The sequence below is a fragment of the Perca fluviatilis genome, chromosome 8 (genome assembly GCF_010015445.1).
Source record: "Perca fluviatilis chromosome 8, GENO_Pfluv_1.0, whole genome shotgun sequence".
NCBI lineage: Eukaryota > Metazoa > Chordata > Actinopteri > Perciformes > Percidae > Perca > Perca fluviatilis.
This window is the reverse complement of record NC_053119.1, coordinates 19,662,350-19,949,039: the sequence shown is the minus strand read 5'-3', so window position 1 is coordinate 19,949,039 and position 286,690 is coordinate 19,662,350. Positions and strand designations below refer to the sequence as shown.

At 39.9% G+C, this 286,690-nt stretch overlaps 17 protein-coding genes and 1 non-coding gene across 36 annotated transcripts in view; 6 read left to right on the top strand and 12 right to left on the bottom strand.

Annotated features, from left to right (window-relative positions):
- The window catches only part of tspan18b (tetraspanin 18b), a 68,905-nt gene extending 5,776 nt beyond the window's left edge, over positions 1-63,129 (top strand). For both annotated transcript variants that reach the window (XM_039809815.1, XM_039809814.1), the window contains exons 2-9: positions 50,197-50,280; positions 57,962-58,057; positions 59,161-59,355; positions 59,635-59,709; positions 59,837-59,935; positions 60,192-60,368; positions 61,173-61,256; positions 62,135-63,129. In XM_039809815.1, the coding sequence (XP_039665749.1) occupies positions 50,278-50,280; positions 57,962-58,057; positions 59,161-59,355; positions 59,635-59,709; positions 59,837-59,935; positions 60,192-60,368; positions 61,173-61,256; positions 62,135-62,182 (777 nt within the window). In that variant the 5' untranslated portion in view covers positions 50,197-50,277 and the 3' untranslated portion in view covers positions 62,183-63,129. The remainder of the gene's footprint in view (positions 1-50,196; positions 50,281-57,961; positions 58,058-59,160; positions 59,356-59,634; positions 59,710-59,836; positions 59,936-60,191; positions 60,369-61,172; positions 61,257-62,134) is intronic.
- An 18,201-nt stretch (positions 63,130-81,330) lies between these two features.
- Positions 81,331-98,422, bottom strand: alx4b (ALX homeobox 4b). The gene is made up of 4 exons (XM_039809505.1): positions 97,695-98,422; positions 88,204-88,517; positions 82,448-82,576; positions 81,331-81,736 (listed from the first exon to the last, which is right to left on the bottom strand). Exons 1-4 carry the CDS (start codon positions 98,029-98,031, stop codon positions 81,416-81,418), a joined length of 1,101 nt encoding a protein of 366 aa, XP_039665439.1. The 5' UTR covers positions 98,032-98,422; the 3' UTR covers positions 81,331-81,415.
- Positions 98,423-126,123: 27,701 nt separating this feature from the next.
- lmo2 (LIM domain only 2 (rhombotin-like 1)) lies at positions 126,124-130,615 on the bottom strand. The gene is made up of 3 exons (XM_039809504.1): positions 129,964-130,615; positions 128,659-128,874; positions 126,124-127,502 (listed from the first exon to the last, which is right to left on the bottom strand). Exons 1-3 carry the CDS (start codon positions 130,002-130,004, stop codon positions 127,277-127,279), a joined length of 483 nt encoding a protein of 160 aa, XP_039665438.1. The 5' UTR covers positions 130,005-130,615; the 3' UTR covers positions 126,124-127,276.
- Positions 130,616-136,166: 5,551 nt separating this feature from the next.
- Positions 136,167-149,908, top strand: caprin1b (cell cycle associated protein 1b). Of its 2 annotated transcripts, none has more exons than XM_039809702.1 (18): positions 136,167-136,318; positions 138,063-138,227; positions 138,371-138,433; positions 138,551-138,637; positions 138,869-139,107; positions 139,207-139,289; positions 143,177-143,401; positions 143,518-143,570; positions 143,660-143,743; positions 145,693-145,863; positions 145,938-146,046; positions 146,161-146,222; positions 146,349-146,441; positions 146,931-147,077; positions 147,466-147,619; positions 147,753-147,929; positions 149,155-149,261; positions 149,363-149,908. In XM_039809702.1, the coding sequence occupies exons 2-18, from the start codon at positions 138,063-138,065 to the stop codon at positions 149,447-149,449; spliced, it is 2,106 nt and encodes a 701-aa protein (XP_039665636.1). In that variant the 5' UTR covers positions 136,167-136,318; the 3' UTR covers positions 149,450-149,908. The 2 variants fall into 2 exon arrangements, with proteins under 2 accessions (XP_039665636.1, XP_039665633.1); XM_039809699.1 differs by having other exon boundaries at positions 136,168-136,318; positions 147,750-147,929.
- A 993-nt stretch (positions 149,909-150,901) lies between these two features.
- Positions 150,902-160,329, top strand: nat10 (N-acetyltransferase 10). Of its 3 annotated transcripts, none has more exons than XM_039809695.1 (29): positions 150,902-151,036; positions 151,261-151,387; positions 151,490-151,581; positions 151,762-151,933; positions 152,104-152,226; positions 152,310-152,371; positions 152,463-152,577; positions 153,235-153,342; positions 153,541-153,674; positions 153,775-153,868; positions 153,959-154,057; positions 154,154-154,290; positions 155,623-155,747; positions 156,055-156,205; positions 157,061-157,157; positions 157,274-157,390; positions 157,557-157,658; positions 157,755-157,829; positions 157,927-158,043; positions 158,197-158,330; positions 158,423-158,471; positions 158,558-158,654; positions 158,747-158,854; positions 158,937-159,109; positions 159,199-159,318; positions 159,423-159,521; positions 159,828-159,901; positions 159,991-160,071; positions 160,151-160,329. In XM_039809695.1, the coding sequence occupies exons 2-29, from the start codon at positions 151,274-151,276 to the stop codon at positions 160,293-160,295; spliced, it is 3,114 nt and encodes a 1,037-aa protein (XP_039665629.1). In that variant the 5' UTR covers positions 150,902-151,036; positions 151,261-151,273; the 3' UTR covers positions 160,296-160,329. The 3 variants fall into 3 exon arrangements, with proteins under 3 accessions (XP_039665629.1, XP_039665631.1, XP_039665630.1); XM_039809696.1 differs by having other exon boundaries at positions 150,904-151,036; positions 151,264-151,387; XM_039809697.1 differs by lacking the exon at positions 160,151-160,329 and having other exon boundaries at positions 159,828-159,912.
- A 223-nt stretch (positions 160,330-160,552) lies between these two features.
- Positions 160,553-164,415, bottom strand: adal (adenosine deaminase-like). The gene is made up of 10 exons (XM_039809698.1): positions 164,315-164,415; positions 164,055-164,185; positions 163,472-163,532; positions 163,284-163,371; positions 163,090-163,171; positions 162,535-162,661; positions 161,740-161,820; positions 161,514-161,652; positions 161,325-161,425; positions 160,553-160,901 (listed from the first exon to the last, which is right to left on the bottom strand). The coding sequence occupies exons 1-10, from the start codon at positions 164,357-164,359 to the stop codon at positions 160,710-160,712; spliced, it is 1,047 nt and encodes a 348-aa protein (XP_039665632.1). The 5' UTR covers positions 164,360-164,415; the 3' UTR covers positions 160,553-160,709.
- A 1,175-nt stretch (positions 164,416-165,590) lies between these two features.
- On the bottom strand, positions 165,591-180,508 carry LOC120564573 (tyrosine-protein kinase CSK-like). Of its 3 annotated transcripts, XM_039809693.1 has the most exons (14): positions 180,039-180,508; positions 178,587-178,647; positions 172,603-172,672; positions 172,364-172,477; positions 172,116-172,228; positions 170,071-170,290; positions 169,058-169,151; positions 168,871-168,936; positions 168,421-168,520; positions 168,232-168,322; positions 168,078-168,151; positions 167,319-167,514; positions 167,120-167,206; positions 165,591-166,627 (listed from the first exon to the last, which is right to left on the bottom strand). In XM_039809693.1, exons 3-14 carry the CDS (start codon positions 172,615-172,617, stop codon positions 166,442-166,444), a joined length of 1,356 nt encoding a protein of 451 aa, XP_039665627.1. In that variant the 5' UTR covers positions 172,618-172,672; positions 178,587-178,647; positions 180,039-180,508; the 3' UTR covers positions 165,591-166,441. The 3 variants fall into 3 exon arrangements, with proteins under 3 accessions (XP_039665627.1, XP_039665626.1, XP_039665628.1); XM_039809692.1 differs by lacking the exon at positions 178,587-178,647; XM_039809694.1 differs by lacking the exon at positions 178,587-178,647 and having other exon boundaries at positions 180,246-180,508.
- A 1,589-nt stretch (positions 180,509-182,097) lies between these two features.
- edc3 (enhancer of mRNA decapping 3 homolog (S. cerevisiae)) lies at positions 182,098-186,044 on the bottom strand. The gene is made up of 7 exons (XM_039809690.1): positions 185,898-186,044; positions 185,453-185,618; positions 185,113-185,333; positions 184,649-184,987; positions 184,403-184,556; positions 183,771-183,988; positions 182,098-183,660 (listed from the first exon to the last, which is right to left on the bottom strand). Exons 2-7 carry the CDS (start codon positions 185,614-185,616, stop codon positions 183,326-183,328), a joined length of 1,431 nt encoding a protein of 476 aa, XP_039665624.1. The 5' UTR covers positions 185,617-185,618; positions 185,898-186,044; the 3' UTR covers positions 182,098-183,325.
- A 1,085-nt stretch (positions 186,045-187,129) lies between these two features.
- On the top strand, positions 187,130-195,636 carry LOC120563329 (myosin heavy chain, muscle-like). 5 transcript variants are annotated; one of them, XM_039807430.1, is made up of 23 exons: positions 187,130-187,297; positions 187,404-187,462; positions 187,559-187,844; positions 188,212-188,309; positions 188,400-188,535; positions 188,636-188,761; positions 188,900-189,013; positions 189,123-189,227; positions 189,330-189,479; positions 189,569-189,798; positions 189,876-190,140; positions 190,219-190,286; positions 190,404-190,467; positions 190,554-190,656; positions 190,788-190,833; positions 190,947-191,016; positions 191,320-191,395; positions 191,485-191,564; positions 191,636-191,734; positions 192,769-192,891; positions 193,001-193,153; positions 194,818-194,878; positions 195,212-195,636. In XM_039807430.1, the coding sequence occupies exons 1-23, from the start codon at positions 187,211-187,213 to the stop codon at positions 195,409-195,411; spliced, it is 2,799 nt and encodes a 932-aa protein (XP_039663364.1). In that variant the 5' UTR covers positions 187,130-187,210; the 3' UTR covers positions 195,412-195,636. The 5 variants fall into 5 exon arrangements, with proteins under 5 accessions (XP_039663364.1, XP_039663363.1, XP_039663362.1 ...); XM_039807429.1 differs by having other exon boundaries at positions 188,215-188,309; positions 190,551-190,656; positions 195,212-195,627; XM_039807428.1 differs by having other exon boundaries at positions 190,551-190,656; positions 195,212-195,627.
- A 6-nt stretch (positions 195,637-195,642) lies between these two features.
- syt18b (synaptotagmin XVIIIb) lies at positions 195,643-200,432 on the bottom strand. The gene is made up of 5 exons (XM_039807434.1): positions 199,779-200,432; positions 198,455-199,473; positions 197,769-197,910; positions 196,552-196,712; positions 195,643-196,425 (listed from the first exon to the last, which is right to left on the bottom strand). The coding sequence occupies exons 1-5, from the start codon at positions 199,921-199,923 to the stop codon at positions 196,288-196,290; spliced, it is 1,605 nt and encodes a 534-aa protein (XP_039663368.1). The 5' UTR covers positions 199,924-200,432; the 3' UTR covers positions 195,643-196,287.
- A 1,214-nt stretch (positions 200,433-201,646) lies between these two features.
- Positions 201,647-218,350, bottom strand: LOC120563849 (AT-rich interactive domain-containing protein 3A-like). Its single transcript, XM_039808283.1, has 9 exons — positions 218,013-218,350; positions 216,662-217,282; positions 211,146-211,220; positions 210,969-211,041; positions 205,687-205,870; positions 204,928-205,178; positions 204,461-204,736; positions 204,277-204,366; positions 201,647-203,034 (listed from the first exon to the last, which is right to left on the bottom strand). Exons 1-9 carry the CDS (start codon positions 218,037-218,039, stop codon positions 202,895-202,897), a joined length of 1,737 nt encoding a protein of 578 aa, XP_039664217.1. The 5' UTR covers positions 218,040-218,350; the 3' UTR covers positions 201,647-202,894.
- A 2,005-nt stretch (positions 218,351-220,355) lies between these two features.
- On the bottom strand, positions 220,356-225,017 carry LOC120563847 (cytochrome c oxidase subunit 5A, mitochondrial-like). Of its 2 annotated transcripts, none has more exons than XM_039808282.1 (5): positions 224,825-225,017; positions 223,862-223,978; positions 221,465-221,586; positions 221,234-221,355; positions 220,356-221,143 (listed from the first exon to the last, which is right to left on the bottom strand). In XM_039808282.1, exons 1-4 carry the CDS (start codon positions 224,895-224,897, stop codon positions 221,242-221,244), a joined length of 426 nt encoding a protein of 141 aa, XP_039664216.1. In that variant the 5' UTR covers positions 224,898-225,017; the 3' UTR covers positions 220,356-221,143; positions 221,234-221,241. The 2 variants fall into 2 exon arrangements, with proteins under 2 accessions (XP_039664216.1, XP_039664215.1); XM_039808281.1 differs by having other exon boundaries at positions 221,238-221,355; positions 224,825-225,016.
- Positions 225,018-225,177: 160 nt separating this feature from the next.
- Positions 225,178-226,985, bottom strand: LOC120563846 (ribonuclease P protein subunit p25-like protein). The gene has a single exon (XM_039808280.1). It carries the CDS (start codon positions 226,965-226,967, stop codon positions 226,311-226,313), a length of 657 nt encoding a protein of 218 aa, XP_039664214.1. The 5' UTR covers positions 226,968-226,985; the 3' UTR covers positions 225,178-226,310.
- Positions 226,986-226,993: 8 nt separating this feature from the next.
- On the bottom strand, positions 226,994-238,064 carry LOC120563844 (protein mono-ADP-ribosyltransferase PARP6-like). 6 transcript variants are annotated; one of them, XM_039808276.1, is made up of 24 exons: positions 237,545-238,059; positions 237,222-237,306; positions 236,871-236,948; positions 236,278-236,375; positions 236,128-236,188; positions 235,938-236,028; positions 235,766-235,832; positions 235,457-235,606; positions 235,219-235,360; positions 235,004-235,135; positions 232,942-233,037; positions 232,732-232,824; positions 231,805-231,930; positions 231,634-231,699; positions 231,424-231,491; positions 231,258-231,306; positions 230,957-231,069; positions 230,791-230,863; positions 230,535-230,604; positions 230,330-230,409; positions 229,373-229,436; positions 229,188-229,272; positions 228,998-229,070; positions 226,994-227,277 (listed from the first exon to the last, which is right to left on the bottom strand). In XM_039808276.1, exons 2-24 carry the CDS (start codon positions 237,222-237,224, stop codon positions 227,221-227,223), a joined length of 1,935 nt encoding a protein of 644 aa, XP_039664210.1. In that variant the 5' UTR covers positions 237,225-237,306; positions 237,545-238,059; the 3' UTR covers positions 226,994-227,220. The 6 variants fall into 6 exon arrangements, with proteins under 6 accessions (XP_039664210.1, XP_039664211.1, XP_039664212.1 ...); XM_039808277.1 differs by lacking the exon at positions 226,994-227,277 and having other exon boundaries at positions 228,622-229,070; positions 237,545-238,058; XM_039808278.1 differs by lacking the exon at positions 226,994-227,277 and having other exon boundaries at positions 228,622-229,070; positions 236,278-236,372; positions 237,545-238,057.
- Positions 238,065-241,912: 3,848 nt separating this feature from the next.
- LOC120563845 (pyruvate kinase PKM-like) lies at positions 241,913-248,886 on the top strand. The gene is made up of 11 exons (XM_039808279.1): positions 241,913-241,987; positions 243,320-243,498; positions 243,624-243,715; positions 245,047-245,178; positions 245,314-245,500; positions 245,615-245,885; positions 245,978-246,128; positions 246,214-246,366; positions 247,238-247,404; positions 248,030-248,211; positions 248,401-248,886. Exons 1-11 carry the CDS (start codon positions 241,968-241,970, stop codon positions 248,505-248,507), a joined length of 1,641 nt encoding a protein of 546 aa, XP_039664213.1. The 5' UTR covers positions 241,913-241,967; the 3' UTR covers positions 248,508-248,886.
- A 1,230-nt stretch (positions 248,887-250,116) lies between these two features.
- On the bottom strand, positions 250,117-265,866 carry LOC120564395 (potassium/sodium hyperpolarization-activated cyclic nucleotide-gated channel 1-like). The gene is made up of 8 exons (XM_039809305.1): positions 264,462-265,866; positions 260,070-260,493; positions 258,834-258,995; positions 257,598-257,816; positions 256,231-256,377; positions 255,224-255,464; positions 254,005-254,169; positions 250,117-253,399 (listed from the first exon to the last, which is right to left on the bottom strand). Exons 1-8 carry the CDS (start codon positions 265,100-265,102, stop codon positions 251,844-251,846), a joined length of 3,555 nt encoding a protein of 1,184 aa, XP_039665239.1. The 5' UTR covers positions 265,103-265,866; the 3' UTR covers positions 250,117-251,843.
- Positions 265,867-266,122: 256 nt separating this feature from the next.
- On the top strand, positions 266,123-266,194 carry trnap-agg. Its single transcript has one exon. It is a non-coding gene; the product is annotated as a tRNA-Pro (tRNA).
- A 3,774-nt stretch (positions 266,195-269,968) lies between these two features.
- Positions 269,969-283,685, bottom strand: LOC120564364 (neuroplastin-like). Of its 3 annotated transcripts, none has more exons than XM_039809251.1 (9): positions 283,352-283,685; positions 278,348-278,695; positions 276,221-276,389; positions 275,842-275,936; positions 274,740-274,873; positions 273,810-274,083; positions 272,171-272,192; positions 271,070-271,146; positions 269,969-270,899 (listed from the first exon to the last, which is right to left on the bottom strand). In XM_039809251.1, exons 1-8 carry the CDS (start codon positions 283,440-283,442, stop codon positions 271,086-271,088), a joined length of 1,194 nt encoding a protein of 397 aa, XP_039665185.1. In that variant the 5' UTR covers positions 283,443-283,685; the 3' UTR covers positions 269,969-270,899; positions 271,070-271,085. The 3 variants fall into 3 exon arrangements, with proteins under 3 accessions (XP_039665185.1, XP_039665186.1, XP_039665187.1); XM_039809252.1 differs by having other exon boundaries at positions 272,171-272,177; positions 283,352-283,684; XM_039809253.1 differs by lacking the exon at positions 278,348-278,695 and having other exon boundaries at positions 283,352-283,681.
- Positions 283,686-286,690: the final 3,005 nt, after the last annotated feature.

Here is a 286,690-nt window from a genome sequence, read left to right as displayed (position 1 = left end):
TGCTCTCATCACAAATTGATTTGGTAATGTAGAGTGCACAAATTATTGTAGGGATGGACAGTAGGTTGGTAATGATGACCCAGATAATTAGCCTATTATCATTTTAAACAAATTAAATGCATGTTGGGTGTTGGAGCTGGATGTTAGCTCATTAACTCACTTTCTCTTGATTGGAAGTTGTGATATGAAGAGATGGTGCACTTATATCACATTTATGGACACAGGGAGGACTGTTAGTTAGTGTATAATGACGTAGTCTTGTTTTCTGTCTCCGCTTTTCCAGCGTGGCTGAATTATGGAGTACCTCCTAAGATATTTATTTTGAGTGTGATTTGGGTTTGCATCAGTCTGCTAATAGCACTTCTGTTCCAGTCTATGATAACCATACAAACCTCAAATACACACACACACACACACACACACACACACACACACACACACACACACACACACACACACACACACACACACACACACACACACACACACACACACACACACACAGATCAATCCAGCCTGGGTGCTTAACTGGAAATGGGGTTGTTTCATATTTACTATGTATGGATCTCATATCTGCTTGAATCTAGGTTAAATATTTTGCATTGAACACGTAAACATGGCACAGAAAAACCTCGGTAAGCAGAAATGTCTTTATTTTGACTTGGAAGTGAAGGTTATAAACTTCAGTAGATATAACTGGGCTAATGTGATTCACCTTCTTCCTGCTTGCAATCTGATTATGTGCATTTGTATTAAACTAAAATGATAATATGAGAGTAAGTACCCTTTAAAAGGCCCCAGCATTTTTTTCTTCTGCTGGCTGCTTTTTGCTGCCTTTGAAGCCCACACACCTTGTCCACAGCACTGCTCCCTGCAGCTCCTGTGGGATAACAGCAATGTTACAGTTCCTCCCACGGGGCGAGACTCGCCACAGGTCTATCAGAAAAATGGGCTCCCCGTCAGCCTTCACAGCATCAGAGGGACAGATCAGTATTTGATTAAAATAAAAAAGCCACAGCGGGGTCCAACTTGTACCTGGGGAAACTTGGGGGAAGGGCCGGCTAATGATGTCTCTCCTGCCAGGATCATACGCCTCTGAGATAGATGCTTGTGTTTCATTTCAGTTTGTTAAAGAACAGGAACTGCAAATCTTTAGAGCTTATAAACTAATAGCAGTGTAGGTGAGGGCCATCTGTCTGTTTGCATTTAGAGCCTCTCTTGTGGTTTGCTTTGCGTGAGTGATAATGTTATCTCAACTGTGGTTACGGCACATAAAGTCCTCTTGTGTTGGGATACAGGTATTGCTTTTTTGGCAGGATTTTCTAGCTAGTGTTTCTTCGGTGTCATTCTGTTTATAGCCTACAATCACACCATTAGACCACATGTGGTTGAAAAGTGAAGCACAAAAGGGGTGCTGAGCTGTTACTGACAATGTAGCCTTAAAGCCAATTGAGGTCGTTCAAGCGACCCCGGCATCCTCCGGCGATCCAGACTGGTTTGTGTGAAGATTGCAGTGGTGCTTCTTGGACACCTTCCCTGTATCTTACGGTGATGAATGTACTTGTCTTCGCAGCCTCTGCATGTCTGACTGAATAATAGCCTTTGCCTTTTAACAGCAGATCAACTGTACATGCTGTAGACAGTTATTTTTACTCCTCAAAGGGGAAAACAATTAGACAGCAAAGACTGAGCGCCTTACTGCCTCATGATTATTTGATGGCGCTTTATGAAATTTTTAGCCCACCACCACTTTAAAAGTGCGTTCCACGACACGGCATTCCCGGGTCGCTGCACTAAAACACGGCCTCTGTCCTTTGGGCAAACAGTCGGTCAATGCCAGCCGATGTGTTACGGCCACAAGCAAACCACGGTATTATTGTACAGTGTGCGCTGCATTTCATAAATGCAGTGGCTCTACTTTAACAAGGAATTCTTAAGAAGCTATGGTTTGTTAAGAAGAGAAGAGCAAAAATAGAAATGAGGATGTATTTTCTTAGCTGAAAAAATTCAGTGCTATTAGTTATTAGGGTAAACACATGCACACCATGAAGCATAATTCTTTTTTTCCCTAATCCTCCCTTCACTGTATCTTTTCTTTGAAGCTTAGGGAAAAAATAAAATCCACTGCATAGGGAAGCTAGCCAATGTTTAACTATTTGAAGTATATTAAAGGAGTTTGATATTTTCATGAAAATGTATTTCAGTGCGTACATTTCTGACAGCTAGCATCCAGGGGTCACCTTCACATGTGTTTGTCAGAGATAGCACAGGCACGGCAGGTCTCTCCGGTATGTGAAATTGAATTGGCTGCAGTGTTCATTGATTTAGGTGTAAAAAAGAGTACAGATGCTTATTTTCAGTGGAACATCAGGTGATTTTGGATAGCTTCCCACTGATTTGTCACCTGTCCCATGTCAGGACGACAGGACAGCAGCAAAGTCATCCAACCTCATCTTGACCACCTGGCTGTGACGCTCTAAACTGTGAAGCAAAAAAACAGACAGCTCAGGCATTTCTCCAAGAGTCTTCTCCCAGGAGAAACAGGCCCATCTCGTTTTTCCCCGATAACACTTGGCAGGAGTCCGATCCCATGTGAAATGCCTCAGCACCAATGATGAAGCCAAAGTGATTTTGTGGGTGTCTCTGAAAACCCCTGGATGTGTAAAGGTTCTTCTAGCTTTATCTGTCAAGCCATAAAGGAAAAAACGTCATCTTCTTAACTGGTGGCTCCAAACTGGTGCTTTAATTGGACGGATGACAAAACAGGATTTCACACAGATAAAACGGCTTTTAGACCACTTTCTTTAATGCTTAAATGAAATTGTGTCTCAGTCAATAACCGGACATGATCTCATTTGCTCTCCCCACATTAAATTATGCAAAAAGGAAACAATGAAGGAGGAGAAAGCCAATGTTGTGAGCAACTTCCAAAACCACTTTCGCTTATCTCTGCAGGCAGTTTGGAATTGGACAAGCTGCTTTTTTATGTAATAAGGAACAGATGTCCAAACTTTTCTTACTCAAAACATCTCTGAGTGAGCTTTCCATACATGTGCCACATCTAGAGCAACCCCCACCTCACAAAGCCACCACCTACCCTTGATAATCCAGTCTATTCTGAGGGCTTTCAAAACACCCTCTTCATATATTTATTCTGTTGTTTTTGGCCTGAACCAAAGGTCTGTTGTGTTTCCAAGAAGCTTGAGACTTTGCAGACAGTTGGAGACTTTGCAAACTTAAAAAATAAAACCCTTTAATATCTCATACTGTAACTCTGCAGCTCATTATACTGAAAATCGTCTATAATCTCCTCCTGCTTTGTTCATATCTTCACCATTTGGTGCCTGGTATCAGAGTCTCATGTGGGGAAAATTAATGAGTTGCTTTTCTTCTTTGTTCCTACGTTGTTAGTCTGGACTATATGACAGAAATCCTGAATAGATATTAGCTTTTTTTTTTTTTTTAACAATCTGCAATATTCATCTGTAGCAATTTGATGAACGCTGCTTTAGTTACCGCTACAGGTGATTAGCACTTCAGTCACACAGGCTTGGCTTCAGCTAACAAGACTTCTGTACGTGTCTTCTAGACAAGTCGAAGGAAGATACAACATTTTGTTACATGCAAATGTTTAAATAAGCAGAAGAGCAGTAATGTGTTTCACCATAAATATCCCAGCTGTGGTCACTCCTGTGGTCCTGTTACAGTAGTGGAGAGCACTAAATGGACTGTTTATTTATAACTGTTAGGCTGCGGTGGGCTGATGGAGATATGCTACCTCGCTAACGCTGCAGTGCACGCTTGGGCGCATTACTCACCATTTCATCACTATACCCACTTAATACTCAAGACAGCATCAGCGGCATCTGCTCAAGACAGTTGTCATGAGCTCCCCAGAGTTGAGAGAATTAAAAGTACGCTCAGCAGTGGTGCTTTTGCTATTCTGGACTTGTCATCTGCATGTGCTCCATGAGCAGGTTCATCATGAAGATGTTTTTTTATAGTTTTGTGTGTTTTCAGCCGTAAATCAAAACTAATTATTTTAGATAGGTTTGACCTCCCGGTATTGCCAGTGTTTCTCTGACCACATTCATCCCCACACAATTGTCTCAGATCCATCATGTTTTGTGGTGTAAACCTATTGACTTGTGTTTCTTCAGGGACTAAATCTTGGACCGTCTCCAAGCAGCTCAGTTTCCATCCTCTCCCCATCTTTCCTCTGTCTCCCATAAATCAATGTGATGTAATTGCATAAACTCCCTTTCCCACAGCTCGGGCCTGGAGGCAGAGTATTTTCAGAGAGAAAGTGTTTCAGTGTGGCCAGTTAACCTTAACCCACTGGCTCCCACAAGTGTGATGTCCCTGGCTTGTGAAAGTTTTATTTTGGCCTTTTAAATATCTGTGTTTGCAGAGTTTCTTTCATTGGTAATGTTTGATGTTTTGCATTGTTTTTCCAAGCAGCAGGGCGGTGGAAGTTAACTTTCTCACAGCTGGTACTGACTGTTTACATCTGGCTAATACACTCTAAGCTCAGCAGATTAAATCTCATTTCTCTGAGTGCTTTTTGTGTTGAGCCAAGCATGATTTCTCCTGACGTCTCCGCTTGTGGCTCCCTCAGCCTATCGAAGGAATGTTTCTTAAAGCACTCCTGAATTTTCACAAGATTGTACTATGGAAAATGTCCAACCCTCTTTTTCCACATTTCACTCTCTCCTGGCTTCCTCTTGGGACTTATAGGCAGGATATCTCCTCAAAGGATATCTTTCAACTCCTTGTCTCAAGAGTACTGAGCTTAGAGTGAACCCATGTGGAAAGGAGTGTACCTTAAGGTTTTTGGAGCAGTTAGAAGTCTTACTCACACAGTTGACAAAACCATTTTTTGCCCCTCACGCAGAAACACATTTTCAGGCTATTTTGCCATTAGTGAAAGCATATTTAGCATTTTGAGCATTGTGAGAGACAAAAAGCATGAGTCATTTTCACTGCCGCCTTCCTCTGTGATGTTGTGAGTTTGTCACAGCTTGTTACCTGCCATCACCACAACCGCCACATACAAGCTGACATAGATGAAGAATTCAGAGGGGTTTGGGGTTCTTTAGCACGTGTAGCTTTATTAGGAGGTCCCAGTGTGGAGCCCCTCTGGGCTGAGGAAATGATCCAGATGCAAAGCTTCTGGCTCTCATAACCCAGTGGGACACCTGCCCTGCTGCTCCTGTACAGCCTTCTGCAACATCCACTGCAAAGACTCCTCAGACTACCATCTCCAACTGTTATAAAGTGCTGTTTCATACAGATTTTCAATGCAGCTTGTATAATACTTGTGTGTTGGCTTTCAATCATGTAATGGAGCACAATTATCGTTAAGTTCAACTCCACTCAAACAGCCTGTTACTCCTAAATACACCTGAATGTAAACTCTTTACAAATCCAATTACTGCAGTTTGAATCGTTTCATCAAAGTGAATCGCCCTGAAACTGACATAATTTACAACACAAGACTTGTTTTCTTCCCAGGGGTTTGATAGATTTGAAAACCTGCTGGAGAACTCCAACAAATACAACATAACATATGTCAGCGACACAAAGCCGTTAAACTAAGGAGGAACCAGCCTACAATTGTCTAAATTACAATAAAATACTGTTGTCTATAGGACTTACAAGTAGGTGTATACAATAATGTATGCTTGTGTTTGTAGGTGGTACAGAAAACAAACCTAAGAGCCTAGTGTGTGTGTGTGTGTGTGTGTGTATAGTGTTGGATAACATGCATTTGTTTCCATTGGGGGATAATAAATTAGATGTACCTTCTTTATTACTTAATAAATTGAGGCACAAGAAATGATTTTAGCCTGCACATAATTGCCTGTATAAGATCAAAACTTTATTGATTTATACTGTCAACTCGTTAGATGCGAGACTGCAATCAGCAGGGACCTCCTAATATGATATAGTATTGATTCATAAGGTGCTGACTCCATATTTCCTGCAGTTTTTTAAGTGTTACAGTAAGGAGTAGGTCTGCTTGGTGGTGAGCCACCCAGATCTGAAAGCTTTTCATTTTGTATTCAATTTAGTTAATCGTTAATGGATTAAAAATAGCTACACTCAACACATATATGGTGCGTCTGCTCTTTTCCCCTGAAGATTAATGTTTTATTTCTTAAGAGTGTATTGATTTCTAGGATGTTAGTGAAGGTGTTCCGCTATAAAACACTGAGGGAAACTCCTAGGTAGTTTGTCTTCTATGTGTTTCTGAAATGTTTTGTCCAGATTAAGCAACAGGTTGGCAACAGGTTGCTTCATGTCTGTTCCTTCTGGGCTTATCTCGACATGTTTTTTTTAAAGAGACTTTGGCTGTCCTACTGCAACAATTAACATTGCCATGACAAAGTTGTGAAATCCAAAATACGACCAGAACTTGGTTATAAGCTTGGCAGCAATCCTGCTATCTTCCTCCATGTTTGTTTTTGTATAGTAATGTGACCCACATGTATGTACTCCTAAACAAAGGAAGTAAGTGTGTTGTTTTAGCCCAGGCTTTACGGTGCTGTTTCACCTTGTCTGAACATGGTTGAAAACAACAATTCCATGCCTCATGTATGCCAAATAAAAAAAATTGTTTTGGAATCAATCAATCACTTACGGTTAGTCACAACTATTATCTGAATTTCAGAAAGGTGTGTGTGTGTGTGTGTGTGTGTGTGTGTGTGTGTGTGTGTGTGTGTGTGTAAAAAGTACTTAGCTTTGCTGGGTGTGATCAATTAGGTATACAAGGAAAACTATCAGCAATAGAGAGGCGAAGTCCCTCCTCTTCCGGTGGACCTCATGGGCCCTTATTTAAGAAAATATATGTACTATAATGAGTGGCGAGAGACTTTTTTTTTTGATCCTGTTTAAATTAAGCCATGAATTACACATATGATGTTCATCAGTTTAAAAGATAATTTTGCAACTGAAGAAAGTTTGTTTGTCGTAGGTTTGTTTATAGTACTGCTTAGTTTTGTGTAAAACCACTCGGTGAACTACATATCTCATCTCCCACAATTTACGTCACCTTGCTTGATACTCGGCTTGCTCGCTAGCTAGCTAGCTTAGCTTTGTTCCACAACACATGTAATGTTATTTTACCTGATATGTCCATTGCTTGTGTGAACTTTACATCCCGGTACGAAACACAGACATCGGAGCTTCAGAGAGATGTCATCCATGTGACTTTGAAGTGTGTAGTATTTTCACAGTCCTATACTTCAATAGTTTTAAGATAAACTTTCTTGACTTGCAAAATTATGACAAACATCATATGTGTAATCCATGGCTTAATTCACACACGATCAAACAATTATTTGTCTTTCCCCATTCACTACTGCTCATATTTTTTTTCGAATTAATGTCCCATTATGGTCCACCAGAAGAGGAAGGACTTTGCCTCTCTATGAGAACCAGATCCACTGGGCCTCAAGATTTTTAGCCGAACTGATGTCGTAACTACCAGACAGCGATCAATGTGTCCCTCAGCCCATTTTTTTGGTTATATTGTATTTTTGGGGATTTATATTTTATACTAATCCTAGTTGTGTCATAGTTTATTTTTATTTATTTTTTTCATTGCCATGTGATGCATAGCCAGTTGTTAAGCGACCATGAAGCAAAATTCAGATTACCAAAAGCAAAACATTACTGCTTTGGCATAGCTTTTTTATAGAGAGGGAGTTTTGTGTTTATTGGTGTTTTAAGCCCCCAACGTCTCCTTCCAGGCAGCGCTGCCTGGACAGCACCAGGATTAGGCAATGGTTATGGTTAGGGTTTAGGGTTAGGTGCCTTGAAGTCAACGGTCGCAGCGCTGCCTGGAAGGAGATGTTGGGGGCTTAAAACACCATCGAGCAAGTTTTGCTTGTGGAGGAGTCCAAACTCAAATGCCTTCCACTGGTTTTAATGATCAAAATCAGTTGCATCTGGTCCCACTGAGCAAAGAATATGTTTCTACTTTGTGTGTATCTTCTGCATTGGGTGTTTACCGCATTTTTTGTCTGCACACTAAACAGCTTTAGGTGTGTTCAGCAGGCAGAAGGATAAAGCTGAGGGCATGTAAAGGACACATATTCACAATTACAGGTAAAGTTACAGGTATAGGACAGTTCCCTCTGATAAGGGCTGTGTGGTTGTGATCAAATTAGAAATGAGGCCGAAATGGTTACCAGATGTGTTCTTAACACGTGTAAGTGGCTGGTTTGACTTATAGGACGACAGTGGCCACATATTTCTACATTCAATGTCTTGTGGAAAATATAACACCATATGTTTAAGTACAAAATACTATGACAAGACAACGTAGATGCTTACAGGCTAGAGATGGAGAAGTCAGTCACCTAGTGAAGGAAAAATTACCTGGTCCTGAATGAAAAGAAACTACTGAAACTACTGATCATCGAATTCAGAACAAAACGGCCAATAAAGGCACCAATGGTATATCACTGTTACAAGTAAAAGTCCTGCATTGATTACTTACTTACTTACTTAAGTAAAAGTATGTAAGAAAATGTACTTAAAGTGGCTATATGTAACTTTCAGTTTGTGTTGATTCTAGCGACCGCTTTGGACAAAAGCGGTAGTGTTTTTACTACACCTGCTACGGTGCTGTATTGCCCACTATAGATTACCGAGTTAGGGTTACGGGGAGGTCTATACACTGTCACTGTGTCACGAACCAAAGCATTAAGAATTTGTTGAAGCAACCAACGTAATAATAACTTAGATTAGTATAGCGCATTTCATGAAACCCACGGATGCTTTACACAATTAATGTTACAGGGGGACAAGGGCAAAGAAAATAGTGAGCGTACACAAACACAGACTAAAAGGAATTAAACGTCTGTGCTAAATGGAAGGAGGACGTAATTTAATGTCGGCTACTGACGCGTACAACCACATTGTGCATTGTAAAGTTATTTTATGAATGAAATAGATAACATAACTGAGGGCCAATTCAGGGTCGGTTTTGATCATTTACAATCCCGTAATTGTCTCCATCTGTTGATAGCCCGACCGAGTGTGACTCGAGTTATTGCCTTTTGTCTTTTCACTTTACCTTTCTCTTTTAGCTTTTAGTTGTTCTTTGTTTAATTTCCTTCTTTTCTGTGATGGTCCTGCACCAGTATCAGCCATAGCTACAACAGATAACTTCTAAAATAACATTAAAATAAAATTAGACCTATATAAAGAAATCTCCTGCTTCTTTTACCTGGCTCCGCTGGCATACACTAACACTGGCTTTTCTGGTGTTACAAAGAAATCTGTGACCCATCAGAATGTGTTACTGTAGCGCTGTCTACCTGCCGCAAATCATTCTGTGACTTCGTGGAAAAAATCGAACCCGGGCAGATGCCTTACTAAAATTTATTCTTTTCACTGTTAGTCTTGTTTGCTATTACATGTCATTTAAGACCATTGTATGAAAAATTACAGAGCTTTAGAAACATTAAAAAGTTACATATAGTCACTTTAAAGCATTAAAAGTAAAAGTACTCAATGCAGATAGTTCTCTCAATCAACTAAGTGTTTAATTGTCTAATCCTTTCAGCTGTACTTGTAGGCCTATATATTGTTGGGCAGTTTGATTTATAATAAAACACTGTATTTTATAAACTACTACTATGTGTTTTTATGTGGAAAAATTTCAATTTGTAAAGTAACTAGTAGCTAAAGCTGTCAGATTAATGTAGTGGAGTAAAAAGTACAATATTTTCCTCTGAAATGTAATAGAATAGATAGAAGTAGAAGTAGAAAGTGACATGAAAAGACGACTCAAGTAAAGTACAAGTACCTCAAATTTGTACTTAAGTACAGCACTTGAGTACATGTACTTAGTTGCATTCCACCACTGAAAGGCACCTATCCTCAACGACAGCCAACCAATTACAATGACCGACTCCTTCAAGTTCCTGGGCACACACCAACAATAACCTGAAATAGAACCTCAATGCCAAAGATCAAATGCAAAAAGCCCAACAGAGATATGCTAGATAAACTTGAAAGTTTTGGTTTTGGAACTCTTGATCAGATAAAACAACCAATTTGAAGACATTACCTTGGACTTGAGGAAATTGTGACAAGCATTTTTTTCACAATTTCTAGATATTTTATAAATATTTATATATTAAATATTAACCGAAAATGAAGACAATCATTTGTACCAGCTCTAATCTAGCCCTGACTTTTTAAGGTCATTTAATTGTCCTGTCTTTCTTCTAATCTGACTTGACTACAATTGTGGTGTGTTGTCTTTTGTCATATGCAGACTTCCTCTTTTTGCCAGCAGCTTGGATCTTCATCTCAATTTTTTCTAAGTTTGAGGCTCTGTAAGCTGTGTGATTCTCAAGATTTACTTGGGCTTTAGAATTTAACTGGCATAGAAATGGTTATTATTCTGCTGTTCATCGTAGGGCCCTTGGGTTGGGGAGTCTGCAAACAAACTGGTGAGAGTTTAACAGCCCCAGCCCCCTCTGTGTATGTAGTAATGAACTCTTACCTTGGCTTGGAAGGCTGCACTGCTGGTATCCTTGCTGTGTTTTTGTAACCCTCACTAAAAAAGCCTTGCTCTTAATTGTATCCCACGGGGCTGTGAGCTCTCAGTATTCACAGCCCTTCCTGTCCCTCGTACTGATCCTCCCCCTCTTCCAACCTTAGCCCCATCATCACAAATGGACAGGTCTCTCTTTAATCGCTCGACATCAAAGCAGCGTTGTGCTGCCCCTCAGGCCCCTGGCTCCTCAGAGACCGGGGGGGCTAGCCTTTGGGGCCTGGGAAGTAGGGTGAAAATGTGGTGGTGTACACGGCGGCTTGTTAAGTTAGACAGGCATGGGTTAAAGAAAATAACAACAAGTAGTTGCCGTTGCTGTTCTTCATCATGGTGTCACTAGAGAGAAGTTGGTGTTTTGTAATTATAGAAGCAGGTTGAAGAAGTTTGAAAGGATCTGTGTAAGACACTTCTCACCGTTCTTTTATGAGGGCATCTTTGCAGAAGCGAAGATACGGGCTGGTGTCTGAGGAACCTGCTACAAAGAGAAGAGGCCTGGCTAATGTTTGTCGCTGACTTCCCAAAGAGGTGGACACAGTGTCAGCTTTCATCACGCATCAAAATAGCACCCAATGCGTTTCCAGCGGCTGCATTCTTATCAGGTTTTCATTTAGTACAAAACAATTACAAAACACAGAGAATGACTGCATAATGAGTTTAATCTGCATCTTTAGCTGGAATAATTGTATCCTGCAAATGAGTGAATACATTCTTGCCCGCTGTGTAACCCGAGAGCACCCACTGTAGTGAGGAGAACAAAGAAAACTGTGGGTTAGCTGTGGCTAGAGAGGAGCGAGTGAGTGATTAATTGAAAGATGCCCTCTGATCAGAGTGGGGATTGTTTCTCCATCGTGGTGGTTTATCTTTATCTCAAGTGGTTGACTCACACTGTTAGATCAATAAATCCAGATGGGGTGAGTAAAGCGATAATTCTGCCTCAGTATTGCCCTCATACTGTATGGCGATATATGGCTTCCGGCAATTAAAGTCTTTCTCATTCCTTTCATGTTATCACGACGATTATATGGACCAGGGAGAGCTGACATCCAGAGCTGTAGATTCTTTAGAGAGTATATTGATAAAGGTTTGATTCAAGGTGTAAAAGGCCCCATAGGTCATCATCTCCCCAATTTGCAGTTGCCTCTACAGCTTAGAGGTTTGCTTTTATCAACACTGGTGAGAAATTGAGGTCAAACCTAGCTGGGAGGTGTAGATGGAAGAATTGTCACTTCCTCTGTTTTTCCTGCCCACTTCCTTTTTTCCAGAGGAAGTGTCGCTGATCAAACTCCCTGCTGTTCTCTGGCCTCTGACATTTCAGTCAAGGTTGGCCAGTGGATTGGCAGGATGAAGAGACCTATGGAAGAGAAAACATAAAAGACGAGTCTCTAGCCAATAGTGCATATACAGTATAGTAAAGGTTGGGGTATGCTTGAAACAAACAAGTTTGGGCCACGTGTTGTTAGATTACGGTTTGAAGGCGAAAGCATGTGTTCATGGCTGTTGCGAACAGCCGCCCAAGAAAAAAGCCTGTGGTCAGAGGGGCAAGAAACAAAATATTGTACAAATGGAGATAACTGTGTCCTTGTGGTGTTGCACTCGTACATCTACAAAGTAGTTGTGTGAAGAGTAAAAATTAGGGCTTGAGAGAGAAGTTGAAATCTTTCCTACACTGAGTAGAGTCAGACTGAACCTGAGAAGACCTGAGGATAATTAGACCAAGAATTCCAAATGCAGACAACCCGAACACAGCTTCGCAGCAGCTTGAAGTCCTATTTTCACCACCTGCACCAACAACAAAACATTCTGCAAGTAAAGCAGTCATTTTCTAACCAAGAAATGTGAATCAAATTCCAAAAAGTAATTGTCATTTAATAGCATAAATCGTTTTCATAGTCTACTGATTTCCTAAGATCTTTCATGATTATGATGTACCATATGATCAGAGCTAATACTGAGCTTGGATCCATTCAGATCTACCTGGGTATGCAAAATATTAAGAAACTGACACGAGACCCGCAGAGACCCAACCCTAACTGATTAGACTGAGTATAATTTGGACCTGGTCAAACTTGGGTCTGCAGCCCCTAATGTCCAAAGTTGGACACTGTTTGACGATCGGAGGAGCAGTTTATTTGAAGCATACTGACTCCTTTATTCCTCCTTATTCCTTTAAGGCCACTACAGTTTCCTCTGCTATCTCTTTTGTGAATTGGACTGTGGGGGATAACTACAGTACATAATGTATGTGGAAGCAAATAATTTATAATGTGCTACTGTCTTACACACTGGATAGATGTTGGTGATGCAATAATATTGTCAGAGCCTGAAATATCAGCAGAGGCTAATCAATTAGTGGCTGCCTTGATGTGTAAATTGCCCAGAGTGCTCGTGAGCTTAAATGTCAATGACTAGTTGATGAGAGAGATATATTTAAAAGGAAAGCCATTGAGCAGATGTAGATGAAACCTTTTCTCTAGTGTTGAGTCGTTCCCCGCTTTGTTGGACCCTCAGCGGCCTGGCCTTTTTTAGTCTCCCTCGAGGGTTCGTCCTATTGTTGTGCTTTCTCAGCCGTCTGCGCTGATCTCTCTTCTCACCCCCATAACCGATTCAATGAGGCTCTGCGATCCTATTGGTGCTCCATTTTCCAGTGAAATGGTTTCCATGGAAACCAAAAAATAATGCAGGCCCTCACCACTGTTGCTCTCCAACAGCTAATAGCTCTCTAAATGGGTTCAGGAGAGACACCTTTGCAACAGGCTTCAGGGTAAAATTTGACCACTGTACTGCTCAGTACCAGATTACAGACATGAGGATGACACTTATTTACCTATCTGCTGATCTTGTAGTAGACTGAAACAAAATGGAAAAGGATTACAGTGTTGTATTGCCTGGGGATATGTTTGCTAAGCCACATGGTGAACATTTTGTAAATTGCTCTATCAAACAGGCTCCATCCTTTGGCTCCCCATGCATGTTTAGCCACTGTGGAGATGTTATTGATTCCCTGAGCTTGTGCTTCAGAATTCATGGCTCTGTGATAAGGGAGTGTATCATTCCAGTGCATCTCACCACTTCTCAGATTTGTCCATTTCCTCACCCAGGCTTTGATTGCCTTTTCTAGATGTAATCAGAGCCCCTGTATTGTGTATGTAGGAGAGTGTGTTGCTGCCACTGTCTGTTAGGTTCTGCATCCTGGTGAATCTGATATCTGCTGGAAATATGGTGTGTCGGCGGGATGATGTGGCTGGCTCTACCAGACAGAATACTCCTGGGATATTCTCCATCCCCAGCCCCTGTCAGACTGAGAATACACTGCCTGTATTTCAACATCTAATGTGGCAAGAGCTGCAGGCTGTTCATGCCTCCGTAGGCAGCTCTCGCCATATTTGATGCTGTAGTTGTCTGTGCCAGTGCTTTCAAACCGGCTCCAAAGTATTGTCATTCAGAACTGTGCTGCTAACTATTTTTGCACATTGAGGCTGGAATACCAGCAGTTTAATTGGCTCTATTTCAGGTGATATAGTAATTTTCTCAGCCTTGACCTGTGAATGTGAAATATCCATCAAAGTTAACAAAGGAAGAGTTACCATCTGGGCTTATTGTCTGCTGTCAAAGACACGTACACGCTTCAGCTACCAATGGCAGGCTGTTGCTTACTCCCCTTCTGTCTCTGCCTTCTTGTCTTCTCTCTTTATCTCTCCATTTTCATGCTTTATTCACATGCCATCTCTTTCTCTTTTTTTCTCTGCTTTTGTTGCTCTCCCTCCTCCGTTCCTTGTGACTCTGCCGAGGCGTTGAAGAGGAATGATTACTAAATGATTGCTGGCTAGATGATTGGAATGGCACAGTTGACATTTTCCCCCCATCAGTAATATACAGTGGAGGGAGGGGGTGCACCACTGACCTTCCCCTCAGCATTATGTATTGTGTGCAGCTATTGTAGTTGGCTGTTTTCTTCTCATCATGCTCCCCTGACTTCTGAGGGGAATAGTTGTTGTTACAGATCCAATGATGTTGACTCCAGTCCTTACTGGTTGGCAGCCCTGTACATACAGCATGTGTTTGTGGTATGGACAATGTCTGTGTTTCATATCATACCAGAGGTGGGTAGGGTAGCAAAAAGTGTACTCAAGTAAAAGTACTGTTACATCAGAATAATATGACTCAAGTAAAAGTAAAAAGTAGTCATCCAAATAATTACTTGAGTAAGAGTAAAAAGTACTTGGTGAAAAAACTACTCAAGTACCTAGGTAACTGTTGAGTAATGTCTGGTTTATTTTTAACACAAACATTCAATCAGACGGACAAAATACAAAATAATCATCTTTAGGCAAATTATAGCCTAGTTCATCAATCAATAAAATAAATTTAAATTAATTAATTACAAAATAGCTTAAATTAAAAATAATCCAGGTAAATTCAAATGCACTTAAAAATAGAAATCAATAAAATAATAATACATAAAAATAAATAACACAAATTTCCAAACCTTTATACTTTTTTTTGACCAGGCTCTACATGCAGAACTAGAAAAGGGTAAGCTAATGTAGCTGCTGTTTGGCACTTTACTAAGGTAAACATGCTTTCAATTATGGGGCCAGAGGCCTGTACTCGGAAGCAAGATTTAGTTTTCTGTATCACAAAGGTGGATCATTTGTTACCGGGTTCAATTTGCCGTGTCTAACTCATGCTGGACGCCCTAACCTGGTCGGGAGCAGGTTAAAGCTGGAGATCAGAGATCAACCCGGTGTAAAAGCACCGCCTACTGACCAATCAATACTTCGACTGATAACGGCGTTCACCGTTCTTAGAAGATCAGGTGGAGCTTCGGTTAGCGGGGGGGAGAGAGAGAGAGAGAGAGAGAGAGAGAGAGAGAGAGAGAGAGAGAGAGAGAGAGAGAGAGAGAGAGAGAGAGAGAGAGAGAGAGGGGGGAGAGAGAGAGAGAGAGAGAGAGAGAAAAAAAGAGAGAGAGAGAGAGAGAGAGAGAGAGAGAGAAAAAAAGAGAGAGAGAGAGAGAGAGAGAGAGAGAGAGAGAGAGAGAGAGAGAGAGAGAGAGAAAAAGAATGCGCTCATACAAAACATTTAGAGACAGACAACCCGTTAACATTCCCTGATGGGTATATTTATGAAATATATAGATTTTAATGGGAGAGGTTACATATCGGCTATTTGTCGCTTCTTGAGCCCGTATGTGCCAATGCGCTGTGGTTTGAATTATGTTTTTATATTTTTTATTTGCTCTGTCGCTTCCACTGTCAGGGTTGCAACTGAAATAATAGGCTAAAGCAATGGCCGTTTATGGAAAGCACAAGTGTAATTATGGTCAGATGTTGTGCCTGACTGATGGGGAAGTGATATTGATAAGCGTTGTGATGTAGGCTAGGCTAACCTATGCATCTACAAGCGTCGCCTATTTTTGCCAGCTGTCTTTTTAGGAAGCAGCGCCCTGTATGCTTTTGTCTGTAAAACCCGTGTCTGTGTTCTTCATATTTATGTAGAATTATAGTTTGCTCTTCTTATGTAAAATATGTGGCTATTGGTCATGTTGTGCAAACATCACCTCTTTTATGTGAACACGCCGCTAGATTGGGAAACCCTGGGTTGATTGAACTAGTTGTTTACCACCGTTATATATGTCAGTGGCCGTGACACAGCTTGCGAGGACCGCGGTTGTTAGGTTAGGTGAAGCCGGGTAACTGAAAGAAATCCAGGACATGTTGATCTGGCCTCTGGGGTGTTCCTCCTCATCTGTGTCTGCATAGCCGATGGTTGATTCTGACATTGTAAAGCTAACCCGTCCCGCCGATGAGATTGAGTATGGTCGCGTGGCGAGACTGCACAACTACGTTTGATTGGTGAAACACAGCCACGTGGTAGAGCTTTTAGCAGAAGTCTCTCTCTCTGTCAAAATAAAACATTAAAATGAGGGGGAACGGCGGGGGATAAAACAATGGCGTAGAATACCAAAGAGGTAAAAAGAAAATACTGAGCTTGTTGTAGCCTAATGTAGCGGAGTAAGAGTACAGTTTCTTCTTCACAAATCTACTCAAGTAAAAGTAAAAAGTATAGTGATTTAAAACTACTCCTGGAGTATAATTTTTTCAAAAACTTACTCAAGTAAATGTAACGGAGTAAATGTAACTCATTACTACCCACCTCTGATCATACCACGTAGATACAGGAAGTGTTTTTAAGGCGTACCAACTTAAAACGTTTGGGGGAAATATTATGTGGTGACTGACAAAGTGCATGACCAAATATCATTTCATGAAGTCTAAAGAAAGAATCTTACCTTTTAGCAGCAGCTATTGGCTACACTGCTTCTTACACCCTGCAAGACCAAAGTGAATTAGAAATAGTAACGCAGTGACCACATTTGTCCATCTACACTCCTTTTTTTAAAGGCTTATTATGTTTTAGAATAAGTAACCATCCATATGTTGCAGCTGGATGCCTGCACATTAAATATGGTTTTCAAGTTTACAGGACTAAATGTTCTACTTTTCAAGGTATTCTGAGAGTTTTGTAGTAAACTATGTGGGCTTGTTGCGCAGGACAAATCCCAGCTAGCGATTGCTGCATCCCTGAAGAATATGCCAAGGTAATTCAGGGTCTCTACACTAGACAAAATAAAAGGAAATAAATGTAGGCTATAATGTACAAAGTATGACAAAAATCTAAAATATATGTTTGCCTTTAAATTATTGTATCCATTGTGTATGATAATGTGTTTACTCAAAATATGTGTATGCAACACTTCAAAGCCTCCTTCTGAAAGCTTTCCGTCTTCTGTCAAGACTTTCAGTCACTTATCTTGTGTACTTATGAAATCCCCTCTCACCCATCTATACTTTGCTCTCTTAGCTTTATATATTCATGCATTTTTGGCAATTTTCATCCACAGCATTTCCTCTTAAGAAAATCTGTCAGAGCCTGAGGCAAAGTCTGTCGCTGTCCTGTCTAGGAAAGAAAATGAAATACCTATTCCCTTAATTTTATCAAACATATGTTTCTAACTTTCCCTGAGATGCCATCCACTTTGACACACATTCGAAGTAAAGATAAACCTTTATGATACACGCATAACTAATGTATGGACGATTTCCTTAGCTGCCAGGATGTGGAGTGTTTTATTGTTTTATTATTGTCCCTCTCCACTGCATATGAAGTTGTGTGTATTAATTATAGTTTGTAAATAAAGTTGTAATCTATCTCTTTAAATGAACAGCTGTCTGAATGCCTGGTGGGATGTTCCCAGGTGAGCTTTCTTTATGTCCCCCACACCGTCTAGAGATATTTATTCAAATGGAAGAAAACAAAAAATGATGGGATATCATCTATCATGATAAGCATTAATTTAAAGGAACAGTACACTGCCTGCTTGTTGTTACAGCATCCAGTGGCACTCTCAAATCCATAATTTGTACTGTTGATGTGAGTGTGATGTTGAAAATCATCATTCAACACATGAAAATTTGGATATTTGGTATTCCATTCAACTATCGACAGACCAGAACATCTTTATTGGACAATTCTGCAAAACCTTGGATTAGGTTCTTTTTTTTTTTTAATCCATAACACTATATCTGCAATATAGATTGATTGTTCCATATAGGGTCATCCCTCTTTTAAAATTTTAGTCTAGTGACATTTAAATCAATCTAGCTAATAGATTATACTGTGTAAACCTCTGCTGTATTTTTAATACACTAACCCTAATTAAATCATGTTTTGATTAGGGCTGTCAAAATTAATGCAATGATAACGAGTTCACGCAAATTCCTTTTAACGCCACAAAAGATTTTGACGCCGAGATTACGCGTACAAAGCATTCTGTGATTTGGGCCTAGGGACGCTCGTTTGTTGATCTGGCACCTTACATTAATAAGTAAATTTATCTAATTGACAGTTTCATACATCAGTGTTTCCTGTTCGTTTAAAATTACAGCAAATATCCATTCCAGTGTTTCCTCAATCCCCTCTCAGCAGTGCACTGCTGTGAGTCCTTGCACTCGGTTAAAATAGATCTGTGATGCGGTTTTGCCCTCATCGTTCACCATGAAGTTAGCGGGAGTGAATGTAGCCCCGGTGTGTTTTATGTGGACTGTCTGACTCTCTTTATATACAGTCTATGGTCGGACCCCGTTTGAAAAATACCCTTTGTTTCTGCATCTTTTTTGTTTCATAGTTTATAGTTTTGATCAATGTTCTATTCAAGCGTACATACAGATTGATATTTTTATCATGCAGAGGAGGTTATACACTGTTTCTGCCCTTAATAGTATCTGCAGGTATTCCCTTTAGGCTCCCTCCAGTGTATCAACATTTTTTATCAACTCCTCTCTTCTCTCATGACTATGTTGGCCGGACAGTCAAAGTGAGAGGGGGATTCTCTATTTTACAGAAAACATTTACATTCTGTGGTTACACACACAGGAGGTGAACTGACACCTCTCCAGCTACCAGTACACACACTGTACTTGGTACGGTACCAGGACTTGAACGGGGCAACCTCTGGATCCCAAGCCTAATCCTTACGGACTGAACTACTGCCATCCGCCAAATATCAACTTTAAACTAGAGTGAGGGGAACTTGGAATGGGATCATTTTATTTATTATTTTAAGGACAACATTTCTAGGGATACTTTACATGCTGTCTTTGCTGCATAGCATCTAGTTGTATATGTGTGCTTACATAATTGTATGTATATTTCCATCTCCATCTTGCTTACACTGCATATGTGGATCTGTATGCATGCATGTCTATGTCTCCTTGTGTCATTTAGTATTCTTGCTTGAGTGTGTCTGTGTGGCCCTCTTTCTTGCCTTTCTTTCCACCCCTCCGTTTCAGTATCTTTCTTATCTGATGTTGTTATCCGGTGAGCAGTCAAATCTCTAGCAGTGCAAATCTACCCCAAGGGAATTCTGACACCTTGTTATCATAGCACATGCAGAGCAGCAGCTAAAGCGTCCTCTCTACATGACATTCTCTTACCCAGGAAGAGACCGGAGAATCGAGTACAGAGACAGGGGATAGGAAGAGAAAGAGGGAAGCAGTGTTTAGTGTGTGAGAGAAAGGGGGAATCGTTTCATACTTCCATGTACGAGGTACACGTTTAGCCTTCACACAGTGGCCTGGAGGGATTTCGAAGCCTGGCTTTCTTCTTCCTCGTCTGTGTGCTTGCCTATTCATTGCCTCTGTTCTTTCTCTCTTCCAAACTGACCTACTCATTTCTCATCTTTCTTCTCTTCTTCTGCCTCTACTGTTTTTTTTATCCTTCTTCTGATTGTCTTTCTAATTTCTGGCATGTGGACATTTGACTTGATGGTGGATCTTTTTTCTACCTTGCCCTTTCTTTTTTATTTCTCATCAAAATATTGTCCAATTCCAACTTGGTACCCATGAAAATCTAGAACTAAAAAAACTCAATATGTAAATTAAAGCTAGAGTTTGCAAACACATTCATCTTTTTTTCCTGCTGTCTTTTTCCAAATTTGTCCCACTCTCTCCTTCTCTTTCCAATGCATGTGGTGAATTCTGTACGGTCCAATTCAGTAACCATCTGTCTTGTTTTGAGGGGGCCATTTTGGCTCTACACATTGATGATGATTGAACGATACCAGATCAGTTTCCAGGCAGTTACAAACCATATCAACCCAGAATGACTCTGGAAAGAAAACCAGTTCAGCCACTGTTGACTAATATCCTCTCTCATTTCTACCAACATGTCCATTTATTCAGTGCCATTTTATACCAACCCAGATACGACTGCCACCACACATATCTCTTCAACTCCTTCCCCTTTTTCAATCACTTTATTCTTAGTTGATTGAACTCAATTAATCTTGAGCACATATTCAAACACATTGTTTTGTTAACTGCACACAGATTTTTTAACAATTAAGGCCTCAATGAACAAGAATGCTTCTTCTTTATTACACAGTGGCTGAGTCACCACTATGCATGTCTTTTAACAGACAGTCATTATGGTGGTTATTTTGCACTCAGAATAAATGTAACCCTCCTTCATTACCCATCAACCAAACACACTACTTACAAGTATTTTAAAGCCAATTAAACACTCTTAATATGAGAGGAGTGCCGCTGGTGGACCCAACTTTGAAAACAAAGCCCTGATTAAAGGCATACAAGAGGGAAGGCTCTAGACAAATGCCAGGCAGAAAAAAGGGAAAGAGGGGGAAGACACAGAAAAACAAGAATAAAATAGAAGGATTACCGCGGCACCCCCATCAGCAAAATGTTTAATATAGTGATGGTTTTGGCCACTTAAGCCCCATTTAAGGCCTATTGTTTCCCTAAACCAATACTGTAATCCCCTACTGCAGTGGAGAGAGGTGAAAAAGGAATATAGGTGAATCAGAGAAGAGGGACATAGGCAGGAGTATAGCCACAGTTATAAAAAAAAGAAAAGAATTAACTACAAGAAGAAAAAAGGGGGATGGGGGGGTGAGGGAAGAAGAAAGAGAAAGGGCATCCCCAATTTGTGAAAAAGCAGAATGTTATAGAAACAGACTTAAGTACTGTTTCCATCCCCAGTCTGTCAGCTTTTTTTCCTCAAACTCTTTTCACAGTCAATATCATTCTGTCTTTGTTTCACCCTCCATTCATGTCTGTTTTCTTCATTTCAATCATCATTTCAAATAGTGGAAGCTAGCACCTCTCCCTGTCTCCCAAATACAAAAGCTGCTTAAACAATCTGCTCCCTTTCTTTCTACACTCTTGCACCTTCTTTGGTTTACTGCCTTTCTTTAAATGGGGTTAATCAGTAAAACTCAAAGTCAAATCCCAGCTAGAAGTAATTAAGTTGTCAAAATAGGGTTCTTTCAACTTTTCTCCATTTCTTATGGTGGAACACTCATTCTCTACCTCCTGCTGCTCCATTAGCATATTTTTTATTATCCATCATTAACTCAGTGTTGGCACATTGTTCACTCTGCATACATGTTTATGTGGGCTGAAATGTGTGTCCTCAGGCTTGCGTATGCCTCTGACCCATGTAGTTTCTGGAATATCTGCATTGAAAACACACAAACTCACACAAACGGATACAGCAGACGAGTAACACCGAAACAGACACTCAGGGTAAACAGAGGGAGGCCAAAGATCACAGAAAAGAAGAAGGAAATGAAGAGACAGAGGGACAAGACAAGGAGAAGTAGAGTTGGAAAGCACAGGAAAATTGAGCTGTATTAAACCATAATCCGGTTAGTGGCAGCTGGGTGTAATCTTACTCATTAATAACGTACTACTGGTCTAATCTACAAACCATCAAAAGAAAGAAAATTTTCCATGGAGGAGTTCAGTTGCTTTTAGCGAATTTATGAGGATTCTTGATGCCTCATTTTCACAGACGTCAAACGTCTGACGGGTTGACAGCTTGGCAGGCGGGGAAGAAAAAATGTACATTGGAATTACAAACACCCTTGAATCCTGATTCCTAGTAATTAGATGGGATAAACAAACTGTATCATGATAAATACCAACAAATACATCACTGAAAAGTGAAAAGGGTTTCCTTGTGAGGGAATCAGAGGGAATATACCCAACTTTCCTACGTTGTTTCAACATTTACATCCCTGTTTTTAGTGGTGAAAATAGATGACAACTATGAATGCAATTGTCAAAGGTAATTAAGGCTAAGTATGTATGACAGGGAAAGTAGAGGACAGCGTACTGTGACACAATTTTGTATTATTTTAAAACAATTTAACAATTGTAACATAATGTAGCATATTTCTTTGGGACATGTACTGAGTAACCACCCACCCACCCACCCACCCACACACACACACACACACACACACACACACACACACACATACCCACACCTTTCTCCCTCTCACACCTGTTCATGCTCATTATTTACTTTTGCCTTCCTTCTGTTCTCCATCTCCCTGACTCTCCAACATACATGCATTTGGTAATCCCATATAACACAACAACACAAAGTTCTCTATGAAGGTGATGCACTGATTTCAATTTCATTCCTCTGACACAAATTTAACTTGTCCATGTAATACAAGAGCAGGGACACACTATGCCACGGACACACAAAAACACTGTCACAGTAACATTCCCTTTCTCTCTTACACAGGCAGGTGCACAGACTCACAAATACAAATTGGGCTTGTCTGTAACAAAAGCGGTCCAGATGTGAGCAGCACAAGCCACTTGGTTGGCTGTAAGCATTAGGAAATCCAATATGGATGTGTTAAATGAACGCTAAGCAGAGACGGAGAGCAAAGCAAGCGCGGCCAAAGGGGGCAGGGGCAGGCGAGGGACACGGACAGGAAGGCAGGCAGCTTGTTGATTACTCTGGTGTTTAACATTAGGAAATGCCAGAATGGAAATGGTGCTCATATCACCCTGTCAATTGCCTTGTTAGCTACAGCCAGAGAAAGTGAGAACAGGCGACTGGGTAGAAAAATCAGTTTTGTGAAGTGGTTGGTTTAAATTTCCATTTGTCTCAGCAGGGTTTTGGTGGAAAGTGCTTACAATATGAAAAACCTATGGCATGGCCTTCAGTGCACACTCTCGCTCTAACACACACATGCACACATGCACACACACACACACACACACACACACACACACACACACACACACACACACACACACACACACACACAGAAATATTTACACACAAACCCACACACACATATACCTTGACTGGGAACACTACCTCCGTAGCTGTCTTGCCAATCTCTGGACTCAATTCCCTGCAGGGGAGGTGAATTGAGCATTGGAACATTCCACAATGAAATGAAAGAAAAGAGATAACTGCCGATTGCGAGCGAAGAGGAAAATATCCGCGGCCTTGATGAGGTCACCAAATACCTGCCAAAGCAAATCTTCCAGACTCAATGTTCCGGTGGTGGAAGGGCACTCCAGGTTGAATGGATGTGTAAAAATGGATTCAAGGTAACTCTTTGGTAACTCACAATGGCTGTGAAACAAGGGCTAAAAAATTGTGGAGTGAGTTGAGTAGTTCTGTGACGAAATGACAGTTTAAAATACAATTTAGTTTGTGGGTGTGAGCACACCAAATGGAAAAAAATACACCCAGCTGTCAACCAATGCAGTCTAATACAACAGTCCTGCAATAAATCATAAAGATTATAATGTTTAGTTTTTGTTGAAACATCAATGAGGGTAGGCCTAATAACAGAAACACCTCTCTGTAGGATGCAATACAGTTCAACAGCACCACAAACTGCAGCCTCCAAACTGACAGGCACCGTTTTAACAACATAATAACCTTCAAGTAGGAAGGATTTATTGCAGTTGTTTTAGTCTAAATACGTTTGAGCTAGATGAACCTAATTAACTGACAACTGAGTGTAAGAGAGAGAGAGCAGGTACAGTTTTATTTGGGATATACTGTATGTTATATGGTTTGCTAAAACACTTTTTTTTCTGTAATTCATTCAGAAATAACGAATGAGACTCATTAATAATTGGCATACAACACTTGCCCAAAACCACTGTAACTTTACCTAATAAGACACCTCTAACTGCTCCAGGTGCTGCTGAATATCTTTTAACTGTAGCGTTTGATTTAATGAGCTTCTGCACAATTTAAAATGTGTGAAGATTACTTTTGAACTTTTTCTGGATGAGAAGAGGTAAAAATCTACAAAACCCTGCTTTAATTTAATCATAACATAAAGTAGGCTATTTAACAAAACATTTCAGATCACTAACTGATTGCTATTACATTGCTGGATTATGACCTTTTATCTATGTCAAATGCCTCATCAAAGGCCTCCGGGGACAGATGTTCATAAACATTGCAATGACCGCGGTCTATAATAATGATAAGATGGAACACAATCTGCCCCATGGGCTGCAATCCTATGACAAACCTTAGTTCCTACTTACGGAATAGAGGTAAAGTCAGAGTCTGGAGCAGCAGTAATAAATGTCCCTGGTATTGGTAGCTATGACCGGGCAGGGACACTAATAGCCCCTTTAGTAATAATCATGCCATCAGGATGGGACCTCCAGATCTCAAGGGGGCGGTAATCATGTTGACTCCAAGGTAATAATTATTTCCATTACTGTTCTCCGCTAGCCACAAGTGTCCTTGCTCATTATGGCAAGTATTCTTTCTGCGATTGCTTTTCTCTGGTCTCATGTGTCACGTATCATATTATCTGGTCACTTCCCTGTCTTTTTTTTTTGTATTGCTCTTGATAAAACGGATTCAACATTCAGCTCGCTAATCCCATTAACATACAGAGACTGGCACATGTGTACACACACAATAACACACAAACACAAAACAAACAGGCAGACACATGGACAGACACACAACTTACTGCCAATGAGGTAAACACAGTTCAATAATTATGGATGTGGTATGCTGTGAATGTGACACCTGTGTCCCGCCCCCTGTGTCTCTTTGGATTGGACAGCTGTGCTAACAGTACTACTTTGCCAGAGTGTGTCGCCCGACGCCGCATCCACCCACCCCACCCCCACCCCCCACACACACACACACACACACAACGCATTGGACAGCATAGTCGAGAAAAGCATACACATGCAGAACACAGTAAATAGAGAGAAACAATATATAAAGACACTTAAATGAAATTGTAGCTGCCGTTTCTCCACACAAGTTATATATCAGAGCATCCACATCACTGGGAATGATTCAAGCCTTATAGCTACAGTAAATATGTGCAGTGAAACCACACAATCTGGATTGCAAGAGGACACTCCTATTTAAAATATAATAACTGAATAGTAGCCAAGCACACACACAAATGCAACAATACATGTACATTTAGTTCTTACAGCTACCATGGGTCATCACAGATCATTTGAACTTCTCAAGTGTAGCTGCTTTTGTCACGGTATTTGCACTTTTTGAAAAGACTTCGTTGGTGGTTCAGATAATTCCCCAAACCTTGCTATTGAACTCTTGATTTAATCTGCAGCTCCATCCCCTGTCAGTGAACTTGGAACAGATTGTTCATAAGAGCATGATTATTCTTGCATAATGGGGTGTATCCTTCCACTGAATGTTATATTTCCTAGTGTATCCTTCCACTGGGTGTTAATTTCATAGTGTATACTTCCACTGAATGTTATATTTCCTAGTGTATCCTTCCACTGGGTGTTAATTTCATAGTGTATACTTCCACTGAATGTTATATTTCATAGTGTATCCTTCCACTGAATGTTATATTTCGCTTTGTATCTCTACGCTTATTTTATGTCATTCATATGTTACTCATTTGCTTTCAAGGACACGACAGATGTGAAAATGAAAAGTCAAATCAGATCTAACGTATAGAATATATTCCCTTAACATTGAGCTGCTCAACATATGGTTTCCCATTGCTAGATACACACATACAAGAGCCTATTTAGACAAGAAAACAATTGCTTTTTAAATTGAATTTGTAAGTGTTGAATTTGTAAGTGCTATAATTTATTACAGCAGGTGCCATCCCTTTAACAATGTAGTTTCCCATCGCCCGGGCATGTTGCATCATGATAAAAATGTCACTGATATCAACGTGAGGGGTCATGGTTTGAATTTATGCATATCGGGGTCACATAAAGTAAGCATGCGGAATGGAGGAGATATGAAACAAAAGAAATCCGATGCACTTATTGAATCCCTACATCCTCCAATGGTGCTGTGTTCCTGACCTTTGATGGCTGATATACATTCTCTTTTTATTACAATGGAGAAAAGAAAGTAACTAATGTTATAATCTACATATTTGCATAGGTTATAATACTTATTATTTATCCATCACTCAGTACAAGTCACTTTGGTTATATCCCAGGGTCAAATAATAGCTTCAAATAATTTGTAACACTTTTTTCAACCTGCAAAAAAGACTAAGGAATTTTAATTAGCAGGGCAATGCAGATCAACTGTAAACTTTTTAAATACAAAAAGGGGGGAAAATACATGAAGTTATAAATATTTAACAGTGGTTGATAGGTCTGATATTCTGAAACATTTCCATCTGGTCCAGAAAAAAGATACAACAGGATTAATTTCCAACGTAAGTCTACCTGCTCAACAGTACATGTTATCATGTGTAATTACCTTCATCACTACAACATCTACGAATATACCAACCATTACAACATTTATGGATTTATTAAATAATTTTCATATCCCAAGTTAATGCTTAGTTAATCAACTTTGTTCATATGCTTTCACACACTACTGTTATGTTGCAATGGACAGCTGGCACACTAATCCACTAATTATTATAATTTTTCTATGAACTCTGAAATGAAATGAATGAAACATGAATCATTATCATCTCATTGCTAATGTGATATGCATGTCCATGGTGGTGAACTCCAAATGAACTTTGTGAGCATGGTAACATGCTGACAAGCATTGCAATGCTTACATGCTGATGTTAAGCAGGTATATGTTCACCATTTTGATTTAGTGTGTTAGCATGCTAACATTTGCTAATTAGCACAGAATGTCATTAGTATTGGATGTATTTGGTTATAAACCAAATTATTGATCTGATGATGGCACTATAGCGAAAGTCTGGGGATCACCAAAGTTAGGATTCATTCTCTGGGAAACATGGATGACTGTACCACGTTATACAAGCCTGACAAGCCAGACCCACATCAAGATGTTGGGTCTGGGAATGCACCATTGGCAGGGCTCAATCCGAGGGGCGGGATAAAAGGTTGTCTTTCAAATTCCCTCTGCACGCAATAGGATAGCACTACAACCAGGCAGAGCAACACTAGTTGATAGATTAAATGTATCCGGTCGGCAAAACTCCAAACACATCTTCCTTTTTCAAGAATGACTTCTGTGCCTTTCTTTGTTCTTTTCTTAAAGAAAAGTTTAACTCCAAGTCTTCCAGAGTCGCAGCCAAAGCCGATTCGAAAGACCGCTGTTCGCAAGCAGCAGCAGCCATCGTTTGTTTTCAAGTAGAAGGGAATTCACGCGGAACCGTCGTAACTCTGCAGTCATTATGTTAAGCTCGCCCACCGACTCTATACACAATTCAATTCAATTTTATTTATAGTATCAAATCATAACAAGAGTTATCTCGAGACACTTTACAGATAGAGTAGGTCTAGACCACACTCTATAATTTCCAAAGCCCCAACAATTACAGTAATTCCCTCAAGAGCAAGCAGTGGCTATTGCAACAGTGGCAAGGAAAAACTCCCTTTTAGGAAGAAACCTCGGCAGACCCAGACTCTTAGTAGGCGGTGTCTGATGGGGCCGGTTGGGGGTGTGATGAACACTGGCAATAATAGTCACATTAAAGATAATGGAACAGTGACTACAGTGGTAGTCGTTGTAGCTCATGTCATAGCCGGGCACAGCAGGGCGTTACGGGATGTAGCGTGGGACAGCAGAGCATGGGTGGATGCAGTGAACGCGGCAGGACGCAGCAGGACGCAGCCGGACATTGCAGGGAATCACAGAGCTATGCTCTGCAAAGAAGAAACATAAGGACTCCGGGGAGTGAACTCCCCAGAGCTATTGGCGATGTGATTGGCCCGGCTAGAGTTTGGCTTTTCCAGCTCGCAAGCCAACTGAGAGTTGCTAGAACCCCTGGCTGCAAATTACATTTGCTGCCGACAGGGTGCGTCGAGATTTCTAGGCTAACGTTACATGGCAATCCATCAAATAGTTGTTGAGATTTTTCAGTCTGGCTACAACAAATCAGCGACTATATCTGTTTTTAAAGAAGAAAAAATAATATGTCAAAGCAGTGTCTTAGCATTTAACAGCTGAAAGTTATATCTCAACAATTCAATTAAAGTGCACTCTGTAAAAATATACAGTATGTACTTACTTGAACCCATCTATAGCTCCCATAGAGCTCCCTATCCTCTTTACAGTGCTTCCAATGACAGAGAAAGTCAATCTTCGGAGTTAAAGGAAGTGAAGGAAAATGAAAGATGACCTGACTTAATACAACGGAAAAGTCTGAGGAAAAGAAAAACATTAAGAGCATAAGTACAATTCTCTATGTGAGGCTTTTGATAACAATAACTGTTTTTCACTATTTTGCATGAATTCTCCTTCAAAGTAAGGTCAGTGGATTTGAAGACTACTGAGGAAATCTAAACCCTAAAGAAATCCTTCTTTGAAAATAATAAACTTGAAGAAGGTGAGAAAAAAAGAAAAGCAGATATTAAGGGAAAAAAGCAGTGCAGGCTTGGAAGTAGTTATTAGTGATGAAAAACAATCATTTGATTTTTGAGAGGGACTGAAGAAAAGCAAGAACCCCCTTGAAGTACATAACTAGAGAATCCAGCACATGAATGAATATGCCTCTCTTTTAGACTGCAGACAGACAAACAGGAAATCACTCTTCAGACCATTTGACAACATACATCAACTGGTAGGGCACGCACATGTACCTGTGTGTGTCCTCATACTCACCTGGAGCCACCTTTAATTCCTCAAAAGCATAAATCCACAGCCAAAGTCAGGTAGCTTTCCCCAAAGTTTTAAAACAGCTTCCCGCTGAATGATTTAGGAGACAGAACTTCTCTTTAGGACTACAATTAAAACCCAAGTGTCATTTCCATCAAGCAGCCAGCCTGAGACTGACAGTCTCCCTACTCCATTTAGCATTATAAAGTGCATCACTTTAATGCAGACTTTTCCCGACACAATCCCTCTGTCTATATCTTCATCTTTTTCTCCTTCTCAGGCCTCCTGCAGCCTTCTGCGTCTGTCTCTAAACACTTAGCACTTTGTATAAGCTTTGCAAGTCAGCTCTGTAGTAAATGTGAGTAGATATTAATGATACTACTACAGACAAGCAAAAGAAGACACATATCAGATGATTTGGATTTAAAAACCCCATGTATTGTAGAAAAGTAAAAGCTAAAGGCAAGGCAAGGCAAGGCAAGCTTTATTTGTATAGCACATTTCAGCAACAGGGCAATTCAAAGTGCTTTACATAAAACATTAAAGAGCAGTTAGAAAACAATTTTAAACAATTTTTAAACATTAATAAACAAATTAAAACAAGAATAAAAATTGATAGTGCAGTATAAGGAAAAAGTTACAGTGCAGTATAAGAAATTAAAAGTTAATAAAATAGATTATTTAAAGAAAAGCAACATCAAAAAGATAGGTCTTTAGCTTAGATTTAAAAGAACTGAGAGTTGCAGCGGACCTGCAGGTTTCTGGGAGTTTGTTCCAGATATGTGGAGCATAAAACTGAACGCTGCTTCCTGTTTAGTTCTGACTCTGGGGACAAACAAGTAGACCTGTCCCAGACGACCTGAGAGGTCTGGGTGGGTCATGAGTGTAGTAAGCAGATCAGAAATGTATTTTGGCCCTAAACCGTTTAGTGATTTATAAACCAGTAAAAGTATTTTGGAAATCAATTCTTTGGAGGCACTGGAAGCCAGTGTAAAGACTTCAGTACTGGAGTGATGTGATCCACTTTCCTGGTTTTGAAGTGAGGACTCGAAGCACAGCGTTCTGAATCAGCTGCAGCTGTCTGATTGATTTTTACCATTTAAAGCAACATTTTGCTTTAACCCAACACTCTGGGTTCAACTTGCAGCAAGATATGTTCCATGGTGAGAATGTTAGGTGTATTAAGTATTGCCGCGGTATTGCTGCTAGAGACTTATTTCAGTAACTAGCCTGTTCGGAAAACTAGCCTCACTTCGGTACTAAGCTACTGTACCTGGCTAGCCTAGGTAGCTTGCTCTGTAATTTATTATTGGTAGGAACGTTCCATGCGGGGAGAATGCGGCTCTCATATTCAGTCATTAAATGCTTTTATCAATGCTGTGACAACTCAGATATTCATGCATTCGTTTTTGTTGTTGTTTTTTCCAGAAACTGTAACAATACTCACACCACTATGCTTTACCGTTGCAACGTTATTTCTAATCTGCAAGTAAAAGGCTTAAACCAATCTGTGCGCGCTCTTTACAGGCGAATGACGGAGGCATCGCTGTTGTGAAAGACCAGGCACAGGTGAACTGCAATACACAACCAATCAATTACTGTGTGTACTAATATGCCAATCTGTGCATCAATTACCCATTTTCATCTAGTTAAACTATTTACTATTAAATAGAAGCAATCTAGTAACAGTTACCCATCGCGTTACATTACAATTTTATTTTGTGTTTTGGGTTAAGGCTAGATATGTATTGCACTTTGTGGTATGGTTCTGTTGTAATGTGTCACAAATGACCTTCTAAGGAAGTCTAATATGAGCTAACGGTGGGAAATAACAACAGATTTCTATTTAGATTACAGAACTATTCTGTTCTAATGTGGTGTAACTAACAGTGGGAAATGTATCTTCTTTACATATTTTGGTAAACTTTTGTAATGTATTGCTACTTACCCAATAATAAGGGTTTAAATTTAAAATGAAGATGCAACGTCCTGGCAGCCCGATAGCCTATGTTATTGTGGTGGATAATGTAACGGATCGTGTCCGGATGTCTTAACTGGTCCATGGGACTCCCATTCAGGCTATGGAGTGTGATGGCGTGTGACCAGATGTGGAACTAGCGTGGTTTGACATTTATAACGGTAAAAGAGTGTTCTTCTAATGAGCAACAAATGACACTGTAAGAAAGTGAAACTATATTAAATAAATACCAAATTTCGGTTTAATAGGGCAATATAGTATTCGGTTTCTAATTACAGTATGTATTTAGGTGTATGAATTATCCCTGAGTGCTGTAGAATTATAAAAATTATCCACTTTCATATCGTAAAGAGGCCATTATTTAAGTTCAATTTGTATGTATGAAAAGAAAAAAAAAAGAAGGCTGGTACAGTGTGTCAGGAAGAAGAAAATAATCATCATGTCCCACCAAGTTGGTCCCACAAGCTTGGACAGACTGACAAATCAGCTCCTGTCCTGATTAATAGGCTGGGCTATGATACTGCTGCATCATGTAAGATTTTCCTTCTCCTTTTTCTCTTTTTGTTCCAACTCTTTATTTTTTTCTTCTCCCAAACCTAAATGACTTGGAGCTAACAATTTGTAGAAAAGCAGACAAACTGGAAACAGAGGCGTGTTTGTTCACTATGTTGTGGGTGAACGGTGCCTTGTCAAAGAAAAGAAACGGTAGTATTGATGCTTTGGGCAACTGCCAACACGGCTGACTAAACTCCGCCAAGCCTTTCTCTCCTCTGCTTGATTCACACACAAGTGTTGGGAAATAGTTTTTGTTGCAAGTGATGTCTGTGGGATAGTACAAGTGTCTGACATCGGGGTTTGTAAACCTACAGTGTAATTTATACAGGAATAAAGGTTGGTAGCAACAATGCTGAGTGTTAGCAATTAGGAGGGAGCATGTTTGAGTGTATTCAAATCTCCTCCAAGCTAAGCTGGCTTTTATTCCACCTACAGACACAAAACACCTGGTGTGAGACTTGCCACTGGTGATCAGTGCACTCATTTTAAAAGTGGCTCTGATAATGTGTTGCTCTTAATCACATTGCAGTGCCAGCTGACCACTAAAATGTACAGCAAAATAAATGAATAGGAAAGTAAAGGAAGTGTGAGATAAAGAAGTGTGTGTGTGTGTGTGTGTGTGTGTGTGTGTGTGTGTGTGTGTGTGTGTGTGTGTGTGTGTGTTGTGTGTGTGTGTGTGTGTGTGTGTGTTGTGTGTGTGTGTTGTGTGTGTTTTCAGAAATAGAAAAGTGTGAATTTCAGTGTATGGCAGCTCCTGCTGCGAGAGATACTGGGTAGCGGCTTGTGCTGCCTGGCCTGGCAGAGCACCCCTCCTCATTAAAAGCCTGAAATTAATCAGTCTGCAGTTCCACATGGTTGGGTGCCTCTGATTTCTGTCTCTGCTCCTTTCCTCAACTCACACTTTTCCTCTTTCTCTCTTTTTCTTAATATCGGGTTGATGTGCCTGCAAATGTTGCTGCATGCCTTTCGGTTGGGTCATTTGATCACTGGGCCTGATTTCACATCCTTGATTCACTCCAGCCTCACCACAACCTGCTTCCACCTCCTCTATCTGTCTCCCTCTGTATCATCTCATCGAAAAACGAGGCTGGGTCATCACTCTACACTCGCTTCCCCTGTATCAGCCCACTATGGCAGCAGCGGTCCGTAGAGTAGCCTGGAACTAAATGGAGTATCTATTGGCTCAATGAGAAAGGAATTGCTTTTTTAGTGCTAGAGGACCCTTCATTTAATGTGTGTGATGCAGAGGCCTCAGCTAGTAATGGGTTCGACATATCTTTGTTGTCAGGAGACATGAGAAATGAAATTTGCTTAGCTGGCAGAAATAATTTACTCTCAGAAAGGTATATTGTTCATCAGCTGTTTAAAAAGCCATGAAGGTGTGTGTGTTTTATATATTTCTGCACTGTGTTTTGTGGCTGAGTGTCCAAAGACTTGTTTGATGTAGGTCTGCTGAAAGCAATTTTAGCTAAAGGTCATGTCATATAAAAACTAGCTTTGGTGCCTTCTTAAATCTGAATTTCAGTTGTTTGTTAAGGGGTTATGGTAAAGCTATAAAACCTACACCATAACTGTATGTCGCCCCTAAAAAAGTACAACTACAAGTCTTATTTTTTTTTTTTTTTCATGGCTGATGTGAACAAGTTGATGTATTGATAAAAGCAAACTGTGCTACAACTGTTTAACTGTGTTAAATTAAAACAGTGAATTAATCAATCATGATTTACATGAAGTGACTTATCGTCCGCTCACTTCACTAAATTTGAATTGAAACCTTATTTGTGTTTGGTCAACTTGGGCTAATTATGTTTCTCTTACAAGTCTCTTATAACTTATCCACAGACACATTTTATGTAAATAACCTTTTAGCTTTTTCTGCATGAACATAAGAGAAAATGCTGTATGATCCGGCAATATTCACACATTAATGCACTTCCTTTGACCCTTGCATGTCTCCTGGTGGACCAGGGAAGTAGTGAATGACCTAAGCGGAGTTTACCGAGAGCAGGAGGCTGAGAGGCCCCTCTCTGCTGACGCTTCCTTTTATCGGGAGGAAGCAGGCCGGCTGTTTGTCCTCAACCAAGAATTCTTTGTGCTTATCTTGCGTTCACCCTATTTCCCTCAATAATGGCTGTGCTGAGCAGGTAATGAGGTAAAAGGTATGTATTTGACAAGCTGGTCTCGGCAGATAGCGGGCTCTCTAACGGGCTTACGGCCTGGTAGGCGCTTAGTTGAGGGACACACTCAGCCCCGTCTCGGACTGTTTGAATCACATCTATCTTGAAATCCCCAGCCATCCCTTTTCCTCTGCATAATGTTTTCAAAACTAATAGACCGTGTCACTCAGGTGTCCATTAAAGGCTGCTGTCAGGACCCGCTGGTCATTACCAGGCGAGAGCACACTCAGTAAATTTCTACTGTGCCTATGCCGGGGTTTCTTCATCACCTTGTGCTCTTTTCATCCCCCAGATGTAGTCAAAGCTCAGAGGAGCTTAGGCTGGCTGGGGCGTCTGTACTGATGGGTATGTGACACGGGCTAACTTGTGGGGAGATTACCTGCCTGGCTAGCTTACATCTTGATCCACTACGAATGATGCTGAATGTTTAAGCACATTGCTTCCTGAAAGAACATGGAACAAAGGTATGGCCCAGCACCACAAAGCGTTATGCTTTATGTGTATAAAATGGAGGTTTTTGTTTTTGTTTTGACAACCAGTTCTTTACTAAGTTCACACAATAGGACTGGGTTTAACTCACTCTGGGTTCAGTGTTGGCACACTGGGCGGGGAGCGGAAGCAGGGTGCTTAATCAAGTAGCACCAGGGAGGAGGCTCCTTTTATGGATGTGTGATTGTTTCCCCCACTCTCACTGCCTAACACTCAATGGACTTTTCACTATAGATGGACAAGAACTCTGTTTGCGACTTCTTATTTCTTGTATAATTGCTTGGTTCTTGTTAAGGATTTCGATAAAGACTCAATGTTCAGATGAATCATTTATCAATACAAAATGAAGGATTGGTACATTGTTTGTGAATCACTGCAGAAAAAGAAGAGTTATGGAGGGATCTCTTTAATACTTTTGGGTACAATGTTACTATGTAAAATTCTGTTTCAAACACACAATTGAAAGATGTAACCTTGGGCTTTGGTGACGGCAGTCACCAGTTTTCACTATTTCTTAGCCCTTTTGTAGACCAAACAAGTAATTGATTAATCGAGAAAATAATTAGCAGATCAGAGATAATGAATATTGTATTGCTGCACCCTCTTTGCAAACCTCTGTGACCTCACGGTTACCCACTAAACCCCTCTCTGTGTAAGATCTTCAACAGGGTTTACATATACATTTGCAGAAGTATACAGTATGACATCAGTCTTCACTGATGAGGGATGCACTACTTTGTCGGAATAAAAACATTGTTACTTCATTTTGGGCCACTGTTTCTGCTTCTCTTTGGCTATTTGTTGGGGATGGTACTGCTGAGCGAGCTCAGCATCAGATCTGTTTTTTTCAGCCGCCCTGTGACTCATTGGGCCTAATGGTTCTCTAGTCCCTGACTCAGGCATTTTTTTCTGATGAAATGGGACTCTCTCCCAGCTTCTGGTCTTTCTCTTTTCTGTTGCCCCCGCCCCGACTGTGTCCTAACTCTCGTCTACACCCTACTCCTCTCTCTCCTTCTCTATTACCAGGTTTTCCTCCTCGAGTGCTCCCTGCTCTCTTCCATCTACGTTTCTGGAATAAGAGAATATGGCTTTACAAAGAGTGCCCTCATTAGTCATCTGGGGCTTTTTTTATGTGTCCTATTTTTTGCATATTCAACTCTGTATTTTTATTTCCCTTTGCCTAGAGGGGATCAAAGCCCCTGTTTATTTTTAATCACTGATGATGGGCTACACAGTATGTAATATGGTAATTGTTACCACAAAAAACACAAACACACTTGCTCTCATCACAAATTGATTTGGTAATGTAGGGTGCACAAATTATTGTAGGGATGGACAGTAGGTTGAGGTAATGATGACCAGATAATTAGCCTATTATCATTTTAAACAAATTAAATGCATGTTGGGTGTTGGAGCTGGATGTTAGCTCATTAACTCACTTTCTCTTGATTGGAAGTTGTGATATGAAGAGATGGTGCACTTATATCACATTTATGGACACAGGGAGGACTGTTAGTTAGTGTGTATATGGCGTAGTCTTGTTTTCTGTCTCCGCTTTTCCAAGCGTTAGCTGAATTATGGAGTACCTCCTAAGATATTTATTTTGAGTGTGATTTGGGTTTGGCATCAGTCTGCTAATAGCACTTCTGTTCCAGTCTATGATAACCATACAAACCTCAAATACACACCCCCACCCCCCCACACACACACACACACACACACACACACACACACACACACACACACACACACACACACACACACACACACACACACACACAACACGATCAATCCAGCCTGGGTGCTTAACTGGAAATGGGGTTGTTTCATATTTACTATGTATGGATCTCATATCTGCTTGAATCTAGGTTAAATATTTTTGCATTGAACAGTAAACATGGCACAGAAAAACCTCGGTAAGCAGAAATGTCTTTATTTTGACTTGGAAGTGAAGGTTATAAACTTCAGTAGATATAACTGGGCTAATGTGATTCACCTTCTTCCTGCTTACCAATCTGAGTTATGTGCATTTGTATTAAACTAAAATGATAATATATAGTAAGTACCCTTTAAAAGGCCCCAACATTTTTTCTTCTGCTGGCTGCTTTTGCTGCGCAGCCCACACCTTGTCCACGCACTGCTCCCTGCAGCTCCTGTGGGATAACAGCAATATTACAGTTCCTCACAAGGGAGCTTCGCCACAGGTCTATCAGGAAAAAAATGGGCTCCCCGTCAGCCTTCACAGCATCAGAGGGACAGATCAGTATTTGATTAAAATAAAAAAGCCACAGCGGGGTCCAACTTGTACCTGGGGAAACTTGGGGGAAGGGCCGGGCTAATGATGTCTCTCTCTGCCAGGATCATCGCCTCTGGGATAGATGCTTGTGTTTTCATTTCAGTTTGTTAAAGAACAGGAACTGCAAATCTTTAGAGCTTATAAACTAATAGCAGTGTAGGTGAGGGGCCATCTGTCTGTTTGCATTTAGAGCCTCTCTTGTGGTTTTGCTTTGCGTGAGTGATAATGTTATCTCAACTGTAGTTTGCGGCACATAAAAGTCCCTCTTGTGTTGGGATACAGGTATTGCTTTTGGCAGGATTTTCTAGCTAGTGTTTCTTGGTTGTCATTCTGTTTATCAGCCTACAATCACACCATTAGACCACATGTGGTTTGAAAAGTGAAGGCCCCCAGGGTTGCTGAGCTGTTACTGACAATGTAGCCTTAAAGCCAATTGAAGTGTTCCAAGCGACCCGGCATCCTCCGGCGATCCAGACTGGTTTGTGTGAAGATTGCAGTGGTGCTTCTTGGACACCTTCCCTGTATCTTCGGTGATGAATGTACTTGTCTTCGCAGCCTCTGCATGTCTGACTGAATAATAGCCTTTGCCTTTTACAGCAGATCAACTGTACATGCTGTAGACAGTTATTTTTACTCCTCAAAAGGGAAAACAATTAGACAGCAAGACTGACCTTACTGCCTCATGATTATTTGATGGCGCTTTATGATTTTAGCCCACCACCACTTTAAAAGTGCGTTCCACGACCAGCGGCATTCCCGGTCGCTGCACTAAAACCGGCCTCTGTCCTTTCGGGCAAACATTCGGTCCAATGCCAGCCGATAATATTCCGACCACAAGCAAACAGCGGTATTATTGTACAGTGTGCCGCTGCATTTCATAAATGCAGTGGCTCTACTTTAACAAGGAATTCTTAAGAGCTATGGTTTGTTAAGAAGAAGCAAAAATAGAAATGAGGATGTATTTTCTTAGCTGAAAAATTCAGTGCTATTAGTTATTAGGGGTAAACACATGCACACCATGAAGCATAATTCTTTTTTTTCCTAATCCTCCCTTCACTGTATCTTTTCTTTGAAGCTTAGGAAAAAATAAAATCCACTGCATGGGAAGCTAGCCAATGTTTAACTATTTGAAGTATATTAAAGGAGTTTGATATTTTTCATGAAAATGTATTTCAGGTGCGTTACATTTCTGACAGCTACGCATCCAGGGTCACCTTCACATGTGTTTGTCAGAGATAGCACACAGCGCGGCAGGTCTCTCCGGTATGTGAATTGAATTGGCTGCAGTGTTCATTGATTTAGGTGTAAAAAGTACAGATGCTTATTTTCAGTGGAACATCAGGTGATTTTTGGATAGCTTCCCACTGATTTGTCACCTGTCCCATGTCAGGGACGACAGGACAGCAGCAAAGTCATCAACCTCATCTTGACCACCTGGCTGTGACAGCTCTAAACTGTGAAGCAAAAAAACAGACAGCTCAGGCATTTCTCAAAGAGTCTTCTCAGGAGAAACAGGCCACATCGTTTTCCCCGATAACACTTGGCAGGAGTCCGATCCCATGTGAAATGCCTCAGCACCAATGATGAAGCCAAAGTGATTTTGTGGGTGTCTCTGAAAACCCCTGGATGTGTAAAGGTTCTTCTAGCTTTATCTGTCAAGCCATAAAGGAAAAACGTCATCTTCTTATCTGGTGGCTCCAAACTGGTGCTTTAATTGGATGGATGACAAAACAGGATTTCCACACAGATAAAAGCGGCTTTTAGACCACTTTCTTTAATGCTTAAATGAAATTGTGTTTCAGTCAATAACCGGACATGATCTCATTTTGCTCTCCCCCATTAAATTATGCAAAAGGAAACAATGAAGGAGGAGAAAGCCAATGTTGTGAGCAACTTCAAAACCACTTTAAACTTATCTCTGCAGGCGGTTTGGAATTGGACAAGCTGCTTTTTATGTAATAAGGAACAGATGTCCAAACTTTTCTTACTCAAAACATCTCTGAGTGAGCTTTCCATACATGTGCCACATCTAGAGCAACCCCCACCTCACAAAGCCACCACCTACTTGATAATCCAGTCTATTCTGAGGGGCTTTCAAAACACCCTCTTCATATATTTATTCTGTTGTTTTTGGCCTGAACCAAAGGTCTGTTTTGTTTCCAAGAAGCTTGAGACTTTGCAGACAGTTGGAGACTTTGCCTTCAAAACATAAAACCCTTTAATATCTCATACTGTAACTCTGCAGCTCATTATACTGAAAATCGTCTATAATCTCCTTCTGCTTTGTTCATATCTTCACCATTTGGTGCCTGGTATCAGAGTCTCATGTGGGGGAAAATTAATGAGTTGCTTTTCTTCTTTGTTCCTACGTTGTTAGTCTGGACTATATGACAGAAATCCTGAATAGATATTAGCTTTTTTTTTTTTAACAATCTGTACAATATTCATCTGTAGCAATTTGATGAACCGCTGCTTTAGTTACCGCTTCAGGTGATTAGCACTTCAGTCACACAGGCTTGGCTTCAGCTAACAAGACTTTTATACGTGTCTTCTAGACAAGTCGAAGGAAGATACAACATTTTGTTACATGCAAATGTTTAAATAAGCAGAGAGCAGTAATGTGTTTCACCATAAATATCCCAGCTGTGGTCACTCCTGTGGTCCTGTTACACGTAGTGGAGAGCACTAAATGGACTGTTTATTTATAACTGTTAGGCTGCGGTGGGCTGATGGAGATATGCTACCTGCCTAACAGCTGCAGTGCAGCGGAGGGGCATTACTCACCATTTCATCACTTATACCCCCCTTTACTCAAGACAGCATCAGCGGCATCTGCTCAAGACAGTTGTTCATGCTCCCCCAGTTGAGAGAATTAAAGAGTTGCAGCTCAGCAGGTGGTGCTTTTGCTATTCTGGACTTGTCATCTGCATGTGCTCCATGAGCGGGTTCATCATGAAGATGTTTTTAATAGTTTTGTGTGTTTTCAGCCGTGAAATCAAAACTAATTATTTTAGATAGGTTTGACCTCCCGGTATTGCCAGTGTTTCTCTGACCACATTCATCCCCACACATTGTCTCAGATCCATCATGTTTTGTGGTGTAAACCTATTGACTTGTGTTTCTTCAGGGACTAAATCTTGGACCGTCTCAAAGCAGCTCAGTTTTCCATCCTCTCCCCATCTTTCCTCTGTCTCCCATAAATCAATGTGATGTAATTGCATAAACTCCCCTTTCCACAGCTCGGGCCTGGAGGCAGAGTATTTTCAGAGAGAAAGTGTTTCAGTGTGTCGATTAACCTTAACCCACTGGCTCCCACAAGTGTGATGTCCCTGGCTTGTGAAAGTTTTATTTTGGCCTTTTAAATATCTGTGTTTGCAGAGTTTCTTTCATTGTAGTATTGTGTTTGATGTTTTTGCATTGTTTTTCCAAGCAGCGGGGTGGTGGAGTTAACTTTCTCACAGCTGGTACTGACTGTTTACATCTGGCTATACTAATACTCTAAGCTCAGCAGATTAAATCTCATTTCTCTGAGTGCTTTTTGTGTTGAGCCAAGCATGATTTCTCCTGGCGTCTCCGCTTGGCGGCTCCCTCAGCCTATCAAAGAATGTTTCTTAAAGCACTCCTGAATTTTCACAAGATTGTACTATGGAAAATGTCCAACCCTCTTTTTTCACATTTCACTCTCTCCTGGCTTCCTCTTGGGACTTATAGGCGGGATATCTCCTCAAAGGATATCTTTCAACTCCTTGTCTCAAAGGTACTGAGCTTAGGTGAACCCATGTGGAAAGAGTGTACCTTAAGGTTTTGGAGCAGTTAAGAGTCTTACCTCACACAGTTGACAAAACCATTTTTTGCCCCTCACACGAGAAACACATTTTTCAGGCTATTTTGCCATTAGTGAAAGCATATTTAGCATTTTGAGCATTGTGAGAGACAAAAAGCATGAGTCATTTTCACTGCCGCCTTCCTCTGTGATGTTGTGAGTTTGTCACAGCTTGTTACCTGCCATCACCACAACCGCCACACTAACAAGCTGACATAGATGAAGAATTCAGAGGGGTTTGGGGTTCTTTGCATGCAGTGTAGCTTTATTAGGAGGTCCCAGTGTGGAGCCCCTCTGGGCTGAGGAAATGATCCAGATGCAAAGCTTCTGGCTCTCATAACAGTGGGACACCTGCCCTGCTGCTCCTGTACAGCCTTCTGCAACATCCACTGCAAAGACTCCTCAGACTACCATCTCCACTGTTATAAAGTGCTGTTTCATACAGATTTTCAATGCAGCTTGTATAATACTTGTGTGTTGGCTTTCAATCATGTAATGGAGCACAATTATCGTTAAGTTCAACTCCCACTCAAACAGCCTGTTACTCCTAAATACACCTGAATGTAAACTCTTTACAAATCCAATTACTGCAGTTTGAATCGTTTCATCAAAGTGAATCGCCCTGAAACTGACATAATTTACAACACAAAGACTTGTTTTCTTCTTCCCCCAGGGGTTTTGATAGATTTGAAAACCTGCTGGAGAACTCCAACAAATACAACATAACATATGTCAGCGACACAAAGCCGTTAAACTAAGGAGGAACCAGCCTACAATTGTCTAAATTACAATAAAATACTGTTGTCTATGGGACTTACAAGTAGGTGTATACAATAATGTATGCTTGTGTTTGTAGGTGGTACAGAAAACAAACCTAAGAGCCTAGTGTGTGTGTGTGTGTGTGTGTGTATAGTGTTGGATAACATGCATTTGTTTCCATTGGGGAGTAATAAATTAGATGTACCTTCTTTATTACTTAATAAATTGAGGCACAGAAATGATTTTAGCCTGCACATAATTGCCTGTATAAGATCAAACTTTATTGATTTATACTGTCAACTCGTTAGATCTTGAGACTGCAATCAGCAGGGACCTCCTAATATGATATAGTATTGATTCATAAGGTGCTGACTCCATATTTCCTGCAGTTTTTTAAGTGTTACAGTAAGGAGTAGGTCTGCTTGGTGGTGAGCCACCCAGATCTGAAAGCTTTTCATTTTGTATTCAATTTAGTTAATCGTTAATGGATTAAAATAGCTACACTCAACACATAATATATGGTGCGTCTGCTCTTTTCCCCTGAAGATTAATGTTTTATTTCTTAAGAGTGTATTGATTTCTAGGATGTTAGTGAAGGTGTTCCGTTATAAAACACTAGAGGAAACTCCTAGGTAGTTTGTCTTCTATGTGTTTCTGAAATCTTTTGTCCAAGATTAAGCAACAGGTTGGCAACAGGTTGCTTCATGTCTGTTCCTTCTGGGCTTATCTCGACATGTTTTTTTTAAAGAGACTTTGGCTGTCCTACTGACAATTAACATTGCCATGACAAAGTTGTGAAATCCAAATACGACCAGAACTTGGTTATAAGCTTGGCAGCAATCCTGCTATCTTCCTCCATGTTTGTTTTTGTATAGTAATGTGACCCACATGTATGTACTCCTAAACAAAGGAAATATATGTTTGTTTAGCCCAGGCTTTACGTTGCTGTTTCACCTTGTCTGAACATGGTTGAAAACAACAATTCCATGCCTCATTTATGCCAAATAAAAAAATTGTTTTGGAATCAATCAATCACTTCCGGTTAGTCACAACTATTATCTGAATTTCAGAAAGGTGTGTGTGTGTGTGTGTGTGTGTGTGTGTGTGTGTGTGTGTGTGTGTGTGTGAAAAGTACTTAGCTTTGCTGGGTGTGATCAATTGGGTATACAAGGAAAACTATCAGCAATAGAGAGGCGAAGTCCCTCCTCTTCCGGTGGACCTCATGGGCCCTTATTTAAGAAAAATATATGTACTATAATGAGTGGCGAGACTTTTTTTTTGATCCTGTTTAAAATTAAGCCATGAATTACACATATGATGTTCATCAGTTTAAAAGATAATTTTGCAACTGAAGAAAGTTTGTTTGTTGGTAGGTTTGTTTATAGTACTGCTTAGTTTTGTGTAAAACCACTCGGGTGAACTACATATCATCTCCCACAATTTCGTCCTGCTTGCGATACTCGACTTTGCTTCGCTAGCTAGCTAGCTTAGCTTTGTTCCACAACACATGTAATGTTATTTTACCTGATATGTCCATTGCTTGTGTGAACTTTACATCCAGTCTGAAACACAGACATCGGAGCTTCAGAGAGATGTCATCCATGTGAACTTTGAAGTGTGTGGGTATTTTCACAGTCCTATACTTCAATAGTTTTAAGATAAACTTTCTTGACTTGCAAAATTATGACAAACATCATATGTGTAATCCATGGCTTAATTCACACCGATCAAACAATTATTTGTCTTTCCCCATTCACTACTGCTCATATTTTTTTCGAATTAATGTCCCATTATGGTCCACCAGAAGAGGAAGGACTTTGCCTCTCTATGAGAACCAGATCCACTGGGCCTCAAGATTTTTAGCCGAACTGATGTCGTAACTACCAGACAGCGATCAATGTGTCCCTCAGCCCATTTTTTTGGTTATATTGTATTTTGGGGGATTTATATTTTATACTAATCCTAGTTGTGTCATAGTTTATTTTATTTATTTTTTCATTGCCATGTGATGCATAGCCAGTTGTTAAGCGACCATGAAGCAAAATTCAGATTACCAAAAGCAAAACATTACTGCTTTGGCATAGCTTTTTATAGAGAGGGAGTTTTGTGTTTTATTGGTGTTTTAAGCCCCCAACGTCTCCTTCCCAGCGGGCTGCCTGGACAGCACCAGGATTAGGCAATGGTTATGGTTAGGGTTTAGGGTTAGGTGCCTTGAAGTCAACGGTCGCGCCGCTGCCTGGAAGGAGATGTTGGGGGCTTAAAACACCATCGAGCAAGTTTTTGCTTGTGGAGGAGTCCAAACTCAAATGCCTTCCACTGGTTTTAACAATTAAAATCAGTTGCATCTGGTCCCACTGAGCAAAGAATATGTTTCTACTTTTGTGTATCTTCTGCATTGGGTGTTTTCCGCATTTTTTGTCTGCACACTAAACAGCTTTAGGTGTGTTCAGCAGGCAGAAGGATAAAGCTGAGGGCATGTAAAGGACACATATTCACAATTACAGGTAAAGTTACAGGTATAGGACAGTTCCCTCTGATAAGGGCTGTGTGGTTGTGATCAAATTAGAAAATGAGGCCGAAATGGTTACCAGATGTGTTCTTAACATGTACAGTGGCTGGTTTGACTTATAGGACGACAGTGGCCACATATTTCTACATTCAATGTCTTGTGGAAAATATAACACCATATGTTTAAGTACAAAATACTATGACAAGACAACGTAGATGCTTACAGGCTAGAGATGGAGAAGTCAGTCACCTAGTGAAGGAAAAATTACCTGGTCCTGAATGAAAAGAAACTACTGAAACTACTGATCATCCAATTCCAGAACAAAACGGCCAATAAAGGCACCAATGGTATATCACTGTTACAAGTAAAAGCCTGCATTGATTACTTACTTACTTGCCAAAAGTAAAAGTATGGAAAATGTACTTAAAGTGGCTATATGTAACTTTCAGTTTGTGTTGATTCTAGCGACCGCTTTGGACAAAAGCGGTAGTGTTTTTACTACACCTGCTACGGTTGCTGTATTGCCCACTATAGATTACCGAGTTAGGGTTACGGGGGGGGTCTATACACTGTCACTGTGTCACGAACCAAAGCATTAAGAATTTGTTGAAGCAACCAACGTAATAATAACTTAGATTAGTATAGCGCATTTCATGAAACCCACGGATGCTTTACACAATTAATGTTACAGGGGGACAAGGGCAAAGAAAATAGTGAGCGTACACAAACACAGACTAAAAGGAATTAAACGTCTGTGCTAAATGGAAGGAGGACGTAATTTAATGTCGGCTACTGACGTACAACCACATTGTGCATTGTAAAGTTATTTTATGAATGAAATAGATAACATAACTGAGGGCCAATTCAGGGTCGGTTTTGATCATTTACAATCCCGTAATTGTCTCCATCTGTTGATAGCCCGACCGAGTGTGACTCGAGTTATTGCCTTTTGTCTTTTCACTTTACCTTTCTCTTTTAGCTTTTAGTTGTTCTTTGTTTAATTTCCTTCTTTTCTGTGATGGTCCTGCACCAGTATCAGCCATAGCTACAACAGATAACTTCTAAAATAACATTAAAATAAAATTAGACCTATATAAAGAAATCTCCTGCTTCTTTTACCTGGCTCCGCTGGCATACACTAACACTGGCTTTTCTGGTGTTACAAAGAAATCTGTGACCCATCAGAATGTGTTACTGTAGCGTGTCTACCTGCGCAAAATCATTCTGTGACTTCGTGGAAAAAATCGAACCCGGCAGATGCCTTACTAAAATTTATTCTTTTCACTGTTAGTCTTGTTTGCTATTACATGTCATTTAAGACCATTGTATGAAAAATTACAGAGCTTTAGAAACATTAAAAAGTTACATATAGTCACTTTAAAGCATTAAAAGTAAAAGTACTCAATGCAGATAGTTCTCTCAATCAACTAAGTGTTTAATTGTCTAATCCTTTCAGCTGTACTTGTAGGCCTATATATTGTTGGGCAGTTTGATTTATAATAAAACACTGTATTTTATAAACTACTACTATGTGTTTTTATGTGGAAAAATTTCAATTTGTAAAGTAACTAGTAGCTAAAGCTGTCAGATTAATGTAGTGGAGTAAAAAGTACAATATTTTCCTCTGAAATGTAATAGAATAGATAGAAGTAGAAGTAGAAAGTGACATGAAAAGACGACTCAAGTAAAGTACAAGTACCTCAAATTTGTACTTAAGTACAGCACTTGAGTACATGTACTTAGTTGCATTCCACCACTGAAAGGCACCTATCCTCAACGACAGCCAACCAATTACAATGACCGACTCCTTCAAGTTCCTGGGCACACACCAACAATAACCTGAAATAGAACCTCAATGCCAAAGATCAAATGCAAAAAGCCCAACAGAGATATGCTAGATAAACTTGAAAGTTTTGGTTTTGGAACTCTTGATCAGATAAAACAACCAATTTGAAGACATTACCTTGGACTTGAGGATAGCAAGCATTTTTTTCACAATTTCTAGATATTTTATAAATATTTATATATTAAATATTAACCAGAAAATGAAGACAATCATTTGTACCAGCTCTAATCTAGCCCTGACTTTTTAAGGTCATTTAATTGTCCTGTCTTTCTTCTAATCTGACTTGACTACAATTGTGGTGTGTTGTCTTTTGTCATATGCAGACTTCCTCTTTTTGCCAGCAGCTTGGATCTTCATCTCAATTTTTTCTAAGTTTGAGGCTCTGTAAGCTGTGTGATTCTCAAGATTTACTTGGGCTTTAGAATTTAACTGGCATAGAAATGGTTATTATTCTGCTGTTCATCGTAGGGCCCTTGGGTTGGGGAGTCTGCAAACAAACTGGTGAGAGTTTAACAGCCCCAGCCCCCTCTGTGTATGTAGTAATGAACTCTTACCTTGGCTTGGAAGGCTGCACTGCTGGTATCCTTGCTGTGTTTTTGTAACCCTCACTAAAAAGCCTTGCTCTTAATTGTATCCCACCGGGCTGTGAGCTCTCAGTATTCACAGCCCTTCCTGTCCCGTCCTGATCCTCCCCTCTTCCAACCTTAGCCCCATCATCACAAATGGACAGGTCTCTCTTTAATCGCTCGACATCAAAGCAGCGTTGTGCTGCCCCTCAGGCCCCTGGCTCCTCAGAGACCGGGGGGGCTAGCCTTTGGGGCCTGGGAAGTAGGGTGAAAATGTGGTGGTGTACACGGCGGCTTGTTAAGTTAGACAGGCATGGGTTAAAGAAAATAACAACAAGTAGTTGCCGTTGCTGTTCTTCATCATGGTGTCACTAGAGAGAAGTTGGTGTTTTGTAATTATAGAAGCAGGTTGAAGAAGTTTGAAAGGATCTGTGTAAGACACTTCTCACCGTTCTTTTATGAGGGCATCTTTGCAGAAGCGAAAGATACGGGCTGGTGTCTGAGGAACCTGCTACAAAGAGAAGAGGCCTGGCTAATGTTTGTCGCTGACTTCCCAAAGAGGTGGACACAGTGTCAGCTTTCATCACGCATCAAAATAGCACCCAATGCGTTTCCAGCGGCTGCATTCTTATCAGGTTTTCATTTAGTACAAAACAATTACAAAACACAGAGAATGACTGCATAATGAGTTTAATCTGCATCTTTAGCTGGAATAATTGTATCCTGCAAATGAGTGAATACATTCTTGCCCGCTGTGTAACCCGAGAGCACCCACTGTAGTGAGGAGAACAAAGAAAACTGTGGGTTAGCTGTGGCTAGAGAGGAGCGAGTGAGTGATTAATTGAAAGATGCCCTCTGATCAGAGTGGGGATTGTTTCTCCATCGTGGTGGTTTATCTTTATCTCAAGTGGTTGACTCACACTGTTAGATCAATAAATCCAGATGGGGTGAGTAAAGCGATAATTCTGCCTCAGTATTGCCCTCATACTGTATGGCGATATATGGCTTCCGGCAATTAAAGTCTTTCTCATTCCTTTCATGTTATCACATGACGTATATGGACCAGGGAGAGCTGACATCCAGAGCTGTAGATTCTTTAGAGAGTATATTGATAAAGGTTTGATTCAAGGTGTAAAAGGCCCCATAGGTCATCATCTCCCAATTTGCAGTTGCCTCTACAGCTTAGAGGTTTGCTTTTATCAACACTGGTGAGAAATTGAGGTCAAACCTAGCTGGGAGGTGTAGATGGAAGAATTGTCACTTCCTCTGTTTTCCTGCCCACTTCCTTTTTTCCAGAGGAAGTGTCGCTGATCAAACTCCCTGCTGTTCTCTGGCCTCTGACATTTCAGTCAAGGTTGGCCAGTGGATTGGCAGGATGAAGAGACCTATGGAAGAGAAAACATAAAAGACGAGTCTCTAGCCAATAGTGCATATACAGTATAGTAAAGGTTGGGGTATGCTTGAAACAAACAAGTTTGGGCCACGTGTTGTTAGATTACGGTTTGAAGGCGAAAGCATGTGTTCATGGCTGTTGCGAACAGCCGCCCAAGAAAAAAGCCTGTGGTCAGAGGGGCAAGAAACAAAATATTGTACAAATGGAGATAACTGTGTCCTTGTGGTGTTGCACTCGTACATCTACAAAGTAGTTGTGTGAAGAGTAAAAATTAGGGCTTGAGAGAGAAGTTGAAATCTTTCCTACACTGAGTAGAGTCAGACTGAACCTGAGAAGACCTGAGGATAATTAGACCAAGAATTCCAAATGCAGACAACCCGAACACAGCTTCGCAGCAGCTTGAAGTCCTATTTTCACCACCTGCACCAACAACAAAACATTCTGCAAGTAAAGCAGTCATTTTCTAACCAAGAAATGTGAATCAAATTCCAAAAAGTAATTGTCATTTAATAGCATAAATCGTTTTCATAGTCTACTGATTTCCTAAGATCTTTCATGATTATGATGTACCATATGATCAGAGCTAATACTGAGCTTGGATCCATTCAGATCTACCTGGGTATGCAAAATATTAAGAAACTGACACGAGACCCAGAGAGACCCAACCCTAACTGATTAGACTGAGTATAATTTGGACCTGGTCAAACTTGGGTCTGCAGCCCCTAATGTCCAAAGTTGGACACTGTTTGACGATCGGAGGAGCAGTTTATTTGAAGCATACTGACTCCTTTATTCCTCCTTATTCCTTTAAGGCCACTACAGTTTCCTCTGCTATCTCTTTTGTGAATTGAACTGTGGGGGATAACTACAGTACATAATGTATGTGGAAGCAAATAATTTATAATGTGCTACTGTCTTACACACTGGATAGATGTTGGTGATGTAGTAATATTGTCAGAGCCTGGAATATAACAGCAGACGGCTAATCAATTTTGCTTTTTTTTTTTTAAATTATTTTTCTTTTGTCATTTAAAAGCTTAAATGTCAATGACTAGTTGATGAGAGAGATATATTTAAAAGGAAAGCCATTGAGCAGATGTAGATGAAACCTTTTCTTTCTAGTGTTGAGTCTTCCCCGCTTTTTTGGACCCTCAGCGGCCTGGCCTTTTTAGTCTCCCTCGAGGGTTCGTCCTATTGTTGTGCTTTCTCAGCCGTCTCGCTGATCTCTCTTCTCACCCCCATAACCGATTCAATGAGGCTCTACGTCCTATTGGTGCTCCATTTTCCAGTGAAATGGTTTCCATGGAAACCAAAAAATAATGCAGGCCCTCACCACTGTTGCTCTCCAACAGCTAATAGCTCTCTAAATGGGTTCAGGAGAGACACCTTTGCAACAGGCTTCAGGGTAAAATTTGACCACTGTACTGCTCAGTACCAGATTACAGACATGAGGATGACACTTATTTACCTATCTGCTGATCTTGTAGTAGACTGAAACAAAATGGAAAAGGATTACAGTGTTGTATTGCCTGGGGATATGTTTGCTAAGCCACATGGTGAACATTTTGTAAATTGCTCTATCAAACAGGCTCCATCCTTTGGCGCCCCCATGCATGTTTAGCCACTGTGGAGATGTTATTGATTCCCTGAGCTTGTGCTTTGGAATTCATGGCTCTGTGATAAAGGGGGTGTATCATTCCAGTGCATCTCACCACTTCTCAGATTTGTCCATTTCCTCACCCAGGCTTTGATTGCCTTTTCTAGATGTAATCAGAGCCCCTGTATTGTGTATGTAGGAGAGTGTGTTGCTGCCACTGTCTGTTAGGTTCTGCATCCTGGTGAATCTGATATCTGCTGGAAATATGGTGTGGGTGGGATGATGTGGCTGGCTCTACCAGACAGAATACTCCTGGGATATTCTCCATCCCCAGCCCCTGTCAGACTGAGAATACACTGCCTGTATTTCAACATCTAATGTGGCAAGAGCTGCAGGCTGTTCATGCCTCCGTAGGCAGCTCTCGCCATATTTGATGCTGTAGTTGTCTGTGCCAGTGCTTTCAAACCGGCTCCAAAGTATTGTCATTCAGAACTGTGCTGCTAACTATTTTTGCACATTGAGGCTGGAATACCAGCAGTTTAATTGGCTCGAATTGCTATATCGTTATTTTCAGCTGGGAGACACTTGTGGCAAAGCAGTTTAGGAACAGGCAAAAGGTTTAAAGCATTTATGCTCGTTAGACACGGTTGTTAGGAAATGTATCGTTCACTGACAGTTCAAGCCAGCAAGTAAGAAAGCAAGGTATTCTTTCAGTGACTAATGCAAGAGTTCAGATACCCATCAAGGTGACATCTGAAGCTGGATGAGGAGACTGGTGAGTTGGGTCTTCTAATAAAAGATAATTAAGTGAGAAGAAACACACATTCAAATACCTCAAGGCAGATATTAAACGTTAACCTGCCCATAGCACATGGCTGGACTGCTACTATTAAACTGCTACTACTTTTTATTCTTTTCTTGTTAGTTTTGCTTCCAGCTGAGAAGTGAAACATTCACACAAAAAAAACACTGATCCAGTCTTAAATTAGCTCGCTGCTGGAAGCGAGTGCTTCATACATAATAAATGCAAAATGTCATTTTAAGTGTCCTAGAATTTTTTTATTTTTTTTTTATTTTTATTCTGCTTAAAAAAATTGCACACACCAAGACAAATGTTACACTTTTCTGTCTTCTGGCCGGTGCCGGTTTATTAATTTCATTAGCTCAGTCTTGACCTGCTTCTTCCATTGTGCTTCTGTCCAACAGCCCATGAAAACAGGAGAGGAGAGAGAACCGAGAGAAGTCATCAGCATCACCTGAACAAAGAAGAGGCACAAGCAGATACACATGGTATGGTAATATTTTATCTATAAATGAAGCACACACGCTCTTAAAAAAAAAAAAAAAAATCCACAACTTTTATCTTCAGCGTGAAACACATTTCTGACCTTAGTTTTCCCTCAGCATCTGTAATGTGGGAGTGTTGCAATGAATGATTTCTACCAAATCCAGCAGTGATTCCACTCTAGCAGACACATGTTAAACCAGCAAGAGAAACAGCAGAAAGAGCTTGTTGACAGACTCTTTTCAGTAAGATGCTGACAGCACAGGCTCAAAGCCATTGTTGCCGTCAACAGGAGGCGCGGTGTTGGCGAGAGCTGGTGCGGAATCGGGTCGTGCGAAGAGGCAGACAAGTGCTTTTGTCCTTTACCCGCCACAGAAGGCCAGCACTGGTCTTTGTTAGCCTCTGATTTGCATTGGCATTTGTAATATTAGTATTCCAGGCACGGCTGAGCAGCAGACATGTATAGATTGAAAGGTTAAAGGGGAGTTTAGACCCAGACACATCAGCTGTAATCAGTCATAGCACATAACCAAAAAGCAGCCAAGCAGACAAATAGATGTGTGTTACATATGCAAGTGACATGTGAGATTATAACCAGATTCTTTTTCATTTTTTAAGAATTGACTTAAAGGATAATTCTGGTTTATTACAAATTAGGTCTTGTTTTCTTAGTTTTAGATTGTACTCCCCTAATGAGTTGCTAAGACCACAGCAACTTTGCTAAAAACAAAAAGCGCTCAGACGGAAAGAAACATGGAGACCATACCGGTTTAAAACAAAGGTTAACAAACTTGATTGGGGGCAAAATTTCTAAATTATTACTCAAACTGTAAGGTTTAAATATCCAATACAGTTTACAGACCAGCTCCCTGGTACAGCTACCATTGTACAGTTTTCCTGTACAAAGAGGGATTTTACCTTTGAGTGCACACTTTCAAGTTTACCTCCCAAATAAATTGGTTTAGATCATCTGACTATACTAAAAAAAATGAAGTGTTATCATAATCAGTTCTATACTGATTATGATAACACTTCATTTTTTTTGACACTGTTTAATTTTAGTATTAAAAAAATATTGTTTAGTATTTTATTGAGATCGAAAGTTAACTCTTGACCTTTTGGAAAACGTAGTACAAAACAACCTCACCACAAGGTCCATGTAATAACTTAATGTTCATTCTTTACCTTAGAGTTGACAAAACAACCTCATCAGAAGGAAATAGAAATTTTAGCATCCACATTTACAACTGGGCAAACTACATGTGCTGAGTGAGATTGTGTTAGTTAGACAATTAAAAGCTCCAGTATAGTAAATCCAGTAATACATCAAAATGATCCTTTTAAGGTCTGTGATAAAGGCTTTAAGCAAGCATGCATTGCTCCATAGTCACACAGTCTCAAAGTCACAGTTACATTAATAACCACATTCAGTACAAGGTGCCTCTGCTGAAGCAAATTACAAAGCAAGATAAAAGAATCATGAACTTTCTGCTACGCTGTTCATGCACAGGCATTAACACACATTTGGTTTATTTCTACGAAGTTCTTATTTGCAATGAGGCCTCCAATATACGTGGATATCTCTTTCATCTGAGGCACAAACATTCACACGCTTTATCCTCGAGGCTTTTGTTTTAATCTTTGCATTGCGTTTAAAACTCCAGCCTGTAACGCAAATTAGGCTACACTGGTACTTTTGCTGTTTTTCTTGAACTTCATCTGAGTGTATAAAAGTTCAGATGTGTGAGTATGTGCTACAAAGTCAGTAAGTGATGAAACCGCTTCTGGGCCTTCCACACTAGTGAACTAGCTGTATTTAAACTAACATATGGCCTTGCAATAGGGTGTGAGTGATCGCTCATTAGACAAATGACTGGCCAAGCTGTCCCTGTGTCGTAAAGTGCTCGGCTCTGTTCCCCTTTTGTTTTCTAACAGGAACTGGTGCTAAGTGGAGATGCCAAACACTGCTCTGCAGACAAAGGCCACTCTCTCCACATATCTGGGTTGCCGTGGAGACCAGCGTCCTTATTGGAGGGCTGGATAGATTCCAACATGTGCTAAAAACAACTACAAAGGATTTCACAAAATTGTGTATTTGAGCCATAAGAAAGTCACAACTCTGATTATTTGTTTCATATTAGCGTGCATATTTCTGTTCATTGTCAGGATTTGGTGACTTACAAGCACTTGTGTGTGTGAGTCTGTGTGTATTTTGTGCTTCTGTGCATGTTTACCCTCCTAAGTTTCCTTTTGTGTTTAGTCCCCTGAGGCTGAAAGTGTTGTCTTTCCTTAAATCTTCCATTGTTTACTTCTAGCAAGGCCATCTGTGATGTAAAGGCTTTATATGGAGATTTGGCAAAGACCACAACCTCAACGGTCTAGGTATAAAAAAAGGCCGGGGGAAAACATCACCAACATTTTCATTGTCTATTTCCTGAGGGTCAAAAACTGGTCAAACTAAGAATTGGGAAGATCATTGATTGGTTTTGCAAACTTTTTGTCAAACTGATATGTATTGCCCTCCTCATGACCCTGACATAATAAGAGGATCTTGACTATGATTGTGGGAACTTGCAGAAAAGAAGGCACAAGTACAAGTAGGATTGCAGGGAAACAATTCCCCCTTTTGTTGTCACTGTAATTATTGAGCATTTAGTTTTGAATTGAGTTATAACTCATTTTTGTGGAAAGCCCCAATGGCAATGTGTCATCCTGCAAAGCACCCCCTGGGAAAAGCCTGCGATGAGTCCTACCAGGCAGTTAGATGCAGAAGTGTTTATGTGTTCATTGTGTGCTGCTACCTCATGCCCTTACTGCCAGACAACCAGCGGACTAAGGGCTGGAACTTCAGGGGATCAATGCATCATTGACCATGTGCCTGGGCCTGGTATTGATCCAGCCCTGCGCAGCCAGTTTCTATCTTCACTCAGCCAGATAGAGGTGCCAACACAAATAAGTGAGAATCCCTGCTTTGAGAGAGCAAGGATCACACACACACTACTGTTTAATACAAGCCAAAATCTACTTATCTCAATCACGTCCTCTGCTCTAGTTAACCAAGAAGCTATCAATGCCCTTCCCCCGTCCAATCTTTCTTATCTAAGGAGCTTTGGGAATCGATTTCTCTGTAGGAGTATGAGCAACTGTTAGTACTGAACTAACAGCTGGATGTGTGCCCAGCTGGGATGTCAAGAATGCGGCCTGCAGTGCTGTTGACAACACATGGTCAGTGAGTTTCTGACTGTGCATGTGTTCATTTTGGGAGTCTTCTCTAGTTAATCAGCCTTTTGTTCAGGAGTGTATCAGCTGCCTGGTCAGAGGACTTCTGCCCTCAGGGGTTTCACACAATCTCATTTCCAAACTGAATGGGTCAGGAGAGCGCCACTCGCAGGCTCAGATAAGAACTGCTTTAGATTCACTGCACGTATTGCAACAATGAACTGAAATGATAAATGGCTTTGCAAGGCAGAGCAAATTCATCAGAGACTGCCTACTTTTTTTTTGTGGTGAACTAGCAATGCCCGTAATGTGCAGAAGCTGATAATGTTCACCATTCTTATATATGTACTGTGAAAACTCATTAGGCTAAGCTTGCCTGAGGCTAGAGCATTTGTATGTCTCCACCTGAGCATCTTACCAACATTAGGACCTTTGCTACAAGCCTAGCAGTTTCTTCAACTTCCTAACCCGGCTGAATATCTACGCTGTGCTCTCTGTGTGAGCTACACCCACACACTGTGTGCCTTTGAGCTACTTTCATACACTTTCTCTTTGTGGTTGTTCACCGTTGTCTGCAAGCTGCATGCCCTCTAAAGCAGCATACAGTGCTATAGCTGCTTAGCATTCAGTACACTTCAAAGCTCCTCAGTGTGACAGCACAGCCCAGGGCTCATTCTCTCCTAATTGGAGGTTCATTAAGGGACATGGTGCACCTCAGGGGAGCCCTGCTCACTGCCAGAGGAGTCTGTCTTTATTCGGATTTTGGGGTGTTTACTTGGTGCGGCTGATTTAGGAAGTCATGGAAAGATATGAAAATGGGTTTTTAATTGAGATAAAGGCTGATGTGGCATGTGTGTGGTCCCTTAGTGTCATTGTTAGAGGGTATTGGTGCACTCCGGAGAGAGCTTTAGAGTGGCATACAGTAGATGGAAAAACGCACCTGCTCCAGCTGCATCAGGGAGCCAGAGGACAAAATGTGCCGTCCCCAGGGTTCAACTGCAGGTGATCATTTAAAGGGTCAATGGCATTTAAAGGGGTCAAGCTTCCACCCTTATAGTCTCAACAGGGTTTCAGTATTAATGATTATTTGTTATGCAGACTCACGCTCAAGATGAAGTGAACTGGCTGGTTATGGGGGGTAGGCACAGTTTGGCGAGGAGCAGACACCGTGTCCTTGTCGTGCTGATCCATTTGTCCGGGGTGGTGGCCAGTGAAACAGGGGAATATGGACTCACTTCATTAATTGTGTCGAAAGTGTCAACTTCAAGGAGAACCACCCAAGGGTGTACTATTTATTTATGGAGTGCTCTAAATACAGTCTATGTCTTCCTTATCTTTTAACCACAGTAAGTTAACGTGACCATCATGGTTGATAGTGTAGATGCTGGTCAAACATATCTCTGGTTTTCCGATTTAAATGAAAACGGGCTTGTAGCAATGTGTCAGAATTCCCTCCCTTCATACTGAGAAGAATGTAGGTCAGATGGGTTTGTCCTCATTACAGAGCTCTGGCTTCTGTCGGTACTGTGAAGTTGATTTAGGATCACTTCTCATTAATCCACTATCAAACTCAACCATGCCTGGCTCCGCAGCCCAAGCTGTCTGTGGATTGGTATTTGCCAAAAGACTAAACAATGGGATCTTAGTGCCATGTGGCATTTCATGATGTCGGTAACAGGAGACGCTGCAGACGTAGACGGAATTGGCATTTACTGGATACCTCGGGGCAAAGACTGCCACTTAGATTGTCAGATTGAGGACATGCATACAGTATTTCAAGCTAACAAACACATTGTATGCAAATATAGAAGTGCAGTATTCCTTCCTTACCTCATGTATGTTTATAATGGGTGTTTTTTGCTATACAAACACAATGCCACACAACTCCTTATCTTGACACAATACTTGCTTAGCAAAGCAGCACACCTTAGGAGGATCTGCCTTTAATCTCGTAGTAATTTGTCGATGTTGTTGTAAGGCTGCAGCTCCTGGGGTGTGAACCATGTTTTGTCTACCTTGTCTACGTAATGTACTCTGCAGAATATTCAGAGAGACTTAGTGGTCTGATCACTACAGCTGGGCTGTGATCGATGAGGACCTGCGATCCCATGGGAGTCATGGGAATATACCAGTTTGTTTACTCTGCACTTTCTCCAGGGTCTCTGTGGCAGTTTGATTTATACTTTGCTGGTTTGCACCATAGGCTTGTTATTTGGAGCCTGACTAGGTCCATATAGTCCACTTCATTCTTAAGCATCCAATGCATTTTAATGCAGAAAAGAAAATTGGCTCCAGATCTGAAATGGGAGCGAAGAGCAAAAGGGTGAAGCTGGAAGAGAAATCAGACATTTTGTTTGGAGAATGAGATGTGAGCTGAGCCCTGAGAGTTTTTCCATCCGACCCTTTTCTCCCATTCCTCCCCCTCCTTGTCCCACCTCTTCATCCCCTGCTCCAATAAATACAGTTTGCACTCATCATAGGGGCCCAGGACTAACAGTGGAGGGATGAGAATTTTCTAATGCTTTCTTTCTGTGAGACTGTAATGTATGCAAATCTCAATTAAGACCTCCTGTGCCCTCATTAGGCCTTTCAGTGGGGCTTAGTAAAGGGGTGGGGGGTGTTTAATTAAAACCCATCTCGGGCAATAAGGCTATTGGTTGCTCTCAGAGTACCACTAGGGGGGTGATCAATACCTAAGCATATCATTATGATTTAGAGGAGGTGTTAAACCATAGCTCTAAATCAATTTCCCTAAGTCTGGGGAAGGAAGGAGAGGGAAAAAAAAGCCCTCAGGCTGGTGAGTGGAGGAAATGTTCTCATTCTATGTTAGTTCACTCCCACAGCAGACAAAAACTGCCTTCACATATTTAGTATTGTTCAATTTTATTGTCACTGCAATTTACATAAGCCAACAATGAGACAAAAAATCTTACCCGGTAGCTCATTGCACATTGAAATTAGAAGCTGGAGGAAAAACAAACCAGTGCAATCACACCACAATAAAAGAAAATCAGACAAAAAAAGATATGGGTCATGACTTTCTTATTCGCACAATTGTCATACTTCTGTGTGAAATAATAATTTGCAGCAAGCAATTGAGCAGTTATTGTTAAAGACAGTGGTTTGGGGGAGATTATGGTTTATTTCACCTGGAAATGTCAATTTCTGTGTTGGAAAGAGGTGAAAGGGTCAAGGCTGAATTCCTTTTGAGCGACAGCAGAGCCCTTTCAAAGATGGACAGGAATCAAAGCTGGCATCGATCATAACCCAAGCTTCACCGCTGCCTCAGAGAAGCAGAGAGATCACCCAGAGGAGTCATTTCACAGCACATCAGGCATTGACAAACCTACTACAAAGTACAGACAAAAGAAGTGAAAAAGAGGCATTTGTTTGCAACTTTTTTTGTTTTCAATTAGAGGTGTCTAGCTGCCCCAGTTGTGTAAACCTATTTACAATTCCTCTTGTAAGTTGCTTTTTAATCTGCTTATTACTCAATCCTGGCTATCACTATGGGAGGGAAAATTAATAATCACAACTACAAAGCAAAGCGTGCCGGTTCATTTCTGCTAAATAATTAATTTTCTTCTTTTACTGAGACTGCAATTATAACTGCCCCACAGATTCTTTCTACTTCAGCTTTTGTAGATTATGTGGAGATGATTCCTTAGACAATTCATATCCTCCCTGAGGGGAACATCTTCATTTCTAGCTTGGTAGGTTAAACACAGGCTTCAATGAAGGCTTTGTGGTGCATCAGATATATATAGGTATACAGGGTCATTGATAAGGAGGCACCCACGTTGTCTCCTAATGCAGGAGAGGTGTTGTTCATTAACCAGGAGTGCCTCCGGGACGGGCCCTCATCAGGGAAAGTGTGTTTATGTAAGATAGAGGGTTTGGCTGATGGGAGCACAGGGATCCTTCCTCTCATTACATTAAGTAGAAGAAGCTCCATGGTAAAGGCCATACGTTGTCAGTTAATACGCATGGAGCCCCAGTCAGAATTCATATCCTTAAAATGTTCTGAGATAGACAGCCCCTGGAGTCACACTGAACCTAGGGACCCCATCTGTCCAGAGATAGGAAGTGCTGATATGGAATTAGGCCACCTGACTGTGAAAGCGTGTTTTAAAAATAACATAAGTTGTCACAGTGTGTGGTGAGATGAGTTGTGTCAGGTTGGGATGACATTGTGTAGCCCCAACTTGTAGTTACTTAGGGATTGCTGAGAGACTACCGAGGTACCGTGCACCTGAGGGGATAGTACAAGGACAGGCCTGTAAGTGTGTATTGTGTGTTTGAGTGGCAGAACTCATTAAAAATGTGAGCAGAGTATTATTTTCTTGGCAGATTCATCTAAATGCCTACCCAGAGTGCAGGAGAACGGGAATACTGTGAGCATTTTAGAGGATCCATTAAGTGGCACGTTTTAATGTTTATTGTTTATGTTGATGTTTTTTTTTTCAGGGGCAGGGAGAGGCTTCAGCACGGGGGACAACCATGGAGGGGGACTGTCTCAGCTGCATCAAGTACCTCATGTTTGTCTTCAATTTCCTCATCTTTGTAAGTATTTTTTCATCTCTTTCTCAAAGACCCTAATCTGGCTAGCTCTGAAGTTAGTGTCAATCTAATGATTTGAGATGGGCTTCTGGCTGCCCCCTGCCCACCTGACTAATGGAGCCACATTTGCATTTCATTAGACAGAGGCAATCTTGATTCTATCAAATTCTCTTTTGATTAGATTTCAGTGTGCTGACACACATCTGAGGCACACTGTGCCATGAAGAGTTTGTGACTGGCACCTGAGTTTATCAGTCTTGATCAGACAATCAAAAATAATCCTGTTAGTCTGAGCCTGTAAAGGGAAGGGGAGGGGGGGGCTGAGGGGGGCTGAGTAAGAAAGGTTTGTCTCTTTTTCTGCTTTATTAAGCGCAACCAAACCATTTAGAGACTCTACTGAGACGCGGTTGTTCAAGGCCGGGGTAATAATGCAACCAGCAGAGCAAAGAATGAACTTGACTGTTTGAATCACTCAATAAAAAACAGTTTTTCACTGACATCTTTTTGTTTCTCTCTCTCTCTCTGTGACCATTTCACATGCATGTAACACAACAGCATTTTTCAAGCCCAATGAGCTTTCAAAATGGCTACCTCCTCTCCTCATACCATAACCTCTGCCAAGAAGAGACGTTCATTTGCAGAAGCCCAAGTCTCTCCCTGTGACAGGAAGAAGGGGATTATGGTAGAAGTGTGTAAGGCTCATATCTCTTCCACCCCCTACCTCAATACCTTCTTTTCTTAATCACATGAGTCACCCCACGGTGGCTGCAGATAGGGTTTTAGTGAAAGGGAGAATGGAAGAGGATGGAGGCTGCAGTGCTGTGTATTTCTTTAGCAGGTTAGGGGGTTAGTTGAAGCAGGGTAGATATCTCCACCCACCCCCCACAAAGGCATTATGGCTCTGTAGATACCCAGCCTTTTATCTGTCCTCAACTCTCACCCAAACCTGTCAAAGTACAAAACTATTTTCTATTATATGACATCTTGTTGAATGTTTTGTGTGCTACTGGGGATACCGAGCTATCCTCTGAGTTCCTATTAATTTTTAAAATGCAGCCAATTTCCGTTTTGTCAAACTAGCGTCTTCTTTCCTTTTTCTTCATCAGCTGGGGGGCTCTTTCCTCCTGGGAGTGGGAGTGTGGGTACTGGTGGACCCCACAGGATTCAGGGAAATTGTAGCAGCCAACCCGCTGCTATTCACTGGTGTCTACATCGTCCTGGGCATGGGAGGCATGCTCTTCCTTCTGGGCTTCCTTGGCTGCTGTGGAGCCATCCGCGAAAACAAGTGTCTGCTCCTCTTTGTAAGTTGGCTGACAAATTTAAAATGTTGTACTGTTACTGATCTTGTTTGTGTGCATATGTGTTGATTTTTCTTTTTGTCAGACTGTCATGCTTGAAACCAAAAGCCAAAAGAGCAAAATGCTCTTTTATTTGCCTTAGTGCCTCAAGCCTCATTCATAGTTAATGCTGAGTGAAGCAAGCACAGCCAGAATGTGACTGACATGCACTTTTTCTGCCACTCATCCACCTTCTTGTACTCTCTCTCTCACTCGCTCATATTTCTTTTTGTCTTATTGCAGTTCTTCATGCTCATCCTCCTCATCTTCTTAGCAGAGCTGGCTGCTGCCATCCTGGCCTTCATATTTCGGGAGCATGTAAGTTGCCTCAGTATTTCCCTCATCGGCACACTGGTGTCCAGTGATCTTTGTTGATGTGATAGAAACAGATATCATCCATGTGATGACACTAACATTTTGTCTCGCTGGCTTCTGTTTTTTTTAGCTGACCAGAGAGTACTTCACCAAGGAGCTAAAGAGACACTATCAGGGCTACAACAACACTGACGTCTTCACCTCCACATGGAATGCCATCATGACTACAGTAAGGCCACAGCACACATGGCAAAGAGCTTACATACTGTAGCTTTTACCAACTCATTGCTTTCACCAACAGTCTGTGGAGACAGGAAGGTTTGCAGCCTGGCGTCATGGGCTATATTTTATAGATAAAATCCTAGACATTTAGGTCAATATTCATGCTGGATTGGTGCTCGCATACAGTGGACCACAGGCCAGTGCACAAATAGGCACTCAGAAATAAGGCTTTCTTCTCCTATTCTCTCCTCTCCTCCCAACAGTTTGACTGCTGCGGAGTGAACAGCCCAGAGGACTTTAAGGACAGCCGGTTCAGGCTGATCAACCAAAATCATATGGTGCCAGAAGCCTGCTGCCAGCGTTCCAGTCAAACCGGGGAGTTGGCCTATATCGGCCAGGAGCAGTGCTTAACAGGCAATATGATGTTCCGCAATAACAAGGTAACTTCTGAGATTTACCACGACATCCTCTCTCTCCCTTGCCCTCTCTCTTTCTCCCTCCTTCCAAACCACCTCCAGGCCTAATTAGAGCAGGAGACAGCTGAGGGGTGACATCCAGGGACATTCTGACTCCTCCATGGCTGATTAGTACTTTTGGATGTCATGGGAGGCCATCTTTCTATCTGTGTGGAGATACCTGTGTGTGTGTGTGTGTGTGTGTGTGTGTGTGTGTGTGTGTGTGTGTGTGTGTGTGTGTGTGTGTGTGTGTGGCGTGCATGCGTGTGCGGTAGGCGTGGCGTGCGTGCTGCGATGCGTGCGTCTTGTGCGCGTCGCGTCTTTTATATTGTCTGCTAATTTGTTGGAGCATACATGTGTGCAAAAGTATAATATATAATAATAAGTATAATAGTGTATGAATATGTGAAAATTAGGTCTGTTTCACAGTTGCACACATGTACACCCACATCTCTGCTTCCATGTGTGTAAAGAAAGCCTTGGAGTGAAATGTAATTACAGTAAAAGCTGATGGGAAAAGGTTTTCACCACACTCTCCACCTGTTATTTTTCAAACCACTAGAACAATGTGAGATGTACACAATGTCTCTCTCTCTCTGTTAATTCACACAAAGAGCCCTCATTAAAAGGCAGTGAGGCTGGAGGCCCTGCTTTCCACTCATTCAACTAAGCCTTTGTTCAGAGCCTGACTCGATTGAAGCTGTGATGTTAGTTTAATTGTCTCTGTAATTCTGCAAATGTATAGCCAATTGATTATCTGCTGAGCATCATGTCTTTGTGTGTCCACAGGGCTGTTACTCTGCAGTAGTTGACTACTTTGAACTGTACATCTATGTGGCTGGAGCGCTGGCCATTGTGGTGCTGACCATTGAGGTATGAAGGTTTTTCATCTTAGTGAAATCATCACATAAGCAGCACTTTCTTTGTCTCTCCAGTAATGTGAATATTCAATTCTGCATTAAGCTGAGGATATTTGTCTGGATGTGTTTGAAATCTCTTTGTATGGCAATATCTCCATCTAGTGGTGGGACTTGGTGCTACAGGAACATAGATTAGACTTTACAAATGGTTGCGCACATGTCTCAGTCTGTACCGAGTTCACTTTTTCTTTACAATGTTCTCTTTACCAACATGCAGCTCAACACAACAGTTAATCTCACAACCACAATGCACTAATGAAGCCAAAACAAACAAAAAAAAACAATGACTTATAACAACAGTAACAACCAATAGCATTAGAATATGTATCACTACTCCCTTTTAAAGTAGCTTTTATTTATTTATTTTTGAATGTTGTCTAACTGTGCATAAACCAAGATTTCATTATAATAAATTGAATGGCACCTCAGTAGGTAGTATTTGTATGGCCCAATTAGTGGTTCATGTTTGTGTCAGATGCTGCAGTCTAATTTACAGTAGTTAGTTATTTGACCATAAATAGAGAGATACAGTGTTTTGGTGGTGGTTGAGTTTGAGTGAGAAAACAAAACATGAAGTTTGAAAAATGTGGTCATTGAATGCATTTTGTGTCAAAGCAATGGAAATGTAGTTTAGTCCGCATTGACTGTTGTTGTGTAAAGAAGGAAGTTCGTATTGAGAAATGGGAGTAACCAATTGTAAATAAAATGGCAATCCAGAGTAGTAGTAATACACTGCTGTTCAGGTTCCACATGCTTGTCATAATTCTGTAAAAATAACCCTATGTCTTTTTTCCGTGTGCTAATCATTTCTTTTTTTCTTCCTTTCCTCAGCTCTTTGCCATGGTCTTTGCAATGTGTCTCTTTAGGGGAATCCAATAGAGCTGCTCCATCTGTGAACTTCTTTTAAGAAAAAAGGGAATTTAGAAGAAAAGAACAAAATGGACACTTGTAAATTTGTTGATCTCTTTTTCTATTGGCTAATTGGTAGAAAAACAAACTCTCAAACTCTTGTACTTCACAGCTGGACTTTTGAGGTACTGGGTGGCAAAAAAACAACACGTGTGCGCACACACACACATACACACACACACACACACACACACACACACACACACTCGCACACACACACACACAAACCATAGAGAAAGTGGGAGATCAGAGACAAAACTGATGTAAAAAGAATTGTGTGTAAAGTGGAAACAGTAATTTTTTGGACCAGGTCTAGCACAGACTGGTGAAAGTGGACCAGGCATGAGGACCAGGTGAAGCCTGAGCAGAAGGCACTGCACTGACTTTTGGATGAAGACTATTTATATTAAGTAAAGTTGGCTTAACTGTAAAAAAAAAGAGAGAAAAAAAGAAGTGTTTTATATACACTTTGGCTGTTACCTTTTTCCTGCTCATACTGTATAGTGTAACACTCCCTCCCACCGTACGCCTTTTTTACAGCCACTCTTCTGCTGTATTATTGTGTGTGTGTGTGTGTGTGTGTGTGTGTGTGTGTGTGTGTGTGTGTGTGTGTGTGTGTGTGTGTGTGTGTGTGTGTGTGTGTGTGTGTGTGTGTGTGTGTGTGTGTGTGTGTGTGTGTGTGTGTGTGTGTGTACTGGATGCTGTTTTTGAATGTGTATGAACTAGGTTGTGAGCATGTGCGTGTGGCTCTTCATGACCCCTCCCAAGCTTTAAAGCCAACCTCTGATTTTTTTCTATTTGTATGGTGATGTTTATTGCAGTAGTGGTTATAATGTGGTTTTAGGTGGTGAAATGTATGTGTATGCATTTGTATTAGATTCTTGAAAAGTCAGTGACATAAATGGCATTCTAAATGACTTGTGTTTTTGTGTTTTGTTTTGTTCTTATGATTGCACAATTCCAGATCATATTTATAAGAATTAACCTTGTGTAGTGTTCTGCAAATAATCCTCATAATGTATCCTAGTTTGATGGAAACACTACATCATAGAAGGTTTCTGCAAGAATTCATGTTTTTTTCAGCCTGATTTTATTATTAGAGACAAAAGCCATGCTATTTTGTATTGTTCGAAAAATAACAAATAATTAATCTCTGCTGCACCTTTTTGACATTTGAAATATAAGCCAAAGCATGTTAAAATGTGGTTATGGTCCACAAATGGTTCTTGGTGTTATTGTGATATTGAACTCAATTTGAACTCAAATGCATTAGTGTATTGATATTTTTTCCTGCAAGAAAAATCTATGATGTGTGAACATAGGCCTAAAAACCAATAAGGTAGGCTACATCCTGTGTGGATATACCAGAACATAATATGATGCAGTAACAGTTTGCAAAGAAAATATGCCCCTTATTGTTCAAAACATGGAGTGGTTTCACAAAAGACACACTTTCTCTATATCTAACAAATAAATAAGATTATAGACATCATCGATTGTTGGTTAGCCTACAAATCTTTTAGATCTTAAGTTGCACTAACGGTGTAGAGTAGCCTAACACTCTCTAAACTGAAAAAAACATATTTGACACTGAGCTCCAGGTCTGACTTTGTTCACTACAGCAGGTAGGCCTACTTGTGCCTTCTGAAATTTTCACAGACATTTTGATAAGTGAGAAAAACACTAGGGAGGAAAAGTAAATACATAGAGTCTAGACTAGCGCCCTTTATATAGAGAGTGTGGCCAACTAGGGAATCGAATGTTCTGAGCTATCCCGTTACGCGATTGGTTCCGAGGTGGTCACGTGTTTCGTGGACTCCATGTTTGATACCAACATTCATCTGATTCCCATTGACATAGTGCAGGGAATGGTGGTCTAAGTTATTTAAATGGCTGCAATGAAAGACAGGGAAGCGGCAAAAGATTTCACAAGTCCCCCCCCCCCCGTGAAGCAAAAAGGTGAGAAGTATGGGAGCGGTAAATGTCAATTTCTCTCTTCGATATAACAAATTACATAGGATAAATATAGTAATACCATCGTTAATGTGTAAAAAAAGTTCTAACACTGCTTTAGAAATGAATAAAGTTTGAAGTTAGCCTTATGCTAGCGTTAGCTTTTTCGCTAGCACTCTATGTACCTATGCTTGTGATCTTGCCATAGTCATATGGCTTTTGATCTTGACCGAGTCCAGGTGTCTTTATTATGTTCATAATAATATTGGAGGGAAAGTGAAACACAGCTTGGACGGGGATGTTGTTGGGCTTTTCACAAGTTTAGACAGCTAGCTAACGCTACACCGACATTTGCTAACATTAGCGCAACAGCGTTAGCCTAGCTTGCTAGGTAAATATTACGACTACCTTCGGAGTTTCCTATATCTGCATCCACGTTGTCAACATAAGACCTGTGGCGTTAGTGCTCCTTTTGTACCATAATTTTATTGAATGAAATATTGAGCTTCGCTCCTCCTGAGATGGGTGGGTTTTTATTACGTTGCACACAAAGCTAGCTATAGTTAGCCTGTATGTTAGCGGACATTAGAAAGGTAAACCCTGCTCAGAGACTTATTAGGCGACGTGGTCACTCACTACAATGGGCATTTTTGAGGCCCATTTACGATATAGAAGGTAAATATACACTGGAATCTTTCTGTAAGGGCCTTTTACACATTGACAAACGTTGATAATAACATGTAGCCTACTGTTTATGGTGAAAATAAGCGATTTATTTCAAGATAGCATATTCGCCCCATAGGGTACACAGTAATGTCATCTGGGGCCAGTTGTTCAAAACATTTAATCTGGATCAAAATTATCCGAATTTGGAAATCCCATTTTTTGCTATCCAGGATCAGGTAATCCGTCTTACTTTTATGCCGGTTTTTCAAAGCAACATTGGATTGGATCACCCTTATCCAGATAGACAGTTTTCAAGATAACCAAATCCGGATTACCAGTGCTCTAAATAGGACAACATGTCACAATGTGGGCTACCAGCTATGTAAAGAACAGGTAGGAGAGCCACATGGGGTCACTGTAAGTGTTTTTTATTTTGAGACAAAACACAAAAATAACATAAACATCCACTACCCCTCATCGGAGTTACAACAAATAAAAACAAATATACATTAACAAATATATTGTGGATATTTTGAAAACGTCTTAAAAACAAAACAAAAGGTCCAATAGTTAACAAAATAAAGAATGTTCAGGGTTCTTCTTCATCTGAGGAGGAGAGAGCAGCATCTCCAAGCCCTGCTTTTAGGAGGCGGATCTGAAGTTTGGCTTTGGTTTGCTGCAGTTTGGTCAGCTTGATTTGTTCCTCTGCCAGGAGTATCTGTGCTTCTGCTCTTTCAGTTTCTAGTTTGGACATGGGGACAAGATCATTTCTATTTTTATTTTATTTTTACTTTACTATACTGAATAGCTTAATTGGTAGCCTATGTCTACTTCATCTACTTTATCACTGTTACAATGGTTACACAAGTCAAGTGCAAAATATAAATAAAAGTATACACACTACATGATACAAATGTATTATTTGACCAATTTTAAAGTTTTACTACATTTTCTTCCTGGAATCCACCGTGAAATCCTACCCCCTGTTGGGATCAGGATAATCCTGTTTTTTTGGATCAAAGTTATCCAAATCCTACTGACAAGTTTTGAACAACACAAACTGAAGGTTTGATCCAGATTAAAACTAGGATTGGATTCCGTAATCTAATCGGATTTCAGAATCCTTCATTCCCTTTTGAACAACCCATTTTCAAGATTTGATCCAATCCGATAACCAAAATTCGATCAGATTACCTTTGAACAACTGGCCCCTGACGTTGGTAATATGGCGCCCATGATTTGAGTTGGCCACACTCTCTATATAAAGGGCGCTAGTCTAGACCATAGACTGTTAATATACAGTCTATGGTCTAGACCCTGTGGTCTAACAACCCTTCCCTCATCAGTTTTTTTATTTTGTATTTGTCAGCACTGGCTCTAATCAGGTGCCAGCAGGTGTGACTGATTGCTGCAATGCTCTTGGCTCCGAAATAGCCTAGGGACAAAATGGCGAATTTGCTTAAAATTAAGTCTTTATTTTTGTGCAGCTAAAAGTGCAAAGTTTATTCACTTACTCCAAATGTGTAACCAGCATGGGTGAACAAATCCGAAATCCACATATTAATTTAAAGCTGATTGATCTTTGGCCACTAGGAGGCAGAAAAACGTCAAAACAAGATGGATGTTGCAGTCGTCACCTCCGTCAGAGTTGTTACAAACATCTTAGTGTGCACGTGCTTATGTTATATTCACATTCAGTGCACACGGAGCACAACATAAATATTCACCTGGAGTCATGTTTCTGGCCACCGGATGAATGTAAGTACAATGTTCACTCACTCTACATCTAGCTCTGTTTTGGTGTATCTTGGTTAACGTTAGCTTGGCCCTGGCTCTGCGTGACCTCATCACTACGTAACGTCTGGATTTGAATATTATATATATATATATATATATATATATATATATATATATATATGTATGTATGTATGTATGTATGTATGTATATGTATATATATGTATGTATATATATATGTATATATATATATATATATATGTATGTATGTATGTATGTATGTATGTATGTATGTATGTATGTATGTATGTATGTATGTATGTATATGGGATGTAACTATTGACTAAATATTAACATTAGCATTAACTCAGTCAACTCCATAGTTCACACTTAAGTCATGATTTAATTCATGAAGCAATTGATAAATAACCAGTGAAAGCTATTTGCTTATCTTGACTAACAAGTATGAAAAACCAACATTTGCATTATAGTCTAAATATTGACAGATTGAGCCTCATTAAGATACACAAATATGCATAATCTCACAGCAACTAAAAGCAGCCATGAACACTTGTATGATTCCTATAGGCCTATCAGATATAGTGATCTAGCCTTGTGAAGCAGATAAAAAGAAAATAGCAAGACCTCAATACGATTAGTCAATAGATGCCTGGGATTTTCAAAAATGATTGATTGTAAGTTGTTTGAGAAAAAAATGCCATACTTTCACAGGTTTTGGCTTTTCATTAGTGGGGATTTTCTGCTCATTCTGTCAGAATGTACTGCAAGCAAGGTAACCTTGAAAATTAAATATCCATCTATTTCTGACATTCTGTAGACTAAATAATGAATTAATTATTGTCCTATGCTATTGCAGGCCTGACTGCAAAACAGGTGTTACTCATTCACTCTTTCCTGGTTGCCCTCCATCATTTGTCCTGGCTGCTGGCAGATTTTTGCCATGTTTTTCCTCACCTCCCTCACACTGTTCTTTTGGAGCTTGTTTTACTCATCTATCTGTAGGTGTTCTTTCCATGTTCAATTTTATTCAGTTCTCAGTTGGTTTCTCAATGGCACACATTGAGTTGCATTTGCAAAAAGCTGTCTAATTTGGCTATCCTCTAAATAGGACTTGTATGCTATGCATTCTGGGTAAATTGGGACTCTTTTCAAACTAAAAAAAATAGCAGAGATAGCTACAGCTTCAAGGTGCTGCTCAGCACTGATGAGTGAAAGAATAGCAGAAGAAAAAGTAACTGGGATCTGGAATATGTCTTTCCAATAATTGTTTCATCCGCAACATTGTTCACAACCCACATGTTAGCTGTGTTTTTTGCCAGCAGGTTAGGTGACTGCTGAATAGAAACACTGCTTATATTTCTGGGATAGCCTGACCTGGCACTGACTGGCTAACATTTTAGGCTTATTAATAATTAATCTTTTTTTTTTTTTTTTAACTGTCATAGGTTGTACATATCAGGGAGCTCTTATTCCTTCTACCTTTTTTCTAAAGAACTTAAACTTGTTGTTTTGACCCAGACTGTAGCTTCTGGTAGACGAGAGTGTTAATGAAAATATGATGGACAAACGTCTCTTGCACTTTCTCTAACAAACCCAGAAAACATATGATTTGCATTTAAGACCAGACTTAAGTAACTTATTTATCTAGTATGACTTTACATGACTGTAAACACAGTTAATATTCTGTTAAATAAAATGCAGAGATACCCAGTGTTTCTTTTTGTATTATATGGCAGTGCATGTTTTGCAAACTTAATTGAATTCAAAAATAATTTTACTTCCTTTAACACAATATAACTGTACTTTCAAAGCAGACTCGTCAATATTGTGTGTTTATTACATTGTCTTTCTCTGGGATCTTATTCATATGTTTGTTGTTCTATAATAGTAAAACTGACTAAAGTTTTCTACACAACAGAACATGTGATTACAATTTTCCTAACAGGCTTATTACGAAACACACTTTTTTGCTGATGTATGAATACTTGTTAAGCTCAAAGTAAACCGAACAACGTCCAGCTGACTTCTTTTAGTTTCTCTGCCTCATTACCATATACTGGAGCTCATTACAGTCACCTCAAATAAAAAGAGAAATTTGCAGCTCTGTTTCATGTGCCATATACGCCGAGGGCAATCAATAATGGCCACAAAACAGTAACCAGTGGTGGTGTTAAGTAAATCGAAACCAAACTGAATCATAAATTCAAAAATCTGTACAGCATCGCACAAAACTATATATTGTTTTCAACTTTTCAAAAACTTACAATAACTTTTATCAGTGTCTTCAGTCTGGCTCGTATTTATTAGTTTTTCACTTTAAGATTATATCTATTATCTGCTCATCGAGGATGGAAAACACTCCTGATGTTCTTACTTCTTATGAATAATTTTGCTTGAAATGTTAAGCTTATCTTAAAGTGTACCTCCCCCAGATGTCTGTAAAATGTTTAACGATGGATGATGACTTCAGCCCAGTTTGGATTGTGTTCAGTAGCTCACAATCCTATAATTCACCACATGAGGGCGATAGCATTCCTACTACTCCTCCATCAACTGCTTGTAAATGTACATTTTCTTCTAAGCATCAACAAGAAGGGGCCTTTGTATAGCGACTGTTTGTGACGTCTACATGAGGATTTTAGCAAGTTTTCATTCATTATTTAATATGTAGGTAGTCATATGTATAGATTTTTCTAGTATTAAAAACTCAAATGCCGTCATAATTTTTCCAGGTTAAAATGAGAAATGAATGTTACTATTTGCTACACACAAAAATGATTTAACACCATCTGTATGCATTTGTTCCATGGTGCCCTTTCACTGCCTCTGTAAACATTAGCTGCAATCTCAAGAGGTTGGAAATTTTGATCCTACAAAACTCCAAGTGTTGACTGAAGCAAATTTGACATGAATATAAGGCCAGACCCTCAAATTAAAACAGTGTGGCTTTGGTATTTTAGGCACATTTTGTGTTTGATCTGCTGATCAGAAAGTAAGCACCAGTAGCAGTCGGTGTCAGAGCGCCCCCACCCCACCATCTCTTCCCTCCCATTTGAAGTGTCTGCACTGGTTCAGGTCAGGATCAGGAGTATTTAACAGCTGCTAAGTGTTACTGGTGGTCAGCATGAGGAGCTCCTGATCCTTTTAGTTTTCTCTCTCCAGCATACTCCACTCACATCACATACAAGTGGTATTAACACAAGCCTGAGGTGTGCAACCCTCCTGGTGGCATCATTGCAGGCGCATACTGTAACAGCTATTTTGTAATAATCCTTGCTTCTACCTCTGGGATAACGATGCATGAATTAAATTTAGACCCGTAAAAATCAAATGGAAAAGCAGTTGAATTTCAAAAGCTGGCAAAAATCAACCAGTGTGTTGACATACTGTGACATTTTTCTTCCGTTTTTTTATATCATACACATTAAAGGCTGCTGTCATTTTACCGAAGAATACCAAAATAAAGGATTTATTCTGCTCTGAATTTGTTTACATGAATTGACAGTTTGTGGTAAAACTTATCTCAGAGCGTATTTGATTATGTCAGCATTTTCCATCTTAATTGTGGCCACCAGCCACATCCTTGCAAAAGCTTTCAGATCCCCACCATAGTAACAGATCTTAGCGGAAGAGCAGAAACTGAACAGTCAAGAACGCTCCTTTGTTGTCATCACATTACCAGTTACATGGGTAGGATTTGTAGTCTTCCTACTGCCATTTGAGGAACTTTTGTAAAAGCCCTTAAAATAATGTTTAGTTTTTTTGTAGTTTGGGGTCACTGCAGAAGATTGATGTTGTAGTATTTACCTCTTTGCTCGAGTGTAGTCTTGCGCCACTATATCTCTTCTTTCCTCATAAAAATTCCTACCAGCAAGAAGGGAGAAGAGAGTGAGGGATGGGGCTGAGGGGCTCCACGTTCAGTTTGTTTTAGCCCCCTGTTTGGAGAGGAAACTTTCATTGCTTGATGATTTATGAGTGGTTAGACTCCCAGGGGAATTAGAGAGTCCTTTTTCCTGCATGTAATAACCCACCCTCTAACATAAAACTTACGTTTCTCCTTTTGTGTTGTGTTTATCCAGTGTGAAAGGTGTTAGGTCCGGTGGGGAGTTGAAGGGCCCAGAGAAGCCCCTGAGGACCGTTCAACACAAGCCATACCGGGGGCAGATGATTCACATCTGCTGCGATGTGACCACAAAACCCATTGTGAAAATGTGAGAATATGAAAAAATACACAGTAAACCAAATAATGCTGCAGCCCACATTAACAGCCTTGCTGTAGTGGTATAGAACGACTGAATTGTCCCACAGAACCAGTGGCCTCAGACTCAACAGGGCAGCCTTTGTGACGCACAGTGTGGTGCCCATGATCCTGCATGAAACAGGAAGTGAGCTGGAAAGGCCAGGAAATGAGTCTGTAGGGATGGGACGTTTCTCAGGCCGAGCATCACGACTGTCTTGAGAGATTTCTTGTGCTCTGTGACTCACTTGTGGAGCATGTGTTTTCAGTCCACAGGACTTGGTTTTAGATAATGACTACAAATAGCTAGCCCAAGCTATTCCATGTGAGAAGACCACAAAGTGTTCTATGGTTACAAAGGAGAAGAGAAATGGTTTGCGGCCAGCCATCAGCCGAGTGATAGTGACTGTATGAGGCCTCTTCATTTTTCCTCATTAGTTATCTCTTAGTTTTTTTCCACTTTCTCTGTTCCCCCTGTGTTTCTGTGTTACAAAGTTTCCTCACAGCTGGAGGCTAATGCAGCGCTTAGCTCCTCATTGCACGCCACATTTTCTCACCCTGTGGCCTTCGCTGTTGAGCCGTCATCTGCCTGTCAATCAGGTCCAGAGTGACCCGTTGCACATGAGTCCGCGAGAGGTCAACTGTTGTGTATGTCTGACCTTTGAGCTCTGCAGCAGGAGGGCTTCATGTGCAAATGCACTGAACAAGGCTGGTCTTGAGTGCACAATAAATCAGAAGGATGCTTCACCGCCCCCATATTCACAAGATTCATAATTGGAAGCATATTGCAGAGAGGAGAGACAAAATGCTGATCTTGAGCAAAGAGGTTGAGGAGGTTAGAAACACAATCTGATAACAAACTTGAAGAGTGTTAGGAGGGAATCGGTAAACAGGCTGCCAATTTCAGTGTGTGACTTCAATTTTTAAAGGGCTGCACACAAGCACAGAAATAACTAGAAGAATCAACAGAGTGAGTCACTTCATTGCTACAGCATGCCAGCTGACAGTTGAAGCATGTTTTATCAGTCATATTATTTATATTTTACCAGCTGCGTCTTGTAAATACAAAAAGAAAACTGCTTTTATAAACTTAACCAATCTCATCTTTATACGTAATGCTTCTGCAAATATGCACTTTTATATTTGCCTGTTACTTTTAACAGTGCTGCTGCTCTACAACAATACTCGAGTGCTGATTTAACCCACTAAGCCAGTGGTTAGAGCCACGCCGTTCACCTCAGCCTACCCAAACCTCCACCCATGTGTCAGTGCCACTTTAAATCCTTTCCCTCTCTATTTATGTTAGCATGTCAAAAAGCCACACTAGACATTTCCACATTCTAATAAACTGGAGTTTTATTAGTGGGAGTCAGTGAATGATGTGAGCCATCGTGAAGCTGTCTCCATGGTTACAGACCACAGTGATGCCTGTCAGGCAGCTGGCAGGGCATTTTCTGTTTGGTGGTCAGCTGATGGGAAAATGGAGGAGAAGCTGGTGACCGACCACAAATTAACAAAGCAAGCTAATACCTTCTCAAACATAAGAAGATGCTTGCGCTGATCGACTCACTCAGGGCTCGCTCTGAGTTTGGATTCTAGGCTTGCACAGTGCCCGATAATTGCAACAGTACTTGTTGGTTGTATTGTACACCAGGGGTTCCCAGCCTCTTTTTGCACCGCAGATTTTTCATATTGACAACTTTGTTGCAGACACAGTAGTAACACAAATAAACCTTGAGACCAGATGGAAAAGAAAACATTATGGTTACTTGCTAAAAAAAAAAAAAAATACAGATGGGACGTCTCAGCAACACTCACACAGTGGTCTCCCAAAGATTTAATGTACTGTTGAATGGTGGTTATGATGGACTGGTTACCTTGCATACCTACTTGAGTAGCTTACAATCTGTATTGCTGCTGAGGTTGCAAAAGAGAGTGATGAGCAAAAATAGTACAGGCAGAGTGTGCCTCGTTGGTCTGATTGGTTGAAGCACTATCCAATGCGCCCAGAGGCATTTGAGCCGCATCCGTTGGTGACGCCCCTTTGGAAATAGGCTGTGAATGAAGCTTGCCCAGACCCACTCTCAGTTATAACTGAGAAGGGTCTGGTATCAACCCGGCTAAAGTTCAAGGTAATTACCACAAAAATATAATGGCTCATGCAGTTATAAAATTATTATTTAGCTTTTTCTTTTTGCCGCACCATTCTGTTTCCTCACAGCTTGGTTGCAAATGTTCCTGAGGTCCAGTACGGGTCTGCAGCCCAGAGGTGTCAAGTAACGTACAAATACTTTGTTACCTACTTAAGTAGAAATTTTGGGTATCTATACTTTACTGGAGTAATTATTTTACAGCAGACTTTTTACTTTAACTCCTTACATTTTCACGCAATTATCTTTCTTTCTACTCGTTACATTTTAAAAATAGCCTCGTTACTCCTATTTCAGTTCGGCTTGTTTTCATTCCGGCATGTCATTGTTAAAAAAAAAACACACAAAAAAAGGTGCCTATCCAGATAAACCGTGCCATCCGGATAGAGTGAATTTGATTGTGGTTGGATGAGAAGTATAAACGTACACCATTCCGACACCCTATTGGTTTGTACGCGATCCATCACACCTGACACATGACACAAATCACGTCACTCTCCAGCAAGGAATTAGCAGATGTATGTAGCCTAGTATGAAGATGTTCATGGCAGAAACTCAAGAGAACTCTAGCGAAATGTCCCAACCAAGCACTAGCGAGGAGGTTGGTAGGAAGATCTACATCCCTGGCTGTACCTGGAAGAATTTTGTTTTGCAAAAACAACTCCTTTCAGATGCTCTGCAAGCTCTGCACACCCAAGTACCACGAGCTAATTGTTTCCAAAGCTCGCCGTCTAATTTGAAAAAGCATATTGATATTATTTTTTTCCCTTACATTACTTTTACTTTTATACTTTAAGTAGTTTTGAAACCAGTACTTTTACACTTTTACTTGAGTAAAAAGTTTGAGTTGATACTTCAACTTCTACAGAAGTCTTTTTAAACCCTAGTATACTTCTACCTGAGTAATGAATGTGAATACTTTTGACACCTCTGTGCAGCCCAGAGGTTTTAAACAGTATGTCCTTTAGCCACAAGGAGAGGACAAATTAGTCCTCATATTTTAATGAAAGTCGTTTTGATCAGTTATGACCACTGTATTTGCAGATTTACAACACTGCAGATGTGCTTCACTATATGAGCATCAAAAGAGATGAAACTGATCTGGTTAATAGAGTTGAGTTGTAGATAAGACAGTCTGGCCCAGAGCCAGAGACCCCATTATAGAAGGAGCTGAGGGAAGTAAGGTATCCATGCTCCTCTCGCAGTAAACCTCCACTCTGATCTCACTTCTGAGCCAAGTCCTCCTCCTACACTTACCTCCTATTGCAGACACAATGACCTGTTAGATCCTGTGATGCAGAGACATGGTGACATTCAAATAGACAGACAGTTTTGGGTTCAATTTATTTCTGTCATTCTGAGTTAAATCCTAAAATGTGCATACAAAACACATATTAGCTTCAGACAATACCATCCTGTCTCTTGCTGTTTTTCTGTTTTCCTTCTTTACTGGGCTGGCAAATCTTTCTAAAAACAGAAGTCACCACTACTTTTAGATCAGTGGTAGCCTATATTTAAGGTGTTTAGGATTGGTTTCTTATGTATGTCAAAAGCTTAGCTAAATGTGAGCTGTTTACTGGCATTCTCAGCTTGTAATGAGGGACGTTTTACTGGACAAAGTGATGAATGTGGTGTTCTTCCTCTTCAGCCGCCTGCTCCTCTCCACAAAGCCGTGCTGAGGGGCTGTAGTGCTGACTTATGACCTCAGCAGGAGACTGCTCGGCCTTTTATGTCCCTTAGGACAGCATCAATATATTAAGCTTCTGCTGGCTCTTTTGATTTACGACAACATGTCACCTAAAGTAATTTGAGTGAGGTAGACTTAGTAGCAGTAGTAGTTGTTTTCATAGTAGAAAACATGGCTTGTGTGAATTTACATGTCTGAGTCTGTTAGTAGTAGTCTTTTTTTACTGGTCTGCCTGCTTGTCACTTTCCTTTTGGCTCCAGTCCTCTACAGTTCATACGAGTCCCTTCATTGGTCCAAAAGTAAGTGGAGAAAGTTGATTTACAGTACAAGCAGCAGCTTTATTTTCAAACCAAAGAGATCATTTAACAGTCTGAGCCAAAGTGTCGGCTCTAAAATATGACCTATAAGAAATTTTTTTTTTTTGCTGAAAGCTGATATAAGCGCTGATTTACAGCTTTGGCCTTGCTAACGATGGCCTTTAATGAGCAGCTCAAGCATCAACTTGTTTATGGAGCAGGCTGATTGACAGGCCAACCAATGGAAAAATAAAGCAGTGAATAAGGAATTGGATCTGTCCCCTCTATGCCATATCAGCAGGGCCCTAATGTAGTGGGGTGAACTTTGAAGTGCCCTAATGGTCTTCATGGTCCCTTAACCATGCAGCCTTCTATTAAGGGTGTCAGTGGAGCCTGGCTGGAGCAGCGTGACCCATTAGATTTAATGAGTGCTGTTTGGGGCACAGTGGGCTGCTCTTCTTCCTCTCTGCAAGTGTTTATTTATCGCATCTACCCGTGTTTTAGACAGATGGGGAGTGTAGAGGCAGGGGGAATGTCTCTTTAACTAGTGGCCCGTTTTGTCATTTGGGTCTTTGATTGTATCAGTCCTAGTCTGGGTCAGACGGCCTGATTGGGGTCATGAGTGGGGCCTAAGCCTTTTTAATTTGCTCAGTGTATTTATATATCACTTCTTGTCATCGGTTTATTAAGAGATACGTCTGGTGATATTCTATATTTTTCACTGAATTTGTCCACCAAGTATTGTCTCTGTTGCTAAAACCTAATATGGCTCATTTCTCTGTGCCACACACCTCCAAATCATCAATACTCCACACTGTTTACACCAGTTGACATGTATAGAATATAACCAGGGTTTTACAATGTCATTGTGCATTGTAATGTTCTTTTTGAAGAGTTCTATCTCAGTTAGTTTTATTGCTATTACCATTTATTATTAACATTATGGACATAAAAGAGGAAAAGGCTATTGCATGAGAAGTATTTTTGACATTTACAAGCCTGCACTGAAGCAGGTCCTCTTCTACCGTTCCATTGCAGTCCTATTGATGATCTCCAGTTCCTCAGCTGGAGCTGGAGGCTTTAGTGGGTGACAACAGGCTTCTCTTGAGTTTTCCCATTCTCGTGTGATCAGAGTGCTCCAGTTAAACTGTTGCGCAACTGTGAAAAAGACAGCAACTGTTACTGGAAGCGAGCAGAAATGGGAGAGCTCCAACATTCTTCGTAGGGCAAAGACCACAGCGATGGCAATATGTGAATTGGCAGAGGTTATCTTTTTCTTTTTTGCCTGGCCATGCCTTCCCTTTGTCTTATGTGAGAGTTGTCCTAAGTTGTTGCTTGAAATAAAGGGTGGATTGGTTACAGACATTGTTTTTGGTGTGTTGGAAAGATGTTTTGAAGTGATTAGAAATGTTTTTTTGGGGACTGTTTTGTTGCAAAGAAAACAAAGAACATCTGTGTGAAAAGATGTTGCATACTGTATTGCATGACCGCTTTCTCTCGCCCCAGCCATAACTAAACTGTTAGCCAAAGACCACCTGGAGGTATATAAGTCCCATTCAAACTATTAGGCTTAACTCTGGGCCTAATGTCTTCGGCAGAGCATCCCATCTGTAAGCTGCTGATGCAAGGAAAAGAATGGGATCACATATCATCCACCTTCAAACGTGTGTGTGTGTGTGTGTGTGTGTGTGTGTGTGTGTGTGTGTGTGTGTGTGTGTGTGTGTGTGTGTGTGTGTGTGTGTGTGTGTGTGTGTGTGTGTGTGTGTGTGTGTGTGTGTGTGTGTGTGTGTGTGTGTGTGTGTGTATAAAAACTTGGTTTCAGAGTTTTTTCTTAAGCATAATATTACTGACTAATGATAACGCAACTATCAAAGTTACAGATGCGGACAAACTGTTGTTTTTATTAAAGAAAGTGTTTGACATTTTGGGAAATTATCTGCATTGTTGTTGAGAGTTACATGAGAAGATTGATACCAGTCTCATATCTGCCTTTTAAATATGAAGCAGCAATCAGTAGCATTAAGACTGGAAACAGCTAGCATGGCTCTGTTCAAAGGTAACAAAAGCCACCTACCAGCACATTTAGGCCTACGGCACACTAATTAACATATTATGTCTTGTTTGTTTAATCTCTTCAAAAACTGAACTGTATGGTGCCACAAATGACACATTTGGTAGTGTTCAAAAAAATGTTGAACTATTCCTTTTAAGGTTTTAACACTCAAACTCAGACTGTCCATATATACTCAACATTTACTATATAGTGTACTATATTGTCCGAATTGTAAGTGTGAAATGTATGCTCTATATATAGTGCCCTACAAATTGACATAATGGAACAAAAAAAGCAGTGTCAATGGCAGGAACACATTTAATCCCAGAATGCCATGGGTCACATTTTATAGATACTATCGAGGGACTATTATACAGGAAGTATAATATAGTCTGCTTCACAAGACTGTGTGGGTGTGGTTTGATCAGATTTGATTGACAGCGGCCTGACAAACAGTGCTTGAAGTGAAAAAAAAAAAGGTGCCGGTACTCTTGCATTGGCAAATCATTATGACATTTGAGATTTCTACAGTGAAAAAAAAAACTTGGAGATATTGCTGGTACAACAATTTTGTGTGTGTGTGTGTGTGTGTGTGTGTGTGTGTGTGTGTGTCTTGACAGCCCAGTTTGTTATCTTTAAAAATGAGCCAGCTGTTCATGGAGCAAAAATACATAATTTCAGCAGTCACTCACGTTATTGTTGACGTCGGTGTCACTGACTAAGGTAACATTAAGGTTGGTAGCTTCAGAATCCTCATTAAGCTCATGAATTGTACCTGATGTTTCTCTTTGGACTTGGACCTCTGTTGATGTGTCTGGCTCTGGCACACGCATTGTTTTAGTACCTTTCTGAAGCCAGGCTAACATAATGACTTACAAACTCGACACACTTTGTTTTAGTTTCTAGGTTTTCAGCAGTGAAAAATCTGTTACGGTCAGGCTGCAGGCATCAGACACCTTTTCTGAACTAGCATCCGTGGCTAAGCGAACTTCTGATAGGGTGGGCCGACTGCTTGCCTTTATGTGATTCGTCAAGATCTGAGGTAAGTCACATAGTGCCCTCTGGGTAGTGTAGTTTATGTAACATTAGGGTCAATCTCTCTGACACTGATGCTTTCTCTGTCAGTGGTAGAGTACCTGCTACATGCGAGAAGTAGCAGTACGCAAGAAAAAGTGCAGGTACGCTTAAGAGTAAAATGTAGAAGTGCCGGTACTGCGTACTGGTGAGTACCGGCCCACTTCGAGCACTGACGACAAACCAAACAACCCAACAACACATTAGATTTTGATTCAAATGTTGCTAAATCCTGATTGGTGTGTATAAATATAGTGACATCACCTTTTTCCACCTAAGCCCTGCCCACTTCAAACCAGAGAGAAGAGCCCAGACAAAAACACAAGTACAGAAATATGAATTAATGAGAGTAAAACTGTTCCAACTTTGGCAGACAATAGGCTCCTGGCAGACCCCTGATGTTGTCCGTTACCTCCACGATTCCCCTGCATCCCTCCCTATTTACACTATATTTAATATTTGTACATATCTTATCTTTGTTGTATATAGTTTTTTCAATCAGTTTATTTTTATTTGGTGCATATATTGTATTTTTATATATATTGTATTTTAACTTAAAGCACTGTACTGGAGAGAGCAACGAAGCATTTATTAAAAAAAAAAAATTAAAAAACTTGAAAGAATAGTATGATCATGTAGGACAAAGTAAGAAACCAAGAAAGTAGGTTTTCAAGGCTCATTCAACTGTTGGAGATTAATTTATTTCAACATCACTTCAAAACCATCATCAGAAACAGCAAGTTACTTCTGTACAAATGAATGTAAAGCACCTTAACAGATGTGATGCTGTTCATGCTGCTAAATATAGACAGACTTAGGAGACAGTTCTCAACTGTTGGGACACAAAACCACACACCTCTGGCTTTAGCAAAGAGACCTCTGTCCCAGTGGAAGTCAAAAATAAAAGAAAGCTTCTCCAACACTGTAAGTGCAATAACTTATTGCAATGGTACATTATATAAAGTCAGAATCAAAAGTAGACATACTTGATTAATATACAAAAAGCTGCTTAAAGCCATAAGACAATTAGAAAGAAATTTCAACTTAAAAGTCCAAAATAACACAAAACATAATTTTACAGTTTTTGGCAATATTACTTCAATGGTTTATCTCTGGAGGTCCATTATTTGACAAATAAGCAAAACAAATGTACAAGCACATTTACACAATACAACATTATAACTATGGATTTCAATTGCTTTATTTCAGTAGTATCAACATGGACGGAGCTGCAAAGGAGTTAACTGAGGGAGGACCAGCAAGAAGACAAACTCAACTCGACAAAGTAGGAATTCAGTCACATGTAGTCATGCAATATATTTTGTGACCACATCCTGCTTTTATCTTGAAATTTTTAAGATAATTGTCTGACATTTAGTCCTCACATCCAACAAAGTCTATAGTGAATTCAAAATGTTTTCCTTTATTGAATGGAGACAGAAAATTAAATCAACAACTATATTAATAATTATTTTAAATACATTTTTAAGCAAAAATGGCAAATTTTCTCTGGTCCAGACTTACACTTTGCTGCTTTTCTTTATCATATGTGATAGTAAACTGAATATTTTGGGGGTTTGGGGCAACAGAACAAGATGTGGGGATGTCATGTTTGGGTCTTTAATTGATTTTGAGAATTTTCCCAAAATTTTCTGGCATTTTACAGACCAAGCAATTGATCGACTAATCAATCTAATCAATACTGAAAATAGTCGTTAATTGCAGTCCTTCTCTCAAGTCAGAGGGCTGGATTGGTCACTCATATCTTACAATGATCAACCAGCTATGAGGAGCAGAAACGGACTCTCTTGCCATTATCCTTACTGGGGAAAGAAAGCAGATACGGTATGTAGCCCAGCGGCCGTCATAGAGAGATCAGCCAAAAGACTAATGAAGTCTGTCTCTAGCCTCAGCCTGCAGCCCAGCTCTGGTGACAAGATTATTCCGGCGGGATAACACACAGAGACACCCCTGCAATCACGGGACATATTCACCACATTCCTGCAGTCCAGCTCTAAAGTCATCACATTACCTAAACGTGATGGAGTGCTCTTCGGGACGATTGGAGCCACTGATTTGGCCTGCAGTCTCTGGCATGTGACAGATTCTGTGAGCGAGCTACAAATCCAAGAGTCATCTCTGCTGAGCCTACGTCTAACGATGAATTGATTATAACAACGTGTGGAACTGTGTGTGCAGTAATGTCCTCTCTCTGTACGCTGTGATGTACTCCGGTGTTCGCAGGGCCGGACGGCTCACTTTGATGCTAATTAAGTGTGTCTATTCCTGTTGGTTGCTGATTGAAGTTGGCGTGGCTAGTTGGTGTTGAAGGCTGCTGCTGTGCATTTCTTCGCCTTGTCTGCCAGTGGAGACAGTGTTTCCTGTAACCTGAGGCCTGAGCCTAGCAGGGGAACCTGCGGAGGCACCCCTGAGGGAGGAAATGACACGTTGGTTTGAAATTGCTGCCAATCCAATGCCTGCCCTCCTCCCAGAATAATTGGCACAGGCCATGTCTGTTCAATTAGACTGTTCACTTATTGCATTCAACCTCTGTCCTTCTTTGCAGGGACATAAACTATCCACCGCAGGCTTCGACAAATTTAATGTTTTTCTTTTATAACCAATTATTGTTTGCTTTAAAGGAGAGTTTGCAATGACAAGTGACAGAAAAGAAACTCTCAGCACTTGGTATCCATCCAAGCTTGGCCTTGTTTTTAAAATGGCTTTTAAAATGCAAATGCTGAATGTCCAGATATGCAATTGAACTCATGTATATGAGAGACAAGTATAAATTGACACAAACAAAATGAAGGGCAGGATGGGTGGTGGTATAAAAAAATAAGATAAAGGAATTAAAATGTGAATCAAGCTTACTTCTGTAAATTAAAATACTATATGATATGGCTGGCTTTGGCACGGAATTCTTACATTCTATGATACTATTTTGTAAACCATATTTTTTTCCTTATATTTCTGAAACCTATTACTATCATGAATTATAGACTAAACCCCGATATTTCAATGAGACCTGAGAGATCAAGGAATCAAGAATTAACACGTTTCAGTAACATCTTCTTCTGAGTCACACCTCTGTATTTCTCTCACTTTCAAAATCTGCTGATTGTCACAGCCCCAGATGTTATCTTGTTTGCGTTGGCCGCTGTAATGGCCTCTGTAATCTTCACAGTCTCTCCCTGTTCATTTGGCCTGTGTTATCATTAGTGCTCTCCGGAAGGAACTCCCCACACACACACACACAGCGCTCGCTGATGGCTGCTCCAGAGAAGAGGGCAATAGGGGGCAGGATGGAACTGGAGACTTGGACTACACATCATGTAGCCCAAGAGATGGCTGCACTGTGTTCCTTCGCCTTCATACGCAGCGCAGCTATGCTGGAAGACTTGCGGTCTGGATCAAGATTGAGATCATAGCCATTGATTCCCCCACCCATCCCAGGACCCCCAAAAAGGCTGCCCATATGTGTCTGTCCCATGTGGCTGCTCCCTGGACTGGGCACACCAAGGAAGTCAGAGACACCTCCGGGACCGTGAGGGTGAGGCGGCATGCAGGAGGGGACGGAGTCACAAGGCACAACGCAACCCGGCACTGGAGATGCTCCACTGCTGCTCCCAATCCACGAAGGGTTCTGGATCTGGAGGAGAAGAGGAGGGATTATAAATTAAAGTGGCTAGAATTGATATTTTTTTAAATAACAAAATCAAATGATGATTTGAAAGAGGTCGCTAGTAGTGATGAACCTACAGAGAATCAGCTCCTTAACCTGCAGCTCCCCCATTTATGGAGCATTATAGCAAGTTTCAGATCATTGTTTAGCTGTCAGGCCCTCAACTTTACTGGTTTGGTTCACTCTTGCTGCTCTCATATTGTGTTGTTTTCGGCTGCAGCAGGCAGCTGTTTTCAGCAAAAAAAGCTCTTAAAAACCCTCTGTACACTACCTGCTGAGCACCAAACGGCAGACAGACACAGTTAGCGTCGAGCTGGTGGAGATAGTGGAGCATTTAGTAGCTTAAGATAGCCAGCTATTTACCTCACAAGTTGGTAGAGACCAAAGACGGAGCTAAATACTGGACTTGCATTCACCAGATGGCCACAAACGCGACTCCAAATTAATAATAATGTTCTGTAACTGCTGGGTGTGTAAATAAGCAACACGTTTGCCATATGATATGTCAGTGTTGTATTCACAACTTGTTTCTGCTGCTCCCATATGATTAGAAAAATCAGGTATTGCAGGTTTCATAACAAACCTTACTCATAACCATTTATGATTGTGATATCTCAGATCACAAGTATCTGTGTTTAGTAATATTCAATGAGTCGACTACCACTTATTTTTCTTTACCTGTGCATAGTTCTCGGGCCGAGTCAGTAGAGGCAGCTCGTAAGCAGTTGAGAAGTGTGTCCGGACCTGTTGCATCTGGCCATAACGCTCCCTCTTCCTCCACTTGGCTCTGCGATTCTGGAACCACACCTGCAAAGAAAACAATCCATCAGGAAAACACACACCAGCCATTACCAAATAAAACATAATTTTAAACGCAGCTCTCATACATCTCCTATCACGTGCCAACCCAAGTACTTTCTTTTGCAAAAAACAAGGGTCATCCTCTCCCCTTAGCAAGACAAAGTAACTGAACCACATAAAATGAAGATTGTGAAGCAAATAAATTCTGCAGCACATGAAAGTCCAGGCCCAGGTTTTAAGACTTGACGTGTCTTTAAAGTGCCATCCACACAGAGCTATTGATGTGAAAATGGTGAGTCTCCCCTGGTGCTGCACGAATCAGCTCCTCCCTTTGATACACAGGCGTCTGCCTCCCTTCAGGCTGCCAGCGTCGACAGATCCACATCTGGGCCCGTAGCCATTCATAAATCACTCTGAGAGAGGTGTGCTCTCCCCCACATGTCGGCACAGTGGGATACAGTGGGGAATCCCTCTGTATAATCCATGAAACAAAAGTTCAACTTTTGACCAAGTACATGTTTTTCTTTGTCCGTCTTTGGGATTAGTAAGTGTTGGATGCGGCTTATGAAGTAGGTTGCTACTCTGCAAAAGATTGTACTTTCAGTACCTGCTGACAGACCAAGTGCAGGGTACATAGCTGACTTCTCCCTACTGTAGCTGTGAAAGGCATTAGAGGAAGCAGGACTAAGGGTGAAAGTCAGTTATGAAAGAATGATTGTTATGAGCAAAAAAGTAAAATTTGTATCCTGAGAGAAATTTCCTGAAATATTTCTACTGCAATCTTGGTATTCACTGTCAACGCTGTGTAATGTAATCATTTCTACCTATGGTAATTTATGTCTGCGTACACGACATGTATGTCTGTCCTGGAAGAAGAATTCCTCCTCTGTTCTTCCTGATATTTCTTCCTATTTTTTCCTTGTTAACGGGGGACTTTTTCATTATCCAAATCGAGGGCGTAAATATAGAGGGTGTCATATGTTGTACAGAGTGCAAATCCTTTTGAGGCAAATTTACTGTTTTGTGATTTTAGGCTATATAAAAAAATGTACTTGGCTCATTGATATTGATAGATTTAACCCCTCTAATGCCATTTCTTTTGTTTTAAGTTCTGCTAAAAATGTTAAATTGCTTTATAATTGGTTAAAAATTAGCTATTTGGACACTTACTGAAACGTAGCCTCCAACATGAATGCACTGTTTGTGCAGATTGGCGATCGGATCATATATATGTCGTTTTGGGAGTCTCGACAATGGACCAATTCTGTTGTTTACATACGAGGACGTGTTGGATAATTTGATGCTTTCGCTTGTTTTTATAATAGTTACTTAAATAGCTTTGGGTTTTGGATTGTTGGTCAGGCGAAACAAGACATTTAATTATGTCACCTTGGGCTCTGTGGATTCTGTGGATTTCTTTTTTTTTTATAATCGAGAAAGTAACTGCCCTAATATTCAATAATTAAATAATTGGTTAGTTTCAGTCCTAGCACGCTATATTTTATGTGGCCCAGATATAAGTTACGTGTACAATAATCATTTAATGTGGGGTAAAGTCAGACTAAAATCATCTATCAAATAATAATATGATTTAATGTACCTCAATAATTTAAATTAAGACAATGATATTATTATTACATTCATTTTAATAAAACATAAGCCATTAATTTCTCCACATTTTCTCCTTTCCTAACCATGCATATCTGCAGTTCCTAAATATAATCAGTTGTAACTTTTGCTCAGCTTTTTTCTACAAAGTGTTCTCACATCTCTATGCAAGAGAATAGAGGAGCAAAGGGGGGTACTGGATGTCTCTACATGTTTATTTGTATGCATTTGTTGGTTGTCTGAATCTTATTCTCCCAAGAGGGAAAGGGAGACTTCTTCAAAGAGAAAAGAGCGAGCGATCCTGCCTCGACACACGGGTTTGAACTTGGATTGTGGGTTGATTCCCAGCCCAATCAGCTTGTGGTTTTCACAGTCCCTGACGTGCAATTTCCCCTGAGTCAACCTCCTCAAATCCCCCCTCATGTCTCTCTCTCACCATTTCTCTCAATAAACTTAAACACAATAGAGTTTAGTGACAAACATGAGCAGTGTCCCACAAAGATATGATCCCATATTGAGTATTTCTTATGGAGCAGGAGTGAATTTGTATCAAAAGAGACTATAAGCAGCACTGTAACATGCACACAAACATATTTTCTGACTGGATAAAACAACTAGCTGGCTCATTTTCAAAGAGAACCATATATGGCCTCCTGTGGCATATATAACCGTTGACTGTGTTTTTGTGAGAAGGTGACGTAAAGAAGTTTAGAGGACAGCTCACCCTTGCAAAGTGGTAAACTGATATCTGAGGTTGTGGCTGAACCTCAGTGTCAAGGTGAGGGGTTGTTGCCCTTTGAATTATATCATATGTTTGGAGGGGGGCTCTGAGTCTATGTAATGCTCCCCCTGAGGATTTGGGGTCTATTATTGTTTTAAGGTTTGTCATATTTTTCCTTTGGTTGTTCTTTGGTTATGTGAGCGCATAACATCCCAGGTTTCCAAATATGATTCTCAACACAAAAGGCCCTATTTGGACTTATAAGCGTAAAACTCGCTTATAGTTTTAGTTTTAAAGTTATGACACGGTTTGATTTGTCAGAGGTTTAGGTTTAGCCTCTTACGTATTATTACATTTAAGTCAGAGAGTTAAGCATCTGATTTTCCTAAATAATAAACGCACACCTAAATCTGAAAAATCATTTACCAAAAAAAAGTAATCCTCAAAGACTTTTCTAACCATCTGGATGAAAAAATATTTGGTCCGCTGCACGATAAATTAATTTTTAACCTGTTTCCCAAATTACAGCTTTTTTTCTGAATCAAAACAAAAATAGTAGCCTTGCTCAATTTGTGCAACATGAACACAAATTAAAACTTAAATTAAACTTTTTTATATATTATATTGTTTTTTATGATGTTTCTTTCCCATATTTTCATACAGTATAACGCCACTATTTTGCTTGTTTTACAAAAAGAGTAAAGGCATATGTCATTTCGGACTTTCTGGATTAGGAAATACTGTCACAGTTTCAGGAAACGGGTCAAATATTGTTTTATTATGCAGCTGATGCAATATGTTTTCATTCAGATCGTTAGAAGTCTTAAGATTCTGGGAATCAGAACGGCGGTTAGTGTTGTTAAATGACCTTGGTTTTTAAAAGATCACCAGGAATTTATTTGAAGGAAAATCAGATGCTTAGCTCTGTGACTCAAATGTAATGGTAATACATGAGGTACAACTGGGGCTAAGGTTTATGTCTTACTGTAGTATTTCAAAGCTCCATGCTTCTTTTCAAAATATAAAGTTTTATCATTTACAGAGCTGTCAACTTATTTGTTGATGGATCAAGATAACCCAACTTTACTCCTCTACTTTTAATCTCTTTGTCGTCCTCCTATCCCTCTGTTGAAGCTCAGCCTCTTCTCTCCCTCTCCAGCAAACCCCCCCCCTCCCCTCACACCACCGACCCTTCTCTCCATGTCTCTCTCCTCCCTCCTCCCTTTTAAGTCAGCGAGGGGAAGTGGGGATATTGGAAAGTGAGATGGGAGAATGTTCAAACTGGAGCTTGTTTTCATTTCATGTTTAATTTCCTGACGCCTAAGCCCTTGGCTTTCCGCAGCTAACCTCTTTGACCTTTCGAATGCGTGCAGACGAGAGTGGCGGACTAAGCGTGCACACACATTTGTATGTGTACACGCAAAGCACATGCATTAACATACCATGTTATATACAAAATTCAAAGTCACTCACTAACAAATGTGTTCTTTTAACCTGGACGCTCTCACACACTTACTGGAGCCTTTTATAAACAAGCAAACAATGCCTGAGCACATATATGCCCCTTGTCTTGGCTTCTGGGTACTGAGTGTGTCATGTTTCACAGAGGGTTTGCTCTACGTAGCTTTGCCTTTGAACGGCAGTAGGAAGGAGACCCAAGCCAAATAGTTTGGCAGGGAGATCATTCGGGGAACATTATGAAGTCAGATGTGTCCTTTGCGGCTCCATTTCTCTTATTCCCCAACTTCTAAGTTTGTTAGAAAGGCAAGCCAGTGGTGTTTTTGCACGAGCAGAATTTCAATTAACACAAATAATTTTTATTATTTCTCATAATTATCCACAATGACCCATCCTATATATATATAGCCTAAAATGTTATCTAGCAGACATCTGCAAGGAAGGTGGCTCAGAGCTCTCGGAGCTCAAAAGTGCTTGGCGGTGATACAGTAATTGCTAAAGACGTTGACAGCAAAAGGCAGCTTACAGAGCCATTAAAGAGCTTTATTTATGCTCCAGAGCCAGCAGGCAGAGAGAGAGGAAGAGGGAGAGAGGGAGGGCAGAGTGCACAACTCCAAAAGCAGCTTTGAAGTCCAGCCGTCTCACCTCATCTCTGTCATCCAGGACCACGGCGATTGATAGACTGCCTCAGCAGTCACTCACACACAGCCTCCCTCTCCATAAAATGTAGGCAGTGTGGTGAAGTTCACGTCTGAGGTTCAGAGCTAATTGTACTAAATAAACTAATGGCAGCAAAAGTCACAGATGTGATTATGGAAAACTGCATCCTGACTTTATAAAGACATTCATCATCAAACTGAGGATGAAACTGTAGGACCTTGACATTGGCATTTTGGCAGAAAACATCTGTACTCTGGTTTTCAATAGCTGTTGTTTCGGAGATGAAAAGGATTCTCCGATTGCTTGCCAAGCTTCGAGTACCCCTTGGTATTCAACAATTGGATATCCCTGGACTTTGTCTCGATAGACCTTCAGTTAAAATTGTGGGGTTTAGTCTTGATTGCGTACATATTTAGGGTCTGATTTTAGAAGTATGGGTCAAACCTCACAGTGACTCAACAGAGTCTGCTGTGTGCCTGTCAGATGAGGAAGTTAATTATATTCATCTGGGAAATAGATGGGTCTGTGTGAACGCAGCATGAATGTACTTATTTTACTGTACCACCACAAGGACTAGGCCAGGTTCTCTGTCCCTGACTATGTCTTGGACCATGCGTGGAAATTGAAAGTGGCATCTCAAAGTGTTTTTTATATCCTTGCCAAATAGCTTTGATGACTCTTTTTTTTTTCTCTCCATGTGTTTTCCCTCCCTGCCCCCGGAGTTGTGCGGTGAAGTAGTTTGAACATGGTAGTGCTGGGGAGAAACCCTTGGCCTCTGACCCTTCTGCAGAGTCTGAGCTAAGAGCAGAGTATTCCCTTAGTCCCACCCATCCCACTCTGATCTAAAACTGGCAGGCAGAAAGAGAGATGGAGAACAATAGGCCTCGCTGTCTGCTGCTCCGAACAGTCTTTGTCAACATGCCAGTCTTAACTCTCCCAGCTCTCTCTGTCATTTCCCCGAGTGATTATTAGCACGCAAACCTTAAGGACTGCAGTCGTTCAACACGGCTCATGGAGAAGGAACAGCAGCATTCCCTGTTCAGCAAGTGCCCCAAAACAACATGTATGTTTACACTGAAGTGACAAAGCCCTCCAGTGGCCGTAGTAATTTTGATTGAAGCCAAGGAAGAAATCAGATGACTTTTAGTTTTTCATGTGTAACCTGGTGTTATTCCCCCGTCCTTACCTGTACACGAGCCTCTGTCAGGTCTGTCCTCAGTGCCAGCTGCTCACGGGCATAAACATCTGGGTAGTGTGTCTTCTGGAAAACCTTCTCCAGCTCCTCCAGCTGGTAGCTGGTGAAGGTGGTGCGATTGCGTCTCTTCTTGCCTTTGTTGCTCTCTGCCTCACTTTTGTCCAGAGGGCTGGAGAGGTCAGAGCCCGGCCGCTCGCTCAGCCCCTTCTCACCGGGCGCCTTTAGGTTCAGATAGCTGCCTTCCATCCCGGAAGAGTCAACACTCTGGGTCAGCTCAGAATCTGTCAGGCCGCTGTTGTCTTTTCCTGTAAGTAGATTAAGAAAGACACAGAGATGCGAAGGATTACGATTAATCGTATTTTGTCCTTTTAAAGGGGCACTTTAAAGGGGTTCTTTTAATTTGACACGACTTTTAGTTTACTAGTCACAGTTAATCCAATTAATATATGATTTAATTTCTTCTTTTGTGGCTCTGGAGGGACCAACGTTTGAAAAAAATGTCTCCTCTTGGACTCACGCCTTTGTTAACAGAAAGCCTGCATTACACACTGAAGGTGTGGGGTTTGAAAACGTGGGTTGATTGAAAGACGCTTTCCATGTGCATTGTGGGGAAGAGTCCCTTTTAATTCTGATGGTACTGCTCTAAAAAACCCATAAAACATACTGGAGATTTTAAAGTTTAGATGTTACACTGTGGTTCTCATAAAAAAAAAAAACATTTGAGCAATTTTGGTTTTGGTTGAAGTGCGCCGTTCTTATGATTTTCATGTGAAGCATGAAAATAACCATCCCAGTTTACTTAACTGTGGCTTCACATATAATACAAAATCATTTTCTTACTTTAATATTATTTTTTATAAACTGATTATAATCAACTTTCTGACAATTTTAGTGCTGAAAAAATAGTGCCACGTGTCAATAATAGTCCTATAATTATAGTAACTACTCTACAATTGAAATAGTTAGCAGAGCAATACTTTCTTTAAAATGTGGCTGAATAAAACTGGTGCCTCAGGTTTAAGTCAGGGAGTGCATCTGCTCATCATCACGTTACAACATCCACATGAAATGACATTTACTTTCAGCTTACATCACCTCTGTAATGTTTTATTTTAAGGTTCAAAGGCCTTGACTGTTTGCAATAAGAGAAGAAATGTCTTTCTGTTTGAAAGCTATGTCACTACACATTGGCGTGACCTGTGACACAACCCTTGAAGCCCTCTCCCTCACATCTCTCAATCACGCCACCTGAAACCCGAAGCCACTCAAAACCTGCTCCATCTCGAGCCGTGTATGGCGGGCCTTGTGTACGACCACGTTTGCCCCGCAGCCTTGCCCCTAAGATGTAAACAACATTGTGTTTGTCACCTTCAATTTCGAGAGTGTCCATTTTGTGACAGACCCCGCTCTGTTCCTGTCAGCGCTTGCTAGCTTTTTTGTTTCCTTTTAGGAGATGAAGAAAGCTGTCCCTTCTCCTTCAATAAACAAACAGCTGTGTGAATAAATAAGCTGAAGGGCTCTGGTTGTGGGCCAGTAAGAACAGTGTGTTCTGTCAGCCTCTGTGTTTGCCTTTCCTGTGACTGGGCAAGGGGAGCCCCACCATGCTAACTGTATTGGTCTGAAACCAGCTCATAATGGTCTCCTCCACATAACTAGACCTGTAAGTCTTGTGCAACACCAGGATTTATTTAGTCCAACAACATTCGTCTCTGAGTTAGATCGAGTTTAGGATGATTAACGCACATTTTACTTTGTCACTTTGCATTTTTGTTATGAATAATGTCATTAATGGCCTCCTGTAATTCTCGGAAACCCAGAGCAATGAGGGAAAGAGAGTTGACACCTTGTGGCACTAGTGACTCTCTGAGCCAAGTGTTTTAGTGGTTAGTAAGATGACTGAATAGTTTTGGATTGATGAAGCGAGGCGGTGGCCGTCTGCAATATGCATGTTTGTTTTCATGGCTTAGCACGCCTTTGGCTAGTGTGTCCCTAAATGAGATGTCAATAGCCATCCTCTTGATACTGCTGCAGCCCTCCCCTGCTCTCTGGCTCAGACCTACCCCGACAGAGACGCTAATGGAACAACACAGCTCGCCCAGCTGGAGTTCATGACCTCATATCGCTGTGGCCCACCTGTCAGACCCTCTTACAGTCTCCGCGCAGGCAGATGTTCTGACATCACCTACCCCTGAACTGGCCTCTAATGCTTATGCACTGCACAATATTTTCTTTCTACCCCTGGGCAGGAGTATGGCTGCAATGTTAGGAAGTAAGACAGATCAACTCTAGGTTCCTGCTTGGTATTTGCATCTGTTAGAGAAAATGCAGTTATGCCCCTGAGCAAGGTATACATCCTGTAAGGCAAAGGGTGCAGCTGGGCACACAGATGAGGGGATGGGAAGATGATGGGATAGTGGGTGAAAATGTTTAAGTTCTCAGTCTTATACACAGGGTGCGATTTGCCAGGAGGGATGCAGGGGATTTCCCCCTTTCTGGTCTGCTGAATTATTTTAATACCCGGTGGGGACTAAATGTATCCCCCCCCCAAAGTGATCAATGCTTCACCAATAGACCATATGTTATATACATAAAATCGAAGTATTTTAAACTACGTAAAGCGCTGTAATGTGAACACATTGTGCCATAGAACGATAAAATCCGAGCTGCAGTTGCTGGTTGTATTTTGCAGCTACAGAGCTCTAGAATGCCGGCTCCCAGCAGCAGTTGTTTAGCCACCAATGGGTGACTGCGAGCCGGCTACAGGCACCACCAGATGGCGGCCATGAAAGTTGAGTTTAGCCAGAAAAAGTTAGTGTCATGTGGCGATGAAAGTTAAGTTTAGGTACCAAAGCGATAAGTTTAGAAAAAAGATGGTGGTTAAAACGAACAAGCGTTTCCTGGGTGAAAGTACCTAGGCCTATTTTGTTTTCGTCGCAAAGTGAACTCCGCTGTCTGGCTTGAAAGCGCTGTGTTATATGTAAAAATTATTTATATATAGGTTATGTGACTATTGATTGACTGGGAATAGTTGGCAACCAGCAGAGACTCCAGGTAGCCTAGTTACTGGTGCCAACCTAGAAATAGTTTGGCACATAACCCCCCGTAAAATGTTGAGTGTACATTTTTACACTTCAGCTTTAGTACAGATTAAACAGATGAGACACGACTTGTTAATTAGTCAGTTTTAAAGGTGCTGGTGGTTGGATTTTGTTACCTTTGGACAGAGCTAGGCTAGCTGTTTCCAGTCTTTGTGCTGAGCTCAGCAGCTAGTGGTGTTAGCTTCATATATAGACATGAGAGTGGTATCAGTCTTCTCTAAACAAGAAAATTGAATAAGCAAATTTCCCAAAATGTCCTTTAAGGTTTCCAACCTTATACAGACTTATATCACCACAATGAACTAGAACTAAAATCTTCTGTTATAAACATCTTTCTCGGTCTACTCCAAACTCAACAACACAGAGTCCTTTGCCACAAACATCTTCCAGTATTCCCGCATGCTGAGCTGTCTTTTCTGCACGCTGTTCTGGAGAACATAGCCATCACACATTTTCTTTTGTGAGCCAAGATTCCACTGTGTTGGCTCCAGTTTTTTTGGGGGGCATTTAGAGGAATGTTTTTGACTGCTCGTTTCAGGATTCATCAACGTGTATATATAAATGCAGCCAATATCACCGGTTGATCCTGCAATTTGCCAAAGTTACTCTGTGACAAGCCGCAGACCTCTTCAGTTAGCCAAGGTCAGATGTTTACTAGGGTCAGCAATTTAATCACTGCTGAAAACAGAGAGAAAACATCAAAGTGTAATTTAACTGGTTGTAAAGCAACAGGGCACCCTCTCAGTTTTTATGGAATGGGACAGGGAGGGTCAAGTGAAGCCAAATAAAAGAAACACTATAAATTAGTAACCTGGGGAAGGGTTAATGACCAAACACTAAATAGGGAAGGGAATGCTTTTAAACAGAGTGCTCCAAAATGTTCTCTCAAAACACTCAAAGCTGACAGCAGTCTGCCACAATGGCTTTCCACTCATCACACCTTATATGGACCAAATAAAATATTCTACTGGCTTTGGTGACTATTAATTTTACGTTCATTGCTGATTCGCAGACATGCTTTGAGCTGGATTATTTTTCCCGCAGCAGAGGCTAAGACCTGATGTTGACTGTTGTTTCCTCAGTGAAAGGGAGGCTCCCAGATGTTCCTGAGGAGAGATCTATGCCAGCGGCTCATGCAGGAATGCAGATTCCCTGGGAAACCAAAAAATCTTTCTGTTCTGCTTCAGCTCCTGATAAATTGACACGATCATGACCTCACTACTGTCATACAGTAATAATACCTTGGGCCGTGGCTGTCACTGTCTCATATCAAAGAGCTCAAAAATAGTTTGGGATTTTAAGGGTTTTGTTGAAATGCAGGAAATAGTGGTGGAAGTACACACATTTTTTTTACTTAAGGGAAAACAACTTGTGGAGCTTCTTGAAAAGTGTATTTTGGTAAAGATATTTAAAAGGAGAGTTTTGAAGAATTTGCAGCTTAATGCATGTGCCATAATAAAAAGTGCATGTTCAACCTAATGACATACAGCAGTCGATAGTTAAAGCATTAACCTCTCAAGGTCATGATGAAATAATTTGTCAGACTAATGTTTTTATTGCTGTGATTGTGTTCTGTATTATCAATATTACAAGTAAGTTTAGATTTGGTGATAAAAATGAAGTTAAAAGCGGACAAGGAATTAAAATGAGGAATTGAAATCACGTGAATATATATCATGTAATCAATCATCCGTTAGCCTCTCCCTGTCTTCCAGTAGTCATAAATTAATTCCACGACCACATTTATACTATCTAGAGATCATATTGGAATCCTGTCTTTAGGAGGTATTTTGCTTCTTTGAAATCATAGAAAAGCATAAAGAAAGTTTGTGGTGCAAGGTAGTGTCATTCAATGAGGATTCGGGTTACTTTCCAGCCCTGGCTTTTATTAAAAATATATATCAAACAAGCCAAATGAGCTGCTGAAAGCAAACTCAGAAAGAGAACAAGAACTTGTTACTCACGGACCAAAAAGTGATCATTCCTCCTTTTGCGTTGCCCGGTAGTTTCCATTGTTAGTCTGTCATAGTTGGCTTTCTTGAGTGAACATTGTGTGATGTGTTATGTCCCTCTTTTGACCAAAACATAGTACTGTGGGGCCGCATGTTTACATTATTCAAGAACTCCTACAGAGGTTAGATTTAATCCAATGATAAGAATCAAGGAAGTCAAGGTAAAGACACAGTGCCAGCCTCAACACGAAAGGCACAGATCAAAACGTGCACCAGCTGGTTAAAGTTTCCAACGCATCTCTTTAATCTGGCCTGCGTGCGGTTCTCAGGTAGACGGTGGGGAGTTAGCTTCCCCAGGTGGCTCAAAGTAAAAGGCCTAACCATGCTGTGTTAGCTACACAACAGCATGACAAAAAATATGAGTGGCGATAAGAGTTTTAACCGAGCTCTCAGTAAAATGACGCCTCATGAAACAAAACCCTCAGACTTGAATGTTTTTTCTTTCAATGGCAGGCAGATTGCTGCTGCTTCACCTCCTGCATCACACATTTATACAAGCCATTACATTTTAACAAGCCAGGAATTCATCCTTTCAAGCATTCTCATTCTATATTCTAATTTATTCTGCTTCACAGACACACGCCTGCACAATCACAGGTGTCGTTCTGGCTTATTGTTAAAATCGACACAATATGTTAGTCATCAGTACATGCATATCCTGTGACATCACTTCCCCGAGCCTTTTAACATGTACTTAGAGTACTATATTTTGACAAGAGGCTTTTAAAACGCTGCCAGGACTTTTTTTGGGGGGGGGGGGTCTTGTTTTGGTTTTCATACACAGAGAAACATTTTTTTTCATATCACATGATGCTTCAATATCCTGCTGAAGGGAGGAGGGGTGGTTTGAAAGTACAAAGATTGACAAAGCTGTATGTTATAAATGTTTAATTTGCGTTAAACTGTCATTTTGTGAAAAGACAAAGAGGAGGAGTCATAAACAAATTTTAGTGAGCACCAGTGTTCCTACAAACACTACTGTACATCAACCTCAGTATCAACTACAGGCCTATAAACACAATGATTTCTACATTTCACATTCAGCCTTAGTTCCACTTACATTCCCTCAAATGTCTAAAGAGAGTGTGATAGTATTTTTATCATAAGTTTGTTTTTACAAAACGTTATGGTTTCTCTATGGCAGCAAGCAATCTGTATTGAGGATGAAAACTCATATATGCAATGCATCTCAAAGCCATAGAGTTTAGTAAAGTACGTGCATGTAAACAGTCATTCCCACACGTGTGCAGCTTTCCCAGAAACCCTCTCATTTCTCCCGAGCCCCTCAAATCATTACCCAATCTCGATGTCCATTTCTGACTTGTTGCTTATTTCTACATGGTATTGTTGAGACGGGGTTATGTAAACCAGTCCCACTTTGTCATCTCAGGGACTCTCTGTAGCTTTGGAAATCTGATGTTTGGGGAGTATGAATAATAACTATAGGAGCCAGTAATGCACATCTGCCTTGGATTAATGCAGACCTCTCCTGCAGTGCTGACCTGCATTCCTCAGCACTCGATCAGCTCCAGGGGTTTTATTTCATTCATCGCTGTGTGTGCAGGTAGGCTCCATCCCTGTTCTCGCTGTGGGACAGTCTCACTGATTAACATTGGCCCAGGGAAACAAACACCACCCCTCGCCACTACTGTGCAGAAATATGTTCATTCACTCCTCCAGACACATTTTAATTAACATCATTTAAAAATCTGGTTGTGACTACGTAGGATTTTCATCCACACAAAACAACCGGTACCTTGCAAAACACTAGAGATTAAACAGTAAAAATGTACAAGAATATCTGAATATGAATTTTACAATTGTTTTATAGCCCTTACATTTGTATATTGTTTTACCACAGCTGAATCCTACTTACTGGCATTGGAGAAAAGTAAAGAAAGTTTGTATGAATTAAAAGTGTGAAAAGAGGTGTGAATATCATGCAGCATATGCCTGAATTCTTTTACCATTATTTAACAGATTTAACACAATTAATCCACATCTTTACCTTTGCTTCTCTTATTTGTGTTATTAAATGTACTGTAAATATTAACATATCAGTTATTTTAGCATAGCCTATATCTACACATTTTATTCTCCCTTTTTGGTGTATTTTGGTGTACCCAAACACAGTTTTGCAAGTAACACATCCTTAGAATGACACAAATAAAAATGTTAGGTTGACATGTAAACAGTATTACAGTGGTGCTGTAGCTGAAGTTGCCACACAGAAAACTCCCTTCGGGTATGACATGACTTTTGTCATCATGATGGCGATAAAGAGTCATCATTGAGCAACATATCTCCCATTTAGGACCACACATAACAGCACAAGCCTGTTGACGCCTGAGGCTTTGGCAAAAGCCAAAAGCATCCTCTCCAGGGCCATGATGCCTTCATCTGGCTGCAACATTTTCAATTATAACATTGCAGAGCTCTCCTTGAGGGAGGCATGTTGCATTTAATGATGTTGTTTAAATGGTTCTGTCAATGTACTTGCCAAATCAATTCACTTCAGTGCAGGGGGGCTCCAATCTGTGTGGAGGCATTGCTCCCAAACTCCAGAAAAAAGTGACAGTTTAGCTTAAAGTAAGGAGTGACTCCAGTTGTTTCTCATGAAAACAGATTACTGTGCATTTTGTGGATGTATTTTGGCAAAGTGTGGTACTGGCTACTGGACAAATAAAATACTTATTTTGCAGGCCATAGTTGGTCCCACTGAGCATTAGGGTAGTTCCATTTAACTTGTTCCAACTGTTTACATTTACTTCCATATAATTAAGCATTTACTGTATTTAAATGTTTGCCATTGTTTAGTCTTTTTTCTGAACTGCTTTTCTCGCAGTGACTGGATCTAGTTTCCTTAAAATGTCTAAAGTTTGGTTTACTGCATATATAAGTTTTTTAAACAAATTCAAATTTCAGCCACGATCATAACAGATGTTTTCTTCTGTAATATCCGCATCATGATAAACATCTGGATCTGAAATATATAGGCGCCAACGAGTGTACGCTAAAAACCAAAATGTTATTTAATGTAGTTTTTCTAGTGGGCTATATAATAAATTGTATAATTACCATATGCATATATGCAAAATGAATTATTTACACGTAGGCTAGTGGATTCTTTATTTAGGCTAGCGGCCCTCTCGTGTGGACCTGTTGTCACACCGAGTCCACTTCGTCTGCTCAATAAGAGAGAATCTATTTTTATTTTAAGCCCCCACGTCTCATAAAAGGGACAGTAAAATGGGTCGTTTTCTTCAAACGATACATTTGTAGTGCAACGAATTGTCGGAAGCTGTAAATCATTCGTTTTAAATGTTTGTAAGGACGTCCAAGCAGTCTCTAAGTGTTTAATTTCGTCATTGGCTGTAGTATTATGGTCGACAAATTGTATAACTGCAGCTGGATGAATGTGTTCCCTTAAATTGTTATCAGTTATTCTCGTAAAAAAATCACTAGTGCTAAAAATAAAAAATGAAAAAAAAACATAATGGACTATGTTATACATATAGTCCAGTTGAAGTATTTATTTCTTCATTTTAGGCTACCACATAGCGCTTGGACTTTAAGTTTGTGCGCGCGTGCCTCGGCTGTTAGTAGTTCATATTTAAGTATTAAAATAATTCATGTATGCCTATATTTGTCAATGGTAAAGAGAGTTTGACTTTCTGTAGGTTAGTCAATAGCACACTGCAGTTGTATAGGCCAGTGAGATCAGTGACAGTGATGCTGTGGCTTCCGGAAGAAATTATAAACTTAGTGATGTGGATAGAAACGTCATAACGTATACAAAAGGGCAAACATCCATTCAAAAACAGTTTTAAATACCTTCTGCACCACTCAGTCTAAGCACACACCCTCATATAAGAAATATATTTATATATTTAACACTACATTACTATAGCTCTTGCAGGAAATATTTCCCTGCAATATTTCAAATTCATTCAGGGAGTTATTTTGTCAATAAATGGTTAAATTCAGTTCTCCTTAAAGCACTTATTGCATGCAAATGTTATCTGAATTTCTAATGGTTTTAAGGATTTTAATGTATGCAAGGAATTCTCTTATATCTCGTCTTATAGCTCACAGTTGCCAAGTTTGATAAAAAACTAAATTGTAACATTAAATAATAATTTATTTTAGACACAGTTTTGTTCAGTTAAAAAAATTGATTTCTGATGGGAGTCATGGGTTTACCATCTCCTTTTCCCTGCTCTGCGCTCACACGTTTGACTGACTATCAGGTTTATTACACACTACAGTTAATTTCCATTATTGCTTGCCAATATCCTTTTTTTCATGCATTTCCGTTAAACTCAATGCCTCATATAGTCGCACTTTGTGCCTCGCTTATATGTGCACTCACCATAGCAGGGAATGAGCGTCCCGTTGTGTCCGCTGTCCGGGTGCAGCTTGCTGCCTTCGGGCGGAGTTTTGCAGCTCGGTCGCTGCATGAAGAGCTGGTATTTGTTGAAGGTGCCCTCCTCAGCGCCATCCAATGACTGGCACTCCGGCTGGAAAGGACTCCGGGACTTCTCTCCGTAAGCCTGTCCTTTACCCGGAATGAACGTGGGGCTGTATTTGGTTTCAGTAGTCTGGAAAGTCCTGAACGGGTTCGCCTGGTCCCTACCTTGCGCAGTAGACGTGCTATAATATGAATCCATCGATGTCATATCGCAGTATGAGACGCACGCTGCGTTCATACCTAAAAAGTAATATTAAAAAAAAAATCCACACGCTTCTTCTTTCCCTTTCCCTCCCCTTCTTTAGACACTATATTCTCCCCAAATTCTCATGCACTGACAAACTCACACTGACGCGCTCATGCACACACTCTCACGCTGCCGCATCTGGGACTGGTTAAAAAATGAATCAGATGTTTTCCAGAGACTGCAGACTGAACAAATGCTAAAAGCCCCCTGAAGGTTTGTCGGGGTAAGAAGAAATGCCTTGCTCAAACTAATGCCGCCTCAGTAGCCTATCTGAGACACAAACACACACACACACACGCACACACGCACACACGCAGCACTCCGACCTTCAGGCTCCACACACATCTGAAGTAGGCCCAACCGGCTCCAGCCTGCGCTATTATGCAGCCTCTAGAAATGGGAGGTCAAGCTCAGAAGGGGAAAAGCTTTTTTGGTAAACACGCGGGGGACAACACATGACATTAATGTAATTAGAGGATGAATATGTCGGCTTTGATTCCTGCTGTTCCATGACTGAAGACCCTAACATCTGACTTTTCTTTATATTAAACTTTAAAGCATTTTAAAAAGCGTTGTTTCCAGCTCTGTCACAGGAGCCACACTTTGTTATTAACGTGTCCTAAAGAGGACCTTAAAATGAAGTGTAAATGAAAGGATCAAGCCGGTAATTTGGACCAATAACAGTGCTTAAAGCAAACCAATACTAGGCTTTAATATCGGCCTATATAAATATTTTCTTTGTGTATTTGTTGGAGACATATATTAAACCAAACATCCTTAACCGTTTGACCAGGACGTTATGTGAGTCAGTCTGTCAGTGCGGATATATCCACTTATAATGGTGGAGAATTAGAGCCAATCACCGCAAACAACTTTCAACCGTGCAATTTGAGAATTTGCTATTTCTTAATATTAAATTAATTATAAACCATTAAGCCTATGATGCTCATTAAAATACTTGGCTTCGTTCGCTTTCACAATTTTGTAAAACGACGCTGCGCCAGCAATTCATTGCCTTTCCTGGGCTATAAAAATCTGAATTAAAGCTTAGCCTACTTTAAGGAGACAAGAGGCCTTTATGCGGACCGGTAGTTAAATTGGATAAATTATCTCAAATCACGTCCTTCATTTTTTTCCCTCTTTAAGCCAATATCGATACTTGTAGGTGTTAGTAAAGTAAATAAATTAGGAAAATATCCATCATATTAAATGTGACACAACAGAAATGTTTTCATTAGTGTACAACGCAATATTAAGGAGAGTGTAAAAATTAATAATTGAGGACCGAACATATTATTAGTAGACCTAAAATTGACATGCCTGAATTATATGGCAATATAAGCCTATGGAAATATTTCTTGTTTGAATTGCGGCTGTCAGATTAATTCAGTTTGAACACTGAAATTTCACTCCGCCCTTCTCTCTCTCTCTCTCTCTCTCTCTCTCTCTCTATCTCTCTCTGTCTGTCTCTCTCTCTCTCTTATTTTCCGGCATAATTAACTCATTAATTATGACTCGTAGTCCAACTTCACCCAAGAGGAGAATAAGATTTCTTAAAAAAAGATACAAATGAAACGATGAAAATCACAAGCTCTGTTTTTTTCCACCTTCCCTAAAGCAGTCATCTTTTAGCATCCAATACGTTTCTCGCTGTCAGGAGTTCACAATTTAAAATTGTTGTTAAAAAAAAAAAAAAAAAAATTGACTGGTTTAGGCCCAGTGCATGTGCAGTCTCTTCCGTGTTGTCTGGTTCTCTCTCGCTGTGCAGGTATTCGTTAACGAGACTTTGGACTATATTCTTTATTGGTTTATTACAAAATTTCTGCCGTTAAAGCTATTTCTAATATAACGTAATGCGTTGCGACCCCAACTTCCTTTGCGGCTTTTTAATATGAGGAGAAGTTCGACCTATTTTCATTTTATCCTCGTGTTTTTGCGCTCAATGCTGCAGTTTTATTTCAGTCGATTTTATTTTTAGATAGCTTTTGTCATCATTATTTATCTGCATATCAATATCATTATCAATGTGTGATTGACACAAACCAGCAGAAACACCTAAGCTCTTTGTCAGTTGATCTTAATTTGTACATTTTACATTTTTCAAAGAATTTAGTGAAACATTTCAATTTGTTCCCTAAAATAGCAAATTGATGTTGCCTTTGACTTATAAATAATAATGTTGTTAGATCTATTCAGATAATTTTTTTTGTATTAAAATGAAAACGGCTCTCATAATTTTATCAAACTAACGTTTTATTTTCACTTCATACTTGCACATGCCTAAGTTTTGGAGGCAAACTTTTTAAGATAACAATGTCACAGTAAAGAAACTAGAACTTACTAGTCAAAGGTTGTCACATAGCTAAACAATCAAGAATGACAGACTTCTACTCTGAGTGCAGCGTATATGCAGGCCTCCCTTAATATAAACCACTCCACTGCTACAGGCTAAAGTCTCAGCTGTCACAGATATGCATCACTCATGCGTGGCATTCTCTCTAAAAGGTTTCTACTAAATGGCGACTAGTCTGTTTAACTTCCAGCAGGAACCTTGTCCAGGTATTCAGTGCTGAGGGGACGGGCTCTCCACTGATGCAGCAGCTCAGAGCCTCTGGGGTTTATGTTGGCACAGGTCTCCATGTGTATCAACAGCAGGGTCCCTGAAACTCCTCTGGCGATCAGTTTCTTGTATGAGAGGCGTGGCGGTGCGGGTTAGTGGGCTGGAGAAAGTGCTTTAGGTTATACTTCATGCAGTTTGGCTGTGGGAAAGGCCAGGCTTGGGAAACACATAGCCTATATGTTTATATGTTGTTGTTGTTGGTTGTTGTTGTTGTTGTTGTTATGGGAACATTTTCTAGTGTTAAGATATGTTGAAATAGTATTTTTGTAAAACAGCACATGTATAGAAACTTTCTTGAACAATGACAATCAAAGTCTGTAGTTGTTTAAGATTTAAAGTAGCAGTCCTTCAGTCCTGGTTGATTTAGAATTTGTATTTGAGTGAAAAAAAATGGAATTGTGCTGGAAGTTTATGAGTCTGGTGCATAGAATGAATCTCTTTCTATGTCTATGGTCCAGAGTCTTGTTGTTGATACATGAGCTTCAAGTTTTCATAATTGTGTGCATAGTTCCATTTTCTGTGTGTATACTATGGAAAAAACTAATACAGCATTTTTTTTCCGGGAGATACAATATATAAATATTGCAATACTTTCATCAATGGGCCATAGGCTCAATCCCCATTTAGTCACCTGCTTCAGTGATAGTATAGTGACTTAACAGACATTTATATAAACAAAAATCTTCGAGATTACAGCTTAGATGTTCAGGTGTCATTAAGCAGGAGCACGTCACAGCAGTAAGAGCAGTTCGTTGAAACTGGAGTTGGACTTGAACATGTTTCCTGTGATGCAGTTTCGCTCATACTGTATATGGGAATTTTAAGTAATTAGAAGAATGTTGGGAATTTATAAACCATCTGTCACATAACGGCTGCAGATCAGATCTCACTCTGTCATATGTCCCAAAGTCTATTTTGGGGTGACGTGTCTCTGTGTCCTCTATGCACGGCTGCAGTAATCCCTGCTGTAGCAATGTCCTTCATTCTCTGTCTCCTGTGGCTGCAGGTTATGTTAAAGGGTAGTTTGACATTTTTTCAAGTCCATCATAAAGCAACATTTGCATGCCCATATTGAAACTGTTTTTAATGCCGTAATTGTTTCTACTCTCTAAAGTGGTTGTGAAGAGATTGATAATACGTTTTCAACTGGTGTTCAGACAGAAAACAGCATGTCTTAAAACAGTGCTGCATTGGTGGGTGTGTGTTGTTTCAGGTAACAGCTTAAAACTGCACAGCATTTTAGAATACTAAATGAGACAGGATTTTACAACTCTGGATAGTTATCACAGTGACAATCATTTTATCTTTTGTCAGGAGGTGATCAGTAAAAACACGTATTTGATTGGCCAATGCAGCTTCATGCCAGATTATGTTGAATTGCTTTGCAGCAAAAGTTTTTTTTTGCCAGAAGACTGCATTGTTACCCCTATTTAATATGAAATTCCATCTTTTTGTTTTTGTAGACAGTGTTTCTTTACTGAGCCTAGTGGAGGTATAGTAACACAAAGTGGCCTTCGCAAGAATCCCTTCACAACCGAGACAAGTCAAGCGATCCAAAACAGTTTCAATTTGGATATGGGAATGTGAGTGTTTTTAAGAAGAAGAAAACATGTGAATCTATCTTTTGACTCATAGCTGCAGTTGAAAATATATTGCACACGGGTGTGACAGCCATTACTGATTGTGGATGTGAAGCATCTGATTTGTTGTGCTTTTTATTTGTGTAATTTTACACGTAAACAGAGACAAAAGTCAAGTTCTCATGTTAATTAGATGAAGTTACATCTCCGGTCTCAGCATACGAACATAGCTCGTTCCATCCAAAAAACTGTTGATCCCTTGTCATGGCAACAAGACGATGAGCCTCGGGATGTTGCCACAATATTTATCTGCATGTGGTTTAAATACACAACCCTTCAAACCACATACATTTTTGTAAACATGGCTGTACTCACAATCATTGCCAAATTTCTTTAGTGTCCAGCTGAATTTAAGAAACCTCTCTCTGTCTCACCTGTGGACATGACCTGGCGAGATATATACCGACAGATTCATTCTTGAAGGTCTATACATCTCTGATAAATGGCGCACACACACACCACACCTGTCTGTCTGTCTGTCTGTCTCTGTGTGTGTGTGTGTGTATGTATGTGTGTATGTGTGTGTGTGTGTGTGTGTGTGTGTGTGTGTGTGTGTGTGTGTGTGTGTGTGTGTGTGTGTGTGTGTGTGCGCGTGTGTGTGTGTGTGTGTGTGTAAAAGAGACACCAGATTTGTATGTGTAGCTTTAAATTGGTTTCACATGAGCTGGGCACACACTGCATCAGCAGATTCTCTGATCAAATTAAGCAGAGATGAGGGGCAAAAAGAGGCAGCGGTTGTACTGATGTATAATTCAATAAACAGGACCAAGCTGGGGCAGACAGAGTGGATGCTGTACTGCCTTTATCTCTCTGTTCTATATCTGGTTTAGCCACGGACTGTTAACCCATGAGCGGGAGACACACAGCACAGGAGTCCTACACCTCCATCCATCATCACTGCAACAGGCGACACTCGTCACTACACATATAAAGTAGATATAGATACAAAGGATGTAAAGATAATGTACTTGAGCTTACTTTATTCACCCAAGCAAACCATTTTTACATCCTTTTTGTAATACATGTACATAATAGAGCTGAAACGATTAGTCAATTAATTGATTAGTCTGTATCTGTTTTGACGATTGATTACCATTTTGGTCATTTTTCAAGCAAAAATGCCAAACATTCAACAGTTTCAGCTGTTTCAACTGGAGGATTGCTGCTGTTCTTTATCATATATAACAATTAACATTTTTGTTTTTTAGACTGTTGAAAATTTCACCTTGGACTCTTTTCACTGGACTATTTTCTGACATTTTACTGCTAAAATCATGAAACAGTTTATTGAGAAAAAAATTATCAGATTAATTGATAATGAAAATAATCATTAGTTGCAGCCCTACATCATACTAGTGTCTGGAAACTATGGATTTTTATAAAAGAAAGAATTTGATGCATTTTTGAAAGTACTGGGTTACATTTTGTGCTGGTGATTTATTCTCTTGTGGTGTTCACTTTTATTTATTCATCAATTTATAGCTCTTTTAGCTTTGCATTGCTGGAAGCTTTAGAATAAAGGTTAGGATTATTTATTATAGCTAATGTTCATCATAAATTATTTGGAACTGAAACGATTAGTCGACTAAATTAATCGTTCTTTGTCATATTTAACTGAATATTTTAGTTTGGACTCTTGGACACTTTGGACTTTGGAGATGTCACCTTGTGGTACAGGAATTTAAAAATAAATGAATTAAATAAAAAGCACTTCAGTCACTATTCTTTGCCATTTTATAGACCAAACTATTCATTAGTTAGTCGAGAATCAGAATAATTTTTTTTCAAATTCTGATTCTAAAAGAAAATAATAATGTGCCAAATATTTGATAATGAAAATAATCATTATTTACAGCTCGATTGTTATTACTATTACCATCAATTCATCAATTACGATCAAGCCAGATTTATTTATCCTCCTTACTGAACTGTAATATTGATCTACATAAAATCTATAATCTAAAAAAAGTCCATTAAATCAATGCTTATATCACCTCAGAGGAATACTTAAATTAATCAATGCATATTACAAAGGGATTTTGCTAAAAATAGATCAAATGTTTTGCATGTGGAAGTTTGAATGTGGAATATATTTATCGCTCCACTGTGTTAACATATTCATGGATGTGCCTCACTCTAATAACGAAAAGAATTGAAGCAGCACTCGATGGTTGTTCAAACATGCGACATATGGAAGACTTCAGAGGAAGAGGCTTAACAGTTGTGGCCACATGCTGCAAATATCACAAGAGATCACACACACACACACACACACACACACACACACACACACACACACACACACACACACACACACACACACACACACACACACACACACACACAACACACACATGCACATGCACACATACACACAATAGTAATGTATTCCAAAAGAAGAAACATCTTTGCGCTGGTGTAAAATGTTTATAGAGCACTAGTTGATGACAGCCAGAGGGCATCTTCACCATGAGCTTGCAGAAGATCACTCGCTGCAAACAAACACAGGAGATAATGAAGATAATGAGTGTCACTGTTAATGCTGTGCAAATTGATTGCAGACAGAGAATGTGCCATGTGCGAAGCATTCTTAAAAGATTACACTAAGATCCTATAATTTTGATGTTAGCTTTAATAATAATAATAATAATAATAATAATAATAATAATAATAATAATAATAATAAATTGAATTTATATAGCGCTTTTCATAGACTCAAAGTCGCTTTACAAAACAAACAAAACAAGATTCAGGCACAGATGAAAAGGGAGCGGGGTGTGGGGCTACGGATAGGCAGAGGTGAAGAGATGGGTCTTGAGGTAGGACTGGAAGATGGTGAGGGACTCAGAGGTGCGGATCTCTTGTGGGAGGGACTTCCAGAGCCTGGGAGCTGCTCTGGAGAATGCTCTGTCCCCAAAACTGTGCAGGTTGGATTTTTGGATGGAGAGGAGACCAGCTGAGGTGGATCTGAGGGACCGTGAGGGTTGGTACGGGGAGAGGAGGTCAGTGAGGTATGAGGGGGCCAGATGGTGGAGGGCTTTGTAGGTGAGGACCAGGATTTTGTAGGTGATCCAGTGGGAGATGGGAAGCCAGTGGATTTGTTTTAGGACTGGAGTGATGTGGTGCCAGGATTTGGAGCGGGTGATAAGTCGGGCGGCTGCATTTTGGACCAGTTGGAGTCGGTTAATGTTGGTAGAGCTGATGCCAAGGAGAAGTGAGTTGCAGTAGTCCAGTTGGGAGGAGATGAAGGCGTGAATGAGTCTTTCAGCAGCGGGGGGTGTGAGAGAGGGTCTGATTTTGGCAATGTTGCAGAGGTGAAAGAAGGAGGTTTTAATGACTTGACGGATGTGAGGCTCAAGGGAGAGGGTGGAGTCAAAGATCACGCCAAGGTTGCGGGCCTGGGGAGATGGGGGGACAATGGTGCCGTCGATGGTGAGGGTGGGGTTATTGGTTTTGCTGAGTGTGGATTTGGAGCCTATGAGGAGGAATTCTGTTTTATCGCTGTTGAGTTTGAGGAAGTTGTGTTGCATCCAGGTTTTAATAGCTGACAGACAGGAGTTGATGTGGGAGAGGGGAGGATTGTGGGGGGCTTTGGTGCTGAGGTAGATCTGGGTGTCATCAGCATAGCAGTGGAAGTCCAGGTTGAAATGGCGGAGTATCTGACCAAGAGGGAAGATGTAGATGATGAAGAGGAGGGGCCGAGTACGGAGCCTTGGGGAACACCTTGAGTGACTGTGGCTGTGGCAGAGGTGTGGTTATGGAGAGAGATGAAGTGGGATCTGTTGGATAGGTAGGAGTGGAGCCAGCTGAGTGCAGTACCTTCGATACCGAGGTCTTTGAGTCTGGTGAGCAGGATGTTATGGCTCACGGTATCGAAGGCTGCACTCAGGTCGAGGAGGATGAGGATGTTGAGGGAACCGGTGTCAGCAGAGGTCGTTGAGGACTTTGAGGAGAGCAGTTTCAGTGCTGTGGAGGGGGCAAAAACCAGATTGGAGGGGTTTAAATTGGTTATTGGCATGAAGATGGGTTTGTAGTTGTGCGGCGACTATACGTTCCAGGGTTTTAGAAAGAAAGGGGAGGTTGGATATTGGGCGGTAGTTGTTGAGTGAGGAGGGATCCAGACCAGTTTTTTTAAGGATTGGGGTGACAGCGGCAGTTTTGAAGGCCGAGGGGACAGTTCCAAGGGACAGTGAGGAGTTGAAGAGGTTAGTGAGATAGGGGCATAGGACGGGGAGGCAGGACTTCAGGAGTGGAGTAGGGAGGGGGTCAAGGGAGCAGGTAGTGGGTTTGGAAGAGCTGATGAGTTTGGAGATTTCAGGAGGAGTGACCGGGTCAAACTGGGAGAGGAGGCAGTGAGGAGGAGGTGTCGGGAGGTCAGGATAAATGGGGAGAGGAGGGTCCATGGTGGGTGCTGGAGTAGATACTGAGAGGTGAGATACAGAGGATAGAGATTGGTAGATGATGTTGATTTTGTCGGCGAAAAAGTGGAGGAATGAGTTGCAGAGATCCGGAGGAGAGGTAGGGAGGGTGTTGGTCCGAGGCTTGATGAGGTTGTTCATTGTGGAGAAGAGGGTTCTGGGGTTTTGGCAGGGGTCGGTGAGGATGGTGGAAAGGTAGGCAGATTTGGCAGCAATGAGGGTGTCTTTGTAGGCAATGAGATGGAGTTTATAGGCTTCATAATGGACTGTGAGGGATGATTTCTTTGTCAGACCTTCAAGTTGGCGGCCAGTTTGTTTCATTTTCCGGAGTGCAGGTGTGTACCAGGGTGAAGAGGTGTTAAAAGTGACAGTTTTTGTTTTGAGGGGGGCCAGAGTGTTGAGGGAGGTAGACAAGTTGGAGTTGAGGTGGTTTGTGAGATCATCAGGTGAGGTGAGGGTTGAGTCCAGGTGGAGAGCAGGTCAGAGAGATGGTGGGGATCAATAGATTTGAGGTTGTGGAAGGTGATTTCTCTGAGGAGGCGGGGGCATGGGGTTGGGGAAGGGATGGTGAAACGTATCAGTTTGTGATCAGAGAGGGGAAAGAGGCATGGATTGAGGTCGAGCACCGGTTGGTTAGTGAAGCAGACCAGGTCGAGGATGAGTCCTTTTTCATGGGTGGGGAATGTGACATGTTGGGTGAGAGAGAAGTTATCTAGTAAAATGGTGAATTCTGATGAGAGCTTGCAGGTGGGGAAGTCCATGTGGATGTTTAAGTCACCGCGTAGCAGCAGACGTGGAGAGAGAGATGAGGCTAGTGTGAGGAGTTAAGTAAAATCAGAGAGGAAGGAGGGATTTGATTTAGGTGGCTGGTAAATGAGGATGACTGTCATAGAGGAAAGAGCTTTGAAGGCGAGCTATTCAAACGATGATACTGAGGGGAGGGTGAGTTCTGTGATCCGGAAGTTCTGATTGAAAATAACGACGAGGCCATCTCCACGGCGGGAGGGGCAGGGTTTGCAGATGTAGTTGTAGCCAGGGGGGGATGCTTGGTTGAGGGAGAAGAAGTCATTGGGTTGTTGCCAGGTTTCAGTGAGCAGAAGGAAGTCCAGAGTGTTGTCTAGGATTAGTTCATGGAGGGCAGGGGCTTTATTGTTGAGCGATCGGGTGTTGAGGAGGGCAAAGTTGGCATGGTGGGATGGGGGCAGGCTGGAGAGATCTGAGGTTGTCCCGGTTAGCAGCGCATGTGGTCGGTGGGGTGTGGGGATATTGCATTTGAGGGGGGACAGTGAGCGGATTTGTAAATGATTGGAGAGTATGATTAAGTGTATGTGAAGTGCGGAAAGCACTGTAATCCAGTCCGGGTTTAATATATTCCAATAATATCGTTGGAAAAAGCCAAATGTGCTTTGTTCACAAATCATCATGAAAAGCAACGATGAAGGCATCATACACAATACTTTTACAAGTCTACTACTGAGATTATTGTATTGTATTATTGTATCTTCCTCATCTTGCTATTAGTCAAATGTGATTGTAAATTGTAGACCCAAATCACAATGGTTTCTAGCTGCTGCAGTGCACCTTTTGAGTGATTTCATACAGAGACTCACATTCAAGGCCAACCTAATGCGAGTCAAATGCTCTCGATCTGAAAATAGCACTTGTTGCATTTCCATCTACTAATGTTTATTGTTTACCCAAGCTCTAATTTACAATAAGTACTCAAGGCCAAATTACCTGGAGGACTGATTACACTTCAAACACACATCCTTTCAGATCATTATGGAATAAGCTGCTGACGATGGCAGACCTCTCCGTGGATATCTGTTTACTTAAGTCTAAATTATTATGATTGAGCCTAACAAGAGAATCTATTTGGTGTGCATGTCGGTACAGTATTTCTGCAGGGAAAGTGGCTGTGTTCATTTAATGTAAACGTAACACGGCTTGCATTGTATCTAAACAGTGTAATTGCCCAATTACATTTGACTTTGGTTTGTGAGTCTCAGAACTAAATAAATACACAGGGAATTACACTAGCCATGTTTGCTTAAATGTTTTAAAGTCTGAAATGAATGACATTTTATTCATTGAATCTCTTTGTAAATCAGCCACTGCTGTCATCTCAAGACCATGCAAGGTAATAGCCAAAAATACTGCAACATTATTTGTCTTCCCAGGTCTCTTCTATCTGCCCGTTTGATACAATTTTAGTTAGTGTTTGGATTGTAACAGAACACCATGTGTGTACTGACCCAGCCTGATCTTCCCACAGCAGTGTCTGGACCAGGCGAGGCAATGTGCGCAGAGACGCCGCACCAAAACAGAACAAACGGGTCTGAGGGAACATGTCTGTTGATCCAGGGTTCAGCGCAGCCACACAGGGCTCAAGGAAGACTCCTATCTAGATGGGGAAAGAGCCACATTCCCCTGAAATGAGCTTCTCTGGGATGAAAGCCTTGTGTGAGCTCCCCAGATGACCCACGACCTCGTCTGTATTTGTGCAGGGGGAGCCCTGATCCTGGGTTCTCTGCCTCCCTGCCAGGATCCTGGGGAGTCGGGTTGAGGTGGCCTGACAAGCCCACCATTCTGCCCTTTGGGTGTTTTGCTTTTGGGGTAAAGAGAGACCCTTAGATGAGCCGGCAATGTCACAGCAGTAACCTTTCACCCCAGGAGTTTCAGAGGTGGGCCATAGACGGCTGTTCCTGGAGCGCCGTGCTATCCCGTGTCAAGAGTTGGTAACATGCTAATATTTCAACAAATCTTCAATCTAAAAATCTGTTGTCAGTGTTTTGCTTCAAGACACAGTTTGATATTTTAATATTGGCGGATAATCACATGTATCTTGAGTTCAAATCACTGTCATGTGATTTTAGCATATTGCACAGGCAGCATGATGTTCACGTTTGGCTTGCCAGTAGCTGTGAGGAGCTTGGCATGTCTGGGCTCTAGAAAATCAAATCTGTTCATGGAGGCGAGGAGAGAAGCTGTCATCAGAAACCTGTTTGCTCCTTTAATGTCTGCCAGCGACGGTGTGCTGACATCATCACACCCAGCAGCCTCTGATAACTCGCTCGTGGGATGAGAGGAGTAGAGATGCAGCTTCACAGGTCAGGAAAAAAATCACTTTTATACGATGATATGCGAATGCCTGAATGTGAAATGTATGGATGCTCAAAGTTCAATAGCAGCGGTCAATGTGCAGTTTCAGGCATGAGCACCGTGTATACTGGGACTACAATGGCTAACCTCTGCCCTAGCCCTTAGGCTTTGCAGGATGTCAGAGTCAGCCCCAAACACACCCAATAACAAACAAACACAGATGCCCCAAATTCCACTTTCACTTGAAACAGTTGGCTGACCCCCCTTTCCCCTCTGTTCAGGTTACCTCTACCCACCCTCACCCTTAGGCCAACGTTAATCCAATAGAGCGCTCACTTTAAAGGAGGTTGAACAGGAGGACACTGTGGGTGACCGGCTGACTAACCCAGCCTCCCCCTCCTCCCCAAAGCATAGAGTGCATCTTGACCCGATCGTTATTGTCACCGTGGCCCACCCCAGGTTACCTACATTTCCTTCCAGCTCTGCAATCAAGACAGTTTTCCCCTCATAGTCAGTTCTATATTTTTTCTCTGTAACCTTTTTTTTTTTTTTTTTTTTACATAAATGTTTCCTAATTGTTCATCAAAAAGTGGCAGAGTACGACCTTTAAATTACTCACAATTTAGAAAACGTTAAAATTAAGATTTTGATTTCCATCTTTAACCAAAACACCTACTATTATACATAGTTTCAATAATGGAAAGTGCAGAATGTTATTGATTAAGACAATAGAACAATAGTCTACAATACTTCTAGCAGCTCTTTGAGGCTGCACACCTCACAATGACGATGTCAACATGCTGATGTTTATCATGTACATTAGCTTAACATGTGTGCATGCAAATTTTTACTAATTAGCACTAACAAGAAGTACAGCTGAGACTGATGGGACTGTCATATAGTTTGCAGGAATTTGATCATAAACCAAAGTGCTGGATGAAATAAAAATTGTATCTGATGTTGGCATCATCCTCCAGGGATCAGGATTGTATGCGCAAAATTTTATAGCAATCCATTAAATAGTTGTTGACATATTTCAGTGTGGACCATGCTGCTAGCACGGCTAAACAGGACCCTCACCAAGAGATACTTTTTTTGGTCTAAAGAAAGTTGGATGACTTGGTGTGCTTCTGCTTGGCTGATCTGTCCTTATGTTAGCTTTTCTAGTGAAGTGGAGAAGAAGCTGCAAGGTCACCAGAGGTCTCATTTATAAAATGTGCGTAGGATCCTTACTAAAAGTGTACGTACGCCCAAAAGCCAAAAATGGCGTACGGCAAAAAAAAAATCAGATTTATAAAACTGTGCATATGCAAGCAATGTTCCCTTTATAAATCACAGATTTCCCACAAGTGCGCGTACGTGGATCAGCCTCTTATCCGCCCTGTACACGCCCATTTTTAACCATAAATAGTCAATGCAAAGCACTTCATGAATGCTGATCAGTATGTTAATAGCCTGGCACTTCTTTATGCCGAATCATGACGACTGGCAGGTAAAAAGCTAAAAACTTCTCAGACACTTGGGAATTGCTGCAAATTGAATTATAATTTCGGCCTGTTCTCGCACAGTGTAGATAAACCTGATATATAGACTACCTATATTAATAATACCTTCACCTGCCATTTGTTAAGATTGACAGTGCAGAGCTGCATACAGACACATTAAATTGTTCCTGTGCGTCTTCGACGCCCAGGTGGTCACTGACCCAACAGACAAGGTTGCCTCCGAGAGACAAACAAAGCTGTACTCATCCTTCTAATTGTCAGGAATGTCCTCATTGAGACAAGAAAGAAGCTCATTCACATGGCTTTATAATCAGAGTCATGCTCCTTGCACTGAATTTCGGAGAACACTTGTTGAACAACTGCCTTGTCCTCTTTCAAATGGCTCTGTGTTACCCCTACTCACCCCTGCAGAACCACCACAGGACAGTGTTAGTTCACAGCCTCCTTGCCCGCATATCTCAATCTCTGTAATGTCACATCCGTTCATTGCCACAAACAACATGTCACCTTCTACTCTTGTTGATTATTCTATTTGTTCATGGTTTGAGAAAAAAAATACACTCAAGGAGAATTTACAGATCTCCCAGAATAACTTAATAAGGTTGTGTTGGGGTTGAACTCAAGGACACATGTTGGCAAACAGATTACAACAGCTTGGGTGGTTAACTTCGAAGGCTAGAGACATACAACCATAAGTCAGTGCTCTTTAGCTGCTAAATGCTTAGCGGTGTTCACAGGCTAGTTGATTACTTTCTCTGTCTGCTGTCTGGTGCTGAGCAGGTAAAGTACAGTGGATTTATCAGAGCCTTTTCACTGAAAACAACTGCCTGCTGCAGCTAAAAAGGACGTTGATGAGAGCTTTGTTAGAGAACCAAAACAGTAAAATTGCGGGCCGTAAAACCAAAACAAGGAGCTGAAAGATGCTAAAACTCTCTATAGTGTTGAGGGGACCTGCAGAGTTGGGTGATAATTCTCTGCGTGTTCATCACTACAAGCAACTCCTTTCACATGACACTTCATTCGGTCCATTGTTAATATAAAAAATAATATGAGTGCAGCTTGGAATAAAGGCAAATTATGGCATACTTAGTGTATACATGATTTGGGGATTTGCCTGTCACTATGTATTTCACCGATCTGGTTTTATCCAGTATTTATTTTCTTGTATTTCTTGCCTACATATTGCTGCTTTATCATTCTGGAAACACAGACCCTGAAGATCTGATGCCTTATACTATTAGCAGTAATAGTATTCTTATTTTTTGTTAAGAATTTTTATTTTTATATATACTATTCATTGCTTATCGTACAAGGGAATGACTATATTAGATATTACAAAATGAGTATGTCAGTCATAAATATGATGTCAGTGTCTGAGCGTTGATTACAGCCCCACTTTGCTATGCTGATACAAACACACACGATGCTGACTTAACTGTGATTTGTAGGTTCAGATGTGATCTGAGTCAGCTGCAGTAGTCATCATTGTATCCAGGAGTCTGTAACAATTATAGTAACAAAGCTTTACAACATATAACTTGAGAATAGGGCCTTTGGCTGGCCCGCAGGCCTCTGCTCTCACTATGATGCTGCAGGGGTATTACTGTAAATCTATGGGCCTTCTTGGCACAATCCAAAGAGGGTGTAGTCTATCTTTAACAATATGACAGTTGGCAAGTAGGCTGACCAAGCATTGAAGACACATGTTGGATAATACACTTGTCTACACATACATTTGCCAAGATTGCTTCCACAAGTCAGCTCCTCAAATGGTGGCGAGAATTTTCTGACATTACAATCCTGGATTTAGGATTAACATTTTCTTTTATATTTTATAACAAGCCTTGACTTTCTAATCCCAATGAGGGCTTGTGTCCTTTTGGTTCAGTAATGAGCCATATTTTACAAACTTCGGTTCCTCTAGGGACTTTGATTTACTCTGAGAATTAGCAGACGAAGTAATTTATGGAATTATTTCACTGCATCATAGTATGGAGCGGGCCATTTTCATTTTCTTTATTATAATGCCAGCCATTTCCTGCCAAATTTGCATGAGCTGGGGCAGATTGACAGTAAACAGCTGTGTGAATGTGGGGCTAATGGGTCCACAGGGGTAAAATTTCAAACTGGGATAAATTGTGTCATAATTCAGAGTAATTTCACAATCCTGTGTCACTGATGTTTTTAAATTTGGAGCTTTCTTCTTTCAGTTGTTGAAAGCAGTCAAGTCGGTGTGCTTTTGGCTTTAGACTCAATATAGGTTAGCTGATGGCAAACATTCCCATAAACTTGATGTCTCTCAGCAAAAGGATTTGTAGAACTTCTGCTCAAAGAAAATAACAATTGGGATGTTTCTGTGTGGTTGATCCCAGTCTAAAGATAGTGACTCACATGGCAAACACAAGACATGGCAGGCCAGAGCACTAAACCTGCGTGGTTCCTGAAATTGGTGGCCTAGACAATTAGAGAGGAGGGGTCCACACAGGAGTGCTGGCCAAGGCCGATAAGGCCTCGTGATTTAGCCTGAAAGGTAGCAACGATGATGGAAGGTCATGGACAAAGGCTCCACTCATCAGTGCTCTTTTGCTTTACGCCTCAAACTCACGCGCATTGCCCTTCGATTGCTTATTGAATTACATCTAATCACTCAATTAAAGTCACATGGAGGAGCAGCATACGTTGTCTCAACTGAGCCACTGGACCATGGATAACGGGTGGTGTGTTGTTGTTCGTGGGAAGTTTCCAAACAAGATGTCTGAAATGTTAGCACTGTGACAAGCGTCTCAATCTCTGGCTGCAATCGGTTTTGTTTGACGACATCTTGGAAAAGCACCACCATGAACCTAAATCAAACACGGGCATTTTTCTAAAAACTACATCCCATTCATACAAACAGCTCACATAGTAGGAATTCACACAGATGATCATACAGATTAGATGATACAGATTTCTTTAATATATAAAATAATTATATAACATTTGCCAACCATCTTTCATATAGTTAGACAGTTATTAAAATGTATTTATTTATAATTGAATAGAATTAGTGTCCAGACTTTACAAAGAATGATGTGATCAGCAAAAATTATCCTGTGAAAGAAAAGAGTTAGGAAGAGAATCGTGAGACTCAAGCATGTCGGGTAGTCAACTAACATCTCAGTACAGTGCTTTGCCGAAGAATTCTTTTAATTTTAATGTGTCTGGGCTGAAGCAGCAGAAGACCCTGTCTCTTGTCAAATAATAACAAGACGATGAGTCTTCCCCGGGCAAGTGATCACCAACATTTCATAACTGAGGGGTCTGAAAATAGAATATGTTGCTAATGAATCATGTTGATATGCTCATGCTTACATAAACAGCATGAGTATATGCATCCCTCCTACGTAGTGTCAGCTGTACAGGCTGCTGTAATATCAAATCAACATTAACAAATATTTTTGCAAAACATTTTAGCACTTTTTTAAATCCATTTAAAAATTAAAGCTACAAGCAGCGTTGGACGGGCCCTCGCGCCTCTGCGCGCGTCTGGGTTACTGCCGGACGCCGCTCTCTGCGACCGTGCATTTGCGCGGCACTTAGACACTGCAAATCGTCACCAATGAAAAGGGAACTCCCTGCTGAGTTCAATGATACCTCACACAAGACTCTATGTCATAAAGTTCATTAGCTGTGAAAGGGGACGTGGCCAAAGCATAGGGGTCGAGACAAACCTTTACCAATAAAAAAGGAAGTCTCTACTGAGTTCATTGATACCTCACATCAGACTCTACCTTAAACAGGTCACCAGTTATGAAAGGGGGTGTGGCTTATGCATAGGGGGCGGGTCAATCCATCACCAATTAAAAAGTAACTCTCTGCTGAGTTCAATGATATCTCGCACAAGACTCTACCTTAAACAATTCAAAAGCCATAAAGGTGGGCGTGGCCTAAGTACATGGGCATGGTTAAAGTATAGGGGCCGCCTCAGTATCACATGTAGATCACACATTATAAGTTTCAAGTAAATCGGATTATGTTTGTCATATAAGGCTGATTTCCTGTTGCCAGTGGGGGGTGCTATGACCAAAAGTCATTTTGGCCAAGAGATGTCCTCAGGCCTGGACCCTTGTCAATTGTGAGAAATTTTGGCCAAATTGGAAAATGTACACTAAAGTTACAACAACTTCTTCGTTGTTGCTCAAAATGGCAGCCACACCACACCCACACCATTGGACGAAAACTCAAGCTTTTAATAACTTTTCATTGTTGAGGTCTTTAGATGGCACAGACCGAATTTGAAGTTGATCGGATGAAATTTCTTAGAGTAGTTCGTTGAAGTATAGCATCTATAATTTTGGGCCTACTTCCTGTTGCCACTAGGGGGCGCTATGACTTTGAGCCAAAATCTGCCTGTAGATGTCGTCAGGGTTGGACTGTTATGAATCCTGAAAAGTTTCGAGCCAATTGGACAATGTACACTCAAGTTACACCCACTTCCTGTTTCGATGGCGAAACACACAAAATGGCCGCCCGGCCACGGCCATGCCCTTTGACGAAAAAGTTACTTTTACTTACTTTTTACTTTTAATAACTTTTCATCTCTAAGGTCTTAAGATGGCACAGACCAAATTTGAAGTCGATCGAATGAAATCTCTAGGAGGAGTTTGTTAAAGTACGATGTGGAAATGGCCAAAATCGCACTAATTTCGAACTTTCAATTCAAAATGGCGGACTTCCTGTTACGTTAAGGGTATGGCTCCAATGAGCTTTGTTGTACGTCTTGACATGATACATATGTGTACCAAGTTTCGTGAGTCTACGTTAAACACATTGCAGGGGCTGAATTATTTTAACTTTGTAGGGAGGGCTAGCGAGCCATTTTTGCGCGCCTATTCCTGAAACCCTTAAAATACATACATTTTCACCAGACTTGATGCGAGCGCCAATTTTGGTGACTTTTTGAGTATGTTAAGCCCCTCAAAAAGGCGATTCATTTGCCGGGAAAAAGAAGAATTCCTTCAGTTTCAATAGGGCCTTCGCTGCTGTCGGCGCTTGGGCCCTAAAAATGCTATATCTATTCTGAAGGATGCCGGTGTCCTATCCTATCTATAGAGGTACATGTATGGTGAGTGCTTATCTGTTAGGGTTTCAGTTAGCAATTATTGTCATTATCAGTTAATCTGCTGGTTATCTTCTTGATAAATCATTTGGTCTGTAACATATAAGAACATGAGATGATTCAGTTGATTTCAAATTGTTGCATCATACCATTAAAATGGTCCATCCTACATGGGATAGCATGACACACAACAATATGACATAAACAACAGCTTTGACATTCATGTTCTAAAGAAAAGCAACACTACATGTAGTTCTTGAATCGAAGGGAAAAAATGAATTTTTCACAGAAAAATAATGTAAAATTACTTATACAACACATTTGTTCCTAATGACCAGGCAATGTCCAAATACTTACACAGAGCAAAAGTGTCACAAAGTGTTTTCATAATTTCAACATCTTCCAAAAGAAAGTATTTTTGTTTTTACTGTATAACCTCTGTCTAAAGTTATGATACAGAAATAGTAAAAAAGGCCATTACAGTTTTTAATGTTCAGTTGTTGACATTTTCATGTTGCTTGTTTTGTCTAATCAACAGTCCCAAACCCAACCATATTCATATTACCAAAGCAAGAAAATGTAGCCAATTGATTAATCAACTAATTATTTAAACTGTAGTTTACGTTAATAAATTTGGTGCAATGTTTTGTGCATATATTCAAACATAAAACATTACAGTATGTGAAATCACTTACCAGCAGGATCTGGTAGAACGATGTATCTGTATTTATCATGATAGTCAGACAGAAATGTCTTAATCATATGTTGATATTGCAACAAAGTAAATTACATAATATTTGGGAGGAATGGGTAATTTATTGGCATAGTTCCCCATGTATGTCTAAGGCCTTATGCAGGGTCACTTCCAAGGTTTTTTCGATCTATACAAGTTCCATGTGGAGATCTACTGTGGCTGCTGCCGGTTGGGTGTTGAGAGGCAGCAGTGAGTGAGGAGGAAATGGGGTCTGGCATGTTGACTCAGGAGTAAATCCCCCCGGACTTCTCAAAAGGCTGCTATTAGTGTTTAATCATCCTGCGATCATGGACACACTCTAAAGCTGAGAGGGATGACTGATGAGCATGAAGCATATAACTGTAGGCATCAACTCTTCCAGAAGCTGCAATCAACACTTTGGATGGATGAATGCAATCCAATGATGAGAACACAAAATAGGCCTTGAAAAAAAAGTTACTCTTTTTTCCACATTTCACACTTCCTATTTTATTAAAAAGTGGCCTGCTTTGGAACAATTGGTGTGTGAAGCCATTATATTATACTAAATGATACTTAAATGGCCAGTGCAAGTTATTCTTCCTCAGAGTTATATTTTATTATACCTCAAATTCTCAAGGCCTTTGCAACAATGTTTTCAATCTCTCAACAAGCCAGACTCTTAGTCTTCATTATGCACAGCTTATTTTTTAGACAAAGGGCCCATTCTGTTGTCTGCAAAAGCAAAAGGCAGAGCACCAGTGAATTGTTTCAAGGAAATTTGCATAATGCTTAGTGACTATGAGTCTCTATTTTAAGATGAATCTTTTCCAGGCATGGCTGCTTGAGCTACCAGGGAAAAAAGAAAAGAACAAGTGTGGAGAGAAATGGACTATCAAAGGACGGAACTGAGCTTTCATGTTAGGACACTTTGATTGTGTTACAGATTGGTTCCAGGTGAGGCAACTCTGAAAAAGAGGAAATCCAAGGGAAGAGAGAAATGCTTAACTAAGGATGGCATTGCCGGGATTTAAGCATTAAGGGAAGATTTAGAACAGCAGGTGTAGAGAATCGATGAGGCTCAAATATTTTATATTGTGGTGGGTGGCAACTCCCTGCAGTGCTTCAACAGTTTTTTTTAATCATAGACAATATTTTCACAGATGAAAACCAGCGGTGGCAAGTAACTAAATACATTTACTCAAGTACTGTACATAAGTACAGTTTTGAGGTATTTGTACTTGAGTGTTTCCTTTGTATGTTACTTTATACTTACTACTCCACTACATTTCAGAGTTGAATATTGTACCTTTTCTTCCACTACATTTATTTGGCAGCTGTAGTTACTACTTATATTGCAGATTAGGATTTTACACATAAGACATGTAATCAGTTTCATTAGTTCTACAACTAACGATTATTTTCATTATCGAGTAATCTGTCCATGATTTTCTGATTACGACTAATCGATTAAACGACTAATCGTTGCAACTCATGGAATAGCTTATTAAATATTATACATTTAGATGAAACTACCCAGGATACAAAGCAGTTACAATTGGCCACATCTTAACCAGCTACAACATAAAAGGGATGCTTACACACACACACACACACACACACACACACACACACACACACACACGTAGGCTTTTACTTGGAGTCAAATATTTTTGCTTCTTCCATCACTAAAAAAAGCCGTATGAAGCCTGCAAATGTGTAATTTAAAATCTCTGCCCAGTTGGTCGTGATCTGTCCAACCATCCTGCCAGTGTTCCCGCCTGCGCTGGCTCTCCGCAGTGATTGGAAGCAGGCATTGCGTGGGAAGTCCAATTAGAGACGGAAATTGCACTGAGCCCGACGCCATGTAGCCACAAGTTTGCCGCATGGTCACTTACCTGCACATCTGCACTGATTTTTTAAAAGCAGTAGCCACCTTTTTCCACCACCTTAATTGGAGTTTCCATCGCTGATTGCTTGAAAGAGAAACACACTGTTACGGTCTGCTTCCTGGTAACGGTCTGGCTTTTCACTGATGTCTGATGAGAAGGAGGTGGGAGGCAGGTTTAGATTTATACCAGGAGGTCTTTTTTTATGCTCATCTAAATAAAGCAGGTCCAAACTTATGAGGTCCCCACGATGTGTGGTGCAAGAGGTCACCTACTGTCACTGAAATAATGTGTAGATAAAATATGATATACATGATAGTGTTGGGTTTTAATGAGAACATGGGGGATTGTTGGCCGAATGAAAAGAAACCACAGGAATCAATCACTAAATTGTTAATAACTAAAATAGCTTACGTATTCACATGTAAAAGAGAATAAATCACAAACATTACTCTATACATTTACTCTTTATAACGAGCCACTCTCTCTGCTTGCAGCACAGACAAACTTCACCTTTGGCCCGTAACACCATATCCACTCACTCATGGCCATACTGAACTCTCGAGAACGTTTTCATGTGTCATGTTGGTTCATTTTCTTGGCAATTCATCCATGAAAGTACAACAAGTCAGTGGTTTCGGAGTTATAAAACGCATAACATCCATGATTGCAGTTTCTAATCTATACTATGTGGTCTTGACATGCAGCTACATTTATTATTCTGCAATATTGCTGCTTGCCTGTGTCAGTGAAAGAGAAAAAAAAATGGTTCTCCTATCACCCCACCCATTACATTTTTTTTCCCATCCCATAAGGGCAGCATGTTTGACGCAGGTCTTGGGACAGAGCCTCATGTGCTATGTGTAGTTGGTTCATCAGAAGCCAGGAACACTGCTCAACATATGGGGATCATTTTAGGGAGGAAAAATGACTTATGGTCAAAGAAGCGTATGTAAAAAACATACGGTAGATTGGCTCAAAACAGATTTACTACACTAGTATCTCAGTGTATGCATGTGTTCAGACAAACTGCTTTGACAGTGGTGGAATGTAACAAGGTACATTTACTAAAGTGGTATGGGACATCTTGGGAAATTTGCTTATTCGTTTTCTTACCGAGTTATATAAGAAGATCGATAAAAATCTTACATTTGTACACTGAATATGAAGCTACAGCAAATAGCCTGTTAGCTTAGCACAAAGGCTGGAAAAAAGGGAAGCAGCTGGCCTGGCTCTGTCCAATGGTAACACAATCTGCCCACAAGCACCTATGGACAATTTGGGGCCTGGCAACCAGGAGAGAGTCCAGGAAGTTACTGGTCGAACATATCCACTGTAAAATGGCAAATTATTATTTTTACTCTTTTTTTGTACAGCTCAAATGAGCTATATTTTATATTGTGTATATATATATATATATATATATATAAGCACACACATATATGTGAAATGATTTTTTTATACCTTTGGACAGAACCATGCCAGTCTTTGTGCTAAGCTAACCTAACCAGCTGCTTGTGGTAGCCTCATATTTACTAGTGCTACTGATCTTCTCATTTACCTCTCAGTAAGAGTGCAAACAAGGATACTTCCCAAAATGTAGAACTATTCCTTTAAGAACAAATTTGAGGTTATTTTATGTGGTATTCCCACTTTCTGCTACTTTACACTTGCACTCCACTACAGGTCAGGAAGAAATATTATACTTTTCACTACACCACATTTATCTGACAAATAAAGTTACTACACATTAATATTTTACATACATATAAAATATGGTGTATTTACATTGATTTAACTACAGTATAGAACATTAGCTCCATCTTGACCAACTACAAAGTAAAATGCTTATACATTAATGCATCAGTATTAATTAATTAATACTTTTATTTTTGATACTTTAAATAAATGTTTCTGATTATGCTCTGTGCGCTAGTCCATAGTCTCTCTGTTTGACAAAAAAACTGCAGGCTTTGGCATGAAGGCTGAAGCAGTAAACATCATAATAATCACAGAATCCATCACATCACACATATATACACAATGCTGATGGGAAGGTAGATGAAAATGGTTAAGAGAGATTGTGTGAGGTAGGAAGAGAGAAAATATAAGGTGGCAGAAAAGTTGAGGTGGAGGCAGCTCAGTTTTGGCATTTTTCTGGGGCCCCAGAGGTCTCCTACATAATAAATCCTCAGCACATATTTAATCCAGTCAGAGGACAAGTCCCGGCGAGAGCTAAAGGATGCATGCTTATTACTCACCTATCCACCTCCAAATTTGCTGCCGTTACCCCATAACCCCCACCCCCCAAAACTCTATTCCCACAGCCTGTCCTCCATCCAGACTGCAGGCGCTACAGGCTATCAGAGAATCGGAGCAGGAATGTGACTCCTGACAGACACATCTCTCAGGACCACAGACTGAATATGTTCCCAATTAGCTCCATCTGATAAAGTGTGAGTGCAAGGGAAACCCAAGGCGGGCATGATCAATAGCACTTGACTCATTTTGTCAGATGGGTTTGACATTGACAGGCCACGCTGTGATTAATCACCACGGTGCTGTAGATAATTGTCCAACCACATCTTCCTTTGTAGGTGTTGTTGAACTCTCACTGTCATGTCTGTAGTGCTTTGAATATGGCTCGTCACTTTCAGTTCAGTTCTAATTATTCTTTTCTTGAACTGGCATCCATATGAAATCCAGCTTTCCCCTAATCTGCCTGTCAGTTCTTTTTACACACACACACACACACACACACACACACACACACACACACACACACACACACACACACACACACACACACACACACACACACACACACACACACACACACACACACACACACACACACACACACACTTTCTTGTGCATTTTCCCCAAGAACATCCTGGACCAGAACCGCCATCTGGTGTTCACACTGCACACTGCAGCAGAGTGAGGTCGATGCGTGGTGGTTGTTTCAGTGGGGTGAGTTATTTGATAAAAACAAGCTGCGAGCCTTGCGGTTTCATCCTCAGAAGGTCTCCTTGGTTTTCATGCCCACAGCTGGATGTTTTTAGGTTTACCCGTACGGGACTGCTGTGACATGGGCACTGGAGATGAAACAGGCCTCCCTCAGCACACAAACACAGCACTACACTCCCGGCCTTGTGTACAGCTGGTAGGGATGACACAAGAGGCACAGGGCTGTATTGAGTCCTGCTGAGGCTGCTGTGCAAGTCAGGGCAGTGCTCTGGTAAAGCTCAGCCTGCAGGGCAACAGAGGAGAACTGGCCGATAGAACGCAGGCCGCTTGGCTGATGCTGTGAGTCTCTGTAGGCCGGTGTGTTGTGTGTGTCAATGTCGTGAGATGAGACCTGGCTTCCCCTCAGCTCCAGTCTCGTTAAACTCAGTGAACTCTTTGTAGAAAGGGTGCCACAGATAAAGAGTAAAACACCATCCTTTAAAACTCATGTTCTGTTTGGGAGTCCCAGCTTTCCTTGACATGTCTGTACAAAATGTCATTCAAAGTCAGAGAACTCACCTTTAGGGTTCATCCTCCAGGCACCATGGGTATCTGTAGCACATTGTATGCCAATGCATCCAACAGTTTTGAAGATATGTTACTAAAAGCACAAAATGTCAACCTTTTGGTGGCACTAGAGGAAAGTCAGGGAATCACTAAAGTCAGTTGGATTTATCCTCTGAGGACCTTTTATGTCCGTAAAAAATGTCACCTTAATCCATTCAATCACTGTTGAGATTTTTCAGTCTGGCTCAATCGACCAACAGATCAACATTCCCATCCTAAAAGCCACGCTGCTAGCATGGCTGAAAAGGGTTGTCTATCTGTCTATTGAGATGTCTCTTATTGACATTATACAGTATAATAGTTTGCTCATAAGAGATCGAACAGGGGACAAGAGTTAATTGACCTCAAACAACATCACTGTGTAGATTAACACATTTCTTTGTCTGTAAATGACAAATAAAAGGAATAGTTGTTCATGCTTTGCCTAAATGATGAATGAAGAAACAAAAATAATATATGAAGGAAAGATTTTTGGGTTTTGCAGTTATTTTTTTACGCACAGCAATGAGGTTTATGAGAACTCAAACAATGAGGAATTAATGTCAACAAAGCACAGGGGTTAACAGTCCTATGTCACCAGTGTTGTAGATGTTTTAGACTGCTGAGCTGCTTCCAATACTATTGTTTATGTAGTTACTATGTTATTTATTCACCACACATATCTTAAGCCTGGTGTTCAATATGGAGCTGATTTGTTGTTGAGACCACCGTGTAGTAGATTTTTCTTTGCGGCCATTCCTCAAGCATTGCTTAATGCCACACTGACTATTCTTGATTCTGCAGACCTCCAAATGACTAAAGGCCCAGTATCCCTATGTGTGCCTATACAGTATATTCCCATCTCTATTGTGGGAAAACTTGTTAGTTTCACCATAAGCATCTCTTTTAGCTAAAGCGTCATCTCAGCCTGGGTGGGTTTTTAACTCTATCTGTTCCTTCGCTCCTCCCTCGTCTATGAATAAACTACTGTCAGGCCACGCTAGAGACACCATCCCGGAGTGTTGTTGCTCTGCCTTTTTACCCTCCTCTCCTGTTTTTCTCTCTCCTTTGTCTATGTTTGCAAATCACATTTTTCACATTTTTAAAGTCACTTAACGCTGTTTCTCTCACCCACTAATACGGTGTGGTCAGGCGCCTTCTTTCCCAACCTCACACGCAAGAGCAATTTATGGATTCAATTATTGATGTTATGCCTGTAAATATAACTGGGGATGGCAGGAGGTTGTGGGATGGCACTGGAGGAGCACGCCTTGTGGCTGTCAGAGTGAGTTGGTAGCTGGCAGACATAAAGAAGAGAGCGGAAACTCTGTCAGGGTACTAGCTTTGAAGACAGACAGCAAGGATTGGAAAGCCCTGTCAGTGAATGTTACAGGCCAAAACATCATGACTTCATTATCATTATTTCTTCTGTTTCTCTCTCAAGAATTCATTCTCTCTTTTTGCCCTGCCAGGAGAGTTTATTATGAGAAAAAGCTGCATCCCACAATGGTTTTTGCAATAATTAATAGTATAATGTCCAGCAGCTCTCCTTGACCTGGCCAAAACAACCCTGATAACTGAACTGTTATTCATGGTTGGAATTTATGAATAAACAAATGTTTTAGTGACCTCTTGTGGCTAAGACCAGTATAACTTTCACCAGGATCTGCTGCTAGATACATTTCAGGAACGTGTGTGTGTGTGTGTGTGTGTGTGTGTGTGTGTGTGTGTGTGTGTGTGTGTGTGTGTGTGTGTGTGTGTGTGTGTGTGTGTGTGTGTGTGTGTGTGTGTGTGTGTGTGTGTGTGTGTGTGTGTGTGTGTTGCGCATATCTCAAGAACCGTTAGTCCGATGGATTTTAAACTTGACAGGTGTCTTGACAGAGCGTGATGCCACTATACCATAGACAGGCTACCAGACACTGTTTTTGAGTCACATCGTTGTCCGTGTTTGGGGGCGTGTTTGGTGGGAAGGTAACCTGCACGCCATACACACCATATGCAAGATGCTTTACAACAGCGGGGGTGGGGGGGTGTGTTACCGCTGTTGACTCTTTTCCTGCTTCCAACGACATGATTGGTGGATATACCAAACTTACTTTTCGTCACTTACTTTTTAGATTATTCCTTCACAGCGCCGTGCAATACGAGAAAATCTCAGAGCTGAACCGGGCAGACACATCAGTTTTCATCAGACTCGCCCTGGGTCGGGTTAATTAGGTACTGCTAACTAATAACATTACCGTCACCAAAATACCCCCGCGAATCAAATCCCCTACTTCACCGTTAACTGTCAAGCCATTAAACCTGTATGGAAATTAACACCTCTGCTGAAATGTTAAATTCGTTAACGATCACACGACACGAGACAACACACACACTCTCTCTCTCTCTCTCTCTCTCTCTCTCTCTCTCTCTCTCTCTCTCTCTCTCTGTCTCTCTGCGCGTTCGCACGCACACACACACACACACACACACACACACACACACACACACAGTCCAGTTCTGGTGGTTGATTAACGCAATGTGCTGATTGTCTCTCATAACGGATGGGTAGCACACTGCCATGAGTCCATGACGCTAATGTCTGATTACTCCACATTTTCATTGTGATATTTTGTGATTACATTCTGAATCTGCAACGTTCTCTGTCAGGTAAATCAGTAATTTAGTAGTAAGGTATACAGGGAAGTAACATATGAAATGGTTTGGGGTCCTTTGGGGGTACAATTTGGTTTTGATGAATTCTACAAGCAGCAATACTACAGGCCAAGCAATCGGCCCGTTCCAAACAGGCACATTTTCAACGGGCACTGCAAAGCAACAGTCATAGCTCTGTCCCTATTCATATATACTAATTGTGTGGAGTATATACTATGCACTAATCTTATGTTGTTGGCTTGCAGTTAGTATACAAGAAACCAACATAGTTTGTACTGACAGGAAATTATACAATATGTGCACAGTGCAAAAGCAGTTAAACTGCAACTTTTCAATACAACCGCCAATTAAACATTCAAAATTAGATAAAAAGAAAGAAAGAAGAAGCTCCTTCATTTCTTCTTGGCACTGCATTGTGGGAGATCACTGTCCCTCAACAGTTTACTTGTAGTATACTTAAAACCTGCTTAGAATTAGTAGTATGGATTGTTGTTGGTGGCTGTCTTATGTTCCTTTGAATGATTTTTAAAGGAATACGCCACCGTTTGTTGAAATAGCTCTTATCACGGTCTCCCCTAGCTGTAGATAGGTGGGCCAACGCATTTTTTGTCTCAGTGCAAGTAATTAGGTTGTTTTTTTTGTCTTTTGTTGGCTCACTTTTACTCACAACATGCTAACCGGCAACATAGGATTCCATTCACTACGCTAAGCTAACGGCAGCGCTGCCGGTGTTGCACCGGACTAAAACAATGCATGCACAAAAAATGCGTTGGCCCACCTATCTACAGTTAGGGGAGACCGTGAGAGGCCCTATTTCAGCAAACAGTGGCGTATACCTTTAAGTTTCTCTGTAACTCACAGGAAGACACTCACGCCAAAGATCATCATTGTTTCTCTAATTGAAATGTATTTAATAGTAAATATTCAAAAAGCCATGGGTGCATATCCAGAGAGGTGTACCAATTACAAAAGACAGACTGGAAACAGCTCCAAAGTCAGTAAAATCAGTATTGCATGGGATACCTCGATCACTAGAGGGCGCCACCAGTTTAACCTGGCAATACAGTGCAATCATTCTGATCAGGGACTTTATAATATGGACTTTGTATTCCATTTGTAACATGACAATCTTGTAATGCTTAATTTTACAGGTCTGTAATTTACTAATAAATTATCACTATTTTCCTAGGGAAGTTTCATACAAAACTAGTCATATAAAAAGCAGAGAGTCAATGCAGCAGGTTGAACATGCAAGTATAATTCAACATATATGAAATATTAAACTTCAAATAATTAATGAATAATGAATCAATATTTACTTGGATTTAAAACAGAGCAGTTCCTTTGATGAAGTTTCTATTTCCCCTATAATCAGTACCAGTGGTGGAATGTAAGTACATTTATTCAAGTATGTACTTAAGTACAATTTTGAGGTACTTGTACTTGAGTAGTTCCATTTTCTGCTACTATATATTTCTACTCCAATAGCCTACATTTCAGAGGGAAATATAAAGGACTTTTTACTGTACTACATTTATTTGATAACTTAAGTTACTTTGCAGATTCAGATAAAAAATACAAATATAGTAATAATTCTCAGGAAATTACCTATCCATAAAATAAAACCTCATTCTCATTCTCCGGACCAGACTGAGGTGATGAAACAGTGTTTGACTAAAAGAAACTTGACAAAGATTTAGTTTTTGTTCATTGCTAAAGTTCTAAAATCCCAATGTGTCTAACAAACAAATATTATTGGATGTTTAAGTATTTTCAGTATTTAAGCATTTTTTGTATTTAAGGATGAAGCCTTAGATGAAAAGCTTTGTTATTGCTGGTGCAGTCTTGATTAGTCTCCAGCAGGGAGCCATGCAGAGATTATAGCCTCTCTTTTAATGTTAAAATTATTCCATGTAAATGTCAGATGCATGATAAAGCCTGCACAGACTGCAAAAAGTCAGTTTACCAATGGTTTGTTCCCTTCAAAGCCAGCATGGGAAAAAGACAGAGTGACGCTTGATGTTGAGCAAGATTATCTGCTAAACCATGTTGTTATTGTTGAGTTTGGTCCACTCAAAGATGTCCTGCTCGCACACAATGTCTGAGTTGATGAGCAGGTAGCGGTCACCGACGCAGAAGTGCTTCTGGCAGGCGGCACACTTGAAGCACTCCAGATGGTAAACCTTGTCCCGCACACGCATCGTCATCTCAAATGCTCGAATCCTCTTCTCACAGGAAGCACAGAGACCGTCCTGACCGAAAAGCCTGAATGGATGAGAAGATATCAACATAATACTGAGAAGGAGATCAAAAACATGAAACTTTAAGGAATCCCTTGAGTCTCCATTTAGCTACTGTGGATCTATTTCCCTGACCATATACCTATACTGGAATAATACTACTGATTTCTGTTTGTGGTCACTTGATTAAACAGATCTTTATCCAGGACTATTGGTGTATTTGTAAGTATTTATAGCACCAGAACAGTGTATGTGACTCAAAGTCAAGTTTATTTCATCCATAAAAATGGATATTACAGTGCTCATACCCGCCTAATACAATACAATAAATACAATATAATACAATATAAAATAACAATACAATACATAAATACAATACAGAATTTATAAAAATGTACGTTTAAAGTGCTTGTTGTGCTCTATGATAGTCTGAGGTATAAAAGAGAGAGCATACCGCTTAGTTCGTGTCACAGGAGGTCTTAGCCTACCACTACATTCCATAACTCTGCCAGTCAAATTACCATGAAGAGGGTGACCCGGGTCCCTCGTTATTTTCTGTGATATTTTTGCCAGACGGTCGTCATATACTTGATCCACTGTATTTAACTCTCCTACCATTTTTCCAGCCCTTGTAGTCACTCTATCAATCCTGGACTTCTTGGTTATCCCAGCATTCCCAACCCAACCCACCACATAACTCCAAACACTACATATCACTGACATTAAAAACATTCTCACCACATCTGTATTCACCTTAAAGGACTGCAACTTCCTCATACAGTATACACGTGGACTTAATTTTTTGATCAGTAAGTAAACATGATCTGACCATGTTAGCCTATCATTAAAAACAATGCCCAAATACTTGTATGTGTTCACTCTTTCTATTACTGAACCTTTGATTTCCACTGCCTCAGTTGTCATCTTATTTCTCCTGTAATCAATTACTAATTAATCAATACTAAGTTATCAAAGTGCCCATGTTCATCATAGGGAAGAAACATGTTACCTAATGCTCATTGATGATTGACAGCAATTGGGGTCTGGCTATGACAGGCTTCGGCTACACAGACATACTTGTTGGTCTTTTCTTTGGATTTGACGACAATAAGAACAAAACTGCGAACTAACAAACCGCTTGATTAAATCATGATGTTACGACAATGCACCATCGGACCAACCTGAGGTAGTCTCTCCGACATAGTTTTCTTCCCAGCTTGTAGTAGAGCCGGCGGCCCACCTCCCCGAGTCGACAGCCACACAGGTCGCAGCTCAGGCAGTCCTCATGCCAGTACTGCTCGATGGCCTTTAGGAAGAATCTGTCACCGATACTCTGCTGACACCCACCACATGTCAGCAGAGACGGGGGCATCTGGAGGACCTCATCCACGGGCTCCCTAGACCAGAAAGAAAACTGGTCAGAAAAACAAATATATTCTAGGGATACACCAAATGTTAGTTTTTATTCTCAATTAATTCATTTAATTACCCCTGTTATCTACAATGTTTGTTAATTTGTTCATATTTTGAGATTTTCAAAACAATAGAGCTTAGAGCCCAGACTTTCAAAATGGTCTTGCAATGCCTATTGGTCCACTGATTCTAATATGTCCATCCTTAGTTACTTACAATTGCAGTTTGATACTGTCCACCTGAGGGAGCCATTGGATATTGTAAAATATATTACTCTAGCCACAAAACAAATGCTACTTTATTAACCCCTTACAATTCAATGTTACAGTTTTCTTTCCCATTAGGAAGTTTTAATTTTAACATTAAGCTTGTATATACAATATACAGACAATCTTATACATCGTCTGTACATTGTATATAGGTTCATCTCAAGGGGTTATTCCTCCGCAATAAATAAATGTCAAATATGTATACTTGTATATGTTGTTCCAATTCTTCATTGAAGATGGTTAGTGAAATATTCAAACCCAAGACTTCTTCATGTTTTTTGTGGCTTCACCATTAATCAAATGTAAATTTTGATGTCTTGTACACCAGCTCAAAGCCTGACAAATTTGGTATTTAATTTTTCCACTAGAATTTAAATAAAGTTCATCATGTTTGAATAATGTTTGGTTGCACATTTTTGTAATTACTGACCCCTGGCAGGCAGCTGCATTTGAAGGAGAAAGCCCTCCTATATACAGCATATTATGCCTTTATGCAAAATAGCCTATAATAAAACGCCTGCAGACTTAAATATCTTAGGCTACCTTTAGGACCCTTCACTCACACTGAACTTCTTCTTACTTGAGCTATTTTTATTCCCTGTTAAACACACTTTTAACAGTCTGCTTCTGGACATGAACGTGGTCATTTGTCTTGCCTATCAGCAGGAGAATCCTGACCTCATGCTATCAGCCATCTGCAGTTATAGCACGTGAGATAGTTGTCACAATGATGATGCGTGCGTCCTTGAATGTCTTTTTATATCAGAAATAATAATATTGCCTGTTTATGCCTAAGCTACTTACTCATTGGCTTCCAGTGTCTTCCTCTCTATAGTGGATGTCATGTCTAAGATATGATGTCCAGCCGGATCCAGATTAGGTTTCAGAGTCCACAGCAGCGGCTACCTGTGAAGCTGCCTGCGGGCAGACCAAAGCCAAGACGCGCTGCACCTGCTCCCACAGCCTCCAAGACGCCGGTTTAAGCTTTTCGTGTGTTAAATTAATAACCAATTGAGGAAATGGCCGCAAGAGAAGGCAATTTCGCTCTAAACAGCTAAGCGATGATGGAGGAGACTGTCATCATTTCCTGAGGCATTGACCCGCGGTGACACTTACATGTCTCACAAGTCTATATTTTATCATCCTGCAGCGACTTTGCGGACTGTCCGTTTAGTAAATTAAAACACAGTCAATCCGATAAAAAAGGTCACTTGCGGGGATCTCCGTGTCCGTGCGTCTTTTTTAACTGAGCGGGCTGCAGACGCGCTCCACTGTATGCAGCCGTGGTCACCGTTATTGTGCGGCAGCAGCATCGTGTTTAAATACGTCGGGCTCCCTCGGTCTCTGCTTTCGTTTCCCTCTTCCTGCTCACGACTGTTTGACAATGGGGGGAAATCGGTCTTAAAGCGACAGCTAAACACCGCACAGCCTGCTCAGTCAGGCCTGGCGGGGAGTTTTAGGTCGTGACTGAGACTAATGAGTTCATTATATGCTTTGCTTCACCAAAGTGCCGATAGGACAAAAGATAAAGAGTGGCATGAATTAGTACAGGCTTCGTGTATTTTCCTGGTAAATAGCCTACAGTGGACTGCAATTAACAGGGACGAGAAAATGTAGTCTGTAGAGAGTTGTTCAACTTTCAACCTTTATAAAGGATTTATCAGTTGTAATGGCTTTATCAAGAGTTAATAAATAATGTCCTAGGCCTAATGTTTTATAGATCAGTTGGCCTATATGCTATTAATTAGAACAACTTTTGGGCTAACAAGTTGTGAAACTTCTCTCTGGCTGGTGAGTCATTAACAATGGTGGAAAGTAACTACATGTACTCAAGTAGCCTACTGTATTTCAGTACAATTTTGATATATATACATATTATAGATTAGAGGTACTACATACTGCTGATTAGACCTATTCAGGCTGAAGTTGTACACATCTATGTTGGGATTTAAATAAGCTCACCAATTTGTAACTTGTCCCACAACAAAACTAACAGGGCAGCCACTGAAATCCCAAAATCATTATTCTTTTTTATCTTGTTGCACAAAACTGTGTGCACAAAAGATGAAATATTCGACATTGAGGGCTCCACAATTTAACATTCTGGTTCTGCATAATGAGTACTTTTATTTTTTATACTTTAGTAGGCCTACATTTGGCTGGTAATACTTAGGTACTTTTACTCTCAAGTAGAATTTTGAATGCAGTTTATTTATACGCAAAACTATCAAAACAAGTATAAGTACATACTAAAAGAATGAAGAGACACAGTTAGTTTTAATGTAGTCCAAGTCCAGGAGTGCTCCTAATTAAAGATATAAGAGAAGTTATATCAAAAGCCCTTGTTTAGTTGGGCATACAACGCTTACCGGTTTCAACCTCATCAGGGCAGAATAGTAAAAAACTGATAACACTGATTTCTGTATAGGAACAATACACAATAAATAAAACATTGCATCACACAATTATGTCAACATAAGTTGATAGATTGCAGTTTCCAATATATATGATTCATCTTTTTTTTCCTCTACGTTTGTCTTCTCACAGAGCTTTTGAATTACAAGATAGGCCTACAAACTAAAGAACTGGTGGAGGAGAGAAGATGACTAATGCTATAAAAATACCCCAAAAATATGATCTTTTGAAAGTCGTTTCTGAGAAATGAATGCAATTATATTTGTAGTTGGTGTCCTCACAGCCTTTCTCTTTCAAACCAGAGCTGCTGTTGGCTCTTCCTCTTATCTGCTGCCAATGCCTCGAGGCTGCCTGCAGGAGGGAGGGACACTGACAGCAGTTGGACTGGGCAAGGAGATAAAGCACCTCAACTCAGCTCCTCAGCCAGATGCAATGGTGGAAGATCGCAGGCAAACTCTAAATTCAGGTTGAATGCACCCTTGGGCTAAACAGTTGTTGGACTGTTTAGGCTCACTGAATAGATACAGGGGCCCAGAAGCAAGGTGAACATGGCACCGTGTTGTGCCAGCTACACAGAAAGCAGAGCAGCTTGACAGAGATAAAACTCACTTTATATCCCTCCAATGAAAAACATTTTCAGTGCAAGGTTTTTGCCTACTGTCTTTGTACAAAATAACAGCACAGTGCAAGGGCTATGTTGATTTTCTTAGTCTTAACTAAATAAAAAATGGCACACATTTGAACCCTAAAATCCCCCCTTTTACTTCCTTTAGGTAGTCTCACCACCAGGTCCACTCTGCAGCTGATCTGGAGCTTTCCATCATATCACACAATCTTCCTCAGCCAAAAGAGTTAGTCTTGACAATCTTTCCACATGGTCTACTCTGTAGCTGTTGTGGAGTTTTGGATCGTATCACACAATCAGTCTCAACTTTATTTTTAAATTTTTGGGCATTTCTGCATTTATTGGATAAGAAAGCTGAAATATGAAAGGGGAGAGAGAGAGGGGGAAGACATTCAGGAAAACCGTCGGAGGTCGGACTCAAACCCTGGACCTTCTGCATCAAGGAACCAACCTCTGCATATGTGTTCCCGCCCTACCAACTGAGCTAACCGGCCACAGCTAGTCTAAACTTTTAAGCCATAGATGAGAAGTACTTAAAGAAATGAAGTTAAATGTGAAACATTTATATTTCATCATCATATTACATCTCCTGAGGAAGATGGTGTGATACAGTTGAACGCTCCAGTTTAGCTACTGGGTGGACTTTTTCGTAAGAGTTTTTGTCAAATGCTGTTTCCAAGGTCAATAATGAACTTTCAATCTTAATGTCCCTAAAGTAGATTAAACACTGTTTAACTAGCAACAATCTGATCACATAGCAATACTGTGTATACTCTGTATCTACTTATTCCAACACTGCATTTAAGCTATGTCACAATACATCATTATCAACATCATTCTGCACAGTTACATGAAATGTCTTTTGCATAATTCTTTGTCTATAGAATTCTTGGCTTCTCAACAGGAATTTAAAATAAAGTTTAGTGGGTTTGTACAGTGTTTGTTTTCACACGTCTTTGCAATGATGAACACAACTGATAGTATACGAGGAGCTTAATCAGAAGAGCTTAATCAGAAGTACACATCATTACCATGATCTCTCAACCCTGCAAAATGTCATGTTGCACAAACGCAAAGCTCAACGAGAAACAAGAGAAGAGAAAGTTAGTACTGATATGACACCCAAGTCATACTTCCTGTGGAGTTGACTGAGAAAGCCCAGAGGATGTGCAACTGGCATGCAGAGATGAAGCTTTCCTGGGGGGGTTGGTGCACACTGCAATCACTTCCTACCCCCCCCCCCCACTCTCTCACGTGCATGATGGCACCCCTCTCATGGCTTCCCAGATAGACAGGTTGACTCCAGATGGTTAAGTATGATAGGAGTAACACAGCTTACAGTGCACCATTAAAAACTAGCTTCTGCTCATTAGGCGGTAAAACCCTTATTTGTGTGTTTAGGCTTCCTAAATGTCACCAGAAAGCAGGTGTAAACTTCATGTCTCAATCTGAATTTTCAAAATAAGATTTGTAGATATTCAATCATACATGTTATGTCATGGGCAAGCGGACAATCGTTTCCACTTTTATTCCAATTTAAGGTAGAATTTGAGGAACAAACAGTTAAGAATGTACAACCTTTTGGGAAGTGGTGTCACTCATGTCCAGTTTCCTGTTTTGCCTGTTTGGTACTGAGAGTATTATGGAGTTGAAAGCAGTGTGGAATTTTAAGGCAGCTGGAAAATGAGTGTCAGCACTAAGAAAACATATACAGCTATTTCTCTCATTATTCAGCAAAATAATGTGAATGTTTTACAAGTTACAACTTCCTCTACTAAATAGCAAAGCATAGGAAGGCTGTTGCAGGATATACAACCAATATCCATCATCTTGCTGAATCATAGATGGGTCGTTAAATAGATCTCTTTAGTAGTGGAATAAAGATGGTTATCCATACATCATGGACTAGCTGGGCACAGGCTTGCAGGCCGATTTCCTGAAATATGGGGACTCTGGATGTGTTGGTGACGCTTTGATAGCACGAACTCTGGAACAGCAATAGCAAAGCCAACCGCTTCCTGCCTAATCTGAAATGAAGTGATAATTGGCAACTGTTTCAAAGCCCTCCTCCTGAACTGTCACAGGACAACTACGGTGGGAATATTTTATTGTTCACTGTTACCACATGGGTTTAAATTAGAGTGGGATTCATTGTAAGTTTTATGGTGAGTTTTAAAATGTCACTGTGTAAAGGTCAGAGGTCAGACGAGGAAACACCCTGGAATTCTTTTAGAAAATGGCCGGTGGACTGTGTTCAGTGTTGTTGTTTGATTGAAATACAGCAGGCTGCGGAAATGAGTCACTCGTTGAAAGGGAGCTTCACTTACCCTTGGGATCCTCCCATAATCAGTATTATCCCTAAAAGAAAACACTTTCAGTGGAACAGTGCAATCAAAAAGCTGTGCAGCCATGTTAACTGCTTCCTGTATTTGGCAAAACAAAAGCGAGCTGGTTTCACATTCTTCTGGTTAGTTTGCTGCCCTTTAAACACTGATAAGTCTGTGCTCAAAGGTGAAGAAAAAACAGAAACACATATCAATGGCCCAAAAGATATTGGAAAAGTTAGATAATCAAATATGTATTCATTTGTTTTCAGCATTGTGTATGCGTATGTCCTCTGTGTTTATAAGGAAGCTATTCATTTTGTCTTATAATGGTAAATGCCTCAATCAATTTATTAAAAATAGATCGTTTTTTAGTTTAGTTTAGTTTAGTTTAGTTTTAGATTTCAGAGTCAGATATTGCACATAAACGACACTTTCTCTCTAACCACAGTTTCGCTGTATCGGTGTCTTGTTGTTGATCATACTGCTGAGCTTTACTGCCACCTTCTGGTGTAAGGTGGCAGTAAAGGTAGCATCACTGGAATGATTTCTGGAACCAGTTTTGTTCTTGCACATATCTGAGACTTTCCATTCATTTAAGTGCTTGCACAGCTCATCATACACTAATTATGTAATTAATTCTCAATATGGGAAACATTTAAATTGTGAGTTTAAATGTACTTTTTTTCTTGTATAAGAGGTTTCTCAACTTGAAGTCAGGACAACAGAGATGCATGAGATGCAAATGGATTTTGTGGTTGTAAAAGTGGCAGATTGATATTTGTTTGACATGTTCTAAATGTGAACAATAGATTACAAAATACTCAGGATTAGGATTTCTATAACATATTTTTGGAGCTAGCCTAGTTTTTGAAAATACAATGCAAGAGAAATCCCTACTCATATTTACATGATGTCTTGACATCTCTCTTCATGCTGGAGTAATAATTTTAGGACTTTAAAAACTAGGCCATAACTCTAACTCCTCATATACATATTTGTACTGTAATTATTACAGGTTCTGTCAGTGTAAAGTAGGTACAAATGCTTTACAATAATGTATCATTAAGACCAACTGAAAAAAGTGTACTTTCACTCATACAGTATTACAGGTGGGCTCTTATTTGTCCGTGGTGAGGAATTTCTAACTTAGCTTTAACTAAACTTTAACTTTAAAAGGTATTTTCAGTGACAGTCATCTTCAAATATTTAAATGCCAATTTTACTGTTGAACTGATGTGGAAAAGATAGTACAGTATTGTCATGACTAATTGTGTAGTGAGGCATCTGTAAACCAGCACATGCTTACAGCGGGATGGGACAGCTGCTGCAGAAAAAAAAACCATACTGTATATGGCAGAGGGATAGAGGAAGAATAGCTTTATCAAAGCTAATGATTGTGCAGATTTTCTGCCAAGAGGCTGTTAAATGTTTTGCCTGACTACAAATAGCAACTTCGTAATGTTTAATTGCGGCAAGGTTAACCAGTTATTAAACAGTTGGATTAATATGTTTATGTTATATATGAACATGTTATTATTTATAAAACTAAGCTCTATCAAGGTTTGTTTTTGCAGTTTATTTATTCAGGCATATCTTTGACAGCTAAAAACGGACCTTCGCCTTTATAAAGAGTTTCTCCGTCTTTCTCACCGTCTCAGTTGTCGGTGAGGCCGGCGGGGCGGATCCCACGCTAGAGTGAAAGAGAAAATAAAGCAACACAACAAAAATAACAACTTGGCCGTTTTTTTTTTACATTCACTAGCAAGCTCCCCTGTGGATATATACCATCAAGGTGGGTGAATCCGGACTCGTGCTACCGAGGTAACGCAGCCCCCGGCCCGGCTGCTGGTTAGCACGCGTCGCTGTAGCTAACGTTACCAGACAACCAGGCTAGCAATGCGTGAAGATGCTAGCTAACGGCAATGGTCTATGCTAACGGTTGTGTGGCCAGGGCCATTTTACCAAAACCTCTGAGATAACACAGGCCTTAATGTTAGGGGGGCTCTGACCACAGAGTTGGTAGATACAGCTCTGTAGCTGCAGTTATAGTGAAAACATGTTGATGAGGAGAAATGCGGGGTTCAAAAACGTCTCCTTCCAGTTTACACAGAGCTCGGACTGAAGTTAGCCAGTTGCTATTATTATGGGTTTTTTAGGCTTATGGATAATCTAGTCTGACTGGTGCACTTATTTTGTTATGAAGCTATACTAATACTTCACGTTGTGAATATCGTTTACACCTAACAGATGATTGATAATGCACCACCTGTAGTACATAGTATGGCTGGGCAATATATCGATATCGTGATATGAGACTAGATATCGTCTTAGATTTTGGATATCGTAATGTTTAAGTAAGTGTTGTCTTTTTCTGGTTTTACAGGCAACATTACAGTTAAAGTGATGTCATTTTCTGAACTTGCCTTTACCCACTTAGTCATTAAATCCACGTTATTGATTATTAGTTATCAAAAATGTCATGTGAAAGCACCCCTACAATATCATTATGGAAGTATTTCTTTGAAAAATATTGTGATATTTGAATTTCTCCATATCACCCAGTCATAGTGCATAGCTGTACTGTTTTGCTTGTCACCTCAATACATCTTTCGTTATTAAATTTTACTTTTGTCAATACACAACTAATCTCTCTAACATTTGATTGCTGTGGCATCTATCTTTCTGTCAATCTATTTATCTAGAACCACTGTATCATACCAGATTGCGTTTCTTTATATAGAACTGAAGAAAATCAACCAGCCTCAGTTTTGATAAACAATCACAATCAATGCCAAACATTTTACAGCTTCTCAAATTTGAACACTTGGTGGTTTGCTTGCTTGGTACCTTCAGGTTTTGGGCTATTTGTTAGATAAAAATAAGCAATTTGAATATGTGGATTTATGCTTTTTGAAATTGTGATTAGTGACAGTTTCTCACTATTTTCTAGGAATGCACCGATCCAACCGTATCTCTCCTGATACCGGTATTGATACCTCAACTCAGAGCAGCTGCTGATAGCAATTGCTAATATATACATATTGCTAAATACATTTGCTTTCTTTTTCTTAAATTTAAAATCTGTTTACTGTATGAAATTCACTGGAATTGTTTTTAAGTACTCATAACTCAGTTGTGGGTCTGCTGTGGCTGAATTAAAGTAATGAATAAGGACATTGATAAAGAGCTAGTTGTTTCTGCATTGATAACAATGTGGAGTATTGGATTGGTGTATTTCTACAGTTATCGGACCAAATGATTAATTAAACTGAGAAAGTAATCGTCAAAATAATCGATAATGGAAATAGTTTGCTAGGCAGCCTGAATCCTGTGACATTCATTCCAGTCATCCTGCAGCATTTATTGAGTTTTATATTATATTTGTCTATTCAACCATAGTTTTGCCATGTTTCAACTCATGCTCATGACATTTATTTTCAATTAATCCTTTGTTTGTGAATTTTTACAATTTCTATATTGATGGGTGCATCTCTTTGTTACCGCCGAACAGTAACCTTTCACACTTTAATTTCTAGATGCCCTCAGCGATGAACGCAAATAGGACAGTGCAGTCTGCCAGCCCAGATGTGGGATCCGCTCCAGGGTCAATGATTAATTTTGCACTTGGTGGACAGTCCGAAGTTATGAAGCAAGTGCTGTGTGTCCTCGACAAGAAGGTCCGCAACATGGAGAAGAAAAAGGTGATTACTGTCGAGAGCCATTTGTTCCAGATACTTCCTGATAACATGTAGCTAGCTATTTTTCATTTGTGTAAAATATGAGTCATGACAGGTGTCCCACTTAGAAGCAATCCATAGCTGAAGTTTTGGATATTCTATTACAGAGTAAACTGGATGACTATCAAGTCAGGAAGGATAAAGGGGAGAGTCTCAATCAGGACCAGCTGGTGGGTGCACTGAAGCCTTCATCATTTTGTACATAAGCACAACTAATCCTGTTATTCTTACAAAGATTTTACAACCTAGCAATGTGTAAAATGTCTCTTTTCCTTTGTCTTTTTTAGGAGGCCCTCTCCAAATTCCAGGAAATCACAAATAACTTAGAATTTGGCCGAGAGTTGCAGAAGACGTTCATCACACTAGGACAAGATGTAAGGGTGACTGTTGTTTTGTGAAATGTTCCCTCTAGCGGAATTTATGGTTCTGCTGGGGCTCTACGCAGAGCTTATGCCGCCGTGTAGTTAATTTTTTTAAAGCGGTGCACATCAGGCTATGGCTTAGGGTCTGTATCTACACGTACCTACGCTGTAGATTTAACGTAACATAAATTGGGCTGCCTTGTAGTAACTTGACTTTGTGTGGCTCATGTATATTATCACTAGATCCAGAAGGTGGTGAAGAAGTCTGCACGGCGGGAGCAGCTGCAGCGGGAAGAGGCCGAGCAGAGGAGGCTGAAGACTGTTCTGGAGCTGCAGTTCCTCCTGGACCGGCTGGGAGAGGACACTGTGCGGCAGGACCTGAAGCAGGGAGTTGGTGGCTCAACGCCGCTGACAGATGCAGACCTCGCAGCTTTTGACGAGTTCTACAAGCTAGTGGGGCCAGACCGTGATCAAAACGTCAGGTAGGTCTGAGGCATTGATATCTGGATAAAGTTGAAATGCAAAATACTTTCTTTTTTTTTTAACAAGGGGATCCATACAACCTATCTCTATACTTGCAGGTTGGTTGACCAGTATGAAGAAGCATCTGTGCACCTCTGGGAGCTGCTGGAAGGGAAGGACAAGGCTGTGGTTGGAACAACGTGTAAGTGAAATGTAACTTGGAGCCTCCAATGTTTGCAAGCAGTAGAGCTCAATATTTTGGTTAAAGATTGCCTTAGCTAATTCTTTTCAGCGCACTTTAAAGCTGAAAAAATTAGTGTCATTCCACAGAAAATTAATTGCCAACTATTTTGATAATTAGTTAAATATTTCACTTCACATTTTTTTTATTCCGCTCATGGAAACAGACAAATTTTATAATCCAACCATAAATTATTTGCTATATTATATTACACATCATGATCAGAAAGGAGCCTTTCTCAGATGAGACAACAAACTGTCGGTTAGTTAACATTCAATTTTACAGAGAAAAGAGAGAAGACCAAGTAACTAAATAAAAAAAAATAATACATTACATTTTTTTTTAAAAGGAGTCAGAAGCCCTATAAAGTAACTCACCATAAACCAATTTAAAAAAAAATATTGTGATAAGAATGCAAATATTGAATTGTATTGACTGTAATATATTGTAGCCCCTGTTTGAAAACTTTTAACAATTTTCTTTCTGAATTTGTGTTAGAGTTTTTTCTCTATTTAAGTAAAATCCACTTGTTCCTACTATGCTGTTTTTTTAGTCTTCTATGATGGTAGACTAAATATCTGTGGGTCTTTTGGCTTTTGTACAGACAAAACAAGCAATTTGAAGACATTAACTCGGGCCCTGGAAAACTGGTGATTGATTAATCCATTCATAGTGAAAATAATTATAAAATCATTGAGTGGTAGCCATACTGTAATTTATGGCAAAATTAACATAACATACATAACATACTGTACGTTTGAGTAATCCCAAGGCAAGGTAGATAAAGTTGTCAAATGCTCTAAACAAAACCTTGTCATAAGGTACTACAGGACATTAACCAGTCTTAATATGTTGATTTGGCACGTGCATTTTTTTGTTAATGCAGCATGTGTGCAGTGATGTGAATAATCAGGACTTGGGGATATTGGCGTACTGCATTCTCAGCGATCTGGCCTCAGGACTCGCACTGCTGCATTCTGCTTGGGGGCTGAGCGCTGTGGGCTTATCCTGACTCAGCAGCGGGACAGGGCAGGGTGCCAGTGGCCCTGTTGCTGGTGGTTCCACTGGTCAGAACTCTGGAGCCATATTAGGACACTGGTGACCCAGTTCACTGTAGTGACACCAGCCAACCCTTTCACCTCAGCAAGGAGGTCCCACTTGGTGACAGGGTGATATTTATTCAGGCAGCAGCAGACTACTTGGCACGAGGCAGTTAAGGAAATGACACTGACCTGCTTTGCCTGAAGAGACAGAAATGTAATTGTCTGAGCTATCTTAAATGCTCTTTTTAGGGTCATGATTGTTATCGTAGCATATATATCTTATCTAGTCAGCAACTTAGGACACTTTAGCTCCTACCAGGTTGTGGAACCTTTTTTAAATCATGAGTAATCTTGATGTTGCCATAGTTTCAGTTCATCTTTTGTTTTTGTTTTTCTTCTGAACAGTTGGGGAAAAGATGATGTCCTGTACATTTGTGTATCAGGATTAAGGAACTGTTGATAGTTGTGGGGTTCCTTGCTTATGTTGTCTACTACCGTCAGTCTAATCTAATCAAACCATACTCACACTGTCTGGAGGAAGTTTTTGTGTGTTAAATAATACCTAAAGATGTTTTTTTTTTTTTTCTGAACTTAAGCTTTGGTTATTGCTTATTTAGTTTTAATACTGAATTATATAGATAGATATGGAGATTTTAAACTAAGTTTTGGGGGAGCTTTTAAAGTGGATATTTAAATTAGTTCTGTTCATGCACGCAATGTTGAGTTTGGGATCAAATAAAAGCACTGTATTTGGCTTTGCTTGCTGCAGTGTGCACAGTGGTTAGCTGAACTTAAATGATTGTGTGGCCTCATTCACCTCGCTTCTCCCCAATACCCTGTCCCCAACGATCCTACACTGTATGTGTAGGATATTTCATCTATTTGCATTTTTTTTTTATTTGTTCTGCTAGCAGTCCCAATCACAAAGATAGTCAGTTAACTATAATAGAAAACTACAAAAAACTAGCAAATATTTACATTTCAGAAGCTGGAATCAATTCATGTTTTTATTAACCGCAAACTGAAAACGCACCAGTTGAGATTGTTTTGAGAATATAGCTGCGTTGTTCATAATTGTCATCTTAGTTGGTGGCTGGTTGAATGTTACTAGGGCTGCAACAGAAAAAAATAAAACTTTTCATTTTTTATTAATCTGCAGTTATTTTCTTGATGTAATTGATTAATTGTTTGGTTTATAAAAAGGAAATGGTGAAAAAAGCCCATCACGATATTCTAAAGCAAAAAGTGACGTTAGTGTAGAGTAAGACCAAGAAAACAGCAAATTCTCACATTTAAGATCCTTGAACTAGGGGTGGAACGGTACACAGAAGTCACGGTTCGGTTCATACCTCGGTTCAGACATCACGGTTCGGTACGAGTTCGGTACAATGGAGGGAAAAGCAAAAAAAAATGCAGAAGGCAATCTTTTTCTTTTCTTTTTTTATTGTGCATGTCTCAGGCTGTACCACCTAGTGTCATACAGTCTCTCCTCTGAGCTAGCTGCCTGAAGTGTGTAAAGTAAGATGTAAACAGTAAACAATAAGTACCCCACATCATTTCCAGACTGCATCTGTAACTTGTAAAAATAAATAAGACAATCAGCTGAAAATACAGCATCTCTTATTTATGAAAGTGCAAATTATATAGAATAATAACAAACCAAAAAATTCTACTTAGGCGGGACCTTCCCACACAAATGATAAAGTATTCTTGCTATTAAGTGTATCGAGGTTCGAGTACATACAGCAAATACTTGAAGCCAGGTTCCTCTACGAATGAACACAGGCGCATTGGAGATGACATGTAAATTCCTATAGCTTCAGTGATTTTTTTTTTTATTTTTTTTTTTTTTTTGGCCCTATTTGTATGTGTATCTAAAGACTGGTTAAGCACTGTAGGGAGGAGAAGTTGGACAGAAGATTTTTTTTTTTTTTTTTTTTTGTCTTGTTCCAGTGATTGGCACATCTGGGGGATGGCATCGGATATGCGTTAGCATGTTAGATGTATTTCCACTCACATACCCAACAACTGCTGAACAACGCCGATACAGTCCTCGTCTTATCCACCACTCTCTCGCCTGTACTACTGTAACTGACTGGGAAACCAAAGTTTTCCCAAACTTTCGGTCTTAAAGAGGCCGGTGGGTCCTCTTAACTCTACATACTCGTCCTTAGTGCTGCTATCTCTGACCCACTCATTGGACTGTCGACCTGACAGAAAACTGCATACATAGGCAGAGCTCGGCTACATAGGCGCCAATCAGAGCTTCAGAGCTAAGGCGGGGCTACAGATTAGGTGTCCTTAAAGAACCCGCGTATCTAACAGTAGTTCCACATTACATTAGTTCTGCATTACATTAATTAATTTGCACGTGAGTTTTATTTATTTTTATACCGTGTATTCTCTGTGTAAATTCATGCACCGAACCGTGACGCCTGTACCGTTTCTGTTCGATACGAATACATGTACTGTTCCACCCCTACCTTGAACCATCACGTTTGGTGTTTTTGCTTAAAAAATGACAAACGATTAATTGATGATCAAAATAGTTGCAGATTTGTATTTTTGTTTTCAATCAATTAATCAACCAATCGTTGCTCCTCTAAATATTACTAAGGAGTTTAAAGGACTTTTTAAAGAGAGTATCTTCATCTATTTTGCAAGCTGAGTTGTGAAATCTGTTCAACATTACTGCACCCTAAACGATGGTTATTAGTTCCAAGCTCACAACGTAATGGTTTGATCATTGTGATTTGTGCAACTTGCCTTTCCAATAAATTGCTTACTATGTTGTTATTCTGCTAGACAAGGCACTGAGAGAGACTTTGGACCAGGTTCTGCTGAGTGGGTACTTTGACCGGGTTCCATCTCACCAAAACGGTGTGTGTGAGGAGGAGGAGGAGGAAGAGGAAGAAGAAGAAGAAGAAGAAGAGGAGGAGGAGGAGGAGGAGGAGGAAGAGCCAGCCTCAGCAGCAGCAGCAGCAGCAGCAGCTGAATCGTCAGAAGCAGGAGAGCAGGCTGCTGATCCAGGTCCTGACCATTCTCTGAAGTCATGCTACATTAAACTTGCTATTTTTAAAATGCTAATGTAATGAAGTCATAAAAACACCAGCACTGCATTCTCTAAATAGATTTTCTCTTTACAGAAACTGAAATAATTGAGGAATTTACAGAGCCCATTGCGATGGAAACAACAGAGGTCAGATTCATTTTCCCCTTTCTGGTGAAGCCTTGGGGCTGATAATATTATTTTTAGCATTGTGCTGATTTTTGCTTATTTCCCTCCAGTTTATAAACAGACAGTTCATTCCAGACGGCACATACAGCAGCAGTGAGAAGGAGCAAGGGGATGAGTGGACCACGGAAACAGAGGTATGCTGCAGGGATGTTGTTTTTCTGGGATTGAAGTTTACGTTCCTCTAGTTTCGGATTCCCACTTTTATTGCATCCCTAAGCAATCTGGCCTCGAATTACCTCAGTTTTAAGTCTGGTTTTAGCTGGCTGGGACAAAATCCATATCACAAAGTATTTTGGTGGAAGTATATCCTAATCTAACAAGCACATTTTAAAAGTGATAAATTCAGGTAATTTTATAGCATAATAAACTATGCGTAAATTCAAGAAATCAAAACTTTTGCATGAAAAACCTTTTAATGTTTCATCAAACAACAAAATTCTCTTGTGGATACCCTTTTCTCAAATAATCATTGTATTGCTAAGTGGCTACTGCTGTTATCACAGGACATCTGCATTTTCTTCAGTCATGTTCAAACTGGTTCAAAATGTGATGTTCAGATTAGACTTGTCAGTGCATCATATCAGACTCCGAAATACATTTTTTTGGGCATTTCATCTTTATTTGATAGTGACTGTAGTGATGCAGACTAGAAAGTATTTGTCTGATGTTTTATCTATTTGGCCGGTATTGGATTGTTACGGACATCAGATCAACAGAATCCTGTAAATGATTGTTTTAATGGATTATAGATCAGATCGTATATATCGGCGATTGTTAGGTTACAGCAGCTAATGTTAACGATCGAGTTTCCCTAGTGCAGCGCTTCGCCTCCAACATGGCAAATAAACTACAGTTATTACATGTAAAATAATCACTATAGGAGGCAGAGGAATAGCTAAACATTTGACCCGCAGATCAACTGAGAACAAGAGAGAGAAGCCATTGCTGACTGCTAAACTAAAGTAGCTAACAGAGCTAATAGCATATAAACAACTGTGGGATTAGCAAGAAAGTCGCTGAAAGAAGTAGAAAGCTACGAGTGCTTGAGTGAACTAGTGTAGGTTTAAGTATAAAGCGGATAATTAGCTGCTGTAATGAAGAATATGACAATCAATTGTGTCAAGCTACTGAAGCAAGACGCTATCAGCAACACAGAAAGCATCGTCAAAAGGAAATGTAGCAATATGCTTAAAGCTGCATGTCAGCCAAGCAGGAGGCAGGACAGCCAAGCCGTGTAGCCAGTTTCATTGATTAAATTGGAAGCCACTCCGCATATGCATAATGTTTTGTCCAGTTACGTGTGCAATGTAGCCAGAACGCATATCGGCGATTTTGAGTAACCATGATTGGATTATTTGAAAATATAAGCGATCGCTGAAGCCTAGGCTGCAGCCACAAAGTCACAAAAAGGCCATGGTGTCCCTGGAAGACATGCAGTGTATCCTGTTTTCTAAGTAGGAATGTCCCGATCCTGATTGCAAGTATCTGATCCGAAATGGGATCGGCAGTCACCCTGATCACCATACTCCGATCTGAAGTTAAAAGAAGCTATTACACCTTTCTAAGTAGAAGTTGATTTTATATGTGAGTTTTACAAAAATGCTAGCTACACTGAGTTAACTGTATTAAGCTGAAGACATATTTGAGTTACTTTGTCTACTTGGTTATTTTCGTAAAAAAAGAAATGTCAGCATGCAATGTTCTGTTGCACATTGTCAAAGATAAGTTAATCTACTATGTTTCAAAGTTGCACAGGGTGGTGAATTCCCTTATGGGCACTACACAGTACTGTATTTACAGGCTATTTCTCCAATGAGGGCTGTCAGTCAGGTATCTGAGCACCACCCTGTGAAGGTGTGATCCCTTGTGATGATTGAAGTCTGCAGCGTGTAATTTTGATCCGACTGGTCCAGGTTTTTGTGTGAAATTTCTACACTGGAATGCTTACTTATTAGCTGCGATGTATAAATTTACACCCACTAATATAAACCCACAGGTAGCATCTAATAAGCACTTTACCACTTTACAATTATTACTCCTGTATGTTTCTTCTTCACCTGCTTTTTTTGTCTTCCACTCTCAGGCAGTCAGTGCCATGCAGCAGCAGCCTATGCAGCCTTCGGCATCACCTGTTGCCCTGGAGACCCACCCCTTAAACCTAGCGTCTCCTGTGCCGCCTGCTGACCCCCTGGTCAGGAAGCAGGTGGTGCAGGACTTAATGGCACAGATGCAGGGAACGTACAACTTCATGCAGGTGGGAACTTTGTCCTAGGAACGACGGTTTACTTTAGCTATTAAGCACGGTGCTCATCACTTGTCTGCTCTCAGGACTCTATGCTGGAGTTTGACGGACAGCCCATTGATCCTGCCATTGTCTCAGCGCAGCCTATGAAACCCGCTCAGAACATGGACCTACCACAGATGGTGTGTCCCCCAGGTACGTTTATCAAAGAGAAGTCAGTTCTGATGTCTTGTGTTGTGTAAACATGACACTTGAAAGCTTGAAATTACTTTTCTGGTTTACTAAGGTGCAATGCTCAAATCTTCTTAGTTCACCCAGAGTCCCGGCTATCGCAACCCAACACTGTTCCTGTCCAACCTGAGCCCACACAGGTAAGTAATCAAACGAAAATTGCCGTTTTGAATGGGAAAATGTCATCCACGTGTCACCTTTTTCAGCCCTTCTGAGTTTGAAGGTATGAAGAGAATTTGTTTGACTTTTACTCTCTCTGTTTTCAGGTTCCTATCGTCTCTCCAACTCCGCCCCCTATGTATCAGACCTCACACACGCCAGATCCTCGACCCTCAACAGAAACCATCGACCCCATCCAGGTAAACCATGCTGTTTTGTGAAAGAGTACCTTTTGTGAGAAAAATATTACTGGGTATTTGTTCAGATTCAACCTGATTTTAATTCAGGAAACTTTTCTAACTTGAGACTATCTTGAAAAAGTTAAATAAATCAACAGTAAAAAAAACACATCTGTGAAATTTGCCTTAATACTTTTCCTATTTAAACTTTTATTTTTTTCATTCAGAACACAAGAAAATAAGAGTTTACTTGCAAAACGTAATGAGCTAAATAATTGTTTTTCTCTATTATTCTGTTTTTGTGATTGTTGGGAGCCAAAATCATAATCACGATTAAATTTTGATAAATTGCACAGCCCTACCGCATAAGCATACATAAAGAGTCCTAGTCCTGTATTTAATTGACTAAAAGTAGTCAAAATGCCCACCTTGTGTACATATTTAACTGTAGGTTGGTACCAAGTATATGACCTCAGGTATCCGCATACTTGTGTTTCCGCTCTTCAACAGACCTCCATGTCCTTGTCGTCAGAGCAGCCTCCTCCCTCTACAGCTCTCCCACCTGTCCCTCAAACTCAAGTTTTCCAGCCTGTTTCCAAAGCTCCACACAGCAGTGGCATCAATGTCAACGCAGCACCATTCCAGTCAATGCAGACAGTAAGGCCCTTGTGACGACACTTACTAAAAAAATCTATCCAACTTACTGAAGAATTGCCAGTGTTATCAAATAATACCTGTATTAAAAGCATTTCATGTTTAAGTTAACCCAAAGGCCAGAATATCTGGCCTGTCATGCAGTTAAAAGAGGTTTTTGCAGGACTTTGTGCCACTGCCAGTGGAATCAAAATGGAAAATCATTAATGACTTCCATTAGAAATTGCTTGTGGAGCCCTTACGTGCCCTCTCATCATATTGCAGTTGAATGGGTTTGTAGTGAAGCAGCTATATCCAGGAAATGTTGAGTAATGGACTTTACTCCTAATGAGCCTGTGAACTTTCCTCTAGTTTTGGCTTCACCACAATGTGACCGTTGTTCTTCCCTCAGGTGTTCAACCTCAATGCCCCAGTCCCACCAGCTAATGAGACAGAGGCTTTGAACCAGGCCAGCCAATACCAGAACAGCTACAACCAAGCCTTCAGCAGCCAGCCGCAGCATCCTGTGGAGCAGACAGAGATGCAGTCCGAACAACTGCAATCTGGTGGGCAGATTTATCTTTTCTTTTTTTTTTCCACTATTTACTTACTGGATTGATTGTGCCAGATTTGTTTCCCTGTAATGACTGGAGATTGACTTTTATCTGTTTTGGGGCACACAACTCTGTTTCTTAGTAGTCGGTGCCTTCCATTCCCAAGACCAGTCAGGAGGCCATCCACAGCCTCCCCAGCAGGGCCCAGGCTTCGTCAGGCAGGGTCAGTCCTTCTACAACAGCAGAGGAATGCCTCGTGGTGGACCTCGCAACGCCAGGGGCATGATCAATGGCTACAGAGGCTCATCAAATGGATTCAGAGGTAAGCTCACAACCTACAGCCACAAATGAATCCTTTACTTTCACTGAAGCCCTTTTCAGACATGGAATATGTGACATTGCTGGCTTCATTTATATGTTAACGTTATGGCTTTCTTTCATTCAGACATAGGTGTCAGTTACATTATGGCTATCACTGAGTTGGAAAGTATTTGATATCAAGGAAAAGTGTTTCTGTTTTCAGGCTACTATGTCAGTGATGGATTTTACGCTAGATTGTGCGACTAGGAAAAAAAAACATTTTTAAAGACTAATCTCACATTAGAATAATCTCTTCAATTTATTAACTATTAAACAAATGTTAGTCTTGTATTAAGGATAATAATTAAATGATAAATATATTACAGTGCTCTTAAGAAAGAAGAATTGCATTAAATTTCTGTGTATTTAACCTCATGCTGCTCTTGCCTTTTAAGTTAATTTTAAGGCATTCTGATTCATTTCAGATTAGTTTTGTGGAGATGTTACTTAGCTCGACCTTCTAACTCCGGATCTCCACTGAATGCAGAACGTCTGCGGACCGGCTGCGTGCTCCTTCGTCCGTCAATACCCACTAGGTCCGGATTTGTTGCAGCACCGCTGCGGCCATGACTGACCGCTCTAGTCCCGAGGACCCACAAGATCTCGCAAATTCAAGTAGAATAGAACCACAAAACCAAAAACAGTTTGTTTCCATCCAGATGAGTAGAGGGGAAACAACTCTGTGCTGTGTTTTCAAGGTGTAGTGCAGGGAAATATGATCCACGATCCATGTGAGCACGGTGTATTTTATTTTGAAAATTAACCGGAGGGTTATTTTGTTTCTGTGCTTGACTTCCTGTCCTGAACTATCTGCCGTGTGCTGATTTGCTGCGGAGCTCTCCGGCGTCCGGCAAAAATAGAAGCTCTGCGTATCTGCTCCGGAGGGCTGCGGATCGCCGGAGCTGTGCCGGAGTCGGAACGCAGCCATTCTGCAGTCAGTGAAAATACACACATTGACTTTAATGGAAACCTAATGACTCCGCCGCCGTTCCGGAGCAGATCCGCAGCCGTTACGCAGCCGGTGGAAATTGGGGGTACCATTTGAAATTGTGACTTTTATGTAAAAGTGATGTAGGCACTCATTAACATGTAAAATGACATGCATGTCTTAGAAGGCAAAAGAGTCCGAGCTTATTTTATTGTAAATCTCAAGAAGCATTTTAAGTTTTAAATCTTCCTATTTTCAGGTGGCTATGATGGTTATCGTCCTCCTTTTGCCAACAATTCAAACTCTGGTTATGGGCAGACTCAGTTCAACACACCTCGGGATTACTCAAATGGGAATTATCAGAGGGTATGAAAGAATCATTCAGACTTCACACTGGCTATGTGATTTTGCTGTATGTTGGGAGTAGTTTCTTAAATGTCTTTCTTTTTCTGTCTCTGTTGCTCAAGGATGGTTACCAACCAAACTACAAGCGTGGAGCTGGTCAGGGACCCAGAGGAGTGTCAAGAGGCAGCTCTCAGGCAATACGATCCTGAAAAGGCCTTTCATAATGACTGTGACTGACTAACTTGCACCACACTGAAAATTCAAGAATGCATTTGCCCCAGCTCACTAATGTCCTTTTTTCTTTTTTTTTGTTCTTCATCAGTGGTATTTTTCCTGTCTCTTAAATCAAAGTAATGCCTGCTTTGATATTTGGAAATATTAAATCATTTAAAGTCTGAAACACAAGCTGAGCTGTAAATCCAATCATCGATTTACACAAGCAATGTGTTAAAATATTCCTGTAAACTTGAAAGATTTCATAAGTTATTTTTTTGTATAAAAAAATGCACCTGCCACTGCTGGTCCAACCCTTGGGAGTTTATTCCCCTTCTCGATTCTTTTGTCATTTTGGTTCTTAAAAGGCGTTTTATGTTCAATGAGCTCCTGTTTCCTTGTTTGTAAATTGATGTTGCTTCATGAGTTTCAATAAAGTTGTGTTGCATACCCATGCTTCAGCCTCAGTTTTCTGCTGTACAGTCTTCAGTTTTATTACCTCAGTTTTCAGCAGCCTGTTATGAACGGTACCACTGCGTGACTGATCAGAGTAAAGCTACTGACATGACACTGAATAAATACAATATTCTGCTCACAACCCTTTTTTTTAAATTTGACAAATATAAATTTAAGTAACAAATGTCCTTTTGAATTTTTGCATCAGACCCAAGTTTTAGTCATCCAAATTTTTGTTTCGTGTTTTTATTTATTTATTACCATGACTATAAGCAGGTGTGTTTTGAAGTGTTGCTAAATGCAATTTCTAGTGCTAACAAATTCCAGACAAACTGCTTTGAAAAGCGAAATTAAATTCAACTCCTTGTTCATGCAGTGTTTGGTAGGTATGTTGCCACCAATATACAGTCTATGGTTGCCACAGACAAGTGTGCTCAACCCCTCCTCCTTTGGTCCCTATTTAAACCGTTAACATTTGATCTCTCATCTTCTTAGTATAAATTAAGCAATAGGCTATGATCGCCATTTATGTAGTTTGCTTGAAGAAGAACAGAATGGTTAGATCTGCTAACGTACTAACGATTAGTTCAACAAATTGCTTTTCTATAAAATATTAGAAAAGAAATCTCAAAATGTCCATCACAATTTCTTGGAACTTTTAAAATTGCATTCTTAATCTTTGACCAGTTAACAGTCCAAAACCCAAATATATTACTGTATTATCATCAGAATAAGAAAACCAGCAAAAATATTCACATTTGAAAAGTTAGTTAGTTAGTACCAGTTTATATTCGACACTTAACGCTTTAAAATATTACTTGACCAATAATCAAGATAGCTGCAGTTTAAAGTTGAGTTTTAGGTTCTATCTAATCTGTTCAGTTGTAGATAATTCCACCTAGCAGAGACCATAATAATTCGGGCATTAACCATCAACTGCACACTTTCTAGGAGACCGTCGCGCAGTTTTTACGTCACGCCGGGGGTCCTCCATTAACGTCTGTCTGACTCCACGTGAGTGTATCAACCATGGTATCAACAGCATGATGGCTGGTGTGTAAATTCAGCCCTCGACTTGTTGGAAGTGCTTTAAGATTAAACAACAAACAGTTTGTCTGTAACAGAAGGTAAATACGTTGAGTGTTTGAAACGATGCTTTAATTCTGTGTTTCTTCCGATTTTAGTTTCCCTGCTGCCATTAACTCTCGTTTGTTTTGGCTGCAAGTTAGCTCCACTCAATCCTCCCTCCTCTCAGTTTGACAACACTTTGTGGATGTTACTGCGCCGTTTATGTCGCACTGTATTTTTGATAATTTGCTTTTAACGCGGTGTGTTTTCGGACCTCTCTCAGTAGCAGTGAGACGATGGCAACAGTCCGCAAGAAGGTAGACAACCGGATTCGTGTCCAGATAGAGAATGGAGTCGCTTTGCAGCATCGGTCCATATTTGTGGTGGTGGGAGATCGAGGGAGAGATCAGGTAATCTTTCCCTTCCTGTTCTCTCAGGCAAATGAATCCGAATTCAGTTTTATGTGTCTTTGCATTTGACGTTAAAACCAATCCAATCTGCCTCCGATCCAGGTTGTCATTTTGCATCACATGCTGTCTAAAGCTGCCGTCAGAGCAAGACCTTCTGTGCTCTGGTGCTACAAAAAAGACCTGGGATTCAGCAGGTGAGTGTAAACTCCCCTCAGAGATGGAGCTGTTTATTGTATCAAAAAAGAAGATATCTATACTTCCCTGTATTAATGTATGGTGGTTCTGTTGTACTGCTGCAACATCCAAATTTCCCCACTCGTGATCAATAAAGATGTCTTCTTATCTATTTGATTTGTCAAAAATGTCTGAAACAGCAATCGGAAGAAGCGCATGAGACAGCTGCAGAAGAAGATAAAAACTGGCACGTTGAATCTGAATCAGGATGACCCGTTTGAACTGTTCATCGCTGCAACCAACATCCGATACTGTTACTACAACGAAACGCACAAGATCCTGGGAAACACCTACGGCATGTGCGTCTTGCAGGTGAGTTACTCCTCTCACCTGTAGACCAGGGGCTCCCAGGATGTATCGAAGGACACAGAATATGTTTCATTTTATTGCGTCACAATCCAAAAAAGGTTTGGAACCACCGCTGTAGACAAGTTGATGTAGCAAATATACTCTTAAGAGCGTTTGTTTTCTGTGTTACACAGGACTTCGAAGCTCTCACTCCCAATCTCTTAGCGAGAACTGTTGAGACTGTAGAAGGAGGTGGTATAGTGGTGATTCTGCTCAGGACGATGAACTCTCTCAAGCAGCTGTACACAATGACTATGGTAAGTCTCTGACCTGTTCCATCTCCACACATGTCAGACTCTGTTTGCTTGACTTGGGATCGCTGTGGTTTGCTTTCATCTAGGACGTGCACTCTCGTTACCGCACGGAGGCTCATCAGGATGTGGTGGGAAGGTTCAATGAGAGGTAAGAAGTGTTCCACTGACTCTCATGGAATTTAGTGCATTTGTAGCCAACAGTGTAACAATATTTATCAGTTGTGTTTCACTGTTTCTAGATTTATTCTATCACTTGCATCCTGCAAAAACTGCGTTGTTATTGATGACCAACTAAACATCCTGCCAATCTCCAGCCACATGGCAAACATCACGCCTGTTCCTCCAAAGACTCAGGTAATTATATTACAGTAGAAATGATTAGTCGTTCAATCAATTAGTTGATCAACAGAAAATGAAACTGCAATTGGTTTGATAAGCGATTTATTCTTTTGAGTCAATTATCAACCAAACATGAAGAACATTTCTGTTTCCATCCAGCGGCTCGGGAGATCCACAACAATAAAAGCAAAAAGCACAATTCAGTGCTTGTTTGTACAAAATGTAGATCACATTACATCGCTTTTTGCTTCTCTCCACTGGCTCAGTGTCTCCTTTTAGGACTGCTCTCAAAACTTTACTCTTAGGTTCATGCCTCTTTAATGATTTTTTTACCACTTGGAGGAGCCTCAGGTCTCCCAAGGAGACTTCTGGCTGTTCCAAGATCAAGTAAAAAAAAATGAAGGTGGTGATCTGTTGTCACTCATTGACATTGGAATAGCCTCATGAAGACAAACCAGTGCACTTTTTACAAAGTGGATTTCTTTTTTAGATCTAAGTTAATATTTTGAGTTGTGTACACTTTGTCCTTTTAAAAGAATTGCCTTGTTTGTCTCTTTCATTCCTCCTTTTTTTTCTCAATTCCATTAAGTACTTTGTGCTACACAAATACAGTTTGCTTACTTGTTAGCTTAAAGCTCCCTGATTTCTGAGCAGTTGTCTCATTCCCTTCAGGAGGACGGTTTGTCTCCACGAGAACAGGAGCTGAAGGATCTGAAGGAGTCCCTTCAGGACACTCAGCCTGTGGGTGTGTTGGTGGATAGCTGCAGGACTATGGACCAGGTGAGGACCTCTCACTAAAGAGCCCCTTTATACATTTACAAACTATAACTATTGATCAGTGCACCAATACAATTTCAAGTAACCAGCGCTTCACGACACGATCACGACAGTGTTCCCAGAGAAATAAAACCTCAATAGTCCTCCCATTTTATATCGGCATTTATAAATGTAACTTTTGAGGTTTGTTTTGTCCTTTAGGCTAAAGGGGTGCTGAAGTTCATTGAGGCGATCTCAGAGAAGACTCTGAGGAGCACCGTGGCTCTGACTGCTGCCCGTGGCCGAGGCAAGTCTGCAGCACTGGGGCTGGCTGTCGCTGGGGCTGTGGCTTTTGGGTACAGTTATTAGTTTTCTGCAATACAAATGTCATACAAATATATCAGCAGTTTATTGTCTCAAATTGTTTTGCTAATGAATTCCTGTCATTCTTTACAGCTACTCCAATATTTTTGTAACCTCACCGAGCCCGGACAACCTCCATACCATGTTTGAGTTCATCTTCAAAGGCTTTGATGCTCTGCAGTATCAGGTAGGCTTCCTGAGAAGCTTTTCTGTATCAGCGACCGTACGTTCATGCTGTTGGCACACACCACCTCATGTCCCCCTTTTGCATTTGTAGGAGCATCTTGACTATGAAATCATCCAGTCTTTGAATCCAGAGTTCAACAAAGCTGTGGTGCGGGTGAACATCTTTAAAGAGCACCGGCAGACAATTCAGGTAAACGAGAACAGACCACTCTTCTCCATCTCTGCTGTTCTTTACAATAGTAAGTGAATTACCCCTATCTGACCATCCTGTTCATTTGACCAACAGTACATCCACCCAGGTGATGCATTGAAGCTGGGCCAGGCTGAACTGCTGGTCATTGATGAGGCTGCAGCCATCCCTCTTCCTCTGGTTAAGAAACTGCTCGGGCCTTATCTGGTTTTCATGGCCTCCACCATCAACGGGTCAGTAATAGAGCTGGATGATATTACATAATCAAACGCCAAACAACAACAATTTTGTTCAAATAACATAACACACAAGGATATTTTAAGAAACCATTTTGAGTAATATAGATTTAATGAATAGTGAAGTATAAGCAGTAGTAATGATTATTATTTGTACGGCTGCAAGAAACGATTATTTTCATTTTCATTGTCATTGTCTTTTTTTTTTTTTTTTTTTTTAACTTTGTTTATTGAGCTTTTTTCACAACAGAACAAAGACATATACAAAAACATTCAGAACAGAGTTCCCACCCCAAGAAGTAGATACATAAATAAAAATAAATAAATGAACAAATGAGTAAGTCTAAAACAATGCATGTCAAATTTGTTGTGAGAGAGGACATATATACACACATGATGACAGAAATAAAAATAAAAAATAATAATAATAATCATTAGAAAAATACAATACATACATAGTAAAATCCAAGCGGTTTGTCACCTAAATAAAGTGAAGTCAGCGGTTGTCCTAATCAGATTGTTTCATGCAGCTCTAATTTCTCTTCCACATATCTCAAAAAGGGTTGCCAGACCTCATAAAATTTGCCAGATGAACCTCTAAGTGTATGTCTTATTTTTTCCAGTTTCATATAAAATAAAGTACTCCTGATCCATTGCGTGTGGGACGGAGGGATGGCGTCTGTCCATTTCAGAAGTATTAGGCGGCGGGCAAGCAGCGTACAGAAAGTCACACTGAGAGTTGCTCAGACTGTAGACAACAGAAGGTACTCCAAAAAGGGCTATGACGGGGCAGGGGGCTATAGACACCTCTAGGACCTCCGAAAGTGTTTTAAACATCGAAGTCCAGTAAGTCGACAGCTTGGAGCAGCTCCAAAATGTGTGAAAATATGAGGATGGGGTCATTGCACAACGATTGCACGCTGGATCTATGTCTGGGAATCTCTCTGACAACTTCTCTTTGGTCCAGTGAGCCCGATGCAATGTTTTACACTGTAGTAGTCCGTGCCTTGCACAGATAGAGGAGGTGTGGACTCTTTTTAGTACTGCATTCATTGTCATTCTCGATTCATTGTTTAGTATAAATTGTCAGAAATTCACGAGAGAAATATACGCCTTTCCCGTAAGTTTATATATTCAGATAGCTTTGCAAACCCCGAAGACCTTCAGTCAAGTTAGTATAGTAGAAGACCAAGAAAATTAGCATTGAAAAGCTGCAACCGGTGATTACAAATAGTTAATATTTCTGTCGATCCATGAGTTGCCTAATCAGTTCACCTCTTGCTTTTTGCATTTCTGACCAGTTTTCCTTTGCCTCTCTTCATCTCGCAGCTATGAAGGCACTGGTCGCTCTCTTTCCCTCAAACTGATTCAGCAGTTGAGGCAGCAGAGTGCAGACAGTCAGCAGAGCATGTCAGCCGAGAACAGGAGCAGCAACACAGAGAGGCTAGCAGCAGGTAAATATCCCCCCCGCCCCCATCTCCTGGAGCCAGACCTAAAAGGGAAGCTCGCTGGTGAGGGTCTGGTGGCAGGTAAAGGCGGGGACCTAGGCATACTGCCCTCTGGGATCATAGACTGGTTCTAGGGATGTGGAACCAGCGCTATTGTGGGATGTGGACTAGATTTAGCTGGGTTCACCTACACATGGCACTGCGTCTGGAACCAAACTCAATCCTTTTCTGGAGTTGCCCAATGTGGCCCTGGCCCCGCATAAGTGTCAGAAAATGGATGGACTGACTGCTGTTTATCTGTCTCTGTTCACAGCTCGCTCTCTCCATGAGGTTTCTCTTCACGAGTCCATTCGGTATGCTCCAGGGGACGCTGTTGAGAAGTGGCTGAATGACCTGCTCTGTCTGGACTGTCTGAACATACCCAGGCTCATTTCTGGCTGCCCACTTCCAAAGACTTGTGACCTGTATCCTTTATGCACGTTAAAGGGCTCTCACCATCATGTGCATTTAACCCATTCTATAGGCCTACATAGGAGCAGTGAGCAGCCACAGCCGCCTTACCAACTCCCAGTCTTTTTGCCAGTGCCTTTTTGGTCATGGAGCACTGACCGAAAGGTTTTTTGAACATAACTTAAAAAAGGGAAAAACAATAACCAAGGCGAAAAAATAATGATAACCAAGGCGATGGAGTTGGAGAATCAATGTAAAGACGGTGTGACCGACAGCATTGTTGTAAATGTAAGCGTTTCCTTGGTCACTATCTGTAAACGGACATTTAGAGTAGGGCGGCAAATAATGATTACTTTAAATATTGATCAGTCTGCTGATTACTTTCTTGATAGTTTGGTCAGAAAATACAGAAATATTATTATTATTATAATTATAATTATTATTATATTAAATTCACTATCAAATAAGACAAAAAAGCAGCAAATTTGAAAAGCTGGAACTAGAGGATGTTTAGTGTTTTTGCATAAAAGGCAAAGTAAACGACTTGATTATCGTCTTGTCTTTAATATTAACCAGGAGGTATTAAAATAATACAATTCATCTCTGTGCTGTTAATCACATATCCACTTCAGTGATTTCTAAAGATATTACTTACCTTGGGGCTTACCCAGAAGGTTTCTCATATTGGTCTAAAACAGAATCTTATGTGAATCAGATAATCAGACCGATCATTAGAGGTTCAAATTGCAGGATATCAGATTATTTGTAATAAATCTGAAATTTTGTGTATCCCACTGTAAATCATGTAACTAAATGCTGCTTCACTGTTTTGTCTGAGAGTGGCACACTCCTGAACCCACACTGTCCAGATATTATGTGAACAGAGACACACTGTTCTGTTACCACAAGGCTTCTGAGGCTTTCCTGCAGAGGTTGATGGCCCTCTATGTGGCATCGCACTACAAGGTGATATTATTAGCTTGTGTTCCCATAACTTTTTACTCAAGAGCATAATGTCCTGCATACAGTGTTGTGTCACCCTTGTGTTTATTCACTGACTCAAATGTTTTCTTGGGATCCAGAATTCCCCAAACGACCTGCAGATGTTGTCCGATGCTCCGGCCCATCACCTCTTCTGTCTCCTGCCACCTGTTCCTCCCACGCAGAACTCCCTACCGGAGGTCCTCGCTGTGGTGCAGGTGAGACCCTTTCAGAAGACTTCCACCAAATCAGCCAGTTCGAGTTTACTTACAACATTCAGACACAACTTTGTGCCCCCCCCCTCCTTTAGTTGTTGTTTGAATCTTATTTTTTTCATTTGTCAAGTTTATTGACTGGACTTTTTGTTCTTTCTTTTTCCCTCAGGTGTGTCTGGAGGGAGAAATATCTCGGCAGTCCATCCTAAACAGTCTATCCAGAGGGAAGAAAGCCTCTGGTGACCTCATTCCCTGGACGGTGTCGGAACAGGTATGCTCTAGTCACAAAGCTTTTGACAAAATCATCATTACAGCTCACGTTTCCACAGACACAAACATTAATTAGAATCTGCTCTTTTCTTTGTAGTTCCAAGACCCAGAGTTCGGGGGCCTCTCTGGAGGCAGAGTGGTGAGAATTGCTGTCAATCCAGACTACCAAGGGGTAAGAGCTTGCAAAGGCCTCAGCGTATTTGTCCAGTGTTTTAATTAATCTGGATTTACTATATGTAACTGTTTTTTTTTTTTCATCTAACCACCAGATGGGCTACGGCTCCAGAGCTCTCCAACTGCTGCAGATGTACTATGAGGGCAAGTTTCCCACCATGGATGAGAGCACACACTCAAATCATAATGAGATCACATCCGTCAGCAGTGAGGTAACACAATGAAATGTATTCAGCTGTATTTGAAAGATAGCCATTACTCACATGACGTGTAACTAGAGTAAGAATACAATTTAGAGATTAGATGAGGCAGATTAAATGCACACTTCTGTGACAATAGCCTTGTTGGTGTCTCTTGTTGTCCAGGCGGTCAGTCTGCTGGAAGAGGTGATCACTCCACGGAAGGAGCTCCCTCCTCTGCTGCTGAAGCTGAGTGAGAGGAGAGCAGAGAGACTGGACTATCTAGGAGTTTCCTATGGTCTTACTACACAGCTACTCAAGTGAGTTTCTTTGAATATGTAGAAAGGGGGTCGTAATATTTTTTTCAGATTTAGAAAAGTCAAAAACTGTTATTTTTTTTGCAACCTAACAGGTTCTGGAGGAAAGCGGGTTATACTCCAGTCTACTTAAGACAAACCCCTGTAAGTATAAAATAATTGTTCTCGTATGTTTCTGCACACTGTGCTGTTGTCACATGTTGTGATGATTGGTGTTTGGTTGTCTCTAGAATGACCTGACAGGAGAGCACTCTTGCGTGATGCTGAAGGAGCTGAACACAGATGAAGCCCTGGAGCAGAGCCAGTGGCTGTCTGCATTCTGGAAAGGTGAACTTCCACAACTTTTCCTGCACTACCTCTGGAGATCTGGTTTGTTTAAACTTATTATAGACTGACTGAACAGTTTTTGTTTTCCTCAGATTTCCGCCGGCGCTTCCTGTCCCTCCTCTCCTACCAGTTCAGCCGCTTCCATCCGAGCCTGTCACTCAGTATCCTGCAGAACAAGAAGTCCAAGGAGGAGACGAGCAGTAAGACTCCTCTACTAACTGACCTGATCAGGTTTTCTCTGCGTCTCACAGACCTGATCTAACTTGTCTTTGACCTTCACAGCTCTCAGTAGCTCCGAGCTGGCATCCCATTTCAGCCCCTACGACCTCAAACGTCTGGAGTTATATTCGAGGAGCATGGTGGACTACCACCTCATCATGGACCTGATCCCAACAGTGGCTCGCATGTTTTTCCTCAAGCAGCTCGGCGACGTCTCTCTCTCAGCCGCACAGTGTGTAAGTTTCCCCATTGGTTAGGGTCTCAGTTGTTTGTCGTGAATAGTTTTATTGTGATACAGTTCTTGATTGCCCCTGTTCTTTCCTAGGCATTACTGCTGGGCATAGGGTTACAGCACAAATCAGTAGAACAGCTAGAAAAGGAAATTGAACTCCCAAGCTCGCAACTCATGGGCCTCTTCAACCGTCTGATCCGGAAATTTGTGCAAGTAAGTCTTGAAGTCGTAATCCATTGAATAATATGATATAAAGAAGATGCCATAAAAACTATTGTAACAACATTAATACCTGATTAATGCATTTACTATCCTAGGTCTTCACCAGCATCCAAGAAAAAGCTATTGAGGCACAGATGGCGACCACTAAAGACGTTTCCATGGAGCCGACCGTCAGAAGTCTTAATGATGATCTGGTATGTGGTCAACAATTTAGAATTATTATTAGTCATTTATCAAGCAAAAATTTAAAAACATTTGCTGGTTTCAGCTTTTCATAATTTGTAAATAAAAAAAAAATTATAAATTAAGTATTTTTGGATTTGGAGCCATTTGTCAGGGTCACCTTGATCCCTTGCAAAATGTAAAGAGTGTATTTTCTCCATTTTATAGACCTAGCAATTGACTGTGATAAGAATCAACACAATAATGATAAAATGTTATTTGCATCCCCTTACCTTTTTATGATGTTTGTTTGAGAAAAATGTATCTGTCACTGACAGAATGAAGCAGCTAAAGAGTTTGAGGAGAGACACAAGCAGGATGTAGAGAAAGTGAAGGAAATGGACATGGAAGAGTGAGTATGAGGTACGGGAGGGATGTCCTTGGTCATTATTTGTGTGTAGCATTTACTGTAGTTGTAATGATTTCCTTTTGTATTTACAGGTACAAGATCCGTGGAGATGATGAGGAATGGGACCAGGTGTTGAAGAAAGCAGGGAACACAGCCATCGTCAGCATCAAGAGGTGCAGTTGCATTCAGTATTTTTGGCAAATGTTTGGTTGTTGTGGAAATATGTTTGTAACAACTTCCTACTCTTAACAGCGACAAGAAGAGAAAGTTGGATGGGGGAAACCCCAAAGCAAGCAATGGGGCTCCCGAGCATGGGAAACTAAAGAAGAAGGAAATGCAACACAGCAAATTCAAGAAGAGCAAGGACAAGCATGGCAAATTTGGAAAAAAGGCTTGACAGTTAACGGTGCTGTGTTGACAGGACAGTGTGTAGGCACAAAGTAGCATCAATATGTTATTTTTAAGTTTGGATAATCTTGGACTGACTTGCAGATACTGAAGAGCACCCAAAAGACTGGATGTTTTTTTTTTTTTATTCTGCTGTCCAGATACACCTGCATTTCTATAGTATGTCATAACGAGGTTGTTGCTTTGATTTCTGTGTGCAACACTGCAGAGAAACTGCATCTCAGCAAAAGAAAAAACATACACTTGTACTAAATAGGTATCTTTTACTTTCAGTTATTTCAAACATTTTCACAGTATTTTAGTTAATGTCATGATTTCTACAAAGACCTGTAAAAAGTTAAAGGAAAAGTTTTTTAAACTGAAATTTGAGGTATATGGTTGGCTGTAGGTTCGACTGCACCGGTCACTTGAACATATGAGGCTGTATATCAATCCACTTCTGTTTGAGCTGCTGTTTCACGGTGTCTGGTGCAAATATATAGTCTATGGCCTGCTGGGAGAGTTTCCATACGGCTTCATGACTGAGACCAAATGTCGAAGCTGCCAGCTGATATTCCTGAGACAAGTCTGTACTGAAGACTCCCTTATCATCAGTCTGTAATGTGACAAAGAATAAAAATATTCATGGTGAACTTTTGATTTTTCTCACCATTAGGCATTATCTCAGGTTCTACATCAGGGGTTCTCAAAGTTTTGATGACAATTTAAGGAGCCAGCATATTTCCCAAAAAAATCATAGTATGTCATAAAGCATGTCAGTGTAGAATGCGATAAAAATGTATGCCATGAAAAGTCATAGTATAGTAGCATAAAGAAGTCAGTCATACTGGTAAATCAGTAATAGTATGTATAAAAAAAAAAAGTCAATAGTATATCATTAAAAAGTCTTAGTATAGTAGGTCATTACAAAAAAGGTTTGGTTTAGTTGAAAATAAGGATTTTGTGTGGAAAAACCTGTAACAAATAAATTAATAATGTTGGCATCACTGTCTGTGAGGTGCAAAGAGAGTAAACTTACACAAATCACACTTGGATGCCCCATCTGGTACCAGTACTTGAAATGATGTTTGGAGTAACACGATACAGTTTGTCCTTTGACGTTTGATGTCAGGCAAAGCTCTACAAGAAAAAGAAAGTTAAGAAATCAAAAAACACGTCAACTTACTGTGCACACCAAAGAAATGTAATTATTTCATATCACTCTTACCCAGCGGTATGTTGTTCTGCACCACTTTGTCAACAAGACTTTGAGATCCACCCACTTCAGGATGCAAGAAGGTGCCGTGACCGATCCTGTCTGGAGGAAGGTTCAACAGTAGATCTGACTCCTCCAGCTGTGATGGTACCTGCAACAGTGTTTGTTGTAATGTCAGCTCACTCACAGATAATGTGACTACAGATAACAAATAACATAAAAAATGTTATGGTCATACTTCTGAGAGGTGCAGTGACAACTTCAGTCCACAGTTCTTGGCCCTCTGTAGAGCAGGAAGTAGGTCTTTTCCATGACCAACCTTAAAATTAAAAGTACATTCATTAACAGAAGTATTGTGAGAAAATCCAGCAGCAATCCTCCCCTTGGAGGAAAAACACACTTATTTTTAATCTGACTGAATATTCCATTTAGATAGTTTTGATATGATTTGCTGAAGTTTGGAGGCATCTGCTGTACTTCACCATCCCAAAATGTTGCACTCAATGGCATTTCATTTGTGAAACTCAAGATTGTCAAACAGCAGCATTTTAAAACAGCAATGGATCTTCGAAAAACAAGACAAAGCAGAAATATACGAGACCGACCCTGTTCTGATCTGATCTACACCCACCAACTGTAAAAAAAGTAAAAACTTAACAAGGTCTAAGTCATATTTTGGGGCACTTAAAAAGAAAGTAATCCACCATACTGGGATAAGTCACAGCTATTACCAGAAAACCTTGGCAAATTGTACAGCAGCCAGCAAGATGGAAAGATCACACTTTCGGTAAGCGACAAAATTAAGTTTTGCTACGCTGCTTTTTTACTTTCAACTAACTGGTACCTAATGAGTAGGTGTTTTAATTCTCATGATGATCAATATTAGAAGTAAAACTGTAATTTTAATCTGTTTGAGAAATAAACCTACCACCTGTAAAAGGCAGAAGTCATTATAGTTGTTTTTTTTGGCACAGTGGGTGCTTCAACTCAAATGATGCATAATATTCAGAGTAAAACTATGATTTTTACTGACCGTTGGATCTCCACTGAGGTCAAGTCCTACCACCAAACCATCAGTGGACAGCATGAACTCCTCAGCAAGCTTCACTGTCTCCATGGCAACTTCAGTCCCATTCCTGCGGTCAATTGCCACCAGAAACCTTCAGGACAAATGGGCACATTAAGAACCATGCACGGAACACATTATGCAGTGTTTTGTTGGTTTTATCATCAGCCAATGATGGTGGTGGGAGTGTGTCCAACACAGCCACACCTCGCACACCTGAGATACATTTCTGCACACTGAAATAATACAGTCTAGGGCTGCACAATATAATGTTTTTTTTTTATAGCAGTATCAACTGGCGCAATAAACACATCGTGAAGACACTCCAAGATTGTTAGTTGAAAGAAAATATCAGTAGAAAACTGCACTTTAAAATATAACTGTCATTGTTTTTTAGTGGTGACTTTTATATTCTAATCAATGTTCACTTTGTTCAATAAAAGATTGTTGGAAATGATTTACTTTAATTTGTTTTAAATTCTTTTCCTCATATCGTGCAGCCCTAATACAGTCTATGCCTACCTGACATCAATGTCCACTCCCTCACTTTTACACTGTCGGATGGCTTTTATGACAGTTTCAACATATCTTTTTTTTGTCAATCCTATAGGAAAAAGATAACAAACTTAATAATTTGCAAGCCTAATAATTTGATAAAACAATCCTGACGTTAAATCACATCATCAAAGTATTAGGCTCCATGTTAACATCTTTACCTGTGTTTTCCTCCTGCCTTGGTGTACTTCTCAGCTCTAAATATTTGACACCATCAGCTGCAAACTCCTTGATAACATCTGTAGTCACCTGGGAAGAAAGAAAAGAAACACCGGTTACTCATATTCTGATAAGTTAGACAAAAGTCAACAAAAGCCAATTTTAGTTTAAACAAACAGCATATCCTCACCATCAGGATGTCCTCCTCCGTGTCCACCAACTGATGGATGACCTTGAAGACCTGAAAACACCTGCGGACATGCGCGCCATGTTGTTTTAATGTTTAAGGCCCCCGTCTTCGCCCCCCTCTGTTCGATAAAATAATGTTGGAAATAATTTCCTTTCAGTTTTTTTTTTTTTTTTTAATTCAACAAGCAATTTGTTGTATTTTATCAGTTTACTAAAAGCAGCAGAAAGGTAGAACGTACATTTTAGTATTTGTTTATTTAGCTATCACTAGCTAGCTAGTAATATCGTTATGTCTTGTGATTGCGTTGTGATTTTCCACAACGTTATCGCATATATGGCATATTTTCCTCTTATCGTGCAGCGCTACTTCACACTTCATTTGCTTAGCTAGCTACCATTGAACAATTTATACTCTAATATCACATCACTTAGGTTAAATAATCAAATATATTTATGAAATGACGACGAAATAATCATCAATTAATGTTAGCTAGCTAGGTAACGTTAGGTCTAGCTAATTGATGATGAATTCGTCGCTCGCCAGCACTTAGCTATATTAAACTTTGCATTAAAGATATACCCACTCATCCAGTGTCCTCCGCTGGCCTTTGCCGATAGCAGTCATGCCGTGTTCAATTTTGAGATACGGTTTTCGGCTGATGAGTTTCTCGATGGTTTGGAAGCTGACGGAGCCGTTGAGATGAGCGTGAAGCTCCTGTTGACGGTTAAAACACTGACGTTAGCATGTAGCCAGCTATCACATTAACTAACATACATTTAATTATTTTTAAACTTCTCCGAGTCCTTTCTCTTGTAAAGATTTACCAATGCATTTGTGACTTACCACTTTTGGCAGCTCCCGATAAAAGGCATCAGCCTCATTATCCATCACAAAGTTAAACAAAGCCCGGGTTTAATAATCCGTGAGCCTTGTAACAATTGTTATGATCTATGTATGACAACTCGCCTGTTTTTCAGCATAGGGGGGGGTTTTTTTTTTTTTTTTTTTTTGGGGCCCCCCGGAGGGAGAAAAAAAAAATTCTTTTTTTTTTTGGTTTTGGGGGGGGGGGGGGGGGGGGGGGGCTGGGGGGGGGGGGGGGGGGGGCTTTTTTTTTTTTCCCCTTTTGGGCCCCCCAAGCCCGATTCTGCATTTATTGGCCAGGCGTCCATTAGAACGCAAGGTAACGTAACCCCATTTGTTCCGGTCCTATCCCTTGAACAATCGGATAGCCTAACCCCAACCAATCGAGCTGCTTCGTAGGGCGGGTCTTGGCGTGGCCATAGTGGGATTCGTAATTTTGCTGCCCGGCGCCTAGAAACTAATGTTATTCAAGACTTCTCCTTTCCTTCGAATATATCATCTTTGGATTCTTTCTGGTAATAATGTTTAGTTCCTTATTAATGTATTTTTGTGGCAGAATTTCATATTCACAGATGTAAATTTTGTTTGCTGTTTTTTTAAAGAAATTGAAAATTACAGAGCCACTATCCCACCTTTCTTAAATAAGAAAGCTCATCCCTTGATGGCACGGTTGCCTTGTTTGCACAATGCACTGGATTACAGCTATTATTAAACTTCATTCCTTTATTTTACAAAATTTCAGAAAACATTTTGTGCTTTTTAACTTAACTAACTATAATATTATAATGGCTGTAACTATCAAGTTATTAAGTTTATTTTTAAAACAGGGATTTCTATGCAAAACACATGATAACATATCAGTGGCAGGGGTAGAAAGTAGCTAAAAAAGAATTGAAAGTAGGGCGCCTGGGTAGCTCACTTGGTAGAGGAAGCGCCCATATATAGAGGTTTACTCCTCAACGCAGTGGCCATGGGCTCGACTCCGACCTATGGCCCTTTGCTGCATGTCATTCCCCCCTCTCTCTCCCCCCTTTAATGTTTCCATCTGTCCTATAAAAATAAATGCCTAAAATGGCCAAAAATATATTAATACCAAAAATTGTTTGATTGACAATTGATTTTAAAAAAGGATACTAAAAAATAGTTGCTTTTGCAAAACTATTTTCCAAATATATTCTTTTTTTATTGTTGAAAATGCCAGCACAGTACATTTAATAACATTCTCATGTTCTCAAGTATACAAAATCCAGAAAATTAATTTCAATCTGAAGATTCCCAAAATAAAACATTTATTGATGTTGGATGGAAAGTTCTGTACATGGAAATGATGTCTACATGACTAAGCTGAATGGTGTTATTATATCAATAATAAAAGGTGGCATTTGTCCAAACTTGTGCTTACCTTTTTGACTTATAGATGGATCCAAACACATTCAAAATTATATAGCAATGAAAAAATAAAGCTGCATAATTATAGTTATTTTAACTTAGTCCTTTTAACAAAATAATTAAACCTTCATGCAAAAAGGTGTACCTGGAAACTGAAAAAAATAATAGAAAAATAGAGCAAGTAATGATGTATTAAAACTGTATTCCTACTTTTAAAGCATCTCTCCTCTTTAAATGGATACCATGGTTTCAGTCAACTTAGTCAAATAATTTTACTGTCTACTCTACATGTTCATAAAATGTAATCATGCCATCAATATGACCAAGTACATCAATATAAAGGACGTAAAATATCTATTTTTTAAACAGGTCAAGGCACTGTGGCTCTGAGGCAGCACTGTGTTCTAAGGAAAGAATTGTTGATATGACAGTTAATTATTCACTCTTGATAATCAAGCGCAGAAATACTCACTAGAGCGACTGAGCCAGTAATTAAGAGTTACTGCAGTTTAAACAACCTGAGGTGAGGGATGATGCTAAAAAACATAAACATTGACAGTTTTAATTAACGGTTCATAGACATTGTGTGAAAGCAGACTTTGTCGTGCACTTTGCAAAATAAAAAAGTCCTTTGAAATCAATTTTTTCCTCCTAGGTTATGGTCCAAGTGGTCAAAATGAAAGGAGAAAGTCACTTTTTGTGTCTGTTCTGTCAGATGTATCATTGTTTTTTTCCCATCCCTTGGCTGATATGTTGTAGCCACTCCTTCAACATTTGAAAGCTTGGTCGAGCAGCAGGATCCAAGTTCCAGCACTGTTTCATGATGTTATACACCACTTCAGGACAGCCATCTGGACAATCCATTTTGTATCCCTTCTCCACTCGAGGCACAACGTCTTTTAATGGCTACAGAATGGAGAAAAGTTGTAAGAGAGTAGACAGTGTTTACAGAAAACTTAACTTACTTTGAAAAACTAGTGTGTTCTGTATTTGGGGCGAACAATGCAACTGGTCAAAAATATAGTCCACATTAAAGAACACAGTATATACAGTACTTTTTCAAAACAAAAAAAATATAGTTTTTGCTTTTCACATTTTCATTAGAGGAATGCAGTTTATAGTCTCTTAATTTCAGGTATGTACATTACGTCAAAGAAAACCTTTTTAGATGGTATACATATTGTACATTGTTAGGTTCTATAAGTCACAATAAAGTCACAATACCACATTGAAATTGTACCCTTTAGCATGATAAACTATACATTATCAAGTATTACTGAAATAGGAAAGAGTCTTAACTGTAAATGCATTGCTGATTAATCTCCTTCTTAAATCAAAGCCATAATTCCTTCTTTATATTTTCTGTATGCCTCTTTCCAAAAAAATACTGATACTTACAATTCTCGGGTAAGGTACTCGGCCAAAAGAGTAAATCTCCCAAAGCAAAATACCGTAGCTCCAAACGTCAGATTTGGTGGAAAATTTCTATTGATGAAGAGAAAAACACACATGTAAGAGTTTGTTTCAATCTGTGGGAGCTACACTTGGTAAAGCACACTACTCGACATGGAAACAGTTCTTGTAAACAACAGTTCACCTTTTCTCTGAGGGCTTCTGGGGATGTCCACTTCACAGGCAACTTAGCAGTGTCCTGAGTGGAAGAGGCCTCCTTGGTCAGACCGAAGTCACTGACTTTGGCCATGTTGTCTTCTGACACAAGAACGTTGCGAGCTGCTAAGTCTCGGTGGACAAAGTTATTTGTTTCCAGGTATGCCATGGCTTCACAGACATCTCTGTCAAAGTACAAGAAAACAAAGTTACAAACCTGAAGGACTTTTCTCTTTAAACTCTCAATCCTGGGTTAAAAAACATGCAGCACAAATGTCCTTATGATCCAACAAAACATAGACAATCTTTAAGGGTTCACTGTGGAGTTTTCTTGCAAATAAACATGGCTTAGTTCATTCAGTGTCTCTTGCCTACAATTTGTTGCATGCATTTCCACCTTAATGAAACAGTTGCCTATTGTTGTCGTCTTCTTCTCTTTTACTGGCGCCGTGCAGCCTTTCAAACTTCTAATCATCACCAAATGTCAAGATGTGGAATTGCATGAAACCGAGAAACCTCACACAGCTGTTCTTGTACCTTTTATTTGGTAATAATGATCCATTTTTAAAGTAGGCCTACGCAAGAGATTATTTTACAAACATTCAGTAATTTGACATGCAGATCACAAAATACAAACAATTCTGGGAGCTGCTCATCAAAACATTGCTCCACAGTGCCACTAGTAATCGAAAACTCCACAGTCTACCTTTAATACAGTATAATTGTGGCCAACTGTAGTCATACGCACAGTACAAAATTAAGTAGCGCATCTCCACCAAGTACTGTCCGGCCTCTGGAACGTAAGTAGTCAACCAAACAGCCCTGAAAACAAACAAACGTGACATCTTTATAACAGTACTCTGGATGCTGACAAATTGTCAGACAGACAGTCTGCTACCTACCTTGGCCATGTACTCAGTAACTATAAACAGACTCCCGTTCTCCTCTACAATCACTCCAAGCAGCTGCACCAAGTTATCGTGCCGTAGTTGCCTGATGAAGAAGAGGAGCACACAGACATGTTATGTAGTTTACATGTGACTTGTGTATTCATGTTTCTAAAAAAAAATTAAATATGTAATCTTCTTTACGTCATGACAGAAGCCTCTGCAATAAAGGCCTGTGCTGTAGCATCATTTTTTATGCACTTCACAGCTACTTTAGTCCCTCTGTAGTCTCCCACCATGACATCTGGAATGATCACAAACAATAACAATGAACTGTAACTCACATTTAACAATGTCTACATGTACTTTTATTCACAATTTATTCCTGATACCAAACCAACAACAAAAATTATATAACCTTCACTTAAACCATACGGGAAATGAGGGAATAGGATTTTTTGTTAAACGTTACACCTGGAATTTAAATGTAGTTAGGCAAGTTTGCATGGTTAAGGTTTAATTTTACTTTTAACAAAACCTTTGTACAAATTAAATACACACAAATGTTAATTCTTAATTTTTATTTATCATACATATCGGATCTCTGCAACAATAAATTAAAATTGGGCCAGTTGAAAACTTGAAGCTACTTGCCTCCAAACTCTCCTTTCCCAATAACCTGCTGCAGCTTGAGGTCTTTTCTGCTCATCGACCAGCCACCTGTTGGCCATTCAAAGAGGAAACAACATTCAGCTGAAACATAACAGCCCCATGCATGCTTCTCATAAACAAAAAGGCTACAATGATGTGGTTGCAAAAATTGTGAAAGACTGAGACTTACTCCTGGAAAACTCATCCTGAGCGGCCACCGTCCCCTCCTCCACCTTTGGCTTTATCAGTTTGGTGCACAGGCCATCGGCATCTTTGGTGTAGTGCTACAAAGGAAGCAACACATAAAAAATTATATTACATAATAAAAATTAAGTAGAAACACCAACATTACAGCACTTTCAGGGTTCTCCAAAAGGTTGCTCATTGCATATAGCCTTATAAAAGCAAAGACAATTTTATAAGATAAACACCAGAACCGCCTTCAGTACATCGTTGGTTAAATAATCTAATAATAATGATCTAATAATCTAACTATGCACAGAATTCTGTTTGCTCTGTAGGACAAATTTAATATATTGCTGGATTATATATTGGAAATATATTGCTTTTCTGGAAGAAAGCCATACCAATTTGAAAGATAAGTCTCACTTCTCACATATCTCTATGAGGATCTTTATTTAATTTATGTACTTCTCTTTTGATTTTCTGTTGTTTTGTCATCTTCAGCTCTTCACTTTGTTAACTGTTTCTTGATTCACAATGTTTTTCTGGCGTTATTTTAAGGAATATTTAAAATAGTACAGTACAGTACAGTTTACGCAGCGAGCAGTGTTTCACAATGACCAATAGAGGGCTGTAAACGACAGACAAGGTACCCCCTTAAATAGGTCAGACTAAAATTACTCCTCTATTTTAACTCAGTAGAATATATAGTATGCTTCTGTTAAAAATAAGCACGTTAAACAGGAAAAGGACTCATTTTGAGAGCAAAAGGCCTGGTGTATTTTTGAGGTTAGAACTTTGCACCTCAGCATACTGTTCACTCTTCCTCTTTGACACTTCCTGTTCATTATTTGTTCCAGGAACTTTATGAGATCTATGAGGTGGAACAGAGACGCGGGGGTTCTAAAACAGGAAAATACAACAAACCTACAGTAGACAAAAGCTCTATATAGCACCAGAGCAAAATACTACAAACACCTCGTTTTATTTATAAAACAAAGCCTAATTTGAATGTCTCACCTCAACCAGCTGCATGAGGTTTTCAAAGTAGCCCTCTTCATCGATAGTGAGCTTGCCGTTGTGGTAGATGATGCGGTAGTGCTCCACCTTGCTGTCGCAGCTCACACACAGGGTGTAGTCACCGGGGAAGTTGGTGCTCTCTCGCACCAAGAACAGGCCTGTTTCAGGAGGGTGAAGCAACTGCTCTGCCTGATCCCGCGTTATCTTCCCATGAAACCATCTGCGAGTGGAAGAACAAGAGAGGTAACATCAAAAGGAGACCATTACAACTCTGTCAACACCACTCATCTAATCAATGTAAATTGAAAAAGCACTCTGAAATCCTTAAAATGATGATAACTCATACATTTTAAACACCAAATGATTGAAATCTATTTGGATCCTTTCTGTTGAATTCCTTCTGTTTGCATCAATCATTGCAAGGCATGCCAGTTTATAAAAGGTACACAAATCTAAAACTAATGCTGTGTAATACAACGGCCCTGCAATAAATCCACTTTTCATGACGTTTATAATGTTCAGTTATTGTGTTGGTTCAATTTTATGGTTGTTTTGGCACCTACACCTATAGTGCTGTTGATATTGATTATACCGCATTATACTGATACTGAGAAGTGTTTCTAATATTTTGTCCACCCTATTTTTATCAATGAGGGGAGACTCAAATATTAGAAACACCACTCAGTAGAACAGTTACTCAGCATAATACAGTTCAACAGCACTGCAAAACTAAAGCCATCAAAATGAACATTAAGTTATTTGCAGTATAAGTATGTCCTCTGTCAGCATCGGAAGGGATGCCTCTAACTGTTTTAAGAGGTCTTAATCAGACCGACATCAGGATGTAAAAGCAGTGAAGGCCAAATCTGAATTCCTGCCGGTTAATAAGGAAAGACTGCCGGGATCCACGTTGGGCCTGTGTTGCTGATGATTCTCCATAAGCCTTTGAGACATTAAACAAAACAAATTCTGTTCTGAAGATCCAGAGGTATAGATTACAGTCATTTGCATATCCACTGTGACCAGTTCTATTTTGGAGAGGGTCACAGAATGTACTGTAATAAATTCATTTGCATCTGGGTTCATGAGCAAGGTACATTTAAATATCACACAGGAAACCTTGTTGGAAAGCTCAGAAAGAGTCTTTTTCTCCCCACACTAACAGAAGCAGCTTCCCTCCGAGTTTTAGGAAGAGGAGTTTTCCTTTCAGTTCTGTATTACAGGGATTTACTATTTCATAGACATAATGCAGCTACCACTCAGAGGCCCCTAGATCCCCTTTACCATTCTACTCTCACATTCATGACTGGTGATATTGACAATAAGGAGAACAGTTGGCATTCTGCCACTTCTGTCTGTTCTTTTAATATTATTTACTGTCAACACACAGTGTTCTGCATGTATAAATACTAAATATTATAGTCCGTAAACATACATACACATACTAAGTGATTATTTAAGGTCAATACTAGGAAGATTAGGCTAAGGGTAGCTCAAGTAGGGCTGTCATGTCTTTTCTAATGGCTATATTTTGTCATGTTATGTTTCATGTTACCTTTCATTGTGTATTTTTTTTGTCACTGGTTGTTGTCTAGGTACATTTGTCTTCATCTGAGACATTGATCAAGGGCTCTATAAATAAACCTGTCATTCATTTACATGCTCACATGCATGAAAACGGAAACCCGTCATGTGGACAAACAGGGAGATTTTTGAGATTACTTCAGCCTGAGATAGAAAAGAAACAACAGGAAACTACACAGAGTTCAAGCAAAGCTGAGCTAGAAACCGACACAAGTGCACTGCAATTACAACACAGCCCGACCAACTGTGGTTTCCATTCACATAACTCACTAAGCGTCGTCGTAGGAAGAGGGTAAAGTCAAGATATTTTAGCCGCTTCTGCAGACGCCACACAAAGCTGGTGTGGTGGCAACTTTTGAGATATAGACAGTAGATACATTAACCTAATCTGGTTTGTATTGAAAGTATAAGATCACATTGAGCATCAGAAATACATAAACCATGATAATCTGTGTACTCACGGCATTAGACTCAGCTTGCCTCCAGATTTCACACCTTCTCTTTTCATAACATAGTTGGCTGGAATGGTTCCCTCGCGACCTGCAGCATTTTTAGCTTTGTACCAGTTTGGATCCTAAAACACAAAATGTCAGAAATGGTTAAAATGCATATATACAAGTGTCAGCATTGTCAAATTTACACATTGCATGAGAACTCAGAAGCAAAACTCTATATTTATAGGAACATAAGTTAGGCCATGAAACGTTACCTTTGTGACGATAACAATAGTCAGCACATCTCCTTTGTTAAAGGGTAAGTCCTGTTCTGATGTGCCTGTGAAGTTGTACCTGGCCACACACTCTGTGCCCTGTGGCCATGGAGTCTACGGGAACACGGATAGATCACCAATTAGTAAACAAATGTCTCATAAATTACTCATCAGACATGTCTTGTTGTGTATCTGAGTTTTGACATGCACGTAATCTGGAGGCCTACTCTGGATCTTACCTGGACCTCTGTCATTGTGAGGTGGTTCAATCCTCTCACAGGCGATGTTTTCTAGCTGCTACCATTAGAGCTGGTAAACACACACACAAACACACAAAACAGTGCATAAGAAGAGATTTTTAGCCTGCTTCGGAGAGATTTACTTAACCACCAAGAAATTCTCAGGAAGACCGTGAATTTGTGGTTTGGCTTTGTAGGTGCGCATGTTATTTCATATTTACCAAGTCAGTTATTATCACAACACACTAGAGTAGTGTCAGCTCAGACAGTGCCAGTAAAAAAATAACTCGCTAATACAGAAAGCAGAACTAACGAGTCTTCTTTTTTTCAAAATCTTTTTTTAAAATCACACTTTCACAACTGGGGCAGAATGTTTCCATGACGCAGGATAACAGTATGCACATAAAGACAAGGCCTCAGTGTGATGATGGATAATAACTAATATATATATATATATAAGAAATATACTATAAAATATATTTTGGAACAATATTCTAGCTGACTAGCCACTTCTACTTATTTATTGTTTTTATCTCATGTATTCTAACCCATGGGAGAGACACAGACTTCCTCTGCCATGGGTTAGAATGTATGTCTGTAAAATTTGTAAGTGTCAATGCCAATGTCCATGTCTGAAGCCAAAGGAACATTTTCACACAAGTGGACAATAAAGATGTCTAAAAGCCATATAACTTGTAGTTTCTATTCTATATGTTAACCCGACACATTCTCCAGCTAAGCCCCAATGACTGGCCCTTGTAGGAATCAAGATAGTTCTCTTCAACTCTGGAATGCAAACTTGTGGTGAGATCTGACCAGGCCCGAGGGACTCATCCAGCCCAGCGTTTCTTTACGTCAATAAAGCAGCCACTACGACTTCGAGTCACCCAGGGGCAGTGTTTCCATGATACATGCACAACAAATCAGAGCAGAAAGGATGACCTTTGGATTAAGTCATGCTCTAACCCTTTCAATCCTCTCCCAAAACCCCACTTCCTCTCTTCCTGTATCAGTTCCCATGGAGAAGTGATGGGGCTCAATCGTCAGAGCTCAGGGAAAATCCTGGCTCTGATCAATTCTGTCACTGAGGTCATATCCTCTGACATGTCCGTTACTATGCAGTCAACTTCCTGCCCAGACTTAGAATACTCCAATATTAGTGTGGGGTTCTTGGAAACATTAACAGATATCACTCTCTGAGCTCTTCCTTTTAAAATCATCTTTCATTCACTGAAAACACAATCTGGCATGTCATATGTCACACATTTAATGACTAGCCCCTTCACAGACACCAAATGTGAGACTAAGAATGATCACGTCCCAGAAAGGACTGTCATCACCTAGTATGATGAGGATGAGACGGATGTTGTCCCCCATAGAGTACTGCAGCTGTCTATCTGAACACATTTCCCACGCCCATCAACCCAGCAAGGACACCCCCATTTAGCATCTGCTCATTGAAAACCCATCTTTTCTACGTTACACTTTGACATTTCACACTGTGCAGCAGGTCATAACAGGAATAAAAGACTTAAAATCTGAAGTCATGCTAGCAGTGCTTTAAGGCTGTAATGCACATTGTGAAGGAAACCAAACCAATCTGTCCAGCTGACCCCCATCACAGGTTTAAAATGTGTATCTTAAATCATGAGCAGTTCAGCCAAAGAGAGTTTCTCTTCTCAAATTGTTTCATTAAAATTTTGTTTAGAGGCCTGGGAGGCTAAAAGTATCCAGTATTTCTGAAGAAAAAAATTATAAGAGAAAAGTAACAAAAAAAAGTAAACATAAATTGTGTAGAAGAAATATTTTTTGATTCTCTCGTAACACATTAATCATCTCGTGGCCTCTCTGATGACCCCTCTAGGATATCCTGACCCCCAGGTTGGAAACCACTGCGCAAGATTCAAAGCAGTGGTGGAAAGTAACTGTACTTAAGTACAATTCTGAGTTATTTGTACCCTAATTTTATGCTATTTTTTACTCCACTACATTTACTTGGTACCTGTTGTCATGTGTTACTTTGCAGATTAAGATTTAAATGAAATATATAAAATACAATCCATTGCTATAAAGTAAATTAAACCAGCCAACAGTATAAAGAATGAGTAAAATGAGCTCTAGCGCAGCCAGCTGCAACATAAAAATACAGCTTACATGTTACTGCATCAATAATAATAATAATAATAATAATAATAATAATAATAATAGTATAATATATAATAATGTAACAGAGCCCATTTTAGCTGCATAGTGAGTACTTAAACTTTTATACTTTAAGTACATTTTCTTGATAATACTTATACTTTTACTTAATTAAAAGATCGTAAAACACTTCCACAAAGACCACATGGTATTGTTAAACAAAGATCATGAATATCTGCACCAAAGTGCATGGTATTCTATCCAACATTTCACTCTGAATCACAAATGTGGTGGTGAGAGATAGACTGGGTAAACCCAGCCCGATCTGCCGGCGATTTGATTTCGCCCTGCAGCTCAGGCTGAAAACCTGTACGTTTATCTATCCTGCTTCCGTTACAAATTTGCGGGAACCAATCACAAACTGGCTTATCCACCTGGCGCGCTATTGGCGGGTTTAACACGATGACAATAGAGAAGCGACCAAGCAGCTTTTTGTTTACATTCAACAAGCTGGCCACCGAAGCGCAGCACTCCATGGCAGTGTCACTACCATGGATGTAATTAGGTCACTACCCGATGTGAGTAGAGTGCAGATGTGAGTTGCGCATGCGTCACTTTGCGACAGCCCCACACAGGTAGGCTAGCAAGTCTGTTTTGCTGTTAGCCACAGAATAATGAGATAGGTACATTACATAGCAGTAATTTATTATTTAGCGTAAGGCATCACATTTTCACGGCATGATCCCTGATGTCAGTTCTAGATTAGAGGCTGAAGTAGCCTACAAGAACCTGCTAACGAGAGACTTCTGTAATATCAATACAATAAAAATGGACATACATAACAAAGTTTGTTCACTGCTGGCTACAAGTTAGCAATCAAACACAACAAAGGCTGTCACTTGTATGGTGTTTTGAGCTAACGTTAGCAATCATACAATCATAGATAGCTAAAACGTTTGCCGGATCCGGATCCCTTGGCGTTATGCTGTAAACCGTTTAAACCTGAGCATGCGCAACTCACATCTGCACTCGACTCATATCGGGTAGTGACAGCAGCAACCCATTGATGCCGCTGTCGCTGCTACGTCACCCAGATCGTTAGTTCATTGGTTGAAGGACTATCCAATTGCGTACAGAGTCATTTGAACTATGCCCGTTGATCACGCCTCTTGTGCAGAGAAAATACAGAGCAGACCCCCCAGACTAATGTTCAATCTTAAAAGATTGAGCTTGTTCCGATGATAGCCAGACTAGGTGAGAGAGGTAAAGTCAGTGAATCACCAAGGTCAGTAGGAGTCATCCTGTAGGGACCATGAATGTCTGTACAAAAGTTTAAGGCAACCATCCAATAGTTGTTGAGATATTTCAGTCTGGACCAAAGTGGTTGACCGACGAATGCCATGCCTGGAGTCATGCTGCTAGTGTGGCTAAAAACTCATCTAAACTAAGTGAGAAATCTTCTGACTTAAATCTCTAAGACTCATTTATAACTTGAAGCAGGAAATTATGCTCACAATACTCTGGAAACAGAATCTGTCTGGGCGAAGTCCTTGAAGAAGCAAAGTGATCTCACCAAGTGAGGAACAGATCAATGGGGCCAAGGCTGACACACAACAGCACATTTTAATTCCTCTGAATGCATCTCAGCAGCAGGCCACCAGCAGCTGATTGAATGGGACAGAACTCAGTCTGTCAACGTGTAACATTGACATTTCCAGAGAGCTCTACATGAAACCACAGCTTGCCATTTTCAGGAAGCTGACAAGGCTGTCATTGTGAGTCGGTCGAGTTTCTACTGACCCCCGTCTCAATGAGAAGTACATCATCCTCAGTCTGTCCATGAGTAGCTTTAGGGGCAGCAATGCTACAGTTCGGCAGGTCTGAAGATATACATTTAATTTCACGTTTTATTACAATCAACAGTACAATCAACTTGTGTCTGCTGCTTTGTTATTGTCAGGTAAATTCTCTTTTAAACACAGACAAAAAATTTACCTGATCAATACTTAACAATACCATGATACAGCAATGGCAGTCAGTGAATTAGTACATCTAATTGAGAGATAGTGTCTGCTACAGGAGAAGCTATGCATGACATAAGCTACTGACAGCAACAAGAAACCAGCAAACTTAGTGACAGACTAAGTGAATGGAGTCAGGAAAGAGCACAAAGTTGCTCCAAATTTAACAAGTCACTAATAAATATAGGTGTCATATCTATTCAAACAAAGCTCATGCAGATATTATAGTCTAATTTGACATATTCTTGGCATCCATAACAATCATATTGTTCAAACCAAACCGGTGGATCAACATTTGAGTCTTGTCTTGGGCAAGTCAGTCGTAGTCTAAACTGTACAAATCAGCAGTAGCCTGCCTGACTGCAAGAAGCAAGACAGAACAGGAATGTAGAACTATCTTCTTTGGTCGTGCCACTCCCTCGTCTATCTGCAGAGATGAAAATGCTGACCATGCAAGGTGTTGCAAAGCTGCTGTGATAATGTGAAGTGAGGATGGCTGGAGGCCCTGTGGACACATTTGCAAATGTATCACTCAAAAACCGCATTGTGCGCTGGACTTTGACATGTTAATTTAGGCAATAACAGGGAAACCTTCAAATAGATATCCTCAGTTGTGGAAAAGAAACAAGTACATTTACTCAAGTATTGTACTTAGGTTGAATTTTTAAGTACTTGTACTTTACTTGAGTATTTCCATTTTAGGCTACTTTATATTAGAGCTGAGCGATATGGAGAAAATCAAATATCCCAATATTTTGGACCAAATACCTCTATATCGATATTGTGGCGACATTGTAGGGTTGACAATTGGTGCTTTCACAAAATATGCACGCAATGAGATTTTTGATAAATAATCATCAGTTATGTTGAAATAATAACTATGTGGGTAAAGGCAAATAAAAGAACAGCTAGAACAGTCTGTGTGTGTCAAGAAAATTACATCACCCTACTGTAATGCAGCCTTTAAAACCAGGAAAATACAACACTTGTGTCCTATCAGGATATTACGATATCCAAAATTTAAGACGAGATCTAGCCTCATTTATCGATATAATATTGATATATTGCCCAGCCCTACTTTATACTTCTACCCCACATTTCAGAGGGAGATATTGCACTTTAATCTCCCGTACATTTATCTGACAGCTAGAGTTACTTGTTACATTTTAGATTAGCATTTAACATGTTTTTATAAATAAATAAATAAATAAATAAATAAATATATAAATATATATATATATATATATATAAAATCAGTCACAGGGCAATTTATTTTTTACTTTTGATACTTTGGAGTGTATTTTGCTGATAATACTTCTGTGCTTTTACTTAAGTAGGATTATGAATGCAAGACTTTAACTTGTAATAAGTATTGTTACATAAATGTATTGTTCCTTGTACTAAAGTAAAGGATCTGAATACTTCTTCCACCACTGGATATCCTGTAATAACGTATCAATGAGTATCAGGTCTGTGTTATTGACTGTGTGCTCCTGCATCCCTCTTCTATGTGCAGCAGGGGGGCCTGGGTAATCTGCCCCACATCTTGAGCCCTTCAGCCTCAGGATGCTCTGCGACTGCTTTGATGCTGCTGCCCTGTTATTGTCAAAATTGCAGCAGCAGGGTGGCAGGGCCAAGTGCAGAGAGAAAGAAACAATGATTTCTGTCCATGGCCCCTGAGCTTTTATCTGACTGGTAGACAAACCAACTCACAGAGTGGTGAGAAATGTACACTAAGAGAAAGAGTGCATGCCAACAGTTCACCCAGCTGAGTCTGACAGCCTGCAGATGTTCTTGAGGAACCTCAGAGGAGGAAATCACCTCTGCCTCCAGGACAACAGCTGGACTCTGGTGCAGCAGCACTGCTCACTGAAACAACTGTCTGCAGGATATAAAACAGGAAGTGTGAGTCTAGTGGTAGGGCCTGCAGCACAAGCAGTCATTGTATCACTTTAATGGCCGTCAGTTTTGCCTGTGAGGCTCGGTAAAGGCACGAAAGCAAATGACAGGGTATACATGTGAAATAGCATCCTGTTTGTCATAAATAAATACAAAACCTAAACCTGAAAAACAAGGCTGTCTTCAGAGTAACAGGAAGACAAAATAAATTGTCAGTCAGGGGGGAAAATCTCCCTTAATTTGGCATCCAGGCATTACAGTTAAGTTTCCATTTTACTTCTATCCAAAGTTCAAACAATATAATGAAGGTCTCGACACTTACATGCGTGGCACTATTGGCAGTTAATGATATTACGAAGTTAACATGTCAGAAAAACACACACCATGTAAGGCAAAGCTGCCATGCCTGAGTAGTGGACGGACACTTCCTTGCTGTGGTGCAATGCACACCATGCAGTGCAATGCTGCTCTGCTGATGCAGCCATGCATACACATGACAGGGTAGCAGCTTTGCTGTGGTTTCATGAGTTTGTTTCACCAGCTTTATTCTTCTTGACAGTTTTGTCACACTCTAAAAGAAGACCTGACTATGGAAGAAGCTCTAAGGATATATCCTTAGAGCTTCTTCCATAGTCAGGTCTTCTTCAGCACCTGACTGGCTACTGGCCTCAGTATTTTCCAGAAACTTGCTGCCTCAGCCGGAGGGGCATGACCCTGAAGCAGACCCAAGAGGTCCTTAGTCCCTCAGTTCTGACAAATGCTGGTTCCATTGAACTTTTTGTTTTCTGTTTGGCACTTGCTTTTGGTGCAGTGGTTGCTTGTCCAAGTTTTTTGATTAATCGTTTCCTGAAAATGACAGACTAAATGACAAAAAGCAATAGCAAACTGAGAGGCATTACCATTGAATGCTAACCTATCTGCAAGTCACACATTCCTGCAAGTGCAGACAGTTTTACAAAGTTTCAAAAAGTATACAAAAATCGCAGGATCAGTGATCATTATAAATACTACCATATATACCATGTTGTGACAGGCAATTTGGAGAGCTGCATGAGCAGCGGCACACGATGTGAAGTGGCAGAAGTTTGAAGGGGGAGGATATTAATAAGGAAATCATAGCCTATTCTTGTTTTACTGTAAGCACTTTGAAATGCACCTATATAAAACTAAGTATAAACGCTTGATTATGTAGCCTGTCACAGGCTCCAAAGACCAGTGCTTTCTTATCAACTTTATCAGAGCTGTCAGTCAGCACGAAGTGTAAACGCTGACAGGCCCACAGGTTAGCTCTATTTTGGAAAGGTATCAGGCTACCACAACAAAACAGCGTTACTGCATCAACAAGCTACGGCTCCATTACAAGATAAAACTTACCTGTTTGCAGGCAAAAACCAAGAAGCTTGAGGCAATAACAGGTGATTCGGCTACTGCCCAAAGTCCGTTTTCATTTGAGCAACGGCAGACAAATTGCCATTCACGAAATATATAACCGACAGTTGATGTGGACGCGCAAAACACAAGTCCCGGTGAGGAAGTGATATCTGCCTAAGGTGACCCGAAACTTCAGCACTCCAAACGTACCTCAATAAAACCAGCCAAGACTTTTGTTGCTGCGTCTTCTCATGTTAACATAATTTTGAAAAGTCGCCTTATATGATGAAAAAATAACTTTCCTACAAACTTATCAGCAGCCTCGACGGTCCTCCTATTGAAAAATAGTAAAATGATTGAGTAAAAAAAACACGGTAAGTCCGGATAAAAATTGCAGCGATTAAATAAACGCGATTCAGACTACTTTGAGTCTACTTCAGACTGACCCACTCCTTTTCCCCGTCAGAACATTCAAGTGTTTTGCCCCACCTTGATTTTGCAGTGCACATGCGCGTTAATGAGAAACTATTCGGGCTAAAAATGGATCATTGAATTAATTTCAGTCAAGTTGGTGAAGAATTTGATCAATGATTACAAAAAGTCCACAAAGTTAGAGCAACGGTGGAAGTGTTTTATTGTTTCAATCTGCAGACATGACACAAGAGGACTGCACAGTATTTTGAACCTCGACTTCGCTCCCAAAAGCAAACAGTTGTCCTGATAAAACCTCCCACTGGTTAGAAGAAGCATAACCTGCGTTTAAACAATTATTCTTTTAAAACAGGTGCTTTCCTGACAAAAGCCAGACCACCTCATGGTTTCTGACGCTTCACATTTCGTAGAGAAATAACACTAGTGTTTGTAGAAATAGTACATAAAGCTGCCATTACAACAGAACAAGGAAGAGCCACCCAAAGTGTGGTTTAATGCCCCCCTGGCGGCCAAAGAAAAAAACAACTCCTTACATTCAGTAACGCTGGTGGAGGTTTTCAAGCCAGACTTGTCTCAACAGACGTGACACAACACATCAGGCTGGAGGAATGTTCGAGAAAGGACAAACCCTTTGTGCATGAAACTAATTTTCACTGAATCAGTTTGTGAACCCTGTGCAGATAATGTGCACTGCGGAAAAAAACAACTTATTTTTAATCCTCCTGAGATGTTAACAAGTTAATGTGTGGACACAATACCACACCATAAACCATATCCCAAATTACATCATTTGTAACTTCTGAAACAGCTTCACTTTAGCCTTTTCTAGACTACGCTGACATCAATGATGCAAGATTTAAGTACATGTTGGTGTACACAATGTGCATGTCCAGTAAAGCATCTGTCCTGGACACATTTCAAAATGAATGTGATCTTGTTAAATAACAAGCAAAGGGGATGACTTTTGTTGTCAAAAAAAAAAAAAAATCTAGGAGTAGAGATGCCTACAACCCGTCTGTCAAGGCCTCAAGAAGCAGCTCAAAACAAGCAGCTCTTCTTTAATTACTCAAGATGTTACATCTTGATCAAATCCCAAATATACAGAGCATTTCTACTTTAGAAAAAGACTGCTTGTTTTGTCAACCAACACAACTTTGTTAAAAATAAAGTAAACTGTAGACAGTCGGACCTGCAAGGTGGCTTGAAACGTAAAGGACCATACCATCACTTACAATCACTTCCATTTAACTAACCATCTGAAAACCATGCTACTGTTTTTTAGAAATGTTGATGCAATTTGTCTTTCAGGCATCTATTAGCTTCTATTCATTTCAATATCACATGGAAATCTACTAGGATACTCTTAGTCCATCATAAACAATGTCAAGTATGCATTCATTTTTGTTAGTGTAATGCAGTGAACATTTTTTAAATATGCGATTATCTACATTACCACACAAAAACAATGTAACTACTGCAGACTTTATGTTATTGCAATACGGATTAGCAAAACAAAAAAAAACTAAAAAAATTAATTTTTTTTTATATTTAAAAAAAAAAAAAAAAAAAAAAAAAAAAAAAAATTTTTTAAAAAAAATTTAAATAAAAAAAAAAGGAAAAAAATTTAAAAAAAAATATTTGCAAGGAACTGAAACATGCAAACACTCTGGTATGGTCCTTTAACACATATAACAGAGAGCCAAAGTTAGCCAAAGTGAAACTGCAACTTCTTTCTGGGTTTTATTCCCAGAAAATGTCATTCAAAATCTCATTGGCATGTGTTACTACTCTATAGTCATAACTAAAAATCTAGCTTTCGAACGGTCTTTCTCAACAGTATGTTGTGTGGCTCGCTTCAAGAGTTTAGACAAGGCCAGTAGTTTTTTATTTTTATTATTCAATATTTGTTTTTAGCGGCCTTTACACACGTTTTATGGATATGGACGAAACCAAGTTACAATGACCGAAGTACCCGCGCTTGTAGTTCGTTCATGGGAGCAGTAGATTTTTCTATGCTCACATAGTAAGTGTTTAACTTTGTTACTGTAACAACTGCTTATAACAACTGCAGTAGTGGATGGCAAATTGTCTTGACGTAACCGATAAAATAAATGTTGAATGCATTGACTTACAGAAGCTAGTGGAACAGAGGCTAGCCCGGGCATGACTTTGGCTCCCCATTGTGACAAAATTTAGTTAGCAAAGGTTTTTCATTAAAAGTCAAGATTGCTAGAGGTTTTGCATGCTGTGTCAACTTATCAAATGGAATATAAATGGATTTTCTATCCTAATAAAACATAAGACAACAGTAACAGAGTGCTGAAGAGTATGGCAGGCTATAAACCAAGCCATTAGCAATGGTAACACCAATGCAAATTGGATTTGTTGTCTCATCCAGATTATAGTAATAACAATACATTTGCATGTATCATATGGTGGATCTCCATTTCATTCAACCGATGGTTTTGAAATGAGGTTAGATTACAGAGACATTAATAAATGTTTCCATTTTAAATCAGATATTGTCTTATTCAATCTAAAACTACTGAAGACTATGTGGTATTATTTTTGACACTTCAGCTGTATTTTTCTGAAAAATCTATCTTCCAAATATATTGTAATATCATGTAAATACAATGGTATCTACATAATTGCTGAATGCTCTGATGGTCAACACATTTACTTTTTCAATAAAGCTCTTTCCTATCCCACCCACATGCACTTAGTCCTGGTTGAACTAATGTACCAAACAGTGGTCCCATTCACATGTTGATGAGTTAGAAACTTGATGGATGAACTCTGGAATACAAGGTGCCGAAACCCACACGGGCATGGAGGGATGTTGACCATTAGTCCCATTATGGAGAGTGCAAGGGTATGACAAATTTGCAGCCAAAAGGAGAAATGTACTTGATTCCCACTTCCTGGAACACCTGGCGAGGAATACCTATGTCACAGAGGTAAACCCTGCCAGCTCCCTCAGCCAGGGGAAGGGGGAGGCAAAGAGAGAGAGACCACTTGGCCTCCACAGCCTGCCCCTGTCCCCTACCAGGAGGGTCTAAGCTGAGTACTGGCGCTCGGTTCTGGTTAGCCCAGTCTGCAGCTGCTTGGTACCAAGGCTGATCCAACAGGAATGTGTTCTCGTGGCAGTCCAGGCAGTTTATGATTAAGTCTACTGGGGTGTCTGGAAGGTCTGTGGATTCCGACAGAAAAATGGAAAAATATGACTTCACCTAGAATGCAAAATGTAAAAAAAAAAAAAAAAACACAGAGTAAATTATAAAAGTAGAAAAATATGCCCACCTTTCATGCTTGACACCTGTTTTCCACAAGTCTTGTTGAAGAGTGTGAGCTCGCTGGTGACTGAGTCGAGCATCTTGACAAAGTTTGGCAGAAACAAGATGACCTCCACTTCGTGATTGGCCAGGTGACGACCACAGCTGATGCCCTGAGCACCCTGAACATGAGGGCCACACAGCAGAGCCACTGTGGGACGCTGGTGTAAATTTTTTGGAGTCAATCTGGAAGAAAAACATAAAATAAACTAAGTTGCTTTTCTGAGATTTTGCTATCTCCATACACGGAATGCCAGTAAATTCATATTTGGTATACAATACAATAAGCTGCACTAGTATGGAGGCCTGATGTGTCTTTTTTTTTTTTTTTTTTTTTTTAAATCATGCTTCTTTTCTGATCACTTAATAATGGCTTATTTTTTCAATATTGAACATTTGGGGTGTTAAATTAAAACACTACTATATTTTGAATTTTGTTACAGCTGATAATGTACCTTGCTAACAACACATAGCCAATGTAAACAGGGAGTAACTAATTTCTATGAACATTAAACCTATACTGTCCGGGATAGATTCTTGGTCTGTCATGTAGCTAAGGCTGCTCTCATCTGTGCTTATAAACCATCACTACATGCTTACCTGTTGGGCCCTCCCAGCAATGTAAGTGCCATCTGACTTGCACACACTCCAGTCATTTCAAGCCTTCGCTCCAGTGAGAGACCATGACGCTCAGCGACTGACAACAGACGCTGGTGTAGTTCATAGGATATACTGGGTACAACGAGCCCAGAGTCTGTATTGAAAAAACAACAGTATATTTAACAGTACACTTCTGATAATGTGCCCTCACTACCATTTGTTTCATTACTATGTGAAACAATTTACCAGTGCAGTACTCTTTGGCCCCAGGCTGCGGTACAGTAATCTGTCTGTACACAATAGGTTTGGCCTCCAGGATGTTTTCATCATGACGGTACCGTGAAGGGGTCTGCTCTTGGGGCGTCCCACGCGACCTTGCACCATTGCGGCGCTCAGATGTGTTGATTTCTGAGAAAACTGCTGCTTTGTCAAAAAGAGCCAAGTTTCCTTCAAAATCAAAGTCTGTATCCAGCCCGTCGTCCATGCCATCCCCAAAACACTCGTCGTCTCTGTGCTTCATCTGACCATTTTTCACCCCATTCTTTTTCGGTGTTGCTTGGTTTGCCCCTCGGCTACTAGATGACCCTGATGGGGATGATATACAGTAAATCTCAACACAATCAGCAATATCCAAGGAAGGTTAAATTCAAGGGCAACTGGACTTGGTTATAGTAGTATAAATATATATGTGTGTACTAAATTGCACTTACAGGAGTTGTGTCTTTGACGAAATCCTTTTGGCTGGCCGGGTATGTCCAGGTGACGTTCTCCATAGCTTTTGGAGCAGTGCTGAGGAGAGTTGAGTTTCTCCACAGGCCTGGGGTCACCCTTTGGGACTGCAACTGGAACACTGCTTACCTTCGTAGAAGAGCTATTCCTAGCATTGCCTTTTCTGATATCTAAAATCTTTAGTTCCTTTATGTCAATGGCACTGCAGAAACAAAGAAAAAGTAAAGTACTGTATTTAGTAACAGGAAGAAACAGTGGCTGTCTATCAGCCCAATCTGTGAAAAACATCCGAGGAGCATACAACTCGTGGCTGAGCTTTACCTGAACGTGACCTCGGGAACAGGGCACTTGACTCCATTATGGAAAGGTTGTTTTAAGGAGATGGTTTGGCTGGACTGGTCCACAGACACCACCTCTCCTTGATAGACTCCCAGTGTTGGTCCACAGTTAATTGACACCAAACTACCCAGCCAATCCGCTGCCATGACTGCACGATATTGAAAAAATAGAAGTTTTAATTTCACGTTACTCGTCAGAGAAGCTTTGTAATAAAACAAATAAAAATAAAAATAAAGTATTTTAAATTAATAATCTATCAGTACTATATCGGTAGGACATCAGAATGTTACCGAATACGCTATGCTAACTGACTAGCGTTAGCGTCGGCCTGTTATTTAGCATTAACGTTGGCTAAGTTTCTATCTCGTGTATATTGCAAGACGCAAAAGCTCTATTTGATTAAAGGCGTGGTGTTAAAGTGTTATACCTTTTCGGAATTGATGCGAAGCACTCTTTTCAATAACACAAATTAATTAAGTACCGAAAGGGAAATTGTAGTATATTTAGACTGCTAGCTTTTAGCTTATTGAATAGCTAGTCGAAAGATGCTGTTGCTAGCTCCTGGATGACTACTTCCGGCCTCCGATGCGTTTCTTCTTTCAAAATAAGAGCTTAACTGTAAAAAAAAAAGGTTTTTTACCTAAATGTAAATGAGCGAAATCTGACATACTGCGATTTCTATTATTATCCAAATGTATTTGGTTATCAATACCTTGTGTTTTTGTTTTGTTTAATTTAAAATGCTGAGTCAAATGTAACGCTTATGAGTGTTTGAATAAATTGTGGGACGTGCAATATTTTGAAGGATGGAGCTGAATAATGGTCTGACTGTCACATGTAAAGAAACAACTTTGGATTGAATCAGTTGCATGCAATATTTCACACTAAGATGTAGAATATTAGCATGCTTATATAGCCATGATACGATTCATCACATGCTTTCTTTTCCCTGGAGCTAAACTATCATCATCATTCCAAAACCAAAGCCCATAAGAGCATAAATATAAAGCATTTTTCTCTCTGTGTGCCCAAAGACAATCCTAATCAATCATGACACATTCACTGCCATAAATAATTAATCAGAGGTAAGCTATGTGTGTTATGATCAGTGTTTGTGATATGTTCTTAACAACTCATGTCAACAAACAGCCAGTCAGCAGGCTGAGTGAGATCATGTGGAGACTATCCCAGAAGTGTTTAGCACATGACACATCCACCCCACTGCATCCTGTGTACATAGGTTACCATGGATACTCAGTTCAAGAGATGTACACTGAAAAGCTTGCAATCAAAGCTGTGTGAGGCTTACAAGCGGAGCAATTTGACCAAATGACCATTGTCACTGAACTGGAGAGGGTTTCTGCAGCAAGGTACTGTAAGAGAAAGTCATTTTGTGCAGACTACAGCTATTTAATCAAAACATATGTTGTGTTTCCTTTCTTATCAATCAGCTTTTTATACAGACATACATTTCGATATGGAAAAGGGTGTTATTATAATGAAAGTAAATCACAAACAGATTGTAATAATCATGCAGTGTGAAAACTAGTTGTTGACCATCAAGCAAGCAGTGGAAATATCAAGACACATGATCTAAGAATAGCCACACATCTCAAGCTGCCACCTTTGTGTGGAAATCTATCCCTGACGTGTGGGCAGATAGGTGGGGAGATGAGGACTACAGTAGCCTCACCCATTCAAAGAGAAGAAATAACTTGGATCTAGGAAGACACTCCAAAAATGTTTAGTCCCTCATACAGAAGTTCAAGTCCATTTTCTCTCACGGACCTCAACATGTGGGACACCAAATCTTGCTTTTCAGCTCAGGTAAGACCTAGATATAGTTTTTTATCGGGTAGAGCAGGTTGATCAAAGTGTAGTTCTTTAAAAAAAAAATTGTGCTTATCTTTAATCTTTAATCTTTAATCCTTAGACCTCAGCATGGTATGGTATGACAACTGGAGCAGGATTTCTGTCCAAAGTCAGTGCAAGGTGAGGGGGAAATGTGTACAGTTTTTAAACGAGACACAGTAATGTTCATTTTCAAGTCAGGGTGGTGTAAATTCTGGCTGATATACTGTATTCTAGCACATCTGGGAGCACTGGTGGCTTCAGACAAAATGACCCAGGTCTAAGGAAGTGGCAATCATTGTCCCATCTGGCACTTGAGGGTGCACCACAACCTTTTCCTCCATCTCCAAGGGAAGAATTAAGGGCTGCCCGAGGTGAAAGCAGCTTTAGACAAGCACAAGGGGTGCAATGGCTGCAGGATGCTCATGAGCGTTTAGACACTCAGCTGGACCGACTGAGGACCAGAAATTCACAGCTGAGCTACAACATAACTACTGCACAACTGTTTGACATGAAACGTAAGGTAAGTAAAACAGTAAATTCAAATGTCTATTGAAACTAATTCTATAATCTGTTAAAAAAAATCTGTTAAGAAGTGAAAGGTGCGCATTTGTTCTATTCTATTTTATTTTAGTGTGTATAGCTTTATTCTATTCTCTAATTGGTGTAATATATAGCATTACTGAAATCTTATTCTATTCTTTTTTATTTTATTATTTAAAATAAATTATTTATAATCATATATTTATTTTTGTATTTTTATCTTGCTTCATTTGTATCATTACTTTGAGCTGCTGTAACGTACTTTTTGACTAGTGTGGGATGCATTTTTTTATCTTATCTTCATTTGCACACAGTATCCTAGTACTTTACAGTGATGTGTTTCACAGCAGCTGTCAGAAACGATGGACGCTCTTGAGCAAGAGAAGGAGGCAGCTGGATTATCCCAATTTGAAAAGAGTCGGCAACGTGGAGAGCTTCATGAAAAGTAAGTGCAGCAAAAGACATGGAAGGGAAATTTAAAAAAACAAAGACTTTAGTAAAGATTGAAAGTCTTTATGTGAAATTCACTCACAAGGGTCCTACAACTGGAAAAGGAATTGTTGCAAATGAGGTCTTCTTTGGACAGAGCAAGCAATGATCAACTAAATGAAAGAACTCCTGGCTCGCTCTGCAGAACATTACCAATGAGTCAAGAAGACTTTAACAGGCAGGTGTGTAAGCTTCATGTATTATGAACATAGATTTGTGTTCTAAATACTGTATTATTTTGTATTTTTGCTTGCCAAACACTGCTTTTACACTTTAATTCAGGAGAGGCAGAAGGTTGACACAGAGCTATGCAAGCTGAGAGAGGCTCTGAGAGAAGCTGAGACGAGGGCAAAGACACACGAACAAGAACGAAACCAGGCACTCCAGAAACTCCAGACTACTACAGAGGTCAGTTTGAAAATATATAGGGGAAATCTTAAAATGTTGAAATCACAAAGCTACACTGCAGTTGTCTATTGTACTGCCATTATCTTTTCGTTACATTTACACCTCTGGACTCTGCGTATTTTGTTTCTATGTATCTAGACACAGAGGGCGCTGTTGAATCAAGTAGAGGAGATGAATCATAAAAGACAGAATCACTCTGACATGCAAAAACAGCTGAATGAAGCTAACAACAAGATCAGCCAAGCATGCCTGGTCAGTTTGCCTCAGATTCAATATAACCTCATCCTGCAGGTACATTACAACATTTTATATTGTGTGTAATAGGAATTAAACCTTGAAAATTATCTTTAATTCTTCTCAGGAAAAAGCCCTCTTGTCAACTCAAGTGCTAAAGCTGGGGAATAATATAAAAGAACTGAAGGCCAAACTGACAATGGCTCTGTCTAACAAAGATTGCCTGATGCAGGTATCATATATAATCTTAACTACAATTTCTGAAGCATTCAAGATCAAAATATCATGATTTGGAATTATGACTAGCCTTATTTTTTGCATGTGTGTTGTATAGGAGAAAGCAGATCTGCACCAGAGGGCCCAGGTCCTGGAGCTGCAGCTACAGAGGGCCCAACAAGGTTCAGAGGGTTGTGACACTGAGTCCCACAACAAACAGGATCAGGAAACTGTTCTGATGAAGGGAGAATTTAAGGCTCTTAAAGAGGTTGAAAGTTCTAAGTGGACATCTTTTTTGGGGGTTTCACCTTTTTCTGAATTATTTATTAAATGATCCATGTTGTGTCTTTACACCAGGTAAATGAAAAGCTGTCATTTGAGCTTGAAATGATTGAGCGGAAACTGAAAACATCACAGACTCAGCTACAGGAGGTAACAGCAGAGAGGGACACCAATTCCAAACAGATCACAGATCTGGAGGCAGAACGATCTCAGCTGATCACAGAAAAAGAGGAGCTGTTGAGTAAAATTAATGAATGTGGACATGAGGAGTTAATGGAGATGAAAGAAAAGTTCCTGCAGCTGAGGTGAGGTGTTGATTGAACGTATTATAATGTAGTATAATTACCCTCTTTTTACTGAAACCCTCAAACTATTTATCCAGGGAATCTGTGGCCGTTTTGGTATTAGAAAAACAGAAACTGCAGGATCAGTGCTTGTGTTTGGAGGCTGAGGTTCTTGAGAAGGAGGAGAAGCTACACCTGCAAGACAGACAGCATCAGGAACAAGATGCAGTGAGCGTTCAGAGCATCGAGGAACTAAAAGCTGTGGCCTCGCACTGGGCAGAGAAATGGCAAAAAGTGGCTTTGACCCTGCAGTCCACACAGGAGGAGCTAGAGGAACTCAAAAAGAACAACTCCAGAAATGAAGTAAGACCACTCCTTGAAAATAACTTTATACTACATCAGTGCATTTAGAGGGATCTAAATAAATTAATCTAATTTCAGCTCCAAGTGGAAGCTGAACATCTGGAAACTGAGATTGAAAACCTTCAGAAAGAGGGCCTGAAAAGCAGGTGAGTCGATATTATAAATCACAACTTCGCCTAATTAATTGCTGTCTAAATCACACATTAGCTTTTGGACACACATCCCACATCTTGTTTTGATAATGCATTTTTTCCTACCTATAGGGAAGAAATTGAGAATCTGCTGCAGCACAAAGCTGATTTGGAAACAGTCCTGACCAAAGCAAAGGTAATGTATCCCTCCGTGTTAGGGCACTGAGATAATCTCATTGTTAAAGAAGTAGCATTATTTAACTCTATGCTTTTCAACAGAAGAAATCAGACTCACTGCTAAGGGTTGAGCTTGACGCATGCAAACAAGAGCTTGAGCTGGAAAGGAGCAGAAGTCAGGTTTTGCTTCAAATATATAAAGATAAAGGTGAATGTACATATTCTCAGCAGTCTGTGGCACCTGCAAATATTCCATAGACAAGATTATTGTCAAAGAACAGAAATGGTTATTCTTTAAACACAAGAGGGTGTTAAAGTGCTGTGACCTTGTATTTGCAGGCAGTGAAGCCTCAGTGCAGACTGAGGACACAGAGACACAGACAGAGTGAGTGGATTTTTGTTAGATTTTCATTTTCAAAATGCATCAACAGCAAACGCTCATAATTAAATTCTGTGATCTGTCTCTTCATCGTGTTGTCCATCCTGTCTGTTCATCAGCTTATCAGAATCCTCTTTGTTATGGGAGCAACCATCAGACTCTCACAGCAGCCAAAACAAAGCCCCTCAGGTAACAAGATGTTCCTCCCTCACTGAAATGAATTTGTTGTTAATAATCATCCTTACTGTGATAGGGAAAAAGCTTCGGAGAGTCTAGAAGGCTGAGAGAGACAGAAAAAAATTAGGCTCAACTCAAATTTCTGCTCTGGAGCTCAAGGTGCAGTCGCTACACTCTTAACATGCAGCCTCACCAAGCTATGAATTTAATAGATCTGTGCTAACTCCCCTCTTAACCACCAGTGTTGAATGGGGGATTAACTAGCATATATCTTCTTCCTTCATCATCTGTTTCTCATTAACGCTCATGAAAAAGGCATCTCAAGATGATCAAGATGATGGAGGCCAAGCAAATGTCTCGACCACTGACTCACTGAGGGCCCAGCTGGAAGGTATGAGCCGGCTTTTGAAAAAAAGCTACAGAGGATAGCGTGTTGATTTTCCTCACTGGCTCAGCTCTTCTTCCTCTACACGTTTTCAGAGAGCAGGAAGAGGATGAATCAGCTGAAGCAGGGGGAAACAGCAATCCAGAAGCTTCAAACACTGAGGCAGCTTTACCTGGTAAAGTTCATAAAATAAAAAACACCTATCGTGGTGATGAACAGAATAAATGACCGACTTCTTGTCTACAGGTTAAAGATGACAAACCATCTGTTGAAGGCAGAAAAGATAAAACTGTCTGTCCAGTTAATCTGGAGACAGAGCAGCAGAGGAGGATGGTCACTGAGCAGGTATAATTGCATGATGCCAACATGATTTCTTTTTTGTTTTGTTTTTTTATGATCAATTTTTTTATTATTTTTATATTTTTGAACACACAACACACAGAACAAACAAATACAATTGAACAGTAACCAACACCCTCGCCCACCCTCTGTGGTCTTGAGGAAAACAAAACAAACCAAAATACAAGAAAACTAAAATTACACCTTACCTGGTCGCTCTTCTCTACTTCTTGTGATGCTGAGGTCATTAGGACTGATACTTGTGCTGCTACGTTTTTCAATAGGTCTATAGTCGATGATTTGGCTTTGTTAATCCTTGCTGTAGAGAGCTCAAGCATAAATATGTCTAGAAAATACGCCAACCACTGTTTTATACAAAGCGAGTGGGGGGGAGACAGTGCTGAGCTATCATTTTCTTGGTGATTTCAGTTTGTTTTTTTAGGAATGTTAATGTCCGTCTATCAGTCTGTTGGCCTGTCGGTCTACGACTTCAGAATGAAAAACTATGGGATTGATCGGCCATGAAATTTTATGTAGACATTCATGTACCCAGAGGATGAATCCGAATGCTTTTGCTGAAATTCACTCAATTTCAGTAAGCAACCCAGAAGTAAATAAAGTTATTAAAATTAGCTCCAACCTTACCAGCTGCCATGTTGTGATGTTTTCTACACATGAATGCATCAATAATTATAATGCAATAATAGCCAATCATATAAATTACTTTGAAATGGCCCATTCTTTTACTTTTGATGCTTTTCCTCTAGTTAAAACTTTTATGCCGGAATTGTACTAGAGTTTTTCTACTCTGTGGTACTGCTACTTTAACTTAAATAAGTACTTCTTTCACCACTGAACATAAGGTGAACATAAAATGATATATTTATGTTAGCATTGTCATTATGAGCATGTTCAAATGCTGACATTAGCATTTAGCTCAAGCCCCTTAGGGCTGCAAGTGTGGCTAGTCTTGTTTATACCTGTTGTTAATGTCAACAAGCATCACAAGAGGAATGTACTGTATCTTACCATATTTGTAGTTAAAGAGTCTGTTTAAGGAGCGAGAAGTAAAGGAGGTGGAAAAGGCTGACAACAGATCAGCAGCAGGTCAGACTGAAGCATCCTCACTACAAGACTGGTCCCAAACATCTAAAGTTTTAAGGGTAAGGAACCTCTCAAGCATCCAACAAATACTTATAGAGATTAAATAGATTACACCAATGTGAATATGTGCAGAAATAACTTGTTTTGCTTTGGGGGGTTTTCAATCAGAATCCAGTGGACAGGAGGAGCTGGCAGCAGGGCCCAGGTTTGATGCCAGTGTTTGAGGAGGATGAGGAGGGCAGTGACTGGCCAGGAGGGGAGGAGGGAAAGCAAGCAGAAGAGGCTCATGCTGAGGAAAACTTCCACAACCAAAGCCAACAGGTTATAAAAGCTTAAATTACACCAAGTGGAATGGTTACCAAGTCCAAAATCCGTCTATACAGGCTATACACTCACCTAAAGGATTATTAGGAACACCTTACTAATACCATGTTTGACCCCCTTTCGCCTTCAGAACTGCCTTAATTCTTTGTGGCATTGATTCAACAAGGTGCTGGAAGCATTCTTTAGAAATGTTGGCCCATATTGATAGGATAGCATCTTGCAGTTGATGGAGATTTGTGGGATGCACATCCAGGGCACGAAGCTCCCGTTCCACCACATCCCAAAAATATTCTATTGGGTTGAGATCTGGTGACTGTGGGGGCCATTTTAGTACAGTGAACTCATTTGAAATGATTCGAGCTTTGTGACATGGTGCATTATCCTGCTGGAAGTAGCCATCAGAAGATGGGTACATGGTGGTCATTAAGGGATGGACATGGTCAGAAACAATGCTCAGGTAGGCTGTGGCATTTAAACGATGCCCAATTGGTACTAAGGGGCCTAAAGCGTGCCAAGAAAACATCCCCCACACCATTACACCACCACCAGTTTGGAGTTCAGGAGATTGTCTAGACCTGGACCACACCCCTAAATGCATTGAAGCAGCTGCCATGTGATTGGTTGATTAGATAATTTCATTAACATGAAATTTAAAGGTGTTCCTAATAATCCTTTAGGTGAGTGTATATGCAACAGCTAACCATCATAAAACCTGCAGCCACCACACCGCTCAAAAGACCATGTATATCTACCTGCCTGTATGCTAGGATGTTTCATAAATAATGCATTAGCATCTGCGACAAATTAATATCATTGATGGCATAATCTTGGTATACAGATATCATAAAATTAACAGAACTACCCGCACATTCATTCATTGTCACACACACACACACACACACACACACACACACACACACACACACACACACACACACACACACACACACACACACACACACACACACACACACACACACACACACACACACACACACACACACATATATATATGTTCACTAATTCCAGTTTCTGCTTTAATCAAAGAGCATTCTGGGAGGGGTGTCAGCCTGGCTGCATAACCTTTTAAACTCTATGTAAAACGTAGTTCAGCTATAATCTCACATATGACTCTTTCTACTCGGTAAATAATCGGATTTGAAGCTGAGGAGAGAACCGGTCAGCTGGAACACATCTGAATTTGCCTAAGAGGATATGAAAGAGTTAAAGTGCATCACTGTCTTGTACTGAAAACCTGTGACTACCATAGTATGACAACAGAGAAGCAGTCAGTAACATCCAGACATAATGTGATAAAGCCTGTATCATCATTAAAAAGTCCTAATGGTATTGAGTGACGATAAAAAAAAGAAATTTCCAATGCCAACTAAAAACTACAGACTGTGTGTCACAAGATCAAGGTCTTACATTTCAAACAAGAAGATGCACTCTACAATAAAAAATGTGTTGCCCTCTTTTGCAATTCTTTTTGAGCTGCTATTTGAAAAAGAGATGTGAAAACATAATAAACAAAATCTACGTTAAAAAGCATTAAATAAAAGATATAGACTACATTTGTAAAAGAGGTCTTACAGAAGCATCTAATATAAAGATATAATAATATAAAATGAGAGATTTAAAACTGTTCTCTCCTCTGCCAGATTTCAACTATGAGTGCAGAAATCTGCAATCTGAAGGCAAAAAATGAGAATCTGCTGCAAGGTGAAGTTGTGCATGAATGGGTGTAATAATCATTAGTGTAGACGTGTGCTGTAATCTGTTTCGTGTTTGTTTTTTGGAATTTTTGGGAAAATCATGGGATCCATATCTTTATCTCAGACAGGGACATATCCACAAATATCTAAGTTAATTATGGAGCACATTGTTTAATAAAATAACCAGCTTTTCTCATCACTATTGGTGGATAAGTCCCTGACCTTAATTCATTTCTCTTCTGTCCATGGCCTTCTACCTTCTGCATGTGTAAGAATACAAAATTGATATTTTGAAATAATAATCTTTGTGTAATTATTTCCCCAATTTTGCCTAATTTAGCCACACTAAGGTACAAGCAGCCAACCCAGGACTGCCCTTCTGCTGCCAAGAAACTATCAGACAAGTCCTCTCACTGGTCAGATGAGATTGACCTGCAGCAGAAGAGGTCACCTTTCCTCTATCCTGATGGAATATTCCTGGCTGAGCTTGTAGATATCTGTAACCCTAATGAAGATGAAGAGGAGGGAGAGGACAAATGATGTGTTTTTGTTAAGACTCCTGCATTGCTATATACAAGTCTACACATAGACCAGTCATTACAGAGTGCTGCACCAGCTAATGTGGTGCCTTGTAGCTTATACTGTATGATTTATTTTTTTTACTCAAATGAAATTTAAGGACTAATTCACTTCAACAATTTAAAGACAAGATTCTGCTTAGGTGATACTTTAACCTCAGACAATAGTGATAATAAAAGTCACCAAGCTACCTCAGGCAAAAGTCTTTTATTTATGTGACATGATATGGTTCTTTACATCATTTTGACATTAAGAAAATCCTTTAGCCAACAAGATATTTCACGTATCTCAAAAGAACAGTGGCCTTATATAGATGCACATAAGAGAATACAAAGTACATTTGTGTATTACATGTTTTTTAGTTACAAGGACTGAATGCTGTAGTAACTCTTCAATATTTCTAGATAAAGGTCCATTCAATTACCTTAATGTTTTCTTTTTGTTTACTAGGAGAGAGATTGAATGCTTACAAGAGATAAGTTTTCAGAAATTGTAAAAGATCCATTCAGAAAGTCTGTTCTAGGTAATGTTACACAAATACATTGTTCTGTTGTAAGCCTTCACATTCTGAAGGTCATTTTGTGCACATACAGTACCTAATTCACAGGTTGATACATTGAAATAAGGCCATTGACAAAAATGTTTGCTGAGTACAAAATATACACCCATTAGAACTCCCAGGAAGCACATCATTTGATATACAAAGTGAAACATTAGCTGTGTGCACTTTTTGGTAAAGGTGACCTATAATAGCTTAGCTTGGATGCTCACTTAGTTCATACAGTGCGTCAGGTCCACTGTTCACAAAATAATTCTTTCAGCGCACGTGTCAGCACTTTATAAGTCTGGTTGTACAGTGTGCCAGCGTGCCTGCTCAACCTGCAGGCTGCACATGTCCCTCCAGTGAGCACGTCCTGCATCTGCAGCCTCTGCTCCAATTAGGACTCGCCCAAGAACTTTACCTTCTGAAAGGACCTGAATTTATCACAGAAAAAAGGAGCAGGAATGTGGAAATCACAGGGTTACACATCACAAATAAATGTAGTTATTTACAGAAATGCATTTTATTCTGTAATTGTGAGGCCCGAAAGGGATCTTTACCTGTGTGATTATGAACTCGAGCATGAGGGGCAGCTGACTGATGTCTCCAGGAGGCAGGTCAAACATGAAAGGAGTATTCCACACAGAACAGGACCCTCCTTCAGTTTCTCTGCTGCTGATCACAACTCCTTCATGATGCAGATTGATCACCACCTGGTATTCTGTGCACAGGCACACACATGGTATAAGGTGCGGAAGAAAATCTATTGTACAATAAAATTGAAACATGGAAAATAAGATACAAAAGGAAGCTGGAAAGAGAAAGTTTCCCACTGTTACGAATAAACAAAATTAGAAAAAACAAATTGCAGGATAACACTATATTGTATAATTATAAGACAGGTATCACATTTTTTAGTTGACATACCATGAAGCCAAAAATATTTTTTGTTAGTTTTCTGTGTTAAATCTTTCTTTTTTTGCTGTATTTCAGGCTGCCATCATAGTTGCATGCATGCATGCATGCATTTTCTAATCCAGAGTCTCTGTATTAGTTATTAAGATCTAAAACACACTTATCAAGGTGGAAATGTTGAAAAATCACATCACACAAGAATGTGTATGCCCAGTCCAGTTATAAAAAATAGATTAAAATGTAAAAACAAAATGAAACCACTTTTATACTTATTTACCTTTTCTCCTGTAAATTCACCTTAAATTATAATCAGGTAAAACATGGAGCTAGAATGGATAAAATACATATTTTTCTTTATCCATACTATGCACTTCTGTCTATTATCTCATACAGTAAACAAATACTTTCAGAATCTGATAAAGAGATTATCCAAGTCAAATGCATGTGACATAATGTACATGAAACTGATATCATACAATCTAATGGCTCTTTATACAGAATGTACTTGTCTGCAATAAATGTAATGCCTTGACAGGCTAATGCAAACAAAGATTAGATCTGTCAGATCAGAGATCCAGAGGAGATTGGAACATTTTTCTGAGGATTGTGAATAGTGAGGGATTAAACCACAATGTCATTATAAAAAGGGATGATCTCCTGCTGCATCCAGGCCCTGTGAGACATCATTTAATCCCCTAAACATTAAAAGCAAACATAGGGAATTATTTTACCTCTGCCCCTGAAAGGCAAAAAGTTAGTTCTGCCCACGCATGCTTACATAATGCCTCCATGCATGATGTCCTTATGGGATCTCTAAATATATAATTTGTCAAATTCAAGTGACATTAAATGCTGGTTGTACCTGCTGCATCCAATGTGTAAACGAGGTTGTCTAGGTTATCTGCTCTGAGGACCGTGGCTTTGATGCGGTGGGCCAGAGTCTGATACTGAAGCAAAACGAAGATCTGTGGAGGACACATCGGTGCATCCTGTGAGATCAGACCCTGCAGTCAAAGAGCAGAGAGGGGAACCTCGATCAGCAGGAAATGCAGCATGAGACTTTCTCTTTGTAACATGTGGGAACAAACAAAAATCACATAAATCACCAAAGGATTATTTTAAAATTGCACTGATCACAGAGATCACATGTCCATATGCAATGCAGTACATGGACATGTCTCCATGTTTACCCCTTGTTGCTTGTTTAAGCAGATCATTTTAACTGGTAACCTCCATGCAAAACTGGATTACCAACAGGGCAAAACAGGCAACTTTCTGTCCCAGGCCACCAGATCCACAGAGACCCCAAAACCCCAGGTTCACTGTGTGTCACTATGTTACATGTAGACCTTGAATGTAGAGCTTGATTGTTCATTCTTGACCATTTGTTTTCTTAAACTGATGTTGTAAAAAGTGTCAAAAAGGGGCCCAGCAACAGATTTTTGCCTCAGGGCCTCCTAACAGGTTAATCTGCCCATGATACCTCTCTATGTATCTTAAAAATATAGACAACACATCATCACATATATTAATTCAATCCACCGATACCTTTTTTAGCTTCCACTTGTTTGGGTTAAGCTCTTTTGTGACGTGAAACGAGTGCTCTGCTCCCCAGTCTTTTCCTCCACATTCAGTCTCCAGTTCACCCAGTATGGTGCCTCTCATGCTGGGAGGTTCCTGTGTGGATATGGATATTCTCAGTACACACTTTTGGAGCTCCTTCACAGAGCTCACCTTCAAAACCAGCACCAGGCTGTGGGTCTCAGGGCTGAGACTGCTCTGGGCAGAGGCCTGTATGGGACAGGGGTATAGAGGCGGCAGGCTGCCCAGCACAGACACATTCTCCAGTTTGTGGGGCGTCCCAGTGAGACTGAGGACAGTGACTGCCAGGGTTTGCTGCTCTGGAGAGAAGGCCATAGTGAAATGGAGGCAGGGTTTCAGTGGTACTGGCTGTTGGCAGCTGGCACTGGAGCCATAGCTTAGCAGAGCCAGCGGGATTGGTTCTTCAGGCATGGAAGGAGCGACAGAACTGGGGCTGGTGAGCCTGCTGTGTTCATTATAAGATATTTTATCTCCAGTCAACATACAGCGCCTCTGCAGAGCCTTGCATGTTTTGGACAACTTTCCCAATTTGGGAAATGTAGGCAGGGAAGCATGACTGGGATCAATGGGTTTATAAAGGGGTGATGTTAGTGGTGGTGTGCTGAGGCGGCGGAGGGAAAAATAAGACTTTGGCTGCTCCTTCTGTTCAGAGGCAGCTCTAGCTCTTTTAGAGAATGACAGAGAGGTAAATTCTCTCTCCGAAGGTGCAGGACTGGTGAAAGTGGAGGGGTACTCCACTATGTCTCCATCTAGCTCATGGTATTGCTGCCTGGATGCTGCCGTCGCTGCTGAGGGAGGCGGGCTCTGGGCAAAGGTTACAGGTTCAGCAGGAGCTGGTGCTGACATCACAGGATCCTTGTTTTTCACTGTACAAATCTGACTGTTCCTCCAACACAGAATACATCCCAGGACCAAACACAGACAAAAGACTATGAGTCCCACCAAAAGAAGAATTTGGAGGTGAACTGTAGACATAAAAGAGAATAATAATATCAATCAGATGGCCGCAGTTTAGAAACTGTTCTCATGCAACCCCTGGATTACATAACACAGGACTATTTTACATCATCTGCCCATTGACCCCATGTTTCATATTAAAGTACTGTTAAAGGAGTGGTCCACACTTTTTCAAGTCTGTTTTAAAACAATATTCATGTGTCTCTATGTACACAGAAAAAAACATTGTGTCAATAACTCTTTTAATGTAAACAACATGGACATGTAAGTATTGTTTTAGACTTGAAAAAACATGACTCCTTTGAGCCCATACCTTCTAATTGTTTGGTGAAAAGGACCTGCACCAGAAGCCAGAAGAAGAGTATGACAATGATGCCCTCAATCATACCCTTACAGCAGAAGAGCAGCACAGACTGCCACAGAGGCTGACCTGGGTACTCCTCATCATGGTAAGGCATGGTGCCAACAGTGTGCTGAAGGTTTCTCAGAGCCTATTTTAAAACATCCACAAGTAGAAGCCAAGAGGTCCCAGTGAAGAAGATTGATCGTTTGATTTATGGAAACACATTCTGGCTTTCAGTCCTGGAGAAATCTCCCCACAAGTCAATCAATGCCATTGTTTTGTGCCTAAGCCACAAAAGCACAAAAACATCCCATTCAAATATCTTGGATATTAAGAATCACAAGTTTTAGGTTTAAGCAAAAATGAGTAACAAAACCTACACATTACATGATTTAAAAAAAAATATATATATTTCTCATATAGCTATAGTCAAGCAATCTTTAGCAGCTGCAGGTGTCTTTTGTTGTTCAAAGTTGAAATGTCCTCCCGCTGTCCTCACTTTACATACAGTATATTCCAGTCTTTGTCCCAGGACAGTGATCTTCTCATCTCCAGAGTAACTTGACTGGTATTATTCTTTCCTGGCGGGCGGGGGCTGTGGGCGGAGATATCATCTCATAATACCTCTGAATTGTGCCTGTAGCATCTTTCTTCTACAGTGTTCCAGATGCCAGTCCAGCAGTGTCACTATAGAATAACTATCCCAACAGTAAATCCTGCGACCCATCCCCCCGCCCTCATTCTCTGAACCATGAGCTCTTATGTCCATTAGTATAACCTCCGTCATAGGTCTGCTGCAGAGTAAAGGAATTAACTCTCAATACAGTCTCTTTCTGTACTTCTTCCATAATTATGTGTGGATTTTCAATGTTTTACATATAAACTGATGTGAAATAAATATTGTGAAAAAACATTTACAAGAAATTCCAAATCAGTATAAGAGGGTTTGTCTCCAATGTAGCAATAGAAACAAAACCTAATAATTGACAATAAAAATCCAGGATTAAGAGATGTCAAAATGATGATCACTTAAATATGGATAAATGTGATAAATGTTTATGGATGCATTCCCTGAACTTGTGTGGTGTCTTTTATAGAGGAAATACTACCCCCATCTGGCCACTTACTTTGTATTCTTTTCTATTTTGGTATGTACTGTACCTCCCAGTGATGGGAGGAAGTTTTCAGATCTTTTATTTGAGTAAAACCAGCAATACTGCAATATAAAAATACTCCATTACAAGTAATAGTCCTGCAAATGTCAAAAAGTGCATATTATCAAAAGTAAACATACTCATAAGTGTGTTTTACTATCATATATTATATTATTGGATTATCACATTAATGATGCAACAATGTGTAAGTAGCACTGTAATAGCATAGTTAGTCAAGATGGAGCTAATTAGTTTAATCCAAAACACTGCATCATATTTATTAACTTATGTTTTCTGTGTAACATCTTACAAACTACAGCTGTCAAATAAATGTAGTGGAGTAAAAAGTGCAATATGGAGAAGTATAAAGTAGAATTAAATCAATAAACACACTCAGTTACATTCTACTACTTGTATTTTCATTTGTAATCATGAAACACCTTTTAACCTACGTTTTGAAAAGACTTAAATCATTTTTTACATGGAAGCTCACTCTTGACATTGGGATCGGTATGAGTGTCAATCATTTCAACTCAGTCACTGATAAAGACTGTTAGATGCAGTTTCTTCAAGCCAAAACAACTATAAAAAGATGCACGCTGTGGGATATATTAGAACATTTGTTTTGGAACAATGATCTTTCGACTTATCTTCATTTTGGCAAAAGCACTGAGGGGTTCACAAAAAAAAGAGCAGTTTTTCTACAGAGAACACAAGATTATTTTATTCCTCATGGTCACATGTCCAAGAAAAACGTTAAAGACCAAAACAGAGATCACAGTGACATTTGTTTGCATGATTGATATGTCTACTTGATTGTCCACATACATTATATTTCAGCAGATGGCTAAATCAACACCCCCTATATAAAGTATTGCATATTTCTCTAGAAGAGTGAGGTAGCACTGTTTCAGTGTTCACTTGTCAAAAGCTTGAGGTCATTTGCGATACATTCTCTGTGTTTATGCAAATACAACACAGCAATATATTATGAGATACAATATAACAGCAATGAGTCCAGAGGACATTCCTGAGTCCAGAACAAATTCCAGAGAAACTTACCAACATGGGAAGTTAATTGAGGTAAATGTTGAATCCTACATATAATTTCCAGCAAAACCTTGTTTCTAAAGTTTTGCCTTTGATTCACACTGATTCACTGACATGAAATAAATGTTCTGTAATCGAGGCTGAGCCAAATGATTAAATAAAAAAAAAAGTTAAATGAAAAAAAAAAAAAAACATAACAAAATCCAACCAACTTGCAACAAACGTCTCTAATTCTTTAAGAAACATAATGTACATAATCCCCAAAAGCTGCTATGAAAATGAATAAACTATGAGCCATCACTCGGGTTACACCAAATGTTTACTAAGGGGGATACAAAATGGCTTCAGCAAAATAGATATAGACAGGGGCTATGTCATTGAGCTAAGGCTTTTTGGTCTTCATTAGCTGCACTTAGCTGCAACCACACTGTTACGGGAAAAAGGCAGCTACAGAACGGTTTGATAATTAGCTATAAATGCAGTTGACACCCAAAGAGGCTCTAAATACACTTCTGAACAAACCTTGTAAAGCCTTAGAGATGGATGCCACAACATTAAAAAAAAGCTTTTAACAGGCACAAAGTGTGATCTGAATCTATATTATGGTCAGTTTAAAAGCATTTAAGGTTAAACATAAATGCCCTTTGACAAAACTCATTTAAAGTACATTAACCTGTCAAAATATTGGAAAAACAGTGCTTTCCTCATGCGTTACAGCTGACTTTCACAAAAGACTGCACTGCAAAAAGGAGGGCAACAAGTACAACTAGAGATGTACTAGTAGACAGCAGTATAGTTAGAGTTCACACAGTTATTGACTGACAAAAGTATGCTTTTTGTATTATTATTTTGCTGAAGACAGGTTTAAAAGACCAGTGAGGCTTAATTTGGTCCCTTTGAGGAGGTGGAAGATGAAGAGGAGGGACTATGTGAGGAGGACATGGCACTGAAACCATTTGTTCCTGCCGGAGTTACGACCTGTGACGCCACAGGTGCAGTTGACTTCTGGGCAAACAGCATTCCTGCAATGCAGAGATTAGAGAGTAGATTAAAGTGAAAACCAACAGAAATTAAAAAAGTATGTGTTGTATGATTCATTTGATTAACTTTTTTTCTTTTTTGAAATTATGAATGTAAAAGGTCAAGTTCAAGGGAGAATTTTGTGTCATTAAGTACATTGTATTCAGAGGAATAAAATCCTTTAGTGCTGCAGAAAAACAGATTAAAAAAAAAAAAAAAAAAACAGGTACAAAAGACAGTAAAACACTAGCCTGACAAAACCAGACCCACATCAAGATGTTGGGTCTGGGAAGTCACTATTGGCAGGGCTCAATCTGAGGGGCGGGATAAAAGGTTGTCTAATTCCATCTGCACTCATAGCCAACCAGAGCAATGCTAGTTGATAGATTAAACTTGTGCCATATCCGGTCGGCAAAACTCCGAACACATCTTCCTTTTTTAAGAATGATTTCAGTGCTTAACTCCAAGTCTTCTAGAGTCGCGGCCAAAGCCGATTTGAAAGACAGCTGTTCACCAGCAACAGCAGCCATCTTCTTTGTTTTCAAGTAGCAGAGAATTCACGCGGAACCGTCGTAACTCTGCCGTCCTTATGTTAAGTCCACCCACTGACTCTATACACAATGTGATTGGCCTGACCAGAATTTAGTTTTTCCAGCTCGCAAGCCAACGGAGAGTTGCTAGACTGACCCTTGCTGCCGCTAGGGTGCATCTAGATATCTAGGCTAGAAAAACACAGTACTATTTAAAGAAGTACTTTTTTCACTTTCTTGCTGGGAGTTAGATGAGAAGATTGATACCACTCTCATGTCTGTGCACTACATAAACAGTAAAGCTAGAGCCAGCGGGCTAGCTTAGCTTAGCATACAGACTAGAAGCCAAGGGAAACAGCTAGCCTGGCTCTGTCCAAAGGTAACACATCCGCCTACCAGCACCTTTAAAGCTCACTAAATAACAAATTTTATATCTTGTTTATTTAATCCGTACAAAAAACGAAATGAAAAAAAACAACATGTCATGGAAGGAAGTCACTGCTCCCAGCCATGAAATAATCCGGCACATAACCCCCGTAAAAACACAACTTGTTCTTTTTACATCATTTTATACGGTTTGAACAAACGAGATATAACATGTTATTGTTGAGGTTTAGAGGTGCTGGTAGGCAAAAATGTTTTATCGTCTGACAGAGCAGGGCTAGCGGTTTCCAGTCTTGATACTAAACTAAGCTTTAAAAGGCAATTACTCACCTGAGTAAACAGTGCCATTGACCTCCACAGATACACTGATACTGGCTGCTCCATTAGTGGAAATACTCAGAGACAAATCCTGTTTGCTCTCTGTGGGGGGAAAAAATTATTAATTAATTAATTGACTTTCCTGATTATGTCAAGTAACGATAGCGCCTGCATCATTACAAAGAAGGCAACTCACCATGTCCATTGTTAAGTTTGAGGTTCATGGGGTTGAAGTGAGACGCAAAGGCCAGGAGGTTTTGTTGGAGGGCCTGCTGCATGAGGCGTTGCTGCTCCTCTGCAATTTGCAGCATTTTCTTCTCTGGAGCGCCAGCTGAAGCTGCCCCAGCTCCTCGTTCCAGCCGCTCTCTGAAATGCTCCAGTGTGGCAGCTTGTACCAGCTGTTGTTGCTGTTGCTGCCCCAGGGCCAGAGCCATGGGCAGCCGGCTGGGTATTACAGGGGTTGACATCTCATCTGATTGGGAAAAAAAAAAAAAGTGAAAACTATTTTAAACATGTCATGAAATCAGAAGCACAAAAAAAAAGCTAGATCAAATGCATTTTCATAATGGCGATTGAAGTACCACCAGGTTTTCATTGACAATGATTTTCAAAATATCAAATAAGGGATACCATTTCTCGTACACAGCACATACTGCGTCATACCTGCGTTTCTCTTTAGATTTGGGCTAGCTGATGTATTCAGGCTGTTGTGTCCAGTCGGGGTGGTTCGCATGGTGGGTGAAGAGTGGAGCGTGTGTGGAGCGGAGCTCGGGGAGGGAGAGTAGCGGTACAAGCTGTTGGTGTAACTGGGACGTCGACCTTCTCTGCGATTACTATCGATGGCAGCCTGCAGCTCCCCTGGAGAACTCAGGCCCTTCTTCTCACACTCAAACGGGTACAGGTACTTCATATACCTGAAAGGAAAAGTTTCAAATTAGTCACAGGATCTGGTGCAAATGAGCACTTTTTAAAATAAAGATATTCTGGGTGTAAAAGATCGAAAATGTTATTAATACTTAAACTATTTTACTTGAAAGAGCTTCAATTCAAATATTCAGTATTAAGAAATGTTTGTTTTACTTACTGAAGCATGTGACTTTGAATGTCACCTACTGTAAATAATACTGAGAAAATATAGGTTAACTATAACTAAAATGTTTAACAAAGAGGCCAAAACTTTCACATTCTTTGATTACTATTACATGTAGACTTGCACACATCATGACACCAATCCTTAACTAATCTGAAAGAAATAACAGAGCTGGTGGGTTTACTTTACAGTAATGACTGGCACAAATTGGTAATTTTTATCGTTTGCAAGATTAAATAACTGCCTTCAAGATGTTTCAATTGTTTCGATTCTTCCAATTGTTCCTGAAGAGAACAAGTGTCAAATCTGTTACAAATGAGAGAGACACCTACTGGGTGCGGAGGGTGAAGGCTGCGCTGGTGATGGATGTGGGGAGGTTGAGACCTTTGGTGATCTCCCTCCAGATCTTCTTGTTAATAACCTCCACCAGGCCTCCCTTCTCTGTCACAAGCTTATAAAGCCTGTACAGGTCCAGCACCTGCTTCGCCATGATGGGGATGCGGTTTACAGGAGTTCCTGAAACATAAGAGGCAGGGATGTCGTTATGCCTATTTTAGGGGGGCTGAAGCTACCCCAAAATGTTCCTAAGCCCCCCTAAATAATAATAATTCGATTTATCCTCATTGATATTTAGACGCAACAAATGATATATATAGCTACAAAAAAAATAGCCGAAAAGTTGGAAGTTAGACAGAAGTACAGAGAGTCGTGCTATCAAGATGATGCACCGCACCGTCTCGTTGCATTGGTGTGAACTGGCAGCTTTCAGAGCGTTGCAGACCGGCGCGTTGCAAGTAACTGGGGGATTCATCTCGTCGCTACTCTTTGGTCTGAACTCGCTATGCACTCCCCCCCCCACCACAAACGCACGCACCGATAGCTACACACGTTAATGGTGAAAGGAAGATTGATTACACGTAGCGATACAGAGTGAAATTGTAAGTTGTTTTTAATGACCTCCTTACCTTTAGCTACGTTTTCTTGAGGTAAAGGAAGGGGATATTTTGGTGTGATTGGAAAACTAAAGTCTAGCTAGAGTGAATGAGGGGAAATACAAGAAATGGTTAACTTAGCAAGCTAATCACAACTCTTTATTCATTGCCAATAATATAGCCTATCTCTATAGTAGGCCTATTCTAAAACAATATCAATCCCCTTAGAATGTTGTTGTCACTGAAAACTAAATGTCATAGGGTCCCTGTTAATGCTATTGTACCGTTGTATCCTTCAATTCATTGAGCAGATGAGATGGATATTAGAAGATATTTCAGCAGAGAGAGAGAAGGAGGAGAGTGGCAGAGCAGTTGATTCTGATTGAGGTCAGTAGTGGTCTAAGGACATGTGGGGTGTTTGGTTTTCTTCTAACAATAAGCATTTGTTGGCAGGTCTAGGTACTATGCATAGCCTAAACTAAAATATTTAATTATATTTATTATATATGCTAGCTATATTCTAACCAATTTAACTTTCTTCATTCATTGGCTGTGATAAATTAAATAAATATGTAGATGTTGCCTAAATGTAGCCTAGGCTAAAGATGAGCACATGCCCACAGATGCATGTAAAAATAAAATGAAAGCAATCCTACATACAGTATATACAATAATCATTACTCCAAATCTTTTATTCCTTCCGCCATCAGGTTATTGTATTTAGACAGTAGCCACTTTAAATAGGATCCGTATTAATATCTTACATGATAAAGTATGCAGTGATGCCCATTTTTTTCTTTTTCTTGTAGGCCTACTGCCATTTGTCATATTTGTTTAACTTACCAACTTATTAGCTGTCTGGCCTCTGTTTCTCTGTTGTTGGACATTTTGGATGTTGTTTCATGTGACCAATTTGCATTTAGAAGTCATGAAATTAGCGTCAGAGTTTTGTTTTATCTTAAAGGATAAGACAGAAGGAACAGAGTAGAAATGGAAGAAGAGGATATGTCTATCACTTTTGACTTGTTAACATATTGGTTTCTTGACTGGTGGTTGGCATACAGTATCTCACAAAAGTGAGTACACCCCTCACATTTTAGTAAATATTTCATTATATCTTTTAATGGGACAACACTGAAGAAATTACACTTTGCTACAATGTAAAGTATTAAGTGTACAGCTTGTATAACAGTGTAAATGTTCTGTCCCCTCAAAATAACAACATACAGCCATTAATGTCTAAACCGCTGGCAACAAAAGTGAGAACTATGTTAAATTCCCATAGAGGCAGGCAGATTTTTATTTTTAAAAGGCCAGTTATTTAGTGGATCCAGGATACTATGAATCCTGATAAAGTTCCCCTGGCCTTTGGAATTAAAATAGCCACACATCATCACATACCCTTCACCATACCTAGAGATTGGCATGGTTTTATGTCGGTTAGCCTAATAGCTGGTTTGATTTGCATTGAGAGATGATTTTATGGAAAGTACCCCATGCCAATCTCTAGGTGGTGAAGGGTATGCAAGCTGTACACTTAATACTTGACATTGTAGCAAAGTGTAATTTCTTCAGTGTTGTCCCATTAAAAGATATAATGAAATATTTATTAAAATATGAGGGGTGTACTCACTTTTGTGAGATACTGTAAGTGTAGCTCTAATACAGTAACGAAAGATGTGAGTACAAAGATTTTGCAAACGCAAGTTACAAATACCCTGGGGGCTAAGCCCCCCGTCTTTCAATCCTAGTGACGTCCCTGATAAGAGGATAAATACAATAATAATACTTTTTATTTATATAGCACTTTATATGGTACTTAAAGGCACTTTACAGTAAAACCAGCACCTTAAGAACATTAAAAACAGAAGAAGCAATAAAACCAACACATGAAACAAGAATATTAAATGCAAGTGAAACACTAAATTATTTCATTTTCTTTGGATTCTACTCCTGAGAAGTTGGCATAAAACAAGAACAAGATCTTGTAAGAGCACTATTAAGGACAGCACGAGGAGGACGAGAATCAATCTACGCCCCTGAGGGCCTGAGGATATTGTTGGGTCATATGGCTTAGCTTGCATAATCTGTGTGGATAGACTTCTCTAATGAAGCTGATTTCAGATGGATGAGGGTGGAGATAATTCCACAACAGCAGCTCTGTTGCTGCATTGATTTGAGCGCATGGGGGAGGGGGAATTTTACAGCCAGCAGTTCCTGCCAATCACAGGGTTGACAGCCAAGTCAATGAAGCAAAGAGGGTTAAAAGCAGTTGTAGAACGATTTCTCTGTGCTTAAGATAAACACATGTCACAGACACACACATTTGCCATGACCATGACCTTTACACACATGGGTAAAGATTGCAGACAGTGTCCTGCTGCATCTACTTCTTCTGACTGAGATTTGTTTTAATTGGACCACATTTATCTGCATTACTTTAACATACAGTACTTAATATGCTACTGGTAAACAACTATAGGATTGATAAAATGCTGTAAAAGCCTAGAAAAAGGTATTTCAGCTGCATTTCTAGTGATAATTGTGGCTTATGTTAAAAAATTTGCTGTTTCTAGCTAATTAAAATGCCCAGAATTTTGTAAGATTTGAAAATTAACTATGTTAAATTTTTGTCTGGAATTTTGTTGGAACGTCCGATTGCTTGGCCTGTGGTATTGCTGCTTGTAGAATTCTTCAAAACCAAATTGTACCCCCAAATTAGAACAGAAGACCCCAAACCACTTAATATGCAACTCCACTGTATAGCTTACTACTGATTTACAGCGTAGGCTACTTCTACATTAGAGGAAGACATTGTACTACTGTATTTACCTGACAGAGAATGGGGCAGATTCAGAATGTAATCACAAAATATCACAATGTAATCAATAGGGTCAGCTCTGAGATTTTCTCGCATTGCACTGCGCTGTGAAGGAATAATCTCCGAGATTACGTTATGTTCTGCCAGCTCACAGCAATTTAATAATAGCAGGAAAAGAGTCCCCCCACGCTGTTGTAAAGCGTTCTGCATGTGGCGTCTGCGTGTGATGTGCAGGTTACCTTCCCCCCAAACACGGACACACATATACAGATATGTCTCACTGCCACTTGTTGTCTGTAGCTGGTTGTGGGATTCTAAAAAGTCCTTAAATTCAGGAAGTGTCGTTTGTTTATTCAAAGTCAGAGACCGTCCAGAGTAGTGCTACTTTGCACATTTTTGTGGGTCTGAGGTATATGTCACATTTAGCTGCCAAAGCTCCGCTGCTCTCTGTCTCTGGTCCTCAGGGTGAGAGGGGGAGTGGCCACCGGCTAGAGCGGCAAAAGCCAATGTGTGCTTCTTTTACCAATATATATATATTTAACGATATCTTTTGCATTTCTAATCCAAACAATGTCAAACTTGGCACCGCACTTACTCGTGCCCATAGCAATACACCTGTCAAGTTTGAAATAATGAAATCTCCATAAAGAAAAAAAAAACTCTGAAGGGACCCTCTGTTACCTATATTTAGTCAAACATATGGTATCGCTGACGGTGTTTCCAGCAGACCGAAAACAGAAAATCCATGTTATATACTTCTTTACAAATGAAATAAATGTCAGACTGACTGACATGTGATGTGCCTTCTTTTTAGAAAACAATTATTTTTTAGAAATGTCTCATGATATATTGTCTCTAGAAATGTATTATTCAACTTTTTTGTTAAAAAGATAAGAAATTCGCAACACTCAATCGAATCGCAATACTTCTAGAATTGCTATACAAATCGGACCGGCACCCATGTATCGTGAAAGAATTGAATCAGGACCAAAGCACTAATAAATAAGAGATTAAATTAGTTACTTTATAATGTAGGATCAATTTGTGAGAGAATAGTTGACTTAAAAGATAAATAGTCACCATCATTTATATATAAATATATAGAGCAAAGCCTGCGAGCTAGTGCAGCCAGTCAACTCGAGCTGCACTGCTACATAAACATGTGACATTAATCGAACACACATATCTGCAGTGCCTCTAGAGCCACTAGAGTCTCTTATATAAATTACGTTCCCATGCAACTAAACTGCATTCTCAATTACGTTGAGGGAAATGGATTTTGTCCCAAATTACTTTTGTTTTTGACGTATCACAAATGCATTTCTAATCAAAGTCTGTGTAGGGAAGAAGTTGGGCAAACATTAGACTTTCGTGTCCTGTTTGAAGGCTCTAGTAGTAGTAGTAGATAACTTTATTGTCCCCATGGGGCAGTTGGGTTTGCGGCACAATCGCAAGGCACTTTATGACAAGACATCAGACATATGATACAAACAAATAGTCCTTACATCAGACACCGACAGGCATAACATGAAGAATATACATCACACGCTACAATACACTATACACCCTTGGGTATGATCACACCAGCTGGACGACAAGCTTATTTTGAATGATTTAAGGCTTTTATGGCTTGTGGTCTGAAAGAGAATTTGGATCCGTTCTTGGTCAGAATGGGTAGGCAGAAACGACGCATAGATGGCAGTAGTTTAAAATGTGATGTCAGGAGGTGTGTGTAGTCACGTACAATGTTATTGGCCTTTCTCACCAGTCTGTCTTTGTAAATGTGTTAAATCCTCGGTAGTATTATCCCAAGTAACTTGCTGGCAGTTAAAACTGTTTCTACTCTAACTCTGGATCTTACCTCGTGTCTGCATAAAGACAAAGAGTTGATCAAGAAACTCCTTCCGCTGTGGGTCATTATCCAGTTCATAAAGCTGCAAGTTAAAAAACAAACATCAGCAATAACTAGGGAACGGTTACTTTGATTATTTCAGATGTTTTCTTGTTTACATACAGTACATCAACTAAATCTACTGACCTTGGCAAAGTCCCTGGATGGTTCTCCTTTTACTTTTCCTCCGTCATTCTCCTCAGCCCAGATGGCACTTCCTCTCTGCAAATACAACCACAGAGAAACATTAGTGAACAGTTTGTCCTGTGTCTGCGTTATATGATGAATTTAATAAGAGCATGGCAAAAACAATAGCAATAAAAAACAAACACTGAGATGTTGTATCCTCAGTGAGATACCATTCCTATTTAAAGCTTTTTTTTTTTTTAACCCTTATTTATCCAGGTAGGTCGATTGAGAACAACTTCTCATTTGCAACGGCAACCTGTCACATTCACACAGTTCCACATCCATACCTGGAAGCTGCCCAGTACAAACACAGTCTGATCTGCTGGCCACTGAGCAGCTCCACTAGAGCAGTTGGAGGTTAAGGGCCTTGCTCAAGGGCACCTCAGTGGTGGTAATGAGGGAGGGGAAGCACTTTCCCCACCCAGATTTGATCCTGTTGGTCTGGGGATTGAACCGACAACCTCTCGGTCACAAGCTCACGTCTCTAACCTGTAGGCCACCCCTGTCCTCACCACTGCTTCTCAATATGTGTCACCTTTTCCTCAAGGACTCTGGACTTTGTGCTTCCCACCTCATGTGTCCAAACCTTTTTTTCCCAGCACTGAAACCACTTTTTTCTGCTGGTGTTGTGTGTGTGTGTGTGAGTGTGTGTGTGTGTGTGCGTGTGTGTGTGTGTGCAGAGGTTTTAATTTGTTTTTAACGGTTCTTCAATGTAAATCACTTTGAATTGCCTTGTTGCTGAAATGTCCTATACAAATAAAGCTGCCTTGCCTATATTAGAACAAGTATTATTACATGATCGTTTTATATATCATTCTGGTTTTAGTAAGTGGTATCATATTACTCTTACATGTACTTTGCAGCTACACATCACACCACTTGAAATGAATATGAAAAAAACATGAAATGCAATTAGTTTACAGTATGTACTCTGTGTGTACTGCTTGCACTGTAATTTTGAGTTTGCTCTTGTATGGTTTCTATTTTTATTCCTATTTTATATACTTCCAATTATCTTTCTCTATTTATCTGTACTTATTTCTGTCCTTGTGCTGCTGCAACAACTATTATATACTATATTTTCCCCTCTGACAATCAATATAAGGCTTATCTTACATTTCTTAAAAAGGGAGTGTCCGTTTAAAGCTAGGCACAGTAAAAGGAAGATTAATGAAAGGCCAAACACTCATTAGGAAGTTTAGTCCCCCTTAACATGACAGCTAAAGGTTAAAAATGTGTGTGGAGGGCAGTGTGTGCAACTGTGTGGAAAAGCCCGCTGAGATGTTATTGTCCTGCTAACGCACGCAGAGGACGCACGATGATGCAAGCATGAAAATCAAACATGGTTGGCAGAACAGTCTTAAGAATGGTCTGTCATTACAATTACATTAAGTAGATGATGTTTTTATTCTATTATTCATCTTATATCTTTATTCAAAACTGACATTACAATTCAGTCATTTCAATTCAACTATTGTGGATCTTGTTGAAGTTTTTCTTCATGGATTTCTATCACTTGTTTGCTTGCTGTAGGATTATGAGGGCTCAAAAGCCTTCCAGTTCATGCTCTTGTTTTATGTGAACATGTTTTATATTAAAACAAGCATGTGTTTTTGTATTTGACAGGATCAAATGCTTCAATTGTCATGCTTGTGATTTATCAAAAATAATGGACTATTTTTGTCTTTCATTTTCTTCCCTCAAGGATTTTACTTGATACTTGCATTTAAACATATCATTTTGTACTTTAAACACATTATCCCATTTACAAATTGTTTGGTGTGGCAACCTGATTCGACCTGGGGTTAACACCCACTACATTTCACCCTTTAAGCTACAAAATACATGGGAACCAATAACATTTTGGCTTCCAGTCCAACTCTCCTGATGTTTACAGTAAAAACACTATTCAAACTGCAAAAGCTGAGACACAAAGAGCTGCATGATATTGTAACGCAGAGTTTCCCAGCCTTTGTTGTCAGATGTATGCTCACAGCCCTATCAAAAGGTCAATTGAATTTATTTCAAACCATCACTTTTATCCATTTTAATCATTTATCCATTACAACAGAGGTGATACAGGTGACTGATGATATATTTTCTAAATCAATTTCTAACTATTATTCTCTTTTTCTTCTTTCTACAGTACCACTAAATGCAGAAGTAAGTTGCCCGTTGGGTTGAAAATCACGGTGTAATGTAAACCCCTGTAAACACCAACTTTTAATTTTCTATTCCTGTTTTTAGTTGTTAAACGAGTTAAATATTACAAGTGTATGTATTCCCTATACATAAAACTGTCCCTGTGGTGGCAGAGCTGTTGATACATGTAATGGCTTCAATTTAGAATTTCTAATAAAAAGGATTTCTACTCCCCCAGCAGAAAGCTTATTGATGTGAAGGTAGATAACATGCCAGTCTTTTCACCATGAAATGGAAACAAAACCCATCCCCCCTTATTGATGAGCAAGTGAGACCTACTGTGGCTCTATTAACAAAGAGCTTTCAGTTAATTGCACACAGAGGTTTCACACATCCAGCCCTGGGAATCCTGATGGTATTCAGTATGTAGGGCAGGAAAAAGGTTTCTTTTGTTTTGTTAAAAAAGGTTTTATCAGGTTTTTAGATGGTTTTATATATTCAAATTACAAATTATCAAGTTAATGCATATCACTATACACAAAGTAGTTTTTGAAAGTGTCTGTTCAGCAAGTCAAGATAATAGTTAATAAATTAAACCCCATTTGAAATGTCCCATTTAAATACATTTACACTAACCGGAAACTGCCTCATATAATGAGCTCCATCAAAATCATTCAGCCACTCCCGCAGAGCAACAGCGAAAACGTATCCCTTTCTTTGTGTCATTATAACCACAGGGGGACCAAATTTTTAATCCAAATCAAATTATTGGGCATTTAGTCACCCGAATAAGTCAAGATAATTTATCTGGCACCTTGCTGTGCTGTAAGCCTGGACTGAGAGCAAAGATGGGGCCATTTGCCCCCCTGCTACATTTAAGGGCGTACAGTGAGACCGCACACAAGAACTGAACAATGGCTGCCCAGCATGGTAAGGCTTTTACAGCATTCCCAGATCTTCAAAAGATAATTGATTAATGAAAGAAGTAGTAAAGAGGGACCAGATTTTAGGGGGAAGAGAGGGTAACAATTGTAAATCTTTACAACCATGCCAATTAACTCGCAAAAGACACCATTTCAAACTGTATGTAACAAAGTGAACTTATTCATATCATATGCATGTCACATAAAATAGCTTCAAAAGCAAAACACTGAAGGAGTCCTGTTTCGAAATTCACTCTTAAAAAACAACACTGACAAAACAAAAATCCACATTTCAGCCAAAGTGGAAGGCATTTTTGTGTCTGGTTATAGGTTGCATTTAACAATAATGTTAGCGATGATAAAGAAACATAGACATAACACAACTATTTTTAGCTTAACGCACAGGATTAAATTTTGACCCAAATGGGTCAATGATAATAATAAACCTTTTCGCACACATGCACAACAGTCTTTAGCAACTCATTATTTTGCTTTAATTAAAACGGAACAAATGTTCTTCATGGCTCCAGGTGTTGTCTGCTGGTCTGACAAAAGGAAATGCAATTCTCACTACAGTGGCCATATAATGTATTGATTACTTGCTGCCAAGTGTTGCCAAGAGACGACTAAATTATGCAAAGCTATCCACAGAGCTACGTCAGCAGTGAGGTTTCTGAGCCTGTCGAGTTTTAAAAGAGGCTAACAAACCCATACATTACATTTATAAAGAGAACCAGTAACTTTTAACATATAGACAATAGCGGGGAAAGAAAAGCACAAAAAAAATATTAAATATCTCTAGAACCTCTCAGAACAAGATGTGCAAAACTGTTTCAAAAGCCAATTCTGCTCCACTGAAACTACTGCAAGTACACTTTATGGGTAGTTGCTTGCTGTGAGGCACTAACCCAGCTGTCCTCCTCATTTATCATAAAGTATTGTACTGAAGTGGGGCCTTTTGAACGCGAACACACACACACGCGAACACACACACACACACGAACACACACACATGCAAACACACACACGCGCGAACACACACACACACACACGAACACACACACCACCGAACACACACACACACACACACACACACACACACACACACACACACACACACACACACACACACACACACACACACACACACACACACACACACACACACACACACACACACACACACACACACACACACACACACACACACACACACACACACACCTCTGAAGGGACCCTCTGTTAATCTAGTCAAACATATCTGTTGGAAAACATAGCCATAAATACTGTACTAGCTTTGCATCTCATTTAAAAAGGAGATCTGTCTGATCTGATACAATGAGAGAAAGGTCCACCCCCTACCTTACAGTAGTTAACCCTTGAAGCCAACCTTGTCAACCTTGCCTGAGGCAATTTTATTAATCCTCTGCTCTCATTTTAACTTAATCTTTGTCAGGCCTGAACCAGCTGCTTTGAACAGTTAGGATTGGACCACAGCCAAGACCAATTAGCTCGGCCGGTGGCGAGGATGTATTTTCAAAAGTGTGAGACGTGAGGAGAAGAATAGCAGAAGGAAAGATCTCTGGCCGGGCCAGTCATTAAACACCATCAAGTTTGGGCATCTTGCCAAAGGGACACGTTCCTTCCCCTAACGTGAGAGAACAGGAGACGGGCCAGGCAGCAGGAAGAAGTCAACAATTAATAATAACAGAACACATAGCAGCCAACACAGAAAGTTACAGATGTTCATTTTTTCTCTGTAAAGATTATTGGGGCTCTGGCTACTTAGAGTTAAAATCACTATAATATATCCAAGAGTAGACAGAAATATTACAATGGGATTTTATTTATCTGTTCCACTATAAAAGATGATTAACAATACATCAAAATGTGGTAGAAAATCTTAGTAATGGCACACGCTTAAATATGGATGGTGTTTAATCGCCCATACTTTATGCAAACTGTTGTACCCTGATTATTGTGTAACCAAAAAAGTGCCAGTAAAATGCAGCATAGCATCTTAAAATGCAATAACAAGATAGGAACATAACAACTAAGAAGTTGAGGTGACCTGAACTGCTTAAACATTTTATTATTTTCAGAACTGTTTTCTAAAGAATTGTGTTGCAATAACGAGGGGGGGTACAGGTCTTCTGATGGGGGCTAACGTCAGGATGGTGGAAGATGAGGGTGTGATTTGATAATCTTCATTTTATAATGTCACGTAGCCTATTTGCACTTTTTGGGCCATGGCGCTGCAGAAATAACTTAGGTCTTTATTCATGAAATAAAGATCTTTGTATCTTTGCACAATCTCTGCCTCTTCGTATATTTGGTCAAATTGGAAAGTCTTCAACAAAATAAAAACAACATGGCCTTGATTTGGGCAGTTATATCAAGGTAACTTACTTGTTTAAATGGCTCGTCGTAGCCCCAGTCAGCGAAGCCATTGGGTGATGTGAAGGCGTGTTGGCCTGCAGGAGACAGCAGCTCCTTCTCCTCCTGCTCCTGTTTTATTGCCAGAAGTGGAGATTTGGACATTGGCTTTGCAGCAGACGATCGAGGTGTGGAATAAGGAGTGAAGGGAAAGCCTGCAACCTGCTGGAGTCGAGGCTTCGTCTGTTGATGAGGCCCGTCGTCCCCCTCCTCACCATCATCATCGTTGTCTTCCTCCACCTCATCATTCTCTTCAGGCTCTACCATTTCCTGTTCCTCCTCATCCGTGTCCTCATCTTCCTCATTTGGATCTATTCTGCTGATATGGCTGTTCAAAGCTTGTTGAGCTGCTTGATAAGTCGGTCCATCTGCTTTGCCAAATAACGCAGTGTCTAATCTGGAGCCAGAGGATCTCGCTGCAGCAGCGTGTTGAGCAAACAGGAGCTGTGCGTGAAAAAGATGTTTCTCTTGCAGATTCATCTCCAGTTTGGCCTCTTGTTGTCTCTGCAGATGCTCCATCACTGCCTCCAGCTTCACCCCAGCATTACCGGATGGTGGACACCCAGCTGAACCGCCCTCCTCGGATAAGCTCGACTATGGACAAAAAAAAAAAAAGAAGAAAATCCCCAACTTCATTGAGAAAATGTTTGATTAGGTGTTTTTGCTTTTATATGCTGCATAAAATTATCCAAAGTTATAAATAATGAAAACTGCATTCAACAAGTATAAAAAGATTGAAAGAGGCACATTCAACTTTTGATAAATTGTTGAAATAGGCCTAATAAATAAAATGTATATTATTATTATTACTACTAGGAATGTAGAGTGAATAAAGTTATACATATTTGTTGTTTGGTTCATTAAAATCGGCATGTTAAAGTGAAACTTTTTTTTAAGAGAGGCTGCACTGGCCTCAGAAAGCACAGTAATGGTGGATTTAAGTGAACCGAAGCTTGATGGCTTGAGACAATAATTCACAGAAAATACATTAGGCTACTTCAGTTGAGAATAAACTAGTAGCAGGATATAACATGTTTCTGTCTACGATTTTCTGTGTCCTCATTTGTTGAAAAGTTACTTAAATATGAAGGTGATGGGTTAAGTTATTTCACAAATAGATTATTTGGTTTTATAAACCAACTTTATTTCAAAGTATAAATGCGAATGCAAGACATAAACTAATAATCATGAAAAACAACTAAACACGAAAACTAAATCCTTAAAGCGCAAATTATGTAGTGCAAACGTCTACATAAATCGCCATTTGCTTTGTTACTGTAACAAACACGAGTGGGAGCGCTACCAAACAGTCGTCGACACTCACCATTTGCGCCTTTGAGTAATCCATCATCGCCAACAGATCTTATCTAGTTTTTCCTTCTTCCCTCCGGCAGAAGTAAATCGCATCGCATGACCAGTTTCTTTTTAAACAGAATAAAAGATTATTCTCATTAAATGTGATTTAAAAGCCCGTGAAGTTTGGAGGCCGGAGTGATCGGAGCTGGAGGAGGAGGGGTAAAACTGCTCTGCGCTTTACATCCCTGGTCACCGAGGGCGCATGGAAACTCAAACATATTTGATTGTCTTTGACTGAGTGGCCTACACCCCCAACTCGCATGAATGAAAGTCCCGCCCCGTGCGTAAAGCTCGTAAAGAGGGTTTTTTCTTTTCTGCATGTGTGTGGAACTACCCACCCACTTCACAAGGAAACCACACCTTCTGCTATACAATTGTATGGTTATTGAGGTAACACGATCTCTACTAAAAACATGATATTATTTTAGTCTTCATTCACATTGCAACTGGGTCTGACCTCTACACCCACAGGACACTTTGTTTTCTCTCCAGTGCTAAATGGGTTGCCTTTCATAGCAGAAACCTGCATGGAAATTCAGTCTGGCTAAAAAGTCATGGCTCATTAGTCATTGTCCTTTTTTCTTTGGAGCAGGATTAAGTCAATTTAACAGAACATGTGTAAAAGAGGCTGGCAGAGGTCATATGTTGGAGGTATTGCAGTTTAATTATCTAATATGTTTTAATTCCCTCCTAATTGTCCATATTTAATTCCTATATACATGGTGGCATTAACAAATAAATGTATGTGTTGCAGTCAGATCAACTCCATCAATTGGGTTCTTTGGAGCTCCAACAATAGAAAAAGGGCTCTTTTGCCATTGAACAGCCCAATGCCATATGTGACAATACTGGAAATATTGGTTATAGAGACTCAAATCCATCTATGGAAAGCCCAAGTCAGATTCCGTTGACATGTTGATTGATTAGAGGATAAGTCTGTCTAGAATTAGCTTTCAATTAGCTCAATATGTCTTTCTCATGGGAGTTAGGCAGACATGACTTAAATTAAGAAATAAATCACAATTTATTCACACACTCTAGCAGTCAAATGGTGTATTAACAAACCTGAAATTTGTTCCTCTTATAGTGATTCAGTCAGTGACCTTGTAGCAGGAGCGGAAACATAACAGTGACTAATTTAACAAGTATAAGCAGTTACCCATATTTTGACTGGTAAATCATGGTTTACTTGTACTCCACCGATTTATAAATCATTATACAATTATCACAATAATTTGAATCCTCCCACTCCAGCAAGATGTATTTGCACACCATGTGTTATCTACCTTTATAATTGTGACACTAGAGCCACCACTCATTTAACACATTATAGTACCTTTGACTTGTTAATACCAGTGTTGGGCAAGTTACTTTTAAAAAGTAATTAGTTACTGCTTCCAAAAAGTAACTAAATTAGTAACTCAGTTATGAAAGTAACTAGTTACTTCAGAAAGCGTTACTTTCAAGTACATTTTAAATGCTCAAATGTGACCCCACCTCCACCCCTCTTTAACAGAACTAAATACATGTGCATGTTAAATTATTTGTGATAAATCTGAATATTATAATGAAATGGACACTTAATAACTTAACAGAAACAATGTACACAATTCTTAACTATTTTAATGTTGCTGTTGGACAAAGTGAGACTAGCCTCCAATCAAATACCATGTATGTAGATATTATGATATAATGGATTGATACAAATAACACCTCAACTGGGCAAAATTAAATTAGGCTTGTTAAGCAATATACCAAAAATAAAGAACAAATAAATACACTCTTTGTAGTGCAAATAACGTAACTGATGTTTATACTTATGCGCTGGTGTGTGCGTCAAGCCGGCATATATGTGTGTGTGTAGTGAGTGATAGAGCGAGGGAGAAGTGAGAGAGTGACGGCGATTAGCTTTGGAGTGAGTAGGCTACCGACTCTAGAGTCATAGTGAGAGAAACAAGGCGGAAAATCCGTAGCAGGAAAAGTTAACCCTCTCTTTGATTTCATAACGCCATACCTGTCTCTCTCTCGTTGACTGACTCGCTTGTGTTGTTCGCATAGACTGTTCGTTGTGTGACTGACTATGTAATACGTGCTTTCGAACACCCGCCCAACTCTACCTCCGATTGGTTTACCATGACATTTTACTCAACCTCAGCCAATCGTCTGCATTTATGCGCTTGTGCTGTGCACTGCCCACTAACCAAGGAAGAACAGTAAACAATTTTGCTTGATAGCGGAAGATAATTGCCAAAATTGCAGTGAAAAAAAAGAGCTCCGACACTTAAATCAACTCAGGTTACTTTAAGTAAAATAATCTTACCATTGAGTAAATCTTTTATTTACGAATAACCTTTTTCTTTTAAATAATTGTGCACATTTCAAAATGGTACAACTACAATTGAGTTTGAGACAAGCCCATTGAACATTTCTATTGATACACTTTAGAGGTATTTTTTGCTCAACCCAATAAATGCAGCATTCATGGTATTATAAGCATAACGTGCCAATAATCAAAGAATCTAACATTATTCATAATACAACCTATTGTCTTTTAAATCCTGCAAAGTCCATTGGACTGTAAGAATTGCCTGTTTGAACAACAAACAAAATTGAGGTTGTCGTATTTAGTATAGCTTTGGGAAATATTCCAGTTATGTGTTGATAACATTACACCATTTGCCATTAGAACATGTTTATTTTACAAGCATGTACATTTTCCCTGAAATGAAAACAAATGTATAGATTGAATACAGTAAAATGATTTTTACATTCATGTGAAAACGCTGCTCCCTGGTGGCAAAATGTGACTCTCACAAGAATGTCCAGACACACTAACAAAATTCACTGTAAAAGCAATGTTCTGCTTTCCATTAAAGCAACTTATGATTTGAGTGTATTGCTTCAATAAGTACTGAAACTGATTAATATATCCCAAAATGTGTGGCACTTAATAAAGATACACTTTCCTTTATTAGGTTCATCAATATTTTACAAGCAAAAGAACTTAATAAAGGCCAAATTAAAATATCACACAATTTATATGAGGCAAACATTTAAGTACAAGGATTCTGTGTCCTGGGATATCCACTGTCATTAGATCTAAAACAAAACAAACAACATTTCTGTTAGATTGCCCTCTTATGACAAACCTTGAAAATACAGACATTAATGATGAGAGAATTTAAATACCTACTCATCTACACTTTGTCAATGCCAAGCTCTTCAGGTGTAGGGATGCTAAGCTCGTGTAATGTTGGCTGCAGCTCTTGGATCAGATACGGGTAGATATCTTTATGAGGGCCAGCTTTATCCTGAGGAAATAAAAATGTATAACCCATTATTCATTAACGTATGACTACCAACTGCAAAGATGCTGGTTGGCAACATTCCCAAGCTCAGAAGGTGCCCCTTTTCCCTCACCTTCACAGCTTCCAAAATCCGGATAGCGCTGGCCAAGTCGTTTAACCTCCGACAGGCTCTCAATGCTGCCTCGAGAATCTTGGGCTCAGGTACAAGATCGTAACCAATCAATGTGTTCATCCCTGAAAGAAGGAATCACATCTTTTAAATCAGAGAACAGAGACAGAAATAAAACACTTTTAATATAAGCTGCATTTATTTTATCGGTTGCTTAAAAGGATTAGACTGGCGATATTCTATTTTCCTCTGTGAATAAATTCAATAAAAAAGGCCAAAACCAACAATGAATCCACTAAAAAGTATTTTCTTTGTGGTAATAGTCTGATTGACTATCATATCCCATTTTTACCATAGCAGGACTCAACGCTAACTTTTTAAAGTGGTTGCTGGCTTGGCAACCAGGCATCAGCTTTTGATTGCCGAAATTGACAATACGGTTGCCATGTTTTAAACTGCCTGTATTTGGAGCAATTCATTTCTTATGTAACTATGCCACATCTTTTAATAAGGAAACAATGAGATAATGGCTTGCAATATAATTTCCCATCCCTCTTAAATAGGGGTGCAACGGATCACAAAACTCATGGCTCGGATCACTGTTTTGAGTCACGGATCGGATACATTTTTGGATCAGTACAAAAAAGGGCGCGTGTGTGTGTGTGTGTGTGTGTGTGTGTGTGTGTGTGTGTGTGTGTGTATATATGTATATATATATATATATATATATATATATATGCACAAATATTGAACAGGTGGTTGCCAAAGGGGGCAACCAGAGACCACAAAACGGTTGCAAATTGACTCAATCTGGTTGCCAAAGGAAACTATTACTGTCGAGCCCTGCATAGACCTCTATAAATTAGCCACACAGTTACTGGGTGACATGCTCCTTCATTACGATGAACATGAGTTAAGTTGATCCCACACATACTATCCTGGAGCTAAAATTACTCCCTGAGTCATGTGTGTAAATGTGTATTAAACCACTACTGAAAATAGTCCCCAATAAACCCACTATTTACTTACAATACATTGTCCAACTGTTTCAGGTAATTACTGAACCTGTTTTAACAATGAAACTACATTTGCTACCCATATTTAAAAAAGGTTAGGAGCTAATTGGCTTGCGGCTGTGAGCCAGTCTAAGTATGAGAGACAGACAACATTTAGCTGGTTTTGGTCTTTTCGTGGATATTGTTGACAACAAATACATGGAATAGTCCCTACCTTATCCTTAAATGTTGTCGTAATGTACAAGTTTAGGGTGAAATTGCAAACCGACCACATTTACAAGACTACTTCCTGCACATTTTAGTGTGACGTTCAACCACTAGGACTGCCTACTGAACAATTTCCTTAAGTTTCTGATCTTATCATTTCTCACCTGATAATGAGCCTTTCCCTATTTCGCTTTCTTTCCTGCAACTGAAACATCTCTTCTGTTGTGCTTTTTTCTCTTCATACCAAAAATAGCCCTGCATTGAAAGAACGCATGATGCTTCAGGGACCACTGAGATGATGAAATACGATTCAGGAAGTCCAGTGTCAGAAACAGATTAATGTGTCTGAAGGGTTTACAGGACGCCAAAACACTGTACAGTTGTTTATTTTACTCTTTGACAGGATTTTATTGACCATGGCCAGGTATCAAATCTTAACAGCTTTTGTACTGACCAAAAGGTGCCAGTAGCATGAAGTGTTGAAAACTGTCAAGTACCCAAAGCTGGCACTGAATACCTGCTCAGATTGGTACTGTTCTTTACTTATTCTTTTATCACAGTTTCTGATTTGAATCATCATTTTGTCAATTTTAGAGTGTATTTTAGTTACACAAAGTGAAAAAGAAGGGTTTTGTAGAAAAACGTGTACATTCCTCATAATGAGTTAACTCCCTTTCAATTATACAGAGACAAAAGTTATGACAATACTGGTCGCATTAACAGACAGATCAGTTAAGTTACTCATTCAAAATGAAGTGCACATTTTATGGAAATAAATACCTGGTAAATCCAAAATATTCGTTTACCCTGTTTGCATATTAGTGATCTTACTACAACACCGTATCCTGTGTACTTTCTTAAAGCAATATCCCTTAAAATGAACAAAATATCAAACAATTTCATCACATTAATGCATTCATCCTGTAATCTAACACGGTCAAAGCAGTCATCCTCACAGATTTGCTCCAAATCTCATATCAGACCAAATCTTTATTGGTTGACAACTCTGTTGACTCATGGTAGATATTGTCCAAATCTTAGCTTCGACCTACCAAACTTGCAAGAACAACTTCCTTGAGCTATCCCCTGCAATAACTGTTGGACACTATGTATTATGTCTCAGTTTTTAATGCTAATAACTTTAGTTATTTAGCTTCACAGTCATCGGTAAACATACCTTTTCTCAGCTCCCATGCGTCAATGTCTGGCTTGTTGAAATAGGTCACCCAGCGGGCATCAAACTCCTCATCAGTCTCTTGCTTCCCATGTGAGTAACACCTTGAGGCTAAAAGAGCTGCAGGAGGAAAACTGTTTTTAGTTGGACAACCTATCACTAATAGAACACAGCACTTACAGTGGCACCTTGTGTCAGGTAATATAGAAGGGCAACTATAGTCAAGGGTAGCCTAGCTATCTACACTGAATGAAGTGGATAAGGACTAAATGCTTTATAATAATGTAGCTAATGCAGCTAGATCATTGCCAACGTCCTACAACTGCACCTACAAGCCTGAATACACTGACAAACAAACAGGACGTTTCTATTCATATTATGTTTCTCAGGATATATTTAAAAGCATGTGGAAATCAATGTACATTTAACGTGAATTAGCAATGTTTTTGCTAAAACACTGCGACAACATCCGAATAATCCTGATGATTATTGCTTGCACCAACCCATACACTGATGTAAAGAACACACTGGCGACCATAGACTGAACACAGCTAGCTAACGTTATCAACTAGGTAGCTAACATAGTTAGCAACAAGCATCAGCAGCAGAACCATAGGCCCCAGATTGAGTTTACCAACTGGGTCATGGCAAGGACACAGTCACCACTGAGCTGAACACCGGGACATTTTCAGAATAGCACACATTCAGGTTCTGTGGGTTATGAAAATATTGGACGAAAGTCTACATCATTTGACTGACATATTAACACGCTTAACAGTGCGGCGTGTATAAGGGATATATACACTGGCTAAGCTAATATCAGCCAAGTTTAGCGGTTAGCCGTGCGGGCACCGCAGTGTGCCGACATCACATATGATTCCCGTAACAACTTCGCCCTGACAGTTTCATGAGCTAGCTAGCTAACAATACGAAACTACAAAATAACATTCAGAGGTGAACAAATACCTTGACACCCTGGTTGCGTACGGGTTAAACTCCGGACACCGGAGAACGAGAGTTGGACGGCGGCTCTGAACATGATGCGGGACAGCCAGCTACACGAACTCGAACCGGTGATATTTTGAAGGAGCAGCGAGCAGGAGGAAGCTAGCGCTACTTGCTTGCTTAGCCCGTCACGTACGCGATCCCGTGCTGCGCATGTGCAAACTGCAGCTCATCGGTATTCATAGATAGGTATTTAGCTTTTTTCTGTATTGTTGACCTACCTCTTCAACAGCGCTGTGAAGGTAGTTCTGGCAATGCGAGACTATTGACCTACTGGCTCTGACTTTGACCTAGGAATAATACAGGGCCGAGCCTTTTCATGATTTTTCTGTTTTTATTTTAAGGACAGTTGCCCCCGATGGAAAATGGATCGACATGTTTATACATATATTATTTATCTCACAGAAAAGTTCAGTAAATATTAGGATATAAGGATGCTATAAAAAAAAATCCAAACAGTTTAAAAATACATTGCAGCTGCTATAAGATGCAACACCCAATTTATATCATTATGGCATTACTTTGAATTGACCTGTGTAAATGTGCTGTAGGCTACTTTCCTCACCTATGACCACTACTAATAAGTAGGCTACCACACATAGTCCAAAACGCTATAGGGCTATTAGATTATTTTGATAAGGTTGCCTATACAGTAGGCTATATTCTGTCAGGATGATAATAAGAGAATGGGATTTAAGTAGGCTACTCCTAAAGCTTGGGGTGTTGGATACTATTATTTTTCCATTTCACTGTGCATTTCACTACAACACAGAAAAAAAGGTCTGCCAGATGACATGTTTTAAACAAGCACTAACTACATGAATCAAAATGAACTGACTGCTGACAGTATACAAGTGGTAATATGAATAAAAAAGGTCTGTCTCTCTGTAAAATTCCAGGTTTAGAAGTTGTAAACTGCTGATTTTATTGAAATTAAAGATGTGTATACACTCTCCATCACAGCCCAAAACACCAAAGATGAAATGCATAGTTAATTTATTTTAGTGTTGTTAACATCTTTAAAAAGGGACAGCATTATGATGAAAACAAATCCTTAATAAAAAACAATCTATGAAAACGTACATGCTTTCACTCCAAAAGTAGAAAACAGAATAATGACTATTGATCAACCTTAGCGTTTATATTTATAATGACTGTGACCAACTTTGTGTACTTTTGCATCAGAATAAGCTCTGATGTGCCCTGTATCACTTGCCAGACAGCAGCAGGGTGAACATGCTGTTGTTGAGGGGGGTATTGTCTTTTAGTATCCTTTGGGCTCTGTGCAGGCACCTGCATCTCATCGATATCACTGATGCTCTGGAGCTGTTTTATTCACCCGCTGCAGAGCCCTCCTGTCCTGCCCTGCCCATCTCATGCCAGCTTGTAATGTTTCAGGATGCTTTCTATTGCTCCTCTGTAAAAGTTAACAAGACTTCTCAGACTTTCATGGAGACGGTAATACACTCCAGTCATCCAGACAGACTCGCTTGGCTGCGTGCTGTGAGAAGGGACAGTGAGCTGGCCTGATCAGAGCTCTACCTCTCTCTGCGTCCTCTGTGGGAACACTTAGGGTTTGGGGGGGTTGGTATCCAGTCTCCTGGGGATCCAGAGGGTCTTTAGAGAGCAGGATACAGATGGCAGGGACTGTCTTCTGCATGGTTATACCTGGTGCTCCTGGTTGTTGACTCTCCCAGACCTCTTTCACTGTCTTGTAGTAGAGCTTGGACACCTGGTGGAGCCCTCCCACTATACGTTTTAGAATCTCCACACAGGTGATGGTCTTGGTGACTCCTCTACCTGAGCCAGTGAAGACCACCTGTCTCAGTAATGTCCCATTGCTGTCTTTCCCCTCTCCTTGCATGCGAGCTGTTGCAAACCGCAGCAAATTGCGGATCTTGCTTCCTTCTTTCACTCGCATGTGCAGGATGTCTGCCGCCAGCCCGGGGATCGGATAGGGACTGCTGTCCTCTGTGCGGCTGACTCTTCTGAAGTTGCTCTGGCCAGAAGATGGGACATCAGGGTTGAATGAAGCAGACTGCAGTTCCATTACAGCACTGCTTGTAGCATTTGAACTCTTCATCTGGCCCCTTGGTTCAGTCATTGTTTAGAAAGCAGTGGAATATCAGTGCAGGATGCTGTTTCTGAGCCTGCAGCTTTTAATTCTTTGCATACCTCCCTTGAGATCGACATGTTTCTTGTTCATTTATTATAAGAAAATAAAAACTCATCAGCTTTGTAATCCAAAGTTGTGACTTATCCTGGTCTTCTTTCTGTCCTCTGTCCAAACTGCATTTCTATGTTGTCTTCTGAGCACCAAGATGATAGCTAGCAGTATGGAGAGGGTATTTCTTCCTCTAATCCCATTGACGTGAAGGAAGAGATGTCCTTGCTCCATTCAGCACTGAGGACAGCTGATGCCAACAAACACATATGAGGCTCAGAGAGAGACATGTAGAGTGGGACATAGGGCTCTTAAAGGCACATGCAACATTTCATAATGTCTGTCACATTCTAGTTTGTTGGTTTTGGAGGGAAGCTTTTGTTAAACCCTAAAGGGCTCAGAGATTTCATTTGTCCATGTGGATGCTTGAAATATATGGATGAATTAACATGAGTTAATTAGATTTAACAAGGCATGCAGTTGACGATCCTTTGTTTTAACTGAATTGGTTTCGATGGTTAAAATTCTTAATGTGCATTTTTGCAGATATTGCACCAAACGGAAATATCACTGGGGTAGATATTTAGAAATAATATAATAGTTATGGAAACATACAGTATATCATGTTTTCAAGACAACTTTCCCTCTGCACTATCATCAGAGAGCCATATGGTCCTTGAGAAATGTCTTCCTTTGGGCTATACAGCAACTTCACAGTTCTCCTCCCTTCAGTCCAACGCCTGCTGAGCTGACCCAGAAAATGCTTGATAACTAATTTGTGCCTCTTTTGAGTCACTAATATTCAGGACAATCACACCTTGGAGCTGCTGCTTTTTTGTGCCAAACTTGTAAGGAAACATCTTTATCCAGATGCAAACAAACAGAGACGTTTTCCTAGAGGCTTTCCTTAGAGGAGCTGTGCCATCAGAGGGTGTCAGGAGGAGGCAGCTGTGGGGCTCATTTGGAACCAGTATACTGTTATAATGGTGCATTTCTGCCTCACAGGATGGCATGCACCCCATGATATTCACTGACTCGAACAATGAGCACACAGATGTGTCTCAGTGGTGTCAATATGGTTCAGAATGTCAATGATGTTATGAATGTTAACTGTCCATCAGTGAGTATATTCCCATCATGAAAATAATAGGCTAATAATCGGAGTAACTGCATGTGCCACAAATCCCCCCTATTTCTTCATTACGTCTTATTTTTTATCGACAAGCACCCGATTATTTTTGCGTGTGACTCCTGTGACATCTCTGGTGGGTAATTCAGTTGTCTAGTTGTTTTTCCTGAATTGAAAATATAACACAGGCTCATGTCAAAAACCCAAGTTTTGATTTAAACATCTGTGGCAGTCTGTACTTACAGACATTTAGAATCATAACTCTCATAACAGGACAATTATGGGTTTTTAATGGCTCTGTGTTAGCAATGAAAAAGCCCACAGTAGTTGTGATTAGTGCCCTATAAAGGGAACTAGTTGTGATTGGTTCACACTACCACCTTGTGGTACAAAACAGGTATTACACAAAAAAACAAAGTGGCCCTTTAATCTGCTAAAGGAAAACATTTGATATGTTGGACACAATAAGCGAATATTGAAGTCTTTACTTTGAAAATGTGTGGTTATATAAACGTACAACATATGTGTTTACAGTACAGAGTCATGACACCAGACTATATCTTAAAATATAAGGCAAAAGCTTTTACAGGTGCATGACACAACAAACAATTTAATATTATTGCAGTTGATAGCCCTCTTCCTTTCGTGGTGATATTTTTCTTTCTTTGTTTTAGCATTTTTCATTCAAACAAAAGCTGATAAATGTGATATAAAGCATTGTTTTATGTCCACGTTATACCGTATGTTTAGCCACAAAGAAACTAAGATCTATTCTCAGTATTAAATACTACACTCTAATCATAAATCATTTGTTTTCTTAGCACTGCTTTAAAGCAATTACTTGTGAAATTTCCCTGTGGATCCTGGCTTCCTGAGTGTTGATGTGGACATCTCCCACCTGGCCATTCTCATACCTGAGAAAGACAAAAGCAGAATGTGTTGGAAATCTGCAATTTAGTCTGGGAATGTATCAATACACTGAGAGGCATAAAGGTTTCTCTGGCAATTCTGTCTCTTCATGTTATACTCACACAAAAAGGAAACGTGTGCACACATGGTCGGATATCGGACACACCCAAATGTTCCCATGTTTTTGAAGGTCCTTTGAAGTTATGACTGTCAAGACATGCAGACAACATTTATAAAACACTGTCACAAAATCATTCATTATCAAATCAAGGCTCTTTGTAACTTTTTTGTATTATCTCAAATGTACCTTCACAGAGAGCGATGCAGTTTAGATTCCTGTTTTGCAAAAACCTGGCTTGCCCCAGCTGTTCCTAAGACATGGAGAGAATACAGGATGAGATACAAAAAATACAAAAGAGAAGACGTCCTTGTACAGAGAGCAACTAGACACATTTTGGACAAAATGTGAATAGAATAGAATAGAATAGAATAGAATACACTTTATTGTCCCCGAGGGGAAATTTGTCTTGGGCACAGTGCCACATCCGTTGCTTCACAACACAGACAATATGTAACATAAAAACATTCTCAAGTTAAATACAGTCAAATAAAGTGAAATAAAATAAAATCAACATAAAAGTGAGATCAGCACAGCGTCCTGAGACACAAGGACACAAAAGCACAAAAGACAAAGAGGACACACATGACAGCACAGAAAGCACAACATCCTGAGAATTAACTGTAATAATTAAAGTGCGAAATGCTAAAATAGCTGGGGTATTTACTACACCCCTGCTCTGCTGGACTAAAATGTACTATTGGAGTTCAGCAGCTTAACAGAAGTTGGAATAAATGATAACTTTAGTCTGTTTGTTTTACATCTTGGCACACGGAATCTTCTGCCTGATGGCAGAAGTTCATATTCAGGGAAGAGAGGATGTAGAGAGTCTGCGGTGATTCTTTCAGCTTGTTTTCTGACTACTTGCTCATACAAGCTCTGTATGGGCTTGTACTCTTTCCTCCCTATTATCCTCATAGCTGCCTTGTGTGTGCTGACCAGCCTGCTTTTTAGCTGCACTGTTAGGTTGCCAAACCATGCTGTAATTCCATATCTAATAATGCTCTCCAGAATCGCCCGGTAGAACATAAGCATGATCTGGCTACTTACTCCATACAGTCTCAGTCGCCTTAAAAAGTATAATCTCTGCTGCAATTTATTACACAGATGGTCAATGTGTGTTTTCCATGGTGAATGGTAATCTACCTGTTTGTTTTTGTTTATTTGGTTGTATTTCTGTATGAGTTCTTCTTTGGTGGGCATTTGGTGTCGCCCTTTGCCCATCTCTGCACAAAGAGGAGGGATCAGTTTAAAAAACATGCTAGAATCAATAAGAAATGGTAATCCTTGTATAAGTAGGTCATGTATGTATGCAGAGTATTATGAAAATAATTACAGTATACATTCGTACCAGAATATCCAAATGATATGCTTGAGATAGGACTCAGATAGATGCCTTTACCATATGCAGCTCCATGAAGCTTGAATAAAAAACAATGTGACCACTTCAGTGAATTTCAAATCCTAAAGATTTCACACTTAATCTAAGTCTGACAAAAGATAAACTTTAAAGTCTGTTGAAATCGTCACTGTGACATGACATTATGTTTAAAGGCTTATATTATAGCTCAGTGAATACAAGACCCTTTGGTATTTTCATACTCTACCTGTAATTTTGTATAAGAGGCATTAATCAGCCCATTTCTCAAAATAGAGTGCCAGTTTTCGATGTGTGAACCACTGTAGGAAGAGAAGATGAAGCAGGTATTACGATCTGTATATAGGGTTGATATGAAGGTTTTACATTAGTGGCACAGCCTTGTTTTTACTTACTGGAAGGCAAAGGTGCTGCCATGAAGTTTCCTGGCAGTTTGAAAACGAGCCTCTTTGGATGGAGGGCTGCTGATCAACAGGAACTGATGGGGTGTGTGCATGAACTTAAGTTGCTATTGTGTACCAAGTGATAAAAAAAATAGAGGAGAGAGCACAAACAGAATACAATTTGAATAAAGTATAAAACCCAGTAGCCTATAACATTAAAAATGTAGTTACTTATTTGAACTATTACTGCTTGTAACACTTGCAACTACTGTGTTAAGACATCATATTCAAACTGTGAACTGCTCTATCATACCCTGTTGAGCGGAAGCTTGACAATGTGTGATCTGTTGCTTGCTAAAATCCTGTTGTCAAATACACAAACACACACCAGGATACATATCTAAGAAACATTCATATTTGATGACATATCAAGTTTTTTAAAAACAGAATAAAAAAAATCTTTAGATTGTGTCACTCACCATTGTAGTAAGGGATGAGCGAGAGGGTCTTTCTTGTCCATCTGCTTCTTTATTTCAGAATATGGACCCTGGATATGATAAAATACAGTTGCATTAATCTACTGTCAAGGAAACATTCACCAGCTTTCAGATTATTCTCAGGCGAGGAGATTTAGATAAGAATTTTGAAAACAGTGTCATGAGTGTAGGATTTATTTTAAGATCAGTCACCTGCGACATCCTCCTGATTAACAAGACACTGTCCAGGGCTTTTTGCAGCCGATCATAGCTCTTTTTCTGCAACAACAAAACAATACTTTATTCCTTCAGAATGAAAAAATACGTACTGAATAGTTAATTAGAAATCAAGTCAGTAATAAGTTAAATTAGTTCATCTGATACCTTAGGATTAAAGGCAAGGGTTTTGGGGTTGCACGGATCAACAACAGAAGGGTATGGTTCAAATATGATGCTCTTGCGTGAAGACTGAAGGGCAGCTTTGCACATGGCAACCAGCAGGTCAACTACCTGTAGAACAGCCAATAGTGCAATACATCAATCTTATATTATGACAACCCACACTTTATATGTATGTGTGTAACCATTTATAAAAGTAATTGTGTGCACATCCCACCTTCTGTCAGGTGCAGGACAAATGAAAAATACGTTTCGACCCTGCTGGGCAGAGGTGTATAGTCCAGGTGCCAGAAAGTAGAAATCCTGTCCAGCAGCTGTCCCAACCATCACTAAACCAGCTCCTCTACCAGGTAGATGAGCTCGTTAGTGAAAACACCTGTTCTAGATGTAGAGGCAGATCCAAAAACATGGCAGGATTTTTACTTTCTGGCACCTGGACTATACACGTCTGTTCAGCAGCCAATACATCTTAGACGGTATACAGTAGTTTCCAAACGAGACATGGATGCACTACACAGACTTTTCAAATTAAAATATCAGCAACTGTACTTTAGAATACAATTCTAATCTACTTTACAAAACTACCATCACAAATACTGAAATTCAGACGTGTATAGTCCAGGTGCCAGAAAGTAAAAATCCTGCCATGTTTTTGGATCTGCCTCTACATCTAGAACAGGTGTTTTCACTAACGAGCTCATCTACCTGGTAGAGGAGCTGGTTTAGTGATGGTTGGGACAGCTGCTGGACAGGATATCTACTTTCTGGCACCTGGACACCTCTGCTGCTGGGTCTTCTTCAGGCAAAATGAAGAAGACCCAGCAGGGTTGAAACGTTGCTTTTGTATTAAATATGGGAGTTTAAAGCAGTGTTGCGAACATTAAATTTTTTCCACTTATGTGTGTGACCAACCTCGGCACCAGTGGCAACCTCCTCTGTAGCTCCAGACATAACCCCCAACGTATAAAAGGAAAACACACATAGCTCCCTGGTGCAAACTGCTGGCTACAAACACACACACAAACAAACAAAACAGTGACTGCAATGCAAAAACTGCATTTTTAGTTTTCATTCAGTAGATTAGCCAGTAACTCACCGGCAGATTATTTTCTAGGAGTGTACCTTTAACATAGGGCCATTTTGAAACACATGTCGCTCATCACAGACAACACAGTATTCATTCAGCGTGGGGAGTCTCTGCTCAGCATACCTCATTATCTGTGAACACAATGGAAAACATCATTATAGATTTTACTTAAATTCCATCATAGTATCTATGGGCGGATTATGAGACAATTGGCCCCAGGTCGCAGATATGCAAAAGGCCCCACCACCACTCCTACATAGGAGCAAGACAAACAGACTTTGTGGTGGTTTTGCATCTTAGTCTGTGGTTTTGCATATCTTAGTAGTCTTTATGTATCTTTGTGTAGCTTTATGCCTCTTTGTAGTAATTTTGTGTCTCTTTGAGATCATTTTGTCTCTTTGTAGTAATGTTGTGTCTCCTTGTGTTGTTTTGTCCCTTTTGTAGTTTTGTTGTGTCTCTTTGCAGTTCCTTTGTATCTCTTTGTGATCATTTTGAGTCTCTTCCTGGTCAGTATGTGTTCATTTGAGCGACATTTTGCATTCAAAGGCTAAGGTGCAGTTAATCTTTAATTTCCCTCTCTGACAGTTGCTAGCCTATTTAAATCAAGGCCATTTTCCACTGCACCCCATGCAGTTTGGATTCAGGAAACATCATGCCACAGAAACAGCTACTTGTTATTTTATTGAGCAAATAAAATCCAGCCTTGAGAATGGAGGGGTTGTTGGGGCTGTTTTCCTCGGTTTTAAGAAGGTGTTTGATACAGTGAATCATAATGTTTTGTTATCTTAACTGTCAAAGATTAATTTCTCTCCCAGTGCTCTGACATGGATGGAGTCTTATTTAGATTCTAGAAAGCAGTGCACCAGGATTAATGATAGATGCTTCTCCTTTGCTAACTGCACTACTGGAGTCCCTCAGGGATCTATTTTAGGACCAATTTTATTTAGCTTATATATTAATGACCTACCATTGATTTGCCCAGAAGTCCACATCCAAATGTACGCAGACGATACAGTTATCTATACCCATGCAAAACCTAGAGAACAAGCTGCAGCAAAACGTACTGCAGTTCTAACCAAAATATCAGACTGGTTAACTCTCAGTTGTCTTACTCTCAATGTAAGCAAAACAGTGGGCATGTATTTCTCTATCAAGAGGAATGTTACACAACATCAGCCCGATATCTGTATTATGGGAGAGGTGATACATATTGTTGATCATTTCAAGTATCTGGGCATAATTATTGATAAAAAAGATCTCCAATTGTGTCAGAGCTAGTTTAGCTAATTTTAGACATATAATACACCAGTTACCAGTAGCTGCAGCTAAACTGTTTTTGCATTCAATGATCTTCTCACATTTATCTTACTGTTCTACAAGCTGGTTCCAGGCAGGTAGGACTACGCTAAAACCTTTATGTACCCTTTACAAACAAGCTGTGAAAGTTCTTGACAAAAAACCAAGAAACTACCACCACTATACCATCATAAAAAAATACAACTTATTAACCTTTGACAGTTTTCTCTGTTTTGCAGACATGTGCCTGATGTATAAATTGACCCACGATCTTGCACCACCCCCACTCAAGCAATGTGTGTCATTTTGCAGAGATAATGTAAGGGTCACCAGGGCTTCTGTAAGAGGTGACTGTTACACTCAATTTAGGAAGACTACATTTGGTCAATCAGCTTTTTCATTTACTGTAGTAGAAAAGTGGAACTTAATTCCACTTCACATTAGAGATTGTGTAAGTCTCAGCAGTTTTAAAATGTCCTTAAAAACATGGCTGAAGGCGAATCAACTATGTGATCATTGATCTTTTTATAACATGGAATGTATATTTGTATTTTGATCTATGTGTGAGTACTGCTTGTTACTTGTTGTTTGTTGTTAGTTTTGATAGTATTGTCTGTATTGTCTATATTGTCTATATTGTCCTTTTATCTCCCTTGCCCAGGGACCACAGATGTAAATTAGCTGTGTATAGCTAACTCTGGTACAGGGCCTGAGCATGGTCCCTGACAAATAAACTAATAAAATACAAAAAAAAAAAATACAAATACAGAATATAATAGTACTTGATTTCTTATGCTTTACCTGCACCAAGAAACCGTGCTGTAGAGTTGGGGTGGTCTTACAGTGCCTGATGGCCTGGGAGGAGAAAAGCAGCTCTATCAGCTGTTTGGTACTAAGCTGTGCTGATGACTTGACTGCTGACACCATCACTCTCTGTGGAAGAAGGGACACAAACACTTTTATAAAACACTTACAGAACCTATTGAGTAATGGGAGAGACAAAAACTGTAATTCACCTTTCCACTGGGTGTGTAGGCGAAGAGCTCTCCTGTGGGATTCCTGATAGTGTAGGAAGTCGTATGATTCGTGAAACGGTTCAGTTTTATCGTTGGAAGAATGATCCTTCCTTTCACAGTAGGTTCATGGAGCTCACTGGACCTGCTCACAGTGAGTGAGGAAGCAATAAATAGATACTTCAGAACAGATTAAATAACGATACAACTGCTGGATTCATTAGATTGTAACATACTGTACTTTGATGGTGGGAGCCAGATCTTAAGTCTTGCACGAAATTTCTTAATGGTTCCACTTGGCCTGAACCAGCTGTGTCTTCTCTTCTGTCGGACTACGATGTTCTCATTGGTCAGATGTTTCCACTCCCCAGATAAGAAGACATTGAGAATACTGAGGAACAGAAATGAAGATTAAGTCTGTGCAATCAGTAGGCTATGGATACCACAGAACTAAAAAGTTTATCATCTAAAAATGTGGCATATGTAATAATGTGGAGGGAGTCTATTGCAATGACAATTTACTGCTATAAAATTAATGCTGAACACTCACTTCTGTAGTTGTTTCCTAAGGCTGAAATTATCTGTGTTGGATGGTTGAAAGACTTCGACTGAAGGTGCTGTGGTGAAAAACATTACTTACAGTAATCAGGTGTCATATTGATTTGTAGTTATAGTTTAAATGTATAGAAAATCTGGTTTGCAGCACTGTTGTTGATGCTCACCCGGTCCATCCAGATACTGAGATGGAGAAAAGTGCAGACGGATAACGATGGGCTCTGATGGGTTAATCGTCCAGGCCTTGGCCACTTCCTCCTGTGGACACCACACAGCACAATAATAATAAACATGCTAAGATGCCATCATTGACAGCAAACATGTCAATATATTGAGTGTATAGTAAATTTAACTTACATCCAAAACGTTGGCATTTATTTTTAAGTCAACATCCACATCATCAATTGACAAATACTCCCTAGAATAAGAAAAGGAAGTAAACATTTGACAATATAGAAAAGCAGCAGCAATCCTTTTAAGACCATAAATAAGAAAAGATGTTCTGACCTGATGGAGACTGCAGAGTCTGAATAAAAATTCCTGACTGCTTCAATGTCAGTATCCAGCTGAGGGTGTCGGGTCAGGTCAGTGGCACAGCTCTCCTGCTGAGACAAACACTAACACACTTACCTTATGATCCAAACAGCTCAGCACCACAGGGGGCTGAGGGATTAAACCAGTCACATATTTTTACAACGATGGCTAAGAAGTAGGCTTTCACTCCTTCTTAAGACATAATATGTGGGTGACACTTTTATTGACCTCCATTTGCAGCATACAATAAAAAATGGTTTATTACTTACTGTAACAAATTATACCATAGCTGTCAGCAGATATAAGGAACATTTGAAGTTTTATCAATGTGTTTGTCAACTATATTTGCACAACTTCTGTGTAGCATAATGATTCAAATAACATGTTTTAAATGATTATGACTAAGTGTTTATATATAAATTAATGACATTTATCAATTTATAAATACTTCTTTACTGTCATAAACTCCTGAAGAAATCTAGTAAGTGGATCTTGAGTTATGAAGTTTTGATGATAACTGTGATTGTGCCAAAATAACATTCAAACCAGCACAAAGTAATGCTTACATGGATTCCACACAGGATCTCCTCTGAGTCACTGTCCTCATCAATTTGGCTCTCTGTCCACTGCTGGCACTCAATCTCCTGTCAGGTTAATGGGAGAAGCTGTCAATCAAAAGATCCTCTTATTTAGGCTACTCCGCTAATTACTTCCTTCTGTCCACCCAAACAAAGTCAAATATCCATGCAGCGCAGACTGACACTGATTTCAACATATATGCAGTTCAAGAGAGAGGTTCATTGCCTGTCAATGCAAACAACTGACTACCCTCTAACATATCCAGACTGTGTGAAATTAAGAATAGAATATGAATATATTATGGATAGGAGAGGGATATTTTGGGCTTATAGACTCACCATGTGTGCAGTTCTTTGGCACTTTTTCAGCAACAATCAACAGTCTCTGCTCCCTCCACTGTGAGTGACACAATTAAACACCATGCTAGAAAAATACATGTGCCTTAATTAGTTCAGCTACCTCTACAATATATGAACATATTACTGTCAGTATTTTCTTCACAATTTAAGCTATATTTTCTGAATTGAAAATATTCTGAATTACTTTATCTCAGCATCATTACTGCATATGCAAATGAAATCATTCAAAATACAGGAAAATGTTTGGTAATAATGTGTAAATGATGTCAGTGGCACAAAGCAAAAAAATGTAAAATACTTACCTTTACTTCCTGAGAAAACTTTGAGTTTTCACACATTCCAATCGAACAAACAACATAATGAACATTGAATGTTCCTGTGTGATGGCTCGACTGGCTGTCTGTGTTTGGCAGTCATCCTCTCCCCATCAGATTTTGAACAGCAGGAAGTCCCACATGTTCACTCTCAGACTTGATTGGCTCAGATATTGATGGCCTGATCAGCTGAACCTGGTCCAGAGAGAGGAGAGGCTGAGAACCAGACCTGCAGCTCCAGGTCTAGTCAAGTCTACGCTTTCATACACACTTACATATCTGTCCTATTTGTGTGATATAAGCGCTATCCTTTCCATCGTGTTGGTAAAAGAGGAGAAGAAAAAAAATCCATACATATCTATGTATATTCATGAAACAGTTTTAAGACTGTGATGAGAACAAATATCCCTTGTGGCCATTTGCAGGATGGTGATATGGTTGATGTTTGGCATTTACTAGTCTTCCTGTCTGTCTGCTGTGCTGCAGTCTGACCTTAATCGGCAGTTACCCTTGTTAGCAGACGCCTGCTGCTCTGCAGTCTGGTCAGATTAGACACTTCTAGGACTGCATACATTTGTGCAAGTCTTCTCTCAACTCAAGTACTTTTCTCAGAGTAATCCACTTAAGACATGAGTGGGTGTTTGTTAGGTGGCGGTGTTTATTTATAGAGGGTGGGCACAATAGCATGAACCCCTGTACTTTACACTGTATACTGCCATTTTCAAGGCAGTACATGAACAGTAAGAACATAAAGCATCTGAAATTTCTGCTGAGGTAAGTCAACACGTCTCAGACACGGCAGAACATTAGATGTTAGATTGAGATTTATTGTCCCAAAGGTATTTTTGTTTTCACAGCCAGTACACAAAATCTTACATTCTTTCAATTATCCCAGCTTACAACCTGGTGTTCTTACAACCTATTGTTCAGGGCTGCTATTGTAGAAGGAACAAAACTCCTTATGAGCTCCACAAATGTATTTGTTGCAGGTTATATTGATTTCTGTTCTATTATATTGTGCAGTTTTTGTGTTGCTTCCACCCCCTTCTCTTTTGACACACCTACTGTTATAGCATAACTTTCAGGCCTTATCTGTCCGGCCCACAAGATAAACGACAAACGGGTTCACAGTGAACGATACAGGGATCAGATTTCCACAGCAACCAGCTCTATATAATATCTACTGCATGTGTTGTAGACATGGATGTACAGTATAATAAGAAGGTTGTAGACACCAAACAGTCAACATCAAGTATGATCAGGATCAGTTTTATGGTATGGGTCTTGAACCACCAGGTGCCCCAGCAAGCTAGACCTCTTATCATTGACAGCATAAAATCATATAGACCAGTGGTTCCCAACCTTTTTTCCTTGGTGCCCCCCCTACTCATGTTTAAGAAAAGCTGAGACCCCCCGCAAAACCGAAGTTGAGGTATCTCTCGAGATAGAGCCTTACTTTCTTTTTTGATACAGAGGAGTTATCAGCACTGTTACGTTTCTCCACCATGTTTCATTCATAAAATAGTGATGCCGTGGCGGCAGGAAAGACGAGGATACAACAAAATATATTGTTTTCATACAGCCGCCCCCCCCCTGGGGGTGCCCGGACCCCAGGTTGGGAACCACTGATATAGACAAACAAACACACGCACACAACATCCAAATTTGTTTCACATCACAGTAAAGACAATGATTATAGCATTTAGAACATCCGAGTATAATGTTTTAAAATCATTCAACAGAAGGAGTGATTTAATTGAAATTTGTCATGCCATTTGTAAAAAAAAAAAAAAAGTGTGGTGCAGCTAAAGTTAAAGTAACATTATAATTATTGTAATTACTGTAGTTAGACAGTTTTTTTCAAGTTGAACCTTATTGATGTACAATAACTTAATAATAATTCCACAATTCAGCACATTTTAGTTATTCACTCATCCAGAAGACACTTCAACCACTCATCCACAAGAGAGCGCTGTTGTTGAGAAAAAGCGAGAGAGAGAAAGAGAGAGAGAGAGAGAGAGAGAGAGAGAGAGAGAGAGAGAGAGAGAGAGAGAAAGAGAAAGAGAGAGGGAGAGACCTATGTCCTAACTCATACTATGAACAGTATACTGTGTTCTAAAACCCAACAGTGATTGTGGAATGTTACTGACAATTAAACTTCACAAATATTTCCCACAGATTTGATACTTATTTTTAGTTTAGCTAGGTTAGTATTGTGTGTTCACAGAGCTGTTTTCCGAACATCTACAAGTATTTTAAATGTTTTGCAGAGTAATGCAGCCTTTTCCTTTGAACAATGCTTTTTGGTATTGTCCCTCAATAGCACACTCAAAAATGAAGCAGATTTAATATGCATGCTGACTGGAGTACATTTTGTCACTTATGCACTACAGACTTATTAGAATGACTATGTATTGTGTGTAGTTACCATACAGATACTTTTTGGGGGGCATTTTTAGGCCTTTATTGACAGGACAGCTGAAGAAATTAATAGTGACCATAGTGATAATTTAACTGAAAATGTAGAAACTTAGATAAATATAGGTAATTTTGTTAAAATAATATGAAATAGGAAGGGGACTTCTTACTTATTGTATCGTAAAACTAGTTTTGACCTGTGTGATTATATCCAAACCTACTACACTGTTTTACAGTGTACTTTGTAAGCTCAGACAATTCATTTACGTTGATGCCAAGTCAATACAATTACCCATGTGTTTCTGCTGTGATGCTGTAAAAGTGTCAAAACTGAACACATACAGTTGAAGCACAAATGAGCTGAAAACTGTGGCATTTTTCTGCAGCCAGTGGCTTTACTGGCCTCAGTCCATCTTTGGGTTGTACATGTATCCGCACATGGACGGATGGAGGGTGAAAGTCAGTTTGGTGTCAGATTTAGACCTCTTGAAGGCTCATAGCATCCACACGTTCCAAGAATATTTAAGAATCATAAATTACACATAGGTCCAGATTAAATACTGTGCAACATTGATACCTTGTTAAACAGTTTTAGGGCATAAATATTTATAGACATTGTTTTTCCATTATTTATTTTAAATACATTTATTTAACAACTCCAGTAGATAAGCAAACCTGAGCCTTCCCGTCCAATGACTACATAGTAACAAACATTATAGACAAAGATTCTTTCATTTGTTCAATTATTACAATAAATATGACTTTTACAACTTGAGGAATGTAAAAAATAATGTGCAACTGACAAAGGATTTCAAACATACACACAGAGTAAGTATCCCTAGCAGTAAAAAATATTACTGGATTACTGAGCAGGGCTGAGACAGCACGTTTTGTTTTATTACATTACTATGAGGCGAGTGCACATATATGATAAACATGGCACAGGGTGGATCTGGTTTTATGTTGTGGTACAGTATGTTCCTAATATGTTCCTCAGGCTTGGCTCAACTATATATACACTTTTACCATAACAAACATTGACAGCGACAACCAGATGGTGGGGTTGCACTATATTTAGTAAAGGTGTGTCATGTGTTGCTATATCTGAGTGTAATGCATGCATTTGTGCATCTGTATAATATATAAGCTGGTTGATAATAAGTTTGCATCTCTGCAAGCATTTACTTTTACGTTTGACTCATCAGCTGTCATACCCTCATTGCACCTTTCTTCTAATTTTGAAGCAACATGACTGTATATCAAGGTCTCAGTGAATGCATTTGGAATGTATGTATACATATCATGATGAAGGAATGCAGACAAGTTCAACCATAAAAGGAGGGGGATAATGTTGTTACATTTAATTAAATAATAAAGAAAATGCATCTATGAAATAAAGAAAAAAAACATTGAAAAAAAATCAAGTCCTGACATACTTGTGCATCTGAAGCAATGTGGAATCTTAACAAATATTTTTTTTTATTATATGTTGCATGATGTTATTGATAATGTAATCTATCCCGAAAAAGGAATCAAATAAAAAGAAGGCTATGTGTGTTTCTGTATTTCTGCACTCAGCAAATGTCCTCACAAGAACAGAAAAGTAATGTTAAGACCTGCCGTGAAAAGGCCATATTCCTGACGGCGCGCGATACCAATGGAGGACCCAGGCTCATGTTCAGCTATATCAGCGGAGAGCTTTGTGATTGGCCAGGCGAACAACCTGCGCTGTATCCTTCCTCAATATTTGTCCAACGTCTGTGATTTTATTTGGAAATTCATCATTGGATGTGGTATTTACGTAGCCCTATAGAAAACAACTTTCATGTGAAAAACATACGTTCAACTGTTCAGTTGTCAAAACACAAAACGGTGCCTGAACTCTCGCGCCCTATATCCTGTGTCACCGGGCGTTGTTCACACAGGAAAGTAGTCCCGGTTAGTGAGGGGAATAAAAACTGTCGCTCCAGCAGAACCAGTGGCGTCTTGGTCCATGCAAAGTTCACCCAGTAGGTGAGTAGCACTCAACTATATGACAGAGAGAGAAAAAAAAAAAAAAAAAAAAAAAAAAAAAAAAAAGAGAGAGAGAGAGAGAGAGAGAGATCAGAGTTTGTTTTAAGTTCAACAGTTTTACCTGATTTGTTTAAATCAAATTATAATTTAAATCAAATTATAATTTCCTATCATCTTTTTAAAAATGTAAAAAAACTTATTTCAATCACTGATGAAACTTTTACTGCAAAGAACTCTACATCACTTATGAATATAGTTAAAGTTGTTATGCATGATCATAATAAGTAGACTATGCATACATTGTATTTATAATATATATTTCAAATATACAAATAAACTGTAAAATGTTACTTTGATCTGGAATAGAGTGCAGTGGTTTGCACATACAGTTCCTTTATACACACTGCACAAGGGTGCTACAAGTCCCATACAGCTTTCTAACTTTGATTTATTTGTTAATTGTATATATTTTATGTATATATCTGTATCATGCTCTGGTACTACATCTCTGCTCTGCTTCTTGTGCAGATACAGAAATTAGTTTCTACTCAAACTGCATGTTTCGAGAAAGTTTTCTTTCTTAATGAAATAAATATACTTAAAGTATGACCTGTTACTCTGTCATTTATTACACAACTATTCATTTTTAGGAATTATCTGTTTAAAGACTGTATTTCAAAAAAAATAGCCTACTAAGGTGGCTTTGATCTTGTCATATATGGTATATATAAAAAACACAGTCCTTTTATCATGAAATTATGATGAAGTTCCCTGATGTTTTTTTCTGATATAAATTAGCTTTAGCCTCTGTCAAGTGACCAGCTCCTCTTCTTTAGCTGCACATAAACGCCTGCTGGAATGTGGGAGAGTGCAGTCAGGCAGGCACATACTGTTGTTGTTACTCTTTGCACAGCCTGTTGGGTCAGCTTGCACAGTCACTCTGGAGAGGTCACACCATCCTTTCTCCCCTAAGTGTGTACCTTTCCATTTAGATAATTGTTAGAATCTTACTGTAGTTTCTGATTTACTTTACCCCTCCTCCTCCTCCTCTCTCTTGAATATATGTGCTCACGTTTATGTGATTATTTATGACCTTAATATAGCTTCTATTACACACTCTTGGTTTCAGGAGCCTTTGTGTCACCATTTAGATCACAGCTGACCTGAACTGTCTGATGAAAAAAAAAACTCCTACATCAATCAATCAATTTATTATTTGTCAAGTGAAATTATATAATAATACAATAATAACAATACCTAACATATAAAACAGGTCAGGGGTCGAGTTGTCAGGTTCTAATCGATCATCACACTCCTCCTCTGTCTTCACAGGACGTTTCCTGCGAACACAGATCCAGTCATGTCGAAGTCAAAGGATATGAGCTCTTCCATCATCCACACCCAGCAGATGCATGCTGCCATGGCAGACACTTTCATTGAGCACATGTGCCTGCTGGACATTGACTCTGAACCTGCTGTGTCTCGCAACACCGGCATTATCTGCACAATCGGTCAGACTCATTAACAAACCCTATTGATTCATCTCTTGTTACACACTTGTAACAATAAATAATATCTTGTTGTATCTTAGAAATATCATATTTAGCTTTGTATTCATTCACCTGTCTTGATGCAGGACCTGCCTCCCGATCTGTGGACATGTCCAAGGAAATGATCAAGGCTGGGATGAACATTGCAAGAATGAACTTCTCTCATGGCACACATGAAGTGAGTCACAGAGAGAAATATTTAGCAAATGCCCTGCTTTCTTTAAGTATTTGCATCTCCGAAACTTTCTAGCCTGATGCACTACACAATCCCAAATGGTGATGTCGCAGTAGGTTTTTCCCAGTGGCTGTCAAAGCCAAAAACACCTGCTGTTACTTTACCAATTCAAGTGTGTGCAGAGTTTGTGTGATTTAGAATGGATTTGCCCTTTACAGCTGCAGCCGTCAGTGTGACATTACTCTTGTTGCCTGGTCTGTCTGTGGCTGTAATGTGATCTATGAGCTTGTACTTGCCTTCTTCAGTACCACGTTTGTGTGATGGCTTGAGATTTGGCGAGCCAACTGCATCACAGCCAATTCTTTGGCTGATCTTATACTCTTGACCCTTCGCCTTTAAAAGTCATGCCTCTTTACCTTTTTCACTGTCACCTGAGCAGATTAGCCTTCAAATCTATCATCAGCTGTAGTATGAATGCCCTCAGTTGATATTTGTATCTTCAAAGGTTAAGCAGTGCTGTTTCCAAAATATCTCATCTCTCTGAGTTGTTTTTAAGTTGTCTGTCCAGTCTGTGTTTTAGCCAGGTTTTCAGCAACAACGAATTATTGTTGAATTGTGATCCAGGAAATCACAACTCTTAGTGGATATGTGATTTGTTACGAAAAGAGCAAAAGAGATCTGACCTCTGTCTCATTGGTCTGTCAGTTGTCAGTACAGCTATAAATAGGTCTTGTGAGAGACAGCCTCGCAGCAACAGTGCTAGTAGAAGGCATTTAGTGAAACCACAGTGAGGCGTTCATTATTGACTGAGGACAGTAGTCATGTGCAGATTAGACTTTGAATTTATTTTGGTTTTTTTGCCTGTAGTATACATTTACTAGATCCATAGCTGTGGACAGACAATGTAGCAGTTGTACACGTCCATCACATGAAGTAGGAAATTAAAAGTATTTGGTTTTTATTACATTTGTCAAACACCCTGCTTTAAAGGCAATAGCATCACATTTTTAGATAACTATTCATGTAATACCTAACAGCTATTTATGTACAGTGAAACTGTCATGAGCTAAAACTGTGTGGCAGTTGTCATTCAAGGTTTACTGCATATAGTTATGTAACCGTGCTGTCCTTGTGACTACATGACCAAGTTTGTCCACCTGTTGTACTATTTTCATTTCAAGAATTTGACACATTTAGAGATAATCTTTTCTCCACCTAAATGAAACAAGGTATTATGACTTTACTAATGTAAATTTGTATGCTTTGTATGCTATTCTAGATTTTTTTGAGGTTTTCAATGTGATAACATTTGTTGCACACCCCACGTCATACAGTACCATGCTGAGACCATCAAGAATGTCCGTGATGCAACTGAGAGCTTCGGTCCAGGATCTGTTGACTACAGACCAGTGGCCATCGCTCTGGACACCAAGGGACCAGAAATCAGGACCGGACTTATCAAGGGCGTAAGTTCTTGCCAAATTACCAAGGCTTCAATGAGGCCTTTTTTTGATTCATTGCGCAAATAATTGTATGAAGATTTCATGCAGCGATTTTTCATCCTGACAATGAACAAGCTCTCTCTCCTTGGTCTTGTTTAGAGCGGTACTGCTGAGGTTGAGCTCAAGAAGGGTGAGACCATTAAGGTCACATTGGACGACCAGTACAAGGAGAAATGTGACGAGAAAGTTCTCTGGCTCGACTACAAGAACATCACCAAGGTTGTGCAGACTGGAAGCCACGTCTACATTGATGATGGTCTGATTTCCCTCAAGGTTAAAGAAGTTGGTAAGCACACAATCATCTGTGCGGTTCATCTTGTCTATCTTTCATACAGATTTGGCTTTCAGCTTTCTGCCTGATGGTGGAAATTAAGTAACTCTTCATTCTGTGTGTCCTAAGGCAACGACTTCCTGATGTGTGAAATTGAGAATGGCGGTACACTGGGCAGCAAGAAGGGCGTCAACCTGCCTGGAGCTGCAGTTGACCTGCCTGCTCTGTCTGAGAAGGATATTCAGGACCTGCAGTTTGGCGTGGAGCAGGGTGTTGACATGGTCTTCGCCTCCTTCATCCGTAAGGCTGCTGACATTCAAGCTGTCAGGAAAGTGCTGGGCGAGAAGGGCAAAAACATCAAGATCATCAGCAAGCTGGAGAACCACGAGGGTGTGCGCAGGTGGGTGAATTACTAGTGGTCACACTTGAATCTGCACAGATCTAAATCTCTGGAGAATTGTTGAACTGATGTTTTTGTTTTTTGTCTGATAGATTTGATGAGATCCTGGAGGCTAGTGATGGCATCATGGTTGCCCGTGGAGACTTGGGCATTGAAATCCCAACAGAGAAGGTCTTCATCGCCCAGAAGATGATGACTGGCAGGTGCATCAGGATCGGCAAGCCCATCACCTGTGCCACACAGGTCTGTGACATCAGTAGGAAGACTGTTTTGTGGAAAACATTTTTAAAAGAAAAGTGTATCAGAAAGTCTTGTTGTTTCTCCTCAGATGCTGGAGAGCATGACCAAGAAACCCCGCCCTACTCGCGCTGAGGCCAGTGATGTCGCCAATGCCGTGCTGGACGGCAATGACTGCATCATGCTGAGTGGTGAGACCGCCAAGGGAGACTATCCTCTGGAGGCTGTCCGCACACAGCACAGGGTAAGAGCACCTCCGACTGGTCCCATTCCTTAATGTTTTTACGTGAAAATTGTACCAATGGTTTTGATCGAACTGCAGCACCTGTGTGTCTCATCTGTTTGTGTGTTTGAGGCTGGGAGAAAGCCTGCATTACCAATATTAACTAATACCTCTAACACTTGTTGTGGCATGTGGTGCATTCATGTGCTCTTGGGAAACTGACATTTAACTCTTTAGAGTTGGCTGCCAAGCAGCAAAGTTTTTCATGACAAAAGCTGACCAAATTCAAATGATGAAGCAACACATTGGCCATGGTAACTGAATGGCTTTGCACTTTTTGGCTTTATATACATAGGCACACTGTTTGGGCAAACCTGGAGCTGTTTGTTGCACTTAAAAGAGAAAAATAAATACCATAAATAAAGGTGCATGATCAACGTCAGGAATAATAAACAATTAACCAACACATTGATAGCTTTACCTACTCGCAACAGAACCGTCCATGAAAGCACATCACTCGTACCAGCTTGGGTTTTACTAACAGCTTGTTTAGTATTTGTTCAACTTGCTTTGTGTATCCCTGTTGCACCGCCCCCTCCCTCCATCCATCTGCTGTCTTCTTGCATTGTGCTTTAACTGTGTGTTCATATTACTCAATTAGCATGTGTCTGAGGATCTGCAGCGCACAGCAACATCCCTGGACATCATGGCCGTCGCTGTTGTTTAGCTTCTTGTCTCAGTGTGCTATCAGGTATGACGACTTCTGCACTGAGGTTAACTGCCCCTTTGTTTTGTCCTTTATAATACAAACTAACTCCTGCAGTTGAAGCTGGCTGTGTGACTGCAGCCTGACACTATTTTTATCAGGGTTTTTTTATGTTCACATGTTCAGATTGCCCGTGAAGCTGAGGCCGCCATGTTCCACAGGCAGATGTTCGAGGAGCTGCGTCGCACTTCTCATCTGACCCGTGACCCCACAGAGTCCGTCGCTATCGGTGCCGTCGAGGCTTCATTCAAATGCTGCGCCAGCGCCATCATCGTGCTCACCAAGTCTGGCAGGTGAGACTTATAAAAGAAGAAGTCCACCCTGTAAATCTCCTCTGTAAAGCTGTGACTCATAATATCCTACATGGCACCCACTGTGAGCAAAGAAACTGGTGCATTGTAACATCTCTCTATCCCTCTGCCTCCTCTCCCTCCCTAACACAAGCCCTCGGCTCATATGAAGTGTGCCAACTATCACGGCACTCACAATCTGTGCTCCCCTTGTGACCTTTTGAGATCTGAACCCTGACATTTTACAAGTTAATTTTAACTCCCTGTTCATTCCTCAACACATGATACAGAAGGTGTGTCAGCTGGATGGATTTCCTAATGATAATGGCATAATTAAAGCAACTATAATTAATATTTCCATATTAACAATGGATCAAACGACTACTTTCAGATCATTGTTTAGCAGAATGATATAATATTGCTACGTAGCTGCTGGTGGGAAGTTCACTATATCAACCTAAAAGGTTATCAAAGTGATCAACGTTGTGTTTTCCACTTCCCCTGCGGCCAAATAATCATTCATTGCAGTTTTAAGTTTTGGCACACATTTTTTGAATTGGCTTTGACATTGATATAGTTTCAGTTCTACATCTTATAATAACGATTTGTAATAATCTGCTACCTGCAGGTCTGCTCACATGCTGTCGAGGTACAGGCCCCGTGCCCCCATCATTGCTGTGACCCGCTGTGGCCAGACCGCCCGTCAGGCCCACCTGTACCGCGGTATCTACCCTGTGCTCTACACCAAGCCTGCCAATGATGTCTGGGCTGAGGATGTTGACCTGCGTGTGAACTTTGCCCTGGAAGTTGGTGAGTGGTGATGTTTTTTTTTTTAAATTAGTCTAAAAGATTTGGATTTTTTTTTTTACAGTTAGGTAAATTGTTATGGGACCAAGAGGCATGCAGTAATTTTGTTTATTGACAGGAGTCACAAGGCTTTAAATCTAATTATTGAATCCTTACTTTTCCACTAACGCCTCTCTTTTTCTCTATCCGTAGGCAAGCACCGCAAATTCTTCAAGTCTGGTGATGTCGCCATTGTTGTGACCGGCTGGCGCCCAGGTTCCGGTTACACCAACACTATGAGAGTTGTGCTGGTGCCTTGAACTTGAAGAACATTAGTAACTGCCCCCTTTCCCTCTCTTGTAACCTGCCTCTCCCCTTGTCGGACTTTTCTTTTCTGGTGGTTAAAACCAGACCACTCCTTCTAAGAGACTGAACTCAAACCCTTTTAGTGGAAACTCTTCTGTCGTGTGTGTGCTGACTCTGTTTGCATGGTGAAATCAACGTTCTTCTGCATTCACTGTACAGTACACGTTTTGTCATTTCCTTGATTTTTGGTTCTTTAATTATCCAGGGATAAACATAAATATGTACTGTCATTGTTTTCTCCAGTGTTGCATGCTGAACTGACAGTTGGTACAAAGTGTCATTGTGATCTGGCATGACCGGGTTTCTGTTCATTAAAAGGAATTCTTGGGTCAACTGTGTCTGTCTTCCTCTTGTAATCACTATCACACTAAACTGAGACATTTAGACATAAAGAGGCATTTCTTCATTCATTATTGTCAGTGCCAAGTATTCCAGCAAGATACATTTTTCTTTAAGGGCTGGGGAGGTATTTTATGCCTTATGCCATTAGACATCATTAGTAGGGAGATTACAGGAAACAAGAGACAGATACCTCAGTGGAAGAAATACATCAGTGTTGGAAGAAGTAATCAGATATTTTACTCAAGTAACAATACTCTGTTACAAGTAAAAGTCCTGCGTTAACCAAAAGTGCAAAACTATTAGGATCAAAACATACCTAAAGTAGAAAAAGTAATATGCAGAATGGCCCATTTCAGAATAATGTATATTATTGAATTATAATTATTGATGCATTCATATGAACATCACTTTAATGTTGCAGCTGGTAAAGATAATAATTGTTTATAATTTTTTACTATATACTTCCAGGTAGCTTGTGAATTTCACTAAGGGATTGATAAAGTTTTATCTTTATCCATAATAATACATTATTATTATTATTATTATTACATTATATTTATTTATTGATTATATTATGTATCATTAATCTGAATCTGCAAAGTAACTAAAGTTATCAAATAAATGCAGTGGAGTAAAAAGTACATTACCCTCTGAATTGTAGTGGAGTAGTATATAGTAGCAGAAAATGGAAATACTCAAGTAAAGTAAAATTATCTCAAAATTGCACAGTACTTGAGTAAATGTACTTAGTTACTTTCCAGCACTGTCACACTATTAAACAATAATGTAATCTTCAAAAAACAATCTCATCTAGTGGAGTTATTACAGGACAGGAAACATCAGTCTGTACACTGTTTGTCTAGAATGACATACGGTATTTGTCTGCTTTGGTTCAACCTTAAACTTTTATTTTAATAGCACTGAGTTAAACATCTATATTTACTCACTAATCCAGCAATAATTAACTCCATGAACATGGCAGATATTTTCTGGGCATTTTTAGGCCTTTATTATATATAGGTCTATATAGGTTTGCTATACATAGGTCGGAGTCGAGGAGTAAACCTCTATATATGGGCGCCCGCTCAACCAACTGAGATATCCGGGTGCCCCAGTCCTCAATTCTTAACCCGGCCTAATGTCTGAAACTTCCCCAGCGTTTCATCAGTTTCTTTATCACAATCTCTGCTCTTGAAATGAAATCAACAAATAGGACGAGCATCATTGACCATATGTTATTTTATTGCACTGAATTCAGTAGCTAAAATAAAAATATGCCTAACATACATAGGTGATGGAATCCTCAGATGTGTTGGTTAAAAGGCAGCAAAATGAGAAAACAAATATATATAAATATATGAATGACTGGCACCTCCTCTCCTACACACACCTTTTAATTGAATGCACTCAAACTAACCTTACACTCAACCCAAGCTGATGCCTCTGACAGGTGGTGTGGGGGTGAGGGGTTGGAAGAGAATAGTAATGAGGGATTGATCAGGCCCATTGGCAGTGACTGGCTAGTGACTGATAGTATCTCCCTTCCCCCTGGTTCAGTAACCAGGCAGCTAAAGCCACTGGACAGGATCCTCCAATGGTTTGACCTGCTGACCTGCAACCTGCTCACAGTTCCTCGTCGGCCACAGGTCCACAGAGAGGGAGAGGAATATCATTTAAACACATGAACTTATTAACAAGTACAAGGATTTAAGAGTCTGGTTTTAAAAAAGCAGTCAGTGATACACTTCTTGTTGATTCAGCATAGCATCACAAAGCAGCAATTGTTCAACAACAGATGTCAAATCTTACAATCAAATAATGTAAAATGAAAGAGGTAAATATGCAGCAATATGACCCATCAGGGGTTCTTATTAACCATGTGTCCAAGTAACTGCTTTAGCCCTTTGACTGGTGCAAGAACCATTCAGATCAGTCTTAGTGCATTGCTGGTTTCAGGAGGTTTGATTATCCACAATTGCATTTATTCCATTTAATTCCCTTGTTTTAATCTGTTCTAACTAAAAACAGAATCTCAGGTATCGACTCAAGTGCTTTGATTCACAGTACCTTTGTATACCCATAAAAAAACACAGATTATTGCATACTATGCTGATGGCACACAGACAAATGTTCTGTACCGAAAATAGTGCCCCTCGCCACACACTGGAGCAGTTGTGGAGGGACAGAAACGGAAATGTGTGTTGTACTATTACACTTTCCAGTACTCAGAAAACCATCATCGCCCTTTAGTTCAACACATTTTAAAATTAATCCTGCTTCTCTGCAGACAGACAAACATTACATTCATTACTTCAGTGTTTTTTGAGTGTGATTGGATTTGTTTGACCCATTTGGGTGTGCAATATTGCTGAAACGCTATCTTGGAAGACGTGCCATCATCAAACCATTACGTTAGGTGATCTCTGAAACAAGCAAAGTGCACAGTCTGTCTTTCCTACAGTCTCTTAGAAACCGCGCATACAAATGACACTCGGTGGAGGGAAAGGACATAAAAAGGGACAATCATTTTTGGTCTCAATCATAACTGGATACAGTTGTTTCCAACTAAACGGGTGTAGCTAAAAGATTACACAAAATTGCCTGGACAATGGGGTTTAAACATAATACTTATAACAAATCACAGAGTGTGATTATAATACAATACATAGAACAATTGATATTTTTATGAGGTGCTATATATACCCATCAATAGGTTTTGGATTCATTACTATATTCAAAGATGCAATATCCTGTAGAAAAATATCCATCATTGTCCATAATTATCCCCGATCCATTCAGTCTGATTAAAAATGAAACCACCGATCTCCAATCTGTTTAGCATTTCACACCCTCCAACTTTTGAAATTGACAAATGATTGGTTAAAACAATGCCAAGAAAGAGGTGAGCTCCTGTTTGTTCAGGCATTAAAGGAGGGTGTGTCTGAACCTCACAAGTTGGATGGAAGTTTGGACTGTTTTTCTTCGGTCTCTAACGTCTTAGCAGGGGATCTAGCGAGGGAAGAGTGAAAACCAACGGACTGGTTCTGAGGTTCGGGCCCAGAATGTGTCCGACTGACAGGAGCAACTTGACCCGGGATCGGGATGTAGGGTTTACTGACAGCCATGGGGGAGGAGAAGGGAATCGATGACCCTGCTACCCCCTCTGAAGAGCCGCTCATGGCCAAAGGCCGTTCCTGGTGTAAAGAGCTGTGAGAGCCTGAGATAGTCTTTATTTCCTGGGTAAAGAGATCCACCGAGGACTCAGCTGTCTCTTTGGGTGTCCACACCACCCTGGCAGGGCATGAGGTCTGAGGGGTTAGAGGGCTGCGAGAGCCCATAGCACTGGGGAGCTCACTGTTGTAAACTGTCCTTCCCCTCACAGGGCTCTGTATGCTGGGACTGTGGAGTGGAGGCGTGTAGCAGGGCGAGGCTTCAGCGGAGCCATACTGGGCCAGTGAGGCAAGGGCCGAGTGCTCGGGGAGAACCTGGGGGAGGAAAACAGATTGGAGACCTGCAAGGCTTTGCTGAGCCAGGGATGCTGCGGCCCCAGCTCTGACTGCAGACCCTGGTTGAATAAATCCAGTGGAAGACTGAGTGCTGGTGATGAAGGGAAAATGTGGAAGGTTCATACCACTGGATATTCTGCCTGCTCTGTCATGATTGTACCCCATCTGCTGCGCGGCGTGAGATGTCTGCTGCAGCTGGCTTAATAAGGGGCCAACTGAGCTGGAGATGAGAGGGTTTATGGTGGAGGCAGAGGGGGCTGGGAATCTTCCTGCTAGCCTCCCTGGCGCCCCCTGCTGGAGTAAACCTATCGGTTGTGGTGGGGTGGTCATAGCACCGTGGAAGGGCTGAGGGTGGAGCTGAGCAGAGCAGGTGTAGGAGACAGTGGTCTGGTTGATGGGGAAGACTGAGGCGATGCCGGAGTGGGGAGGATGGTGCAGGAGCTGGTGTGAGGGCAGAGGGGGCAGCGGCTGCAGGCTGCTGGTGAAGATGGGCTGGGACGTCAGTGTGGCTGACACAGGCCCAGTGGCGAGATGCTGTGCCCTGAGGGATGCCAATGTGGGAGTCTCAATCCCAGATCTGAATTGGCTGGAGTTGGTAGGAGAACCGTGCCCTGAACCACAGCTACTGGATGCGTTTGCTCCAACATGGACTCTCTTTGGATGGCTGGTGGGGTCCTTCAGGGGGCCTGGTGCCAGAGGATGGTGGAAGAGGATGGAAGGCAGCTTGGAGTGATGGGCTAAGGCCAGAGCCAGCGGGGTGGTGGCAGCAGCAGCCTGGAGCGGGGCCTGAACCAGCGGGGCCCAGATGACCGGGGTGGGTGATGGGGGCGCAGGGGGAAGGTGTAGGCTCTTTGGGCTGGTCTGGATCAGCTGCGTGCATTGAGCCATGTCACGGTCATGTTGCACTATTCTTTGGATGATCTCGCTCTCTTGAAAGTTTAGTATGCCAGAACTTTGGTGATGCTGGACTTTATTTTGAAGAACAGAGTTCCTCTTCCCTGTTAAGAAAATACAAATAAGGTTACACTATTTTTCATTTTCTATTTTTTCATTAATGAATGCATACTAAACATTATGAGGACAATAATCAATAATCTTATATTCAATTTGGTTATTATATCATGGTTTTGTTTGAGGTTTCAATTGTTTGGTAAATGCATTCATACTTGATTCCTGTCTGAATATCAAAGATTATGTGAGAATAATGATGCCATAATTTACTTTATTAATTACATTTACTCCATTGTTTAATGTGAATGTTCTGATTAGTAAAATTATTTTGTAATATTACATTTTTGTGTATTGAAAAAGAAAATTGTTGGATCCTGCCTTTAAATGTGCACCCCACATTACATCAGAAGATGCCACCATCACTGTAGTTTTTTCAGTTTCTAAGTGTACAGCCAATAACACATATAGTTAAATATAATTGCTATAATTGAACCTAGACCAGCATTAAATGCAATATATAAAGATGAAAGTAGCAAAGTGAAATATCAACACTTAAATAATAAATAATATTTACTGTAAAACATCAAATTGGCTCCTATATACTATATACGTATATACTGTGTATATATTTATCTCTTGGTAAAGGACTCACCGATACGGTCCAGGCGGTCGAGAGCCACGGTCTCAAAGGCCCTCCTCATCATGGGATACTCCTCCAGCACCTCGTTGAAGTTGTCCACCGACAGAGAGTACAGCCGACAGTAGTTATCTGCTCGCACGCTGGCTGTCCTCCTGCCTCGGGTTAGCAGGCAGATCTCTGCAGGGAGGGAGGGGAAAAAAAGTGTTATTTTATATATAAAATATATAAATTATATTTTTTTGTACCATTTCTTTACCATTGAAAATGTTACCATTCCTCACGTCCTGCTGAGTGCAAGTCAGAGATTAACATCAAGGATTTTTTTAAAATTGGTAATTAATATAAAGTGGTATATTTCTGGTACTTTTCTCATAGTTGTGTGATACATTACAACCACATTTATATCTATTTATATTTTAGATGGAGAAAAATATCAGTTTGAGATGGTAAAACATGAAAAAACCAGTGCCTCTGAACCCCACAGATGGAGCACTTAATGCAATTTCTGCAGCTTACAGTTTGTCCTGACCTCATCTGTCGTGCCAGATCAAAAAAATAAAATAATGCGCCATTAAAAAAAAGTAGACATATTTTTCAGGACAGCCATATTGAGGACACACACTCACACACACTCTCTCTCTCTTGTAAATACATTTTCTGTCCTCATATACCATTTTCTACTTGCTGAGTAGCTTTAAGCCAGAATATATGTTTTGTGATTATCATTATCATTCTCTAAAATTTATGCTGGAGCAAACATTAAAGATTAAAATGTGGTTAGAAATAATTGCCTGGGTTGTCAGATCACACCGCTCCCATTTGCAAATGCAAGTAAAGTAAATCATACATTTACTGGTTGATATTTGATGATGACATTTCACTTTCCTGCCGTATACGACAACAAGACAGCGTAACAAGGGCGACAACAAATTGAAAGTTCTGGATTTCAGCTTTAAATATGGCGTTAACAAAAGAGGAAAACCCCACAGATGGAATCAAAGATCGCAAAGCTTTGCTCCTCTTAGTCCTGAGCCCTTTTAAGGAGATGATGTGGACAATTTTCCCCAACTATAATAGTGAGGGAAGTTAATCTGCCGAGTGCCAGAGCAAAAATAAATCAAAACAAATCATACCATCAGCACTCCTTTACATACATTCAAACTGGCTCAGTGCCAACTACAGAATGTATATTAGCATGCAGTGCACACAGCAGGTTGAATGCAGACATTACCTCCAAAATAAGAGCCATCAGACAGCTTGGTGTCTTGGCTGCTCTTGGTGATGACACTGACAACGCCGTGCTGGATGAAGTACATCTTCTTGCCGATGGTTCCCTCTCTGATAATATAGTCGCTCGGCTGGAAGACCTCAAAGTGCAGTTTGGTCAGCATGGAGGTGACAAAGTTCGGATCAGCGTTGGCAAACAGAGGCATGGAGGCCACCAGTTTGCGACAGTTAAAGTTGATGATCTCCTGCAGAACACACAAAATAAGTGTTTTAGGTTTTAAGGTGAGGCCTTCACAACACACGTCAGTGTTACATGTTTACATTTCAATCATAAAATCAGGGGAGTTAATGGCTTAGTGGTCCGTTAATGAGATTCTCTGTTCTCATGAAGTCTCCAACCATTACTAATCAGATTACATGACTATTAACATTATCGTGCAAAGTAAGGGAGGCATATTAGATAGTATAAATAGGTAAACCATTACGAACAAGCATGATCACTTCATTGATTCACATATTTGCAGCTGAGAAAACTTTTTTTTTTTAAATGGATACAAATTGTAAAACGTATCCCTCTATTTAGCATATATACACATTATATAAACATTGAATAAATGGTTTATAACACAATAATGTAGTTGTAAAAGATAAAAGAATATTTAAAAGTGTTTATTAATGCACAGTATTTTTTAACAATCCTTTATCCTTTATTACAACTGTGTGTTACCATATTGTCTGTTTGTACAGCAGCCTCCACCTATGGGTGCCCACAGGAGGAGTTAGTTGTTGAGAAATGCATAAATAAACACTTAGATCTGCTCTACATCTACATTATATCATGTTATATAACATTTATTTATGTTTATATAATGGTTATAAATTATAAATAGGAAGAGTTAAAGTGAAGTGATAGTGAATCTTTTCTTTTTTGTGATAGACGGTGAAGCCAACATTATGATGACTCAGCAGAATTATCATCAAGACAAAACAACAAGGTAGATGAGTTCTGACCTCTCTCAGTGGCTCATTCAGCTCCTCCAAAATGCTTTCCTCATCAAACATCTTGCCTTGATAGCGGTGTTCGTAGTATTCGTGGATCCTCTGGCGCATGTCGGCAGGAAGCTTGTGGAAGGACATGTACTGCTCCACCTGCTTATACTGTAACAACAACACAAGTCCAATTATTACAATTAAAAAAGTATTATTATAATGTTTTAAAATATTTAAGTGAAACACCGCCACAGAAATACCGGGAACTGTAATGTAACTCGAGAGAAAATGCAAAGTCATGTTAAAAAAAAATATTAAAGTGATTGATGTGTTGGCTCAGAGGTGGACTATAATGTGTCTCATTATGTTAACAGTCAACTGTCAGGCCATCTGTGAAACCTTCCCACAGAGCAATGTTGTGCCTCTGTCCCATCTGACAAATACAGTTGCGCTCTGCAGGCTGCAGCTAATAACATTAACTACTGTGTCCTTCAGCTGTGTACTCTACCAGCAAAGCACCATGAGCGGTCCGTGTACCCAATCTATGTCAGTTCGGTCATTAGTCGCTGTTTTGCTTTTATTAACTAGTTCCTTACTCTCTCTAGTGTCTCTTTGTTTCTGTGTTGAAAATCCACAACGACAGCTCAAAAATCTTTCAATGATTTCTCTTATACAGTATGTTGCTCTGTCCCTTCACATATATTTATAGTCTCCCTCTGTGGGGCATTTTCTCACTTAAATGCCCACAGATTTATGACAGGGGGGCAAAGTATTCACACAAATACTTTGTCACAACGTCACGCATCATCCTCACCATTCAAACTGCATTTCAATCAGCCGTGGAATAACTATACAGATCCTTTATGCAAGTAAAAGCAGCAAAACACAATGGAAAAATAATAACTAAAATTACTTACAAGTAAAATTCCTGCATTCAAAATCGTACTCAAGTAAAAGTACAAAAGTACTATCAGCTTATTATACTTAAATTATTAAAAGTAAAAGTACACATTATTCAGAAAAATGGCCCCAGTGACTGATATTAGTATTGATCATATTATTGGATTATTAATAATAATAATGCATTAATGTGTAATGAGCATTTTTCTGATGCAGTTTGTCAATGTGGAGCAAATGTGAACAAATTTATACAAATCTATAACAATAAACCGATCCTTTGTTTTGTAAATGTAGTGGAGTAGAAGTATAAAGTAGCATAAAATGAAAAAACTCCAGTGACGTACAAGTACATCAAAATACTTAATAAATAATAAAACTAGTTAATACATCTAGCACAGTATTTGTATAAATGTACTTCATCACTGATTTCAACTCTTAGAAAGAAGAGAAAGTAACAAATATCAGCCATGCAGAGAACAAACACCCACCTTCTCCTGGTACTGCCTCCTGGAGGAGTCCAGAGACTGAATGAGTGCAGTCGCATGCCCCACAAACATGGCGAAGCAGGTAGCGCCCACAATCATGCTGAGGATGGTGAGCCACACGTCAGCCATGCCGATAGGGGGGTACAGGCCGTACCCGATGCACAGCATGTGACTCATGGCCTTGAACAGGGCGTAGGAATATTGCTGACCCCAAGTGTCATTCTGGAAGAGAAGAAGAGGAGGAAAGAGAAAGTTTATCACAACATTAATGCTGTAGCACACCTTTGTGAGCCTATTCACAGTTTAATATCAAGACCACGGGTGATGACGCCTTTATTTTCCCTACTGAGGGGCTCAGACCGTCAGAAAACATCACCTTATAACATGCATGCTGACTAATCCACTGGCATTACTGTCGTAGTTTATTCTTTGGTATAAGTCTATTTCCGTTACCAGTATACCTATTATTATATTCTCTACTTAGAGCGATAATTAATAAAGCGTATATCTCTAAATACTTGTATGTGATTAGGACTGCAAACAATCATTTTCATTATCAATTAATTTGCCAATTATTTTCTCAATTAATCGATTGTTTGGTTTATAAAGTGTCAGGAAATTGGGCGGAAATGGCTGTTAGAATTTCCCACAGCACAAGGTAATGTATTCAAATATCTTGTTTTGTTTGACCAACAGTCAAAAACCAAAAACATTTGGTAGTCTATCATTTTTGACAAAGAAAAGATTCAAATCCTCACATTTGAGAGGCTGAACCCAGGGCATGTTTGATGTTGGATTAATTACTTATTATAAAAAATAGTTGCCATTCATTTTCTGTTGATCGACTAATCAATTAGTTTTGAAGCCCCTAAAAACTGAGTTTCAAAACTAAAGTTCTCTATAATATTAAATACCCATCACTAAATATGCAAGTTTTGAAAACACACCTTTAAATATTATTTATTGAGAGTTTCACAATCAAAAACTCAGCTATTCTGCTTCATCAGGACTGTGAGGGTGTGATGTGATTTGATCTGATCTTCTGATTGGTGCATTTAAGTATCTGACATCATCTTTTTTCCAGCTGAGACATGCCTACTTCATACCAGTGAAAAGAGCACATACAAAAATAGAAAGAATCTCTTATCTGAAACAATCAAAACTGTTCTAAATTTGGCAGAAAAGTTTGTGTTCATGGAGGACCACATCACTCATAGTAAGACTACTTAGACCACTTACCACCATCTTGTTTCTAGTGACCCAGCAGTCAGGTGGGAAGTCCTGCAGCATGGGAACCAGGAACTGCAGACAGCCATCCCAGTGACACAGCAGCAGCATCATACCAATCAGGTTCATGATGCGCACCATGGCGCTGGCCAGGTCATAGGTCATATGGAAAACCTGTGACAGATTATCAGCATTAATGAAACAGAAACAACGAAACACATCTCTCTGTACGTAAATCTATGAAATGTCAATTTTCTCTCATACAATCAGAGGATTTGAAATATACAATAGTTGCTTTGTGAGCTGATGGAAACAGGGGTCCTTTACCAGATCACACACTGTTCTTAATCTTCTATAGACCAACAAAGACTATTTCAGTATTGCATAACCATCTGCAAGTAACATTAATGGCTCATGGGTAGTGCAGCCTCAATTGGAATTATAAAAAAAGATAATGTGGGAAAATATGTGTTATTAGGTGGTTGTGTGTATATGTCTGAGCTTTAGAAGGGAACTAACAAAGGAACTCTACCCTTAACAATATGTACATTTGTTTTTACAATACGCAGTATCATGTTTTTTCCATGACAGAAAAAAACAGACATAGCTACAAGTTAGGAGAAATCTGCTGATGCAAGGGAAATACAAAATTATTTAATATAGCACTATAGTCAGGGGAACATTTCAGAGTAGGGCTGCAACTAACTATTACTTTCATAATTTCTTAATCTGTTTGTTTAGAGAACGTTCCGCACATTGACCAAAATTTATTTAGAAAAATATAACGTTTTGGTCTTAGATGTTGTATTTTTCTAAATAAATTATTGCTTGCGTAATGGTCAGTGTGCGGGACTTTCTCTAAGCTTCTGATCTGCTACTTTTGATCATATCCTATGCACCTGCCCGACAAAAGAGGTGTGCAAAAAAGCTTTCCTACGTTAATCTGTTTGTTGAAACGTAACAAAACTCTGAGAAATGCACATCACTTATTCTCAGAGCATGGTGGTGTCTTTGAGTTACTTGTTGTCTACAACCAGCAGTTAAATACTCAAAGAAATTAAATTTGCTATTGTAAAATAGTTGCATTTAAAATGATGGAGTCTGGCATTTTTTTCCAAAAAAAGGTACTAAAATGATTATCTAAATTGCTGCGGATTCATTTTCATTCATTCATTCAGAGTTGCATCTCTATTAGCTAATGTGAAGTCTTAAATAAAGATCCAAAGAGCCTGTCCCTCCTGGATCTACCTCTTCCCACTGGTGGATGTAGCGAATGAGTCTGGAAAGGCGCAGCAGCCGCAGCAGACTGAGGATCTTGGTGAACCGGACGATCCTCAGGGCTCGGGCCGTCTTGTAAAAGTCTGAGTCGATGCGTGTCTCCACGATGAGAAAGATGTAGTCCACAGGTATGGAGGAGATGAAATCCACCACGAACCAGCTCTTCAGGTACTTGATCTTAATCTGATGCGGGTCTAGGATGATCTCCGTGTTGTCCTCCTTGACGATGCCTGTGCGGAAATTGAGGACCAGGTCCATGAGGAAGAAGGTGTCTGAGACCACGTTGAAGACGATCCAGGGTGGCGTGTGCTCGTCCTTGAAGAAGGTGATGCCCACAGGGATGATGATGAGGTTTCCCACCATCAGCAGCAGCATGGTTAGATCCCAGTAGAACCTGAAACGCACGGCCACACACATAACTCTTGTTGTAGATAACAGCAGGCCAAAGTCATTAAGGTCTTTATATAAATCATCAGAAACGTCACTGTACCTTTGACAGAATAACTGAGTTGATTGTTAATGTGAGGATAAATAAGCGAGTTTTCTGTGTGTTTTTTTTAATTAGAGATTAGAGCAAAATGCTTTTGCATTTGGTGGTTCCAACTTCTCAAATATGAGGATTTAATGCTTTTCTTTGTCTTATATGATATTATGATAGAGTAAACTGAACATCTGTGGTCTAAAACATTGGCCTCTGGGAAATTATAATGGCCATTCTTCACAATTTGTGTACATTTTCCAGACAAAACGATCAATCGAGATAATAATAAGCAGATATTAGAAATAGAAATGAATCTCTATGCGAGTTGCAGTCTCACACTGTAACTCAAAATTCAGTAGATTTGTGTTAAAGTGGGCAGAAACAATGCAAAAAACAGCAAACACGAACAAATATAGAAATGAGTTGATTCAAGAAAACAATTTAATTCAGTTCAATACTGGGCTTCTGGCCACAAGGCAAAGAAGGAAATCTGTTATTGGAATTCATCTGAATTGCTCATGAGGAAATACTGATTTTCACACCTAACTAAATCTTCAAGTATCAGTAGCAGAGTGTTCAATTTCATCTAGAATTCCATGAAAAGGAAAGGCTGTGTGTAGTGGTTGTTTACAGTGTGTTTATAATAAAGTCACCAAATTGCATTTCAAAGTATTGTAAAATATTTTTATTAAAATGTATAGCTTAATTAACAAATCTAATCAAATTATAGCCAACAGTTAAATATAAAATAGTTAGTGGTTACCTGACACCACATGTTGCCGCTGTTTTATTCACTCTGTTTACTAACCTGACATTTAATATTGTCTTATGTCTTTATTCCCCTGATTTTGCAGACTGCTTTAAAATGACAGTAGCTGATGTATAACAGAGGACAATATCAGAGCACTTTATAATTCACAGGAAACATACAGCAATGTACAGCTCGGCCACACAACGGGCCAGCCAAGATATGGAGTGTGTTTGTTTACCAAATACCATCTTGAGTGTGGAGATGCAAAGCATGCACGCATGTGATTGCATGTCTGATCCATTTCAGAGACCTAATTAACCACTGATCGATCCAACAAGAGCCTGACATACCTGCAGGGCCAGCACAAACTGCTCGTAGGGGTGGGTGTTGGGGGGGGCAGACCTGTAAAGTCGCATGCATTATACCACTTAAGGGTACTTAAGTGGCATATTAGGCCGCATATCCACAGTGTATAAGCCAAGTGCTTGTTGTAATGAATGCAAAAGTCTCACCATCTTGTCAACAGGTATTATTCAAAACCTCCATGATTGACTGAGAGTAAAGAGTAGTGTAGTAATAAAGATTATTTGATTCAATGTAGTGACAGTGATGATGATGATGATGATGATGATGATGATGATGATGATGATGATGATGCAAACAAAATCCATAGAAAAACAGCACATGCAACTAAACTGTGTTCCTGTGACATTTTCTGGACTCAGGAATGAGGCGATCAACAGTAGAGATGTGACCAGGCTATATCACCACCTACAAACTCAGATTTCAGAAACTTAGTTTTACCTTTTTATTCTAGTTACACACACCAAACCAAAAGGGAAGCAGTGAGGGCAGGGTGGCCATTTGTTCTAATCAGCTTTCTGTTGTTCTCTGCCAAACAAAGCATTTGCATTCCTCTCTTCATCTGCCTGTTCATCTCTGCGGTGACACACTGGTCCTAATTGCACTTCCCCTCTCTAGCTAAATCCACTGTTATCTCCTGGGAATCCATGTCATCTCCAGAAGTCAGCTCCCACCAGCCAGATGTTGAGTAGTTAGCATTACTGCTTTGCACACGTCACTGTACTGCAGAACACTGGAACAGCTGGACCAACAACAAAAAAAAGTCTGCAGGGGACAGTGCATTACTGCCCCTGCAGAACATCCTGTTTGCTCATCAGCTGACTGTGTACGCAGCATTCTGGACACAAAGATCAGACAACTTGCTTGTGTAATCTGGTGTTACCATCAAAATAAAGCTGACAGTTGTGGGGTCTCTGGACCTCTACTGGTCCAGAAAGGAATCTTGCACTATTTGGGTCAGAGTGCAACTACGTTAAAGAGCATGAAAGCAAAAGAGAGTGGAGTTACAAGCAAAGTGAACACAAAAAGGCTTAAAATGGTGAAAGAAGCTTAGATCAATCAGGACAGCTGAAAAAGGGATCACATTTGTACTAGAGATACTTATCTCTTGCTGCCAGGGCACAGCTGAAGCACAACAGCCTGCATGCAGCTCAGTGGCTTAACACACACCTGTAATGTGGCTCAGGCCCACCAGCAATCATATTAACCATATTTACGTAGCGTGCCAGTTCAGTATGTCCACTGCTGTATCCACGCCGGACAGCTTTAATAAAAGACAGCAGTTACTTATGCTCTAAACAACACAGCGACCGTGTTTATAAAAAATACAAGGAGAGTGTACATTTGTTACACTGTGCCGAGTTAATGCACAGTGGTCAAGGAAACACACGGTATGTCAGCACACAACTGTTACAGATATCAGGAAGTGAAGTTGAGTGTTTGCAGTATTGGATTCAACAGTGTCATAGAAGACAAAAAGACAAAAATAATCTTTAAGGTTTACATCTGTAACTTAAAGTTGCATCTATAGGATAAAGTTACTACCTTAAGAGGCCAAAAACCCTGCTCCTGCTCAAAGTGTGACCTACATTTAGCAAGAAGTAATGACACCTCATACCTCATACACAGAGTTAACAGCTGGGCATCCTGATTCCTCATATCATCATTTTCATTTCAATCTCTCTGTCTCTCTCTGTGTGTGTGCAGTGTGTTGTGGTGTGTTCCCTCCCTGTCCACACCATCTCTGCTCCATTAGACTAATTGTACTGTAATAATCTCCACTGATGTGTGCTTCTAATATCTCGAATGGTCATGTTACCCTATTTTGATTACCCCATTTCCAAGCCCCTGCTGCACTCTCTGTAATCCATTGCCCTCGCTAAATGATAAAAAAAAGTGTAATTCAGATGAGTGGAGAAAAAAACTGCAGTGACACACATCAGCATACAACTGGCCGGTGCAAATATAATGACAGTGAGCCTCAAGGTTAAATGTCTTAAAAATCCCTTGATGGCAGTGATGAACAGAATGCTGGTTTGCATGCAGCATGCAATGAAATGTAGAGTGTGCATGTTTGCATGGCACAGCATGGCTGGTAAATTGGGAAATTACAGGTTGGCTTAGTTTGGTGAACAAACTATTTTATATCTTAATTTATAGATCGACAATTATGCAGAGAATTGGTTCGTTAGATTACCATATATTAACCCATTCTTGTGTGAATGTATCCATATACACACACACACACTCATCTTGGCCAAACAAAAGAGGGATTTATATCCTACATATGATATAATTGTCATTGTGCTTCTAAGAGGATTTTGCATTGCAACTCCTTTACAATACATCACATCTTTTCCCTGTAAGAATGGCCAGTATACAGTATGAGTGGTTAAGTCTTTAGAAAAGGATCATTTTCAGAAATGAAGACATTTATCTATGAAAGGTGTGTCTGGATTACTGAGGCACATTCAGTTTATGATACATTTATTCTGCACAGGCTCACACTCCTGATTATCATGTTGTTATCATATTATCTCCATGATCAAATAATAAACAGTCTTTGTGTGGGATTAGTTTGTGTCTATGACATTAGGTTTATAGCGACCTTATCGTGTTTAATGGCATGTGTATGTCTTATCAGAAGCAGGCTATTCTATGATCACAGATTTTCTACATGTGTAGACCAAACAAGCTTAAAATGTTTGACAGGATCACTGATGCACTTTTTTTTTTTGAAAAGAAAGGTTTTCTGCACACAAATTACCTAAAATCACTGTACGGGTGGATTATCCAGAAGCCAGCGGACTTTACTCGTTCCCTTTCATGCTCCACGGCCCTCTCACTCCCCAACATCCGCAGAGAGAACTTGTTGACTCCCGGTTGGAGCATCGCCCCAAACTGCCGATGCATGAAGCCGGCTTGGTACAGCCGGTCGTCCTCTGAAATTATTTGTTCGGTACCCTCCAACTTGATAAAACTTGACTGGTCAAACATAGATTCTTGCCCGGCTGCGCCAGTCAGATCACCCGTTGCCCACTGCTGGGCCCCGGGGCTGTGCTCACCGGGGTAACTCTCGCTGACATCAGCCTCGGGGATGAGGCGCCGCTGCTCCGCTGGATCTGACCCGGGAGGATGCCGCCCGGTGATGGAAGAGATGCTGCCCCTAAATAAGCGACAGTCCCCGTTCAAGTTGGTCTTCACAGTAATGTCCCTTCCCAAGTCTTCGCTCCTGGCCTCCTCAATGCTCCTTGCAGGAGACGAAGAGGACAAATGTTTTAGCCGAATACTTTTCCTCTTAGTGTCCTTGTCGCCGTTGTCTCCCTCGTCAATCACGAAGGGTTTTTGCCCAATGTTTTGCGGCAAGCTGTACAGCCGTTTGCGCATGGAAGACTGGAATTTTTCCATTTTGAAGAAGGAGAAGAGATGCGCTCTAAGGATAGCCTGTGAAAATAGAGGGATGAATCATGAATTACATACACTTGGGGTGCCACTGGAGGCAAAACAGTGACGGCGCATCCGCAGGACAGGTTGTATCTTATTTGACACTTGGGACGTGCCTCTCTCGCCCGGTTCAAACATTGAGATGCGTCAACAATACTTGGCCGCTTCCAACCGACGGTCATGTAAAAGCGGTAAACCGTAAATGCGTGTGAATCCAGGTAACCCCACAGCGTGCAGATGAGAGCGCATCAGGATGCAGCATGCTGAGCGTCGGACGTGCCGGAGTGGGAGAACGCTGCTGCTGAGCTCCTCAATGACAAAGCATGATCTCCACCTCCTCAAAATATCTGAGCTCTCTGTCAGTCCAAGATGATGACACGCAGCTAGCACCGGCATTCAAAGAGCGCTGACATCACTGATCCATCACTCTCCCCGCTTTCTAATAACGTGAATAATGATGGAGCTAATATCGGGTTGCCATAGGAGCCAGGATGGCACATGCGCTCACCCCGCCCAGTCAGGACAGCTGGGGAGGCTGATTCAAGGATGCGATCCAGCCTTGGAGTTGATAGTTCACTAGTTGAGAGAAAGCGACGGAATGTTATAAAGTCCGGTCTTTATGCATCATAAATGTTTTTCGACGGGCCTGCATACTAAAGAAACAATATAGGCTCCTCTGTCAGCCAATACTCCTGTCTAGTCTATAGTAGGCTATCTGTTTAGACTGTATAATTTAGGCATGCATAATGGCTTAGCCAATGAGTTGTTTTCCGCTTAAGACTGATAACAGCAACTGTCAGAGGACAAGTGCGGGGATGATGCTCTAGTCTCAGAATAATGTCAATTTTGCATTAAAGTTATTGAAGTCTTATGTCCACCATCGTGTTTTCGGTTAGGCTACACAAAATTAACATTCTTAAGGCCTTATGAAAGCTCAGTAAAATAAAAGACATGAAATTGTATAGCACGGCGGTCCATTCATGTGGCTCGTTGGTCTAGGGGTATGATTCTCGCTTAGGGTGCGAGAGGTCCCGGGTTCAAATCCCGGACGAGCCCAAAAGTTATTTAATTTGAATAATGTGCAAATTATTAAATGTTGCGCAAAGAGCTGTATTGAAAAATATACACACGTGTGGTCTGGTGTAATATCTTGTAAAACAAGGTATTTACATTGCAGCTGAAATGATTTGATTAAAAATGATATCTTTATTTATAGGTTTTTCATGGGGGAGTTTCTCCTTATCTGAATTGAGGGTCTAAGGATAGAGGGTGTTGTACAGATTATAAAGCCCCTTGAGGCAAATTTTTAATTTGTGATATTGGGGTATATATAGACTTGACCTGTAATCTATGAGCCCTCCAGTCACCAATAGAGAATGTGTTGTTGGTACAGGGGCTGAAACATCTCACATGAACAAAAACAATTTTACATCCCCGCATCTTCTGATGTGAACCTACATGAGGAGAGAAGTCAATGCGAATAATGTTTAATACTTTCCTTGTTAATGGTGGATTTGTTTCAACCTGCATCACTACTGTGCTAAAAACACATTGAGATACAATCTGTATCATGGCAGATGCAACAATGCTCTGTGTCTGCAGTGTTTCATTTTTATTCCCCGAAGAAGACATTTTCAGTCATATAAAAAAGTGATGAAATACTTCCCAGCAAAGACCAACACGGCAAATTAATTTGGTGAAAGGTTGTTGACAGGTAGTTGCATTACTATTGTATAATTCAATGCAAACTTCACTGAATTGATTTAAACCCAACAGGTAAAAATGAACATTTTGTTTCCGCCAAAATATTTCCTTAATCATACAGTGATAAACTAATATAAATGTTGATAACATAGGCCAAGATTTCAACAGAAACTATTTATCTTACCTAATTTCGTTTTCTTAATTTTCCAATCGGTGGTTAAACGATTGGCGTGGCATAAATTGAATACAATAGGAGTTTAAAACGGCAATTTTTCTTTATAAAAATATATGTAACAGTTTGCAGGTTATCCTGTTTTCTTTCCTCAATTCTTCAATACTCATACAGAGCCCAAAACAATCTGTGTCTTGGCCTCAGCATTTCAAGCTCGCAGTGTCTTGATCACGAACAGCCGAGATTAGGAGTTCACACTCTATGACCTTATTTAGTACCCTGCAGTCATCACTCTCCATTATGTTTGCAGGCACGATTATCAGTGTGGGACGTCATCTCATATGACATGGCTGATTTGGAGGCAGTTGCCAGTTTATTAGGTAAACCTAAAACCAATGCAGCCAAACACAATTGCCATGTTTTTTTTGTTGAAACAAGTTGTAGAGAGGTGTTAATTTAAAGGTAATTTTGGAGGGTGTAGTTTGTGGTGGTGCTGATGAACTGTATTGCACCATACCAAGAGTCATTTCTAATATTCTGTCCACCCCTTTTCAGTCAATGAGGGTGGATTCAATATTAGGTTTAGCAAAATGTACCTACTAGATTGGCAACTGAGTGTACATGTTACATGTAATGTTATGTGTGCCATTTTCAGTTTATCATATGGGGCTTCATATGTGTAATTTATTTCATTAATTACATGTGTTAGTTTGACAGATTTTAACGCCCTCATGAGATAACTAGTCACATAATATCAAATGGTAAACACACACTGTACAGTAGCGAATCTAAACGCCCGGCTGACAAACCAGCACTCGTCCTCACAATGTTGTACGTTGTAATGTTGTGTTATGTTGTAAAACATGACTGAAAGTAGATTCCGTCTGGTCACAGAGGAGGCTAGTAGTAGAACAAAAGAAAGGCTGCTGTATGCAAATAAAACTATGAATCTTTCCAACAAAGTTTAAATCTACCCACTAAATTTGTTATGTTAAGACAATTCACTGTCCTGTTTAGTCCTGTCTGTCAGATTTATTTAAACTTCACCTGACATCTCATTACCTGAAAGAGAGATTAACTCACACAGACAGACTACAAATCATTTTTGTCAAAAGTTGTGTTCCAGTTTTTTGTTCAGGGTTCACAAAGTCACAGATGTCTCTTTGCTGTAGAAATGGACTGTTCTTATTACTGTTTGAATCCCACTGACATTAATCCAGGACACCACCACATCATCGGAATCAGGTCCAGACAATTAAAAGAAAACACATAACAATACTCTCCAGCTGGCAATAGTTATAGAAATGCTGCTGAAAGCCCAACAATGAGACCTAGTGGTGCTACCAGCCAGCAGCCAAATAGTGCCCCCCTTTGCTATACGGCTGCTCACTACTGTTTGAGAATCAGACAGAAGAAAAATACATTAAGTTGCCAGTTTATTAGGTACACCTGGCAAAAAGCCAGGTCTAGCTAATATTCTTTCCACCACTTTTATATTACATATGAGGGTACAACATTTTATGAACACTTTTCAGTATAACACAATAAGTATAATATAAATCACCAACGCCACAAACTACAGCCTCCAAACTAGCCATAAAGTTGAATTAGCACCTTCATAAAGGTAGCCTATGATTTACGCAGGAATGTTGCAAATGTACGCCATTAGTTGTAGCTTAGTCTGGCTTAACGGATGTACATTGCTGGGATAAAGCTGTCTCCGATGCACCAGATGTTCCTCCCCTCTTGCTATCGGGGCTTAGCACCGCCCAGAACGGTTTTGATTGGTTTAAAGAAATACAAACAACCCAGAGCGTTTTTTTCCCCTATCCCAGAACAGATTGTGGTGTAGCCCAGACCACACTGCAGCGCTGACACAGCGCTGTGGAGATGGGTCTGGCAGGCAAGATGATAGTTTTAGCTAGATATACCTAATTAAACTGAGTATATGCAGTGTTTCTTTGTCTGAACTATAAAATCGCAAAACTGCACATAATCGGTAAGTAGCAATATACTCTCAGTGCTTGGTACTAAAAGTTTAAACATATTCTAGATTGCAGATGGAAATGGATCAGTTGCCATCAATAAATTGATTGATTTGAACATTTCACATGTTCCTAGAAGAAGAGCTACATACCTTTGCATTGTATTTGTTTTCTTATCCAAAAGAGTAATTCAATTCAGTTCAATTTCATGTTGTGTTTTTGGCATAAAACTTAAAAAAAACATCTCAATCAGGCTTAAAAACTCACCATGTGTAATCATAGATATTGTTAAAAACCCCTATATTTCTTGAAAAGATACTGAGGACATGACCTCAGTGTCCTCAACGGTAGCCTTTAATGAAAACACAGAATTCATTTTTTCCTCCACCTATCAGTAATCGTAACCAGAATGACAGCATCTCTAGAATTTAACCCTGGGTGCTTGCAGCGTCACATTTTCCATCTTTTCACATCTAATTTATAGCTTATACATCAAAAACACTGGAAGGAATGTGGTATGCGTAAAATAAAATATAATATACTGGTAATTATAAATACACTCTTTAACTTAGGGGTCTGGTTTTAGAGGATTTTATTTTCTGATCAATGTTCATTGATCAAGAAAAAAAAAACTGAACTGTAAATGAGCCCAAGTTTGCTTCATAGGCCATTTTCATCATTACTGTTGGCCAATTGTTAAAAGGAACTCCAAAAATGTGTCAAGTAACTGATGTTATTGGTCTGACAGTGAGGATTTCTTCATCAAGATTTGTTGTTTCTTGTTCCTTTGATGTGAAGTCCATCATGTTCAACATGTCTGCTGTGAGCCACTCAAAATCTCACTAGATGGTGCTGTTCTCAACGTGCTCCTAATTCCCTGCGTCCTCATGGGACAGCCAGGTTTGCATCATGAATGGTACAACTGAATGTCTACTGTGTTTTACAAAGAAGGCTACTTAACAGACACACTTTATTTTTTGAGATATTTATTCTTAAAAATGAGTCGGAGATCTTGTCAGTCCTGACGTGGGCTTCTTTCACCGCCGCCCACGTCAGCTGTAGAGAATTCATGCAGCTGTGCAGTATGCCATCAACGCTCTATGGTGATCCTACTAGTTTAAAGCTTTGTCACAGAGAAATCAAAAGCTGCAATGATTTTCAATATATTGATATGGATAATAATTGCATAGGATAATAGCCATGCTGTACAATACACATACTTATAAAACAATATGTTAGAATGATTAGTACAGGTTTCCTAAAGTACTGTAGGTTTTGACAGTTTTTCGTTATCCTCAACATTTAAGTGCATCATATCATTTGAATAGTCTTTATATTAATGGAGATCTGATACATAGATATAATGATTTAATACATACAGTACATACAGTAAAATAAACATTTAATCAAATTTAGAGGGACATTGCGAAGCCCTTAAAATGCAATAGATAGTTTCTGATAAAATGGTATGCAGTGGAATGATAAAACTGTACATAACTGTCATACCAGATTATAGTGGCATTTTCTTTTACATTGCCAAGTTTTGTTTTTCCTCTAGAACACACAGTACTGATTATCTAAATGAAGCCACTCTCAGAGAAAAGAGCAAAAAAAAGCCATTTCTGTATCAAACAGAAGGTCAACATCTTGCATGCATTATTTTAAAAGTCGTAACAATATAAAATTTGTGAATAAGAGGGAAAAATAAATGTCAACAACTGCATGCAGCAACAATGGTTATAATGTTAATAATTCCATATTCCATTTCTGCACCTTCACACAATAAAATCATAAGGCATGCCTCATTGAACTCCTCCACAACCATACTTGTAATGACAGATACTGGATTCCCTTCTTGTTTACCTTCATATGGTCAATACATGTGAAATGATGAATGAACCTGCAAATAAAGACAACATTCAACTCATTAGCCCAGTCACACAGTTGTCTTATTATGGTTGACAAGAGCGTTCAGGGATAAAATCATATTATGGATCATCTTGTAATCTGTGGCCACAGACTGTTAATACATTATGTATCATCAGGCTCTCTTAATAATGTAATACTTACTCAGCAGACAGGCTGCTCAGTTTGTATTCCTCTGGCGAAGATTCTTGTCTTTGTGGTTATTGGTTGAATTAGTTTTCCTTTAAAAATGAAGCAAACGACACAATCAGTTAAATGAAACATGTTTAGAGCTGAAACAATCAGTCAAATTATTGATTAATTGATTGGCAGAAAATAATTTTATTCCAATTCTAATAACTGTTAAATAGATGTAGCATTTATTGAATAAAAACATAAGATTTGGTTTGTCTGTTTCAAGTCATTGGCTCTGCCAATTTGAGAATAATTTTTTGACATTTTGCATGTAAAGACTAAATACTAATTCAATTTTAGAAACAAAAAAACATAACAAAACAGTAGATTAAAGACAAACTCTAGCTTTCTAAAGTCTGTGAAAATTATCAGTGGAATGGCCCTTTAATCAACAATGAACCAATACTTAGCTGCAGCTCTAGTGTACACTAAACAGCTGATTACGTGAACACAATTTCTACTTTTCACTGTGTGGAGGAGTAAACCAGACCAGGCCAGGGTCCAGTAACATATTTACTTATTTATTTTGAACCTTTAATGGGAACACTTTATTTAAAGTCCCCCATTTATAAGCAGTATACACACATTTAATAAGTGGTTTATAACACATATAATGGAGTTGTAATAACATTAAAAATAATAACATTATTTATATAGCACCTTTAAAAACAGAGTTTACAAAGTGCTTTGACCGACAAAGCAAGGCAAAAAAAAAAAAAAAAGACAAAGCAGCTATAAGGACATGATAGTAGGGGGTGGTCTTTTTAAGTTATAGAGCATCATGGGCAGGACTTCCCTTATCAGGACAATATGCAGATGGTAACTGGTCATTGACAGAAAAAAATGTCCTTACTTGACTTATTATATTTCCCTGTGATTTACATAAATGCAGCAAAGCACCATGGGATGATACTCCCAGTTGTTTGTGACCCAGATTTAAGGTGTACTGTACACTGAGCTCTAAAGACAGCCAGGAGTAGATACATCATGATAAGCTACAACAAAACATGCTAAACATGCAAATCATGCTAAACAAAGATAAGTTATTGAAGGTATAAATGTCATACTTACACTGGACCTGCATGGTCATCATCTGAGGCAGCAAGGGAAAATATGGAAAAAATGAAGACCAAAAAATAAAATAATTGCAAGGAAGTTGCACACTGATGATGAAGTGACAAGTGTATATTTTTTGTTTTTCCAGAAAGCATCAACCATTAAGAACAGTAGCTGTGACTGACACATGGTGCACTTGAGGTTTGACGTGTTTTTATGTTTCAACTGTACTGCATGTGCAGACTGTGTTATGGGATAAAAACAAAGCTCAGATGAAGAAACAAAATAGTAAAGCGACGGACCGTCATGCAGCAGGAAAACCCACCGCATGAGGTCACTCACAAACACACAGAATGCAGTTAAATTTAGCACATCACCACAATAAAAAAAAATTAAAAAAACTCCAATTAAAAAAAATGTCATGCATAGGCAAGCAGCGCTCACAAAGAACAGCTGTTCACTCAAAAGAGATTAGAGAGGAGCAGCTCCATCAATATCAGCCCTCTTCTCATGGTAATGAAGTAATTGAAGCAGTGTCAAACAGTGACAGTAGAAATGACTGATAAACACAAAATATTTTCAATTATTCACAGTGACTTGCATGCCATCTCACTGCTGCAGTTTGATGCAGAAACATAAAGTTACCGTGTAAAATAAAATCTTAAAAACGGAAGATTTCGAACGGCACTCAACACTTCTGTTGATGCTAAACAGAACTGTGTTGTGAACTGGAAGGAGATGAGGCTGGATGCTTATTGAAATCCAGGAAGCATGCAAAGTCTCACACTTACCACAAAAATGGTTTAGGTTATGCAATTTGGGAAAAAGGGGAGGATATTACAATAATCTGTTAAAATATTTAACAGCCAAAGCTAACCTATGTAAAATTTTAGTATTAACATTTCATGCTTGAATTTGCTGTAGGACTCCATTTTGTAAGACTGTGAAGATTCTCAAGGTGACTAAACGACCATGTAATGAACCGCGATGACAATATATTCTTTCAGTGTCACTGACTGACTGATTGTCGCAGCTCTGAGCCGTCATTCATTCGCTACACGTTGCATCTAATCAGCATGTCACAACATCAAAATTCTGTTTGAGAAAAAGGTTACCCAAATACCAATAATGCATTATTTATCATATATAGCTAGACTCTTAAAAAAAAGGTAGTACTCAGTATAATTAGAAAATCCGAGGCTGACGCAGGTTGTATAGCTAAATAATGCGTCTCGTGGTTAAGCTGGCAGCAGCTTAGGGACAGTACAAGGTCCCTGAAAAGCTGTTAATAATTGAAACTGTCCACCTCCGCAACACCACAGTATCATATTTCTCATGAATATTAAATGCATGAAATTGTCCTGACAAGGTGCGACCTCCTGCAACAGTGTCTGCCTGTTGGGTCAACCTCGCCAGACTGAATTATTGAATGCAGACACAGCACAGTGTCAGGTGAAGGAATGACTTAAGCAGACACCAAAAAACTAATTGGGCCTCTTTCAGTCGTCTCATTGCCCAACACCACACAGAGGGGGGTTGGGAATTCACAGGAGAGATCCATGTCAAAGCTGAACAATAAAATCAATTTCTCCTCAGATATATTAAAACCAGTGGAATCATAAAACAGCCCTAAGCGCCACCGCTGGTGACTCACCGTCTTGTAAATCATCTGGCTTCTTACGCTTCTCATAAACGACGATGATGACGATCAGGATGATGATCTCAGCCAAAACCCCCAGAAGAGGCCATAAGGGGGCCAAGTGGCTGCGAACCCTCAGCACAATCATCTCGTCATCGCTGCCGAGCATGTTGGTGGCATTGCAGTGGTACTCGCCTGGATCTAAATTAATGTCCAGGTTGACAATGTTGAGCTCAGTGTAGTTGTCTCTGCTGCTGATAAAGAAGCGTCCAGTTGAGTTGTCAATTTCCTATCGAGGGAGAAGAAAGAAGTGTACTAAATAATGTTGAGGGTTGACAGTGGTTGTGTTTACATGGACACACTTGCTTTGGAGGGGGAGGGGGGGGGGGGAGGGGCCTTGACCAACTGCCACTTTGCTCGTTTGAAAGCCATGATGTCTCTCTCTCATGGGCGGGTCAAATTCTCTGGGCGGGCAAAGCAGAGAAAGGGGAGGTAACCTCGCTCCACATGAAGTCATAAGGAGCAAGATTCCAGATCGGCTCATCTGAGCTTTCATTTTCTCAAAGGCAGAGCAGGATACCCAGGGCTCGGTTTACACCTATCGCCATTTCTAGCCACTGGGGGACCATAGGCAGGCTGGGGGAACTCATATTAATGTGGACTTCTAATGCAGGTTTGTGCACATGTGACAAAACTAAGTTTACATACTACAGTAACCAGTTCCATTACAACTATGAACTGAACATGAATGTATATGCTTATTATTTGTTTCAATATAACGCAGTACAGTACAACACCACTACAACTACCTTAATAATAAACACATAGTTGAATGAATACCTCTCTGACAGTGTCAACAAAAACTAAACATTATGATCTTCCTAAATGTAGACTTTGTATTGGATTGCATACGATTGTATAGGTGTACCTAATGAACACACATACCCTAGGAATGCCGTTGTCCAACTTGCGCCATGTCCAGACAGGGTGAGGGTAGCCCACAGACTTACAGTAGAGAACAGCAAGCTGGCCCTCGTTCTTATTCTCACTACGTTTGTGGCTTGTAATACCAGGAGCAGCTAAAACAAAATAACAAAACAGATAACAAAGATCAATTGTTAAAATACATTTAAGAAAGTCACACAAATAAAGTGTTACATGTCTATTGTGGGTCCAGTCATTTATAAATGTAGGCAACAGTCATGTTGATAATAAACAATGTTCTTAATGTTCTTTTATGGCATCTATCCTTTAAATATTAGTTAAGTAAGCAATGCTTATGGAAAACTGCTGCTTCACTGTGTTCAGATCATAAAAATAATAATTTATTTATAAAGTACTTCTTAAGCACAAAGCACTTCCCAGAGTTAGGTAGATAACAAAAAATATAATTGGCATTAAAACAGCTGCAGGGGGTAAATAATGCAGCAAACAAGATTGCAACAAGTAGAGAAACATGAAAGAAGAGAACTCCCAATAAAAGAATAAAACAGATACAATCCACCAAATAAAGGTAATTCCATTGAGGTTTTCAAGCCATGATCAGGGAGCATAACATAGGAAAGACATTTTCAACATCTAACATTTTATTCACATTTCATTTTATCGATCAGGAGTGTTTGATCCAATGTAACATCAAGCTGCCTGTATTATTCTATGTATTATGTAAATTTGCCTGGGAATTGTTCCCCTCTTCCCAGATGAAAAGAAATGCCCCAAAAAATAAAAGCAAACACAATCCTATTTGCCTTCATAGCGATGCGTGTGACAGCAGAAAAGGCTGACCAGATTTTGTCGTTGAGACCTAATCCCTTGCCATCAGACAAACAAGACACCATCTGCTGCCACTGAGCCGGGCATTGGTTAGATGGAGGTGTCAAGGACGCCGGCTGCCCCATGAGCAGCCAACAAAGCTGTATGAAATTACAGGTCTTCACATGACAGGGCTGCTAGTGCTCAAGGCCATTTGGGCCATTTTTATTGGTGACATCTCTAATGTGGCCGTGAAACTGACAAAAATGCCTGCAGCTCACAAATCAACACCTACCTTTAACTTCGATGGTGGCATTTGCTGCAGGAGCCATCGCGAAGGTGAAGACACACATGTACACTCCGGCATGATCTCCTCTTGGTTTTTTCAGCCTGCAGAGCAAAAACACACCTCATGTGAACCCACGCTTACACACACGCACGCACGCAGATAATTGTCCAACCTCATCTTCCTTTGTAAGTGTTGTTGAACTCTCACTGTCATGTCTGTAGTGCATTAAATATGGCTCGTCACTTTCAGTTCAATTCTAATTATTCTTTTCTTGAACTGGCATCCATATGAAATCCATCTTTCCCCTAATCTGCCTGTTATTTTACACACCCCACACACACACACACACACACAAGTTGTATAAAAGTTTTGCTGTGACTCCTACAGGTACTCAGTGTTCTTATTTGGGCTGCGTGTTTCCGGGATCTCCTCCCCGTTCTTCATCCAGTAGCTCTCCTCGTGGACACTGTGGGAGCTGGTCAAGTTGCACTGCAGTGTGTATGAGTCGCCTTCCATAAGAAGTGTGATGGATTCAGAGGCGGCGATTGACGGCTCTGTAAGAAGGACACAGATCAGCTACGACAGAAGTGATGCTTGCTGGGACTCGTGGGTAAGGGTGTGTTGGAGGATGTAAACAACAAGGCACAAAGGGTTCAAACCCAGACACCACGCCAACCACACTTTATACACACTTATACAATATAGCACAGGAATAGAGTTGTGAAGTGGGAGGAATTATTTCTGGCATCCAGGGTTTCTGAAGTAGAAGTCATTTTCTGCGTTGTTAGGTGACTGGGAAGTCGGAGCACTTCCAAGGCTGGGATGAAACTCCCTCAGTTGAATCATCAAAAGATGATCAACTGCATTAAAAAATATCTGGTTCTTTAATAAAAAGTTACGGTACAAGCCTATGTATTTCAGTAAGAAGCATCCAATCACTGAGCTTAAATTTCTGTTACATGTGATGAGCAAAAGCTAAAGATTATGCTTTTTACACATATTACAGAACAATCTGCAGCTAAAATTAATATTATAGCTCAATTCCAGATGCATTGTGCAACTATGGCGCTGTGTTGCGGTCTCACACTTGATGAATCCGCCGTACCACAATGAACACTACTTCTCAGCAACAAATTTTAATGAATTTAAACTGATGGTCATGTCGTAAACCTACAGTATCATTACATTAAGGAATTTATTAAATACAAATTTTGGAACAGCAATTTAGAGTGGGCAAAAGTTCCTCTGGAACCAGTTTCTATACAGCATACGACTATATATTTCACACTACTGGAATACAGACAGGTCTAAACTTTCAGTGATTTTTCTCCAAATATCACATCATAAAACCTTTTATGAAAGTAATCATGTTGTAAGCCAGTGTGGATGACTCTAGGTCAAGGTCCATTCATCAACTCTCTTAGCTTTACTTAAGAGATGAGAGCTCTGAAGGAATGCCATAAAAAAACACAGAAGCTCATAATAACATACATTTGTATCTGTTTGAAATTCAACCTGTGGAAATTGGAGTGTTGTATTTTGCTTAATCTTGGTTATCTACATCTTCTTTTTACATTAAAACACAGTTGAAGCTCTAAATCTGAGTAGTCACAAGCTGAAACACTTATACATCTCAGCATCATTTTGAATAATTTATTTAAGCAACACCTCAGATTTGGTATACAGTAAATACTAAAATGTCTTTTTCCAATACCTTACTTTGAGGAATATAACATCAAACCTCACAACTGGTAAATCCTGTCTAAACCTAAACACCAGCTGAACTACTACTTTGCCCACAAAAGATAATCTAAAATTGGCATGATTATAAATCTGGAGCTATCTGATCAACAAATAAGAAACATTATGGCCGGTACCAAAAAAGTATTGAGATCCAAGACCCAAGTTCAGTACCCACAAGTTTTGGTTTCCATCTAGTTCTGTGCATTTCTGATTCTGGTACAGGATTGTTTGTGGGGAAAGAAAGAATTATACTTTATAGAAAAACATGGCACTGATTGCTTGCTGCTGGTGGGCAAACAACAAACAGATGTTATCATTCATAAGATTCAGAAATAACAAGGTCACTCCAAATGCTTTGTGTGTGTAAGTGGTCAGTCTGCAAAATCTGGCCTTTTAAAAAACACAAATGAAACAGATCACGACTAACAATAACCAAAAGAAAAATGAAAATGATTATAATGATATTCAGTTCAGGGAAATGAGAAGATGAGAGCTAAAGGAAGAGAAAAATGAAGTAGAGAGGAAATGGAGATGGGGAGGAGATCGGTCTCTACGAGGTGCAGGTTGAAGGATCTGCTGAACCGAGGGATGAGCACAATGTATAAATACTACTCAACTATGCTGGTAAAAGTATAAGGACTAGCTGGAGTTGTTATTCTTCATTTTCCAAGTCTGTAGGGGAGGATGGGACCTACGGAGGAAGCTAGAGGTCTGAGGCAGGCTAACGGAGGGGAGCTGGGGGGGGGGGTCCTCTACAGTGACCACTCACTCTGCAGCACCATTATAGTGGCCTGAGCGCGGATCCAGGTGGTGGCTGGATTTTGGTGCAGGTTGTTACGTCGCGGGTCATTGCTGGCTCTGCACTCATAGGTCCCGGCATCGTCCAGCGTGAGACGAGAGACACTCAACACGCTCACGCCGTTGGAGCCGTAGGCCGTGCTGATGGATACTCGCCGTTTACGGGCGCCGTCCCACAGCTGCCTGAAGGAATCAGCTTGGTTGATCTCAGCGTACCACCACTGGATTTCTGGGGTGGGGTTTCCCACCACTTCACAGTAAAGCTCAAAGGTGTCACCCGTGAGCTTAGTCTCAGAAAAAGGTGATTTCACAAAGCCCGCTGGTGGTGGCGGTGGAGGTTTATGGGGCAGCATGTCCAGAGATGAGCCCAAAAAAGGAAAACAGGTGGAGGATGGAAAGGCGAAACGAATAACAGGGTACATTAAATGGGAACCAGAAAAGGAAAGACAAACAGAAAAAAAGATAATGTGAAATAATCAAAAAGAAACTGACAGACAAATTATCTTAAAATGAAAAAAGGTTGATTTAAATAAAAATTTAAAATATACAGTAGAGCTTACTGAACTCAAATTAACATTAAACTCAAGATCAATGTTTTTGGTGAGAGAGAGAGAGAGAGAGAGAGAGAGAGAGAGAGAGAGAGAGAGAGAGAGAGAGAGAGAGAGAGAGAGAGAACCTCAGATCTGCCCAAGTCATTATTGCTGCTATTTCTAGGAAGCTCTCATTAAATTCTACTGGGACGTCTTTGCTGCTCTCACTTAATTTTGTCCACTCAATGACATCATTTAAATTTGTGCCGGGCTCGTGCAGCACTCACATCCAAAAGTCCTCCAAGTGACCTTGTCAGTACATCTTGTCTGTATAATGAAAACATCTTTAGTGCTTGTTTATATAATTATTCAGTAATGGGACACGGACGCTGGGCAAACTGTATACTGTTAATTATACGGGACTGAAATGTATTCCTCTCTGAACTGAAAGCAATAAAAGTGAAACAATTGATCACGGCTGCACAGATTGGAGGAGGAGGAGTTTGGGGGGGCTGAAGTCATAAGCATGGTCTATAGGCACTGTAGAGAGCACATGAGATTGAGAGAAGATTTATAGAAACTGCAGCTCTGGGTCTCTGGGGAGCGTGTGGGCGCATAGCGATAGACCTCTGTTTCCATAGAAGCACTCTACGGCAACAAAATGGGTAGAGGAAGAGGCGGCCAACCAGACCAGGCAGATCATCACAAGGCAGACAGACATGTCAAACTGACATCATAGCCCTGCTGTACACAACTGGTTATCAAGACCAACACATTTACTGCCGGCACGAATAGATTCCTATACACTCAGTTAGTAGGTACACTGCTGTTGTGTGTGTCACATGTGGGTGATCGTACTAGAACGTCTGCATTGTACTTCTTTCATTCTCACTTGAGATAATCCTGATTAATCTGAAGTTGTCCACATATTCCAAAAATCAGTTTTTTGTTGTTTTTTATAGTCTCTAAAAGTGTTAATGTCTTAAAGATCAAGGTGAGACGTAAAATTGCTTGTATTGACCCAAAATATATTTAATTTTAAGGCTACTATCCAACTAACAATTATTTTTATTATCGATTAATGTCAATTTATTTCCAATTATTTCTCCCAACTCTGTACGTCTTTAAAAGCCTAAAGCTTAAAAACCTGTTATTTTCTGCTACCTTCTAATGCTGTTTATCACTTTTAATTTTTTATTTATTCATCAGTATTGCCAAGTTTGTACACATTCACACTTTCATTTATTCAATATTTTGCTTCCAATTTGTTTCAAATTCCTTTTAAAGTTTAAATGTCTGTAAAGCACTTGTTTGTTTCATCTTATTCGTTTTGTTCCATGTTTACACTGGATTTTGTTTATTGTTTGTTTTCTTGGTGAATATGTAGAAAAGTGTGAATAAAACCAAACTACTTTGAAACTGCCCGGTGTATCACTTATGCTATCAATTAATTTGTCTTTGCCATTTTGCCTATAATGTATTAATGGTTTGGTCAGAAAATAAAAAAACAAATGTCTATATACAATTTCCCAGAACCCAAGGTGACATCTTCAAATGTCTTATTTTGTCCGACCAACAATAATAATCTTCAGTTTACGGTGATATAAAAACAGACAAAAGCAGTAAATCCCCACATTGGAGAAGCTGGGGACCAAAAAATAGTTGGAGTTTGAGCTTGATAACGAACTTTGATGATTAACCAAGTTTTTCTGCTGATCTACTAATCAATTATTCAGCTAATTGTTTCAGCTCTAAATGTGACTTCATGGTGTATTGTTATTTTCATACAAGCCTTTTATAATCACATACTGTATTTGGCAAGATAAAAAAAACTTGCTATGCTAATTTCTGGTTCATTATTCATCCCCTAAATCTGACAGCAACCTGACAACAGATGGCCATTCCTCACAGATATTTTCTCTGTATCTTCTGAATTCTGGCCACCGTCCCAGTTGTAATGTACCAACACCTATTGAGTAGCTAAATGGATGCTAAATGAATATTGTATTAGAACAGAAGTGAGACCTGATGGACAGACACAACTAGAGATTAGAAAAAAGCAACAAAAAGCAACAGAAGCATATATTGCATTTACATGCTGTTTTTAAAGTGAATGTTCTGAAATTTTCCTCCAGTGACTGATATTATTGTAATCTGATGTTTACAGAAAATAAAAGAGATTGTATAAAATTATTATGAACATGATTTTAAATTAAATACTAAGAGTAATAAACGTTTCTAGTTTTAATGTGGTTAAACAGCCAACTGCATCATTCAAATTTAAAATGTATTCTCTTACAAACCACGTCTCTAATTGTCCTGGGATTTTGACATTTTGCGTGCAGGGTATCAGGGAGCTGATCTTTATAGATATGATAGCCGAGCTATAAAGAAATTCACTTAAAGGGTGCCTTTGATGTTAAATATGACAGAAATGCAAATTAGAGCTGAAACAATTAGTCAATTAATCAATTAGTGAATTGACAGAAATATAATCTGCAGCCATTTTAAATATTGATTAAAGTTGTTTAAATGCCATACATTCCCTAGTTGTTGTTGTTTTTACTAGTTCCTGACATATTGTGTTGACCAAACAATTAATCAACAAATTGAGAAAATAATCATTGGATTAATCAAAAATTAGAATAATCAATAATTGTAGCCATACTGCTAATTACACAGATAGGACCTTATAATTTCAGGCTTATGATGTCTTATATAGGCTACTTCACTTGATGAGCTCTATGTTAATTAGTTATTTTGAAATTAAAATACAGTATAGTTAACACACACTGACAATACATCCTAAAACCTTCACCATTTGTATATTTCCAATTTGCTGAGAAAGCTACAATTTGGTAAACTATGCTAATAAGGGTCAAATGGGACTAAAATTTGAAAAATGGAAGGAACCACAACTCCAAGGGGAATAATTTGTCTGCCAGGTTATTTGTCAGAATAACTGCACTCTGGCCTGTGTACTGATGAACATCGCAACTCCACTTCTTATACAATAATATGAACCTGATAATTCCCAAATATTCATTGTATGCACTCTGCAATGGCAAAGCAAGAAAATCCTATGTTTGCATTGATCAGTTTATTAACGGAGACTTTGTTATTACGAATTTTTGTGGCTTCTGTATGGAAATGACCCCCAAAAATGGTTTGGCTTCACATATGAACAGCTATTAGCAGACACAAATGGCTTCTGTGACGTGGCTGGCTACTGTGTGCGTTAATATCTTACATTACCAGACTCAGCCAATGGTATACGTATACTAACAATAAGAAGATACGGAAATATCACACTTTGTAGCTGTCTGTCAGATAAAAAGCCATTATACATTTAAGCAGAGCTTTATTCGCTGGGGTGCTGATTGAAAAAGTGGGTGGGTGTGCTGTATAGGAGGAGATGTCTAATGCATTCCTACATATGGTCCACTGCAGGGAAGGCCAGAGCTGAATAAATTCTAACTTATTCTCACACATGCTTGCAAATCTGCACTGCACACTTAAAGTAGCCCCCAAATACTCAGCTGAGATGGATTTTGGTCAATTGGACAAGTAGAACCTCGCTGAGAAATTAATGCCATTCTGCAGTGCAGCACATCACAGCGAAGAGTTAACAGATTCACTGTTGCAAGAAGACATTAAAGCCATGGTTCCCAGTGCAGCATCTCTGCGCTAAAAATAGAAGCATGCAGCAAAATGGACTGGTGCTATTTACAGCACTTCTGAGGCCTACATCTAATTACATAGCCTACATGTTATGTTATGAACCTGGACGGATGCAGGGAATTATCTCACCCTGTGAGGAGAGGAGTTGGTGATCTGCTGCTGATACTGAGCCATATCCTGACATACCTGAGCTGTGTGTGTGTGTGTGTGTGTGTGTGTGTGTGTGTGTGTGTGTGTGTGTGTGTGTGTGTGTGTGTGTGTGTGTGTGTGTGTGTGTGTTTGAAGGAAAACATGACAGATTGTGAACTTCAGTGGGACACCATTTCCCTGTCCACCTTCTCCTATTTCCCAACCTAATGAGCAGGACTTGCTGATTGAATGGCTTATGTATGCAGCACTTCACACTCCACGCTCCACACTTCAAAGGACATTTTAGGGACATCGCACAGGCCTCCTTGTGGCCCACTTCGGCCCAACGAATACAGATTGTAGGACATTAATGATTTATTGACCCTTTATTTCGAAGGAATACCCAAAAACAGCGCTTCATTCGACTGATATCAGTTTATTTTAGTGTAACGTTAGGGATTATCTAATGAGACTTGGCGGCCGGTGAGATATTCGTGATGGACAGCGTTCTTAAGAACCAACACGTCTTGTAATGATTCATATAAAAAAATGCCCCACTGCACAACACGACATCCCTCCCTAAAAACCCACATTTTCGCCATGAAGTGAGATTACTGCCATGTAGAATTTCCTACCGTTCTGGGAAGAGACGGACTGCAGCATCAGGGCTCCAAAAATCGCCACCGAGAAGGACATGACTGCAGCCCTTCGTTTGCCAGGTATCATCTTCGGAGACGGGAGATGGAAAATGCCGGAAGTCGAGCGCTATGTGACCGCAGCGGAATATGATGATGATGCGGGATGGATTCTCCGAGGCTCGCACCTACACACACGCAATCGTATCACGCACAGAGTGAAGTGTCGCTATGTAGAGTTGCAGAGGAACCTACGGCACATCCTACTGCTAGCTAGCTGTGCAGCTCTCTGCTGTCAGCCCGGCGCAGCGAGAGAACCACCTTTTTTAACCACCCGTTTAATCTTAAAATCCTGCGAGATCTTGGAGGAGCGCAGAGATAAGTGGGTAGGCTACATCACAAACACACACACACACACACACACACACACACACACACACACACGCACACACACACACACACACACACACCGTCCTGTCATAAAGTGAAGCAAAAAATCAATTAGGCCTAGGTTATATGAAAAACAATAGCCTACACAAAATGAACGCTATTGTTTTCTCAGCCAGGTTTTACCATATGGTCGTTTAACAATGAAAACCACTTGTTAAAATGTCTTGAAACCAGATTAAGTAACTACCTGCAATTTACAGGCTTTTTGATCGCTTCTATTAGCCTATCGCAACTATGTGGTACAAATTCACAACTAGTACAAAAGTCCGAAATCATCACACTTAACACAGCCTTTCATTCAAAACTTGTCATTGTGCATTCATTTGGATTGTAAACATCTCTCACCACACAACCATTGATTCAAAATATAATTGTTCTGTGAAACGTCGAGAACATGTGGTTTAATCACCAAAACACACCGTAATAATATATTTTCAGTTTAGTATTTTTAACTACCAATGAATCCAGTAACAAACAATGCAAGATATGCCTACATGTTTCAAATCGCCGTTATAAGTGCTGAAAGTAATATGCTACAGTAGCCTAGTGTAAAAGATAGATTAGCCTACAGTTTTCACATTAGGTAATAGCCTACACTTACATTACCCAACATTTACAAAATCTATCATTTCCATATCTATCAAGTGTGTAAGTTGTGATCAAAGAAGACATCCTCTACAATCATTTGGCCAAATTTGTTACTTTTCAGATATACTTTGTAACATAGATATACTGTAAAATCAAATGTATACGGTTACAGTAAATACTGTAAAACAAATTACTGTAACTAAATGAAAAACAAGCATAATACTGTATTTAGCACACATTACATTACAATAATTTGGATCAAGCCTGTCTTGAGCTTTTGGCCATAGATTTTCATCCACAGTGAATGTCATCATTGTTCATTCACCTTAGGAAAAAAAACATTTGGCGTGGCGAATCCATGTTGACATTGGTCTACACTGCATTGGTCTACACTGATGTCATCACATGCCCACCTCTCTGAAGGATCCCTTGTTCCTGAGCTTTTCATTTTCCTTGCTGTCTGTCATTTTCCTTACCACTAGGTGAAATCAATTAGCATAGTATTCCTGGTGTGGTTACATGTAATTTAGATGTTCATACAAACACACATTTTATATAGCTGAAAAAACAATTTAAAATATATAGGTTTACCAAACGGTTCAGTGATTAACCATTAAGAGCAGTTGGATTAAATGTTGGTGAAATGTATTTCTGCAAATCAGAAGAGAAGCATATCAAAAGTATTGTGAGCATTACATTGTGAAAGACAATTACTTCATATGAAAGGTATTGTCTTGATGACAAACTGATTATATGTGGGGAAAAAGTTACTGTGTAATTCTGTGTGTCAGTCAATTGAACATGTGATAACATGTTTGAAAAAACAGCCATTTTGATGATCTGCTCTGAGTTTTGTAGAGTTGTGATGTTTTACCACCTAGGCTACTTGTGATAATAGTACCAAAGCGATAAAAAAAACTAACAGTGCCATGATTTGGAACGTTAGTTAAACTTTTGACTGGAACTACGGTTTTAACAAACGAACATCTGCCAACCAATCAAGAACGAGTATATCTCAGGTAGCCTATTGATACTGTAAATGGTATCATTAACAAACGGCTAGGCCTGAAACTGTGCCGTTGGTCAAGCATTCTCTCTGGCTGACTAAGCCCTGACCTTAATGGCACTTGGGGCTTAAAGTAGACTTGTAATCCTATTTCTCCTTGAACTAGCCTAATATAGGTTAATGGCAGCCTCACACTTACAACATAGTAACCATAGAAATAAAATGGATAGAAAGGCCATTGGACTGTTTCCTGTGGTCATTTGATTGGTACACAATAAAATGGTGATTGTTGTTAGTTGTCACGGTGACAATACGCGTCAGTGGGGCCGTAAACTGTGTCGCAGCCAATAGTCGCAGCTCGCTGGGAGGAGAGCTGCCGGATGCAGACCAACAGATCCCGTTGCTCTGGACGGCGACCAGTGAAGGATATTAGAAGCACTTTTCTGGTGAGCACTGAGCGTTACTGCGCAGCCTCCAACTGAGAGAGACAAAGTAAATGTGACGTGAGCAACCTGTCTTGTAAGTCTTCTGGTAACTGTGCCAAGAGAAATCTCAATCCTTCCCAATCTTGCAGAGACGGAGGGCATAGGTATATGTAAGGAGATAACATGGGCACAGGCTAATTATTGCTAACTAAAATGCTAGTTAATATTAGTAATTAAACCTAAATAGCTAATGTAAGTCAAAACTGCCTGCGAGCTTCTCCTGTACTATACGATAATTCCTCTACTATGCGACAGTAAGTCGCTTGGTTATGACACAATCATTAGCCTAGTTTTACAAAAACATCTGCTACAGAGCCATAACGTGAGATACAAGGTAATGGGACCTTTTATACATTGTCGTGTTTCTTTAGAAATAAACAATGGACAAATAGAGTCTTTAAACGCTTCAGATGTAAAGTTATTCGCTGTCAAAGTGACGTCAAAAAGAATGGCAGTCAATGGAATGCTCACGGGAAGTGATCGCTTTGTAGCATCAAAACGGCGCCATAGGAGGTTCGAGTTCTGAAGCGAAGCTTACCCCTTTGGGTGAAACCAGCCGGTGAACAATTTGTTAGTTGGCTAATGTTAGCCTGCTACCTCCGCCGTACCCCCTTACCACATCGTTTCCAGAAAACGAGCCGAATAAAGTTGTCACTCGTGGCAATTGGCTTTGTGTGGATGAAGCATTGAGTTAATTGACTCCTTTAGCGGCTTGCTCTCTGCCTCGTAACGTTACTACTCCACTGCCTGTTTGTTCGTTGCTGCAAAACTTCACCTACGCGACCAACTCGCCAGAAGTCGGTTTATACT

Excerpts from the sequence above, each read along its gene's own strand:
- alx4b (XM_039809505.1), bottom strand. The coding sequence starts at position 98,031 with ATGAACGCAGCGTGCGTCTCATACTGCGATATGACATCGATGGATTCA. Across the intron at positions 88,518-97,694 it reads GACGCTCATTCCCTGCTATG|GAAAAGACAACAGCGGCCTG; the intron begins GTGAGTGCACAT and ends ATCTACTTACAG. Across the intron at positions 81,737-82,447 it reads GGCCCGAGAACTATGCACAG|ATCCAGAACCCTTCGTGGAT; the intron begins GTAAAGAAAAAT and ends CTTCTCCTCCAG.
- lmo2 (XM_039809504.1), bottom strand. The coding sequence starts at position 130,004 with ATGACATCCACTATAGAGAGGAAGACACTGGAAGCCAATGA. Across the intron at positions 128,875-129,963 it reads AAGACACTGGAAGCCAATGA|GGAGCCCGTGGATGAGGTCC; the intron begins GTAAGTAGCTTA and ends TTTCTGGTCTAG. Across the intron at positions 127,503-128,658 it reads TGTCGGAGAGACTACCTCAG|GCTTTTCGGTCAGGACGGTC; the intron begins GTTGGTCCGATG and ends TCATCCATTCAG.
- caprin1b (XM_039809699.1), top strand. The coding sequence starts at position 138,063 with ATGCCCTCAGCGATGAACGCAAATAGGACAGTGCAGTCTGCCAGCCCA. Across the intron at positions 147,620-147,749 it reads GTCCGAACAACTGCAATCTG|TAGTCGGTGCCTTCCATTCC; the intron begins GTGGGCAGATTT and ends TCTGTTTCTTAG. Across the intron at positions 149,262-149,362 it reads CAAATGGGAATTATCAGAGG|GATGGTTACCAACCAAACTA; the intron begins GTATGAAAGAAT and ends CTGTTGCTCAAG.
- nat10 (XM_039809695.1), top strand. The coding sequence starts at position 151,274 with ATGGCAACAGTCCGCAAGAAGGTAGACAACCGGATTCGTGTCCAGATA. Across the intron at positions 154,291-155,622 it reads ATGGCCTCCACCATCAACGG|CTATGAAGGCACTGGTCGCT; the intron begins GTCAGTAATAGA and ends TTCATCTCGCAG. Across the intron at positions 155,748-156,054 it reads CACAGAGAGGCTAGCAGCAG|CTCGCTCTCTCCATGAGGTT; the intron begins GTAAATATCCCC and ends CTCTGTTCACAG.
- adal (XM_039809698.1), bottom strand. The coding sequence starts at position 164,359 with ATGGATAATGAGGCTGATGCCTTTTATCGGGAGCTGCCAAAAGTG. Across the intron at positions 163,372-163,471 it reads CGGAGGAGGACATCCTGATG|GTGACTACAGATGTTATCAA; the intron begins GTGAGGATATGC and ends CTTTCTTCCCAG. Across the intron at positions 161,426-161,513 it reads GCAGAACAACATACCGCTGG|AGCTTTGCCTGACATCAAAC; the intron begins GTAAGAGTGATA and ends TTTTTCTTGTAG.
- LOC120564573 (XM_039809693.1), bottom strand. Across the intron at positions 168,937-169,057 it reads TCAGGATGAGTTTTCCAGGA|GTGGCTGGTCGATGAGCAGA; the intron begins GTAAGTCTCAGT and ends AATGGCCAACAG. Across the intron at positions 168,152-168,231 it reads TTACTGAGTACATGGCCAAG|GGCTGTTTGGTTGACTACTT; the intron begins GTAGGTAGCAGA and ends GTTTGTTTTCAG.
- edc3 (XM_039809690.1), bottom strand. The coding sequence starts at position 185,616 with ATGGCAGCGGATTGGCTGGGTAGTTTGGTGTCAATTAACTGTGGACCA. Across the intron at positions 184,988-185,112 it reads TCGTCAAAGACACAACTCCT|GGTCATCTAGTAGCCGAGGG; the intron begins GTAAGTGCAATT and ends CATCCCCATCAG. Across the intron at positions 184,557-184,648 it reads GGCCAAAGAGTACTGCACTG|ACTCTGGGCTCGTTGTACCC; the intron begins GTAAATTGTTTC and ends TTTTCAATACAG.
- LOC120563329 (XM_039807428.1), top strand. The coding sequence starts at position 187,211 with ATGTTTAGTCCCTCATACAGAAGTTCAAGTCCATTTTCTCTCACGGAC. Across the intron at positions 190,468-190,550 it reads CAGTCCTGACCAAAGCAAAG|AAGAAATCAGACTCACTGCT; the intron begins GTAATGTATCCC and ends GCTTTTCAACAG. Across the intron at positions 192,892-193,000 it reads AAACATCTAAAGTTTTAAGG|AATCCAGTGGACAGGAGGAG; the intron begins GTAAGGAACCTC and ends GTTTTCAATCAG.
- syt18b (XM_039807434.1), bottom strand. The coding sequence starts at position 199,923 with ATGCCTTACCATGATGAGGAGTACCCAGGTCAGCCTCTGTGGCAGTCT. Across the intron at positions 199,474-199,778 it reads TTTCACCAAACAATTAGAAG|TTCACCTCCAAATTCTTCTT; the intron begins GTATGGGCTCAA and ends TTATGTCTACAG. Across the intron at positions 196,713-197,768 it reads TTACACATTGGATGCAGCAG|AATACCAGGTGGTGATCAAT; the intron begins GTACAACCAGCA and ends GCCTGTGCACAG.
- LOC120563849 (XM_039808283.1), bottom strand. The coding sequence starts at position 218,039 with ATGATGGATTACTCAAAGGCGCAAATG. Across the intron at positions 217,283-218,012 it reads ATTACTCAAAGGCGCAAATG|TCGAGCTTATCCGAGGAGGG; the intron begins GTGAGTGTCGAC and ends TTTTGTCCATAG. Across the intron at positions 203,035-204,276 it reads CAATGGCACTGTTTACTCAG|GAATGCTGTTTGCCCAGAAG; the intron begins GTGAGTAATTGC and ends TCTGCATTGCAG.
- LOC120563847 (XM_039808282.1), bottom strand. The coding sequence starts at position 224,897 with ATGTTCAGAGCCGCCGTCCAACTCTCGTTCTCCGGTGTCCGGAGTTTA. Across the intron at positions 221,587-223,861 it reads CGCATGGGAGCTGAGAAAAG|GGATGAACACATTGATTGGT; the intron begins GTATGTTTACCG and ends TCCTTCTTTCAG. Across the intron at positions 221,356-221,464 it reads GGATTTTGGAAGCTGTGAAG|GATAAAGCTGGCCCTCATAA; the intron begins GTGAGGGAAAAG and ends TTATTTCCTCAG.
- LOC120563846 (XM_039808280.1), bottom strand. The coding sequence starts at position 226,967 with ATGACTGAACCAAGGGGCCAGATGAAGAGTTCAAATGCTACAAGCAGT.
- LOC120563844 (XM_039808273.1), bottom strand. Across the intron at positions 231,700-231,804 it reads CCCTTGCCTTTAATCCTAAG|AAAAAGAGCTATGATCGGCT; the intron begins GTATCAGATGAA and ends TTGTTGTTGCAG. Across the intron at positions 230,410-230,534 it reads CATATCATTTGGATATTCTG|AGATGGGCAAAGGGCGACAC; the intron begins GTACGAATGTAT and ends CTCTTTGTGCAG.
- LOC120563845 (XM_039808279.1), top strand. The coding sequence starts at position 241,968 with ATGCAAAGTTCACCCAGTAG. Across the intron at positions 243,716-245,046 it reads TCTCTCATGGCACACATGAA|TACCATGCTGAGACCATCAA; the intron begins GTGAGTCACAGA and ends CACGTCATACAG. Across the intron at positions 245,886-245,977 it reads AACCACGAGGGTGTGCGCAG|ATTTGATGAGATCCTGGAGG; the intron begins GTGGGTGAATTA and ends TTTGTCTGATAG.
- LOC120564395 (XM_039809305.1), bottom strand. The coding sequence starts at position 265,102 with ATGGAAAAATTCCAGTCTTCCATGCGCAAACGGCTGTACAGCTTGCCG. Across the intron at positions 258,996-260,069 it reads ACATCCACCAGTGGGAAGAG|GTTTTCCATATGACCTATGA; the intron begins GTAGATCCAGGA and ends AATCTGTCACAG. Across the intron at positions 255,465-256,230 it reads TGAATGAGCCACTGAGAGAG|GAGATCATCAACTTTAACTG; the intron begins GTCAGAACTCAT and ends TGTGTTCTGCAG.
- LOC120564364 (XM_039809251.1), bottom strand. The coding sequence starts at position 283,442 with ATGATACCTGGCAAACGAAGGGCTGCAGTCATGTCCTTCTCGGTGGCG. Across the intron at positions 278,696-283,351 it reads GTCCGTCTCTTCCCAGAACG|CGGGCTTTGTGAAATCACCT; the intron begins GTAGGAAATTCT and ends CGCCACCACCAG. Across the intron at positions 274,084-274,739 it reads TGGACAACGGCATTCCTAGG|GAAATTGACAACTCAACTGG; the intron begins GTATGTGTGTTC and ends CTCCCTCGATAG.